The following is a 267,968-nucleotide window of genomic DNA, read 5'->3' as shown; positions in this document are numbered from 1 at the left end:
TGATCAAGAATCAAGATAAAATTATACTTTGTTCAAATAGGCTTTTACAGGCACTTTTGAATGGTCAAGCTGCCTTTGGAATTCAGATACTAGAAAGAAAAACCGGCAAGAAACTTATCATTATGGTTTATCTTATATAATAAGTGAGGTGCCCCAGGATATAGGTGCCCTCTGTAAAAAATCTTTTTTTGCGGAGAATACAACGCTGAAACACTACTTGTAACCCGACGTGGTAAGCTTGCGATGGATCTGTAAACGGACCGCCTGTGTGAATGTGCACTAAGAGGTCTTTGCCCATTAGAGAGTTGTTAACAGGGTTTTACACTTGTATTCGCTAACTTGAACATTTCAACTAATTAAAACGTTATTATACTACAATTAATATTACTTAGATTTTTAGCTCTAAGCACTGTATACTTTGTCTAGTTAAAATAAAGCAATAATATTACAATAATTTTCGTCTTATTTTTCATCAGTAAACCAATCCATCTTCACTCGGGTGCATTTTGTTTAATTGCAACAATAGTATTTATTTATGAGTATAAGTACAATTAGTTTAGAAATAGATAAGTGCTAAGAATTTGTTTGTTTATTTTGTTGCTTTTACTTACGCTCTCTTCTATCCGAACAGATAGATGCATATATATTATGATTAGAACAAATGCAAATATATTATATAAACAAAAAAATAATAATCACGGAATACGGAAAATCTGTACTATTCAAATGATAGGTATTTAAATACTTTTTTTTCTGGAATAGGTTGGAAACGAGCGAGCTAACATGATGGAAAGAGACTACTACCGCCCATACCATGGACGTTGTTGGTCTTTAAGAAATGAGAAGGTTTTATCCTTGAAAGTTTCAAAATTATACCGATGCAGAAAATTTGAAGGCGAAAGCTGGTTCAACAGAGAGAAAATGCCTTAAAGATCTCGTCATCGATTTTCGGTAGTGCCGACAAAATAATTAACAACTCATTTTGCATGAGTTTATTTGTGTATATCTTTTTAAATATATGTTTGAACTGTATTATTGCTTTAAAACGTTAAGTTATTATTATTATTACTATACTTATAGTAAATTAAATTGAAATTAAAGAAAGTAATCCAGGAGAACAAATTGAATACAAATGAATGGCTATTCTAATTATTTCGAGGAATCTAAACATACAACATATATCTTTAACATAAAGTCTTGCTTTCATACCGGCCTGCCTCGAAATCTGTCGCCCACAATAAATCCGAGGATCATCTGTCACAATAGGAATTCATTAATCAACTTTTCCAATTTTCAAGGAACTTATTCTTATCAGCGAATTAATAATGTTCGGAAATCTTCGGAAATGTTTTAATTTAACGCATATCTGCACTCTGCACAGGAAATATGGATGCCGTTTAAAATTATACCTCACGATTCGATATTATTATTTATTTCAATAAAATAAAGTATTAAATAAAAAAATATATTACCAATTGTAATTATTAGTTAATATATTTGTTTGTTATTATTATTTCATTGTTATCATTTGTTTTTTTTTTTTTAATAAAATATGTAGTTATTCTTTTATAGTTTTTAATTTTGTGTTTAAATGAATGAGTGAAAGAAAGAAAGACCTTAATATTGTGATACTAATATACATCGTAATGTATATGTTTGTTTTTATTTTGCAATTTCTTATAATATCGTAAGCAACCCAATTTTACGGGCGCCCAAACTACTAACGTAGCAAATACAAAACTCGAGACGACGTCATAATAAAGTTTATTTAAATATTACACAAAATAATATACTCTGTAATTTTACCCGACATATAAATCTATACAAAAACATACGTACAAAACTTATTAATTTTATTCCAACAATAATGTGACCTTATTATCATTATTAATTACACTGTAAATAAAACTCGCTGTAAATAGTAGTAACAACGAAACGGGGATGTAAATTTTTCTGTTTATTTTATAACTTCTACTAATATTCTATGTATACAAATTATATATTAAGTATATAAGTTAATATACTGTGATAGCGTTGTAATATATAAGCGGTGAGTTACAATTAAGTGTGTAATATGAAATTTTAGTTCCACCGTGGTCACCACCACACCAGTGGTACACCAGTTTTCATGGGTACGCTGCTCCGAGGTCCGGGTTCGATTCCCGGCCGAGTCGATGTAGAAAAAGTTTATTAGTTTTCTATATTGTCTTGGGTGTTTGCGGTACCGTCGTTACTTATAATTTTTCACAACATAAGTGCTTTAGCTACTTACATTGAGAACAGAGTAGTCATACATTGTTGATATTGTCCAATACTTAGTATCGTTATTATTTCAATTCTTCTCATGATCAGATGAGAATGTTGTCAGTATTAATGTTATCAATCAAACCTCCTATTTATATAAATATTTAGATAATTTTTATTCTAATTTCAAATATATGTGAAATGAATGTTTATTATATACACTGATATAATTTATTTAGTCAATGACAATGTACATTACAACCCTCAATACCCGCAATAAATCCTCGAAGTGGCATCCGCACACGTTTAATGAGATTGCGTAAAGTTATATTTAACGTGAATCCAATGCCATCTACATTCAGCAGGTTACTTTGCTAAAATTTGATGCATAAACTTTATCTAAGAAAACGAAGTTTTAAATGCTCAACTTACTAACTTTAAATCGCCTTGATAAAAATATGCACGAATAAGTTTAAATTACACCGAGATTATAATACAAGGAGTAACATTATTGAAATAGATTTGTTTTTTACAGTAATAAACGTTATATTAATGTAATATGTATAATGATTCCATACTATATACTAACTATGTATAAATGTATGGTGTGTATTTATTCGAGAATCGAGATGGCCCAGTGGTTAGAACGCGTGTATCTTAACTGACGTTTGCGGGTTCAAACCCAGGGAAGCACCGCTGATTCATGTGCTTAATTTGTCTTTATAATTCGTCTCAGCAGTGAAGAAAAACATCGTGAGAAAACCTGCATGTGATAAATTTCATAAAAATTCTGCCATATGTATTCCAACAACCCGCATTGGAACAGCGCCGTGTTGTTCAACAGGAAGAAGAGGCATTTAGCCCAGCAGTGGGAATTTACAGGCTGTTGTTGTTATGTTTTTGTGTATTTATAAACATTGTATTTATTTTCCCAACAACAATATACAAACAAATCTAAACAACGTCTATTAAAATGATTGATATTCTTTTTCGGAAACATTAATTACCGCTTAATAATATACATCGATATACAATGAAGTATGCTAACAAATTTCGGGTTATTGATTCATTGATAAGCCCCAAAAGATATGATTAATTATAATTAAAAATGATATACCTATTTCTGTTATTTGATTCGATTATTTTTTTTCTTTAACGAGAGAAATTATGTATGCAGGTTTATTGCTAATTCGACGTATATCCGTTAGGAGGTGATAGGGGTGACTATATGCAATAATTTTACCCCCACATGCATTATTTATCAAAGCAAAAAAACGCGATAACTCAAAAATGGTTCATTTTTAGATGTATCTTATATCGGTAACGCACCTAATATACGTATATTTTTTTATATAAATATAATTGAAATACCTACATAGCATAAATACTCTTAAAAATGAAAATAAAATTCGTTCAAATCATTATTGCACGAAATGGTGTCAAGAGTGCTCTCGGCGTTTAATTGTAACTCTAATTTTCTGGACGAAAACGAACAAGTTTTCCTGTCACTAGTCGCCAATAAGACGGGGTATTATATCTTTTATTTGCACTTTTAGTACAGGGTCGCGTGTGTTTCAACTATAATTAGCAAAAGCATTATTTTAAAATTATTACTCAGTATTGTTGTGTTCCGTTTTGAAGGGTGAGTGAGACAGTGTAACTCCAAGCACAAGACATAACATCTTAGTTCCCAAAGTTGGTGGCACATTGACGATGTAAGGAATAGTTAATATTTCTTACAGCGTCATTGTCTATGGGTGATTGTGACCACTTACCATTAGATGGCCCATATGCTCGTCCGCCAACCTATACCATAAAATCAAAAATTTTCGAAGAAATTCATTATTATATAAAAATCACATTTGATTCGTTGAATAAACTAATTTATATCGGTATCGTATTTAAAATACTTTCATTTTCAAAAGATACAGTTTCATCGTATTTTTACTAATGCAATTTTTTGATAATGTCTACGTAATACATTGGACATTTACGATTGGTGGAAACTCTTTCTCCCTTCAACGCTCTATCTATTGACGCAATGCCCATGACATCATTCGGCAGCATATAGCTTTCGAATGGAATACAGATTTGTATCGCACTCCGTGTCAAGTGCGGTTATTAAATCTCAAGAGCACTCTAGATAATAGAATTGACTCGAACAACGTAAAAAGCGGCAAATTCGTCATAAGCAGCGCGCCAAAAGTTTTGTTTGCGCATTTCGCATTTCTACTTTTTGATTGTTTTATATGAATGCAATAAGTATATATAATTAGTTACAGTCAAATTGTACTTTTTTTTTATTGGATTGTATGTCAGGATACATACATTGAAACGGTTGTAGGTTGCACCGATATACTTTAGGCAAATATCTTACAGGATTCATCGAAGCGACGAAATTATACCTACTGCATTAAAATAGAAAATGTTTTATTTAAAAAAATATATTATATTGATTATAATTAAATTGATAAATGACCTGACAAATCTTTACGGATTAAATACAATGAAATCTTATGCTTTATATTCTAAAATAAACCATACAGCTTTTTTTACATAGAATTTATATTATATACAAAAAAAAAATTTAGAATAATATTTAAATAAGCGTCTCAAAATCAAACTCAAAACTCAATCTTCGTAAGAGACATCTAAATTTGTTCTCTGTATACTTTAAATTTATAAAGAAATCATACATGACTTAGAAACGATTTATGTTTGTAGGGTGACAAGCTATAAAAATACTTTATAATTCATTGAATTTGAAATTACATTTGAAAGTGAAATTTGTTCTTTACCATACTCTTATATGTATTTATGAATGTATGCGTATAAATTATAACTTTATATCTAAGACAACTTAAAAATGACTGTCTGCTACATATATTGTTTTATTTAAATTATAAATGGATTGCATAAGTACGCAGTATTGTTGTGTTCCGGTTTAAAGGGTGAGTGAACCAGTGTAACTACAGGCACAAAGGACATATCATCTTAGTTCCCAAGGTTGGTGGAACATTGATATTTCTTACTGCGTCATTGTCTAAGGGGGATGGTGACCACTTTAGATCAGGTGGCCCATATGCACATCCGCCAACCTATACCATAAAAAATAAAATATTTTCATGATGTTAAAGTACCGTTCGGTATTTTTTACTTAATAACGCTTTAACATATTTTATGCAACAAGAAAATCGATTCTCACCGCTTCTAATGGCAATAAAATGTATAGGTACCAAAATGGCGTACCATAATAAGTCGGATGTCACTATTTCATGAGTGAGATTCGAATTGATTTCTTACAGAATCGCACTGAACAGATTTAATAAATCTAGGCATTAAAGTATTAATATAATAATCGTATGAAATATACTTTATTATATATTAACAGACAGTTCCCTGAATCAATTTTCAAACATTGAAACGATCGAACATGTGGACCATGATTACAGGTCCTGGGTTCAAATCAAAACGAACATAACAATTTTATTATTTTTACTAGTGTTAAGCCAAAACATCATCGTGTGCAAACTTTTTTTATTACTCAAAGGATAGCAGACTGACGATGTGTCATATGATTTTAAGAGGAAACCACCGCCCTTTGACATTGGCACTATATTAACGTTCCCGTACATAGTCGTTGGGTCAATCTTAGGAACTAACACATTGTCCCTTATATTGTACCCTAGCGACCCGACGCAAATTCGCATGGATGCAATGTTGAAATATACTTCAGGATTTGCTTATTTACGACATCACATTAGAAACTTCTAAAATTATCAGTGTTTCTTTTCTATATTGTCCACTGTGTTATATACAAAAACTTTCCCCTCGATACACTTATATATTTATGATATATTTATAAAACAGCATTGAAATACGTTGGATAATTTTAAAGAACTAAACATTTTAGGGACAGACAGCGGTAAGCGACTTTGTTTTATATTATGTAAAGATAAGGATAATCTGAATCACGCAGTGCTGTTCGTGATTTAATATAATACATCAAATTGTACCCAGCAGGATGAAATTCTTTCACATGTGCGTATATGCAGTAAATATGCTTCAAACTTTTTCTTAAAATAAATAGCCCTTGGCTACCCTCGCCATTCAAAAGATTGTCTTTATTATAATAAATATATTTGAAATACACTCCATTCACACTTGAGATTTAATTTTAAGTAATATTTTTAGGACACGTCAATAGTATACAAATTTTTATATTTAGATTATGATATAGGAAGGCAAATAGGCCACCTTCCTCACATCGTCAAAGCGCGACTTACGCCTTGTTACACTAGAAACTGGCACTGGCACTACAATATTAAGTATTGCTATGATGAATTGTTGGAACCTACACAAACGGTCTTGAAGATGCACGCGTTCTAGCCACTGAGCTATCTCGGCTCAAAATTTATTAGATAATATTATATTATCAACAGATTTCAAAAAGAAGGAGGTTGTATAGTTACAAGTCTACGGCTCGAAAAGATTGACTTTCCAAGATTTTGCAACGGTCAATCTGTTGTATTTCGCTTATAACAATTGTTTGAAACTCGGTTAACAACTAAGTGATATATGATATATGATATATATGATATGTATCATATTAGCATTCCATGAGATATACTTTTTTGGCTTTCATTATCATATTTAAATAACAACCTTTAATTCAACGACAATTTACATACAAGCACTATATTCATTACTATACTCGAGAATCTTCAAGAATTTGGCTGCCTCCAATGATATTCTAATAAAAAGATATGTTATATCCGTACTAAACAACAGAAAAAAGTGTGCCGCGCCGGGGACCGTTTATTTTAGTTTATTTTTACATTTCGTTAAAAGTAAAAATGATAGTTTGATAAAAACAATAAGTAAAAGGGATAACTAGATGTTTTACTACGTAGTTATGATGTATTATAACGTATTACTACGTAAAACGACTAAGGGCAAACATCCCAATTAGGACGTTTTCTAGTCTTCACTTTTTGCGCCTTAATAACATATCTGTTTACTACAACATCATTGGCTGCCGCAAAGAAATTTAAATAAATGGCGAAAAAAAATTACAAGAAATAAGAATAAAATTAAGGAATAATTCCGCGAAGTATGTCAGACGCTGTTCCTACACACCTTTACGATATACATACTCATATAATCAAGCTATCTAATTTACTGATGCTATTTTTGCGCAATATACCTACTTTGCTTAAATTATGATTACTTTATCTAATGCAAACGAAAGAACAACTTAACGAAAAAAATATAATATTTCCTGTCTTTGTCAATACATTTCATTAAATATTTGGATTACATTCAATTCAAATAACCAATAGGTATTTGTAAATAAGTTGGATGCTATACTCTCTATTTCAATTGAAAGAAAATAAACATGGATGGATATTTTAAATCTATCACATACTCGTAATTTTTTTATGTCAATAATTAATGAAAAAGAAACGTATTATTTTGTACCGCATTAAACAATTTCTCAAATTTTCAATGCCAAGCGTAACACGCCCAATCATAATATTACATGTCCCATAAATAACAAGAAGACACCAGTTCGGTCTAAACAATGTATAATTAGGTGCCCAATAAATTAAAACTTTTTTATTTTTGGATATTTACACCATGCCTAAAATATTTACGTCCGTCATATCAAATGTCATTGATTAATTAGTTATAAAAGCGTATTGCCTATATAAAACTAGATTAAGATATATTACAAACTTTACAATATTTTTTTAAGAGATAGCGATTGCTTAGTACTCGTGAATCCCAAGCTATGATGGAAAACCGCAATGAGCAAGATGATGTGTTTAGAATAATACCATTGATAGTAAAGTAAAGTAGCAGCCTGTACATTTCCCACAGCTGAGATAAGGATACCTCTTCCATTATGGAGAGGGTTTGGAACATATTCCACCACGCTGTTCCACTGCGGGTTAGTGGAACGCACATGTGGCAAAATTTCGATGAAATTTGACACGTGCAGGTTTCCTCACGATGTTTTCCTTCACCGCCGAGAACGAGGTGAATTATAAACACAAATGAAGCACATATATAGAGGTGCTTGCCGGAGTTTGAACCCGCAATCATCGGTTAAGATGCACGCGTTCTAACCACTGGGCCATCTCAGCTCGAGAAATTATATTTAAAATATATTACACTGCTGAAATAACTTGACTTAACGTGGACTTACTTATTCGGACTCGGTACGTGAACAATATTTAATAAGGTAATACAAAAATCTTATCATTTAAATCTTTTATTTTACATATTTTAACAATACTATATTACTTCCGAAGTTGTGTTAAACAATAATAATTTTCATTGTAGTTAGTTTTGAAAAAAAGCAATAAAGGTTATGAAATAAAAAATCTAAATTTTCCTCAAGATTTAACCTCTAATTAAGCATAATTATTCCAAACCTTGTCTGTTTGTTTGTATACATGCGTGAGTGTGCATTCTAAGTCTGTAGATAATCGGATTTTCAACCGTCTTATACGGTTAATTTGAAATTATGCTACTACATATACACATACACGCACATACACACACATACACAGCCTTAATCTGAAGTCCTTTGTATTATTTAGCAAAGGTGTTATGACTTGCCTTATGACTACTATATAATTCCGTGTGATTATACCTGAAACATTGACCTCTAGGTCGTTGAACAATTTATTTACACAATAATAATAAAACATTTTTGGGGTAATTTGTAGTCGATATTTAGAAAGGCCCTCCCAACACTTTTCAATAATAATAATTAACTGTAAAAAACTGTACAAAAGATGGATTTAAATTATTTTATCGCTTTTTAAATTTACACAAAACTATTTATCAAAACTAATTACTTTTAATAAAGTCATATATGAATGAAGTATAATTCAATAATAATGCAAAACAATTTTACTGGTTTATATGAAAGTTACCTCTGATCTGGAATGGAGATTCTAAGGAAGAGAATAACGCGCAAGAAACTCAGTAGTTACTTTTTCAATATTTCAAATTTAATACAATCTATGCTAATAGTATAAATGAGATATTAAATCTGTCTGTCAGTCTGTCTGTCCATCTGTTAGCTGACGACCATTGGCTGAGACGCGAACGAAGCTGCAGGCGACAAGTTTTATTTATATCCGGTCTAAAAGTCAAAAAGTTCTACTTCCAAGTTTTCGCAACATCAATGTAATTTTATGTTGAATAGTATGCCTTGTTTATTATTCTATTTTTTAACAATCGATTTAAATTTATTCATTGGCAAAGTTAAAAATGTCTTAGGAATTTTGTTTTAAAAATTTTTAACTTTGCCCCAAGAAGGCTTTATTGACTTTACGGTGCCGGAAACAGCTTACCCTTACATTTCGAATTTATACAGTGATTATCACTGGTTCTATTGAAAATGGTCATCATTAATAATATTATATATTGTTGTTAACATAAATAATATTATTGTTAATAGGTATATTGTGACGCAACTATAAATATTCCTACTTCAACGTTATACAGACTACAACATATTTTTCTATGCAGCAGATCTCGGACCTATTCGATATAGCATTCATGCAGTGTATATTAAATGTAAATAGGTAAATATAATATAAACGTACTGAACACAATTGTCAAAGTTAATAAATCTTTCTCGGGCAAGATATCATTTTCTATAATAAAATTCCGCAGACATTTTTAACTTTGCCGTTTCGTAAATTCAAATCGTTTATAAAAAATAAATTGGTAAAAAAGGCGTATTACTCGATACAAGGTTTTGTAGATGATAAAAAAGCGTGGAGTTAATACCTGTTGACTTCCACGCAGGATATATTAATTTAAATTAATTATTTATATATACATATTTAAATAATCGTATTAACTAACATGACTTTGTATAGTTTAAATGTTGAAAAAGAGTAACTACTGAGTTTCTTACCGGTTCTTCTCGGTAGAATCTATTTTCCGAAAAGGTGGTAGCTTCATTTAATTGTTAATTGACGATTCAAAAGTGCTCGTAAAAGCCCACTTGAATAAAGTGTATTTTGATTTTGATTTTGTAAAATACAAACAAAAAAGAGAGTCAAGACCAAAAGTTCGGAGTAACCTCTCAACGATCTAAGCGTGTAATTAAGCAAGTTTCATAAACGCTGTAATGGTTTCTCCAATCGACACTCATCAACGCCGGGGCAATAATTAAGACAACCGTGACACAAATATTAAAATTTTCCACTAATTAATATAGAAATTGCGTTTTCGTGGCTAGCATTGACATTTGCATGAAATCCTTATAAATAGCCAACGACCTATGAAAGCCAAGAAACTAATCAAAATATATTAATTTATATAAATAATCTTTTAACACACTTTGATGAGTTTTTTTTTTTATAAATTACAAGAACCTTCTTAGTTTATTTACGAAAAGTAAATTAAATAAGTTTAATTAAATATTAATTATATTAATTTTCACACAATTTTATTTGTAAACCATAATTAACCTTTTTTTTTCTTTTTACAAAAAGATGCTTGCCGTATATTTTATTAGTATTACGTGTATTGTTCTTAAATTTGTTTATATGATATATTAAACGTAATAAATAAATTAAATGAACGGTAAGTTGGTGGTATGAATGCAATATGGAGCACAATAACGCACGCAGGAACGTGGAGCTTAAAGAAGCACGCATAACTCTGGTATGAAAATGTTTCCGTCTTTATCTACTTTTATTCATATTAACACAGTATCTTCCTCGTTAAACGCGAATATATATTTTCGTAATAACTGTTTATTAAATAAGCATAAGACTCGCGCACAAAACTTTGATACTATATTTAATACATAATAATCTTTGCCAATATTATAAATGCAAAATTAGTACTTTCTGTTTGTCTGTTGTTCTCTCACAGACAAGCCACTGAACCTTATTGGTATGCACATCCAACCCATAAAATGGGAGAGAAGTCGCGGGCTACAACTAATTTTATATAAGTGTAATCAAAGTTTTAATATTTTGACTTTTTTTTTTACTCGTTTTAAAATTTTGACAAAGAACAAAATATATAAGGTTTACGAGAAACAAAAAACGTTTTAAACACTTATTTTTATAGCTAAACTTAAAAAAATCATTAACACTACAGAAAGTAGTATTGATTTCAGAATAAATGACAATGTGAAGAAGTAGCCATCTCATCGTGATGATGCAATTCAGTAAAATACATTTGAATATAACCGGTTTATACCTACTACAAATCTAATGGAAGATAGCTTTAATGCTACCACTGATATTATTTTTAATTAACATTTTGAAAGGCAGAAAAGCAAAATGGAATGTAAGTGGACTGCCCACACCTATTAACAATTTGAGTAATATTAACTATTTGTAAATACATAACATTCCGTAGGCTCATAAATAGATATATCCATACACTTGTAATAATACTGGCCCTTCGAACCGAAATATAACAACATCGAGTATGTTTGTTTAAATGGAGAGTTACTAATAATTTAATTAGTAAAACCTATGCGACTGAGAGCCGAGATAGCCTAGTGGTTAGAACGTATGCATCTAAACCGCTGATTACAGGTTCGAATTCAGGCAAGAACCACTGAATTTTTTATGTGCTCGATTTGAGTTTATAATTATATTACTTCGAAGAAAACGTCGTGTAGAAATGTGTTTCCAAATTTCTCTTTTAAGGGAGAGAAAGGATTAACTCAGCAGTAGAGATATTTACAGCCTGTTACTTTACTTTTTACTTCTATACAGCTTAGTTTGCATATGCACCAACGACATTAAAAGTTAAGCAAAACGGTTATTTCATTATACAAATGGCGTTGCGTAGAGGGAATCTATTCATTATGTATGTTAATTTTATAACCCACGTTGTCATTGATGCTTGCTTCGCGTAGCTAATGAAAAATCGTAGACACATTTTATCTTTTGCGTTTACGTAAACAAGCTATTTACTGAATATATGCACATACATTAATATAACTTACAGAATATGTGCTACGAGCTACGAAGGTATCTACGAAATAATGAATTCACGTTTAAATTAATAATTATATTTCAAACAGGTTGTATAAAACTCATATACTTAAGGTCTTTGACCTTCGACTCCGCTGGATACATATTTTGAATTAGATTTTTTTTTTTAATTTTAGGACCATCAAAAATATTTACAAAAACAATATCCGATCTCGCGTATATGACATATGTGCTACTTCAATTCCTATAGTGCTTAATGAAATATGTGCGAACCATTACATTTAATTTTTTTACATTCACTAATAACTATGATCTAGACCGGCTAAAAAATATAATTTAACTCTTAAATATTCTTATCTACTTTTTTTTTTGAATAAAATGAAACCAAATTATTTATTTTTTTGGCGGACGAGCATATGGGCCACCTGATGGTAAGTGGTCACCATCACCCATAGAGAATGACGCTGTAAGAAATATTAACTATTCCTTACATCGTAAATGTGCCACCAACCTTGGGAACTAAGATTTTATGTCCCTTGTGCCTTTAGTTACACTAGCTCACTCACCCTTCAAACCGGAACACAACAATACTAAGTACTGTTATTTGGCGGTAGAATAACTGATGAGTCGGTGGTACCTACCTAAGACGGACTTGCACAAAGCCCTACCACTAAGTAAATATTGAAGTTATCAGTGCTTATTTAAAGTCACATCTATTAATTGTCCATATTTAGTGATTTTCTATTTATAATTTGGTAAATTTATTAAAAAAACCTATGGATTTACTACGAAACTGATATTCGTAAATAACGAATTACGGAACGCCGCATCGGGGGCCCTTATTTGTCTAGGTACACCACTGCAACCACAGTTTTATTTATTCAATAACCATTGAAATTATCTGATCTTAAACAACTCATTAATACATAATAAAACATTACATTTTAATTATTTCTTATTTCGAGTTAATATAGTAAGTAACATTAGCGTCACTGTGTGATAATTAAACGACAGGGTATTGAAATTAAACGACATTAGCTTATAACGTTCTTAAAATGTTTTAGAAAATTGTAATGAATTTCAAATCACATATTAGTGACGCCTGCACTTCCAACTCTTTGACCTTTAAGTAATAGTGAAAACAAAACAGAGAAAAGCCCGCCTTACATTTAATAGTTACAAATAGCAACATTTCAACATTGTAGAAATAATACTCATTCGTATTATTCTGGGTACCATTCTACGCGGCTATAACCTGTGTGGCCTTTTTTAAAACAGTTCCTATTGATATACAATAACAGTTCATCTATCAAACTACAAAAAATAACATCGGAATCAATATTTATAGCGTTCAAGTTATATGGAATAATTTATCGGAAAAATAACAATTGTCGGTCATAATGTCTGGCACATCAGTAAATAAAATACAAAATATTGATATTGAAAAATATACATCAACATAAAACGTTGTTTTATTTCTAAATATATAATAAAATATATGTATTATTGTAGTACGAAAACTGGGTGACGTGGTCAAGGGAGTGATTTTGTTGACCTTTCTGACGTTGTAAAAGCAAGGGACATCTACGGGGTTGTCACGGTGGTAACGAATATTGAACTGTCAGTTGCATTCTTAATTAATTTCATAATATTTTGTTTGTATATAACTTAGTTATTTAATGTCCGATGATATTTATTTCAAAATGTTTTACAAAATTGTCGATTATAATATATATTTAATATAATACATAAAATTGTATCAGCATGTTCAAACAAAATATCGCATCACGCTCGATTTTGTTGCGAACGCTGGCAAAACGTTTACGTTCAAGCTTAGTATGAGAAATAGTTATAAAATTGAACCGAGGTTACAGAGTGGATCAAACACAGACATTAACCAAAGTACGCAGGTTCCAAACCAGACACTTTCATTTGCTTAATTCGTGTTTTTAATAAATCTCAAGCTCGATGAATCGCATGAAATATGATTATTCATATAAGATTTGGAGTCATGTATGAGAGTTATTCAACGATATGCTATGTAGTAACACGGTTGAATACGCATGGATTATCGGAATGGTATCGAACTCTTTAATACTACATAAGATAACATTGAAAATCAGCGTTGGGTTCTTGGAAGCTGAATGATACACCTATTTAGGACACGTTATCTCTATCATTGTTTTTTTTTTTTTTTTGTAGATTAAATAATATATTCTTTACTATAATAATATATTATTATACTATAATATATTATACTATAATAATATATTCGTGTGTGTTTTTTTAATGTATTATCTATAGTTTTTTATAATTGCGCCAATGTCCTAAGTAAACCTATCTTTATTTCTTTTTGGTAAGTAACAACTTTCTGATATAACATCTTAAAATTATTTATGGTCGTATCAACTTCAATAAAAATACATTACGCCTAAATAAGAATAAAAGTAGACAACACATTTCAAACAACTAAAAACATTGAATCTTAAGAACGGAAGCTATTTCTTTAATAAAAAAAAAAAAACATTCTGACATATTTACTTGAACGCATACCGAAATCGGCATATAGTCCCGAGGTATTAGCGCCGGATAATAACACCTCGCTGCGAGAAGTTTCTGAAAATATTTTACCACAAAGCTCTTATTATATGTACCTCAATGTAGACGAAGAAAATTGCCAGAATATTAAAATACTATTAAACTCTTAATGCTATATAATAAAATTGCCTTTTTAAGTTACGTTATTTATATTATTTCAGAGGTAGCCCAAATTATAGCTTAATAAAAAAGTACATATTTTCGAAACTGTTGGTATAGTTTATTTGTTTTATAAACAATAGTTGATATAGGATGACGAAAGTTATCATTGTATATGTATGATGCAGACTAACAAGGCGGAGGGCGGGACCCGCCTCCGAGCAACGCGTATATAAGCGTGAAAGCCTTCGATACACCGCATTCCAACAACTGACTCAACCGCCCAAGCACTACCGCCCTACGAGAACCGTACAACAGGTGAGTAAATATTTTTCTACATTACATGTATCAGCCAGCCATTGGTAAAAAAAATCTTTATCGAATATGCATTATACGTTCTACTAAAATTTTTTAAAAAAAAAATTATAGAAAAAAAATAGTTAACCGCGTTATTAGAATCTCACAAACTTTTTTAAAGCTCGACAACTATTTATTTAAAATTTATCTATTCTGGAAGTTTAATTAAATACATGATCTCGTGTAAAGTAATCAGATAAACTTTAAATTACATGACTCAATTACGAGCTAACTAACAAAATAGTTTTATGTATATTATAACTATTATGTAACATAGAGTTTTTAGAGTATGATTTCATTCGATTTTCAAATAAAAATATATGTTTTATGCGAATAATAATTGCAAATATTTAATATTTATAATTTAACTGTACAAACAATAATAAAAGACAAAACTACAGTATTCATTATTTGATTTAATTTAAAGGAACGATATTACATATCAGTCAAAAAGTTTTGGAATTGTGAAAAAGACAGCTTCAGAAGCGCAGACGTTATCAACATTATATATATACGTAATATCTGTTTTACGTAACGTTGAATTTTCAGAATTAATCAATAAAACTATTCATAATATTACTTTAGTTACTAATGTTCGTAAAATCCGATTGTTCATTCGAAAGATATCACAAAGTTATATTTACTCTTTTTAATAAATTCATTAAGTGGTTTTCATTTTAATGGGCTTAATTTTACTTTACAATATTTATTACTTTATCAAATCTTGAAGATCTACTTGAACAAAATCGAAGCAAAGTTGCTTAATTTATTATTATAAGGCGTCAGACAAAACAATTTTCAGGACATAATCCTTTTCTAACATCTTATAGTTAACAAATAGCTGTTATATAAATGCTCGTTCTTATTTAATATAAACATCACAGGTAAATCCGATTACAGTTAAAATATACATAACTTCAATTGTGTTTTGTATTTTATAAACCGACCGTTACAATAAATTTATACAATATTTCATCGCCTTTATCTGGCTAACCGTTCTATAATTCAATATGTCACATTACACGAACTATGTTTCGTTTATCTCATTTAATACATACTTATATCAAACATAAGTTTAAAAATTATATTTACGAATAAGAAGATATAATAAACTATATAATAATATTGATTGAATATTATTAAATTGACTTATTGATAAAATAACAAAGCCTATTTCCACCTGTAGATTTTTTCGATATTATAAAACAAATCACGGCATAAAGTACCTACTCACTTGACATTAATAACGAACATGCTCAAATCGTAAAAAGGTTATGACATATTTTCTTCTATATTTAGATTAAAAATGGCTTGTAATCAAATGATTGCTTGCACGTGTAACATTTCAATAAAACATAAATTAATTTGATCGAAGCATCTTCAAATGAAATATATATCTAAATATAATGATATTAAACGTAATTCATATGCGTAGTTATTATAGAAACAATTAACAACTATTTAAAAACTACGATTCACATTCGAGTTTGTTAAATTTTTTTAATTGTCATTACTCACTATCGCTACATAGTATAAAAGAAAATAGCTTACTGCTTACAGTCCCTATGTATCCTTAGATCTTTAAAATAAGGCAAATATGGATATTGAAATATTTTTTTTAATAGATAGAGTGATTCGAGAGGAAGGTTTTTGTATAAAATACATGGACAATATAGTAATGAATCTCTGATAATTTTTAGAAGTTCCTAATTTGATGTCGTAAATAAAAATATTGTGTAGTATATTAAGTATCAGCATTGCATCCGTGCGAAGTCGTGTCGCTAGTTTACCATAAAATTTAATTCATATTTGGTTTTTAGTTTTAGAGTAATGAAACATATTTTCGGTATCCATATACAAAGAAGTATAACATGACAATAAATATAACCTGGCATAACAATAAATATTACATTTATTCAACAGGCAATATTAATATTTTCTTCAGAAGTAAATGAATGATTAAAGTCAAACTATGTGCGACAAAAGCTGGAGGGTAAGCGTAGGTACCCTTATCCATGTCGTCTGATAGCTTTTACGCCGATAACTGGTTAATATTTTATCACAACCTATTGAAAGGTTTTGATGCGAAGAAAAAGCACATAAAATATAAAAATATACGGCACCATTTAAAGTGTCCTCGATGTGTTATAAGAGATATATGGAATAAAAATTATATCTTTATAGTGAACTAATTGGATGTTCAATTATCTTCCACCGACGCAATACAGAGAACAAATCGGCAATACCACCGTTTTTATTAATAAACCTTTAGAACGTTTACATTCATCCTAAAAATAATTACATTATTTTCATAAAATATGTAATGTTGATATTTAGAGAATAAATAAAATTTTAACAAAAAGAAAAACCGACTTCAAACAAAACACTATTTTAAAACAAATGAATATGCACGAAAAAGTAATAAAAATAATTGCGTATTCAACATATTTTTTAGAGTCTTCCTAAGTTAAATGAAATGAAAAATATTAGACTACTTAAAAGTCGATTAACGATTATATCATGTAGTTATAGTTATTGGTATATTTGGAGCCGGTGTCAGCCACGGTGCCCTTGCCCCAACAATCAAAAGAAAGAAGCGATACGAGCCCCTTGATTGATCCAGTATATTATTGTGTAAAACGTAATTTGTAAAAAACATATTTGTTAAAGTGTTCTCGTATTGTTTTTTGATAGATATACTGTAGGGTTTTATTGGCTGACACCGACTCCAAATATAACAATAATTATAACTACATGATATAATCGTTAATCGACTTTTAAGTAGTCTAATATTTTTCATTTCATTTAACTTAGGAAGACTCTAAAAAATATGTTGAATACGCAATTATTTTTATTACTTTTTCGTGCATATTCATTTGTTTTAAAATAGTGTTTTGTTTGAAGTCGGTTTTTCTTTTTGTTAAAATTTTATTTATTTTTTGATTTTAAGTGAAGCTGATGTTGACTAACTAATGTTTTTTAATATGGATAGATTAAGCGCTCCGTTTATATGAGTCAGAAACTACTTCGAGGACAATTTCAAAGGAAACTTGCGAATAAAGCAAAAATAGACTTTCGAAAATGCGGATTTAATACGTCACGCGGCGTGAACTACAAGGATCCCTCGAAAGAGCTGTAATCGAACTCAGCAAAAAAACTTTGAAAAAGACCAACTATATTTCGTACATCATATGACATCACATACACAAAATTTGATTAAAGATAGTAAGAAATTCTGCCCCATATCGCACCCTAACTGCGAGCCGTATAGGAGTTCCATCACTACATAATATAAAACAAAGTCGCTTTCTCTGTCCCTATATCTTTAAATCTACGCAACGGATTTTGATGCGGTTTTTTTTAAAAGATAGTGTGATTCAAGGGGAAGGTTTGTGTATATAATACATGAACAATATAGTAAAGAAACACTGATAATTTTAGAAGTTTGCGATGTGATGTCGTATATAAACAAATTCTGTAGTATATTTAGTATCAGTATTGCACCTGTGCGAAGCAGGGGTGGGTAGCTAGTTGATTATAATATTCGACTATGATAATTACATAAACATAACCACATTACGGAAGGTGACTCAAATATCCAAATAACCTATAAATAAAAGATTCGACCGAGTATCGCTAACGTGCTCCTCAGAATTGTTCCGTTCCCTTCCGTTCCGTTACTTTGTCATGGATCCTGTGCTCAGAACCTTACCAAACTTTCACCAAATTACCCTTGAAGTATATATTTTATAATAAAAAAAGAATTATCAAAATTGGTTAACGTGATTTTCAGTTATTCACCTATTTGTCGCGCATATACATAACGCAAATTTAAGACTTATGTCGTTTTCACATGGATACCATCATCGGAAAAAAAAATAAAAAAAATGGGACCCCACGGGAAGCACTACCTTTCAAACAAAAAAAAAATTATCAAAATCGGTCCACCCAGCGAAAAGTTATGAGGTAACAAACATAAAAAAAAAAAAAAAAAAAAAAAAAAAAAAAATACAGACGAATTGATAACCTCCTCCTTTTGGAAGTCGGTTGAAAATAGTATGAGTTTTAAGTTGAATTAATATTAATTAAAATAGACGCGCGTGTATTTATTTGTTTGAAAACAATTAAGAGGCAATATAAAGGCTGTAGGAACGATTCAATAACACAAAACGAACAATAATGATAAACTAGATGCAACAGGTATATGACTGGCTTTGTAAAACGACTCCCTGTGAAGCTAGTTGCAAAGATTCCTAATGAGGGCATCATTATATACTCTTGTGAATACATTTGTTTTTCTTTCATTTATATGTTAATTTTAATTAGAGTACAACTTGATACTTGTTTCTCTTTAAAATAAACATTTCGCAATTAATCAAACGTAATATTGACTTGAACTAAGATATAAAATTAAAAGAAAAAAATATTTTACAATAAACTTTTATTATATTTTATTTTATTTAATAAATATACTTTTCATGTTATTTTTATGCTTCTGCCTAACAATTACAATGAAAATTATTTCACTCGTCAACATTTCAAATAACCCAGACAACCATTTCAAGGTAACGTACGTGAAGCGTTTAATTTAATAATACATGCAAATTTTTAACGCCGATTCCCATTTCACATTGTTATGCAATGAGCTATAGGGTTGGCAACTGAGTACCGATTTTGTGGAGAGGCGGAGTTTACACTTATGGATCCCTCACCGGCTTAAGGAAATTCATTAGACGCAATGCATTAGCATTTGCGATTCGCTTCTGAAACGCAACGAATTAACTTAACTAAAATTAACGATTTGGCTGGGTTGGGATGTTTTATCACATGCACCATATAGCCCTGATCTTGCTCCATCAAATTACCATTTGTTTCGTTCCATGCAGAATTCCTTAAATGGTAAAATCTTTAATAACGCCAATGTCAGATCACATTTAATTTAGTTTTTTGATAGCAAAGTTCAGAAATTTTACGAACGTGGTATTTTTCCACTGCCAGAACGATATCGAAAGATCGTCGACAAGAACGGACAATTTCTAATTTGATAAAGTTACATTTTAAACAAAAAATTCAAATTTCCCTTCTTATTTGAAATCGGCAATTACTTAGTTGCCAACCCTATATTTCAGCTGGAATTAAGTCACATCAAACCTAACAAATTCTATTACATATGAACATAAAACAAATAAATATTAAAAAATGCTATTTGATATGTTGAATTGAATAAGGTAAATAAGTTTTCTAAATAAGAGTGTTAATAATAAACTTTTTTACAGAGTATCTTTTTACGTGTATATGTATAAAAATAAGCTTGCTTTATATTAAAAAAAAAGTTATAAAATTTAAAGTAAATATCATATTGAGACCGTCAATGGAATCAGAGATTAAATAAAGCTCGAACCAGTAGTAAGATCTTTTCAGGCTTTACTAATATTCTTTCTCATATCTGATATCGGCTCCAGTGATCTATCTTCGCAATTAAACCATTCACTTTGATATTTATTATCTTTTTGTAATATACGGTTCTCTGTAAAGTTACGGATTTAATTTATATTTTTCTTTCACAGAAATTATTTTCATTATAAGTATTACATAGGTTCGAAACGCATTTTCGGTATGGAAACGTATAAAAACCTATTATGCCAGTAATACTTATTTAAATATTGTAAATGATAATGAGGCTAAAAACATTATTTTCGAAATTTTGATATTCAAAATCGTTTGAATTCCATATTAATAAATAACTAAATTAAATTGGCAGTGTGATAACGAAAGTGCATAACGTGATACATTGTAAATATGTTCTTTACGTTGGCTCACACTCCGTATTGAACAATGTTGCCATGATCCGTACAAAACATAGTACTGTTGTTGGTATTGTATCTGTAATAAAAATAAAAAATACTCGAAAGATTCATAGTTCGTTTCCATTTATCCCAATGCTTTAATATTTACAACACTTTGTCGAATGAATTTTTTTTTGATATCTTCAAATGCTTTTATGCATAGCTTCTGTTTGGAATATAGATTTTAACCGGAACCGGCAAGAAATTCAGTAAATATTATTTTCCACCAATTAAGTTACATTTATTGTTTACTAAGGATCATTACAATATTTTGGAAGGTACAATGATGCGAGCAGCGGGTGCAGTGGCTTTGGCTGTGGCCACACTGCTGGTGTGTTGCAGTGCCGACCTTCATCAGGTATGTACATCATTAATTTATTAACAATTTATTAAGAAGAAGAAATTAAAATATAATAACAGAAATTTAGAAAAAAAAATTAAGGATATTTTAATTCCTCAAAATCAGTTAAAAGTATTTTGTTTATAGAACTTTCTTCCCAAATTCGTTATGTCTCAAAATAATAAAAACGTACAGTTTATTCTTGAGGTAACATATATGTATACATTTTCTACTTCTAAGTACATAAAGAAATATATGGTTTATTATATTTAAAGAATATTAATATTTTTAATTCAAAAATGGAATCTGTAGAGTTGAATGAGTCTCGTGTCTTATAGAACTCGATTTGTTACCAATAGTTCTCTTTCAAAGACTTCACCAATATAATGAAAATATCAGGGATATCTTAAAATTATCCCGATTAAATTTAATAAATATTCTCACAACTTAAACCTTGGAAATGTGTGATTGGCATACGTCGTTAATTAATATCTAAAATAATTACTTTTGCGTACTCCACGAAGCGTTGATCTATGGAAATTTAATAACAATTTAAGCTTTTCCAATCAGATACTAATCATTGTTCACGACCAAAGGAAATTCCTGTGTAAATAACGAAATGATAGAAAGATATTTCACAAAGCCCTCGAGCTTATTTAAGCTTCGTTCCTATGTAATTTGCCCCCTTAATAAATCAAATTTCTCCAATAATAATTTAAATGAAACAAATTACTCCACAAAACGAAGGATTAAATAACTTAATTAGGTTTTGTTTTCGAATTTTATCTACTCCATTCCATTTTATAGTCTACAATTATTTTTCTTTTGTTAATTATAAACTATATTTTGATAGGATCAAGATATGGGTGTCGACGAACACCGCACCGGAGACTACGATAACAACGGTGAGAAAAATATAATATAAGACTACTCATTAATCAATTTCGATTCGAGCGCACAAAATCCCGGTTATGCAATTGCACTTCGGAATGTTTAAATAAAACCCCTTTGCACTTTTATCCAATTCAATATCATTTACACATTTTTAAATAATAACGATAAACACTCGCAAACTTTGTCAGTCTTGTCAAAATATTATCTAAAATAAATACAATTTATGTAAACCCTGGCACAATATTTGCACAAACATTTTTATATTTAATAATATACTGCACTATTTCTAATTACATTTTCCCTTCACGTTTTATTCATGGTGATGGATTCTCGCACTTCACAGAGTTTTTCCTCTGCACAAAATAACAACTACTAGCACTACGTATCGCAATTTGCGCACTAGCCCAGTACTCGGGTAAGTACATGATATTATTGAATTACACTTATGAATGAATCCATTTTCATTTGTTAATATTCACTTGTTACAGACTTTAGGCAAAAAGAAGAAGTGGAGAACTTTCTGAGATTTCTTATGCAATACGAAAACCAATATGGAGATAAGAAAAACAATTTTGGACGTATTGGAGGCAGCACTTTACTTGGAAGAAATATAAACACTTATGATAGCGGTTCCGTTGACAGAGTATCCGGTGGATTAGGTGGATCTACACTTCTCGGAAGAAGCATTGATTCTGGCGCAAGACATTTCAATAGAATCGGCGGATCGAGTCTTTTAGGGAGAAATGTGGACTACAAAATGCCATACGCTAGATTTCTCGATCCCCTTGGAGGCGGCAACTTCGTTCGCAATCTTGATCCTATTGGAGGAGGAAATTTAGTAAGGAACCTGGACTCTATTGGAGGTAGTAACTTTGTCAAGAAGAACCTTGATCAAATTGGGGGACCCAATCTAGTCAAAAGAACCCTAGATTCCTTGGGAGGCGGAAATTTCGTTCGAAACTTAGATTCAATCGGCGGAAGCAATTTTGTCCGTCAAGTAGACCCCCTCGGAGGCGGGAACTTTGTTTAAACAACATACATATAACGATTCCAGGTTCTTTAATTCTATTCAAATAAATCCCCATAATCCTACAACGTAATATATGTGATGTATTTAAGTAAATTAAATATTTTTGGTGTTGTTTATTGCGTGCCGAATGTTTGTTAAATGCAGTTTCAGAGTAAAATAAATATCATGCATATTAAAAAGGTTTCGGAAGTTATTATTTATTCATCCCTCATCCTAACATTACTCGAGCAAATCTGTAAAGACATCTTTCGCTAAGTAATAAGACGCCGCTCACATAATCTAGCTTTCGTAGATAATTAAGTTAAGACGGTACTTGTACTTAAGACAAATTTACAAAAAACGCTATAAGAGGTAAGATGTTTCAAGGTATATTAATTTATAATTGGAATTTTTGATTGTTAATTTATTACAATATTTTTTATGGTTTAGGTCACAAGCCTCGTAATTTGGAAGTTCTCGGTATTGGACATTTACCCCGCGAAGTAAGAGAGTTACGGCGATTCCCTTATTTCCTGGGTAGGAGGTTCGATCTCCCTAGAAGGTAAGATATATTATTTTAAATATTATTTTACAATCCCAACTATAAATATCCGTTTCTTTAAAATATATACAAATGTTTAGATTTTTTTAATGACTTAGATGCTCTTTCTTACTGAAGGCGTCTTCGTACTAAAGGCAGATGTAGGTAAAACTTCAGATCCAGCGTAACTGGAGTTAAATTAATTATTCAACAAAGATAGACTTGCCTTTAGCGGTGCGAAAGAATACAATTCTTTTTTTTTTTTTGTTTCATAACAATAATCCACTGAGGACTGTCTTTGCAGGTCGTATCGTATCGTTTTATATATTCAGTATTTCTAATTTTCTCTTACTTTGATTATTCAAATATGAAATTCGAAATGTACCGATTTGAATTTAAGCGGTATACCCAAGAATTACTTACGAATAGCAAACGAACTCATTTTGTGATAAAAAACAAGTCTAAATACACGTACTTATTTCTTTTGAATTATTTTATATTTTCAGTTTTAAAATAACGAAGATGTTTTCGTTAAATTAAATTATGTCGACAAGAATATTTCGTTCATGTTAAATGATTTAATGAAATCGCTTTCTACAACGAAACATACTGAAATATAACACTAAAACATTAAATACATTTTCAAAGTATTTATTTTATAAACATTATTATTATATTTTTTAAAGTAAAAGTGAAGCCTATTGTCGTTACCTCAGGCAGACGATTCATCTCCTCTTAAGAAGATTTGGAGCATAATTTTGGACATGTGGAATGTTACAGCGTAGTACTTTTTCTCTGAGCACATGATGAGTTATAAACACAGTTCATATAGTTGTGATTTTATCAAGTTTTTGCTTATAGTACTTATGGAGATAAGCGCGATCCGTGGCTCCTTACAACTCCAATCCAAATTCATTCACCTTTCGACGAGATTGACCGGTAAGTGATGCATATAAGTATTTGATTATCCATTTCATATTTATATACGTTAGAGACAACTCTTGAAAAGAAGCATAGACCAATTTCAATTAAAAATAGTATTTTTTATTTTGATACATTTAGTAATAATTCTTTGACCTATTTACAATTTCATATATTAATTATATTTTTAATAGTTTAACGAAACTAACCTTGTGTAAGTTTAACCTTTGGGAACTGTTTAAGGTTAATAACATGTAAATGTGATGATTGTGGCTTCTTTGTAATGCCTTACTAAAAAACCTTATAAAGCAATAAACACAAAACTGTTTCGAAGAGATTTTAGAACATAATATTTTTATATAAGTAGCTGCTTCACGCTTTTAATTTAGACTATTGACATGGAAAGGGTGAATTTCGTGTTCTTGTATATAATACGTGGCTTTTGCGCGAAAGTAAGGTTCATTTGTTATTTCGTCTATTTGACAAAAACATAATATTCTAAACATACATATATACTAAGGATTATTGCCGTATCTTATGAGGACAAATGTGTCGTCAACTTAACTAGGAATTATTTAATTATTTACAACTATCGTTTCGTATATCCTAAATAAAACTTAAAGGTGGAATTTCACTTAAGGTGAAATATTTTTAAACATTGTAATATTTTGTATTATATATTTAGATTTTATTTCTTCTTATATTCGTTTTAGACATAAATACGTAAGAACAGTCGCTAATCTGTGAATTTTAAACACTCTTCTGCCCTAAGTATACGAGCGACAAGGGAAATTAACCTTTACTTTCGTTTTGTTTACACCGAGGCTTAATAATGCATAAACTTAAAAACAAACTTTTAGAAGTAAAAATTCTGTTGAAGTTGTATGATGTTACTAGAATTTCGGTCCGGAAGTAAATGTTCCGATGCATATTGCAATATTTCTATTGAAAGTAAAACCGCAACTTATCGAAGTTTGTTCAATCGGTTGATCATAACGCATACCTAGCAAAAAATATAGAAATGTAGGTACGTATTTAATTTGTATGGAAGAAGTAGAGAAACAAAAGATAATAAATCTTATAATCGAATTTCAATACAGAACGCATGCATAATTATTTTTTTTTATAAATAACAAGAAATTAGAAAAAAAACAAATACCTACACGATGAATATCTCGAGTATGAATTTATTATAATAAAACAGACATGCCCCCGTCGTAATCTTGTTTCAAAATTACGAAATTACTCTTTAGATTTAAATGTTAGTTATTCGAGTGTACCAAGGCTAATGTACTTTTCAAGGATAACATTTTCACTGCGTGTTTATTCGGAGTTGCCATGTGTATGTAACTTTCATATTCCGCCAGAGGGAGTTGTATTTTGAAGAAAGTTTCACATTTAGTTGATCTAAGCTGCGCTGTCTATGGATAAGACGAAATGGTTTTGTTTGCTTATGGTAATGCTTGATAATAACGGAGCTATTTACATCAAACACTACTCGTATATTCTGTTGAATATGTAACTTCTATAAAACAATAATAGTTATGCTAAAGTTAATGATGAAAATGTACTCAATTGTTTCTTTGAAACTATTCTTAGATTGTTTACGCAGGTATATACAATATATTTATAAACCAATACATTATTTATAAAACAGATATTTTTAATGCATTATAAACGACTGTATTTTTTATTCGTGACCAATGATGTTGTAGTAAACAGATATGTTATTAACGCGCAAAAAGTGAAGACTAGAAAACGTCCTAATTGGGACGTTTGCCTTTAATTGTTTTACGTAGTAATACGTTATAATACATCATAATTACGTAGTAATACGTTTTGCGTAATTAAAACATCTAGTTATCGTTTTTACTTTTAACGAAATTTAAAAATAAACTAAAATAAACGGTCCCCGGCGCGGCACACTTTTTTCTGTTGTTTAGTATGGATATAACATATCTGTTTATTAGAATATCATTGTTCGTGACCATAACTATGTTTATAAATAAATATAATAACTCATAATATTTTTGCTCAGGTCAAACTTGAATAACTTCGTAAACAAGCGCAACTTCGACGAAATCGACCATACTTCAATGCCCTTCCCATTCAAACGTTTCTACCATCTCTATGGACCCAACAACTTGGATACAGTGTAAATTTCAAATCCTATTAAGAAAACATAAGATATTTAGTCATTCTGTAATCTATCAATTACAACGGATTTGCATAATTGTCTTAATTGATTTAAGATACAATATCTCGTAAACTTTATTTAAATTTGTCATCATTCAACTAAAAATATTACGAATATTTCTTGACATTAATAATTTATTGACATTTAAAAATTTAAAAATAAATTTAGTAGTATAAGTATAAAGCAGGTGTATAGATTAAAAAGTGTATTCTTCTCCGCAGATCTAATTTCGACAAGAAGAGATACAGACCAGACTACCCCATGGACGAGATTGACCTCTCCCAATTCCCGATCGGATCGAAGCGCGCCTATGAATTCAACGCCGCGCACCCTCTACGATAAATTGTAACGCGAGCAATACCCAAACTTCCAAAGTATCGACTGTTTACATTTTTCGTTTATCTGTCACGTGTCTCTTGTATATTTTAGTAAAACCACTTATAATAAGTTCTATGTAACATTTTATCCCCACTTAGAGTTCCGTACGTGTCTGAACTTCGCAATTATGCAAAATTCGTAATCCAAAGATATCTCCAAATATTCTGAAAGTAGCTCTTAATAAACGATATTAAATAGTGTAAATGTCTCAGTATTATTAAAATATATCGTAGACATTATTAATCTTAATACTTGTTAAAAGATAAGTGTTTATATAGATAAAATATTTAATGTTATATCAACTGCAAATTAATTATCGAAGAATAAAATTGTTAACATTATAACTTCAAGTTATTTATCCGGAAATGTTACCATACGAAATACATTAAAATATGTTTATTAAAATGATATTATTTTTAATATAAATAAATTAGTTTTAAAGTGATGAAATCTCTTATTCACATATCCTCACTCGCTTTTTCATAACCTTACACTGAAAAGTTTTATTAACTATTATAGAATTTACCTAAAGTATATTTGGAAATTTATATATAACGTAAAATATGCGAGTAACTGAAATGAATGACCGAGATAGTCAAGTGGTGAGAACCCGTGAACCGAAACCGAGAATTGCGATCTAAAATTTTAATACGCTTCATTCGTGTGGCTGGTTCTCTCGGCGGTAAAGTAAAACATCGCGGGGACATACATGTAGCATATATACAGTTATAATACGACACAACTCAGATGTAGCATCGGCAAAATTTGTAAAACCGATGAACTTAAGTACGCTATCCCAAATTATCAATTTTTATTTCTTAGGTAAACATGATCTTTACACAAACGTAACAACGTTTAATATCATATGACCTAATATTTTCGACACTTTGACACGTCGATTTGCTTTCTCGGCTTGAACTGACGTGAGAATCTATAGCGACGAATAGCGTCGAATGTCGCAATACGTAGCTATTTCTATTGGTTGTGTAATTCGGCAGTAATCTTTTTTACGAATTTTACCGATGCTACATCTAACTTGTGTCGTACTATACTTTATTTTCAACTGAAATTAAAGGGTAAATTGTACTCTTCAGTGAATAATACTAAGAATAGATCAATATAGGTATATGTTTATATTTCTCTAAATTGGACCATGTAAACTAATATTGTCTGCCAAATGCATAATCAACTATCAAATTACCATTACTGAAGTTAACTATGCCTGCTGTTCAGTGTTATTGATATTACGTACATATATATATAGTTTAGATTGATAATTAAATTGCAATTAAATTAAACAACTGCTCTTTAATCCCTTTCATTTTTTACGTTGTCTTATTTTGTTTTATATTACATTTTCTTAAATTTCAGTAAATATATTAACTTTAAGTAATTTCTACATTTGCGTTAAATGGGATAACCTAAATAGGTAATACATGTAGGTAGATATAACTTATAAAAAAAATAAACTTAGTTCAGACGTTAAATAAACTATTAGCATTCATATGACAAATGAAATGCTATTAAAATAGAAATCATCTAAAAGTTATTAAAATTGAAGAAATTACAATCTTATAAATCTACAATGAATGCTCGTGTGCAAATAAAACTATCTATAAAAACATGTGGCATTCAAATAAACACGATCGAGTAATTAAACTTTGTTTGTCCCAATCAGCTCTTCCCGTTCCTCTGACATCCGCTTAAGTTTACCAAACACTATTTTCTACCAGTCACGGTAACTTAAATGCGATATACAGTGCACACTCGATATAACAAATCGGAAGGGAACAAGTAAATATTCGTTATAACAAGTAATTCGTTGAACTGAGATTTATTACATTGAGGTTAGGTTGGTCTGAAATTCGTTATAAAGAGGTAAAAAAATTCACCTCAACATTACATACTCATCTTTTTATAGCGAACAACTTCAACTAATAAATGATAACACGTTTTTATCAAATTACTGTATGTATTTTCTATTTAAAAACAATTACAATTACAGGTAACAAAAACATTTTCTTACATTAATAATCAAAATTAAATGGAGTAAAATTCATAAAAGTGGGTACATCACTTGTTGGGAACTTTATATAAAGGTTTTGGATTGACAATATTCGTTAATTAGAGGTATTTATACTTTTTCTTGATAGTTGAAAATTCGTTTATCAAGAGGTTGTTCGCAAAAAATGTTCGCAATGTAAAGGTATATTTTACATTGACTCTTATGGACAATTCAAGGGGATTTCGAAAAATTTGTAAAATCGAGGAATTCGTTATATTGAGGTACGTTATGTTAAGGTTGCACTGTAGTTTATGTGTTTACACAGGTTATTCATTAAATTTTGACAAATACAAATTAATCAAAATTATAATATATGTTTAAGCGATGGCCGGCTTGATGTAGCCGATACTACGGTGTTCTTGGGAATAGAATTGGATTCCAGACTTCAGTGGAGTCTCCATTTGTCGTCCCTAACAGGAAGACTCAGCTCCGCAGCATACGCGGTTAGAAAAGTTAGACAACTAACTGATATTGATACTCTCGTTTAGTTTATTTTGGTTATTTTCACAGTATCATGTCATATGGCATACTACTTTGGGGTAACGCTGCAGATATTGAATCTGTCTTTATTTTACAAAAGTCAGCAATTTGGTTTATTTATAATCTCGGAGCTAGAGACTCTCTTCGAGATGTTTTTAACAGTGTAGGAATACTACTGTTGTGTCAATATCATGTATATTCACTTCACTAATAAAATTGATCACTTTGATAAAATCAGTGATAATTATTGTATATGCACTAGAAGTAAGGATAAGCTTATAACGCCAAGTTTCCGACTCCGCAAAGTCAACAAATCTTTCTTGGGGCAAGATATCCGTTTCTATAATAAAATTCCGCAGACATTTTTAACTTTACCGTCTCGAAAATTCAAATCGTTTATAAAAAATACATTGGTAAAAAAGGCGTATTATTCGATACAAGATTTTGTAAATGATAAAAAGGCGTGGAATTAATACGTGACTTCCAGGCAGGAGATATTAATTTAAATAATTGTATTAACTAACATGACTGTATTTTTTTAATGTTGAAAAAGAGTAACTACTGTGTTTCTTGCCGGTTCTTCTCGGTAGAATATACTTTCGAACGAACTGGTGGTAGCTTCACTTAATTGTTAAATGACGATTTAAAAGTGATTGTAAAAGGCAAAAGCCCACTTGAATAAAGTTTAGTTTGATTTTGATTTTTTTGAAACACTGGATGTATTTAATTGTTTTTATAAAACAAAAGAAAAAAATAGAATTTAATTGATATTTTTTTTAATAAATTTTTGGAGTTGCATTTTTGACAAATTTTGAAAAAAGCTAAAGAACGTGATAACTCAAAAATAGTTCACTTTTGCAATATGCATTTGGGGGTTAAAATTATTGCAAATAGTCACCCTTATCACCTCCTAACGGATATACATCCAATTACAAATAACCCTGTATATTACTAGTTTCCGTAAGCCACAAATTGCCGTAAGTTGCAAATGTTGATGATAAAAAGTAGCCAATGTGATCTATCTCCATAAATTCCATTTAGTTTCTACAGTCGTTCTACAGGCTAAGTAACAAACATCTTTCTAAACTTATATTCGATTCCAACCATAGGAGGACAAAATAAAACATTTTACATATCAAAATTTACGCGATGTCATCGGTTGAAAGCTTGATTAATCTATGGTCATTATGGAATTGTGAAAAAATGACGTTTTGAACATCGACGAAACTGCTATCGGAATTTAAGTTTTATGGAAGTAGTTAAGAGTAATAGTGTTGTACAATAAATATATGCAACAACAGCCTGTAAATTCCCACTGCTGGGCTAGAGGCCTCCTCTCCCTTTGAGGAGAAGGTTTGGAATATATTCCACCACGCTGTTCCAATGCGGGTTGGTGGAATGCACATGTGGCACATTTTCTGTGAAATTTGTCACATGCAGGTTTCCTCACGATGTTTTCCTTCACCGCTGAGCACGAGATGAATTATAAAGACAAATTAAGCTCATGAAACAGCGGTGCTTGCCGGTGCTAACCGATAATTGCGGGTTCAAACCCAGGTTTAAACCCGCAATCATCGGCTAAGATGCCACTGGGCCATCTCGACTCGAAATAAACATATATTTATCATAAAATGTTAGCAATGCACAATATAGCCAAGTTATGAACAAATCGCATGAAATACCTAAGTGTGAAGTTTGTTTATTATATATTCCTACTTCGAAATAGGAAATATATATATAATACATTGTCAATCCAATCCAATCCATCAGCCCATTTCCGTCCACTGCTGGACATAGGCCTCTCCAATTGCACGCCACTGAGATCGTTCTTGGGCTACTCGCATCCAGCTCCTGCCAGCCGTCTTGCGTAAGTCGTCACTCCACCGTGCCCGAGGACGTCCTACACTACGTTTGCCGAGACGCGGTCTCCACTCTAGAACACGTTTCCCCCAACGGTTATCGGTTCTGCGGCAAATATGGCCAGCCCACTGCCACTTCAGCTTACTAATCCGGTGGGCTATGTCGATGACTTTGGTTCTCTGGCGGATCGCCTCATTTCTGATGCGATCCCGCAGAGAAACGCCGAGCATAGCCCTTTCCATAGCACGCTGAGCGACTTTAAACTGGTGGACCAGCCTTGCCGTGAGTGTCCACGTTTCAGCTCCGTATGTCATGACGGGTAGGACGCACTGGTTGAAGACTTTCGTCTTAAGGCACTGTGGGATCGACGATGTAAAGATTCGACGTAATTTTCCAAACGCTGCCCAACCTAGCTGAATTCTTCTATTCACCTCGTCCTCAAGGTTGTTTCTACCAAATCGCAGAGTCTGCCCAAGGTAGACATATTTTTGAACAACTTCGAGGACGGTACCGTGTATCGCAATCGGTTCCGGTAGAACATGTTCATTGAACATGACCTTGGTTTTATCCAAGTTCATCCGTAGGCCGATACGCATAGAAGACTCAGCCAGATCGTTCAGCATTTGTTGTAGGTCCTGCAGCGTTTCTGCTACGATGACGATGTCGTCCGCAAATCTCAAGTGAGAGATGTATTCGCCATGTTGATGCCACGTCCTTTCCAGTTCAGCGTCTTGAACATATCCTCCATTGCATTAGTGAACAATTTGGGGGAAATAACGTCCCCTCGATGCAATGGTATGGGATTTGTTTGCTGATTCTGTACTCGGACGGACATGGTGGCAGCTTCGTAGAGACATCTCATCACTTGGATGTATCGCCAATCAACTTGGCAACGCTGCAGGGACTCCAGAACAGCCCAGATTTCAACCGAGTCAAAGGCCTTCTCATAGTCCACGAATGCAAGACACAGGGGCCGATTATACTCATGGGACTTCTGTATAATCTGCCGCACTGTATGGATGTGGTCTATGGTGGCGTATCCGGTCCGAAACCCGGCCTGTTCTGGGGGTTGGAATTCGTCGAATCTTCGCGCAAGACGGTTCGTGATCACTCTTGAAAACAGCTTGTAGACGTGACTCAGTAGGGATATGGGACGATAGTTCTTCAGCAGGGTTTTGTCTCCCTTTTTGAAGAACAGGACGACCACACTCCTACTCCACGCCTCCGGAGTTCTCCCTTCGAAGAAGACAGAGTTAAAAAGCTTTTGGAGTTCCTTGAGTACCGGATTACCTCCTGCTTTTAATAACTCTATAGTAATACCGTCCTCTCCAGGGGCTTTTCCATTTTTAAGCTGTTTAAGAGCAATCTCGATTTCGCCAATACTGACTTCAGGCAGGTCTTCTGAGAAATGGCGTGTTAATGTAGCTCTAGAATCCTCATTTTCGGGATCAGGTCGAGGTGCATGCGATGCGTATAATTGGCCGTAGAAGTCCTCTACTTCCGAAAGAACTACCGTCTTGGAAGAAACGACTTCTCCACTTGATGTGGTCAACTTCGTCAGGTGGCTCCTTCCAAGAGATTGTACGAACACCTTAGACCCCCGATTCTGCTCGATTGCTCTTTCAATCGTAAGAGTATTGGAGCACCGGAGGTCGTGTCGTACGCGCTTGCTGATCTCTCGGTTTAGTTGCCGCTTCTCTGACGAAGTGACAGGTGGGCTTTCACGTCGTTTCTTCATTAGCCCTAAGGTCTCTTTTGAAAGTTTGGACTTCCTGCCCTTACGCTGCATGCCACAAAATCTTGTACCTTCTTCCCTGAGAATTCGAACTACATTTTCTAGGGTCTGGTTTACGTCTGTTGTGGTTTTCACGGCAGTGAATCGGTTCTCCAGGTTTGACTGGAACGTTTCAGATCCCGCAATGGGTTGGAGCAGCTTTGGTCGGAGCGTGGACTTCATCAGACGGACGCGCTCGGCCCTAAAATCGATATTCAGAGAGCCTCGGACAAGTCGGTGATCACTACCGGTATTGAACCTGTTGATCACAGAGACGTCTCTGAATATGTGCCTCTTGTCTGTCATGATGAAGTCTATCTCATTTTTGGTCATAGTGTCGGGGCTTTGCCACGTCCACTTCCTTTGGGGCTGTTTCTTGAAGAAGGAGTTCATCAAGAAGAGCCCCTCCCGTTCGAGGAAGTTGACAAGCATTTGCCCCCTATGATTCCTACTTCCAAATCCATGGGGTCCTACTACCGATTTCCTGTAACTCTGTACTCCCACTTTAGCGTTAAAGTCCCCCATGACAACGTTGTAGTGGGTTTTCGTGGTGAAGTGGAGGGCCCTCGATATATCATCGAACAATTCTTCCACTTCATCGTCCGAGTGTGTCGAGGTCGGTGCGTACGCTTGCACTACCTTGAGGCTGTACCTCTCGGTGAGCTTTATTACGAGGTACGCAACCCTGTTCGACACACTGGAGATTTCCACAACGTTGTCAGCTAGGGACTTATTTACCAGAAACCCAACGCCACCTTGGGATTGTTGGTCTCCCTCTCGGAAGTACATTAGGTGGCCCGAATCGAGGGTTACGGTGTCCTCTCCCTCTCTCCGGACTTCACATAACCCTAATATGTGCCACCTAATTTTCCCAAGTTCTACCTCAAGTTGCGCCAGATGCGAGTCAAGCCGTAGCGTGCGTCCGTTGTACGTCGCAAGGGTCAGTCGGTTGTGGTGGCCTCCCGTAGCCCGGTGATTCTTAGCACCCCCCGTCCCGCCGTTACCATCATCGCCACCATGACGAGGAATAGCGGGGCTGCCGGGAACTGGGGGCCGTGGCTTGTGTGAGTGCTGCATATAGAGGATATTGCCCATAATCGCCACGCTGGGCAGGCGTGTTGGCGATCGCCAAACGTAGCTACTCGCACCGGTGACGCTGCTGCCCATCATCGGCCTGTGGTATTTAGCTACGTTTATTTTGATGGTTATACCGCCATCATTCGGTCGCCAGAGCCTCGTTTGCTAGTTGGCAGGATGCACCACGGGCAGGTGAGGTTGGCTTGGGGCGCTAAGATGTAATTTGCGCCCCCTTACATCCCTTACATCCATAATACATTGTAAAAGATGTTAATTAATAATGTAACCATTTTAACGCTGTGTAAAAAAATATATAAAACTATGGTTTCTAATGAATATTCATTTTTAACTAGCGTCGAAAATAAACGAATGGCATTGAGACTATTTTTGGACTATGTCTTTAAGTACATAACAATTTTAAAAAGATTTTCCGATATCAGATTCTATTTTAGATTTTATTCCAATAAAAAGTAATCAGCTTACATTTCAATGAGCATTGGTATTTCAATAAAGATCAAATTATAGGAGATTAGAATATATTATAAGTACTATATCGTACATACGATAGCATGTACATACATGCTTCCAGACTACCTACTCAATAAGACTTTTAAGATACGTACCGAATTAATTTAAATTCACATACGATTACCTCATTTAAGTAGGCCTAATCAAAATTGGTGGTAGGGCTTTGTGCAAGCCCGTCTGGGTTAGTACCACCCACTCATCAGTTATTCTACCGCCAAATAACAATACTCAGTATAGTTGTGTTCCGGTCTGAAGGGTGAGTGAGCTAGTGTAACTACAGGCACAAGGGACATAACATCTTAGTTCCCAAGGTTAGTGGCACATTGACTATGTAAGGAATAGTAAATATTCCGTACAGCGTCATTGTCTATGGGCGATGGTGACCACTTACCATCAAGTGGCCCATATGCTCGTCCGCCAACGTATACCATAAAAAAAGTGTCGCAGGATTAGCAAATTATTCGTTTAACTAAATTTGTAGTTGTAGTATGTACATATAGGTATATATAACTAAACTCTGTATGAAAGGAAATTAATTTAATTCATATATATTAAAAAAATTGTTAATTCATCCTTTAATTTAATAAATAAAATCCATCCTTCTTTTACGTTATACGATTTTATATGATACAAAGCTTGTCACGAGATTACATATGCTTTGATACAAATTTTAGTCGTAAATAGAAATAAAAAAAAAGAATTAAAAAAAATAGGATAATCTTGACGAGATACGTGTAACAAAAAGATGAATTTTATTAATACTCCAAAGCTATTTTTCTTTATGAATAAAATTTAAATAAAATTTAAAATTTCTTTTTTTTTTAAATAAAAGTATAGCTAGACACCTTTTTTTATAACATACTTCAACCTATTGCTGTCTGAGTTGAATCTTAAAAGAAATTTCATGTCTTTTCATTGTATAGGAACATGCAAGAAGTTGATGAGGTAGTAAAAGAGATTCAAAAGAGATTATAATGTCTATTCCCTCTTATGTCAATCCAATTGTTCTACATATATTTTTTTAGATATTGTTATTATTTAGGTAGGCTCCTGGACCCATCATGTCGATATGACGCATCCGTGGACCTTGCTGTACCCTCATGGCTTGGGCGGAGCTTAGTGAGAGTGTGGTAGTGTGAGCAATACATGCAGCCGTTCCCCTGAGGACCATTTAACGAAGCATATGTGACATTCCCACCTCAAGAGTCCACGACCCAAAGTAGGTGTTCTATGTTTTTTTCACCGGATATCGGCACACAGGTATGGCTGAGACGATGCCTTAGAAATCTTGCGTGAGCATCAACTCTTTCATGTTCCCTTTCCATTGTAGAGGTAACAGTCGCAAAGAGAGGCTGCGGCCCCCAGCTGATTCCCTACGAAGCATCGCTACTAAAATTACACACACGTGACTTTTATAACAACCTCATGGACCAAGATCCGCTTATCTTCACTTCTCTTATGTTCTCTCTCTCTCTCTCTCTCTCTCTCTCTCTCTTATATATATTCATTAAAACAATCACGTAATCACGAGCCCACTTGAAACGAATATTCAATTCCCTCTCGTTCTACTAGTTCAAGTTGAAAAGACTACATTCGTAAGACATATTTATACATTCAACATTTGTATAATTAATGTACCTATACCTAGTATCAATTAATATTAAATCGCGATAAAATTATTTAAATTGTTAATAATTATACTCCTGATGAAAGCGTGAAACGGTAATCAAATTCTGAAGAAGTAGTGAACGAGCACTTCTGAAATATGTAAATGTTGCCATTTGATAACGCTCAATGCGAAACTGAAGGAAACGAGAATCAATAACCCTAATGTCGTTACAGTTCCGACGTATCCACTTGTTTAAATATTAACATTGAAACGTTAAATACATTTAAGCTAATAACCGTTCTCACTTTCAATAATTGAATAATATTAGTTAAATCTATATAAATTGTTTAACTTAATAACTACAGTTTCCTAAAATTTAAATGTAATAATTCTCGTACTGAATCAACGTTACCCACTCCTGTGTTTATTCAATAAACCTATGTTTAACCTCTGATGAAGCGGAACATCTTTATTGCTATATCTATTTCAAAATGTGAATAATATTTGTACAGTCAGAGTCAGAAAACCTTCGTCAGTTTCAAATTCATTCCTTTATCGAGTCTTTAACTAGTACCTTTTGAATTTAAACATCAAATCATTGCGACGTAATATGTCATTCTCGATCGGTAAAGCAGATCATCGCTCATATTGAGCACACGATAATAGATCTTAAAGTAACGAACCTTTTCTTACCTCGACCTTTATTTAGATGTATAAAATATCGGGGTGGCCAGTTGGTTATACAGCGTGCATCTTAAATAATAATTACGGTTTATGCCCTGAATGAGCCCTATTGCGTTTTCATGTGCTCATTAGTTAGTCTTTTATTTCGTGTCGTCGACAAAAATATGTAGATAATACCTGTAAGTATCTAATTACTTTAAAATTCACCAGCATGCATTTTTTATTCATCAACCCGCATTCGAGCAGTGTGATCGAATCTTTATACTTTCTCATCAAAAGGTAGAGAAGGAGGTCCAGTAGTAGGCCAGTACCCAACAGCATTTTTAAAATTTAGAAATTAGAAGCTCTAAAATATGAATATATTCTCAATGTAACATGATATCCACCAATTTCATTTTATCACTGGTAAAGTTTTGTAAAATAATATGATATCATAGAAATATAAGATATAGTTTTATCACAATATTGTGGATATTCATAATATTTAATATCTATACGTTTTCAAAACAAATAGATTACAATTTCGTATTCAATGAAATTAATGATATAAATAATTATTATAATAATCATTTATTAATAAATATATATCAAACATAACTGAGTGTTATATATTATTATGTATTCCGTTTGATATTATAAATTTTACATATAATTGAATGGGTAATAATTACATAGAAAACTCATCAACATCTGGAATTACAGTAAAAAATACGGTAACTAAAATACGGAATGATAAATGAACGTATTGTTTTCGTTCCCATTCATTAGATAAAATATCATTCAACTGTCTTTTCGTACATGTAGTACATTGTGGATACTATCATGTAGATTCAACATAATATATGTTCGTAATTATTATTCTGCATTTGTATTAAAACAAAATGAGACCCATATGAATTTGTAAACATTCTCTCGAAAATTCCTAAAGAGATAAGTTAAGATGTATTATTAACATTTCAATTCCGTACATTAACATTACATTAAGGTAACATTGAGAGATGATGTGACCCAGTGGTAAAATTATGTAAATGTTAACTGAAAAATCCGTGTTCAATCTCAAGCAATACTGATTTGTGTGTAAATTTTGCGTTTACAATTCATCTGAATATACAGTAAACTTGTATGAAATTTTATTACATGTGTATTCACTAACCCCGATAGCTTTATGATAGCTGATTTATAGCTTTCATGATAGCTTCATTACTTTTAAAAAAAGCTCGTGGATTACTTTTTGTTAGCTAAATAGTGCGTTAAATTCCTGTTGTTTTTTGTTTTCTTAATTTTTTGTTTTTCTGTTATATTATTTAGTTATTATGTTTATAAACGACGATAGCATAGGTCAAAAAATTTTTATTTTTAATTGTATAATATATTTTAATTTCAACTTTAAATAAACACCTTGACACGATTCACTGTGAATGTTATGTACACTTGTAATCGATGTACATATCAGAAGTTGTTTTTCTTTTTTTGGATGTTGTGTAAGCCATCAATTAATATGTATATTGTTAGTGTTCTTATTAAATAAATAACTCATATTAGAGAAACTTGGCTCTGCAAAAGTTTTTGTTTGTTTTTTTTGTTTTTATGGAATAGGTTGGCGGACGAGCATATGGGCCACCTGATGGTAAGTGGTCACCATCACCCACAGACAATGACGCTGTAAGAAATATTAACAAATCCCTACATCGTCAAATTGCCACCAACCTTGGGAACTAAGATTTTATGTCCCTTTTGCCTGTAGTTACACTGGCTCACTCACCCTTCAAACCGAAAGACAACAATACTGAGTACTGTTATTTGGCGGTAGAATAACTACCTGACTGTTACATTACATAACTAACTAAGTTATATAATGTAACCGTTGAGAATATAGTAGACGCCACGACTCGACTATTGACGTTAATATAATGATAACCTTCATGTGTTATATTTTATTTTAAAACGATTTTATTATTATTGCCACTACAAAAAAATCTGAGTTTTTGAAATAAAAGCTATATATTTCATTAATGAAATATTCGTCATTATTTCAATGAGGTACTTTTACCATTTTAATAGATATTCATTATTATTTCCTACTATTATAACACTCCAAGAGACCCAAGAGTATATTTGAATTTTAAGGCGATTTTCACCGTTCCATTTTGATTCGATTAGAACATTTTAAAGTGTGTCTAATTGACCAAGCGAACCACCGCCACTTACTGAAGTGAACTAGATGCACTGATAGATACTTCCGAAGATAGCAATTAATGGTAACTTTGAGAAGAACATACATGTACGAAATTCAGTCCAGAACTATGTAACTATGTAACTCATAATTATGTATTAATTAAGTTAAGACTTTTTGAAATCGTAGCATTTGAAAACTATTCGAATTTTTTATCTATTAATATACTTTTCAATTTACAATAAAATCTCCATACACATATTCGACGTAAAAAAATAAATTCAATTATAATTTTTATTGGACGTGTTCAGTACTAGCACGATCATTTCGGTTTTTTATTACATTACGTTTGCAGTACAAAGAAACGATGGAAAATGTTTCAGCGTACCTAATGAAATATATTGATGAAATTACATCGTTCGTGAATTTTGTATCGACTCTCCTTTAGGAGAACAATACGATTTAAATTAAATGAAATAAAGATGCTAAGTAACAGCTTTTCCGTTCTATTGCATTTCAATTCAATTTTTTAAAAGAGTTACCAAGAAGGTTATATTGCTTAACTGTAAATTAAATTAGAACTTAATATTGTGTATTTATTAACAGTTTCGGTATTAAATAATGTTTTTAGAAGTAATTTTTGCTCAGATTATATAAGACACATATTATACGATAGTATATCGATAAAAGGTATCCTAGCACACAACACTAATTTCAAAAGGTCAATCTTTATCTAAAATTCCATGCTTGCTTATGTCATGTCACCCTGGGCTAAATAAATGAAGGTATATTGTAATACTTTCGTCAAGACAATAGTAAACGTAAACTATAACCAAACACCACTGAAATAAGAGGTACTTAAAATTCATCTCGAGCAGCGGTGTCATATGTTCTTTCGTACTTCCTCCCTTTTTTTAAAAGGAGAGACATTTTAGAACGGCTGTGTAATATTTACAGGTCATTTATTTACTTTTAGACGAAGCTAATCTCAACAAATATTTCTTAAAATTAGAATTTGGTTTAATTTGTATTAATAAAAATTCTGATATAAATTTCGGAGGTAACTCGCCGTTTTAAAGTCCACATCAATAATATAAGATTCAAAGATCAACAGTAATACATTCCTGAAACGCTTTCGCATTGCTTCATTTTAATCATATTTAAATGTTTCATTTACTGACTGATAAATGATAGCATATATTAACCAACTAATTAACTAATTAAGTTATAAATAATTAATTTAATTAAATGCGTCTATTGATTAAAAGTGACATTGCTGAAACACAATTGAAACTTTCGTTATTTCCATGGAACGTAGGTGCAGTGATTAATGGGATTAACGTACATGGGAATGTACAATACATTTGAAACTTCGTATGAAATTAAACTTTGTCTAATAAAACAAATTAAATAATTGTATTTAATTACTACCCGAACGTTCGCATAATGATCAAACGGTAATTAAGATTGCTTTGAGACAGAGCTGTATCGAATGAAAGCATCGGATTGCAGTCGATAATATCTCGCAAACGTAATAAAACTTAAAAGACCTTTGATAAACTTAGTATAAACTGAATATAAGATTTAAACATTTGATACAACAAAAAATATTTCTATCTATTGAAATGTATGTAAATCTACATTTTATTATTATTCAATAGATTTTATTTATATTATTCGGGGCGATCCTACGTTTTATTTTGCTCGTTCTTTCGAAAAAAACTCCGCTCTATAAAACTCCTAATTACTATTAAATGGACTGAATGGATTTTATATCGAAAGTATAATCGTTACCTCATTTGTTATTTCTCGATTATATAACGTTTTTCTATTAGGATCCACACATTCATCAGCATTCCTGCTTCGCTATTAAAAATTTAATGAAATAATAACATATGTATATGAACATTCAATTTGCTGCGTTTAATAAAAATATTCTTTAGTCTATTCCAGTCACAAGAGGCATTCACGAAAATAAACTACTTTGTCTTTGAATTGACTTAATATCAATTAATAATTAATTTATAATTAATTGGTCGAGCTCTGGAATAAAATGTACATTTATTAAGGATTCGCAAAAGAGTATTATTTTGAATGTCGGTCGAACAAATTGTAATCGGAACTTAAAAGTAAAATTAATTTTCTTGTAAGTATAGAAGTAGTAAAGTGAAATAATAATGTTGCATTATAAAATCTAAATCTGCGTGATAAGGAAAACGCGTGGAAAATGTAGGCAAATTAAATGTTTGTTTATTCTAAGATTTTTTATTTAAATTGGATAAATATTTTTGTCAATAATGTTGGATTTCTTTACGAAACGTAATACGATACACACAAATCACGATACAACCCCTATTTCGTCTAAAATATCATCTTTCCGCAAATACCTTTAATATACTTATCGGTAGAACCCAATCTAGCAAGGTCAACGACGTATATCCGACTCAAATTGAAGTTTAATTAAAGCTTCAAAATATTTTTATTTGTATGGAGTTATATACAGCTATGTATATCTCATATTACGATTACGAAAGTAGCTCTGTATGTCTGTCTGTTTCTTTTTCACGGCCAGAACAATAAACCGAATTTGAAGAATACCTGTTGACTCCCAAGCAGGATATATTAATTTAAATAATTGTATTTGACTAACATGACTTTGTATTTTTTAAATGTTAAAAAAGAGTATATACTGTGTTTTTTGCCGGTTCTTCTCGGTAGAATCTACTTTCTGAACCGATGGTAGCTTCACTTAATTGTAAAATGACGATTAAAAAGTGCTTGTAAAAGCCTACTTGAATAAAGTTTATTTTGATCTTGATTTTAATTTTTTATTTGATTTGAAATAAGCTTTTATCCCCAAGGAAGAACAGAGACTACTTGAGGCCTAACACCGGACGATTGAGTCCCTAAAACAAGAGGAAAGTCGCAAACGGCAACTAATTATATTTAAATACTAGCTGAACTTGCGACTTTACCCGCGCAAAAACAAAAACTTACAACCCTCATTTTACTCCCTTAGGGAGTCCAAGGATTTTCGTACAATCCGAGGCAGTACACCCTACAATAGACCTGAAAATTTTCAAGTTTGTAGTTGTTATAGTTTCTGAGGTTTTGTAATTAATCAGCAAGTTTTATTTCGCTTTTATACAGAGTTATTGGTAATTCGACGTATTCAAGATAGGAGGTGATAGGGGTGATTTTTTAACCCCCATATGCATTGTGCAAATATTAACCATTTTTGAGTTATAACATTTTTTAGCTCTTTTAAAAATGGTTAAACACTGGATATTTGTCAATGTTTAAATAATAATTATATGTCCAAATTCAAAAATGCGAGACTACAAACGTAATTATTTCAATATTTTATTGATTTTTTCCTCAAAACTGCCTTAAGAACAAATAAAATCATTATCGAACTAAAATTTTTGAAGTTGCATTTTTATCAAATTTTGAATAAAGCTAAAAAACGTGATAACTCAAAAATAGTACACTTTTGGATTATGCATATAGGGGTTAAATTTATTGAAAATAGTCACCCCTATCACCTCCTAGCGAATGTATGTCGAATTACCAATAACCCTGTATATAAATAAAAATAAATTCGGGACAAAATATTGCAAGAAAGTTGGTAATCTACGACTAATGTACATATACTATATGTATACTAACAAACAACCTACAGTGGGTTAACCATTAATCTAAATGATAAAACATAAGTTTTTTATTCTTACTGTTTTGCGTTTTAGTTCGATATACACTCTTAAATAATTAAATTTCAATTTTGTCCGAATACTCTTTCAAACGTAACAAGCAATAACGTCAACTATTCATCCTTATATCGCGATAAAAACTACATTTTAAAATGTCAGTCGCAGGTTAATCCGTGGTCTAACGTTGATATAAAAATATAGAAGTGCCATTGAAAATATCTTCTTTATTCTGTATTCTTATAAAATATCCTGTCTCATAGTTCATTCATGGATATATTTTAGATTTTTGTTCTTATAAGCGACATGTATGAAAACGCAACAAAAAGTAAGCATATAACAATTAGTAATGAATTATTTACTTAAATAAACAAGTTAAAAATTTATTACATTATCAGCACTTTACACTTCTAGTCTTGCTACGTTCTTTGGTTAATTGTACTTATATGAAATATTTTTATTAATTATGAGAAGCTAATTTCAATGAGTGTCTATAATATTTACGATAACTTTGAATTATTTAGGTATTTTAAAAGATAACTCCAAGAGCTGCTACCGATCGCTGTTAATGATATGAAAATTCCCAATAAAAGACTCTTCTATATAATATTTGAAACTGAATCTCCAAATGTACTTGGCACTTGCTGTGCGCAAGACAAGTGCAGAAATGCGAAGAGTTATCGATAAACGATGCGCATTGATTCTACACTTTTTCTATCTGTATTAAATAAATTTCTAATGTTATGGATATTATGGCTGTTAAGAATATTAGGCAAAGATAGAATATTATTTTACAATTTAAAAAAAAATGTAATCGCCTTACAATAATACAGTTAACCACATTAACAGTAATAATAAAAAAATGAGCCAGAATGGGTGAGCCAGTGTAACTACGGGCACAAGGGGCATAATATCTTAGTTCCCAAGGTTGGTGGCACATTGACGATGTAAAGAATAGTTAATATTTCTTACAACGACATTGTCTATGGGTGATGGTGACCACTTATCATCAGGTGGCCAATATGCTCGTCCGCCAACCTATACCACAAAAAAGGCGTCTATAAAGTAAAGAATTATTTAAATTAAAAAAAAACAACTTTTTAAAAGTTTGTTTTTTTTTTAAATAAATTTAATGATTAGAATATTATTTTTATGTAGATATATCAATTATTTACTTAGTTTTATAAAAGCGTTGGTGAATTACCATATGGTTAAAGTGACGGACAGTGTTGAAAGCAGGCTGATTAGATTCGTTAGCCTTTTCTCACTTATCCAACTCCTGATTCCTTTACTTTAACATGAGAAGGATACATGAATAAAATTTACGAAAATTGTATCCGAATAGAGTATTCACGGTTCCTTACAATTTTTTTTATTTTTTATTATAGTTTATTACAGATTGCTTCTACTCGCGCTTTCCACACATTCATATTTACTATATATTCAAATCAAGATTTCTGGGAAAATAGTGAAAAATAGGAAAATTACATTTAATTTAGTAATTTTTACAACAAGTATTGTTCCCGAAGTTTACTTTGTGGTAGGTGGTAGCTGTAGAAACTGTGCAACATATTCTACGGCCACACAGTATTGTTGTATACCGGCTTGAAGGCTGAGTGTGGTAACAAACACAAGGGACATCTAATTCCAAAGGTTGGCGGCATATAAGAGTTTTAAGGAATTAGTAAAATTTTTTACGGCGCCCTACTAATGATTCCTCATAAGTATATGTAACGAAAATGTAGTTTTGATTTCGCTTAGATTTTCATTTAGTCATATTTTATTTGGCACGTGAAAAAAAATAACTAAAGTAAATTTTAATTATGTTCTAGCGAAGTTTCTTGCTTAACCGCCAATCAAGTCAGTCGCCAGTCAAGTCGAATGCCGAATTCGACAATTTATGGGCAAGCACCACTATATATATATATATATATATATATATATATATATATATATATATATATATATATATATATATAAGCATAATTAATTTATATATATATATATATATATATATATATATATATAAATTAATTATGCTTAATTTGTGTTTATAATTCATTGAAATTCTGCCACATATGCATTCCACCAACCCGCATTGGAACAACGTGGTGTGTGTTCCAAACCCTCTCCTTAATGTACGAGGAAGCCTTATCCCAGCAGTGGGAAATTTACAGGATGTTACTTACTTACTTTTTTACTTATGGGTGTACGTTCGAGGGGTCTATAAAACTAATTATCTCAATCTCCGACAACGCTACATCATAAAAATTTTAACAAAAAGAAAAACCGACTTCAAACAAAACACTATTTTAAAACAAATGAATATGCACTAAAAATTAATAAAAATAATTGCGTATTCAACATATTTTTTAGAGTCCTCGTAAGTATCGTAATCGTAAATCGACTTTTAAGTAGTCTAATATTTTTCATTTCATTTTACTTAGGATGACTCTAAAAAATATGTTAAATACGCAATTATTTTTATTACTTTTAAGTGCATATTCATTTGTTTTAAAATAGTGTTTTGTTTGAAGTCGGTTTTTCTTTTTGTTAAAATTTTATTTATTTTTTGATTTTAAGTGAAGCTGATGTTGACTAACTAATTTTTCATAATATGGATAGATTAAGCGTTCCGTTTATATGAATCAGAAACTACTTCGAGGACAATTTCAAAGGACACTTGCGATTAAAGCAAAAATAGACTTTCGAAAATGCGGCTTTAATACATCGTGCGGCATAAACTACAAGGATCCCTCGAAAGAGCTGTAATCGACCTCGACAAAAAATCTTTGAAAAAGAGTTAATATATGACGTACATCATATGACATCACATCACACACACAAAATTTGATTAAAGATAGTAAGAAATTCTACTCCATATCGCACCCTAACTGTGAGCCGTATAGGAGTTCCATCACTACATAGTATAAAACAAAGTCGCTTTCTCTGTCCCTATATATTTAAAACTACGCAACGGATTTTAATACGGTTTATTTTAATAGATAGTGTGATTCAAGGGGAAAGTTAGTGCATATAATACATGAACAATATAGTAAAGAAACACTGATAATTGTAGAAGTTTGCGATGTGATTTCGTAAATAAACAAATTCTGTAGTATATTTATAGTATCAGTATTGCACCCGTGCGAAGCCGGAGTGGGTAGCTAGTTGATTATAATATTCGACTATGATAATTACATAAACATAACCACATTACGGAAGGTGACTCAAATATCCAAATAACCTATAAATAAAAGTTTCGACCGAGTATCGCTAACGTGCTTCTCAGAATTGTTCCATTCCCTTCCGTTCCGTTTCTTTGTCATGGATCCTATGCTCAGAACCTTACCAAACTTTCACCAAACTACCCTTGAAGTATATATTTTATAATAAAAAAAGAATCATCAAAATTGGGTAACGTGATTTTCAGTTATTCACCTATTTGTCGCGCATATACATAATGCAAATTTAAGACTTATGTCGTTTTCATACGGATACCATCATTGGAAAAAAATAAAATTAAAATGGGACCCCACGGGAAGCACTACCTTTCAAACAAAAAAAAATTTATCAAAATCGGTCCACCCAGTGAAAAGTTATGAGGTAACAAACATAAAAAAAAAAAATACAGACGAATTGATAACCTCCTCCTTTTTGAAGTCGGTTGAAAATATATCATGACAATATACTCGTAATGACCTAATCGTTTTGCAAGTTTCACTAGAGGAATCCTAGATCCTAAGCCGTCAATACAGACTGCAACATTTCTCTTTTGTTTGCACTTTTGCTTGAATAGAATGAAGTTACAAGTTATTTCAAGGAAATGGACGTGATGGTTTTGGTCTATGAATACGCGTATGATTTACTGAAAATGTTTAAACTGACTACCTACTCCTCTATTATGTCTCTAAATTCAAATCATTTGTAAAAAAATACATTGGTGAAAAAGGCTTATTATTCGATACAAGATTTTGTAGATGATAAAAAAGCGTGGAATTAATACCTGTTGACTTCCAGGCAGGATACATTACATCCATATATAATTGTATTTAACTAATATGATTGTATTTTTAAATGTTGAAAAAGAGTAACTACCTACTTGCCGGTTCTTCTCGGTAGAATCTACTTTCCGAACCGGTGGTAGCTTCACTTAATTGTTAAATGACGATTCTAAAGTGCTTGTAAAAGCCCACTTGAATAAAGTTTATTTTGATTTTGATTTTTGATTTTAATCTCTGCATTCATTTTATAATCTTTTTCGTTTATTTTTATTTTATTTCTTAATCCCACTTTAACATATTATTTAGCTTAATATAAATCCAAAATGAAAAGACAGTCAAAAAATATTTGTCGAAACTTAGTCGTAGTCGTATTTCTACGAGCACTGTTGCGTTCGTAACATGTTTTCCAATAGTTTTAGGGTCATTCAAAGGTCATTTATTACTGTCAAATAACAATTCATTTGTAGGTAACTAAATGCACACTGCATTGTTGTTTAAATAAAATCGATACTTCGTATGATCCAAACTTTTTGCAATCATTATTATACACGTTAAGTCTTATTGTATTAACGGATAAACAATAAATACAGGTAAAATACGCATTATGTAGTGGCGACTAATAAAGATAAAAATATTCTAAAATCGTACATATTTATTCGAATATGTGTTATTAAGTAAAAAAATATTTATTAAATTAATGTTATACATTTCCAAAGACAGAAAACTAGATACCAAAAAGAGTCACATACAAATCATTTAGATTAAATTGTTTGTATCGCAGTCGTCAAATAAGATATAAAATAAAAGAATTGAATTTGAAACCGTAATATCTCTGCCTGAGATGCACTGTTTGTCTTTAAATTTTCTAATAAAATACAAATTGCCGTTCTATTGAGAAAATAAAAAGATCATGACATCAGCTATCCTTTATTGCTATAAATCTGAGTTTTATTGTTAAAAGTAAAAAATAATTTATTTTGTTTGTATTCCTTATATAACCAGTCGAGAAAAAATAAACTTGCTCCAGGTGTTCATCTCTCATAGCGGCAGTCGTTTATTCCCCTTTCGTTAATATTAAAAGGATTAGGATTACTTAAGTTTGGATATTACTTTTACGTACCGACCCCAAGAGCATACGGGCTCTAGTTCGGGAAAGTTAAAATTGTGCGTATATGACAAGCTTCTTGGAATAACAGTATCAAATGAGATCTTTATGTTTTAGTCGCTTCTAGAAAATAAATTCCGTGAAACGTACACGATAATTACGTAGTTATAACTAAGGCTTAACGAAGCGAGTAGGCCCGATCTAGTCTATGTTAAAATTATAACGAATTCATACGAGCACACATTATGACTGGATACATAAGTACTTCGTAGAATTAATCGTATATGCGTCAAATTAAATAAAAATCGAGTACGTAAGAGCTTAGCTCTTATAATAATTATGAAATTGTTTTCTTTTTAATAGTTTTAACACTTGACAGTAGGGCTTTGTGCAATCCCGTCTGGGTAGGCACCATACACCCATCAGTTATTCTACCGCTAAACAACAGTACTCTGTATTGTTGTATTCCGGTTTAAAGGGTGAGTCTGCCAGTGTAACTACAGGCACAAGGGGCATAACATCTTAATTCCCAAGGCTGGTGGCACATTGGTGATGTAAGGAATAGTTAATATTTCTTACAGCGTCATTGTCTATAGGTGATGGTGACCACTTACCATCAGGTGGTCCATATGCTCGCAGTTCAATGTAAGTTCGGTCGGAATATAACCGGGATCGTACCTTTATCGACATAAATAATCGAAATTAGTTCTCTGTAATAAAAATAGTCAAAATTATTCCTAAGCTAAAATTATTTCTTACTATGTTTAGTCGAAGTTGGATCGGTTTAGTTAATAAAATTTTCTTGGAGCAAGGCTTTATAATAAAAATCCACAGATCTTTTTAACTTTTCCGATTCATAAATTCAAATAATGTCCCAAAAATAACCCATTACATTAAAAAATATAATGTATTATTATTTAAAAAAAACTTAACAATACATGTTGACAGCCAGGCATCTTATATACATATATATTTGTATTTAACTAACATAACTTTGTATTGTTGTCTTCGAAAAACATTACGACGGGTCTACGGATTTGTAAATTTTACCCTTCAATTTGAGCGGCATCCTGTGTCACAAGTTGTTTCAGTGACATCAGTCTGCACTAATCCGATTTGTAACGTCCCCGTCAAAATCGCCATCACCCAGTAGAATGGGTAGGGTCCTCCAACTACGGTTCTGGACATCGGATCACAGAACATGTAGTGGTTTTTGATCTGCCAATTTTCAATACCACACTCTCCAGTCTATGCCACCACTTCTATAACCTATTCAGATCCCCTTTCGGGATTGCATTAGAAATTCGCATCCCGAATTTAAGGTTGGGGAAGGGGTGGGGGGTAAGGGGTGGTGGTGTAGTACCTACACCACCACTCCCCCCCCCCGCGGAAATCATTAGTTTTTTTTTTCAATTTTTAAATTTCAATACTAAAATCATCAAAATTCGTACTGTTAGTTAAATTTTGGAAGGGGAGAGATATAAAATTCCAATTATTGGTATACAATGTGATTTCTGGCGCTGCGCCGGCCGCTGCCGCGGCACTCTCGCTTCGCTCGCTCGGCTTGCGCAGCGTTTGGTCATAAAATCTAACCTAACCTAACCTATCCTTAGCTACTATAACTATCTACTATTTTTGTTGCCGGTGTGGCTTCGCCACTCCTGTGCCCCTCACAGCCGTTAATTTTGGGTGAAAAATAGAAACAACAATAGGTATATTTTAGAAATTTATAAGAACCATTTATCTGTATATATACTTGACTAAATTTAATAATGCGATAAATGGATCTTTTTTTTTATTTTATGTTATATTGTATTCTATTATCATGTTCGTAAAATCTTCTGGGTGATTATTATTTTCTTTACAAAAGAATCGCTTCACTACAAAATTAAATTAAACTTTTACACGTTTTTTTTACTATAAATTAATATAGTATTTGTTAAAATATAATACAGAAAAAAGCTAATAAACATAAAAATAATGATTTAAGGTTAATTATAATGTAAAATATCGATCCGTTACACGTAACTTTAAACGCACATTAAAAAAAAAACTATGGGTTTCCGCGGGTTTGGAGTGGTAAATTTCGAGAGAGGGGAACAACCCCTTTAAGAAACAACCCCTACTATCATCAAATTCGGGATGCGAATTTCTAATGCCGACCCCCACTTTCAGCTGCCAAGAGGATGTCATCGGCGAACAGAATCCACCAGGATGCCTGAGTGTCCCTGAGTGTATCTGAGTGTTAGACGTCAAAGCGTCCGTATCCATCCATCCTTTTTTTGAAACCTATTTAAGGCTAGGTCCACCTTAATGATTTCGGTTACTAAATCGCCAATATCCGTGTACTCGTTTATAATCTTTTTTATATGGCCATCGAAATGCGCTTCGTCTATAGGACTACTTTACTATATAATAGAATTGTCATAATTTAATCGTCGAAACCTTTCTAAAAGATTTGCTCACAAAAAGCATCTTGGCAAACATTTCATTTCTTTGGTATGCTATAGATGATAAAGAAAGTATAATGAAAATTCGTAAACAAACGTTACCTTGTTTGATATTTTGACGACCTCCGTGGTCGAATAGTGTAGACACCGGTTTTTATGGATACGACACTCCGAGGTCCCGGGTGCGATTCCTGGTCAAGCCGACTTAGAATATACGTTATTTTCTATATTGTCTTGGGTCTAGGTGTTTGTGGTACCGTCGTTACTTCTGATTTTCCATAACACAAGTGCTTTAGCTACTTACATTGGGATCAGAATAATGTATGTCATGTTGTCCAATATTTACTATTTATATATATTGTACTCATTAAAGACTTACTGTTCTGATTATTGAATGAAGCCGTAGGCTTCATAGTAGAACTTAGTTAAGTTCGGTTTTGTGTGAGTTCAACAAGATTTTAAAAACACAGACAAAATTATTCGTACAGAAACAATACCTAAATTTTAAATTAATTTATTTTATTTAAAAAAAAAAAATAACATATGAACAACTCGTCTGTCACACATCATAATTTTTACAATTACTACCATTAATTTTATTTCCGAACGTTCATTAGTTGGCATGAGCATCCTATGATAGAGAGATGACATTGTAAAAAGGTTTTTTGAGATTTAGATAAAGTCTGGCCCAGACAATTGTATTATTATTTACAAACTGTTATAACTAATTTAATGATTAAAACCACTTGTTTTCAAAAGCCTATTTATAAAGCCGAACAGGCGCATAATATTGTTTACATTTATCGTTATTATTTATTTTCGCTCTAGTTTACCGTTTCCGAACTAAAATAGTTAATTGCAAGCTTTAATGGGCATCAAAATCTCAGTGATGTACAAAATTAAAAATAATTGCGAATAATCTTCAAATTTAAAATTTACCGTTGGCATTGGAAATACGTGATCACATTACTAACAAGTGTAGCACAGCTTTTATATTTAAAACAACACTAGCGCCTCCTATGTAAAAGTTACAATTCAATTTAGTCGGATAATAGCAAATGGCATCGCATTCACTTGAAATGACAATTTGACAGTTTGATTGCTAGAGCATAGCTAAAAGTGAAGTAAGATATTAGATATAAAAAATAACCATAAAAATCTAAACTCAATGATTAAAACTACTCAAAAAAAGCAATTTTAGGTTTGAATGAATAAATAAGTCACTATTTGTAAAAAAAAAACACTAATACTCAAAGGTAGTACTCCACGAGAACTTGTGTTATCAGTTTGTGTTTGTTGTTAAATTAGATAAAGTTTTGCAAGAATGACGGATAATAAGGCTTTAGTCATGGCTAATGCAAATGGAATGATGGATAAATCTAAAGAACTTCAAAAAGAAATCCTTATGGAAAAGCTAAGATCTAAAACGTCACAGTATAAAAATTTAAGTGAAACTTCTAAAGCTGTTCGCATGGCTATGCTGGTAAGTCGACATAAAAAAGATTATCTCTAATAGTTTAAAAACATGAAACCATGCCAGTATATGAAAATATTGCTGTGAAAAATGTTAAGAAAGCTTGTATTTGGGTATCTCTCATTCATAATAATATAGTAATAGAAAACTATGTTAATTCTGTTTTTACCAGGTCATTTGATTCCTAAATAAAATCTGTACTTTTTACTACACTTAAACAGACTTCCACTTAAGTTAGTCACTAGGAAATATTTTATCTTCATTCATTTATTATAATGTATTATTATATTAGCAGTTATTTTTAACACACATTTTGGGAATTCAAATTGACATGACTATTAACCAGAAATACTTTAGGAAAAAGCAATGAGAACTACTATTTCACCAATGACTTAGATATATTTATTTCATAGAAAAATATACAACTATTCTTTAAACATGTAGTGTGATAACTATTATGCCAAATGCAATTAAAATCTTCAACTAATATATTTTCATTCTAGGATAAGAGATGGGCAGTCGACAGTGCTGATCGTATGATACTACAAAAGTGTCTTGACAGTTTACAACATTGCATTAAAGTGAGCTCATTACAGAGCCTAATTGAAAGGCTAGAATGCCTATCAAGACAACTTGGGTATGAAATATATTTATAATATTTTTTCTTTAACTAATTTTTATACCCAATAATTAATAAGAACATCTATGATCATATGACATTATATATTAGCCTGGGATTGTATTATCTGAAGTTTGTACATTTTTTTTTATTAATTTTATCTAAATACTTCATCTTTCAAGTCACTTTCTTTAATCTGTAATAGATAAACAATAATGTAACATACATATTTATTAAGTTTCTGTTCTTTATTTATTTTATTATGACTATATTTCATATGAAAATTAATAAAGTATAACTAAGAAATTATGGAGCGTTGGTAAAATACTAATATTTGTTATTTTATTTAAAAGAAACTTTTATATTTATGACTCATTAATTTATTAATCTGTATAATATGTTTTAAAACGAAATTATAATTTTGTATTTATTTTTAGCTTAAAATTTGTAGTTGGAACGTCAGGTGTTAATTTATTTATATCATCAGATATGTTTTATTTGGAAATACTGGTGGAATCTTCAGGGTCAGTGAAAGATGTCAAAATACATCACGAAGGAAAGGTCTGTATTCTTATCTTGAACAAAAGTATTAGGTTTAGGACAGACTAAATTAAACAATGTTTAAAAAGTTTTAATTTATAAAATTTAAACATGTAATTCTAAATGACATTGTTTAAAAGAAGTATGCTACAAGTTTATAAATAGCATTTAAAAGGAAGATTGATTTCAGAGAACAAGAATGAATTTAATATATGTATATACAGTGGTTTGTCATAATTTTTATTAATTAATTATTAAGATTATCTGTAAATAGATTAGTTAAACAATACAAGCTTCTTTTTTCAAATGTGAAATGAATGATCAGGGAATAGTTATCAGTGTTTAAGTAAAAACTTCAAAATAATATGTAAAAGTAGTGATAAATGTAACATTCTTATTGCCTATTATAACATATTTTATACTAATAATATGATCCTACAGATAGAACAACAAAGCTGCGAGGAATTGGTTCAATGTATATCCCGGGGTGACTTTGCCGATTTCACAGCTCAACTAGAAGGCCTCACAGCAGTATATCAATTGAATGCTGAAAAGAAAGTAAGAATTACTGATAAATTATTTACTAATAAATTTGGATATAATTTCCAAATGTCACATTGATTATTTAAATTAAGATATTAATAATAATAAATAAATAATAAATATGAGACAACATCACATACATTACTCTGATCCCAATGTAAGTACCCATGAAAACCGGTGTACACACCACTCGACCATGGAGGTCGTCTAGTATTATAATCTATTTTTTTTTATTATTAAGAAAATTCTTTTTGTTTGTTTGTTTTAGGTGAAATGTAAAGCATTTAGTGCACTTCAAAGCTTAGAAGAAGATCTGTGTTCATTAAGACAATTACAGAGTTTTATTAAAGATCCTTGGGCGCAAGTGCACAAAAGTCCGATAGGATTTTTACAAAAGAGAAGAGGAGGTAAGAAATTTATTTCAATACTGCAATTTGCAACAAAGCAATTGGAATAAAATCTGTTGTCATAAATTAATTTTCAATTATATGCATGAAGGTGAATAAAATCTCAATATAAATGAATGGATGTTTTAAATTATTGGTTTTCATTCAAAGTCTCTAAATGATAGTTACTATAATATTTGAGACAGCTTCTAGTCAATATTAATCTCTTCTAAATATTTAGAAGTTTTTAAAATTCAGTGAAATTCTGTTAAGACAGAATTCATAAGCCCGTGTACCTGACACAGTTTTGTATAAGAGATCACAATTAACCCACAAATAATTTATCCATCTTTCCTCGTGAATAAATCGTTTTCTTCAGTTTATGTCTTGATATAATACTACTATAGCATATATTTTATTTGAATTATTTTGTTCTTATATAATAGTAGTGTTAACAAAACAAGTTTTAAATCTCATTTAAATTTTTTTGTTAAATGTGTATAATATGTTCTGCTGCAATTAATTCATTTGTAATTATAATTGCAGGTCATGCAATGCGTCTTACATATTTCGTATCTCCGTACGAATTATTGGACAAGGATAAAGGGCTACAGCCATTGACAGTAGAGCTGTTAACTTTGGGAAAGCCTTCAAATTCTAGTGGACTCGCATCCCTCGTGTCCGTCTCACACACCCCAATCGGCCAATCTGCAACAGTACTGCTTGAGGGATCAGCGGCTAACAAACTTCAGCTTTCTCCGATAATATCTGGCGGACAGAGACCGGGGAAAGGGTAAATATTATTAATGATTCTTTTTAAAGTAATATTAACTACTAACTACTGTAATAAGTTATTGAGTAAGATAACCAAACCACTACTAACAGTCAATGGGTCAACAGTATACTGGTTGTCTACCGATTTGAAAGACAGAGTTACAATCTTGACCCCTTGGTCATTATTTGGACTTCAAACCTCACTTCATTTATTTTTGTATAGAAAATAACATAAATAATGATATTAACTAACAATTGATTATTCAAAAATGTGAAACGTACATACCATTTCCCTATTAATGAAAACTTTTATATTGATTGAGATTCATCATTCATTACGGGAGAAATTTAAAGAAATTGGTGTATTAACGGCTGCTTCACAATATATTTATGATAATATAATGTTTATACAAAAGTATATATAAAATTATTCCATCAATGCTGATATACATACTATTAATACAAGAAATAAGAATAAACTTGTAACCCCCAGTTTCCGTTTGCATATGGTAAACAGAACATTTTTGGGCAATGGTATACGCATATATAATAAGATACCGGAAAATATAATCAATTTACCAATCTCAAAATTTAAAAAGATTATTAAGACTAAATTAATAAGTCCTTATTATTCATTAAAAGAGTAATTTTTAGAAAGAAACGCCTGGAAACACCTGAAACGCCGGGTTCCATCATATAAATAAATAAATATGCCGTTTTTCTTGCCGTTTCTTCTCGCTAGAAGCTGCTAGTATTTAATTGTTGACGATTCAAAAACGCTTCATTGTGAAGTTTACTTGTATAAAATTGATTTGATTTGATTGAATAAATTATCTTCTGTAAATACTAACTTCACTAGTCCCCTTACCATTACCTTATAATTGGGATCAATTCCATGCCAATCTTACTATAAAACATTGACAAGATGAGGCAAGGCAACACATTGCAGAATATTTTAGAAGAGTTTCTTTTGATTTAATTCAATCTATGTTTGAAACGCATCTCAAGCTCGATAGTGAAACTACATATTGTGGATGAAAATCTGTCAACTGTTACCGAATTAGAGTAGCAAGGTGTAATAAGGTCCAATTCTTCTAAAAAAGAACGAAGGCCTTGGCCCCATAACAAAACTCTATTTTTAACAAACATCTATTTTTTTATTTATTTGACGACCTCCATGGTCGAGTGGTATGTACACCGGTTTTCATGGGTACGCCACTCTGAGGTCCCGGGTTCGATTCCCGGCCGAGTCGATGTAGATTACCATTAGTTTTCTATGTTGTCTTGGGTCTGGGTGTTTGTGGTACCGTCATTACTTCTGATATCCATAACACAAGTGCTTCAGCTACCTATATGGGATCAGGAGTAATGTATGTGATGTTGTCTCATATTTATTTATTTATCTATTTTTTATAGTTATAACTCACTGAAGCATCTTGATATAGTATGTATGGGAGTGAAATTGTTTGTATTCACAGAAGTGGACCAGTCTACGCCCCGCTAGTGCCGCAAAATAGTGCAATGCTGCCAGCTTGCTTCACCCTTAAGCTGTCACAGCCGACGCCGTTATGCTCTGGACTCGCTAAACTCATTCACGCTACAACAGAGGTAAACTTAGAATAATTGTATAGTTTCATTGTTTATTTGAATTAGCTATGTCTTGGTGTCGAAAGAGTCAAGATGACCCAGTGGTAAGAACGCGTGCATCTTAACCGATGATTGCGGGTTCAAACCCAGGCAAGCACCGCTGATTCATGTGCTTAATTTGTTTTTATAATTCATCTCGTACTCGGCGGTGAAGGAAAACATCGTGAGGAAACCTGCATGTGACCAAATTTCATAGAAATTCTGCCACATGTGTATTCCACCAACCCGCATTGGAACAGCGTAGTGGAATATGTTCCATACCTTCTCCAAGGGAGAGGAGGCCTTTAGCCCAGCAGTGGGAATTTACAGACTGTCGGTGTTGATGTCTTGGTGTTGCATTGGTAGTTTCCTTGTTTCTTCAATTGCATTATTTTCATTATTGATGTAGAAAAGAAATATATATTTACTTGGTGGTAAGCCTTTGGTGAGCCCGTCTTGGTAGCTACCACCTTTCATCAGATATAGTATGGCCAAACAGTAGTACTAAGTTGTGTTGTATTCCGGCTTGAAGGGTGAGTGAGTGAGTATGTGTTGCGGTTACCACTTACCTAATTTGATTTATTTTTTTACCACTTATTCATTTTGAATATACATATTTTGAACATTATTATCTATGATTATATTAATAGTTAATAACAATTCTCTGTAATTAATGTTGGTCAGATTATTTAAAGATTATTCAAGTGTTATATATAAAATTATTTGTTCTAGGTTGAAGTTGCAGGAGATTGGGCAAATGCTAAACCCATGTTAGGTTTAGTGGCCCAGCAGTCTTACAACAAGCTGGCACAAGGAAAGATAATAGAGCTGAATCTCAGCAAGGGTTTGTTCGTGGTAAGTTTTATTTATATTTACTCAAAAGATGTGCTAAATAAACTTGCATAAAACATTATTTCTAATACTACTTCCAAAATACTTCAAATTTCACAGTTCTAGAGTCTTCTGTCTCAAATCGCGGCCCACTTGTCTCATAAAAAATTTGAAAGACAGATAAATAGTTACAGTTTGATATTAAAACTGTAACTATTTATCTGTAAAGAAATGTTTTTTTTTATTGTATAGGTTGGCGGACGAGCATATGGGCCACCTGATGGTAAGTGGTCACCATCACCCATAGACAATGACGCTGTAAGAAATATTAACTATTCCTTACATTGTCAATGTGCCACCAGCCTTGGGAACTAAGATGTTATGCCCCTTGTGCCTGTAGTTACACTGGCTCACTCACCCTTCAAACCGGAACACATCAATACTACTGTTATTTGGCGGTAGAATAACTGGTGAGTGGGTGGTACCTACCCAAGTAGAATTATACTCCTTTTGAAATCTGTATTGATTGCTGATCGATATAGAAGCAATGTATTAGCGTGCGCCATAAGTAATATTAACTATTCCTTACATTGTCAATGTGCCACCAGCCTTGGGAATCAAGATGTTATGTCCCTTGTGCCTGTAGTTACACTGGCTCACTCACCCTTTAAACCGGAACACAACAATACTGAGTACTGTTATTTGGCGGTAGATTAACTGGTGAGCGGGTGGTATCTACCCAGACGGACTTGCACAAAGCCCTACCACTAAGTAAATATTGAAGTTATCAGTGCTTAATTAAAGTCACATCTATTAATTGTCCATATTTAGTGATTTTCTATTTATAATTTGGTAAATTTATTAAAAAACCTATGGATTTACTACGAAACTGATATTCGCAAATAACGGATTACGGAACGCCGCATCGGGGGCCCTTATTTGTCTAGGTACACCACTGCAACCACAGTTTTCTGTATTTCTGTTAATATAAAAAGGTTAATATAAATAAATATAAATATGAGACAACATCACATACATTACTCTGATCCCAATGTAAGTAGCTAATGCACTTGTGTTATGGAAATCGAAAGTAACGACGGTACCACAAACACCCAGACCCAAGACAACATAGAAAACTAATGGTAATCTACATCGACTCGGCCGGGAATCGAACCCGGGACCTCAGAGTGGCGTACCCATGAAAACCGGTGTACATACCACTCGACCATGGAGGTCGTCAAATATATCTGTATTGATTGCTGATCGATATAGAAGCAATGTGTTAGTGTGCGCATTAAGTAGCTCGGCCGTGCCCGCAGAGTCTGCCGGAGCAGTGGCAGTGCTACTTCCTGTGCGAGTCGCGCTCGCTCGAGGGCTGCGTGGTGAGCAGCGTGCCCTTCACGCACCCGTCGCACGTGCCACCGCTGCTCGCCGCGCTGCGACAGCAGGCGCTCTTCAACGCGCTCGTCGCCAGCTGCGTGCGACTGCAGGCCAAGCAGGGTACTGACACCCCCCCCCAACACACACACACTCACACACGCACGCACACTCACACACACGCGCGCGCGCGCGCGCACACTCACTGCAAACAGAGCGGGCTGAAGTCAACAATTGAGAAACAAAAAGGACAATATATTTATATCCACACACACACGCACACACACACACACACACGCACACACACACACACACGCACACTCACACACGCACGCACACTCACTGCAAACTGAGCGGGGTGAAGTGAACAATTGAGAAACAAAAAAGGACAATATATTTATATCCACACACACACACACACACACACACTCACACGCACACACGCACGCACACTCACACACGCACGCACACTCACACACGCACGCACACTCACACACGCACGCACACTCACTGCAAACTGAGCAGGCTGAAATCAACAATTAGGAAACAATAAAGGACATGGTATTTATATAAAACTATACTTTATGTAGTTCGGTAATTGAAAGTCTCATTCATTTATCAAAGAAAGAAAGATTTTTTTTTTTATTTATTACCAGTATTCGTTTAATATCACACATATTGCTGAATACTTCATATATTGAGTTCTAAAAGCTATTGGTATGCGCTTAATTGAGAACTAATGTTTAAAAAAATAGTAATATATCATACCATTTCTCTGGAAACTTCACTATACCGTATTTATACAAAAATTAAAAAAAAACTTATTGTTTGAGTAGTAGCATAACATGATTATACCATATATGTAATATATGTCATAATGACGAAATTCTATCACAAACTTATTTTTATTATATCTGTTATGTGTGAGCTGAGATGGCCCAGTCGTTAATACGGAAGAACATATATATATGTGCTTAATTTGTCTTTATAATTCATCTCGTGCTCGGCGGTGAAGGAAAACATCGTGAGGAAACTTGCATGTGTCTAATTTCATCGAAATTCTGCTACATTTGCATTCTACCAACCCGCATTCGAACAGCGTGGTGGAATATGTTGCAAACCCTCTCCTCAATAGGAGAAGAGGCCTTAGCCCAGCGGTGGGAAATGTACAAGCTGTTACTGTACTGTACTGTTATGTGTAAGTAGTATATGTAAATATGGCTGGCAGAAAATGCTGTAATAGCGTTAAGTCCGCCCTTTGTACATGTTTGATCTGTGCAATAAAGAATAATAAAAAAAAAAAAAAAAAATACTAAAGCAATTTCCATTCTCGCCTGTACAGTAATGGAGCTGGAAAGCGTTCTGATGTTCGAGGTCAGCGCGCTATCGTGGCAGCACATCTCCATCTCGCTGGAGCACCCGCTGGATGAGACCATGGCCACGGTCGAGCTGGAGCTGGCCGACCCAGCCGCGCCGCGCGCCTCCGTTTACACGCTCAACTCGCCGCCGCGCGACCACGTCGACGACTACATCACCAAAGTCCTCCAGAAGAGCCACTCCATCCCCATCACACTCAGGTCACCTGCCCCCCCCCCCCACCGACGTTCGACGGTGCCGCGCCAAACATTTGTCTGACTGAAGAGTGGTGCTTACACCGGTTTTTATGGGTACGCCACTCCGATGTCCCGGGTTCGATTCCCGGAGTGAATGTAGATTATCATAAGTTTTCTACGTTGTCTTTGGTTTGGGTGTTTGTGGTACCGTCGTTACTTCTGATTTTCCATAACACAAGTGCTCTAGCTACTTACTATGGGATCAGAGTAATGTATGTGATGTTGTCTCATATTTATTTATATATTTATTATTAAGTATAAAATATTTCAGGTCGCTTATCAAAATCTGGGAGAGGGAGGCCGCGAGTCGTAGCAGCTACTCCGCTTTGGAGTCAAATTTTAGCTGTGGCCTGGGGGGCATCGATCCCGGGGGTGACGTGAAGCATGAGCCCGGGACCATGCACGGCCGCGCCCTCTACCCCACCAATGTCAGCCATCCCCACCAGGGAGGTGAGTGCCATATGTGATACAAAGATACATTACAAACCCTTATACTGTACTTGATCATTTGTATACATAACCACAAGAGGAGTGTACTTAATGAAACTCCTTGTATTTACTCCTTGTGGTTCGAATATAGCGAAATGACTTATATCTTAAGTTGTTTAACTTTAACGCCGAAATGACGCGATGTAATGACTCGACTAAAGAATAGCTTTATTCACTCTATCTACTCATTTATTACTCATTTATCTACTCCTTCCTCGGTTGGAGTAGCCCATATACAATCATTTTAATGATCTTAAATGGATATTCCATAATTTCTTCAAGTAAAATAAATGTCAAAAATCTATAAATTTCTTAAGAAACAAGCAGTTTAATGAACCCAAAAAATTTTCAACTCAACTGCCACATATCACATCGGCTTATGTACATCTGTTTGTACGGCTAAGTTTAAAAATAATTTTAACTGTTCAATCAGAAAAAAAATAGAGGTTGTAAAAAATCGTAAAATTGTAAACAATCTATTATAAGGACACGTGTTTCGATTTCTCAGGTACTTATCTTTCTGAACAACAACATCATCTGTCTATGATGTGTCAAGATTCTAATGCAAACGAATCAAAAACCCAAATAACAGAAGATCGTAAGTCCAAAAAGCGTAAATCGGATACGACCATTTGGCCCTCGAACCAAAAAAAGGGTAAACCGGGAATGAACGATATGATGGATTCCGATAGTGAGAGCGATAACTCTGAAGCTTTCGGTAACGATGATAACACGATGAATAGTAATTCAACGAACGACGACATAGAAGGTCGGGAGTCGTCTGTGTCTCAAAACGAATTTGCATCAGACTTAGAGCTTTCCGGCATGGACGCGACAGACGCCCTCGGCGGGCAAGATAACAGAACATCATCTGATATGGACAATTCCAATGATGGAGACGTTGAGGACATAATCAGGTATGATCGGTTTTATTCCAATCGCGTACAAAAAATCATATGATATTAACTAATGAAATGAAACTGTTCCAGGAATTCTTTTCACAAGTCTGAGCACAAAAGGCAAAAGCTCAAAAACAAGGAGGAATCCCGAAGTGGTAGAAGCACTTCGTCATTACTCCTAGACCTCACAGACGGAAAGTCTTACATGCCTTCGTCCGTAAGCATAACGCCTATAGGGTCGAGCTCGTCCAATCCACCGAGCTCGGGATCTGGATCGAATATCTCTTCGATGTTATGCCTGGACCGTAGACCGGGCATAGAAATTATACCAATAACTGCTGCCGCACCGGCCGCTTTGCCCAGTTCCATAACAATAACACCTATAACATCTTCACAAGTAAAATCACTCGACGATCGCATTCGTTCTGATAAAAAATCTAGCAAATCAGGTGAAGAACGTAGTAAAGAGAAAAAGAAAAAACGACGTAGGGATGATTCTATGGGTCCACCAGAAAAAATACCACCTAAACAAGATCCTTTAACGAAACCCGTATCCGTAAGTATAAAACCAACTGACGGATCTCCGATGCGCCCAACTTCCCCAAACTCCATTTTACGTAAATTTAGTCCTAGTCCGACTCACGGTAGGTCAGTATCGATTACTAAATCGCCGAGTCCCAGTAGTGTTAAAGGTATAGGCAAACCGTCAGGTACGTCGAGCCATCATAGTAGTCCTAGGCATTCACCAGTACAAAACAGCCCTAAACACCTTCCTGGATACTCGAGTCCAAAAAACCACAGCATTTCTTCTCCCAAACATAGTTCCTCGGGTTCGGGTAAACCCAGTATGTCAGCACTTAAATCGGCAGCGAGTGGGTCCCCTTCCGGGAAATCTGGTACCACGGGATATGATTTAACAAAAAAACTTTCAAAAGAGAGTTATAGTTCGAGTTCAGTAACTTCGAGAGATAAAGAAAAGAAACATTCCAGTTTGTCTTTTTCTAGTTCTGATAGAAGCAGTCCAAAATTAAAAAACCCGATGAAATTGAAACAATTAGAAATAACCCCAGTCTCGTGTGACAGTCCCATGACTGAACCTCTAATATCCCCACCTAATATCGAAGTGAATAAATCTAATGCGCCCAGTCAAGCTCGTAACAGAAAAGGTTCACTCAGTGCTGTGATAGATAAATTAAAATCCGCTCAACATTGTGGCACCGACTCGGAAATTACGGTAAAATCTAGTTCGTCAAGTAGTAGTAGTAGCAAATTTTCTGATCCAAAAAATAGCGCTAGTAATAGCAATTTAAAAGTAAATGAAAGTAAAAATCCAGAATATATGGTTAAGCCAAGCCTCGATGGTATGAAAATAACAATAAATAAAACTAGATCAAAAGAATCCTCTAGTAGCTCAAAGTTAAATTATTCTAGCTCCAGTTCTAGTAAACAATCATCTCCTCAACTTACTCCACCCAGTCAAGGGTCCCCCAAAACACATACTGGCTTAAAACCAGGTGTAATAAGCGGGCCGGCTTCAAAGAAAACACAAGTTATGCAATCCTCCAAGTCTGCTAGTTTGTCATCTAGTTCAACTCCTCCAAAAGCAAACATGAGCCCCTCAGAACAGTCCGGTTCTAGCAATAGCAGTAATAATCCAAAAGTGCCTTATTCCAAGTCATCCATTAGCAATTCGGCTGGTATTAACTTATCTAAATCGGGTTCAAAGTCTAGCTCTGGATCCCCTAAAAGTAGTAGTGCAGATCTTGCAAAAATTATAAGAGATAGAGAAAGAGAAAAAGCTAGAACTAAGCTTATGAGTAACTCGGAAAAATCTATTTTCTCCTCAAAATCTGAGCGACATTCAAGTCCTAGTAGCTCTAGGGACGACGTAGATGGTGATCGGTTTAAAAATTCGTCTAAAGATGCAAACTTTTTGGTTGAAGGTCTAATCAAGCCACTAGATACAAGTAAATTTCAAATACCGAAATTAAAAAACCAAAATACTCCCGATAAAAGCAGTCCAGTCTCCCAATACGATAGTCGTTCTATGGTTAATGACTTTGCCCGATCTATGGACCAAGGTAAATATTCATTTTCTCATTTTGACAATTCTAGTAGAGGCGTAGACTCTATACAGAAGTCGGTATATCCCTTAAATGTACCAAAACCTCTATTGAATTTGGGTGGATTAAGTCCAAAAACTATTCCACCTGGCAAAAGTGACCAATCGGAATATTCTAAAGCGGTTTCAGATAGCATTTCAAAAGGAGGAAGCCCGCAACGAAGTAAAGACGACTCGAAAGAAGGTTACTCGGCGTCGTATCCGCTGATGCCTCTTGATTTTAAAACCGATATGGCCAAGGGGTTTCCAGCACCAAAGGGCAGTTCCGAAGATAGAAAAGGTGCTGATTCATGCATGAAACCTCCCGCGAGTGGATCTGTTGCGCGGAGTGGAGCTACAACTCCTCAAGAAGCAGCTGAAATGTTGTTAGATTTTTCCTCTTCTTCTGGAAGTAAAGTTTCAGGAATGGTCGCTGTTAGACCTGTATACCCTGCATCTCCAGCCCTTTTGCAGTTGGCCAAGAGCCCTGCACCATCTCCTTTAGTAGCGCCCTCCCCTCACTCCAATTCACCATGTATTACAGACGATGAATTAATGGACGAAGCGCTCGTAGGTCCTGGCAAATGAAAAGACATCTCATTCAAAAGACTCGATGAATTAATAAGAAGCCAATTATTATTATCTTTAGTTACTTGTATATTACCCTAATAAAGGATTCTAATTTATGCATAACTTTAAAGCAATAATAGCAAGCGAATCTCTTATTCTAAACATTTACATTGTTGACTTATACCGTTATTGAAGAATGAATGAAGGTAATAAATAACGTTCACGACTCAACTTGAATTCATTCAGATGAGAATAACTATGAAAAACCAAATTGTATCAGGGTCTGCTTATTATTTTGTCAAGGTATTGAGTACGTAGGTACGATAGAGATGCGTCTATGTTACCACTAACAAAATTTCGATTAAATATTTATTGGACTAATAAGGTGGTTTTGAATTTATCGAATTAAAAAAAATGTGAATCATTTTAGATGTATTATTTTCTCGTTCTAATTATAAATATATCTCACTGTTTTAATTTATTTTATTACTTTAAGTAGCTTAAGCGATTTATTTTTTATTTTTCGACTAACTCCATTATTAATTTTTATTTTTTCAAATCAAGTACTTTACCATTTTTACTACTTCATTTAGAATGTCAAAGTTTTGTTAATTAACTATAACATAAAATAAATTGTTATCTTTGATCGCACGCAACTTTGACTATGTCTATAATCAAAGTTATTTAAGAACTGAAAAATTGTTTAAGAGCTGAAAAAATTAAGAGACGTATTTTTCACAAATTTTGATTAGAATGTTTACATCGTGCGTCTTTTGTTTGTAAGAATTGAGATAGCACTACATACCGTGTTCTCTTTCTATAACATTTTATATTGTATAATATAATAACGCCAGACGCATTGAACTTTCAGTAAACGTGAATATTAATGAGTTAATAGCTATAAATAACATCAACGTTTATTAATTTTCTTGGAAAAGCATTCATGAGTAATATTTAATTTTCGTAAGTTTATATGTATATTAAGTTGTCATCTGTCAAGAACTAAATTATTATTTTTTAAATTATTCATTAAACATATTGTTTTACTAGAAGATAAGACCTCTATAATATTATAGGTGTCATACTTTTAAGAGAAAAATATGACCAATTGCCATGTATTAAATATAAATTATATCAATAGTTGTTAAATACGTTTTGTGTTCTTGTAATTTAAAAATATCAAGCAAAATACTGTTAAAATTATTTTATAAGCTTGTAAATAAATTATATTTCTAGTAACAATTTCAAAATCAATAAACCGATAAAGCATTTACATGCTAATATAGTTAAGAAGAAAGCATTAAATGTGGAGGAAAAAAAAACATCTTTTATTTTTATCATATATTTATTAAATACCCTATAATTTACGTCTAAACTACATTTATATTATATAGTTAATAATAAAACCTTAGAGAGCTTGGGCGGTAATAACTGTAATAAGGATAATAATAATATCGTCGACGGTAAGGGTAGGGTTTGAAACGTCTTCTTGTTGCTACTTGCTTGCGCGGCTTTTGTCTTCTTTTAAATATAGGAATGGGCACAAAACCAGCCGCCGTGTCCATAATTTCATCAGGATCTCTATTAATAATATCACTGTAATTAAAATCGCTGTCTGGAACTGGAACCATTTCGTCAAAATTATCAACACTTGGATCTTGTAAGTTGAATTCATTAAAACTTACTGCCTCTTCTAAAATAACTTCATTAGTAGGATTTTCAATACTTTCCATCAATATATCTAATGGTTCTTCGTAATTCGTTTGGATTTTATCACTTGAGTCAGAAAATTCATTGGATTTATCGTCGTTTTGTTCATTTTCACTACCGTTGAATGATTTTTTGCCACTAGTTATTGATTCATTAATTTCTGCTTTTGACGTTTTTTCGGTCACTGTTTCTTTTAACAGAGAGATTGCATCAGCAATGCTTATCCCTATCACTAACAACAAAACTATGTGATACTTCATTTTATCTGGAAACAGATACAGAGAGCGTTTAGATGGAAGTAATATTTTTTTCCTAAAAATAAGGCCTTATATTGTGAAATTTCTAGGTCAAAGAAAGGTGACATATTGGTCATGGCATAAATATTAAAGTTAATATTTATATACTAACTACAAAAGCAAACACAATAAATATTTTCACTCATAAAATTTGTTTTACTAAAAACACTAAATAACTTAACCCTTATATATTACTTTAGTCGGTGGTATGGTGGCTAGAGCACGTAATCGAAGTTGCGATTCCTTCATGTGTTTTGAATAACCCAAAACAGTCGACAGATTTATGAGGTAATCTGCGTCTATCGTGAGACACAGCTGAGGGACTTCTTTTTACTAATGTTACGCATAATATATACGATTAATAAAAGAATAATTAGTACAAGATGTGGGCTCAACTTAACGCTAAATATTTGCAATATTTAAAAGAAAATCCTAATAAGATTGTAACTGACCAAAGTTCCTGCACTCTACTTACATTAAACTAACACCTGACTTGACTTCGATTTGCTTGATATCTTCTTTGAGCTTGAAAATTTCTTCTCTGTGCTCTCGCCTTTTCCCTCCTTTCCTTTAAAGCTTTCATCGCGAATCGGGGAAGAAAAGGATTTTGTGATTCAGCTGTTTCCATCATTTCGTAGTCGGAGGATTTTGATACCGAATTTACATCTTGAGTTGGCTTTGCTCGGCACTGGACGAGGCAAATGAGTATAATAAAAGTAAATAAATTAAAATATGAAACCATTTTTAGAACTCTTTAAGAGAAGTGAATACTGTGATGTCTAATCCCTATATAATCCGTTTGTTGTTAGTGTCTGGTTATATAGGATGATATAGCCCTGCTGACACACATAAAATGCATTTGTTTACAATATAAATGTGTTTTAGGAAATATAACGGATCATGAAGCCGCTTCCAATTATCGCGCCCTCGTTCAACGTCATAGACCTTTCCCTTTTTTTAAACAAAAAAAAATGTTATTTGAAAAGTAAAAATTCGCAATGCCTTGTTTTAAGTATATATAAACATACATTACCGGAAAACAATATTTAGCCTTTAAGGTAAAATTGCTAAGATAAGAATGTAGTAAACAATATATAAATGACCTACTTATATTTAAAATTAACAGCAAAGACAAGTCAAGCAAGAACATTTACATAATTAAATATCTTTTGATTTGTTTATTTGTTATACAAACTCCTTTTCCATATAAACAGTATTTTAGCGCATGATGAAAATTTAAACGCGAGTGTCCATTTCTATTCGCTGCTGTTCCAATAATATGATAAACAAAATCCTTAAACACCATCCAAATCCTTATCCTAGTACTAGAATTAATAGTAATGAAATGCGTTCTAAACTATGAATTCGGACCAAAGTTCACACACATCTGTAACTGTTAAATAATAATGACTCATGAATAAACGGCGATAAATCAGTAATGTGCCAAGAATAGCATAAACAATCCGTATTTCTTTGAAAATAGCTTAATTCTCCTTAAACTACATTGATCATAAACGTTATTTAATGTACGTATACAAGCTTCTAAATGTCAACTGAGGAAACCAGAATCCCAGGGTGATAGAGACGCTAAGAAACACTAACCAATAAAGAAAAACTGCGAGCGGAGAAGTCATCTTAGAGCTATATACAAATATTTCGAAAAAAAATAATTGTGATGCTGCCTGGCAATAAGATGAAGGAACATTCAAAAGAACATATTTCAATATATAAATATGATATAGGTAACAACAGCTTAAAAAATTCAGACGAATTGAAGACCTTTTTGAAGTCGCTTACAAATATTTGAGCAGAGATGGCCCAGTGGTTAGAACGCGTGCATCTTAACCGATGATTGCGGGTTCAAACCCAGGCAAGCACCGCTGATTCATGTGCTTAATTTGTCTTTATAATTCATCTCGTGCTCAGCGGTGAAGGAAAACATCGTGAGGAAACCTGCATGTGACAAATTTCATACAAATTCTGCCACATGTGTATTCCACCAACCCGCATTGGAACAGCGTGGTGGAATATGTTCCAAACCTTCCCCTTAAAAAAGGGAGAGGAGGCCTTTAGCCCAGCAGTGGGAATTTACAGGCTGTTACTTTACTTTTTTTACTTTAAAAATATTTGTGTTGTATTTATTTTTTTCTAAAATACGAAAAATATTTTGTCGTGGAATCGGAGCAAAGAGTTACCTATTAAATATGTACAGAAAAACACATCACATCATCAGCCCGTTTTTGTCCACTGCTGGACATAGACCTCTCCAAGTGCACGCCACTGTGGTCTTTCTGCGGCTTCTCGCATCCAGCTCCTGCCTGCCGCCTTGCGTATATCGTCACTCCACCGTGCCTGAGGACATCCTACACTACGTTATACTTATAAATACAGAAAAAAAATATTGTTAAATATTTTATATAATTGTTCTGCTTGAAAACCTGCTAGCTATCCTATTTCTAAAATATTTTTAATTATATTTATAAAAAAAAATAGTTCTGACATTGACAAACAACCTTGTTTTTTAATTAAGTAGAAAAACTAAAATCAAAGGTCGTAACGACACTTTTTAATATGGGCAAATACCTCTAGCGTCCTCTTGTCCGATTACGGCGGACTCATACACAAAAGCACTCCCTATTCCAGTACTCTCATATCGATAAGAGGTTGATACAAGGCACAGGAGTCAAAAACGAAAGCGATCAACCAGTTTTTTTCTTTCTTCACATCACTGGGCTGCTACTGACAACTAATTGTCAGAAGAACCCAAGACCTTGGGATCTACATACTCGAAAACATTTACCTGTATTATAGACTAGTTAGAAATCACATATACTTAAGATGCAGTTAGTATGTATTAGTAACGTAGAAAGTGTAAAAGTTGTAGGAAATCAGTGATACAAGAATTTTTAACTAATGCCTTATACGATTTTTTACTAGATATGTAGTTCGACATTAAATCTTCCACGGTTAATTATTTGTGTTGTTATTTTCATATATACATATATACATTTTAATTATTAAACACTCAAATGCTTTTTTAATTTTATGAATGAACATTTATGGATCAATCCAGTTTTTAAATTAACGCTTGCCAAAAGTACCTACGAGGTAGATACATCAGTTGTAAACTTACATTATAATTATTAAGAAATAGGTATTTTAATAATAGGATGGAAAACCGTTAGTTTTTAATGCATCTATCATTGCCACTTATTTATTTGTATATACAATACAACTTTGACTACAATAATGCATTATAACAGATTTTTTTTTTTCGTGAACAAGACATTCGTAGATAATGTCGAAATATCGAGCTCCAACGAATAAAAATAATAAACATGGTAAATGTCCCGTAATTAATAACTGTAATTATAATAGTTACCTAAGTTTTTTAGTTATTAACTTAAACGCTGTTCCCAGTGCCCATGGGCGTACTCAGGTTCTGGGCCAGGGGGGGCAAATCTTATTTTTATAAGCTAGGTGAGGTGGTTTTTAAAAATAAAAAAACTTAAATTAAAATAGATAAAATCTTTTTATATAAATTCTTATACAATGGCTATTTTAAACGTAATTTTCGTGGGTCTTCAGCAAAACGATTTAGGATGCCTTCCTTGAAAGAATCACTCATACTTTTAACAAATTCTCTGTGCACACTGAGCATACAAAGCCCATTCAATCTATCTTCTGTCATAGTCGATCTTAGCCAAGTTTTACGCGTCCAAGTGTACTAAACGACATTTCAATCGTAGCAGTGGAATACGGCATTGCCAGCAAAATTTCTAGGGCTATCTTGACCTTCGGGTAAAAAGAATCTGTTTCTTGTATTAACTCCGCTATTCCAATATTTTCAAAATCCTGCTGCTGCTTATTTATCCAAAACGTGCGCCAAAGTTCGGCTTCAGACGTGATCCCTTCTAATTCATAAAAATCAGATACTTCCTCCATGCATTTTTATAATTTAGGAACTGTAATTTTAATTATCTGAGTAGGGTGTAACAATGAAAGTGTAAACGCTGGTGAATGCTAAATCTCGCCTCTAATGAAGATGACAAAGAATCCAAATAAGGCACGTATAATGAGCGACGAAAATACTCGCTAAGTGAAGCAGCTGGTTGATTTGACCTATCTTTTTCTTCGCAGCGCTGCCGTAGTAACTATTAAGTAATCTGTGGCGCTGCGCTGCTAGCGAGCTGTTATGGGTATGGGTAATTAACGCGCCGCGTAATATAGGGCTGTTAAAATATTGTATTAATAATACAAACAAATGGCAAAAAAATGTTTTCTTAATTTTTATCGATAAAAGTACATGATAAGGTACTTAGTAGGGACGTCAACATTATCCAGGGGGGGGGCAGCTGCCCCCCCCCTGCCCCTGCCTGGGTACGGCCATGCCAGTGCCGTAAATAGCCTTTTCTGCGCTTCTATAACTGCACCCTATTTAAGCAGACCCTTTGCCTGTTTTACCGTCTCACTCAGGAAACTTAAACGCAGGTTCACTACTGCAAATGCGTTGCCCATTAACGATAAAACCAAACACAAATACGCTCGTGCACTGCTAAAAAAAATAGCTCAATGTATGTTTTTAATGATACTAGCATATAAGTATGTTATTATTGCCCTGGCTACCCTTTCTCTATAATTTGATTATATGAATTCATGTTTCTTCTGCGTTTTATTATTGAGCACTGAACACCTGAGCATCCAAAATGGGTTCAAATCCGGTTCGAGTTACTAAAAGTTATTGGGTTTTCTTTTCAATCAATTCTCAATTCCATACCGTGGTTAAGATCATGAGTCGTGTTTATATATCTTTCCTGGATCACGAAATACTCGTAAAGTTAATATTTCTGATCCTGATATCTCAATAACCTCTCGTTGGGCTGTCGTTTCAACAGATTATTATCGTGAGGTGAGGGAATAAAGATTGGACAAGTCTTTCTAAGCACCATACGTAATGCATAAACTGGTCCTTAAATTGCCGTGACCGAAATTCAAGACGACAATTTCATTTTATTATTATAAACTTAGCATTATATGAACTTACACAACAAGTTAATAGTTTTCGAATATAAATAATTATCACTTGATGTACTAATTGAATATTAAGTTATTTAAATAAATCCAGTTAAAATTTATGTCGCCATACATAATATTTTTCAACAACAAATAAATTTTATGATTATCAAAGTGTTCATATTATTTCATTCGTCTTTTTATCGAGCTCATATTCTCATAGGATCGTAATTTTCTATGCATTTGTTCAAATTTATCACGCTTTCACGAATATGCAAAAGAAAGTAAATCATGCTAACAATATAAAGAGGTAAATTTCTTGCACAAAAACTGTACTCATATCACTTTTAAGTTATTGTCCTATTATACAACAGTGTATGTATTAAAACGTAATTAAAGTAACCGCTTTTTACTAAATGCATAAGTATGTATGCACGGCACATATATATGTATGTTCCGGAAAAGTGTATCTTTTTAATCCCTGGAAAGGCTGAGCTGATTTTGTCGGGATTTTCACTGGCAGATAGCTAATCTAATAGGGAGTAACTTAATTTACTTTTATTTTAAAATAATACAATAATAAAACCCCCCGCAATGTCCAAGTAAGTACTGTGCGCAGCCTTAATAAATTATACTAGAATTAATAAATTATACTAAAATATAAAAAATAACTTTTATTGAATTCAAATGCGCACGCAGTCGCGAACACAGGTAGTAAATATATACAGAGCGTCACAGAAATCAACATCAAGCCGGCAATGGGCAATAGATCAAATCATGGGGATTAAAAAAAACAGGCATTGACATCTTGTGACAGTCTTTCAAGCTTTATGACCACGAATATTGACCACGTTTTGATTTTTTGTGTAACGGGTCACTGAATAACCGTTTTATAAATGGTAATGTAAAATCGATACAAAAATGCTTCAGTTTTGGAGAATCATCATTTTATTGCGCAATCATTACGCAAAAAGATTACATCATCCATCCATCCATCTGACCAAATGATGATAAGATCTTGGATCATCTTGGTCAATTGGCAGAGTATCGAAACAAACACTCTAAAAACCTCGAAGTGCACGAAAAGGTTGATCTAGCATCTAAGCCGTCTCCAGTTGAGTCATAAAACAACAACAACAACAACAGCCTGTAAATTCCCACTGCTGAGCTAAAGGCCTCCTCTCCCTTTGAGGAGAAGGTTTGGAACCAAAAGTTGAGTCATAGCGCCGTTCTATATTCTGCGGAGAGTGAGAAAATATATAGTGAAACTGTAGTATAGTTATTAAAATCAAATCAAAATATACTTTATTTAAATACTCTTGCGAGCACCTTGATAGGAGTCAACGAATACTAAACTTCTTTTATCATCTATGTAATCCTTTATAAAGTAATACACCTTATCAATGTTAACATGATTTAGTGTTCAATATTTTAGGAATTTATTATAAAACCACCTTGCCCATGGAATGATGGATTGACCTTGCAGAACCTAGTGTAACAAGTTTTTCTTTACTTCTCGTATTTATACAATGCTTGATTTACAACGTTAGTTAAACAATGTCTGTTCGAATAAAAATTATTAATATTTATTTAAAATTATATACTGTTATAATACTTCAATCATACTAAGTTGATTAAAAACATACCGTTGGGAGTTTCAGGCAATCGTAAAGCTCTATCTGAATATATTTATTAGTTTTTATATCAGCAACTGCACTACTTACCATTGAACATGATATCGTGAAAATATCCTATGTATAGGTATTAATTGAATAGCATATGTCAGTTAGTTGTCTTACTTACTTTCCTATCCATATGTTGCGGAGCTAAGCCTAAAAATGTATCATTCAATTACAATGAAACACTAGATCGTAAATCAAAATAATAAAAAGTTGTCCTATGTGTCTTGTAAAGTCGTTGGCCTTAAATACGCTCTACTAAATCGCAATTTTTGCATCGGGAAGGAGAATTGAGTTATCTGCATATTTCAAGATGGCGGAGAAAGCTCTACTAAGATTCCTCTAGAGTGTACATAATAAAATAAAATACAATCCTCTCGATTCATTTGCAATTTAAAATCTCCTGCAATTTCCCACCGTAGTTTTTCAAGTTTTAATAACTGTGTGAAGTCATGTGTACATACTTCAATATTGCAACGATAAAAATGTGATGCCGTAAATATATAAATATATAGTACGACACAATTTCGATGTAACATGGGCAAATTTAATAAAACCGATTACTGTCGATTTATACAACCAATAGAAAGAGCTCCCTATCGCGCCATTCGACGCTATTCGTTGCTATGGAGTATAGATTCTCGCGTTAGTTGAAGAAAGAAAGCAAGTGCCTGTAAATCGGTCTGTGAAATTGACGTATATGTGATATTACAAGTTATTACGTTTATGTAAAGATCATATTCACATAACAAATAAATATTGAAAATTCAGATATGATCAGTTTAACGAATTTTGCCGATGCTACATGTAAGTTGTGTCATACTGTTTGTATATATATTCATTTGTAACCAACGAACAAAAATCATTTTTTAATTTTTCTTATTATATTAACTACTTAATCACAAGGCTATATTTTAATCCAAACATTTGTTCAACTTATATGATTGTTGTGTTTTATAGATAAGCAAAAAAATTTAGCCCTACATTTATATGCATGTTTATCAAACGTTTGTTTTCGATGTCTTTAAACTATTTATTCATAGTTATGCACATATTGAACTGTATATTAAAACTTACCTGTAAACAAAACAGGCATGTTATTTCAACAAATATCATAAATGTAAACAAATAAGAAAAACAGTTAAAATGCATAACGTCACATCAACGGTTTACAATAACAATATATAAAAGGAATTAAATTGTCATCGATTAGAATAAATTGTGAAACTTCCCAAATTCAGAAAGATTTTCAATTTAATTCTTGGTTTAATGGGTTTTAGTTGTGCCAACAGGGCACAGATTATTTCGCCAATGTCACGTAGGATGGAGAAGTCACGAAAGAGATTGATTGGTACAGTTGAGAAATCAAACTCAACTAAATTTTGAAGGTTAAGCATAGTCGTAGTAATTTCCTTGTTAATCCTTAACCTAGAACAACAAAAACATTAAGAGTTAATAATAAGGTACAGTAAAAATATACTATATAATATACTAAAATATAACACTCAATTGGACTATTCAGAAACCGATTTTACTTGTGATCGAGATTTTTGAAACAGTTACTTTTTTTACGAACATAACATTTTTATTTTCTACCGTCACTACATATGTTTTATAGCGATGTAACTGATATTAACTTTTAAAGTTCGGCCCATTAGTTAGTAATTTAAAATTAATTTTAATAATCCTAATTTATTATTTATTAGCCGTTGCAAATGTTTTTATTCTAAATGATAATCATTTTTAAAGAATATTTTATATAAAATTAGTATTTAAACACTATCTTATACGAATGTAAATAAATAATTAAAAAATAAATAATAATTTTGAAAATTTTATTTAATTTCAATAATTATGCAGTCAAGTTTGCCTTTGTTAATACAATTAAAAAATAATTAATTATCATTTTATCTCGAGATTAAATTTAATTTAAAAAACCACTGGTTCAAAATGTACCTATATTCTTCTGGGTACAGGATACACATACTATATGATATACTAGTAGTTTCATGGCTCATACAAAAACCTTTACCTTTAATTCTTTTAATCCTTTAAGCAATATGATATAGGTATAAAATTAATTACTGTAATAACCCATATGGTCATGGTTATATCATGCTTTTTTAATATATTAGTCTAGCACCATTGTTTATTTTTATACATTCCTGGACTATTGTTCCTAGATTAATTTTGAATTCAAATACGATGGACTTAAGCCTTTTAATAAAATCGATGATAATAAATAATGTATACAATTCTAGTTTCAGCCAGCACCTCCTATCATGGAGGTCAAATGTTACGTACACCTCAATGCGACTCTTTCACCAACTCTAGCTAGAGTTGCATCGATGAACATGGCCTTATAGAAAATATTTCATGCTTATTAATTCTTGCTGCTTTTTGTTTCTCTTTTTTTTTGTCTGTTTTTAGGTTATGGCACTGATGTTTATATATTTCATAATTAAATTTAATTATAAATATGTACACCAATTACTGAGAATTAAAATATTTATTGTAAAAATGCACCTTGTACATCAAGTTTTTCTTTTTTTATAAATGATTAACGAACACATTATTTAAGTTTATTTTACAGTTTGTCAATGTGACCGAGCACGCGTCAGGCTCGCGCATATTAATTTGTTCAACCAAATGTAAATGATCCGAGCATATGCAATCAAATCAATGATTATCATAGAAACAGTGTCAATGAATAAACAAGAGAAATAAATATTAATAGTTTAATACCTAGTTTACGACTAAGTATGGTGCTAGTAAGTGAGGTCCTTGAGGCAGCTAAATCGATTCTAATTTCCGTCAATTCTCCTTTCCTTCAAATCCATCCAAGGAAAGTAAACTATTTTTAATTCTTATTTTTATACATTCAAGGACTTAATGTTAATATATTTTTGTAAGCATATTAATTCTAATTATTTTAGAATAAATAATGAGAGAATGGTATTTATCTAGATGGGCTTTCACAAAACCTTAACGCTAGGTGAATGATTATTTCATTTTTATCGATTTTTCTCGGTAGAATATATATTCCAAAATTGAATCTCAATTTTAATGGCAATTAACATTAATCTGTAAGATTAATAACTCGGCACTTATTATCCTACCTAATTAATTTAATAGTGAAATATATTTTTTTAAATGTCAGTTATTACAGGTTTTATTCTGAAAGTGATAGAATAATCTCGTAACCCACTGACACACTTTATAGCTCACAAATTATCTGAAAAGCCTACAGACGTTTTGTTGACCAATTAGTAGGGATATGCGAATTGATAAAAAAAATATCCTATATAATATACGGACGACAAAAGTTTCGACGTAGAACTCCATCAGACATCGATTGATATTGATTGATATTGTCCAAAGTAATAAGTTATTTTAATGTTAACCAAAATCCGTTTTTCACAAGTGTATCTCACTCGCTTCATTTCACGAGACTACGTATATTCTGCCTACTTTTTATAATAAAATTTTATTATCGTATTGAAAATTCATTTGAAACGAACCTTATGAGTATAGGATGTTTTTAAATCACGTAAATCGTAAAACAAAATTATTATTTAGGTATGTATTATTATAAGTAAAGTGACGTCATGGTCACGTATCTGCTTGACTATCCAAAAGTGCAAACTCACGCACGCGACATTTAATTTTTCATGTATGATGATCGGTGACGTCACACGAACGCGATCGGACCGCGCTGAGCGCTCGTGATAGCTGCTGGCCATAGCTGACACAGTCCTAAAACGTTTTCTCCCGTCCGCAGTCGCTCGGCGCTTCGACCGCCACCAGTCGCCGCCGTCACCGGAACGCTTCTCTATTGATCGCTTTCATTCACAATGTTTTGACATACCGGAGTGAATAATAAATAAAATAGTACTACGAATCACCACATAAGTACTTGAAAGTGTTACCGGTGAACGAGTTAATTTTAAGTTAGGACAATTTCAAATCGGCACTGCTGTATAGAACATAAATTTAATAGGTAAAGCGGCAACTTAAGATGAGAGACACGAAGAAACGGTAAGTTTTATTGCAAGAATTTATTAAGCAGAAATAATTTCAGGCACATAAGCCTCAGTGTTCATTTTTACTTAAAATTAATTGTCGTACTTATTCTCCTAAAAGTGGCTCCGTTTTTATTGCATATGGTGTAAATGTAATATTAAAGTGTAGTACAACGATTTTTTTGTTAAATTTATAATTATATTGAATAGTAATAACAATTTTAAATTAAATTTAATTCTTTACCATTTTAAATATTAAAATTTATGACTGCTTATGTTACAGTTTATTTTTAATTAAATATCGATAAATGAAAGTCCTACTTACTGTTTTTCGTTTATAATTACTTAACTACTATTTGTTTGACCTGAAACACATATTATTTAAGTTTATTCGTTCGATGATCTTAGACAAAGTCACACTGAAAGACTCAGACACAGGTTGTTAACATTTTCTCTTTATTATCATAAACAATACAATGCAGAGCTAAGCGTACAAAAAAGAACCTTCAAACAAAAAAAAAGGTATATTATTAATCCTTGTATGTAAATTGTTGATATATTCATTGGTGAATTTATTATAAAAAATGTTTTCAATAGACTTGATACGATATTATAAAATCAAACTAAAAGTTTCATCAAAATATCTTACAATGTCTTTTTACTCTATATTTTTGATATCTTAAATGAAATAAAATAAACGCTTTACGTCTGATTAATTAAAAATAAAAACAAATTGTTATAAACTTCGTTCTTAATTATAGAACACTTTCATAGAGCTATGACAATTTAGAATAATTTTAAAGGAGCCCAAATGAGACGGGCCTTTTTTTATGTTTTGTTTTTATAATCCTTTTTTTAAAACTTGATACGCTAAGACATTGGCGCTATGACTTGACGAGGGTCATTCAATATCGAGGCCACATTGCGTAAAATTTCGGCATACACATAAAAGATTTATTCTAATTTACACTAGATTATATCTATACGATTCAAAACGACTTTTGTACGTTACTTACGTTTAGTAGTAACCTTATTTAATAAGAATAATATTCATAATAGAAACCATTTAAATTTATATAGTACTAGTTGATGCACGCGGTTCTGCTAGATTTTTGGGGATTGGCTGTTATGTGTTAGGCAAAAAAGTAGCCTGTCCTTTCTTGGAGATCAAATTTGCTTCATACCAAATTTCATCAAATTCGATTCCGTGGTTGGGTTATAATATTAGTAGCTATTAACTATATCATTAGAACATTCATCGAAAGTAAATGAAAACAAATATGTACTACGTAGATAGATACAAATCTACAATAAAGAACCTTGAACCAAAAATTCGTTAGTCAAACTCTGCAATCAGCCGGACGAAACTAATCTTTCAAACCGGTCATACATTTAAAAAAAACTTAAAGCTGGATATAGTTCACTTTAATATAATCTGCGCCGTCCCGTTCTATCTGCAAGCTCTGCAAGAAACTGCCTTAAACTTACCCTTAACCTAATTCTTATAAACATTTCTAAAGATTTACTTATAATGTGACATATTTATCTTCAATCATTACCTTTTGTTTATACAAAGACTGGCAGTATTTACTTAATAAAAATATTAAAAAAAAAAAAAACACTGTATTATTTGGCCATTTACTTCGCGATTACCTTAGTGTGAATAAACTGACAAGTTGGTTTAGCTCGGCGACTGACCGTAACTTATATCTTTTATATATCTTAAGTAAACCGGAGTTTTTGCGACAAGAAATTGATACGTCAGAAATACGAGTTTAGTGACTGCAAGTAACAATCAGCTGTGTGTAAAAATATTAACCGTAATAAAGGCTCGACTACACTTAATCCGTGGTTAAGCTTAAATCATTGTTTAAAAAAATTAATGATTTTTTTCTGAAAAACAAAATTTTAAACGGTAACATTATGGCTAACGTAATTTATCTTTTTTTGTAGAAAACATTTTCTTTATGAATATTTCATTTATGAAAACGTAAAAATAGAACAAACACGGAACAAAAAAGATACATCCGGAAAAAACAAACATACCTTGATGTTACTAGGTTATTATAGTAAAACCTTGCCTTTATATTGTTTACAAAAAAATGTCTTCATTTAGTTTGTATCTCAGTAGAATCTAGATTACATTATTTGCTCTATCTACCTATATCCCGTACTTCTACTTGTGTCCATGAGATAAACAATTCTAAACAAAACGTAAGAAAGCACGTAAGTAAAACAGCGATTCTTTTTCATTTTACACGTAAATTTTACGTTTTTTAAACAATGAGCAGATTCAACCGATTTTGATCACACTAGGATTAAAACTATACCTTCGAATATAAAAATCCAATACATTTTTTACAAAATGAAAAGAATGATGATAGATATTTTATAATCACAATCCATTTTGTTATTTTTTTTTCCGATTCATCTCATATATATCTAGGATAGATCTGTTCACTTAATAAGGTCACTCCACTGTAAGCTATCGTGTGGCATCGTAGTGTGCGTGAGATGGCTAAAGTAAGAATAAAGACAAAAATTACAAATTAGCCAATAGTAGAATGCGGAGGGGCGCGCCTTATTGAGTGAACAGATCTATCCTTGACTTCGGAATTAAAAACAATAAAAATATGACAGTTATTAAAATCAATGATATACGTGCGATGTTATTTGTTTTTTTCTTAATATGTAAACATTACATTCTAGTTTATAATTACGTCATGTTTGTGAAGTCGTGAAAGAAACATTAAATGAAATAGTCGATGGAAACTATTTTATTTGTTTGGTAAAATAATAAAAAAAACGGTATCTGAGTATGTCTACCTTTTCTTGTAGTTACTACCTACGTTTGTAATATATAATGAGGTAGGTATAGAAAAAAATATTTAAATATAAACGTAGAGTAAGACGCCGAGGTCCTCTGCCAAGTAATTCTCAGTAAGTAGCAACATGGTCTTCAGAAGTTGACATTGTTTATTCTCCTATTCCGTAAAGCAAGCAAGTTTCTACGTCGGTGTCTCTGCCATATCTTAAAAACGGCCAGCGCAAGGCAACAAATCATTCAATAGAACATTATCGTTATAATATTATAGTAATAATAATTCCTACTGAGTTTGATGCCTTTTATACAATGTTCATTTCGAACCTGTGCTAGCTTTTATTCTGTCTATTATTATAGAACTGTTGACTGTTACATGGCATGTGCTTTGAAACACGTTATTAATTGAATTTAGTTTATAGCTGATACAAGTAAATCAGACTTTTTTATTATTATTTAGATTATAATGTTATCACATAAAACACACGTAATAACATACGTCGATAAGACTCTTCTTGAACTTGAATCGAATTTATCACAATCAAAAATGTACCTATCATATCAACACTGATTTCGTTAACACTGAATAAAAAAATTCATTATCTGTAGATTTTCAACGATTCAGTAGGAATCTAGTATTTTTTTATTCATCATTTGTTACATCTATAAATCGATAGTGAATTTGATAATACGTTTGACGTTTTGATAAATTATACATGTGCTTTATAAAATAAAATCGATTTGGCATTCATTTCCTGATAATTTTCAACTTCAAAATTGATCAATTCACGAAAGAATCGAGAAGAAATTTTAATTTATTGTTAAAGCTTAAAGTTAGTGTACACTATATCTATCGTCTACTAACATGAACAAAAATATCGTTTTTTTTTTACTGCACATCACGCCAAAACCGCTGAATATGTAAATATTCAGCGGCTTTTTTCATTATATTTATCGTGTTCCAGAGAATAGTTTTGGCAAACGTAAAGTAAAATGGCCTACTAATATCAAAGCCCGTTGCGTAATTTTAAAGATCTTAGCAAACAAGGGACAGACAGCGGTAAACTACTTTGTTTTATACTATGCAATGAAGCAACATAGTAGAAACTTTGTAGTCAAATATTTTTTCATATTTAAAACCACAACGAATATAAATACTTTATTAAAAACATATTTTATTCATATACATATATATGTGTACATCGTTTTATGGTTCATTAAAAGTGTTATTAAAACTTTAAGGAATCCTGTTTAAATTAAAAAGTTCTAAGTATACCTGCTACTTATCTTTTACAACGGATGCTAGTTAAACACGCGCAGATGCTACTTCAACTTACTAGCGTCGTAGGTACTGATAACATCGTGATACTGATCGTCACGTATCATTAGCAGTTATATTCACATAAATATTACTTGTAAATTAATATATTTTATAATTATTTGCTCAGGTTGTTAATGCCCAAAATTAATGCATTTAACCATTCTTTAAAAATTACCTTTAGCGAAATTTTATCGCAGATATTATTTACACAAAGAAGAAGAAATATTTTTGCAAGTACGTTATTGTAATCCTTTGTTATCATTACTCTATTTTTCATAGTGCCATAACACATGGTGAAAAATACTTAGAAAGCCTTCATCAAATACGCTATAATATACAAATTTTACCTAAAAAATAAAATTTTTATTATGTTTCCTGGGACGTCTGAAGTCCATTATGAGAGAGTACATTGTACTTGTTCCGCCGCTAGCCGCCAGAGGTCTCCGTTTTCCCTCCAAAAATGACTGCTCAGTGGCGCCCTCAACTTTCTTAGCGATGTTTCGTTCCACAAGCCGCCATATTTTTTCGTCATTGGGAGTTCATAATGATGATGGCTCACCAGGAAGACATCACCTGGACTTCAGACGTCCCAGGAAACATAATAAAAATTTTATTTTTTAGGTAAAATTTGTATATTATGTGTTCCGTTTGACGTCTGAAGTCCATTATGAGAGACTTGTTTGTTATCTCCTGGTGGCTTGTGGATGAAATTTTATTAAAAAATAAACAACGCAACAATGTGATAATGGTTGCTTATATTAAAAATATAATATATGATTACAAAGAAAAATTAAATTTACACTCAATTGAACAAAATTGAAGAATTAAAGTTAATAATAATCAGTGAATTAGTAAGTGATTAATTAGAAGAGAAAAATCGGGATAAGGATTTTTCTGAATCTACAATCATGGCGGATTGAATTGGTTTACAATAGAATTTTCTAAATGTACTTTCGTGTTGCCAGTTAGCTTTATTTAGAATATCATTAATATTATACTTTTCCAGCCAGTTCAAGGATGAAACCGCCGATCTGAAGCTACCTGGTGAAGCTTGGATGCCAGCTTCAGATAAAACTTTCTTTACCCAGCCACCAATTATAGTCGGTGTGGCTGGCTTTACGACGCCTCTAGTAGTAATAAAAAGATTTGATATAGACCCTCTCGAGCTTCCTGATATTTCTTTTAGAGTTCTTACCCAAAATACCGGATCAATATTTCTTTCAGGTGCAGCTGAGAGTATCCAGTCTGATTGACAATGTGATCTGGAATCTGTTTTCGACCCAAACGAAGGTGTTAGAGTGATTGAGTCTGAATTGTCCACGAAATGATTTGCATCACAATGTAAAAGGGTCAGATCGTGCACCCTACGCCCCGATGCTAACAACAAAAGCGTGGCGGTGTGTTTCGAAACCTCGTAAAGGTTAGTAGGATCTGGGTTAACGAGTTTTAGATGCCTGATGACTATTCTTGCATCCCAAATAGGGATCTTGGGCGCAGGAGGTTTTGCTATGGAGATAGCTTTTAGCACGTGCTTAACTATGTGGCTGGAAGAAATCTTCGCGGTGGAGATAGTCTCACAGATTGTTGATATTGCGCTCTTATGCACTAATATGGTACGATAAGCTAAATTATCTTTTATGTGTAGGTGGGCTAAGTAGCGTGCGACCTCGGCTGGCGTGGGCATACGAAGATCGATGCCACTGCTTTTACACCAGCGCGACCACTTCGTCCATATCGGGATGTAAGTTTTAAATGTGGAACCGCGCCAGCAGGATGACAAAAGCTGTCTCTCTTCCACAGACCAGTTGTGGGTCAAAGAATCCCACCCAAAATGAGCCAAGCTTCCAGGTTCAGTCTGTCCACTTGAGCCGGTGGACGCCCTGTGGATGTGTCTATGAGATTTGTCTCCAAGTCCTGAATCTTCCTCGGTCGAGTCAGTGATCTGTTTTTGAGGTCTGGGCGCCAAAATGGTTTCTTCCACTTGGGCGTTATTATTATAAATCTGCCTGATGCTGAGTTGAGATGATGGAGCACTCGAGGCAGGAGGCTGGGTGGGCAGAAAATCCAGGCCAGATCGTAATGCCAGTGCCTGCTGAAAGCCTCGTGAAAGCAAGCGTTCGAGTCTGCCAAGTCTAATGAGACATATGTTGGAACAACATGTGCGAGATTTGACGCAAATAGGTCGATTACGGGTGTTCCCCAAACGCCGAAAATCTTTTCTGTAGCCTCGGGCAATAGATGCCACTCGGGAGCAACGCGCTTGCGCGAGAGGTGGTCGGCTTCCGTATTGTAAACTCCCGGGAGGTGGTGTGGGAGGAGTATAATGTTGAGGCTGTCCACTAACGTCAGCAGAACCTTGGTCAGCTCTAAGAGAGGCCCTGACCTGGTTCCGCCTTCGTTTCTTATGAAGGCTATCACAGTCCGGTTGTCGCTCTGCAGGATCACAGTCGAGTCTTTCAAATTCTTTGTTTCGGCTGATATTGCAGCGATCACTGCATACATTTCTTTCATGTTGCAATGCCAACTTTGCTGTTGCCGAGTCCAAGCACCCTGTAATCTCTTGCTGTTGACTAGAGCTCCCCATTGTATATCGGATGCGTCCGTAACGATGTAATTCGTTGTCATCATCTCGTGATGGATTGGAGTCACTTGATGTATGTTGTCCAACCACCATTCCAAATCTTGATGGACTTCCTCCGAGAACTTCATTGGGGCTCGAGGGTTCAGGCGAAGCTTGTTGCTGTGGCGTTGCAGAGTTCGGCAATGCAACCTTCCCCGGTGGGTGATGAAGGTTGCAAAGTTGAGATACCCTAAGAGGCGTTGAGCCTGCTTGAGGGTCCAATTGCCTGTTGCAAGCCGAGCTTGAATGTACTGACCCACTTTTGAGACCTTTTCTTGGGGAAGGGACTTGGTGTTGATTTGTGTGTCCCAATTTATACCCAGAAATTCTATTGACCTCGTCGGAGTGAGGATGGATTTTTCCAAGTTGACATACCATCCGAGACTGGTTAGGAATTTGATAGCAATTTTTACTTGGGCTTCCAGCTGTTCCCTGGACTGATGAGCTAGGAGGTAGTCGTCCAGGTAGACAATTAGACGGAGTCCTTGCTTTCGAAGCATTTCTGCAGTCCAGTTCGTTAGGGATGCGAACATTTTTGGCGCCGCCGCTAAGCCGAACGGGAGGCAGGTCATCTGCCACAATTTGCCTTCGTAGCTGATGCGTAGGTAGCGCCTGTGCTGTACTTTGATAGGCAAGTGGTAATAGGCTTGGCTGAGATCTAGCTTGGCCATCCAGTCTCCTGATTGAAGGAAGTTGGGGGTCTGATGGTGATTTATCAAGTTGAAATGTTTTGGTGTCAGGTATCGATTTAGGGCTTTCAGATTGAAAATTACTCGATTTTTTCCATTGGTCTTTGTTATGATGAACAACGGGGAAATGAAACTTGGGGTAGGGGGTGCAGGCTCTAGAACACGAGTTTGAATCATCTTCTGTAACTCGATTGACATTAACGTCGATTTTGGAGTCTGGTATTCCGTCAAAACTTCTTTTGTTGGAAGAATTAATGGTGGCGCTTGGTTGAAAGGAATGCGGGCACCAGATACCATTTTTAATATAGCCTGTGGAGGATTCAAGGCGGCCCACTTCTTTTGAAAGAGCCTTAGACACCCCCCCGTAAAACCACTCGAGTCATTTACTTTTAAAGTTTTGTTTACTTTGCTTGTGGCTTTTATGTCCTCCCTTTTGGCTTGAGCTAGAATTGATTTGGTTGCGATGAGCACTGAAGTCTTTTCTATCTTTTTTAAAGGTTGTATTGGTTCCCGGCTTTGCAGGGCGGATACGAAAATTCAAATTGTCTTTAGACGTTGACGGGCTAGAGGACACAGGCCGAGAAACCGTAGAAGTTGTTGATGCGGCATATTGTTTGTGTAGCTTGTCCACCCCCCCTATTTTTTGCACATACGCAGATAAAGCCTGAGGGTTGAACATATATTCGGCCGAGGGAGGTATTTTCTCTATGTCTTCTCGAACGTACGTACCTTTAATAGCCTTGACAATAGCACGACGACGAAGTTCCAACACCTCTGCACGTTTTCCGCAAATTATTTGAAAAATATCGTGTGTTACGCTTTTATAGGGCGAATCGGTTCCGAAAAGTTCTTTCAGTTTCTCATAAATGGATGACGGAGAGAGCTGAGATTGGTTTACCGCCGACCAATCAATGAGAGATTGTAAAGCTTCATTTACGGACTCATTTTGAGCCATAACAGCATTGGACAACGCTGCAAAACTCCGCTCCATTTGAAACCATCGCAATGGAGCCTTAGGATCATCAAACTTTCGCAATTCCTCGTTCACTTTTAGTTCCATGAAGCCCGGGAACGCGACGTACTTCTTTTGAGTTTCGGTATAGCGCACAGAGTTCCAGTCTTCAGAATCCAAACGTTGTACTGACATCATTTTAGCAACGCGTTCGTTATTGGCTCTTGCAATTGTGGGTTCTTTGATAGTAAGATCCAACTTCGCTATATCACCTACCACTAACTTATTAATATTTGCGGGTAGGTCACCGCCGCGACTGTCAGGAATAGGTTTAACGAGAAAAGGTGTCGATCTTTCCTCTAATGCAGGTTGTGAGGGTATTACTGCCCTAGGTGTTTGCGCAGCACCCGGTTGCATAATATTTTGGATGTAACTCACCAGATGTTGAGAGAGGGCCTCAAACCTTAGATGCAATTCGTCGTCTTTCACCGTAGAGCCCGAAACGCAGCTGCGGGAGCCGCGCGAGCAGCGCGAGCGGCGCGTGCGGCGTGAGCGGCGCACGCGCTTCGGTGTAGGCTGTGACTCCTTACTCACAACACTTTCGTCACTATCACTGTCACTAGGGCTCGATGAACGTCTAGAACGAACAGTCAAACGCGTGGTGCCCAGAGCACCTTCCGGCATTTTATCGTTAACGATACCGGCGCGAGAATCCGAAATCGAGCTAAGACGACGCTTTCGCGAATTTGCAGTCACGTTTTCTTGGTCGTTAGTTTCCATGATAATCACGACCACGAAATAGGAAAAACGAAAACAGAACTTTTTACTTCACTTCTCAAAAGTTCAAAATAATTTATAGACAAATTTCGATAAGCAGCTTTAGCACGCGGTTCGAAGAACAACGCAACAATGACGAAAAAATATGGCGGCTTGTGGAACGAAACATCGCTAAGAAAGTTGAGGGCGCCACTGAGCAGTCATTTTTGGAGGGAAAACGGAGACCTCTGGCGGCTAGCGGCGGAACAAGTACAATGTACTCTCTCATAATGGACTTCAGACGTCAAACGGAACACATAATATATTTTGTTCTATAGTAAATACATAAACAAATAATCACACTTTAAATGTATCAATTTATGTTATAAATCTTATATTATTCTGACAGCAGTTTATAAGGATTATAAGTCTAAATACTTACAATAAACCGGTTTACACTTTTCCTTCTTAAAAGTAGTTGCAAATATAACGAGGAAAATACTGAAGACTTAAGGTTAAAACAAAACTTGTACCTCGCACTTTTTAGATGGCATATTATTATAATAAGAACATCATCGATCATCATAATGGCACTCTACATTGAAGGTCAACTCACATCTGATTGCTATTTATTGAACATTACGCAAGTTAATTTCTACAATTTATCCTGTTTCAATAAAATTTACCTTATAGCAAATTATGCGATTCATATTCTAATATAATAGAAATTATTCGCTTGCGTAGCGACGTGCGTTTCAAATTTCGACTCATAAATATCATATCACAATAGTTCATAAAAATGTTACAGTCGTCTTTGTATACGATCGACAAATACCTACAATGTACACAATAGAGTGTACATGTATAGTCTTTAAACATTAATCATGCAAGTCACAATTTCAAACTACGTTTACGTGTTTGTCGTTATTTAGTTCCTGATTTTCTAACGACTTAAATTGTTAACTGTATATAGCTACAATGATAAAATAAATATATACATGAAAGAGAAGATATACATAACTTTTATAAATTCTATGAGCTACATAAAATTACCTTAACCCCGAATAATTACACTAACAATAATTGTGGATGATAACGCTATGCGTGGTCATTCATATTTACAGATTTAATTTGACATTAACTTTCATATCTCTGTTTTACAGCCCGAGCTTATCAAAGAATTCAATTATTTTTATCGATAGAACACGCTTCAAATTAAAGCAATATTCTCCAACATTCCAAGAATTCCATTTATATAATATTGTGGCTTTAATGAGTTCTATTTCGTAAAATACGTTTAGGATTAAGGAATAAATCTAGTGAACTTTCAGCATCGGCAATGTATGTAATGCAAAGACAAATAACAAAATCGTTTAACTATTACAATTAATCACAAGCGCAGACTAAAGTTGCGGCAACTTATTACATCGATCACTAAACCCATCATGGACGCAATTCTATTAATAAATTGACAGTTATTTGCTATCGAATTGAAGTATAATTGCTGCTGTTCAGATTTTTTCCAAATCTACAAACGCGGTTGCGGTTCGTTCAAAGTTAGATCGGAATATAATCTGAATCATATCGATACATAAATCTCAAAATTAAATCAGTAGATTTGGTCCTCATTTATGATTAAGCTGAGGTCATTTTTTTGTGAGAAAATAGATCATAGAATTTCCGGTGTTAATAAATACGCGAAATATGCGAACTTCAATCGCATACCTTAATTTTTTTTAAAAAAATCATCAGTTTATTATTTAAGAATATATAGCAAAATACTTGTTTCAAGTGAACTTAAAAGCTTAATCTTACTCTGCGTTAAAAACTTAGTAGTTCGGTATCGCTTATTTATACTAATAATACGGAGATTAAAATCGAAAATGAAGTTGTTCGTAGCTAAACCGATTTTTCGTTTTATTACTATTTTACGGTGATTAATCACCGTCGCCAATACTACAGGCACAACGACCAAAACATGTTTGATAACTGCACAGTATCAGTACAAAATATGGATTACGCAATACTACACTTCGATTTCCATATTAAAATGGATAGTCGTACGTTTCTATAATTGTGGGGTGGGTGACAGCCAGATGTTAGGTAAATTTGTCTGAGTTATAAGTAACCTATGTGCCATTCAAAAGTATAATCTCTCTGATAATTTCATTCAATACTAATCACCATTCTGACGTAATTGAGTAACATTGCTTTTGTTTGTTTTTTTTAATAAGTAGGCGGAGGGGATTTATTTTGATCATGTGATACCATCACACCACCGCCCGTAAACATTGGCAGTAAAAGAAATTATAACCATTCCTTACATCACACCAATGTGCCACCAACCTTGGGAGTAACTTGTTAAGTCCTTTATACGTGTAGTTTCACTGGCTCTCTCACCCTTCAAATCAGAACAATACTAAATATTGGTTTTTGGCGGTAGAATATCTCTTGAGTGGGCGGTACCTATCCAGACGACCTTTCACAAGGCCTACCACCTATAAAGTTAGTAAAATTGTATATTTTGTATAAATTATAATAAAAATTTACACTAAACACGAACGTATTCGCTTTCATTTGATTGGTGTCAAAACGGCACAATATAATGGACCGTTGACCCATTTCAATGAAGTGTTGACTCAAGTAAAACATATATTCAAAGGAATTGTGAAATATGTCAAACGAAAATGTTTATAACTTTACGATTTTTGAAATCCATTTAAGGAATAAAAGTTGTAAAAGGAAATGTTAAGACATTTATATGTGGCCTTTTAGTGAACAAGATGATGATACTGATAATATAAACATCATATATGTATTTATTGAAAGTAATTTTGACATTCAAGCATTAAAATATAATAATTTACAAACTTTGGAATTGTAGTGTACATAATACGTAACAATTTGTACGACAATAACACCGTTATGTACTTATTCGGTCGAATCAAGCTCTACATTTTATAAACTTGTTCAATGCCTGAAGCATTTTTTTTCTAAAAGATTTTAACACAGAAATGCTTCGTTACATTTATTACGTTAATAAACAATAGGTAATATTTTATCCATGAACATGCACATTTTAGTGAACCAAAACAACATTATGTTTATAAAAACGATTTAATATTAAATGTTGCCAAATCTTAAATTTTATAAAAAAAAAAAAAAAAATTTAAACTTTTGTTTATCTTAATTAAAAATAAAATATTTCGATTGAGTTGTTATTTTAAATACAATATGACTAGGTCAGGTTTGAAACAGGTTTTTAATATATTTTAATTCTGTTTATTAAAATTATAGTAGTTTATTTAGACTTATATATACCTAAATATAATTTTTGGTTATAACCAAATGCGATATCCAGTAAAAATATACATTAAGGTAGCAAATACTTGTTTTTGACTTTTATTCACTTTTAGTTTTTCTGTGTCAATTTCAATTGATCCTGCATCGAGATAAATAGATGTAATAATTGATACCATTACATTATAAATAAGTATTATTTATTGAATATTAATTAATTTCCATCACGAAACTTATAGAGAATAACTTTTTTAAATAATCCTTCGCTATTTCTGGAAAGTTTTACAAAACCTCAACAATCATTATTTATTATTACGATCTATTGTCGTTTTAAACTAAACATCGATATCGTATTCAAACCGCGCCTAGTTAAAGGCATGCAAATTATTTGACAAAGGCGAAACGTCCAGGGTCAAATGATGTAGGTCTGCAGGCGATCGTAACGCTTTCGTACGTTAGATTTTTTGTGAAGCAAAAACTTTATACCCCGTTTTACCAAAAATACGGTGGACGGATGTGAATGAAATTGGCTTTATTAAAGATTGTGTGGAGGATTGTAGAAAGCTGATATTTTTATAAAATATGCATTAGAAAAATAATTTAAAAAAAATACACATTCTACCAATGATATTCTAATAAACAGATATGTTATACCCATACTAAACAACAGAAAAAAGTGTGCCGCGCCGGGGACCGTTTATTTTACATTTCGTTACAAGTAAATAGGATAGCTTGATAAAAACCAATAAGTAAAAGGGATAACTAGATGTTTTAATTACGCAAAACGTATTACTACATAATTATGATGTATTATAACGTTTTACTGGCATAATTATGATGAAAACGACTAAAGGCAAACGTCCCAATTAGGACGTTTTCTAGTCTTCACTTTTTGCGCGTTAATGACATATCTGTTTACTAGAACATCATTGCATTCTACGATACGTTTAAAACATTCACGTTTATCTACAATATTATATTTAATATAAAAAATTGTTATTATACGTATGTTACGTATAATACTACAAATGACAAGATATGTCACATTTGTTTTTTTTATTATAGTAGTGACAAGGTATCATCCAGTGGAAATATATGTAATCACAATAGAAATATTGATGTAAGACATCTATTGTCTCTATGTCGTGAGTGTGCGCGGAATGAAAATCACACAAAGCACACACACCATACATTTCCACTTATATGTGTTTTAAATATATTTTTAATTGCCCATAGACATTACTCTAAGTGTCAGTATTGTGAGATTTCTAAATAGTTTATATTATACTAATGGAAATAAGTTGTTGGGTACCTGTACCTATTAAGTAACTCTCAAATATGTACTCGATAATACGTAACGTTTATATTAATGTAACGTAACGTACATAAGTATTACTATTTGTCGGAAATAATATGATTTTAGTTTCTATATACTTAGACAGATTTGCACAAAGCCGTGTCACTAAGTAAAAAACAATTTGTCAATGAAAAGTATGTCACAGAAAACGAATTAAAATAATTTTAAGCTATTTTAATATCAACGACACACTTGTAATACACCCACATGACGCACTTGTTTAAATAAGATATTAATCAAATGTGTACGAGACTGATGGGCGTTTAATGAGTAGTGATATCAACATATATATACAGGATACGGAAGGTACTCTGTATATATCAACGTGTCAGTGATCAGCAATATTAACAGTTAAATATCGTATTAGCAATATTGATCCAAGATGGCCCAGTGGTTAGAATGCGTGCATCTTAACCGATGATTACTGGTTCAAAGCCATACAAGCTCCACTGAATATTCATGTGCTTAATTTGTGCTTATAATTCGTTCTTGGCGGTGAATGAAGACATCGTAGTGAAATATGTTCCAAACCTTCTACTCGAAGGGTAAGCCCAGCAGTGGTAAATTTACTGGTCGTTTTCGTTGTTGTTGTTGTTAGCAAAATTTATAGCCTTAATAGAAAACTTGAAATATTATATATTAATATTGAAAATATAAAGTCCCTTCTTCGTACAAAGTCATATTAGTTTACCAATATCCATATGCACCCAATTGATATTGTACATAATGCCTATGTATGTAGTAAAACCTTAATGACAATACACACATTCCAATGATTATTTTAAAAATATGCACATGAGATTTAAACTTATTTATTAGCTAAATAAATTCTTTATTTTGTATTCATACACCGGGACTTTCAGACACATTACAGATTAAATATTTACATAAGATAATATTACATACTATGCATTACATTACATTAAGCGGATGTTTATAATATCGGTTCTGTTTAAATAATAAATAAAATTGATTTTTTTATAAATGTTATTTGTCTTGAAATTGAAATAAAAAACCGTCGAGGTTTTTGTTTTAAGATAAACTATTATTTTTAGAACTAAAATTTAAAATAGTAAAAATAAATGGTATATACTTGTATACGCAATATGAAGAATTTACATAAATCAACCAATAAGTATATAGGTGGTTGACTTACACTTTTTTTTTATTATTTTTGTAAATAATTGGTTAAACATATATTTACTATTAATAAAATATGAAACAAAAATATTTAAGCAACACAAATTATATCAATGTTGTTCTCGTGCAAAAAACAATTTTCCATTTTGGCTTAGTTCTTTTTTATTCTTTTTTTTAAATCATCCTTTTTCCTTCTAATGAAAATTAACATAATTCGGAGCATCAACCCTTATTTAATTACAATTATCTAAAACACCTGTCCAGCAGAAGTGGGTATATATATTTATTATATTTGTACACTTATCAATAGGCATAAATAAATGGTCGTATCACAGAACTTAAGGTTAAAGGTTAAGTTGATCATTAAATAAGTATCAGTCTCATTACTTGAGCCCGGGAACAGGACGTAAGGCTCACTTACATCCTTGAATAATATAAGTAAAATGGTGCTTTTATTATTTGGATACGCTTTATACTATAAACGAAGATTGCGTATTATAAAAATTCAAAGGTAAGAAAACTTGTTTATATCAATATATTACATATTAACAACTTATCAGTTTAATACAATCTGTACCTTGTTCTATAATGAATCACAGATGATGTACACATAACCGTATCAAAGCTGCCTTTATTCAGCCTTTGCTTTATGCCTTGATTAAATTAATTTCTAGTATTCACATCAATAAACATTTATTTATTTTAATTAAACTTGCGTCAAGTGTGAATATGTTATTTAAAAATTAAACTATTTATTTTTGGAATACTCCTTGGAATGAGCCATTTACACTGTTATCTGTTGTTCTAAAATTAAACTGAAAAGGATCCAATGTTGCTATCTTTACCCATATATGATGAATGAACCATACATTTACTTAAAGTAGGTTGTATAGTAATGTTTAGCTTCTAATAAAAAAATATTTTAAAACAAATCTAAATAAAAAAAAAAGTTATGTATGTATATTTTATAAATAATGAGATAGAGATATCAGGCTTTGTTGACATGATACTTTGTTTATGTGTGCTAGAGCTTTATCCTAAAAATAATAAGGATTATATTTAAACTGGTATCAATAAGCACATTATAATATAAGGTAAGTCAATTTTGATGAATTTAAATTTGAATAGTTCCTTACTGAAATACTTTTATTTCGTATTTTAGTAGTGTTATTTTTAATCGAATCAAAAGAGAAGAAGGTCCATATTTTGTATGATTCTGTATGTGTGTAATATAAGGCAATGTCTTAGTTGATATTCTTAAATTAACAAAAAAAATACTAAGAAAATATATACAATTAAATGTTCCTGTTTAAATATTTGCAATACCTACGGACGCTGGTATTTCATAAAGTTGCTCTTTAATTATATCTAGTTTTTTTAAATATTACTTCCTCATTTATATTAAGAAAATATATATAAAATCACTAATGCCTATCAACATTAATGTAAGAAAATTATATTACTGATAATTATGAATACTATTTAAAGTTTATATACCTATATTCAGTTTACACAAACAAATATTACTTATGTATCTTAATACAATAGATAGATCTCTGTTAGAGGTAAATAGAGGTTGACTATACTATAATAAAACGACAACGTTTTATTATAGTATAGTCAACAAAACCTCAACAATATAATTAAACTATTCGTTGTAAAATATTACAACTTTTGAATGACAAAAAAAGTTATTTTTCGCGTCACATATTATATACGTATATTGTGAAGATAAACTTCGAAACAATATTTATGGCGTTATGCACGTCGCTCACGATAACATTCACATTTCACGACCGACTTACTCTGTAGTTTTATGTCTAGAGACAATGTTGAAAGTACTTATTAAATGATTTGACGTTATTGAGAGTTTGACGTCATCTTTCATTGTTTTTTTATCATTTTTTGTTCGAAAGTTTTTTTCGAAGTAAAATATAAGCGAGAAGTATCCAGTGAGAGATAAACTTCTCATGCTTCGCAAAAAAATTACGTAAAAAATATATACAAAGCAGTTGCGGACATTATCCTTAACATAAATATGATGTATATACCCGATATGATGTACTTATGTATGATATATCCTTAAAATGTATTGTACCTATGTATCCTTGTGGTATGTTTCTAGTGAGAACACATTATTACAAAAAGGTGCCTACCGTTATGAAATATTTTCAACACTAAAACTTACAACAACAACAACAACAGCCTGTAAATTCCCACTGCTGGCCAAAGGCCTCCTCTCCCTTTGAGGAGAAGGTGTGGAACATATTCCACCACGATGTTCCAATGCGGTTGGTGGAATACACATGTGGCAGAATTTCTATGAAATTTGTCACATGGAAGTTTCCCCACGATGTTTTCCTTCACCGCTGAGCACGAGATAAATTATAAAGACAAATTAAGCACATGAATCAGTGGTGCTTGCCTGGGTTTGAACCCGCAATCATCGGTTAAGATGCACGCGTTCTAACCACAGGGCCATCTTGACTCTCTAAAAACTAAAACTTATTTGTACATTAATGGCCGAAAATAAAAATAGTTACAAAGAGCAGACTCTTTAAAGAAATCAATAATCACTGTGTATTGGTTAATAAAGGCGCGTTGTAAAATTTAACACACTCGACACTTGATTCGTCCTGTAACACCATAGGACGAAATAAATAATAACATATATTTTTTATAGATTTTGAATAACCCAATCTTATTTCAAGACCAGTTTTGTCTCTCACTTAATAGATGATGTAACAATAGAATAAGAAAATTATGGCAATAATATGACGTTATTTTTATTCAATTTTTGAATTCTGATTTTACTGATGGCTTATATTTATAAAATACATATTTTATAATTATATTTTTTTATAATTCAGAAGAGCGTTTGCTATCGGAACACGAGGTATATTCTGACAACATAACTGGTAACATACTTTGGTACGAGTCCACTTTCGTAGTTCCAAATCAATACATGTTTAATGAAAAATTTATGCTGCCGATATGATTCCACTCACCTATATCGTAGATAGCTATTCACTTCATTTTGATATCTGTCTTTACCTAAGTGCTTCATAATCATTTCAGAATATGAGAATATGAACGTTGAAAAATATGATGAAATAATTTGAGCACTTAATATTTACAAATATTATGTAATCATTATTAGAGTATATCAGTTTTATTGTCATCGAAAAATATTTTTGCTCTGTTGAAAGTTGTAGTTTTAATAAGTTTTTTACATCACCAAACGTTAATATTCCAATGGTATTTATTACAAGCATATAGGAAATGTAACATGTGACGAAAACAACTGATAAAGAGTTGTCAAAATTTCTTAGAACTTAATGCTACAACTGAGAACTCTCTTCGGGATGTTTTTAACAGAGTAGGAATACTCACTGTTGCGTCGCAATATATTTACAACAATATCATGTATATTCACAGTAACATTGGTAACTTTGATAAAATCAGTGATAATCATTGTATATGCACTAGAAGTAAGGATAAGCTTATAACGCCAAGTTTCCGACTCCGCAAAGTCAATAAATCTTTCTTGGGGCAAGGTATTCATTTCTATAATAATATTCCACAGACATTTTTAACTTTGCCGTCTCGTAAATTCAAATCGTTTGTAAAAAATACATGGGTGAAAAGGCGTATTATTCGATACAAGATTTTGTAGATGATAAAAAAGCGTGGAGTTAATACCTGTTGACTTCCAGGCAGGATATATTAATTTAATAATTGTATTAACTTAAAAATTAACTAACATGACTGTATTTTTTTAAATGTTGAAATAGAGTAACTACTGAGTTTTTTGCCGGTTCTTCTCGGTAGAATCTACTTTCCGAACCGGTGGTAGCTTCACTTAATTGTTAAATGACGATTCAAAAGTGCTTGTAAAAGCCCACTTGAATAAAGTATGCTTTGATTTTGATTTTTTTTTGATAATAATAATAAGTTCTTTGACGGAGAAAAAAGTTATATAAAATTAATTAATAGAGTACTAGAAAAAAAACTAAACCCTGTAGCTATGAGTGTTAAATAAAATTATATGAAATACTTTTTAGTGATGGCGCACACGAAGTCATGCTGGCCAAGGGCAATAAGCCGCAAGTGGCCAGCAAAGAAGTCCAGAGTGCGGAAGAATATGAAGCTCTTCAAAGTTTTCTACGCAGTATCAGTTCCACAGCGACTCTACCTCCGTATGTGAAAGGAGAAACCTATTCATCCGTTCGAGGTGTTTTCAATCAGGTAACAATCTGACGAACGACTATTATAATATATATTATAATAAATTCCGAATCGTGACAGATCATTGTCCTACTAGACTAAATTATTAGATCGAAAGAACAAAAGAGAGCACCTTGATTAAACAAACACTTGCGCAAACAAGACACGAAAGTGTGTCCTAGGCTGCTGGCTAGTCTTTATTGCGATTTGGTAACCTATTCGAAATCGGTCGTATTAATCATTGCGTTAACAAGGAAATACGTAGAGCACATATTTTTAATGAGGACATTTCAATGAACTGTTTACTATATATTAGTTCGCAAATCTTTAATCCTAAACTTGTCTGCGAGAAATAAACATTAAGCGATGAGCATTGTTTTATAAACTTGTATTGTTGTTGATGCATTATACAAGCACTTCTGAACATTTGGTGTGTGTGTGTACTAGTGTACGTGTAAAATAAACACGTATTACTTTAAACATAAATCGCGTGGTAAGAAAAAAATTTGATTGCACTTTGTGAAATGCAATTACCCAATACAATAGCCAGCCTTGCCTCATAATTTTGCACGTGTAACATCTACTGACTTGTTGCTATCAAGAGATGAAACGTGTGATCCACGGTCTCCAGTCTTTATTAAATTGTTGTTGATGTAAGGCGGTTACAGTTAGGGTGCAAACACCATTTGATCCCAATTAAGTATATTGCCAGCTCAAATTACCAGATAAGAGGTAACGATTAATTTAATATGACGGTATTTTCCGATATCACATGTGTAGATAAATCGAGGTACTTACGACCTAATGTCAAGTTCATGACGTGAGAGATAATGTCAATAATTTTCTATGTAATACAAAGCAATTGGTGTAAGATGCCATGGTCTATGATTATGCTGCGATTACGTTTTTATCTAGTCATGACAACTTATATTATAACTTTGTCATGGTGAACAAAATACTAGTCATTTTTGAATTATTCATTGATGTCTAAAATAAAATGTTTTTTTGTTAGATTTTTTTTTATGTTTATTTCTTGAATGATTTAGTCGATAAACATCTAGTGGATTATCATCCGATGACGAGATGGATTTCCTCGTAATGATTTCCATCACCGAACACGAGATCAATATTTTAATGATTACTTGTACATAAAAAAATAAAAAATAAAATTAGTGCTGCTTATCCAGATTTGAACTGTGATGTTACATATTAAATCAACTGAAATCAAAAGTCATTCTCGAATTCAATTTTTTAATCAGTTCACATGGAGTCGATTTTATTTTAAATGAAATGTATGAGAAGTTTAAGAAGTTTATTCTATTTATTGTTTTTAGTGTTTAATAACCTGCGCAGTTCTTATCTTGGCGGCGGGCGCAGGACACCCTATTGGATTTTCAGCAGTCGCTCTGCCACAACTTCGTACGGAAAATTCCTCAATGAGAATCGACGATGAGATGGGATCGTGGATAGGTAAGTAAATAAGTTGTTCATAAAGGGTCAAAAATATCCCCTTATCTAATAATAGGTGTTGTTTTGAATTATATTGATAAGGCGCAAATTAAAAAAAATAGTTAAATACATAAAAATTCTTGGAGAGTATATTACAACGTTTTGTGGTACTAGTGTGATATGTGATAACGATACATAATTATAGTAATGTAGTTCTTATCTATATTGAACGATCTGTAAGAATATTCTTTTTCTTCAACATAAATATTATTTAGAATTCAACTTAAACACAAAACCATATATAACAACAAATAAAAATATTTTATTATTTTTCAATGCTAGTAGACTTGATAATTCATCATGACAATGCTGTTGATGAAGTCCTACTATGCAATAAACTATGAATGGAGCAAAAATGATTGAATATAGTTTATTTTCCAAGTACAATAACATCTAATCTCATTTTATGACTCCTCTTATTATAATAAAATTGACATGTAATGGCTTGGGACACGCTAGCTTATTGAAAGTTACGTAATATCTGTGGAAATATTAGTTAATAATTGTCAATAAAACAACTCTTAATAAAAGAAACAAAAAACAAGGCGGTGTCGGCCTGTCGGGTATGCCTTTTAATTAGTTTTTAATTAGCGTAGGCATTGTAAAGAACAGAATACAAGGTCAGAGAACTTTATATAGCTGCTCCATATCAGAAAAAAGTAAAAAAGTAAAAGTAATAAAATATTATTAGGACATTAGTATTTAACTTACTTACTTACTTTTGACGACGAAAATATTCTACATAACTTACACATTCAATTAGCATATAACTGGAAAAAAAGTAAATATTATTTCTATATTTGAAACACCAATTACTACATCATTTTGTCATTGTTTTTATTTATCTTTTTTGGGTTAATGTGGATGTGTACTGCCGCAGATTATACCACAAAAAACAAACTTTGTGTATAAGATACATACCTATATTGTTTATTGTAAAGTGAACTGTAAAAATTATGTATAAGTAATAAAGGTCTTTAACCTGAAACACTATACAAATTCAAAAATACGACGGAAGAAATAAAACTGAGAAAGTCTGGTATACGAAAATGTAAAAGGAAATAAAAAAGCAACAAAAAATTTGGGTTAAAATACCTATATTTTTAAGAACCACTTGACTAGGTACGAAATGAGATTTAAAAAATATGTGATAAGAGCTTATCAATGACTATAAATATGTATATTACGATAACTTAAATTATATGACTATGTCAAAACTCTATCGCGCTTCCGGGTAATACTTATCGATCTGAATATACGAGTTTATCAAGCTTTTATAAATTATCATAATGTATTTTGAAGCTCATTCTATAAAATAGTATAATATATAACAAAATACTTCAAATATAAATAATTAAAAGAGGGAATGATATTGTAACAAAACCAATATGACAAGCAGAACGATAGTGTAAAATTAAGAACAGAAAACAGTTATTCATAGAAATTTTATGAATAATATTGAACTCGTAAATGCTTACATAAGATTCATTTAATGTCCAATAAATTAGACGTCACGCAAATCGTGAACATGTGAATGATTAAAATTGATACATTTGAATTGATGAAGATATACAGGAAACAACGAATGAACAAAAACAAACTTTAATTTTACAAGATTGACCTTTGTCACATTTTAGACAATTATTGTGTTGACAATTTATAACAAGAATTTTTGTGTGTGTGTGAATTTTTTATTTTGTGTTCTTTATTGATTAGTGTTACAAATTCGTTTAATTATATTCATATTAAAATGAACACTTCCATCTTTAACCCCAAGCCAAGCCAAGGTATTTCTATTTGCTTGGCTAGTGGTAATTCAACTCATGCTCGACGGTGAAGGAGGTCATTGTGAGCACTTGTTGGATCCAACATTTGTCACATGCCCAAATCCTCTAGAGCAACAGTACAATATTTACTAGCTACTTCTTACTTTAATACGAAGGCTATTTTTTATTTTTATTAATCTATATCGTTTTAACTTTAATATCAAACTTTATATTTAATACATCAATTTATAAAGTATCATGAGTTTGGTCCACCCATACGGTGTCCACTCGGCTATTCATTAAAGAACCATTACTGACTGAAATATTTATAAGCAATATCAACCATAACTAAACAAGGCTATTGAAATATGGAAAAATTACAGCACACTATTATGTAATCACAACAGTATGTAACTTACATACAAATCGATTACGTCTTTTTAAAGTATCGCAATTTGAAGATTTCATCGCAATTAAACATATTTATTTTTTATAATATAATTAAGGAAAACTTTTCACGATGATGATTAATAGGATTAAGAAATAAATTTTAATAAAATTTAATCAATTTTTAATGTCCACAGCTAGCATCCATTCAGCAGCAACACCATTAGGGTCGATGTTATCTGGTCCTATAATGGAAGCTATAGGGCGACGGAAGACTCTACAAGCTTCTACTTTGCCGTTGATAGTAGGATGGATTCTCATTGGAACAGCGTCCCATCATGCTCTTTTACTATTGGGAAGAATTGTATGCGGTTTTGCAGTTGGAATTCTTGCGGCACCCTCACAAGTACGTATAGCAATCTTCTTTTACTGTTTGTGACATATAAACGTTCAATGTTAATATGCAACATTAACTAATAGAACATATTAAGGCGAAACTGTCAACTAGGTCCTGATTGTGTCATGGAGAATAAGTGCCCAATTGACTGATTAGTTATTAAAACGTTCTAGAGACGTATTCAGTATCTTACCATCTTCAAAACAGATGCTTCATTACAACCAATTAAAGTTCGGTTGACTAAAAAAACAATATGCAATTTGATAATGTATTGTTTTGTAAACGTTGTCATTTATGCTTGTTAAGCGTTTATTTTTAGATTACCATTATTAGATGGTATAAAACAGAACAACAGAATATTTAGAAGCAATATATGGCCATTAAAATACAGACATTTTCCAGGTGTACTTAGGAGAGATCTCAGAGCCTCGGCTAAGGGGCTTGCTTATAGGGACGCCCTTTGTAGCATACTCGCTAGGTGTCCTCTATGTGTACGCTCTGGGTGGCGCTCTAACATGGCGTTCGGTGGCTCATTTATCAATAGTTCTACCGGCGCTAGCATTTGCAGCGTTATGCTTCTCGCCAGAAAGCCCGACATGGCTTGCACGACAAGGACGTTTCCATGACGCCATGGCAGCTATGTCGAGATTACGAGGAGATTCAGATACTGTAAGTTATAAATATAAAAATAAATAAAGCTAAGATTTTTTTATAATCTAAATTATAATTTATAACAATAACGATTTACCCAAAAACCAACAACACTAATACTACAGAATTTATATACATGATTGTATTATGAAAGGTCAGCACGTTCCATTGAAACAATACCACGCGGCAGATCCAAAGTATTTTGTTTTTATTAAACTGCTGGAACATTCGTGTTTATTCCACCAATCGCCGTTAATGAGCTCAATAAGATCGTACCGAACAATTGATATGATGTTTCTCGAATATGTTCATAACACTAACAAAGTCAATAGGTGTTATCCTCTTTGCAATTGCGCTAAGTTTTAGTTATATTGATTTTAATGGCAGTTTTTGTTCCTTCATTGAACTGAGTGGGTATAATTTAACTAATTAGTCAAAGGCATTTTAAGCGTGACTAGCAAATTGACTCGCGTAACTACTTAAAAACAGAAACTAAATACGACATGCTTAATATTACGGTTAAAATAATTTCAAAATAACCCTTATTTATCATCGGTCAATTTAATAAGTAAATTTATATTATTTAAAAAGTGTAATTAAAGGCTATGTTGCTTAATTTTTTTTTCTACCTAATGTTAGATTAGATGTAGTCTACTATGTGTAGTACCATTTTAGAAACCAGACTAAATGCGCCATATTTTAAAGCTATTTGCCAAAAGAGCGTAGTACATTTTTTTACAAGACAGTAGAGTAACACAAAGCTGGATGATGTAATCTTTTTTGCGTAATGGTTGCGCAATAAAATGATGTATATAAAACAAATGACAAACAAAACAAAAGCAATGGCTTTTCTGTCCTAATTCTATTAAGATTGTTTTTACATAATTCAATGTTAATTTATTAACATTGGCAAAGATACCAAGGAAAATAGAAAACTCTCAACTTTCAAGTTGAAATTTCCTCAAAGTATTTTTTGTTACTCTTCGTCGCAAAGGAGTTACTACGGCCTTATAGTTTCGGTCATGTCATGATGAATCAGTGTTATTTCGCTCATATCATGTAGTATCTAAGACACTACCAATTGCAGGAGCATATTCAAATAAAATAGGTATATTACAATTTTCTAACAGTTAATAATTAGTAAGTTACTAATAATATATTTACGAGATATAGTAGACGAAATATATAAATATTATGTTTAAGTTATTTGAATTTTTTTTTATTTTGAAACAGGCACAACGGGAACTTCACGAATTAATATCAGCTCGCGAGAAGGAAAAGGCGCGAGGCGAAGAGAGCGTCCGTTTCCTCGCGACTGTCCTACGGCCGCCAGTACTGAAACCGCTTTTGTTGATCAATGCTTTCAACATGCTACAAATCTTATCCGGAAGCTATGTCGTCATATTCTATGCTGTTGACATTGTTAAGGATGCTGGAGGTTCTCTTAGCCCGCACGTAAGTCGATAAAAAATAACTCAATACACTCAAAGGAAATATATTGATCTTGTTACCGTTGTCTCATCATGTAATGCCATTGTAAACAAGCCTTTGTTTATTTATGTTTTAACATAACCATTCAACAATTACATGTATTACATAAAAATATGATTACTATAAGGTACATTTTTATCCAAATTCATCCTTGACATTTATGGAAACAATCTTAATGATAATGTATGTCTCTGTGATATGTGTCGCAATTTTTGATAACCTAAATGGCAAAGTTCAATGAAAACAAGTATATGTTTCTTTAATAGTTTTAACTAGGATTTTATTAAAACTAAAGTATGACAGTATAGACTACAGTTTTGCATTGATTCCGATGATCTAGAGTCTAGACCTGTTAAGGATATAATCACTTTATTAAAATTTAGTTAAAGTAATTATAAAAAATTCACAGTGTATTATAATCATGTAAATAATTCCAGATGGCAGCCAACGCGAGCGCCTGTGTGAGGCTTGCCGTCACAGTGATCGCATGTGTGCTCCTGCTGAGAGTAACCCGACGATTCCTCGTGCTTCTCTCAGGAATCGGCACGGCGGTCTGCACTTTGGCTCTCGCCTTCCTCCTGAGCCAAGGGCCCGGAACAGGAGTGACTCCACCGACCCTTATCCTCGGTTACGTCGCCTTTAACACCCTTGGCTTTTTCCTTCTACCGGGCCTCATGATTGGCGAACTTCTCCCTACAAAAGTACGCGGTCTTTGTGGTGGTTATATTTTCTGTCTCTTTAACGCTGTTCTCTTCGGATTCACAAAATTATACCCTATTATGAAAAATAGTATCGGCATGGCTGGCGTTTTTGGTCTTTTCGGCGCTGCGTCATCGCTCGCTACCATCGTCCTATTCCTGCTCCTTCCCGAAACTAAAGGCAAATCTCTCATCCAAATAGAACAGTATTACCAAAAGCCTAATATACTTTGGTTAACACGTAAAAGGACGGCAGACACTCAGAACGTTTGAAATGCTGGAAAAGTATTATGATATTACTTAAATAATAATAGACACTTATGATAATGATACTTGAACGCCGACGACTTGCGGTGTCATGCAAAATATCGGTAATAGGCATCACTAGGCTGCCATGTATTACCTTGTTCCTAACATTAACGTGTCACATTCAGTACCTATATGATGCTTAAAATGGAACGTTTACGTATTTATAATTTAAGATTTATTGAATGAGGCACTATATTAAAAGAGCTGAGACAAAACACAAATAGATATATTTAAGTATATGAAATTTCAAAGCTAAGATTGCCTTTGTGAATCCAAAGGATTATTTAAAAAATGTTAAAATTTGCTATAAATAAATATGAACTTACGTCTTTGTTTAATTGTATATGTAATGTGTAAATGTTAATATAAGCTTGATGTTTTAAATTTTCCGTCTTGCCTGATTTAGAAGTGTATATAATAAAATAAATACTGTCGACAAATATTTTTATAATGCATTTTAACAGTGACCAACTATTTATATTTCATTTTATTGTACAAGTGTAACATTTTGAAACAATATATTTTATAAAAACCATTTTAAATAACAATGTACGGTTATATGTGTATGAAAAAGTGTACATGAACTAAATTTACATTTTATAATGTATTGTTACCTTTATATACAAAACCACATATGCGAATTTATTACTTTATCAATCTCATTTAAATTGTATCGTCTTATTTTTGTTAGAGCCTTCAAGCCTTCTTTCCAACACCTCTGATAATAGTTAAACCATTTAATATTTTATTTGAAATTACTCAGAAATTTGACTGGTGACTTGGAATAAGAGTTTTGCAAATTCATTTATCCAAAGATTTTATGCTCGCACAAAACATAAAGATAATATATACATATATTGCAAAGATTTATCGAAGTTTTTGAATGTTTTATTAGAAATATGTTCAATCGATAGTAGAAAAATATGTTTCATAATTCATAAATAATATATATACTTTTTAGTACTTTAATTTCTCATGTACACTTAACCGAATCAGTGTGATGTAACGCGTAGGTACCGCATCGTATGTGATATGAGATTTTTATCTGTGATTTATACAGTGTCCATAATAAACACAACCTAGGTGCTTCTTAAACGATGTATTTATGCACGTAGTTATTTTATATGCCTAGGAAGTTTAATGTGATACAAATAAATAAAACTCGAATTATAATATAATATTTTTTATTTTGTTTCTCCTAATAAAAATGACATATTTACAGACAAGATCGATTATACAAACTAATATTAGAAATAACAAAACAAAGGCTTATGAATATAGAAAGCTACTTACGACCACGTATTAAATATTAATCTATGCCTCTTAGTTTCGATCATTAAACCAATATCAAGGCAACTATAAAATTAATTTCTATAGCACCCTCCTCATTACTATTGGTTTTATCAATTGATAATTTACATTTATAAATTATTAAAATATTTAACATATTACATTAAATATTTGCAATATTTGGAATAAATTCTAAAATGCAAATATAAATTAATTTAAAACATGAAGAAAAAATAAAAGCAATTAAATACTTAATTTAATGCAGCCTCGCGAACTCGCGCGTTAATTAACTGATTTTGTACAGATTTACATATTTAAAAAAAAAAAAGTTTATTCACACATTCGTCGAAACCGTTATATTAAAGGAAACGTGCATTGTTCTCATCTCAAGCAATGACTTTTCCAAAGATATTTTTTGCAATTTATATTCTTAATAAGAGCTGACATGACCCAGTGGTTTGAACGCGTGCATCTTAACCGATGATTGCGGGTTCAAATCCAGGCAAGTACCACTATATATATGTGCTTAATTTGTGTTTATGATTCATCTCGTGCTCGGCGGTGAAGGAAAACATCATGTCAACCAACCAACCTAATTTCATTGAAATTCTGCCACATGTGCATTCCACCAACCCGCATTGGAACAGCGTGGCGGAAAATGTTCCAAACCCTCTCCTTAATGAAAGAGGTCTTATTCCAGCAGTGGGAAATTTACAGGCTGTTACTTTACTTTACTAAATACACCATTTAAATATTATCGAAACGCCTGCGCAATGAGACACCGATCCTATTCTTTATGAACATGGTATAGTTTTAATAACTGTTTCGTCTGCGCACCTTCCGCGTATCATATCCGTTGGTTCACGATCTTCAAGAAGTAATAGTTAATCGGATTTTCATTGAATTATATGAATTCTAAACGGCCAGTACTGATATGTATTATTAGCACTAAATTACGGTCGATTGACAACAACTGATGTCGTCGAATGCAAGCGACCGAGAGAAAAGGACATTTCTAGTCTAGGTAGGTCATAAAAAAGCATTGATATTTAAATGCGCACTTTGTTTACATAATTTAATAATCGTTTGCCAAATTATTTAATCGTATTTTTTTGTAAACAAATTATTTCACGAAAATTTCATGCATGACAGACATCTTAACAATATAATATTTGGCTTCCTCGTTCCATGCCAACAAGGATTAACGAATAGGTACATTTAATCATACCACATTTACATATAATACCAATAACGGAAAAATAAATAAATAATTTAATTTATAACAAATACTATTTTTTACAAAAATGCCGAATTTAATTCTTCGATACTGTGAAAAAAAACCTCCCAGAGATGTGATTAAATGCTTCCAGGTAAGTATTAAATTTATATCTTTTAACCTATATCATTCATTGTGTCATAATTGTGTAATCTACTTAACACCATTACAATGATTACCATTATTGATTGCACATCGAATACCCCTCAGAGATAAACAGATAAAGATAAAACTATTCTGCTACATCTGTGCGATCGTCTCGGCTTAATCGGTGAACTAAGTTGATCCGTTTTCTTTCCCTTTTCTCACAATGTGACACAAGAAATTTGAACAGCTTTTCTAGTAGAATACATATAGTTTGTATTGAGATTGATATTTCTTGGTGGTAGGGCTTTGTGCAAGCCCGTCTGGGTAGGTACCACCCACTCATCAGTTATTCTTCCGCCAAATAACAGTACTCAGTATTGTTGTGTTCCGGTTTGAAGGGTGAGTGAGCCAGTGTAACTGCAGGCACAAGGGACATAACAACTTAGTTCCCAAGATTGGTGGCACATTGACGATGTAAGGAATAGTTAATATATCTTACAGCGTCATTGTCTATGGGTGATGGTGACCACTTACCCTCAGGTGGCCCATATGCTCGTCCGCCAACCTATACCATAAAAAAAGACAAGACGTTCAGTCACACATCAACATCTGCGTACTCCACGCAGGGAGCACGACGGGGCGGACAATAGACAATATCAAGATCATTCTATGAATTATAATTATGGACGACCTCCATGGTCGAGTGGTGTGTACACTGGTTTTCATGGGTACGACCTTGAGGTCCCGGGTTCGATTCCCGGCCGAGTCGATGTTGATTAACATTAGTTTTCTGTATTGTCTTGGGTCTGAGTGTTTGTGGTGCCGTCGTTACTTCTGATTTCCATAACACAAGTTCAGCTACTTACATTGGGATCACAGTAATGTTGTCTCATATTTATTTATTTAATTATGATGGAATGGAAAGTTAAAAGAAATAAAAACACAAAAATTGTTTAATTTCAATTTATTTTCACTTATATTTGAAATATCCTGTCGTACAGGGTGTGCAGTTATTATTGACATTGAGCCTTGTTTGGAGGAGCTCGCAGTTGTCATTATATTTGAAATATCCTGTTGAACAGGGTGTACAGTTATCATTGAGCCTTGTTTGGAGGGGCTCGCAGTTGTCATGGGGGTCAGTCTGCGCTGGGCAGGCGCTGGTAGAGGTGCGGGCGCGACGCGCAACCCGCGCACACGTGCAGCGAACTCGAGACCACGTGCTCGCACTCCCAGCAGTAGTGCTCCAGGCAGCGCGAGCAGCGGAACAGCTGATTATGCGACATGTCGTTGAGTTATTTTTATTTTATTTTTATTTATTTACTAGCTTTTGCCCGCGACTTCGTTCGCGTAGACTTAAGGTTCGTCCCGTCTAGTCTAGTAATCGCTTAAAATCGCTTCGTAAATAAGTCATTATTTCTCGTACAAAGTAAAGGATAAAAAATGGTTATTCTGAGTTATTCCAAGATAGATAAACATATACCATCACGGACTTTTTTGTAGACATTTTTAAGTTGTACAATACTGTAGTACATTGTTTTGATCTATCTTGTAGGATTCAGTCAGCGTTTGCAATGTAAGCGCAAAAAATGTGTTTTTTTACGACCTCACATTAGAAACCTCAAAAATTGTAGCCTATGTGTTATGCTGATGTATAAGCTATATTGTGGTAAAGTTTCATTCAAATCCATTCAGTAGTTTTTACATACCATACATACAAACTTTCGCCTTTATAATAGTAGTAGGATTTCACACACAAGTTTTTGTTTACATTATTAAATGCCAGCCCTGAATTCCAAACTAGCTTTCGCTGTGTCTTGGAAGTCAGTTCCTTCCCAGATTTTAGGTTACAAATTGTTTCTTATTATAAAAGTAAAAGTAAATGGAAAATATAAAGAAAAAAATAATAATAATAAAAAAAAAATAATAACAATCAAAACACAAAAGAAATTATTTACCAATCTAAGTAGTGAATTAAAATAATAAAGGTTAATATTATGTGGGCACGTGTGTGTGAGTAAGTGTGTGTCTGTATATGTGTATTTATGTATGATGTTGCGTGCTATGAGTGTGTATTTAGTAATATGTGTATATATGCAACAATTATTTGTGATTTACGTCAGCTCTCGAAATAACAATAGTCTTAAGTCAACAACTGCTCAGTTTCCTTAAAATCAAAATTCGTAAGCCATTCTTTAATTACTTTTTTAATTTGAAGTTGATATTATTATGTAGGTTTAATGCACCGGATAATATACGGTTATTTAAATTTAATCGGGCCCGTCAGGAATGCAGTCTCAAATTGGAAGATTACAATACCTAAGTTTAATGATATTTTTAGCAAGTTAAAAGTATGTAATTGTTTAAACGAAAATCTAAGTGTGATTAATTTAGTCTCGATCGATTAGTATATATAATAATTGACATTACATTTATAATATGTTACGAGATAAAATATATAATAGAGATACATATAATTTCAAGCCATATGATCAACAGAAGAAACAGCTAGACTAACGAGTCAATTCATCTCTAAATATTGTATTAACTTCTATTTACTAACCTGTTTATCGAGGTCTGTAAAAGATCTTAAACACGAGAAGCAGAACTGTGCTTGTCCCTCGTTTTTGACCTCTTCATACGGTTCTACAGGAAACAGGTGATGATATGATCTGTAAAAACAATAAATATTTAATCGACATATTTTTGCTTCTAGGTCTTCGTTACATTAAACTTATAGTATTAAGCTTAATAGCCAATTGTGGAAAAGTGTCAAATCGCAAAGGATACCTCGAGACCCATATTTGGATTGCCTTAAACCCTTCGGAAAGAATCAAAAAATCAAAATCAAAATAAACTTTATTCAAGTAGGCTTTTATAAGCACTTTTGAACTTTCCGGTTCGGAAAGTAGATTCTACCGAAAAGAACCAGCAAGAAACACAGTGGTTACTCTTTTTAACATATAAAAAATACAACATCATGTTAATTAAATACAATTATTTAAATTAATGTAATAATGCACATTCAATATTAATGAAATAAATACTGAATGTGCAACGGAGCAACGTTATGTTAAACTTCAAATGACCATTAAAGTAAAGTAAAGTAAAGTAACAGCCTGTAAATTTCCCACTGCTGAGATAAGGCCTCCTCTCCCATTAAGGAGAGGGTTTGGAACATATTCCACCACGCTGTGGCAGAATTTCTATGAAATTTGTCACATGCAGGTTTCCTCACGATGTTTCCCTTCACCGCTGAGCACGAGATGAATTATAAAGACAAATTAAGCACATGAATCAGCGGTGCTTGCCTGGGTTTGAACCCGCAATCATCGGTTAAGATGCACGCGTTCTAACCACTGGGCCATCTCAGCTCTTGCAAATGACCCTTCGTGTCCGCGATTTCCTCGACAAGCGTGTCCCTTGTCCCTTGTCCCCTGGGAGTACGTCTCACCTGGCGAGGTGCGGCGCGGAGGCGAGCGTGAGTCCGCACGTGCGGCACTGCGCCGGCAGCGCGCAGTACTTGCTGCGGCACTGCGGGCACACGTGTCCCTCGCCGCCCTCGCCCTCGCCCTCGCCCTCCTCCAGGTGGCTGGCCAAACACGAGACATCTCATTACACTTCAATGACTTCAACATCCTATCGCTTCTTATTGACGCATTCATGACACAAAAGTATACTGGGATTGAGTATAGTACATTTTATAAAGACTGATAATGACGATCCATCTGTAATTCATTTAATTTCAATTCATCATTGGTCATTCAACGTGGCTAGGGAGCGGAACGACTACGACGATCCGATCGAACGAATAAAGAAAGTCGTGCATTAACCAATGTCAACAAAATTTAATATGGGAATGTGTTTAGTTAGACCGTGAGATGATAATGACAAAATATTTGGTCATTTGTACCAGTATGGCGGTTCTTCAGAGGTCTAATTACGTAAAGGCAAAAAGGAAAATGATAGACATATATTGGGTTGCCGGTTCGAGCGCTATGACCATCATTTTCCTTTTTGCCTTTACGTAATTAGACTCCTGAAGAACTGCCATACTGGTACAAATGACTAAATATTTTGTCGTTATCATCTCCCGGTCTAAGTGGTATGGGCATTAACTCAAACTACTTACCACATACACACAGTAATTGGAGGATCAGCATCAGGCTGAGCGACTGGTGGAGTGTACGGGAAACCCATCTTTACGAGACCAGCATCTAAGGCCCGAGCTCTTGCGGGAGGTGAAGTCTGTTCTAGCAAGAGGGACCTATAGTGTACATCATCTAGCACCACCTGCAAAAGATTGTTTTGAATAAATAATACACATGTTTATATTGGATATTATATATTAAATATAACAATTATATGAGAAAATGTTATACACATAGTATTTGTACAAGGAACAAATACAATATATAAATAATTCAAATAAAACAGGAAATATATAAATTCCAGAACAGGATTCCAAAAAGTGTTTAAAAATCCTCATTCTCCTCTAAAATATAAATATAAATAAATAAATAATAAAAAAATAAATAAATACATACAATTACTGAGCTTATAGTTGATAACACACCTTGATAATGACTCAATTGGCTATTTCTTTCCAAATTGATAAATAATATTAAAGTAAATAATAAAATGGAGAGTAAACCTGCAGTTTCATTTGATAGTGCTTCTCAGGTCAAGGTATTCCCTTTTCCGAACTGGTGGTCATGTTTAATTTGTAATGGAATACTTCAATATTAAATAAAGGAATTTAATTTGATTTAATTGAATAACAAATTATAATTTTAAGTTAGCAAGTTCTTTAGACCTGAGATGACCTAGTAACTATTATATTTATATATTGATAGAAAATTTGATTAGCCATGAATAATTCTACTATTCAGAGTGGAGGATCCACAAGGAGAGGAAACATATTATGATAAATGTTTACATACCCCATATTCTCCGCCTGTATCTTGACACAATTTTTTACAGATTCTTATTTCTGCTGCCAAACCAATGACAGAACACCGTATTCCATCTGTTTTGAGAGTCTAAAAATTTTTTAATAAATATTAGTAAACTTAAAGATCCATTTGAATGAGAATACAAGAATTTGTGTGAATTTGATTACATATCAAATTTTCCTCATGCATATAGTAACAGACTGGTCCCAAAACAGGGATAAGGCCTCCTCCTTTTGAAAAAGTTTGTGACTTATTCCACTGTGCTGCTCCAATGCAGGTTGATGGATACACATGTGGCAAAACTTCATTAAAAATGGACACATGTAGGTTTCCTCACCATGTTTTTCATCACCACCAAGACAGAGATGAATTATTTAGGATGGATCATTAAAAATTTTGTCAATTAAGAAATACAAATAATTTTGTTGGAATTAATAAAAATATAATATAATTATACTATTAAGCTTTAAAGTAATTGTATACAGCAATTAAAATGTATAAAACATGTTATTTTATTTAAGGCATAGCATTTGTATTAATATAGTGTATTAATTATATTTTTTTATACCTGTATGGTAGCAATTATGTCGCCGGGATCACATGTTGTTAAAGAACCAAACAAAACAAGAAGTTCTCTAGATGCGTGGCCAGGAAGAGGCCTTAATGTCCTACCAGCAACTTCCAGAGTATTTTGTAACGATGGCTCACCTGTTAAAGCTAAATTAGATAACCTGCAAGTTGGTTTAAATAATGAATAATCAATCATTATAACATAAAAAAGACTTACTTTACTTTACTTATTTTGTATTATAGTGCAAACAGTGGTCATAAATACCCTTGGACTGCTTTAATATGTTTTCTAACATTTCCAGATAATTCTGTTATTTTTTCGGCCCTTTTGTTTTTCAATGCTATAATACCAAGTTGACTTAATGGATTCTGATCAAAGAATTCTTCTACAAAATTTTCTAACAACTGAAATGTAATAAAAATGTTGTATATTTACTTTGGATGGGTACAATTAAAGTTTAACTTGATAAATAATGTATAAAGCAATTATTATTATAGAGTAGGTATACAAAATTAACTTACTTTAAGAGTACACAAAAATCTAGTTGGTTTTAGGTCCTGTGAATTCATTGCTTCTGAACAATCAATTGCAACAAGTAAATGGCGCATCATGCCGAGTCTAACCGGACCGCGACGTGGAGTCGCCGCTTTTCGAGCCGCTTTTTGGGCGAACTCCGCCACCAAACCTTCGACCAAACCGTCTTCATCTTCTTTAATAGCCTCCCTAAATTAAAAAAAGACATGCTTCAAAAATGAACTATTCTAAAACCTTTAACGGGTTTAGTCAAGTTACCAGCTAAATATATATAAAAAGAAAACAATATTAGCAATCGTTCTCCGTTTAAGAACACTCCCTTCAAATAATCTTATATCTTACCAAGTTTTTTCATAGCCTGTTTCCCATCGATATTCTTTTGGGTCTTGTTCATCATCTGCCATGGTTTTTATTTTATTCAAATATGATATTTAAACAAGAATTAACCTTACTGAAAACACCGGGTGTTAATTACTTGGTTATTATCAGTTATATGCAGCAAAGTTATATTATAGATTGATGTTAAAAATAATTTTACATATTTGCCTATTTATTTACATTCGCAAATAGAAAAACATTTTTTAACAAAACCAAAATTGTTATTATTTGTTTTTTGACATTGACAAGATATAAGAAAAAGCAATTGGACTCGTCAATTTTGACAACAATGTCAACATAATGTTGCCCGTAACGCATTTATAAGTATCACCATTCACCAGATCTCTCCGATCAAATCAGATCATATCAGAAACTCCGATCTCAAACTGTTTTATACATCTGCCAGCGCGAGTAAATAATGCTAGTTTTTGACTTCCATGAATATTTAATAAATGATACAGACATAGTTAAGAAGAGAGTGAATACCGAGTTTGGCAATGCAAAAAAATGTAATATTACAGCCTCTAAGTATTAATAGTAGGCATGTGTTCGATGCATCGTGTTTCGATATAGGATCGGATGTAGAACCAGATATTTTTTTAAGATGGTGATAACGGTTACGCATCGATCGAGTAAGAAATCGATATTGAATCATTTGATATTCTGACGTCATCCGATGTTAAAATTTAGATGTCGATAAATCGAAAACAAGCCTATTTTGTCCTCATCGCCACAAATTATTTAATCATTACGGTCTACAATATACTCGTACAAAAATGAGCAAGAATATTATAATCACTTTTCACTATTCACTAGGATAAATATTTATACGAAAAAAAAAGTTAGCGCAGCAAAATTAATCATTTAAGAGTATGTATAGATGATCAATAAAAGTCTTAATCAATTTATTAATTGTTTATTAATCTAACGTAAAGATACAAAAATAGTTTAAAATTATAATGTAGATTCTTTTGCAAGAGATGATACATACATATTACAAGTTTACAAAGCAAACTGCATAAGAATTTGAATGATTTACAGCAATGTTAACACCGGCATACATACTTACAATTTACTTATTGGATAATGTTCATAGTATGTCAGAGTTTAAACAATATTTCCCTGAATAAATAAAAACACTTAAAAATTACTAATAATGCTAGAATGTTTTCAGCGAGCAGTACTTACAAATGGTTTTCAAAACATTTACACAAATGTTTATATTTATTTTATATATTTATTACATATTGTTAAAATATTTACTGAATACTTTGAAATAACAGTAATTACTTTAACACTACTTAAAACTAAATTCCTCCAAAAACCAGCTTTGTAGCAGACAATTGAATTTTTTTATTCTTGTATATAATTAAACTTGCCAATGAGACTGCATTTCTATGATATACAGGAATGTTACTAGGTTCCTGCTACCTAGATGGTCTCTCCAAACCACTGCTGTAAGGAATGTGTTTTCTTCACTCCGTTGCAGCCATAGCGCGGGCCTGTGCTCTAACTCTCTTGTCATACTCTAGTCGATTTTGACTGTAAAAAAAAATATTTTATTAAAAAAAATTGGTTTTACTAAACATTACAAATATATCATATCAGAAACTCTAATCCAATCTGATCTGAGAGACGAGATGGCCCAGTGATTAGAATGTGTGCATTATAATAGCAGGTTCAAACCCAGGCAGGCACCACTGAATTTACAAGTGATTAATTTGTGTTCATAAATTCAAAGGAAAACATTTTGGGGAAACCTGCATGTGTCTTATTTCATAGATATTCTTCCACCACCTATATTCCACCAACCAGCATTGGGACAGTGTGGTGGAATATGTTCCAAAAACCTTCTCCTTAAAGGGAGAGGAGGCCTAAGCCCAGCAGTGAGAAATTTACAGGCTGTTGTTGTTGTCTTGTATATTGTATTATATGCAACTTTGGTCTAATTAACTCTATATTATTAATAGAGATGTTAAATAAGAAATGAATTTGAAACTATAATGTCATCAACTTTTGAAATTATATGAATATTAGTAGTAAAGTTTAATAGTTTTATTTGCTTTATTGGAGTTGCTGGACTCGCAAGGCATATAATAGTAAAATTAGCAAATCTACAATCACCATGCACCATGCATGCATGCATATGAAGCAGAGATGTGGGTTTTCATAAAAAAATAAATGTATAGGTCATCTTAAAGAATCTTTGCTTATTTTTTTTAAATTATTTCTAGCTTCAGATAAACAAATCGACTTCCTTGATTCCAACTGATAGATAAAGTTTTTTTTAAATATAAATAGTCTAAAATACAAACCAATAGATTGTGTAAGCTTCTGCCTGAGCGGGATCCTTCACATTAGGTTCATTAAGCAGATCTTGAATTCCAAGAAGGATTTGTTTTATTGTTATTGCTGGACGCCAATCCTTTTCTTCATCAAGAAGTGACAAGCAAACTGTGCCTGAAGGGTACACATTGGGATGAAACAGTGGTGGTTCAAATTTGCATTTTGGTGGACTTGACGGATAATCATCTTTAAAAATCATACGCAATTTATACAATCCACCCTCCCATGGTGTCTGCAAAGCAAAAATAATGAACAAATTATATTATGAAACATTTTATACAAAGTTATTACACGTAATAATGATAAACAGTAAATAATATTAATTTTAATTGGAAATAAATTGAATAACATAGAAATTAGTTTCTCTATATTTAAATAATTCTACATCTAATAGAAATATTATAGTAGCTTTGTATAAGATTATACATATCTATGAACCTTAAAAAAACACTTCTTAAATCACTAGTAAAGTTCACAGATAAATAAATTCAGTTAAAATTTTTTACCAGAAATGTTTAAGATACTAACCCCTTTTTTACCAGGAATTGCACATTCCCAAGTCATAAGATTTAAAGATCCATCAGGATTCTTCATCGGTCTCGCAACGAAGCCCTAAAACAACAATAAATCTAATGAAAATGACAAGTCAAACATAAGTTATATTCAGCAAAGGACATGACTTACAAAGGGATGGTCCTTGCGCCAAGCTTTTCTCTCTTCGGCTAAACGTGCGCTGGCTATGCCCGACATTATCTGTAAAAACGGTATGTTAAAGAATAAAATTTTATAGGAAATATATTTTACAATATAATAATTTCATATTATACACGTACAAATTCTAGGAAACAAATATGAAAAATAAATTATACAGCGCGAATAAAAGCGTCCCACGATGCGTCAAGTACTACTCCGTAACTCCACAGATAAAAAATCTTTATTTAGCAAAAGAAATAAGAAGACTTAACATCAGAATCAGTGTCAAGAAATCAATTTTAAGTAAATTAAAAATTTAAAAATTAACAATAACTAAGTATACAATAGTGATATATATCAAATAAATTAACCTTCAACACCTTATTTTTAAATTATACTTACATTTAAAATTATAAAATTAGTAATTGCTAATACTCACTGTTGCGTCGCAATATATTTACAACAATATTATGTATATTCACAGTAACATTGATCACTTTGATGAAATCAGTGATATGATTATCATGATCATCATCACATACAGTGCACTAGGAGTAAGGATAAGCTTATAACGCCAAGTTTCCGACTCCGCAAAGTCAATAAATCCTTCTTGGAGCAAGGTATCCGTTTCTATAATAAAATTCCGCAGAAATTTTTAACTTTGCCGTTTAGTAAATTCAAATCGTTTGTAAAAAATACATTGGTAGAAAAAGCATATTATTCGATACAAGATTTTATAGATGATAAAAAAGCGTGGAGTTAATACCTGTTGACTTCCAAGCAGGATACATTAATTGAAATAATTGTATTTAATTAACATGACGTTGTATTTTTTAAATGTTAAAAAAGAGTAACTACTGAGTTTCTTGCCGTTTCTACTCGGTAGAATCTACTTTCCGAACCGGTGGTAGCTTCGCTTAATTGTAAAATGACGATTCAAAAGTGCTTATAAAAGCCTACTTGAATAAAGTTTATTTTGATTTTGATTTTTGATTAAAAAAAAACAATCATGAAAATACCTGCTCTCGTCTAAAATAATTTATTGGGGCTTAATCCTCCACCGGACACCGGCTACACGCTGGGCATGATCCCTTTTGCTCCTTCACACTTATTTATTTTTTATACAATGCTAATTGTCAATTTCAAAAGAAAATTCAGAAAATATTGGTGATATTACAAATTCCTGGCATTTTATTTAAAAATATATGTCATATTTTCAATGTTCGCATCTAGTCTATGCAACATATGTAGGTACTGTGCGTCCATAAACTTTTACACTACAACAAGACAGTCTGACAATAACAAAAGTAGTTATTGTTTTTGTTTTAGGAAATTGCAAAAAAGTCATGTTAACTTAAAATGTTATTTTGAAACGCCTCACAGACACTTTATTTTAATTTATTTGTTTATCATTTATAATAAAATGATATAGCTCATTACTTAAGTAGCGATAAATAGGCTATTTAATTTCGATTGATGTAATCCAATAATGTAATTAGCAATGCTCGTCTGAAAAAAATCTATTAATTGTAAAAGATACTCATAAGTACTATTTTTTTTAATAATACTCAATTTTATACTATTTTTCACTAATTAAATAACCGCTACTGGTTCTTGCTTTCCAAACGCATTTAAATCATTTGACTAAATTGGACTTCACTTGGTTGGTAATAAAATTCAACTTAGATAAGATAGAAAAGTTAACATTCTATTGATTGACGGGAATTTTTATTTTCTTACTTTTTGCATTAAGAACCGAGGACAGAAGAATTAATACCATTAAATGCATAAATATATACAAATATGAACTAAAACTAGTTACTATACAAATCTTGACTGCGTGGAATGGTGGCAAGAATACTATTAGCATTTCCACGTTGATTCGCAATTCCGATCCTCTGGGCAAAAAACGAACCATCTCATCTGTCACCAACTCACCAGTGGAGGTAATGAGGTGTTATACTTTTGATGAAGCTTTTTGCACCACTACTCCAAGGACCAAGCGTTTCGAAAGCAAATGGAACAAAAAAGTAATTTGAGGCGAAATTTTTAGATCCTTTTTTTTGTTTCAGCTTTTTCCGAAGCGGCACCGGCTCTTAATATTGTTTCTCGAATATGAGACGGGGCCAACGTGTCAACGCATGTAGCGTCCCTCACAAGGGCGTCTCGTTCCCAGGGAACCAATGATAATCCATACGGTCTCTTAACATCATCACGACTAATTCCACGAGGCTCAATAAGATCAGGAACGTCGATGGTGGCAAGAGCCCTTTTTATTGTTGTCATAAAGAGCACCGGTGCGTAAAAGCGTACCTGAACTTCTTCGGCAAGAGATACCTTAGACATTTTTATGCATATTATCTTGGGCTGAATGTGAAATAGTTATACGTCATTATTTAAGTAAATTATGGGTAATTATCGTGTAAGTTTTAAAAATCACATAATCAGAATCTATTTACTTTCATGAAAAAAGTATAATCTTGTTTACGAATTACATGTCCAGCATAATTAATGGTAAATAAAACAACACCTATCAAATAATTTATATGCGAGATTCGTTATATAAAAATTAAAAATTAGGTCTGTACCGTCATTCTACACAGTTAGTTACAAGTAATCGATTGCAATACTGACATAATTTAACAAGTAATATTCACCAATTATATTTGGTCAACACGGAAAATTTAGGAACAGTAAATAGTAATTACAATTGATACATTGTAATTTAATTCATAAAAATTTCGCAGACATGTTTGAAGATAAAATTAAAATGCCTACCTAGTCGGTATACGAGATACACATCTTTGCAGACATTTTTATGCATATTATCTTACCGGTTCGCGTTTGTTACATATCATATCATATAGTTTTTTTATATAACAATAGCACGGTTTTAATGACGTGGCGAAAATTTATGTATATTGCATCTTGTAAGTAATGTTATATGTTTATTGTTAACACTTCGCGTCAAAAACTGGTATTTTGAAAATCGCTTACTTATAAGTATTATAACAATTAGAATTTTCTATTTTTGTATTATATCAACAGAAAAGCTTGTTGCTGAAATTCTTTTTAATTTCATAATTCATTTAATCACTTGATTTAAAGTCCCGTACAATCGTTATGAATTACAAATTACTTATCAATAAAGTTGGCATATCTACCAAAAACAAAAAGAAATATCTGAAATTTAAAAAAGGCCCTAATATTGGTTTTTGCGGTAAAGTACAGATCTAGGAGATTTTATTGCATTCATGGAAACTTGTTATTAGCTCATTTTAAGCATGTGCGTCGTAGAATATGTTTAATTTTTATAATTTTTGTTTTTTTGTGTACGGATTCAAAAAATTCTAGGCGGTTTTCTCAACCTCTTTTTTACTCATTCACGAAATTTGATACGATTTAGAACTGTATGAAATGTAATATTATTAATGTACTTTACATTTATAATATACCAAATACAACGATATTGATTTTTAGGCTTTTCGTATATTTTAAGAAAGCAGCATTTTACACTTTAAAAAATATATTCGAAATTCTAGTGTTTGTAAAAGTAACAAAAAATTTAATATCTATATGTGCTTGTTAGATAGATTTCGAATATCGAATAATAATTAACCATAAATTTCATCTTTCCTAAAAGGGCCCTTGGTGGTGAGTTATATTTTAAAATAAAAAGGCACAGGATCTAACTCACAGAGAATAATAATTCAGTCGCCATGACTCAACTCGCTTAGGAATAAAATTATGTTTGTACAAAAAACTTTTCTGTACAACATAATTACCATAGATTAAATTGAATGATAATGATTATCCCTGGCGCGCATCAAAGATAACTGGTAGTTTTAGCTACCAAGCACATATTATTGCAAACGAATTATCATAAAACATAAATATCAATTGTTTTTATAAATGTCAAAATGATAAAGTAAAAAATAATAGGGGTTTCATTGTTCTGAAGTTCTAAAAATCCTATTGAATTTCATAACTACATACTTTCATTGTTTTAAAATAAAATAAAGAAAAAAAGCTATATCAATTATTATAAGGTGCTCTAATTCATATACGTTTATGTATTAGAGTACACCACGCCACGGGATTGTTTTTTGTGGGTTAGACCCATATCAAACAATCCCGTGGCATCCCACTTTACCGGAAAGAGTAGGTTTTATTGGGTACCAATCGTCCCTGACTAACGTATCTATTTATATACATATAAAAAGGTATCCTTAGGGTTTTAAAAATTAATGTTATTATTTATAAATTTTTAAGTATAAATATAAAAACTACATATCTTGTTTTTTGAAACTTGTACCCTTACAACTTTATTGCTATAATAATAAAATTTATAACAAGTATATTTTTTTTATAAAATAGACTTTTTCATAACTTTAATGAAACCGAATTGATAACTTTTATATCAATTTGATCATATGTGTACAATGCTTTAACTAGTTACTTTTCACAAATCATTAATGAAATACATAAAACATCATTAGCATCTATTAAAACTTAAATTCGGATGGCTTCGGTAAAATATGTCGGCATAATTATACCTTCGGCGTATTTTGTCGTCAATATAGTGACAGTAAGTCTGTTACGTTATGCCAAACAAGTTCTTTTTTGCTATTGGTCTATTATCAAATCTTGCTCATCTCCTATTGGTTGTATTTCAAAACGTTGAAATCGAGAACAAGGAATGTCGGCCATTACTAGAGGCAAGTGTGGTCGTGTCGGCATTCCTTTTTTTTCATCATATAGCATTTGATGCTTGCTTTAGTTGTTCCGTTTTGCGTTCGTTCTGCGAGGGTAATTTATAGAATAAAAAAAATATTATTTTGACATTGTTTTGGTAGGTAAGTGAAAAAGTGGTTATCACAAGTGAATAAAATAAGTATACTAAAGTTATGATATTTTTTTCAAAATAATCATCGTAATTCATTGCAATTGCAGCATAATGAGAACGATGAAAGTCAATAAGCGTCGATTTGTGTTATGTGTCACTGAAGCTTGTGTTTTAAATTCTCAATATTATAAGCGTTATAAATAAAAAATAAGCAATAATGTTTATGAAGAAGCTAGTGACAAACTTATTTAAAGATTGAATTATTACGTGGAATGTATTTAATTTGTGTTGGATGTGTTTAAAAAGTGAATATAGCATTTGGCGGGAACCTGTGTTTAATTTAGGTTATAAATAATAGATAGTTTAATTAAAATGATAATTGTATCACTCCTAGATTTCTTTTACAATGACGACTATGGAAGAAGGAGAATCTACTACGGAAGAAATACCGTCGGGAAATCCGGACGATTTAACAAAAAATCCTACAGCTCTAAAAGGTATAATATAATTGTTATTACATAAATTCTTTTTTTGAAGATAATTTTTTTTTCAGAATATTTAATTTTGTTTTCTATTACTCAGAGGCACACGAACAAATGGCCACCCTTGATGTTCTGGTATGTGGACAATGCCATTCAGCATTCCATTTTATTGAAGAGTTTAAAGATCACAAAAATACAAATAACTGCACTGGTAAATCACCAGTACGGGACAGTGTAAGTAAAATTTCATTGTTTTTTTCCACATAATACAATTCAGAAAGCTTAGAATAAGTAATGATATTAGTTCATTATCAAACATGCACAATGTTGAAAAGTGAAAGGGCATAAAAGTATAGTAACATTAAGAGTATAAGCATTTTTAATATATTTATAAAGTTAACAATTTCAAAACTTTAACATATTTTCTGAGCTGCTCATAAATAAACATTCAATGGCAATTAACTAGCGGGCTGCATGACTCTAAACACTGTAATTGAAAAATCTCATTTAGTTAATCATTTAACAATTTATTACAATCACCCTGCAGAATTGCATTAATTATAATAACCATATATAACCAAGTCATATATACCTGGTATATAGTTTTCTCAGTCTGAAGGACTTGAGAATCTCAATTTGTTATTATCTTAATATGTTGTGCATATATAAACATAGGTGCAATATAGAAATGGTGCAAACTGTTTTCTAGTAGTTATTTATTGTATTGTCATATAGCTCTTTTATTTTCAATAATAAGTTTACAAAAATATTTATCCAATAAATATTTACTTATAGAATGAAAGTAAATCACAAGTATGGGCTTTTCTGCTATGGAAGTGCTCATCGGTTCGAGATGGTTCTACTTCAAATGCAGACAACAGCTGGAAATTATATCAGCAATGGTGCAGGATGCCTGAAGCTCAAAGAACGGCATGGATAACAGCTGGATCAAATGTACAATCTCTATCTAAATTTGCACATGCTAAAGTTGTAAGTATAGCATATTAAAATAATGTTAAAATTGTTTGTGTTTATGATAATATAAAATTAATTAGTAAATAAGGCATATTTCTTTGCATCAATATAATTTTTACTACAGTATATGATCATAAATTATGAATTTATTCTCATAGATGGAATTGAAGGCTGAAGATCAGTTAGTTCCTGTGCAGACAGCTGCTCCTGAAGTGAAAAAACGTGGTAGACCAAGGAAAATTGTCAAAGTGGTTTGTATTTGTTTACAATAAAAATATAGAAATGAAGTGGCAGTGGACCGCGTCTTGGCAAACGTAGTGTAGGACATCCTCAGGCACGGTGGAGTGACGATATACGCAAGGCGGCAGGCAGGAGCTGGATGCGAGTAGCCGTAGAAAGACCACAGTGACGTGCACTGAGAGAGGCCTATGTCCAGCAGTGGACAAAAATAGGCTGTTGATGATGATGATGATGATGAAAGATATAAAAATATATTTAATGAACTGAATCTCTTGTTTCCCCACAAAGAATAAGAAACATTTTTAGTTAGATGATAATTAATTAAATCTATTATGAATATAACTATTATTTTATGTTTCACCTATCTAATTCTTCACTTGTTTTTTTTTTAATTCTCATCATGTGATAATAGACAATTTAATAACTTTTTTTTTTACCAATTATTTAAGAGGTACTTTTCAAGCTGTGCCTATTTGATGTGACTAAAAATTTTCAGGAGGATACCGAGGCTCAACCATCTGGAGAAGAGAGTGATGATGTTAAAGCAACTCCAGCTCAGAAAGCTCTCCTCAATAAAATGTCAATGTCTAACGCTAGTAGAGCAAGGGTATGTATATTGTATTAATTATTTTTTAAGTTTTCCATCAAGGTTAAAATTAAAAACTTGTCTATAACTAAATTATAAACTGTAATTTAACTATTACAAAACAAATTATATGTATACATGTATGTGATCTGTAACAAAATTATCAGTAGTCAATTAGGACAGCAATGTTGTTTGTGGTAAACTTTAAATGCTTAAATATATATATACAAATATGAATTAAAACTAGTTACTGTATAAATCTTGACCGCGTGGAATGGTGGCAAGAATGCTAGCAGCATTTCCCCGTTGAATCGCAATTCCGATCCTCTGGGCAAAAAACGAACCAGCCCTCCTGTCACCAGTGGAGGCAATGAGGCGAGGTGTTATATTATGTGGTAAACTTGTCTCCAATATAATATATGTTCTCGTTAGGAATTGTCTTCGGACTCGGTTCGCAACGCGCAGGAGCGCGTGCCGGCTGAGGAGCGCATCGCGCGTCGCTCGGAGCGCGAAGGCGGCGCGGGCGCGGAGGCGGGCGAGTACGTCGTCGAGAAGATACTCGCAAAGCGCTTCAACCCGCGACGCAAGCACTACGAGTACCTGCTCAAGTGGGAGGGGTACCCTCAGTGAGTGTCATGATAAATAAACATGATCATTTATATTAACTGTTTTAGTAGACTTTAGATCAAAGACAATTTTTTTTTTTTTAATTATCTTAAAACTCAAAAGTTTCTTCTTTTCTTCTTATTCTCAGTGAACAGAACACATGGGAGCCGGTAGAAAATATGGAAACTTGCAAACATCTTCTGGAAGCATTCGAAAAACAGCTAGCTCGTCAAAAGGAATTGAAAGCGTTACGAGCTCAGCAGCAACAGCAACAGCATCCAGTACAGGTAAATTATTATAAAAGTGGGCTATCAAAACTGAATATTAAAACTCAAATCGATATTTTTTTATTAATTTTACTACTTCAGTGTTGGATGTAAAATAATATATTTTGAGATATTCATACTTGAGTATTCTTCATTAAAATTTATAAAATAAGTTACCTCTTTTGTTAAGGTGATTGATTGAATGCACACTGTACTATACTATATACTACAGAAACAGCAATAACTCCTTTAACCTTTGACCCTTTTTTTTACAATATAATAATAATTATATTCAGGGTGCATTGTAGTTAAAGTGTTACAATATATCTATTTAGAAATTACTTTGTTATTGTTCTATAAAAGTATATAAGATTAAAAAAGTGTTTATTACATATGCTTCATGAGTATTGCTGTTTCTATGAGTAGTTACTAGGTCAATTGTTTATTAGGTTAAGCAGTTAAGCACTCCAATACCACAGGTTGTCAAGCAGATGGTGAAGAAATCCGACAGTCCAGTGTTGACACCAACTGGGTAAGCAGAAAAATTAAACCATTACTTCAGTTAAATTTTTCTAAAAGAATGACATATTTAATTATTTTGCATTAGATAGCCATTTTACTAAGTGAATTCCGTAAACAACTCGTTTTTATCAAGGAAGGAGGAATACATTGTTATGTACTATGAACTTAATATGTGTATGCAACAGTTACATAAATAATCTATCTAAATTAACGCAAGTCAAATAACAATGAATGAAACAGTGCTGGATAAATTTACTATTAGTATCTATGGCAGTATTATTTGGTCTCCCGACCACGTATTCGATTATAAGTAATAGGCTATTTGACAATGCGAAAAATAAATTGTGTGTTATTGTAATCAGTGTATATTATGAGTGTAAAAATGGTTATATACTAACGAAACTTGAAAATAATACTAAATTTATTCAAAAATCAATAAATAAAAATGCATTTTTTCAAACATTTGTCACGTGACACGAAACGCTCCTGACGCCGGGCTTATGATGAAGTCACTTTCATGTAAACTTTGCTTTTCTACTATATGTATCACAGATTAAAATACAGCACAGTGACGTCACCGACACCATTGCTGCGCCATATTGTCCAAGTAGCGTTTTCGCGCGTTATTTAAATATGGATTTTTTAATATGATATTTTTCGGCAAATATGTACTAGAAATAAAAAAATCATCTTTTACTGGATTCCTTAACCTCTACTAAATAATATAAAATTGATTTTAAAAACCAGTCAAATAGCCTATTATAATCGGGATATCAATTGTCTGGCAGGCGCCTGCAGCGTTCGAGCAAGGCGCGCGCACTGGACCAAGTGAAGGCGTGGTGCGGCGCGGACGACGAGCCCGCCAGCAAGCGCATCAAGCGCGAGATGTCCAGCGACGACGATTACTCCGACAGCGATTCCGTCAGAGGTAACCGCATCGAATTCATTTTTTAGACGATTAATTTTGTAACAAATTACTATAAGTAATTGTCTCATTGATAAAAACCAGTTCGACAAGTAGTAGTTTCAATCCAATTCTAATTCAATAATTTCAAAATAAGAAATGAATTGATAAATATGAATTATATACCTAAATAAGATGATGATGGACGAAAAAGAACTAAACAGTTTTATTTAATTGAACTATTATTATGTTTCAATTAATTTTTAAAATAAAACTTTAATTAACCTAATATATAGATACATAAACTTTCATAATAATTTCATCATATCATATCATTTTTGTGTTGGATAAAAATATCTAATATTTATACATAATAAGTAGAGATATTTGTTAGCAGCTATCAAAACTGAGGTCATATCGGAAGGTATGTGGACCATATTTACCATCGAGAATGTAGACAATGATTTAGATAGTAGAGATTAGAAAATTAGAGATTGTACAAACACTATTTTCTTTTTTCTTTTGTTAACAGAAAAGAAAATATTAAATGGGCAGTCTTCCCCAAAATCAAATATAGACCCCGAACTAGTGAAATCTTTAGGTCTCGGAGGCAAGGGTATGCCTAACATCAAAGGTGTCATTAAAGTTGATCCAAAACACATGCCAAACCTTAGTACCGGTAAGTAATAGCTAAATTGTTACAGTCCACAGTAACAGCTCTTCCCTTGTGTTTACCTTAATTGATAAATAATTATTTGAATTTACTAACTACAGTATTTTATATTTAAGGTGTGTACATAATGTCCAAGAGTTCCGGTATAATGAAAATTAATTCTCCTGGCAAGTTAGGACCTGGCTTGAATATAGACCAAGAGGTGATCAGAAAACAGATCATGGCTGCCAAACAGGTATCATAATTTTATGTTTTTAAATATTTCCATCGAAATTTATGCCAGGTATAAAACTTTTAAAAATGTTTTTAAATATTTCCATCCTAATTTATGCTATCGTTATATCAATAGATGTTGAATGAAGCTGAAATTAATAATGTAGCTTTCATTTGCATTTCGCTTGTAGACTCTTGTTTAAAGTGGAATCCAATGGCTTTATTTATGACAATCTCCTTTATTTAATCCATTTTATTTTATTTATATAATATACAGGGTTTCATATTGCATATGTCACTAAAACATAATTTACATGTATCTTTTCTTTTTGTAGAAAAAAATGGAGGAGAAGAAGTCTTCACCAGCAAACACACCTGTATCATCACAGGTATCTAAGCTATAATTTTAAATTCTTATTAATCCTAATAATGTGAAAAAAATTAAGTATTCATTTATTATTTCTAAAATAATTGGCCATCCTTCAATTGCAGTAAGTAAACTTTTGTTCAAAAAGTGATAAATATTTTCATACAATTAAAAACAGATAAAAAAGACATATGGTGCTGGAGGACAACAGGTGACAGAAAAAACGATTATAACTCCTTCTGGGCAGAAGATTATCCAACGTACAATACAGCGACCGTACGGCGCATCAGAGGGAAAGTCGCCGGTCACAATCCTTAATAAGAAGCTTGCACAGGTAACATTTTCTTTAAAGGTTTTATTTCGTATATACTCTATGAAAAAAAGGATAAAAAATTTAAATCTATAGAATTTTGCTTTATTATCAACCAATAGATGCTTATACAGTATTGGTAGATGTAATATTTCTCGTGGATATATTTATAAGACGTAAAAGCTATAAGAGCTGTAGCGGTTATCCTTATAATAGTTTAGCAGGACTTTACTCAGTATTAGACCATTGCTCTTATGTGTTCTATACACATAATTATTAAATAAAAAAAAGTATGTTATTTAGTTATTTAAGTATGTTATTTCGGTGTAATGTTAATTTTATTTTTTTATTATTTCAGGGTGACAGTCTCCTGCGCGGCTCCGGCGGCTCGACGCGAGGCCGCGGGCGTGGACGCGGATATTCGGTGTCCACGGCCGCCGGGAACATCGTGCGCATACGGGAAAAACCCATCACCATTGAGTTTGATAAGGTAAAACAGCAATAACTAAGTTAGTAGGGTAAGTGATTGAAGCTGTAAATAGGGAATGATGTTACAGCATAATCATTCAATATGTATAGTCTATTCCAATGGGAAGAGGAGAAAAGGTAAATAAACAACTTTGATCTTTGAAACAAATTGATATGTCATTTGCGTTCGACTAGTGAGGTGAAAATAATTGAATGAATGGATAATGAATGCTAAGGAACGACAAAAAAAGTTTTGAATGTTTCCTTTTGTCATTGGAAAGGACTATAGTTCATCTACACGCTTCATTCACGCTAATTGGTGAAAAATAAAATATATTAGCAACACAAGTGCCTTTAATATAATATAGATATAGAATAGGAAGGGGTTGTAATGTACAAATTTAGAAGTATAATTGTAATTGGAGTCACACAGTCAAATTTTGCACCTTCAGTGGGAGGCTTCGTCAGAGTCTTCCGACGGCATAGAGGATCCCTTCCCGCGCGATCTTGGCCCACTTCCGTCGCCCAGTCCGGAAAGGGAGTTGTCTCTGTGCCCGGTGACAGGGAAGAGACTGGCGCGCGCCGAGGGAGAGCCCACGCCGCCGCCCACGCCGCCGCCGCAGCCGCCGGCCACGCCGCCTCCGGAGACCCACCACGCTACCATGCTGATGAAGGTATAGACATTAATGAAGATGAACACTGTATATTACTCCAATAGTACAAACTATTATCCATATTCTTTAATATGATACATTGCCTAATTTTTTTTAATCAATTTTTTTTTAAGCAATTGTTTTTTATGTACAAATTTTTGGATGTGACAATTTAACAGTTCTTAGTACATGGCGTAAAAAAAAATTCGTGAGTACTTGTGTCACTATTTAAATGTTTTTTATTCCTTATTATATTCAACAGGTTGAAATGTCACCAGGAGGCACAACGGGAATGTTAGTACAAGGTGATGGAGCGCAACCATCTTTACCAGTTTTAACCGATGAAGATGGTGTAAGTATAATTAAATAGAGCATGTTGTTATAAATATGCTTTAATTAAACATAAAACATATACTTGTATCAAATACTAAAATAAATGTCAATGACAGACGGAGGTAAAGGTCGAAGCTAGTGCAGTTAAGCAGTTGTTAGAGGAAGGCGTTGGAGTTGACGATGGTGAAGAGGTGGGCTTATTACACGCAGGACATCCACCCATCATGATAAGAGGAGAAGACGGCGTGTTGTATCAAGTTAGTAATAAAATGATTATATAATTCTGATTCAATACTCACTTAAATGGATTTGTTTAAATACAGTTTTAGAATACTTGTTTTGGTTTGAGTCCTCAAAGAACACTATAACAAAATAAGGAGTTAAAACATAATATGTAATGGTATAAACAAATCAATTAATATTTCAAAGAAAACAAACTTCAAAAGTAATGACAGTATTCACATTAATCATTGCATTATGCAAATTGTATGAATGCTGAGACAAAATCAAATTGATTACAATGCTAAAAGCATGTATAATATGAACAAAGATTCAGCAGATTACATGCAAAAAGGGATGTTTTGTGGCACATATATTTGAATATAAGTAACAAAATATGGCGTAACAGGTGGCAGGGGAAAATGAAGCCGGACAGACATTGTTAGTGGCAGCGGAAGGCGTAGAAGGTTCCGTAGAGGGTGTTGAAGGCACCGTCGAAGGGGAAGGAGAGGGTGTGATGTATGTCACGAGAGAAGATGGACAGGTACACAATAATCGGTTTTTGTAATTTCATTTCAATTTAATAATTAATCAATGCATCATATATTAATAAAATATTAGTCAAATTAGTATTTTACATTTACTGTTATTTATATTAAATAATTAGGATACTAATCTAAATCAAAGGATTTTTTTTTTTCATATTGTACCTATATAATTGAATCTATCTTTTCTAAATTATCTTGTGATTTCAATGTTTGTTAAAGCCTATGACTAAAGTATACTTTTGATATTATCGAAAATAATAATAACGCTATTTACAGACATTATTAGTAGCTGCTCAAGGAGTAGAAGGTTCTGTGCAAGGAGTAGAGGATGCAGTAGAAGGGGAAGGTGAAGGGGTAACTTATGTTACGAGGGAAGATGGACAGGTAACCATTTCGAAATGTTCTAGAGCCATACTATATCTTATAATTAATAGGGGCCACTAACTACCAAGGGTATACCAATTTATTCAAGTAAACTTCACAAAGAAACGTTTTTGAATCGTCAACAATTAAATACTACCACCGTTTCGGAAAGCTTCAAGCGAGAAGAAACGGCAAGAAACTCGCATAGTTGCTCTGAACCGATTTACAATGCTGTTGTAATTGTGCAATTTACAGTTATAAGTGTCCTATGATGGAATCAGAGCCTATCACCAGGCGTTTCTTTCTAAAAAGTACTCTTCTAATGAATAATATGATTATAGGCCGCCTATTGTACATTTTTCTTTTCTTTGTTTTTGTAAAATTGTTCCTATTATTTTTGTCTATATTGGTGTGCAATAAAGAGTATATAAATAAATAAAGAGTCGAGATGGCCCAGTGGTTAGAACTCGTGCATCTTAACCGATGATTGCGGGTTCAAACCCAGGCAAGCACCGCTGATTCATGTGCTTAATTTGTCTTTAAAATTCATCTCGTACTCGGCGGTGAAGGAAAACATCGTGAGGAAACCTGCATGTGACAAATTTCATAGAAGTTCTGCCACATGTGTATTCCACCAACCCGCATTGGAACAGCGTGGTGGAATATGTTCCAAACCTTCTCCTCAAGGGAGAGGAGGCCTTTAGCCCAGCAGTGGGAATTGACAGGCTGTTGTTGTTGTTTGTTGTTGAAATAAATAAATAAATAAAACAGGACGTACTGGCGATCGATCCGACGCAACTCGCGCAGCTGATGCCGGGTGGCGAGGCGGGCGCGCTGCAACAAGTGGCCGTGCAGGTGGAAGGCGAGCCCGGCGAGGACGCCACGCAGGTCATCGCTCAACTCGTGCAGGCTGACCTGCCATCACCCGGTAAGCAATCATACATGATACACTTATACAATAGGCTATTTGACTGGTTTTTAAAATCAATTTTATATTATTTAGTAGAGGTTAATGAACCCAGTAAAAGATGATTTTTTTTATTTCTAGTACATATTTGCCGAAAAATATCATATTAAAAATTCCATATTTAAATAACGCGCGAAAACGCTACTTGGACAATATGGCGCTGCAATGGGGTCGGTGACGTCACTTTGCTGTATTATAATCTGTGGTACATATAGTAGAAATGCAAGGTTTACAAGAAAGTGACTTCATCATAAGCCCGGCCAATCAGGAGCGTTTTGTGTCACGTGACAAACGTTTGAAAAAATGCATTTTTATTTATAGATTTTTGAATAAATTAAGTATTATTTTCAATTTTCGTTAGTAAATAACAATTTTTAAACTCATAATATACACTTATTACAATAATTCACAATTTGTTTTTTGCATTGTCAAATAGCCTATTCAAAATGCATAATTTAACTTAGTATGTGATACGGATGTTCCTTTTGATATCTAGTCTTTTATTGTTCTTTATAAAAAACATTACATTCCGTATAAAATATTTCACAGTTTTTACTATTTCAATTTATTGCTACCTATCATCATTACATAGTATAAAATAAAGTTGCGGACCGCTGTCTGTCCATATGGTGTGCTTAGATCTCTAAAATTATGCAACAGATTTTGATGCGATGTTTTTTTTAATATGTAAAGGGAATTGAGGGGAAGGTTTTTGTATATAATGCCTTGACAATATAATAAATAAAACACTATAAATTTTTCTAAAGTGTTGTCGTAATTGAACTAATTCTGTAGTTTATGTAGTATCAGTATTGCGCCCTCGCGAATCCGGAGCGGGTCGCTAGATAGATTAAACTAATAGATCATTTTATAAAATATATTTTATAAAATTATCCTTATCATTGTAAAGGTAATGTGTCATAGATGTGTACATAAACAAGTTGTTACTACTTAGCATTAACACAATTAAATTTTCAGGCGGTACGAGACGTGTAGTACTGTTACTACCGGATGGTAGTTTCACCATGACGGAACTGGACAAAGAACAATATGAATCAATAACAGAAGCAAGTAAACAACAGGAATGAGAATTACATGAAATGTAAATGTGACTGATGTGTTATATTTATGAAGGACACTTTGAAAGGAATGAGACTGTAGAACCAATACACAAATAAGCTATTTACTAAGTTATTTAAGGAAAAAATTCTTAAAAATATCTGGAAATATCTTCTTTATTAGTGTTCTATATGTATGTGCCACAGGGTTATTGTTAAAGGTGCGATATCATGATGAATTGTCATATAATGTGACAAAAGAAATTACATTTTATTATAACTAGCACTTGACACAGTATTGAGACGATTGACAAAATTTTGTGCAATTGTGTATAGGCACTAATGATATTATAATATCACAGAGTTAACTATAACCCTCTGTCATAAGCATGTAATATAAGTGGTTGATTGTAACACGAATTCACGATTGTCAATATACACAGATAATTTAAATATTGAAGCTATGTAAAATATTAAGTATCATTGTGGATGTTAATGGTATATTCCTAGACTAGAATAATAATGATAAAAAACGTATATAGAGTTAAAGAACTGTGATGGTTTAGTGGCTTAGAGCATGCGGAGTTACATCACTGTGCAATTTCAATCTTCTCAATATGATATCCGCCAAAATATAAATATGTTTTAGATTAAAAACTTAATATTTTTTTATCTATTGTAAGTCTGAAAACTTATTTCTTTTCAACTATTTCAAAAGAGTGCTACGACTTCACATTGTTTAAGTATTAAATGACTATGAAATGCTTCCTGGGCAATTTCTTTTGAGAACTAACCAATGTATATAAAAGTATAAATTAAAACGCGATTGTATAAAAAATATCTCAAGTACATTTTTGTATATAAGCGTGTTTTAATTTCTACTAAAATTACAGTAGATAATCTTAAACCATAACAGATCTGTATGAAAAAAGTAGTATCCTAAAAAAAAATGTAAAGTCCGAATAATGTTCTTTCCTGCTTTTCACCTGTATCTGTTGTGGTTTAAAATTTGATCCCGCATTTTTATTAAAAAAGATCTTATATTTTTGAAAAATGACGCTTCGAAGTTTAAATTGCTCAAGATGTAGGTGATCTTATCGACATCATTTATGGCGAAAAATTAAATTGTTTTAATCATATTTACAAAAAAAACATAGCAAACGTCACCATATAATTTGAACGGGAATATAACTCGAAGTATAAAACATTAATATATCTATACTTAACAAAAGAGGTGCTAAGTGCTAGCGAAATACTCTTTAAACAATAGGATGTACGCATATGCGGCTACTAAAAGTAATGAAAATTACTACCACTTTTGCTCTGCAGAAAAACGGTCATAAATGAAAAATGTTGTTCCTTTTTATTGTTTGGGAAATAATCCATTTACATATTTAATTACAATTATCTGCGAGGTATCGCTGTCGCATACGTAAAAACATATAGTACAACACATATTAGATGTAGCATCGGAAAATGCAATGGAATGAAAATAAAACCGATTACTGCCGATTTACATAACGAATAGAAATAGCTCCCTATCGCGCCATTCGTCAGAGAAAGCAAGTGCATGTGAATCGAAGCGTCAAATTGACGCATACATTAGGTCATATGATGTTACAAGTTATTACGTTTGTGCAAAGATCATATTCGCGTGAGAAATAAATATTGATAATTTGGGATAGCGTACTCAATTCGGATGTGATCGGTTTTACGAATTTTTCCGATGCGACATCTAAGTTGTGTCGTACTAATTCTGCACTGGTGCACCTCTTATTTCGGTATATACTTTATTAATTCTTTCAACTGTATATTTTTAATTTTCTAAAATTATTTTGTATTAATACAAAATAATTTGAGTAAATGAAAAAATTTAAGTGGCCGAAACATTGCAATCGTTGATAAGTCAAGGCAGCTTTATAATCAATAGACCGAATAAAAATTTTAATACATAATATAAAAAATAGTATTTTCTTCGTGTCCAATAACGCACATATTTAAACGCAAATTATATAATCCATTAGACTTGATTTAATAATGTAAATATTATGAAATATTCTCATAGCTTACCATTGGAGTTATTTTATTGTATTGTGTTAAGAAAAAAAATGTTTTTTTTTTTTCGAAACTTAAACATGTTAAAATACTTTCACTAGAACATGCCTAATTTATATTTAAAACCATTTTATAGGAATGATTTTTAATAAATATAATTTACAAATGAAATGTTTTATTGAATGAAGCTTCAAAAGTTACAACTTAAAACTGCTCTGTTTATCTTTTAAGTGAAACTGTTTTAAACCTTTTAACAGACAATTTATTATATTATTATTAGAAGATAACTTAATGGATAATCAGTTTGTCCATTCAGTGCTAGTAGCTGCCCTGTGCAGTGTGCGGTTTGTATAGACGCCGGCGAGCTCTCCGGGCACTTATGGAGGCAAGAGAGTACAACCGTTCCATCTTCAAAATCCAATCCACCACCAACGTTAGACGGCGCCATTTCGAAGAGGACGCTACAATGTCGACAAGAGCGTAGAATTCTGCTTCCTTCAGATTAAAGTCAGGAGATATTGGGGCAGGTCGGGCTATTTGGTGACGGGTTGGGCTCGGTACTTTCTTCTCCCCTTACTTCCTGGCGAAATTTGACATTCATCTCTGCTCTGTCAGAGCTACAGTGGTCAGGCATTCGCCGACGGGTAGTCCTCGGCGACTTGTAAAATCTCGTGCCTTGATAAACCCAACCACAATCCGCCAGAGGCTGCCAGGTGTGAGCTACTATACAGACTCCCCTACTCGATAATACTTACTACGACAATCTGACTATGTCTCCGGTTCGGAAAAGGATTTCTGAAAATTAGCTGAAAGTATACGACGAAAAATCCAGCTCGTCTTTTACTGACGTGAGCCGCGTAGACCGTTTTGACGTCATCCGTTATTCTACCCGTGTAAAGCAGGGACACCTAACGAGTAACATAAATTAACATGAAATGTACGTGTTTAAAGATTTAAGAGACTTATCGCCTACATGACCAGCCTACCTACCTACTACAATGCCTGACGTAAAATAGAACAACCTCAAATTAGTTACAACAATGAAGGATAATTATTTCTCTGTTATTTATTTATAAAATTTCATGTTTTTATTAATTTTACTTTTTATGAACATAACGATGAGATGGATATGATATTTAAGTTTTTGAAAAAGAGTCAATGACCGGAAAAGATTTTATGAAAATAAAGGGATATAGATAAAGTATAAGCGATGAGATATTGAATCTAACAATTTTTTCGATCACACAGCTCTGAAACCCAGAAAGATCAAAGGGTCCTTAAACCTACCGAGAGCCTGAAGACGCTTATGTCTATATAAGGCACAAGATTCCTTTATAGATAAAGGTATAGTTAACTATTGTTTACTCAGTTGTATACCTAAGTCGAAAATACTTACTACGACTCAGGTGTAAAGGATACAATCAAAATACAGCTTAATGATGAGACAGAAGTTAATATGAAACTTTTAGACCCACGAAAAGTGTTGTATCATTCGAACCACAAGTAAGTAAAGTGAAAGTAACAGCCTCTACATTTCCAACTGCTGAGATAAGGCCTCCTCTTCCATCGAGGAGAGGGTTTGGAACATATCCCACCACGCTGTTCCAATACGGGTTGGTGGAATGCATATGTGGTAGAATTTCGATGAAATTAGACACATGCAGGTTTCCTCACGATGTTTTCCTTCGCCGCCGAGCATGAGATGAATTATAAGTATACAAATTAAGCACATATATATAGTGGTGCTTCTCTGGGTTTGAACCCGCAATCATCGGTTAAGATGCACGCGTTCTAACCACTGGGCCATTTCAGCTGGGCCATTACAACGTTCAAATGTCAAATTTGACAGATCACAATATAATTTATTTCTCATAATTTAATTTCTTAATGTGAATCAGAATCAGTCAAAGTAAACTGCGAATTTAGAAAAAAAATAAAACAAGTGAGGCTAATGCTTGCGGGATTTTTTTTAAAGTTTTCTATAAAATATTATGTTATTATTAATCTGTGATTGTGGCAGTATTATATGTAAACAAATCATAACATCGTCGCGTGACGCGTACTTCAAATTCAAACTTTAAAGTCACATTATTTTAATGTAATTTCTTAATGTAGTTCTATTTCCTAATTTTTGTGTTAAAATTTGATTATGTTTAATTTCATTATAAACTTAGAACATTGAGACTACTCAAGCGGTATTGGGACTTAAAAATGACTGAAGTTAATGTTATATGTGATTTTTACTTTGAAGATTCTGTACAAAACAGAAAAAATCTTTTCAGTAAGGCATTATTGTGTTCAAAAAATGGCAAAGTTTTGTATATATTGTCAGAAGAGTTAAATGAGTTGCCCGAGTTATCGCAGGATGTGAATCAAATTGATAGACATTATATGAAAATGATTAGTTTTCTCTACACATCCAATCTACAGTCACTAATTGAAAATGTGGTCACTCTACCAACTTGGCAAAATGTTCCATCCACAATTATTTTAGACGATTTAAGTGAATACTGCACTAAAGATAATTTTCAAATTGCTTGTGGTATTATTGCTCTATTCATTGACACTGCGAGTAGTTGTGCAAAAGTTTTAAACACAACATGCCGATTTTATCTCTCCGCTCAGAAAAATAAATTTAGTGAAGATAATTTAAACTTGCTTAAAGAATTGTATATCAAGAATTTTTAAGTAAAATGAATATTAATTAACATAAGAATTAATAAGATTAAGTGCTTAAGTATATATTAATTTGCATTAAAATAAGTTACTGTATAAAACTTTACCCTAAAATAAATTTTCTCTTGTATAATAAATGTATATTTAATTCTAGTGTATTATTGTAGCCTTCTTGAATAATATAGACTAATAGTCTGATAGTATGTTGTGTCCAGTGTCATGAATGACCAGCTTCCTGAACATTACTGGTACCTAATATAAACCTCGACCTAAACTCCTTACTTCCAACCATTTATTGAAAGTTGTTTTTTATACTTCCCTAGTGTCTGCAAAGTAACTAACTCTAAATTATAGATAGAAGACGAAGATAATTCAATCGGTTCAAAAGGCTTACTCATGAAATTAAAAGCATTAATGGATTTCATTTATTTTGTTTAAATATGGTCACAATAAATATAAATAAAACAAATGTTTATTCACTATATTTTTTTTAAGTTCCAACATTAGATTAAATATGTATTACTATTTACAAAACCTTAGAAAATTTGCTGAGAAGTCATCACATAATATAACAATAGTATCAACCCTAAAACACATATCACCTAAACTTTAATATGATATAAAGCAAGAAAAATACAAAGATTGAAAAGAGGAATAAGTAAAATATGTAGTAGTTATGATTTCCTTTGCCCAATTTGAGAACTCTACCCATAGTTTTACCGAGAAATCCTGAACTTCTATCAACATCATCATCTATCCCTCGTAGTATTTTATCTTGTATTCGCACCTCGTTTCCAATTTCTATTGACATATGTTTAAGTGTGGTGATTTTTCCACTGAGCTCTTCTGCCATTCTTTCATTTTCGTGTTCAAACACATCGTCTGTAGCAGCCCTTGGTATGGGCTGATACTGGTAGCCATCCCGAGCCCTCCGCATACTACTACTTCGACCCGCCGTGATGATTTGTGATTACTAATGTTTCTCAATAATTCAATTATTTACAAATGATGTATTGTTAAATTATTGCTTAAGTTTTGACAAGATTTACGAACGTGACTTGTACGTAAACTTTTTTACTTTCCTGTACACTGTAACTTAGTTAATATTTAACTTATATAAAATAGTACTGAGAAAGTAGTAGTATTAGTGATAGGAAACTCCAAAGCGAAAATTGTAATTTGTAAATGAAGTGACAAATCATCAAATGCGTTTTGTTACAAACTGAAATGTCACATCAAATTTTAAATTACATTTATAAAACATGACGAATCTATAAATTTCAATGCTTATATTTTATTAAAGTATAATTTTATTTAAGTTATATATGAGGTCAACTAGATAATTAACAGTGTTTGAAAACTAGAATATCTTATAATTTAACAAAACGCTATTTGACACTCTCAAAAATGTGGTGAGTTATAAAATTGGTTGGAAAAATTAAAATATTGTTTATTATTTGTTTGTGTAGATTAAAAAACTAACATTTCCTTATAATTGACTCTTAATTGTATAATAACTCTACTACTCTACTCGTCTTCAAAATTTAATTGAGCTAGTTATCTCAACCATCCCGTCAAACTAATTCATGTCTTCTCCATCCTATGTGACATTTAACATTGGCGAAATAATCTGTGACTTGTCGGTACAGCTATAAAATAAACATTAAATTTTATAAGAATTGAAGATTATAGATTTGCAGATATAGGCGTTATCGTATTTTTGTAACTTCGGTTGTGAAATGGGTATTCACTATTCGGATTAAGTATTGATGTTGACATCAAACTTCAGATGTGTCCTTGTCAAATGTAGGGTAAGACTATTCGGTAACAAAAAATCGGAACTCACCTCACAGGCTCACAACACGACCGTAAAATGTCATATGCGATATTGAATTATAAATTGTAAGATGCATATATCAAAATAGCATATCAATATATTTACATTACGTGAAATGTAGACAACTAATTTTAGTTGTCTATATTTCACGAGTGAGATACGAAGTGAATTATTACAGAATCCCGTTACTGTACTGTTTGTGAAAATGAGATGAAACGATGAACGATGATTTCGATGATATTGAAATAAATTTGAGATGCGCTTCAGAGAGACTTGGCGAATATTTAATGCGTTTAATGTTTTCGTACTTTGAATGTATTGACGTACTAGAACGATATTAATAGCTTTTTTTTAAATATTATAAAAACAGTTACAAAAAGGTCTCAGAGGTCACGATCGAACCGATTCTACTTTTCCTAGGTGCGGATAACCATAAGTCGAAGTAGCGAAACATTTATGTAAATTATTCTTTCAAGGCATTTTGCTCGTTAAAAGTTTTTCTTCAAAACATTTTTACAGGATGTTACATAGCGATTGGTCGTATGTATTGAATGTATATATATGTACATTGGGATTCAGCCCAATAATTACGAAAAGATAAAACATGTGTAGCGTATAGTACGACACAACTTAGATGTAGCATCAGCAAAATTCGTAAAACCGATCACATCTGAATTAAGTACGCTATCGCAAGTTATCAATATTTATTTCCTATGTGAATATGATCTTTATACAAACACAATAACTTGTAATATCGTATGACCTAATATATTCGTCAATTTGACACGTCGATTTACATGCACTTGTTTTCTCTGACGAGATAATCTATAGCGACGAATAGCGTCAAATGGCGCGATAGGGAGACATTCCTATTGGTTGTATAAATCAACAGTTATCTAAGAATTTTGCCGATGCTACATCTAAGTTGTGTCATACTATACGCGATAGTTGCACAAAAAATGCCGTAGATTAGCTGCCGTAGATAGATATGCAAAAAAATTAAAGAAAATTATTGATTGCAACTTACTAAATTGTTAAAATTTAACAATGAATTGATTTTAGAGTGAGGAAAAAAATATGAATATCCTAAAAATGTTTTGAACAAACGCGAAGTTTCGCGCGAGATCCATTAGTAAAATTTTATTGTTGTACATAAGATATCTACATATATGAAAATAAAATATTCGCCTTTACTCTTTCGTGCAGTTTAAAAAAATCAACTTCATTTAATATATTTAATTTTATTTAATAGTCATATAAAATGATACTTGGTGGCAGCTATGTACAGAAAATATAGAAAAAAGGAAGTTAATCTTATTCGAATATTCAATATGATAAACTTTGTTATTATTGTGAATTTCATCTTTTTTATTCCAACATTTTGAGCCACGGAATATTATTTTTAAAATGCATCTATAAACCATTAATCCTTATGATATCCGAGAATGACATCAACTGTATGAAATGGATGTATGGCACAATATATGTATATATTGTTATTTTTTTAATGTAACTTGTTAATGCAGCATTTAATATACAGATTAAGAAATATACTTTTAATTTAAATGTACGCCAAAGCAGATGCAACTGTAAATAAATTTAACAGATGTCACAAACTACTTTAATATTTATAGTATATACAATATTTACAATTTATATACAGAATCGCTCTAAACAATCCATATTATCAGTCAAATAATAAAACAGCGCAATACTTCATATTTATACAATGTAGCTAAATTGTATACATACTTCCATACATGTTTATATCGCACATCAATATATTATCAAACTTAAATTATTGAACTGGATACAAATTTATTTATTAAAATAAGAACTGAGCTCGCGATGTTTTTAAAATTTCATTATTTCATTTTTATTAACTCTCCCCCGGAAACCTTAAATATTCATGAATTTTGAACCGAGAAATAAGAACGCCAAATTGTATTTAAATTGAATCAAATAGTTTTCGATCGATAACTGACGTCAATATTATCTTAATCAGGCACAAAAAAATGTACAGGTTGGACCATAACTTTTTTTTGCGTAAAAATCCAATCTTATTATTTTTATCATATTTTATCACCTGCAAAGATGGAAAGACATCGACAGTATTGAAAATATAGTGCAAGCATTTTATTTATCATTGCCAAATCCTTTCTTATTATTTTTGTGGGCTAGTTTAGATATATTGCATGCATTAATGTTTTGAAAATTATTCACTTTTTTATTAAATAATACCAATTAATATTTATGGACTTAGCTAATATAGTGTGGTTAAAGTGAAAATTTTAATATAGATCTAAAATCTAATATGTCTTACGAGACTGTTATTACGTCCAATAAGCAAAGCTTTCTCTTCAAGGGTTGAAAGTACATATATTATTTTTATCAAACTAAGCGTAAACTATGTTTTAGGAATGGATACGGCAAGAGGCCCAGGGGTAGGACCCGCATTTTCGAATAGCTACGCGGCGCATAAACTGCATATGCTAATGAAGCTTGCTATAACAATAAAGTATTGTTTGATGAAAGGTAATGACGTATATTTGAATTTCTATATATATAACATGTGTAGAAATCCTCCTTTTCCTTATCAAATTGCATTACTATTGTATGAACAATATTTTTATACAAGTATGTACAGACATATCTAAATATAATATGTATATCTATATTACGTAATTACAGTCTGATAATATAGACATACAATGCTTCTAGAACAGTCATCATAAAACAAATACATCTATGATACAAATATTTTATTTAACAAATGATTTTGAAACTGTCATTTTGTATTGGCATACAAAATTTATAATTGCATTGTTTATTTAGTGATTTCTTACATTACATTTTATGTTAAACATCAACAATATATCAAGTTACACAAATACGTAACTAAATAAATACTTTGACTTGATTCTTTGGCTGCCAGGGCCGTGATAGCATTATTAATGGAGTTACGCTACGAGACATTGTAAGACTGCCCTTGATGGAGATTCTGATGACAATTATTGATCTAAGCCAGAACCATAGTGTCTGGTGAATAGCCTTAAGATTTAAATTGAAACTTTTAGAATATCGATTGTCATCTAGGATCCATATATCACTAAGGAGATATTTCAGTCTTTTGTAGTGCGACATGTCGTTCAACGAGAGCCACACTTTATGCGCTTTAAGCGGCGCGTTGCGAACGAAGCCTTCGTCGAGTTTGGTTTCGCGTTTGTCATATGTGAACAGGAACATGAAGAAGCAAGGCGTCACGTCGCGGAAACTCCAATGAGCACATTTCGCATTTGTATGGTCCTTCGTCCGTAGTGGTCGTGAGCTGGGAGGGCGAGGGCGGAGACGCTACGGGCGACGCCGGAGCCGGTGACGGGGAATGAGGTCCGATTGCTCTCAAGTCGTCCGCTGGGTGTCTGGGAGGCCTGCGACTCCGAACCTGTTCAAGATTTTTTAGTATTAATATTAGTTTCAAATTCAATGACTCAGCACAAACCACAAAAATATGATTCAGCAAAATAAACACGTTTCCTTGCCATAAAATCAAATTAAAGTTTAAACCTCATTTATTATCGCGATAACGCTCCGTCATTTTTGGTAAACAACAGTTGTGTATGTAAGACTTGCACTCATTCAACGTGCAATTCGTTCAACAAATATTTGATGTGTTATTTGGTGTTATGTGAAAATAATATTTATCAATCATAGTGATTGATCATTGATGTGTAATGTAAAAATACTAGCTGTAAAACTCCAGAAAATGTTGTTTATATAGGTGCCAGATGATATTGACTAATACAGACTAAAAATTAAGACTTTTAATTTTAATATAGAAAAAACATAGTGTGCTTTTATTACTCAAAATCAAAATTATATATTTTAGTTTATTACCAAATTTCATACTTTATTTTTCAGTGACGAAAATACCTAAATTACTTGGTGGTTTGTCTTAGTGCAATACCGTCTGGGTAGGTACCACCCACTCATCAGTTATCCTACCTCTAAATAATAGTACTCAGTATTGTTGTATTCCGGTTTGAAAGGTGAGTGAGCCAGTGTAACTACAGGCACAAGGGACATAACATCTTAGTACCCAAAGTTGGTGGCACATTGACAATGTAAGGAATAGTTAATATATCTCACAGCGTCATTGTCTATGGGTGATGGTGACCACCTACCATCAGGTGGCCCATATGCTCCGCCAACCTATACCATTAAAAATAAAGCAACCTGTAGCAGTTGCACGGGTAGTACCTGTTTGGTCCTGGGTCGCGGCTCCTCCGTGTGTATCATCTTGGGGCGCGGCGGGGGAGGGGCGCGGCGGCGGCGGCGGCGCGGGGGGGAGTAGGCGCGCGGCGCGCGGGCGGCGCGGGGCGCGCGCGACGACCTCGGCGGGGACGGCGAGGGCGAAGGCCCGCCGGCAGGCGAGGCCGAGCGCGCCGGCGAAGGGGTCGTGGCTCGCTCCCAGTCGTTGTGCACGGGTGACTCTTCCACTTTCACTTTTCGCCGTCGTTTGTATTTTCTTGGTCCATTCTGTAAGGATTTTGTAATATTTATATGTAGGTCTTTTACTTTTAAATCATAATGTAATTTATGAATAGTATAAAGGTTATGTTTTAATAGCACTAATCAGTATTTACTAACCTGAGGTTGCCTCTTCAGCGCCGTATTTTCATCGCAGTGCTGAATGAGATGTTGAACTAATTCAGCGCTTGAATGTAAAGGTCGTCCGCAAACTACGCAGCAATATTGGTATCCTCCTGAAATAATAATGATTTTAAATTTCTCGATCCATACAAAGAGCACACTTGCTGAACACGAATTTACTCCAAAACTTAAACCATTTTCGGACATTAGTAAGTGTAGTGGCTAGGTTATGGGAATACAACGCCTGCCTGTTCTCTTTCAGTTACGTCGTATTTCAGTCATAGGTCAGACCATGTATGCCCGAGTCCTGTGTAGGATGCGCTTAATCATAACTACATAGTATATAAAAAAGTCGCTTTCTCTGTCCCTATGTCCCTTTGTATGCTTAAATCTTTACAAGTACGCAACGGATTTTGATGCGTTTTCTTTAATAGATAGAGTTATTCGAGAGGAAGGTTTTTGTATATAAAACATGGACAATATAGTATTGAAACATTTAAAATTAAACAAATTTTAGAAAATTTTAATGTGATGCCTTAAATAAACAAATTCCGTCGTATATTAAGAAATTAGAATTGCAACCGCGCGAAGCCGAGGCGGGTCGCTAGTAGCTAATAAAATGCATGTACGATATAAGTGACGTAGAGATAATGTATAAAAAAAAAATCAGCCATGATTGCCACTATAATATGTGAATTTATAATGATAACAATAACCTCTTAATATGGTGGTTATTTGTCGATTACCTTGTTCAATCGGGCGATACCTATAAATACGCCGTTATGAAAACTCCCACCCCTGTATCCTGTATTTGCGCAGCTTTGCAGTTCCTCACAGAACAACGCGTGTGTATCGAATACGTAGAAATAATTGTTGTAAATTATATTGCAAATTTAAGTCTTCATTAAATTCCCAATTCGATACTATGATGTGGTCGATAACTTTTTTTTTTAAACTTTCTTTTACCACGAAGAAGATTTTGTTAAAAGCCTGATGAGTCGAATGTGTAAAAAATGATCCATAACAATGATATTCTAATAAACAGATATGTTATATCCATACTAAACAACAGAAAAAAGTGTGCCGCGCCGGGGACCGTTTATTTTAGTTTATTTTTACATTTCGTTAAAAGTAAAAAGGATAGCTTGATAAAAACAGTAAGTAAAAGGGATAACTAGATGTTTTAATTACGCAAAACGTATTACTACATAATTACGATGTATTATAACGTATTACTCGCATAATTATGATGAAAACGATTAACGTCCCAATTGGGACGTTTTCTAGTCTTCACTTTTTGCGCGTTAATGACATATCTGTTTAGTAGAACATCATTGATCCATAATGAATATTAAATCGGTGTAGATATACCGTTAGCGCGCCGGTCGGGCGCGGAGTGGTGCGAGCGTACGTGCTCGCGCAGTACAACGCGCTGGTTGAACGCGCGCGGACACACCGCACATGCGTACGGCTTTTCACCTACACAACACATTTAATTATATTATTTTAATAATATTAATTTATTGAAAAGTAAAGTAAAGTAACAGCCTGTAAATTTCCCACTGCTGAGATAAGGCCTCCTCTTCCAATAAGGAGAGAGATTGGAACATATTCCACCACGCTGTTCCAATGCGGGTTGGTGGAATGCACATGTGACAGAATTTCGATGAAATTAGACACATGCAGGTTTCCTCACGATGTTTTCCTTCACCGCCGAGCACGAGATGAATTATAAACACAATTAAGCACATATATATAGTGGTGCTTGCCTGGGTTTGAACCCGCAATCATCGGTTAAGATGCACGCGTTCTAACCACTGGGGCATCTCAGCTCTCGTTAATTTATTGATTAATTCGCAATTGATTAATAAGTGGAGTTTATAACACCAGTTTGCTTGCAACAATTTTTAAACACTGAACCACTTCATGAATATATCAAAACATGAAGATATAAAATATGAGACAACATCACATACATTACTTTGATTCCAATGTAAGTAGCTAGAGCACTTGTGTTATGGAAATCAGAAGTAACGACGGTACCACAAACACCCAGACCCAAGACAACGTAGAAAACTAATGATAAAGATAACTTGTTGAAATAAATTATACTATATTTTAGTTTAAAATCACCGTTAATGTTTTTAAAATAAGTTATAGTTACCTGTGTGTATTCTCTCGTGCTTGCGCAACGTGCCACCGTCTGCGAAGGCCTTCCAGCAGAAACGACACGCGTAGGGGCGCTCGCCCGTGTGTATGCGAATGTGGATCTGCTGTGAGCTGCGAGACCCGAATACTTTGCCTAAATGAATAGATGAATTAATAGAGTATAGTGTTCAATCATATCAAATTGTCATCGCATTTATTTATTCAAGAAAAGATAATCTTTGTCTCACCGCATTCTCTGCATGGGAACTGCCTCGAATTACTCGAAGTGTTGTTTCGACCACGGGCCAGTCTCTTCATTCTATAAAAATGCATATGTTTATGAGTACAAATACTACAATCTAGTAAATACGATTAAAATCTAACTTATAGATATACATGAAACTCCGATACTTTATACGACAATGTACATATAAGAGTGAACTATAGTACGACACAAATGTCGCATCGGCAAAATTCGTAAAACCGATCACATCCGAATTGAGTACGCTATCCCAAATTAACAATATTTATTTCTCATGCGAATGTCATCTTTGCACAAACGTAGTAACTTGTAATATCATATGACCCAATATATTCGTCAATTTGACGCGTCGATTTACATGCACTTGCTTTCTCTGACGCGTGAATCTATAGCGACGAATAGCGTCGAATGGCGCGATAGGGAGCTATTTCTATTGGTTGTGTAAATCGGCAGTAATCGGTTTTATTTTCATTCCATACTAATAATAGTGTCATAGTATAGTGTTGTAGTGTTACCTGGTGGTGCGCGGGCGCTCCGCGTGTCGCTCGGCGTGCGCGAGCAGCTGCAGCGCGTCGGGGCAGCTCTCGCCGCACACGTCGCAAGTGTGCTCCTGCTCCCACGTACTGCTCGTACTGTCGTGACGTTTGTAACTAACAACAAATTGAATAAATGTTACATCTACACTCAGAATATATAGAATCAAATAGGTAAAAACGTGACAGTTATTTTAAGACATAAAATTTAACATAGTTTTCGAGTTCTTTGATCAAAAAATATAATAAATCATGGGCACCTCCAAGGGAAGTTCGAGTTAGACGCACTGATTTAACGATAAATACAAAATTTTATTAAGGTAATTTTTCAGTTTCCATATCAATGTATATATAAGGTATACTATAGTCTGTTCGCGTTAAGAATGCAGTGAGTTGTCATTGTTTACCGGCCTGACTCCGCCCCCTTTGACCAATCAAATCTTTTCAAATTACAAAGTCAAGTTCACATTTAATTAATTATTAACTGATATTTTTATTTTTATAATTTAAATTTTGTTTATTTATATATTTATATTTAATTTATTCAAGCTGTAGACGTAATACTTAATGTAACCTATAGCTACTAGATGACGTTATGTCAAAATATGTAAATTTATACATCGCGATGGCAAGATTCGATTAAGAATTTTGTTGATTAAACACCCCGATTCGATTTTTTACTTTAATGTGTATTTTTTAAATTCATTATACTTAGTCTTTAAAACAAATATAATTCGTTGGAATTTTAACACAAATATGCATACACCTTCACCCTGCTGTTAAAAAAAAAGATTTGATTGGTCAGGGGGCGGAGTAAAGCCTGTAAACAATGACAACACACTGCATTCTTAACGGGAACAGACTATAATGTGATTTCAACAAAAAAAAAAAACAACGCGTAACGCGCCATTTCACGAGTTCCTGCATATCTCGTATTAGTGAATACTGGGTACGTTATCGTGAGGGTACCTGTGCAACAACGCGTAGCGCGCCATTTCACGAGTACCTGCATATCTCGTATTAGTGAATACTGGGTATGTTATTGTGAGGGTACCTGTGCGCAGCGGCGACGTGCCGCCTCAGCAGGTCGGCGCGCTGGAAGGCCACGCCGCAGTCGCCGCAGAACAGCTCGGGCCCGCGCACGTCGAGCGTGCCGCGCTCGCGGTCGCGCTCCCGCTCGCCGCGCTCGCTGCCGCTGTGTGCCAGCGGGGACAGCCGGAATTCCATGTCGTCACCTGTTTCATATTGTTACTTTACATATACTTCTAAGGTCCAAGTAATTGATTTTTTTTTTGTGTCTTGTGTATTGCTGTTGGCCCTACTGGCCTTCACAGCGTCACCTGACTTTCGGGCGAGAACTAATGTCCCCTGCCCTGAGGTTGAGCGCGGGGCTCTAAATTAAAACTAAAGTTCGTCCTGAGGGTGTCTCCTATGAGATCGCACCTCGGCTCAGAACGAAATCGGTGGGGAAGTAATTGAATTGAGGGTTGTTAATTTGTTGTAAATTTAGGGGATGAGGATGAGCTGTGGGGCAGGATGTGTCTACTACAGCTCCAGATTCGTCATAAATTGCTTAAATTTTGAGGAAGCGATATCGGAAGAGAATTTTTAATTTTTATTTATGAGGATGCGGTGTCGGTTGAGGAACCCAAAATATTGCGGAACTTTCACGCTATGAAGAAGCGGAAGAGGAATCCTCAGCAACCCTAATTGAATGATGACCCACGCCGCTTCGCATGGGTGCTATTTATAATAATAATAAAAAAATGAAATCTATACATTTAGTATAATTGGAGTAAATACATACACCTGAATAACATTCTTTTATTTTCGTCTAATCTCTGGAATGGCTAAACTTAATTTGACAGGACTTTACACAATATTTTTTTGTTATAATATATTTGAACTTTTCTTAGTGTATAGGTTCCAGGGTTTCGACACCAACTAAAATTTACCTCTTATATAGGTATAGGCGTAAAGACTAGTTTCGGCCCAAGCCTTTGTTTGCCAGTGAGTTGGGGACAAAAAGGAGATCAAAGTGTTAGGTGCCTATGTTCATATCTGTCAGGGGCACGGCATGTATGTAAAAAAATCGTGACAGTTGAGTAGAAAAGGTGTAAAAACGTAAGAAATACTATTTCGGCTATATAATTGAGTTCTTACTCCGTAACAACAACAGCCTGTAAATTCCCACTGCTGGGCTAAAGGCCTCCTCTCCCTTTGAGGAGAAGGTTTGGAACATATTCCACCACGCTGTTCCAATGCGGGTTGGTGGAATGCACATGTGGCAGAATTTCTATGAAATTTGTCACATGCAGGTTTCCTCACGATGTCTTCCTTCACCGCTGAGCACGAGATGAATTATAAAGACAAATTAAGCACATGAATCAGCGGTGCTTGCCTGGGTTTGAACCCGCAATCATCGGTAAAGATGCACATGTTCTGACCACTGGGCCATCTCGACTCTTTAACTTAGTCGGTTAATGTATAGATATAGGAGCGTAAACCCGAACCTGAGTTGCAATCGTCGTAGGAGGGCTCGCGCTTGGGCGCGGAGGGCGCGTGCGCGAGGTGCGGGTGGCGCGACGCCGCGTGCGAGCGCAGCGCCTCGCGCGACCAGCACAGCTCGCCGCACTCGCCGCACTCCACGGGCGAGTCGCCGCCGTGCACCTAAAGCGCCACGACGATACATTACATTTTTTTTTTTTTTTAATAAATATGAGACAACATTTCATATCAAACAACTCAACTAAATTTTGAAGATTAGCATAGTAGTAGTAATTTCCTTGTTATAATAATAAATAATATGAGACAACATCACATACATTACTCTGATCCCAATGTAAGTAGCTGAAGCACTTGTGTTATGGAAATCAGAAGTAACGACGGTACCACAAACACCCAGCACCCAAGACAACATAGAAAACTACTGGTAATCTACATCGACTCAGCCGGGAATCGAACCCGGGGCCACAGAGTGGCGTACCCATGAAAACCGGTGTACACACCACTCGACCATGGAGGTCAATTTAAAACGCACTTCTTATGAATAATATTACTACTTAATTCGAGATATAGAAAAGATAAATATGATAGATGTAAGTTTTAAAACGCTGTAATCAAAAGTATAGCTATTTAAAAAAAAGAGAATTTCAATGCGAATTCCCAAAATGTCACAAAATAATTAACTCATAATTGATCTCGATGATGACGATTCAACTGATCCGGTATATAGTATCAGATTGGTAGCTTCACTTAATAGACTATTTGATTTGAAAAATAAATTGTGAATTATTATAATCAGTGTATATTATGAATTTAAAAATGGTTATTTACTAACGACACTTGAAAATAATACTTAATTTATTCAAAAATCAATAAATAAAAATGCATTTTTTCAAACGTTTGACACGTGACACAAAACGCTCCTGATTGGCCGGGCTTATGATTAAGTCACTTTCTTGTAAACCTTGCTTTTCTACTATATGTGCCACAGATTAAAATACAGCAAAGTGACGTCACCGACCCCATTGCAGCGCCATATTGTCGAAGTAGCGTTTTCGCGCTTTATTTAAATATGGAATATTTAATATGATATTTTTCGGCAAATATGTACTACAAATTAAAAAATCAACTTTTACTGGGTTCCTTAACCTCTACTAAATAAAATAAAATTGATTTTAAAAAGCCAGTCAAATAGCCTATTGTAAAATGACGATTCAAAAGTGCTTGTAAAAGCCTACATGAATAAAGTTTATTTCGATTTCGATTATAAATAAAATATTCACTCTAGAATGCGACTGAAGTGCCTTCTCCCTCGCAAAGCCGACGCCACAATGGCGACAGACGAAGGGCCTGGAGGGGTCTGCGGGCAGCGGCGGCGTGGGCGGCGGCGGGGAGGGCGAGGGCGAGGGCGGCGCGGGGGGCGGCGCGGGGGGCGCGCGCGCGCGGCGCGACCACTGCTGCGTGCGCGCTGACGTCATGTTCTCGCGCACTCCGTTCTGCTCCTGTCAGTACATAATACATATTGAGATCATTACACGTTAGTGTAACTAAATGATATTGATACCGCTCGTTTAGTTTATTTTGGTTATTTTCACATTATTATGTCATATGGCATATTACTTTATTATTATTATTATTAAATATGAGACAACATCACATACATTACTCTGATCCCAATGTAAGTAGCTGAAGCACTTGTGTTATGGAAATCAGAAGTAACGACGGTACCACTGACACCCAGACCCAAGACAACATAGAAAACTAATGATAATCTACATCGACTCGGCCGGGAATCGAACCCGGGACCTCAGAGTGGCGTACCCATGAAAACCGGTATACACACCACTCGACCATGGAGGTCGTCAAACTTTGGGGTAACGGTGCAGCTATTGAATCTGTCTTTATTTTACAAAAGAGGGCAATCCGGTTTATTTATAATCATGGAGCTAGAGACTCTCTTCGGGATGTTTTTAACAAAGTAGGAATACTCACTGTTGCGTCGCAATATATTTACAACAATATCATGTATATTCACAGTAACATTGATCACTTTGATAAAATCAGTGATAATCATTGTATATGCACTAGAAGTAAGGATAAGCTTATAACGCCAAGTTTCCGACTCCGCAAAGTCAATAAATCTTTCTTGGGGCAAGGTATCCATTTCTATAATAAAATTCCGCAGACATTTTTAACTTGGCCGTCTCGTGCTTGAAAAAGCCCACTTGAATAAAGTATATTTTGATTTAGTGTAAGCGGACATGTACGAGTACCATTATAAACTTTTATAATTAATTTAAGATTAAATTTTAATAAATCATCCGCTGTCAATTACCTCAACGGGCTCGGCGACTTTTTTCCGGCGTCCTCTCTTTTTCTTAGTTTTTAATAATGGAGTATGAGCAATCATTTCATCTGCAAAAAAAAGACGAATGGTTTAAATCATGTTTCCGATACTGATTTCGATTTTCCTACATACACAACAATATAGTTCATTAGTGGCGCTCACCATGTTGGTAGTCCGTGGGTTCGGGGTTGTCAGGGACAAATGCGTGCACCTTGAGATGGTTCATGAGGTCGCACTTGCGCACGTACCGGACGCCGCACAAGTTGCAGGCGTGCGGGCGGTCGTTTTGGTGCGCCACCATGTGGTTCATCAACGCTGCTTTCTTGCGAAACCTTCGCGAACAGAAATCACATGGCCACGGACGCATAGCTGTGTATTCGTCCTGAAAGTAGCAAAACTTATAAGTTCGATGTAAAATGACTAATATTATTATTATATTAGTATTATTTAAAAGAGCATCTTGAGGCCTATTAAGGCAATCTAAGATCCCAACGATAGATGACCATAATTTATTTTCATGATAGAATAGTTAGAAATAGTATATGATTCTTTATTTAATACTGGTATATAATATATTTTAGATACAGATAAGTACCAAACAACAAATTACCAAAATAAAATAATCCAAACATAATATTTACAAAGGTATTATAATACCAAACTGTAAACCAACCACAGGTTGAGGCAGGCCTCAAGACGCTCTTTTTAAGGCAATCTAAGATCCCAACGATAGATGACCATAATTTAGTTTCATGATAGAATAGTTAGAAATAGTATATGATTCTTTATTTAATACTGGTATATAATATATTTTAGATACAGATAAGTACCAAACAACAAATAACCGAAATAAGAATTTAATAATCCAAACATAATATTTAAAAAGGTATTATAATACCAAATTTTAAACCAACCACAGATCATTTACATTTCGTTAGCACTTTAGTGCATTTTATTATTATTTCATTTCATCATGCACATTGTGCAATGTATTGGACCATTCGAGATTAATATGATATGTTTTTACCGATTAAATCATTTTTGTTTCATCAAACCTCAAATAAAACATTTAACATACAAATGTTTATGATACTTGTAACATAGTTATCACAAAAATATTAATGTTAGTATTATTTATATTAAATTTATCATGAACATCTTACTTGATCTGTTGGTAGTGGAACATCAATGTCATTTTCTATTTTTATGTCTTGAATAGGATTAGCTAAATGTTCTAAAGGCACCTCCACTCTGAAAGGAAAGCTTAAATCATACATGTTATTTATTATCCTTTTAGATATTCCAAAACCATTTTATAATACCAACATAGTGAGTAAAATATAGAAAACATTTATTCAACAATTATATACAAATATTTAGTGCAGTTTGCTATAGGAATGTTATATTCAATAATGTACTTCTTATTTTAATACAAGTGTCAGCAGTCTCAATTATTTGTAATCAACAAGCTATTAAAAAATATAAAACTTGTGACAATAAATAATCCTAATTTGGTGAACAATAATAATGATTATGTAGCTGAAACATGCTCTCAAATGTATATTAAGAGAAACACAAAAATATTAGTCACGTCTGATTCAAATAACCAATCACCTTTCTTGTCCACCAGATATAACCCAATCATCAGTAATAACTTCTTCGGTAACACATTCAACATTTGGGTCTTGAGCAAGCTCAGCACTTTCTGTATAGGTGACTACATCTTGTGATAAATACATAAGATTTTCGGCTGCCATTTGATCAGTATCTTCAATAATTTCTTCAGTCTGTCAAAACACAATGTATTTGTTAAAGTTTTAAAATTATAATTAAACTAGTAAATTTTACATATATATATATTTGTCATTTAGTGTTTGAGCAATGACAATAAATAAAATACTACAATGTGAAATTCATGGTGAAAGATCATTTATTATAATTTTTTATATTATGATAAAATAAATTCAGTAATTGGCTAAAATGTTGAACAATTTTCCATTACAGCAGTTGATGCCTACTCTTAGGTACCTTCATATATGTAATAAAATGTGCTTACTTAAATTGAGACATTAAATTCAGTGAAAAAGAGTAGTGTAATGACTTCTTCAGCTTAATTAAAAATTATCCATATATGGTAATTTTTGACTGAAATCGTCCAGTAAAACAGGCAGATTGAGTTCTTAGGATTCTTAGTTCATTTTGATTGTACATAAAAGCATGAAATAATAATATTATATGCAAATGCATTAAAAAATACTACAGATTCTTGCGAATAGTTTTAATAATGTTATTTAAATATTTTGGTTCACATTCACATACACTTTAGCCATATTCATTTTTGATAAATATATGAGTTAATACTTTCTTATACCATTGTATACAAATGTTTATAAATCACTGGAAATAAGTATATATAAATATCAGGTTTGTATAACTACCATGTTAGTATATGTTTCATTTTGCACATTATCGAGGCCACATATAACTTCTTCACTTGCAACAATATTACGCTGAAATAAAATTAGTGTTTAATGGTACACTTTCAATTATAACTAGCAACTATGATTTTACTTAACATTGTGTTAAAGTTATACTGAATCAAATACCAAAAACATTTGTCACTTCTATAAAACTATCTATGCATACATTGATTTTTATAAGAACCAATTAAACAAAATAAAAACACTTCTTTAAATAACTTTATAAAAGGTTCAATAAACTAAGCACTTTAATGAACTACTTAATAAAAACAAATTTATTTCTAGCATTGTAAAGTTAGAAAATACCCTTTTCCTTTATTTTTATGTTTTAAAATGATAAAATTACTACTAAAGTAAATATTTGCGGTTTGTACAGGGGTTATATGAGTCTTTTTTTTCACACATCACCCACATAATCTTTCAATAGATTTGTTGGTCTGCTTAGGTGCTTGCACCTGCAGTTAAAGCAATTACATTTTTCAAAGCATAGCACAATATAGGATTTCAATTAAATACTCAGTGAAGATGCAGAATAATGATAATTACAATCTATACACATTATGAAACAAATATAAGTTAGTAGTAAAAATTTGGTATTAAGATTATTTAAATTCTTTATATCAGTTGAGTGGCTTATTCTCTATTACAAAATGACGAATTAATAATTATTATTTATTAAATCAATAACTACATCATATGTTTATTTATTTATTCACTCTAAAAGTAAAGATGGTATTCTTTTTTTTTTTTTGAAAATTGTTAAGTATTATAAAATTTGATAAAATCTGACATACTTAAAGTAACTGGTAGCATTAATTACTCAGTCTATCTAAAATGTTGAGCTGAGTCTTCACTGATTAGAATGCCCAGATAATAACTGAATTAATATACAGCAACAAAAACCTATGAATTTTCATGACCTTCATTTGCATTGAAGAATAACATAGTAAGGAAATCTGCACTTGTTATATAGAAATCTGGCACTTATGGGAGCAGTAGCAGCTTCAAATTATCTATAATTAATATATAATTAATACCATCACATTATTTTAGATATGCTTTATATTGTTAGCTAAAATTAAACTTCAAAAACCTAAGAATAGCCTACTAAACTATGAAATATGTATAGTATTTCAGTACTACTCAAACACTACCGATGAAACTATGCTAATTTAGTACCAAGATTATGACAAAGCCTTGACATCATCAGGGCAATTATGAATGAAAACATTTATTTACTATATTCTAAATAATTATACCGGGCTATATATATATATATATATATATAATTATACAGAGTGCTGTGTATATAGAACAATTTAAATCGAAGTAAATTTATTATAATTAGTATCTAATACAATCAAACCAAACTATTGCTTAAATGAAATATTTATAGTATTTATTTATTTCATTAGTCTTTATAGTATTATATAAATTACTAAATTCCACAACATTATGTTTTTAAAACTTATCATGCACTTTTATAATTGTTTATAAAACATTTTTGGACGAGAGTAGTTAAAACATCAATGAAATCAACAAACCTTTACATCCTCCTCCCAATGAAGATGAAAATCTTCCCCCTCCATTTTGATTTGGTCTTTTAAGTCCATTAATCACCAACTATATTTCATATAACATTTTGTAATGATTTAATAGATTCAACTATGATGGTAAAATTAAATCTTTTTTTGTATCACAATTGTGAGTTACATATTGGTATGTACCTCTATGCTAGTAAATATTCCATATTATTAATAAAAGCTGTTCCTGGCTTTAAATACATAACTGAAAGTAAAACGGTATTAATTGATAGCACGATGTAACATTTCAAGTCATAATAACGTTATCAATTTAGTTGTACTTAATTATTTAAAATTATAACAAAAAATATACAATTCGTTTCATTAAAATAGATCTAACGTAATTTCCTTACATTGGTAATAGAAGTGTGCGTTGGCCGTAAATCAATGGACAATTCCTGTCAACAAAATTTTCTATGCATCTATCATCTGAAACCAAAACATCAACATAACCTTTCTAGCTAAACATTAACAATAATATATTTATATTTATTATGATTTATTAAAATATCTTATTAAACATATCTACCATTTGGGCAGACCTACAGCGTAGTCTATTCATATAAACGGAAAGCTGAACAAAAATGGTGTCAAGACACAAATATGAATAGGTTATATTTGTCAAACGAAAAGGTTAAACTATTTTTTACCTCTTATTAATTTTCGCTTTGTCACAAAAACTATTGCATTTAACAAATAAATTCTACATTAAAAATATATTGAACAATGCACTAATTGGTAATACTTCATATATCTATAGATTTACATGACGCAATCACAGAACTTATCAATAGTTCAACATGGATGAAAAGATGAAAACATAGGACATAACCAAGTTTTAAACAATATATATAATACTTACTTTAATTATATAAATAAATCCATAAAATTTATTCTTTAATTATCACAATGATTATGAGAGATAGATTTATGATATTTAACGGCAAAAGGCTATCTCAAACTTTTCCAGTTTTCTTCCGTTTCCAATGGTTTCCAAAATTTTACAGTCTGCCATAGATTAAAATTTTATAGTAGATAATTAAATTCGGCAGAATAAATTTATGCATCAAAAATATATCTATTTTTATAACTATATATTATTTTTATGAAATGCATCAAGTTATCGTCATTTAACTAGTAAAAAAACAAATAAATTTCTCATACATATAAAATATCTCTATTTATATTTATAAGCCGTTTATCATCGATCTTTAGGTTAAAAAAATTATAGTAATGAGTGAGCCTATTTGTACAGCTGCAAAATAGGGCGTATTTTCGTATTATTATTTTTTGTATTTTGGTGCACAATAGAGTACTATTACGAAAAGGACATTAATAACAAGTTTGTTTTTAATATTTAAATTACTTTTTGTCCTTAACGTATGACCTATGTATATATTTAAATAGACATAAAACATCCTTATGTATCAATCTTAGATCAGATATAGCATTATTCTTTTGTTTTAAAAAATCTAGAAACTAGATCGATATCTGCAATCAATTCTAATATATATGAGTAAAATTTTTAAATATTAGATGTAATTAGGGCTGAGCACGTTAGGTATCGAGCCATAGTTACGAGCGTCCTTTGATGGCTGCTTATTATAAAGAAATTAAAGTCAAGCTCATTTCAATCCGTAGTTTAAAACTGCGTAATGATTTGAAGATAAGACTTAAAGTAATATTTCAACATACTCTTGATTACTGAAAGTAATATTTCATCATACCTCGATTTATTATTATTTATTAAGGGACATATATTCGAGAGTGTGTAAACATTTAACAAACAAATACCTAACAAAAGATAAAAAATGTGGCAAAATAATGTTGGCGTTTGACATTGACACATGTATTGACATTGACTTAATGGTTAAGTTCTGTTTAATGTTTATCTATCGTACTTTGCTAATGGTACTATTTGTTAATTAATATTTTTTAATAATTGTTACTTGGCAGTTGCTAACTAGCTTTTCATCATGGCTCAAGAGTTAAAGGATTTATGTCAACTGTTGTTTCCTGATTCTACTACAGGTATAAAATAAATGGTTACCAAAATATTAATTACTCACAATTTCCGTATCCTTTTGGAAAATAAGTATAATTAAAAAAAACAACATTTACAATATTGTTTAAAATTTTTTGTTTTTCAGAAAATGCGGAATATTTTAGTGATATAACTGACTATATAAAGAAATTAGGGTCACAAAATTGGGATCAAGTAAGAAGTGAACCAGATAGGCTAAGCGAAGAGATGAAACATCTTACTGAACAAACACAGGATTTAGCCTTTACTAATTATAAAACTTTTGTGGAGACTGCTGATATTTCAAGAACTATTATGAAGGATTTGGTGAAATCTAAGGAGTCCCTCACAAATTTATTAGATTCAACACCAGAATTTGTACAACAATGTGAGAATTTTTCACAAGTAGCTGGAAATATTGTTCAAGAAAAGAGGTTTGATATTAATTTATCTATTACTGGCAATTTTTAGGGCTGCAAGAAATACCATACCCAACTACCTCCACTACCTTCCCCTTATTAACCAGTTGGCTATCAAATATATAGTCAGATGGGCAAATAAGCCATCAGATAGTAAATAGCCATCACCCATAGACATTAGCACTGTGACAAATAATAAACCATTCTTCTATTAACAAAATACTAATAGCCTTGGCCACCGCAATGTTATGTCCCTTGTGCCTGTTGCTAACGGGGATGTTATAACAACACCAAGTATTTTTTTGGAGTAGTAAAATTTTTGATGAGTGGGTTACACCTACCTTGAACAAAGCCCTAACATGAAGCAAGTTACTATTATATAGTGACTGTAAGTTGAAACTGAATCTTATGAGATTATGTGGTAACTGAATTATTTGATTTAAAATACATTAATAACTAAAATTCCAGGAGATATAGCAGCATTAGGAATCAAAGTGACAAGTTATTAGAGCTATTAGAACTGCCATCATTGATGCGTGAAGCTCTCAATGCTGAAGACTATGAAAGTGCATTGGATATTTTTGCTTTTATTCGTAATCTATCAAAAAGGTATTCTGAAATACCTATAGTGCAGGTACATTTAAAAAAATTGAAATCCTAACTATATATGAAGACTTAAAAAAAATCACTAATTATACTGTGTTTGATTGTAGAGTACCACCAGTGAAATCATGACTTTGTGGTTTGAAACACTTTATCATTTATTTAATCAGCTTCATTATGACTTACCTCTACCTCAATGCTTACAGGTAAGTGAAGAAATATTAATTATTTACTAATAAAGTATTTATAGATTCTAATATTTTTGTCCTTTGTTTTCTTAGATATTAGGTTACTTACGTAGAGCAAATACTGTGTTTAAATCTACTGATGATGAGCAAAATAGACTATCGGTAAAAACAAGCAATGTTAATTCAGATGGATTACATTTACATTTCCTTAAAGCTAGAAATGCTTGGTTTGACAAAGCACTTGAAGATGCGAGAAATACAGAAAGTATGTATATTTTGTAACTTTTTTTAAAATGTTGTCCAACAATTTATAAATTTCAAATATATTAAAGAAAGTTAAATTACTTTAAATGTATTTTGCTTAAAACTGGAAATTTAATTGATGGCTGTTGACATTTATTATAAGTTTTGTACACATTTTGTGTAACATAGCTTATAACAAAAAATATAATCATAATGAAATATGAAATTATTGAAAATTAGTTATACTATTCATTTCTGTTACTTATTTTTTTATTACAGTACCCGAGAAGGTCTTGAGAAGGATAGTAGAGTTGCATAGAGTTCATTTGTTTAATGTTATAACTCAACACAAATCTATCTTTCTTTCGGATACCCAAGAGTCTAAAATAAAAGATGATGAATTAAGTGGTACCAGTGCTTTATCATGTTGGCTGAAACAAAAGGTAATAATGATGCTGTTACTTATTAGTTTTTTTCATCTCTTTATGGAGTTAAGCACCATTAACATTGCATTTATTAATAACCTAATTTAGTATTGCAATTATTTAGTACAAAAGGCACAATCTATCTCCAAGTTAAATTAAATTTTAACCTGTCCATATGTGTATGAGTGAGAGCAACTGCACAACACAAATGCTAAGTGATATACATGAAACAATAATTCCTGATATTTTATATAAAGGTGAAATAAAACTAGCTATAACGGATTTGAATCGCATATAGGGTCAGTCTACCCGTGACCACGAACGCTGTAAAGTGCTCGAAACGTCGGGATGTTAAAAATAATTAATATACGCGATTCAAATCCGTTATAGCTAGTTTTATTTCAATGTGTAATCGCGAAAATTTAAGACAACATTATATAAAGGTGATTAGGTATAAAAAATATATATTTGTAACTTAAAAAGAAAAACATTAATAATAAAATAACAATAAGCCAATGGGGTAGCTATTACATTGTATTAGCTATTTTAAGACAAACACAAATGTTACATTACTCTATGTGTATTATCGTGTAATTGACTTGTGTTTTTTGAGAATAAATATCTACAAACCTAGATATTAAGTGGTTGATTTGTAGTTATTGTAGCCCATCTAACCTATAGACTAACAAGCATTGATATTCTAATAAACAGATATGTTATATCCATACTAAACAACAGAAAAAAGTGTGGCGCGCCGGGGACCGTTTATTTTAGTTTATTTTTACATTTCGTTAAAAGTAAAAAGGATAGCTTGATAAAAACAATAAGTAAAAGGGATAACTAGATATTTTAATTACGCAAAACGTATTACTACGTAATTATGATGTATTATAATATATTATTACATAAAACGACTAAAGAAAAACTTCCCAATTAGGACGTTTTCTAGTCTTCACTTTTTGCGCGTTAATGATATATATGTTTACTAAAACATCATTGCTAACAAGTGAAACGCACCCAGTACACCACACACTATTCTTAAAAGTACATTGTTCATAATATTGAACTTACGCGAGAGATTGATTTTCAATATATTTTTTTTCTTTTTAGGTGGAAAGTTTAAGTCAAATATTAAATCAAGACCTTTGGAGAGAAGATGAGTCAAGCTTTGAATCATTATTGAATCAATGCATGTACCTTTGCCTTTCATTTGGTAGAGTTGGCGCCGATTTAAGATGTGTATTAACACCTTTGTTTCGCAATAATATTTTAATGCAATTCAATATTGGTATAGAGAAAGTTGACACACAATTTGAATACCAAATGAAATCTTACAAAGTACCGAGTATAAAGAATGTACCCAGACCGCCAAACGAAAATATGGCATCTGGACCACCTGAGAACTTGTTGGACTATTATCCTTTAGCAGAATATTGCAATGGCATGTTAACAGTTTTAAATTCTCTTCGTTTGACAGCACCATTGAATATCGTAAAGGATGTGTATAGAGGTTTTAAAAAGTCGTTTGATAAAGCTGCACAGATCTTGGTGGCATTTTACCACAGAGAACAACAAGCTTTTACTGAGATAGAGAAGCAAAATTTTATATCTCTCTGTGTTTGTTTTACTGAAGATTTGGTACCATATATAGCAAAGTGTTTGTCACAATCATTTCCTTCGAGTCAAATAGCTGAGTTGTTAGGAATTACATTAACTGTTTTACAAGAAAGTAAAGCATTACATTTAGACCAAACAGAAATTTGTAAGCCATTAAATGCTATTACAGGCCTTATTATGTAAATTAAATATTTATATAACGTCCATTTCATAATCTAGCATATTCTAATTATAACGCAATATTGCTAAATGAGGTAAAATTTATTTTATATAATAAATCGACGATGCCAAAAGGCAAGGCCATGTTGGCGTCATCGCTTTTCCATTATGAGTTAGTTTAGGCTACGGATAGCACTGCTGGTATCCGTAGTAGTCAATATGGTAGTCAATATTCATGCGAATGTATTCCAACCCTCACATTTGAAACTTTTTAACCAGTGATCCAGTGGCTGTTCAAAATGCATTTTTTAAAAATGAAGATTATGAAGAACCTTTCATTTAAAAATGGAAATCTAAATTAAATAGACTTTACCATTAATAAGACACAACTTAGATGTAGCATAATTTTCGTAAAACCGATTACATCCGAATTGAGTACGCTATCCCAAATTATCAATATTTATTTCTCATGCGAATATGATCTTTGCACAAACGTAATAAATTGTAATATCATATGACCTAATATATTCGTCAATTTGACACGTCGATCTACATGCACTTGCTTTCTCTGACGCGAGAATCTATAGCGACGAATAGCGTCGAATGGCGCGATAGGGAGCTATTTCTATTGGTTGTGTAAATCGGCAGCAATCGGTTTTATTTTCATTCCATTGCATTTTCCGATGCTACATCTAATTTGTGTCGCACTATATGTGGATAAATAAGTCTTTTTGTACCACTAAGTATGGGATTAGCTGTTTATATAAATTGGGTCAAAAGCTTAATATGACATGTATAAAGTGAGGTGGTCTGATAAAAAAAAATTTGTAAATATTGCTGTTACAAGTGATAGTATAAGTATTTATTAGATTATTTTAAAGCCTTTATTTTTACCACTATTATAAAGAATTTATGAAATAAAAAGAGAAATATGCATAATATAAAAAAAGCTTTTATTTCTGTATAACCGAACTTGTTCTTATATCTTCATAATATATAAGGCACTTTGCCTGCATAAAAACGAATAATAACATGAAAAAAAAAACAAAAAACAGGAGGAATAGTTTGATTATTCCTTAAATATATCCATAAATCTTGTTTTGATTTATTCAGGAGAATCTTATTTTTTTGACTCTAGATTTACCTTCTTCATTTCTAGATACTTCATAATAATGCGTAACCTTATCGATGTTTCCTAATGATTCAATAAATTCTTTATCGTGTGTAATAATAACAAACATGAAATTCTTTTGAGTCATTCTCTCTTGAACAATTTCACCAAGCGCTGAACACAGACTTTTAATGTTTTCTTGATCTAAATTAGTAGTTGGTTCATCTAAAGCTAAAATGCCGAATCTGAAATATTTTAAATTTTTATGTAACAGATATTCTTGACTTTTTTATTACAAGTTTTTTTTTTTAATTTAGATTTGTTTACAGCTAAGTTTATGTTACCTGGAGCTGAATGTTTCTGCCAAAGCCAGTCTGATTATCAGACAAGCTAAAACCTTCTGGCCAGCACTACAACGCCCTCTCATATCAATTTCGACACCATTTTTACATTGTATCACTCTAAAATTAAATGTAGCCATTAATCAACAATAACCACAAATATATCATCTTTTATCTCTCAAATTTACATTCATTTTCGTACCTGTAGTCATATTTACGTCTTTCGGAATCTGCTGACATACTACCTTCAGTCTTTATTTCGATGTAATCTATATCATTACCCCTGTATATTTTTCTCCACATCTCCCTAAAAATGAATATATGTCAATATTAGTCGATAAAAATAGGAAATATTAGTTTTTTACTAAATGCATGATACTGTTAACAGTATTATATATATTTACCTAATTATAAGATTAATATTTTCCATTTTTTCTCTATGAAACTCCATCAGACACTTTTCTAAAGCAACAGAGTAATCTCTAATATCTTTATCAACTGCTTTAGTAACATGAAGTTCGTAATATTTTTCTCTATATTTTATTTCAATGTCTTTGTTCTGTGTTTTCTTTAGTTCCAGTTTGTTTTGTTTCAGTCTTTCCTATAAGATAATTAATTTTTTATTCAATTCACATTAAATTTCCTAGTTAAAAAGTTACTTGATATCAAGCTAAATTTAATTTGGAATTCATCATTCAAAATATTATTATTTATGAATAAAGAAAATAACAAAGAAAAGAAAAAAAAACCTTTAGTTCATCGAGTTTACCCTCTGTCTGAGCTTTTTCCCTGAATATTTTAGTTTGTTTTATTATCAAAGGTTCTTTTTCCGAAATCATATCCACATTGACACCACTGAGTTTTTCTTTAATATCTGCCAAATCTTTCTCACAAGTCTCTATCTCTTTTTGTGCTGTACGCAGCTTTAAATTGTCTTCTAAGTTTCTTTTGTAAATCTAAAAAAGTGAAAAATCAAATCAAATAACAATTTTATAAAATTATACAAACACAGTACAGAGTTATTTCTTTTATATAGTCAGGTTAAAATCGCATTGTTGTACTACAATGCGAGTTAGCATTGGATCAATAATAATTAGCTACACACAAAGGTCATAGAAGACTTTTGCTGATATGTAAAATTTACTTAAATAAGTTATTGCCATAGCAGCATTGATAGAAATAAGTTGCAATTTATAAAGAAAAAAAGTACCTCTTGCTTGGCCAGTTCATCTTTTAAACTGTCAATCTTCTTTGTAAGAGTGTCTCTGTCAATCATTATTTGCTTTTGCCTGGCTAGTAACTTCTCATTGGCTTCCTTAATTTTGTCCATTTCTCTCTGAAGATTTCTTTCTTTATGCTGTCTTATTTCTAAATCGATTGCCCTCAACTTTTCATATGCATTCATCACTTTAACTATGAAATTATTTTTAGATTCTATTTCAGATCTGTAATGAAAAATATTTTATACTTCTGCTTATATCACTAAATAGAAAGAAAATTATAAATTGAACTGCTTACATTTTAACTGTGCAAAAAATTAATAAAACAATAAAAGTAAGAACTAATTACCTGTTCTTTTTCACTGCTTCGTTCTTCGTCTTTTCTTTTTCTTTGAGTTCTGCTTCTAAAGGTTCTATAGATTCTCTGAACTCTTTTAGTTCATTCATAAACTTATCAATGTTGGCTTCCATTACTTTTTGTGTCTCTTGCAAGTTGCACAGTTCTTGTACCTTATTGAAATAGGTTTTATATTTAGTTTAATACAAAGAGTTTTAAATTCGAATTTCCAAAGGGTGACGTAATTTATTAATTGTAATGCGAATATTGTAGGATATCTGTATATGGTTCGACTATGGATATCATAACAGTTAAAAATTACTGAGCATTCACAAACGTCTATCATGCGTATTTTGGCGGTAACTTACTTGGTGTGGTTTGGGTTGGGCTGTATTTGAATTACTTTGAATTCAAATACATACAACAACAATAAAAAATCAATACTTCTAATGCTGTTTTCAAAAATAATTTTGTTTTGTATTAGGCAAAGCTAAGTTTACTTGGTGGTAGGGCTTTGTTCAAGTCCGTCTGGGTAGGTACCACCCACTCATCAGTTATTCTACCGCCAAACAACAGTACGCAGTATTGTTGTGTTCCGGTTTGAAGGGTGAGTGAGCCAGTGTAACTACAGGCACAAGGGACATAACATCTTAGTTCCCAAGGTTGGTGGCGCATTGACGTTGTAAGGAATAGTTAATATTTCTTACAGCGTCATTGTCTATGGGTGATGGTGACCACTTACCATCAGGTGGCCCATATTACCTTTTTCTGAATATTGAGCAACTCCTCCTTCAACTTATTCTTCTTGTCGATGGCGGTTTGCAGTCGCTTGTTGTACGCGTTAAGCCGTGACTGCGCGGCTCGGGAGCTCGCCCGCAGCGCACTGATCTTTTGACGAAGTTCGCTCTGCTTGGCTGTGGCGTCATCCAGGGAAATGTCCGAAACGAAATCAGCACATTTGGCCTTTATAGCTTCCAGCTGTTTAAGAATTTTATTATTTAAATATTTAAAATTTACATTACATACTATTAATATTTTATATATAAAAGTACTTAATATTACATTACAATTAATTTAATTTATGTGCTTTTTATAGTAAGATTTAATAATTTAAATTATCCCTGAAACTCTCATAGGAGAAGTCGATATAATGAAATAATTGCCGCCGTAGCGAATCATGTCCCGAGACAAAAATAATACTTTACATTCAAAATATTTCATACAATTTGGCCACTGGATATTGCGTTAAATGTTTTAGAAGTTAAAAATTAAAGTCAGTGCAATGATGTTCTAGTAAACAGATATGTCATTAACGCGCAAAAAGTGAAGACTAGAAAACGTCCTAATTGGGATGTTTGCCTTTAGTCGTTTTCATCATAATTATGCCAGTAATACGTTACAATACATTATAATTATGTTACCTTTGTTTATTGTTTTTATCAAGCTATCCTTTTTTCTTGTTACGAAATGTAAAATAAACTAGGGTTGTTGAGGAAGTGATTATGAGGAAGAGGAGGAGGAAAAGGATTTTTCGAACGCAAATTTAGAGGATGCGGATGAGGAAGCGGCAGAGAGAGCGGATTAGGAAGATAGGAAAATATAAATACTAGCCGACCCAACCGAAAAGCCGTTGTCCTGTCTGTACATAAGATACGTACACTAAAAAAAGTGCAGTCTTTATATCTTTATTAATTACTTAAGTCAAATATTTTATTAATCAAAATAAAGGAATTGAATACTAATAAATAATCAAAATTAATTATAGGGAGGTTTTTTTTGTAAAAAATAATTTGGACGCTGTTTCCCCTGACAACCGGTTTCTTAGCTCATTATATACTCGTACTAATCCAACACTGCTAAAACGTCGTTCGCTGGGCATACTTGATGGAGGAGAAGATAGGTATTGCCTAGGTATAGGTACTCCCAAATATTTCGGATCATTTTTCCACCATAAAAGACTGTGTTCATGCGTATTAATTAGTTTTTTTTAATGTCGTTACTTAATAGTAGCTTTAGTAACACGCACCTCTCCTCTATTGGTAAACGTGGAAGCGGTGGGTGTGGGGCAGGATGTGTCTACTACAGCTCCAGATTCCTCATAAATTGTTCTTAAATTTTGAGGAAGCTGGCGGAAGAGGATTTTTAATTTTTATTTATGAGGAAGCGGTATCGGTTGAGGAACCCAAAAATATTGCGGAACTTTTGCATTATGAGGAAGCGGAAGAGGAATCCTCAGCAACCCTAAAATAAACGGTCCCCGGCGCGGCACACTTTTTTCTGTTGTTTAGTATGGGTATAACATATCTGTTTATTAGAATATCATCGAGTCAGTGTGTATGTGCAAGGGTCGGGTAATGAATTCGTGCGGCGACTGGCCTGCGCGGCGGTTGCGGCGCGCTCGGCGGCGCTGCGGTCGAGAAGCGGCATGTCGCCCAGCAGTGCGCGCGCGCCCCCCAGGCGCCGCTCGGGCTCAGCCGCGCTCAGCGACAGCTCCTCCACTTCCTCCGACAAACTCGATATTTGCTGGCGAACGAAATAAACAAAACGGTTATTTTATTTTATTTATTTTATTTATTTATACTTCATTGTACACCACATGTTACACATTATAATATGTTACAATATTATATACAAGAGAACACCAAGTCAATACCACATTTCTTTATTTGAAAACATTTAAAAAAAAATCTTAAATAAATGTAATGTAATGCAATGTAAGTTGCAAAAGCACTTGTGTTATGGAAAATCACAAGTAAAGAATGTACCACAAACACCCAGAACCTAGACAACATAGAAAATATAATCTACATCGACTCAGCTGGGAATCGAACCCATGACCACGGAGTGGCGTACCCATGAAAATCGGTGTAAATACAACTCGACCACGGAGGTCGTCTAGATCTTGATATTAAATAGATGATGATCTTGATAAGAAATAATATATAATAATATTGTAGAGTACAACGGGCGGTCTTATGGCTAAGTAGCCATTTCTTCCAGACAACCCAAATCAATTTTATCATCAATTTGATGCAGTGGCGTAGCTATCGTAGGGCCAGGTGCAGTGCACCAGGGCCCCAGAGTTCAGGGGGCCCTCTAAACTAAACCTTAAGCTTCAGAAGCTAGAAAATACCGTGATTTTTTTTTTTGGTATATATAATTTTAAAGAGTAATTATTAGTTAAAAAGGATGGAAAAGATGAGGGCCCGATTCTTTTTCTATGCACCGGGGCCCTTCCTCACCTAGCTACGCCACTGATTTAGTGACATATCTATTGCATCACAAAACAGTCACGAATCGGTATGTAATACGTAAATTACATTTTTTTTATCTCTCGTGTCGATTTGAAACTTAAATAATATATAATTTGAAAGATCGTACATAATTACTAATTAGGTTACATCGAGCTCCGAGTAAAACTTTTCAATATTTGATATTGATCAGACTTTTATAAAACTATAAATTAGGTTGTAAAATTTATTCAGCGTTGCCAATGTGTGGGGAATTCCCCAAATTGCAGGGAATCGCAAGTCGATCGGGGATGAGTGTGGGGATTGTCGTATGTGGGGAAAATGAGGGGAAGTTGTTTACTCGTTTACCCGTTTTATAGTTAGGACAAAAAATTTAAATCGTAGTCGATTGTTAGTTAGCATGGTAGTAAAAACACATTATACATAGACATTAACCATAACTAGGCTGATTCAACAAGAAAACAAAAAAAGGTCGTCGGTAACCATGATTAGTCTGATTTGACGAATTTACCTCGAAAATTTGATTTTATCTTGGAGAATTTCGCTAAGATTTTTGGGAAATTAGGTTAATACGCATCGGCAACCCTGAATTTATTATAACTTTAACATATTCATATTACTTGACATACCTTCTCGACCTCATCCAAACGTTTTTCGAGTTGAGGTATTTCTTTATCTTTTAAGCTAACAATTTTGTCGTTCAGAGACCTCAGGCTCAGTAAGTCATCTTTTTTAGCGGAAGCCCGCTGTAATTCCTCGGTGACCTTTTCCAATTTAGCTGGCACATTCAAAACTTGAGTAGTTAGCTGAGATATTAAATCTGTAATCTAAAGGAATAATATTTGAAATATTAAGACTGTTAAATATTATATCGTTTCGAAACGAAAGAAAAGGCCATACCTCGTTTTCAGCATCAAAACCACGATTACACAAAGGACAGCACTTGTTATCTTTAATCTGTCCTTTGTACTTCGTTATGATAAACATTGACGATTGCAGCACATTTTGTTCGTCCTGTAATTTAATATGAAATTTGTAATTGTAGGACTACTAAGAATTCCTTATGGTCATTGAAAATGGTATGCTATTTTGTACGCTCTCTGTGTTAGATTACATCAATTAGTTATACGAATGGTCTTAATATAAAAATATAAAAATAAAATAATAATCTTTAACAAATGGAATCAAAGTTAGAGATATGCTCATATTTATGAAAACCAATTTTGGATTCATTTACAGATTTTGTAGAGGCTCCCTTTTAGTCAACATAACAATATCCTTATAATCGAGAATTGGTAATAGGCTCTATGGTAGCCATTTGGAAAAAAATATCGTAACCTTTGAAGCGACTCTGCTACGAAAAGTGTTGAAGTTCTTATTAGTTATACAAAACGGCATATCATATTATACTCTTCAGTTGGTAAAGCAAGAGCTTCCGATAACGATGGTCAAAGCTTGGCCGTCGGGATTTGGGAGCGTTGACCTCGAAGCAAGGCGAGTACCTGCAGGCGCTCGACGCTGGCGGAGGCGCGCTCGAGCGCGGCGTCGTAGGCGAGCGCGCCGCACGCCGCGTACACGCGGTCCTCGGCGCGCGTCAGCTCGGCGCGCCGCTCGCCCAGCTGCGCGCGCGCGTGCCTGCGCTCCGCCTCCAGCCGCGTTACCTAAAGCCATACGGGTATTATAATAATATATTTTTTTGCAAATTCAGAGGTGGAAAATGGAAAGTGTAACTTTTAATAACTTTTACACATACAACTTTTATACAAGGACGGAAAACTAGTCAGTACTAAATTTCGAAAGAAAAACGTCTGTATTCATACAAACAATGAGTCACATAGACTGTATATTGTCAATATGAAACATTCCCATGGCATGCATAAGTTAGTCACTATGCAATAGCAACCATATGACTAACACTCAGTGATAATGATATACACTTAGGTATAACAAGAGAATTCTAAGAAACAAACTTATTAAATAATAATTAAACTTTTTTTTTATGGTATATTGGCGCACGAGCATATGGGCCACCTGATGGTAAGTGGTCACCATCACCCATAGACAATGACGCTGTAAGAAATATTAACTATTCCTTACATCGTCAATGCGCCACCAACCTTGGGAACTAAGATGTTATGTCCCTTGTGCCTGTAGTTACACTGGCTCACTCACCCTTCAAACCGGAACACAACAATACTGAGTACTGTTATTTGGCGGTAGAATAACTGATGAGTGGGTGGTACCTACCCAGACGGGCTTGCACATAGCCCTGCCACCAAGTATAATAATAAATGTTTATTAACAGATAAATATCCATAGTGTTAGTTACAGGCTTAAAAAACTATGTTAGTAGATATTTTAACTATTATTTAGCATACATAAGGGGTCTAAAACAACGAGTACAGATGTTACAGTGCGTGCATCTTAAGCGACGATTGCGGGTTCTAACTCAAGGAAGCACCGCTGAATATTCATGTGCTGAATTACTGTTTATAATTCATCTAGTGCTTGGCGGTGAAGTAAAACATCGTGAGGAAACTTGCATGGGTTTTATTTCATTGAAATTTTCCACATGTGTATTCAACCAGCATTGAAAGTGAGAAGAGTGAATAGTCGAGATGGCCCAGTGGTTAGAATGCACGCGTTAACTTAACCGACGATTGCGGGTTCAAACCCAGGCAAGCACCACTGATTCATGTGCTTAATTTGTCTTTATAATTCATCTCGTGCTCAGCGATGAAGGAAGACATCGTGAGGAAACCTGCATGTGACAAACTTCATAAAAATTCTGCCACATGTGTATTCCACCAACCCGCATTGGAACAGCGTGGTGGAATATGTTCCAAAACCTTCTCCACAAAGGGAGAGGAGGCCTTTAGCCCAGCAGTGGGAATTTACAGGCTGTTGTTGATTGAAAGTGAGGCAGAATATGTTCCAAGCCCCACCTCAAAGAGGAGGCCTTAGCACAGTAGTGGGAAAATTACAGGATGTTAATGTAGAGATGATATTAAGCTAAAATTAGATGACCTGAGTCAAAACGGATGTCGGGTGTAATAAAATAATATGGCGTATAATTTGATCATTACCTCGTTTTGCTTCTCGGTTATCTTACTCTTCATTGATTCCAATTCATTCCTCAATTCACATTCGAGTTTGTTGATTGTTATTGCGAAGTCTTTTTCGGGCATGCTTCCCAGTAGTTCTGTGATTGCTGACTTATGTTTATTTTTTAAAACATTCAATTGTTTTTCTTTCTGTTTGAATGACTCCTCTATCATATCCTTTTCCTTCAGTTTCGAACTTTGTTTTTGTAATTCTGTGACCTATTAAATGAAAAAAGTATTAAAATTAGCTCACTTCATGCCTAGCAAAGTAGCACAACTCATTTAAATAAATAATAATAATAAATATGAGACAACATCACATACATTACTCTGATCCCAATGTAAGTAGCTGAAGCACTTGTGTTATGGAAATCAGAAGTAACGACGGTACCACAAACACCCAGACCCAAGACAACATAGAAAACTAATGGTAATCTACATTGACTCGGCCGGGAATCGAACCCGGGACCTCAGAGTGGCGTACCCATGAAAACCGGTGTACACACCACTCGACCATGGAGGTCGTCAATTTAGATTTAGATTAGCTACACAAACAGGACTACTTAACGGAACAACTCGATCAATATTTATATTATTTGAGGACTTATTAGTATAAAGTAAGTATTTTAAGCTTAGAAAAGTTAGTCTTTCGAATTCGCTTTATGAAATTGACCTAATTAGAAGAAAAATCATTAATTCAACTTTAGAAGTCTTCCTTTATACACGATAAAAAGAATACTTTGAAGTATTCCGCTAATAATACCTTTTCACTAAGTTTTTCAAGTTCATTCTCATGTTCTTCCATAAGTTTTTCATCTGTGTTAATTTCTTTTTGACATTCTTCAGGATTTAGTTCATTGACTGCTTTCTCATAATCTCTTAAATTAAAATAATATAAAAATTATTATTTAATCCAATATTTGACATCATTTAAATTTAACTTTTTATACTAATCTAACGAAAAGTAAATTTTTAATAATAAGCCAAAAAAACTGTTACTCGTTACTTACTCTTCAGCTGTTTTTAATTTTTCTTCTAAAATTTCTAATTTCTGTTTAGACTTTGTAGCTTCATTAATCTGTTTCTGTATTTTAGCAATTTCTTTTTTCGTTGATTGTATTTCTGATTCTTTGTTGGATATTTTTTGTTTGTGACGGGACTGTAATAAAAAATAATAATATAGAAAAGTATCTGAGAATAGGAAAATTCGAAATATTTGTGTGCCAGCATTATTATTCAAAAAAAAAAAATGTTGTGTTCATTATTATTATTTTTTGTTTTATGTTGTTTTTCTTAGTGTTGAATGGTAGAGATTGTCTTTTGGCATATAAATTGTTTTGTTTGATTAAAAATAGCTGAACTAACCAGAGCATCACGACTATTATCAACATGTTTCTGAAGTTCTTTTTCCTCTAGATCAGATGCCGCCTTGTCTTCCTTCAGTTTGCTTTGCAACTCTTCAATTTTCTCACTTATAGAACTTAATCCACTGACTGCTTGTTCATTTGTTTCGATTTTTTCTAATTGTAACTCTTGAAAGGAAATTTGTAATTAAGTTTTGATGAAAAAAAAAAGGAATATAACAAGTTCTACTAAATATTCATGACTAATTACATTATTTTTATTGATATATATAATGTACAGCCCACAGCAACACAGCTTTATTGGAATATTATTATTTTCGCAGTTTCACTCAGTGGTGGTTGCATATTTTTTTATTTATTTAAGATTTATTTACTAGTTACAGATTTACCCATCATAGAAGCCTACAAATTTCACTTCTCTACTATAAATTTACTATACATAATCAACTTTTTCAATAAAAAATATATGAAATTATTGACTGGTGACTAACTTTATAGTATTTTTTAAAAACATATATTTTTTTTTTTTTTCATATATAATAATTTATCATGTGAGTACATACATATAAAAAGAATAACAGCTATGCAAACATTAATTACCGGCAAGTGCAGCAGTATCAACAATCATAACATTTCTCTTGTCAATTTTATCTTGATTCTGACTTTCCAGCAAGATTAGTTTGTTAAATTTTACTTCATTTAATGTCTTCTCATTGGCGATTCTCTCTTCTTCCTTATTGAATGAGAAGTTTTTCTTGTACGAGTCTTCTAACTCTGCTTGTTTGGTCTTTGTAGTTGCTCCATAGTTAGCTTTAAGATATAAAACATGAACCATTATTTAAATAACAAGTAAAGTAACAGCCTGTAAATTTCCCACTGCTGGGCTAAGGCCTCCTCTTCCATTAAGGCGAGGGTTTGGAACATATTCCACCACGCTGTTCCAATGCGGTTGTTCACGCTCTTCAAATTCCACCAGAATGCACATGTGGCAGAATTTCAATGAAATTAGACACATGCAGGTTTCCTCATGATGTTTTCCTTCACCGCCAAGCACGAGACGAATTATAAACACAAATTAAGCACATATATTATTATTTTTTAAATATTATATTTATTAAATAACAAGTTTTACGATAAATAAAATTTTTATCACTATCAATAATTTAAAACAAATATTTTTTTAGTAAATCAAATATTTAGAGTGGTACCTATACTCTCCTGGAGTTCTACTAGTGAACCTTCAAAGGTACTTTGAATTGATTTTTTTAAATCTTGTTCTGCATTTTTATTTTGTTCCAATCTGTAAATAAATTAACCATACAATATAACTCAAGTAAACCACATAATAATAAAAATAAGTTAACTTATTATGAATGTGATCAAGAAACAATCTATTTAAGTGCTAAACTTTTAACCTTGTTTTAATTTTATCTCTCTTAGATTCAAAAGCCAATAAATTCTTCTGCAATGTTTCAATAGCATTGATTTTTTCTGTGAGAGGTTTTAGCTCCTGAGAATATTCTGCAATTCGAAGCTCAGCTTCGGATATGCGGGTCTCGGTGTTTACAAGGTCTAGTTTCTTCATATCCAAATCTTGTTTCTTTTCTGTTAAATGAGCTACACCTTGTTCTGTAATTTTTAATTAATACACATTTTATGGTCTTTGATGGTTTGACTAAACAATTATTGGCAACAAGAGGTATGCCTCTATATAATTACATACATTTGATTAATAAGTTACTGTGTCAAAGAAAATTGGTTAATTGTAATGAAATGACCTGTATTATAGACAGCTACAATTCGACACTAATATTACTTCAACGAAATATGGACAATTGCAGACTATTTTGAATATTAATAATGTTTTTTTACATACCCAACAATTTAATATTAGTTGCGTATTCTTTTCGAATTTTCCTAAGACGATCAAAACAATCACTGTATTTATCAGCATCAAATATCTCATCAAATCTTTCTTTGACTTTCTTTCCTTCGTCTAAAGGCCAACTGGCATCTTCTTGGTGGCAGAATATCACAGAGTTCAAGATGGCTTTTGGCACACCTATTAGAATTTTGTAAATATATCAATGAGCTATACAATAAAATTTAAATGTTATAAAGTTGACTGACAACTAATAGTTTTCTAATTAATTAGTTTTTTTAAGGGTTTCATTGTAACAAACCTAATTCTTCATGCATCATAAAGTCCAAATCAGCGCACCTTGATGATAAATCCTTCGTTTTACCATTGTCATCCACTATTGAAAGAAATGTATCTAATGTTTGGAACTTGGGTTTCTTGTTGTGATAAGCAGTTACTTTCATTGACCTTGAAACTTCTAATTGTTTATCTTTAGCATTAATAATCTGTAATAATAAAAATAGTAAGACACTAAGTGTCACCATTTTGAAAAGTAACCATGTTGAAGTATATTTACCATAAGTCATGTAAAAAGAACTTAAGTTTAAAAATTGTCAAAATGATTAAGAAATCTCTTTATATGAAATTAAACACATATATATTTGTTTACCCGAAAAGACAGGGAGGCTACCCAGCCGTATGAGATTTAATCCCTAAAATTTACTCTTACAAACAGTAACATAATTTTTTTGTACCAGGAAATAAATATCGTATTAATTGAGTCCTCATTTTTAGTTAAAATAAATATTATTCTTGCTTATTATATGGTTGTTTTAAAAAAATACCTTACCTTCAACCTGACTTGGGCTAAGACTTCCGTGGACCTATTGACTTTAGCATCATGAACAAAACATTCATTTCGACTACCCGGCGGCATTTGCCCAGTTATGGCATATCGCAAACATTCGATTATTGTCGTTTTACCACAGCCATTCTGTCCTAATATTAAAGTCAGCGGCTTCTCAAATGATATACGTTGTTCATCACATTCTTCTGGACCAAAGCTACGAATTCCTCTTACCGCTAGGGATTTAATTCCCGCCATTTATAATCACAATTCACAGTTCAAGGGTAATGGGTGGTGTTTCAATTAGTATCTAAAAACTATACATTTACTTCTTTTTTCTTTAACATAAAAACTGTTTTAGGCACTGCCGGTATGTTAATATTTAGAATTTTAGATACAGACAGGGACATCCAGGATATGACCACAGATCTTTAATAAAACTGAAAACTCAAAACATAACAAACCGCAGTTCCAAACGCGCCAAGGTAAAGTAAACACCATAGACTAGAAATAATTTAATAATAATCAGTGTTACTGTGGTTTTTGAAAAATTAAATGCAATGCGATTTTAAAGCTGCTTCATTAAAGTGGTATAATATAGTTGTTTTTAGAAAACACTACGGATAATGTAAAGTAAAAATAAATACTGGATATTCGTAATACGCAGGTGTAGTGCCCATATTAATATGGCTCTATGGTTATGTGAATTTATAGACAATTATAGATTGTAGAATGTATTAGTCTTTCGAACACTTGCACTTGGGAGTTATGTTATTGTGTCAGAATTTTGTATGAAATTATACCTTTGTGTAATTTTGTCATTGTATTGATTGGATATTTTAGTCAATCGTGTTGTATTAAAACTTGATCGGGAGGTGCATTTGTAAAATCTTAATTCATGTAAGTAATCATTATAATTAACACGCTTATAGTATTTTCTTTTACTTAAATCGTTTGTAAACAATTTTTCAAAGTAATACTGAATTATGAATGATGAAAAAGAGACGATGCTTTATACATATAAATATTTTAAATATTTGGGTTATGGTAGAACCTTGATTTATGGATGTGTCATATTATGACCTCCACGATAAACTCGCGTATCGACTACCGTTTTCGATGTAGTAGCACAAATTTATTATTTAACATTAAAAAAAAAATTAAGTGATCACCCGGAAATATTTTAAGGTACAGTAAGGTCTGCTCTCCTACAAAGGAGGAAGCTTTGGAGTTTTCCCACAATGTGTTGGTGGATATATTATGTTATATTGCAAAATATCATCAAAACACAGGATTTCTTCCATTTTCTTCACCAATTCAATTCTTCTTTTTTATGTAAATTAAAAATACAAATTTGGATTATGATAATTTTTATTGATTTAAGCATTAAATTTAAAGTTGAACTAAAACATTGATAGGGAAGTCACTGGCCCCTAAGATTAGGGCCTCCGTGAGATATGTATTTTGATATAAGAACAATAAATATATTTTTGGTTTTAATATTTGCACACTTGCTTAAGATTGATATGCTAAATGTTTAATAATTTATTAAGTATTCGCATTACCAGTTCAGAAAAATAATCTAAAATTTTGCATTTATATTTATTAAACAAAAATTATATACAATTATTTGATCGTTCCACTCTTTACTTGCAGGTAACAATATATCAAAATGGCATCGACTACTATGATAGAGACCGTCACTATCACTCGACCACTTAAGGTAAGAGTATTACTTCTAATAATGATTGGTTCGAATGAATTAAAAAATATGTTTATTCATTCTAAACAATTTTAAAAAGGGCTTGACTCAATTTAGTTACTAGGGATTCTGTCTATAGATTCAATGTAGAGATTCTGACTACATTGAATTAAACCATGCTTAAAATCCTTGCAGGAAATTTCCCAATTAAATCAACATTTTAGGCATTAATAATTCGTTTCTTTAGATTAACCTAATATTCTAGGTATGTGCGAGACATGGCAAGTTCTTTGAAATTCCATATTTTCCATCAACATTTGTTTTTAAAAAATTGTGATATATTCAATCAAATTTCTTGGTGGTAGGGTTTTGTGCAAGCCCGTCTGGGTAGGTACCACCCACTCACCAGTTATTCTACCGCCAAATAACAGTACTCAGTATTGTTGTATTCTGGTTTGAAGGGTGAGTGAGCCAGTGTAACTACAGGCACGAGGGACATAACATCTTAGTTCCCAAGGTTGGTGGCACATTGGCGATGTAAGGAATAGTTAATATTTCTGACAGCGTCATTGTCTATGGGTGATGGTGACCACTAACCATCAGGTGGCCCATATATAAATTGTTTTTATCTTAGAATTCTCTTGTTATACCTAAATGTATGTCATTATCACCGAGTGTTAGTCATATGGATGCTATTGCATAGTGATTAACTTATGCATGCCTTGGGAATGTTACGTAATGACAATATACAGTCTATGTGACTTATTGTTTGTATGAATACAGACATTTATCTCTTGAAATTTACTGATAAGTCATAGTAACAAATATATATCCTGACTAGTTTTCCGCCCTTACTTTGTATGTGTTATTAAAAGTTATTAAAAGTTACACTTTCCATTTTCCACCTCTGAATTGGCAAAACTCTCTTAGTGAGGAATTGCGGAAGTAACTACGCTGAATTTCAAAGCAGTCGGTTCGGAACGGTCGGGTTTGCTATCGGAAATTTCGTGTCAGAAAGGCAGAAAAAGATAAGCTACTGCAATATAAATCGATTTTATTCAGTAGTTCTTGTTGTATTTCAGTAAATTTACCTACCTAGATATAACTTAGTGAAAATAAAACAATAACAGCCTGTAAATTCCCACTGCTGGGTTAAAGGCCTCCTCTCCCTTTGAGGAGAAGGTTTGGAACATATTCCACCACGCTGTTCCAATGCGGGTTGGTGGAATGCACATGTGTCTGAATTTCAATGAAATTAGACACATGCAGATTTCCTCACGATGTTTTCCTTCACCGCTGAGCACGAGATGAATTATAAAGACAAATTAAGCACATGAATCAGCGGTGCTTGCCTGGGTTTGAACCCGAAATCATCGGTTAAGATGCACGCGTTCTAACCACTGGGCCATCTCAGCTCTTAGAAAACAAAAGCCTTCATAGTATTACTATAATATTATGCAAAAAAACTATTTATATTCGAGAGATAAACGAAAACAATTAAAACGTGTTATATTATTGCATTAAATTTAATAACATTGAAATTGATTAAGTAAGATGAACAGGACAAACATCGAGCTTTACTAACATTAATCTCTAATCCAATAAAAAGGTAAACGTTAGATGGTATACATTTTATCTGTGAATACTGACAAGTGCAAAAAACCCAGTATTGGATTAGCCCATATGCTTTTGCACTGTTAGTGGTCACTTGAATCGTGATGCAAACGCACGGAAACTTAGCAGCTAGTTCTTTATGGCAGCCGTCCGAACTCGCTAGGCGAATGTTGGGGGAGAGGCCTTCTCCTGTCCCACCTACAAGAGAATTATGGCCCCCACCAGAACCGATTTTGAGCATAAGCACGCTACAACTGGCTTATCAGCAAAATGAAGACATTTCACCGAGACACGCATTTACTCTTCCTTCTCAACCGTATGGTCCTACCACCGTGCCTATTGGATGCGATGCGAGTCCGCGCCTCTGTACCGTGGGCACGAACACGGATCCGCCTCCCACAGTTTTGAGCCGAATAAGAGATTTTCTCCGGAGAGATAACGATTTGATTTCATCGCCATCGCCAATACAACTCTCTGTAATGAAAATGGATCAAAATAAGGAAAGTTCTTCTCATCGTACAGTTAATGGTATAAAGAAAGCCATATCAGGGGCTAAATATCGGGTAAATCCAAACTCTGAGAGCATTGCAAGTCCCAAAATTGTGTATGACACCTCAAAGCCAGGCGATCGAATGGTTGCAACATTTGGTGCGAATAATTCTCGAAAATGGTTAAGACTTCCATCGAGATCAGAGTGTTCTCGACGATTTCGTACTCTTAAAACATTTTGTTGCCAACGATCTCCGGATCCATCACATCGTCAGTGTCATCGCCCGCCTTTACAAATAACTCAGGTGTGAAATTCAAGAGGATCATTAAAAAGAAAACTGCCTTAAATATGTTTATATTTTTATAGTTTACTATGTAATGCACCAAAGGCTATCTGTGTTATAGTAAAAAGCTAAGCATTGTTCACGGTTTTTGTAGAGTGATCGAAGTTTAAGTAGCGTTTTGGCTAATAAACGTTTTTTCCGTAAACTGCGTTTTGTTGGCGCTCGGAAGGGTGGCAGATGTGAGGTGTAGGGCGTCGGGCGGGCAGTCTCGCGTCAGGCGCCGCGCCGCCCGGTTCCACCGCCCAATAAATGCCGAGAACTAGCTATTCGGACGTATCCCTGCTGTCTATTTATTCCCCAAACACTACTTGTCTCTCTTTGTTCCAGTATTCTATTTCATTCCTTAACAATTGAAGTGGTGCAATTATACGACGAAGTTATTATTTAAAGAAATCAAAGGTGGTTTTTGTAGGATCACGAAGTCGGCGCGTCTCAATGCGCAAAACTCGTAACATAACCAAAAATTTGGTGAAATGATATGATATGTAATATTTATTTAACTGCACGTATTTTTTAATTTTGGTATTTCTTGAGTGGAGCTTGTTTTTACGTCTAACCAAACAAACAATGAAAATAACTGAGGAATTAATACACTGTTTGTTACCAAGGACGTCATAGTTTGGCCTAATTTCTTGTACTAATTCTCATGACACAGATTTTTTCCAATCCTTGGCACCCCGATTATATATCTAAAAAGCTAATAATATTACATTAAGTTTGCAATCGTTAAAAGTAAAAGAACCTCTACCATGTTTAATATTGATATCAATTATTGAGTATAGTTTTTATTCAATTGGATTGAATGGTGGAAGCAAGTTTAAATTGTCTCAAATTTTTGTTCTAAGATATTGTTTCCCGCGATGATCATTTTTATGCGAAGGTTATCCGTGACATACTCACACTTAAAATAATTTATGTTGAACTTAACAATTAATGTTAATAGATTAAATTTGTGGAAAATTACGTTTTTTTAGGAAAAAAATTAAGAGTAATTTATTAAATGTATTTAGCCTAGCACATTTGAGAACCGGTAATATTGAGTGCAAATAAACAAAAAAAAAAACAACTTCATCTGATGCGTGTGGTGTTGTTAAGAGGTTCTATTTAACACATGAAACATAATTTTAAATAAATTCCATTCAACCAATTCACGGTTAATTTTAAACACATTGATGCTTGTGACAAATTTACCTAACCTAGTATACTAAATTTTTAAATGGTTTGAATAAGATCCAGTTTTTAAAGTTGCAATATTATCAAATGTAAATGAAGAACAATTTTAATTCTAATATAATTTCTTATCTCATGATAGCCGTGACACAAAGATATCAAATTAATAAAAAGTCTCGTATACATGCGATTACTCGGGGCATTCTAGTTACAGTTTATTGTTTGTTAATGTTAGGTTAGTCTTTCTATTATTGGATTTAATGTTGGCGCTCTGCAAGTCTTCTACATCCGTTAATAGAATTAATAAAAGAGTACGAACGAATCCTTTTGTTTGTTTTGAACCAGAGTTTACCGTCATGATTTAATATTTTCATTATAACATTCGTTGTACTTGGAAGTTTGAAATGAATTTTACATTACACTAAGTATTGTTATCGAAATTGATTTTTGATTCAATTAATATATTTTTTTGGTCATGCTGAGTTATCATTGCAACTTTTTGTATGTTTTCTAAATTGTTTTAAATATTTGTAATATTTTCAAGAAACCCGTAAATAAAATCTATAACATTTCAGTTAGTCAGTACAAATTAAAATTTTATGTACGAATTTATTTAAATTATCTTTTAGTAGTAAAAGTTACAGATAGCTGGTTAAAGTCCCACTGCTGGGTTATAGCTCTCCTTTTGATAATATTTGGAACGATTCTAATGCGGTTTGGTGAAAAAACATTGTGATTTGGCAGATTATCATCCGACACATACAGGTTTCCTTGTGACGTTTTCTTTCGCGCACGAGTAGAAGATGAACTATTATCATATAATGAGAAATTTAACATGAAAATTCAGTAGTGCTATACCGGTTTTAATGTGTACTCTTAGATTGATATTATCTAACAACTATGCTATCTCGGATCTTTTTTGTTAATTTATAGGTTAACTGCATTAATCTAAAGAAAATGTGTTTAAATTAAAAAATACATATTAGCATATTAATATTAACTACAAATTTCATTTAGCGTTATACGACGCAGCTCTCCTTCAATACTTTTTTCATAATTACTGAACAGCATAACCCGCTGGTATTCTCTCTCTACATTTAATTCGCACTCTGACCTAATTTCACCAGTCCGAGTGTTTCTAACTTCCTGCTTTTTATTAAAAAAACCTACCACAGTTCAATTTTATTTCTAGGTGTATTCATTCATTATACATACATATTTGCTTGAATTTGCTAATAGTTCAAGACAGCCTCGTTAAACTCTTCTATTTCAGCATAATAACAGTAACTTTATCGTTCACTCCATATTATCAATGAAAGTTTAGCTACCTTAAAATATATCGTTTTAATACTATCTATAAATTGAAAACCTTTTGATTTTAATAAGTGTGTGGAGTTGTATATAAGTTGTAACGTGTCAAGTGATGTGTTAAGTGTGCACATCTCGGCGTGGTTTTCGTGTTCCGTGAAAGCGTGCGCGCATGCAGGGGCGCGCGGGCGCCGGCCCGGGCGGGCTCAGCTCGCACCCGCGCGCCCTGCCGCCCGTATTACCGCCACCGCCGCAATTTGCATCTGAACAAGACGAGATGCCGGCCAATCAAATTGCACAGGTTATACAAAATGTTCAATATTGTTATGTGTACAAAATTGTAGGTATTTTTTCGTAGTTATATATTTTTAAGTACAGCAGGTATCCAAAGTATTACTTACTTATAAGATTGTTTAAAATAGAATAGAGTGCATCTGCATAGAATTTCTTTAACAGATTCATCATGACGATATTCTTGTAACTTCTTTAAATTTTGATATATTAATAACAAAATACGAAAAAACAAACCAAATTTTATTAAATGTTAAAATGAAGCTATTTCTTCATTAAGACGATTACATCAAAAAAACATAGTGTTACAGACACTATGTTTTCAATGTTTCAAAGACAGTTTACCAGACATTCAATGCTGACTAATTGTTTCTTAGTAAGGAAATTACGATACTTACTTACGTTTATGTCAATACAAAATCTCTATATAATAAGCCTTAGTATTATTATCAGAAGAAAAAATCCATACGAAAAAAGGCTGATAAATTCATACTTAAAAAGTTAAAAAAGTTTTTTTTTATTTTTTAATATAATTTGCCTCGAGTGAAATAGAATTAGTATAAATTTTATTTTTCGTAATACCGTTAAAGCTTTCGAAAATAATCATCGTTTTCAAAATGATGCCTTGACTGATGTCGACGACGACGACGACCGCGGATTTTTATTCCTTGTCATCCTAAAATATCCTGACCGTAAGTTTTTTTTCTGTGACTGTGCGTCGTTGTGGTTAATATCTGATAAATTTCAAGGCCTGTCTCGCCTCACGTGCTGCACTAACGAGCGTTGTCTTTAAGTAAGAGCATTCCACGTGCTAACTTCCTGCTTTACGAACCTAAGTTGATATTTTCTCAGCGTTGCCAACGTGTGGGGAATTCCCCAAATTGCGGGGAATCGCAAGGCGATCGGGGATGAGTGTGGGGATTGTCGTATGTGGGGATAATGAAAAAAAAAGGTCGTCAGTAATCATGATTAGTCTGATTTGACGAAATTTACCTCGAAAATTTGTTTTTATTGTTAGGAAATGAAAAACAAACATATATAATAATAACATGATTTTTTTCCATTATTTCTGTGCGGGGAATTAGGACATTTCCTTTCCCCAATTTGGGGAATTTCGCTAATAATGAATAGGCATGGGTAACCCTGTATTTTCTCATAATATTGGCCGTCCAATGTACAATACCATAGGTAGATATTTTATTCGCAAATTTCCGTCGCCATCCATAAAAAATAGTCGCCTTTAGCTTTTGCACGTTGATTTTCTTCGGTCTTCTGTTTGAACTCTGGACGAATCCTGCAAAATTACGGTGGCAAGATCGTAAATTTCGTCTGGATAGATATAGTCTAGACAGTATACACAAGTTTAAAAATATATTACATAGAGATTATTAATTTGGACTTTTTAATTTTTCACAATACCAGAAACTGGCAGCTCATAATTGATACTTAAGTATTGTTGTAAAGAAGTTATTTGACGTCATGAATAAAGGGGTATTGATATTGAAACAATTGTATTGAAAGCCATATAATTGTTGAATGAAGTGTAAATTTTCATAGAACTCAGTATGAATAAAAAAATAAGTGATATAGGGCAAACGTTAAATATATAAATTATTCACTCCCGTTTATTGTACATGTTTTGTGTCACATGACCCTGATACACGTGTCCGAACAAGAACCCCCAAATCAAAGTCGTTTTGTTATTTAATGAATTAAATCCCTCTTACTCGCATCCTGTGCATTGTTCGATTGAAAGATTACTAGGGTTTAAGTAGTACAAGTCACTGATTTAATATCATTTGATATAAAATATGTAGTATTATTTTCATCATTCTTACATATATCCTGTATCAAGTTTAAAATTATCCAAAACTATGAAATATAGAAAACAATGGTTCATTTAATCAAAAACATTTTAATAAATTCAACAACAACAATTTAAATACATATTAGTATGAATTTGCATGTTTAAAACATTTTTATTATTCTTACAAAAGAGCTTTTATCGATAAGTCAATCTAAAGCTCATTAACAGCTGTCGATTAAAAATTACTACTTAAAAAACCAGAGAAGACATAAATACGGAACCGTTTTATCTGTTTATTTTTATATAGATGATATAGGTATAATAAACAAAAGACGAAAGCACCTGGTAAGTCGTCGATTATATAAACAGTTTAAGTCGGACTTGCTTGAGACGTTTGACTCCACAAACAGCTGATGGCAGTCGAGTCCAAGCGCGCAGTCCCGGCCCCCGATCGATGAGCATCGCACGCCCCCGCTTCTCCTCGAGACACCATGCGGCCTCTCACTTTCACGTTTTTCTTACCCTCGCTTTTGTATAGTCTCATCGTACAATCCGTTATAATTTCTAGTTCAACTTTTGCTTATAGCGAGACGCGTGCTTGATGGATGACAAACTACGCGGCCCCGTCGGAATGGGAAACATTTTGTCTTTGATGTTCATTGTAGAAAAGGTTTTTACTTTATATGCTGCATTTTCATTTCTTAGATTCAAAGCAGTCTGAGAAATAAAATAGATCAGTCATGTTGCAGTATTATATAGACATTGGAAAATAATATATGCGATATGTTACTGCTATTTTTGACATTATAATATCTATAAAGTAAACAGTATTTTTATTATACGGGATACGTTTTGCAGCAAATCGTTATGCCTTCGCTTCATGGTAATGGTAGAAAAAAAACTCCATTCAAAATAAAAAATAAATTATAATAAATCGTCTAACGATGCTTCTGTCCCTATTTTACAATTCAGTTGATTCTGCAACATCCTGTTAAATTATCACTCAGCTGAAAGCTGTAAGCAAATATAAGTCGTGTGGATTTTTGAATTAAATAAGCTTAACAAACATATTAAATTAATCTGATTTTCCTTTTTTTGCTGTCTTGTCTCTTAGTCGTTGTACGCACACACAAATATATCTTGTAAGCTTGAGTGTCGCTCAACGTATGCACTCCAATGTCTTAACACAGGGGGCGCATCTACGTGAATTAATAGATCTATACCAATATACAGTTTGTGTTTCATGTATTATTTTCCAGATCTGAAAATATATTATGTAAATTTGAAATGAGAACATGTTTGAAATATAACAACGTTTCAATAAATATACCCGTAAAAAACAAACAAATTTTAATAGGTTTTACCATCCTTGTGTTTATTTGTTAGATGAAATGGTTATTCCGTAAATTGAGTGGTGTTTACGTTTTACTTTTGTTGAAATTAAATTATTGTTTAGCTTAATGTTTGCGTTGTATAAATTTGTATACTTACTAATACTAGTTGTCGATGCAGGTTTTTCACAAATTATAATCACAATACTAAATCGTATTCTATGTAATAAATAATAGTAAATGTTTTGGTGTTGATTATCAGCTTACGTGAATAGTGTTTTACAAAACGTAGGCCAGTATTCACTCGACGCTGTTGTAGGTAAATAAACACTAATGTCGGTCCGACCTAATGTGACCTAATCAATCAATGATTACACGTTAATAGGCATTTGTCCCAAATAAGGCAAGTCTGATGAAACGTTACGCAGAACGCATAATATTATTTAATACAAAAAAAATCGGATTAATGACACAACACGTCTTATGAAAATATAAGTATGCTCTTTGAGGTAATTATCATTACATAGCATAAAACAAAGTCGCTTACCGCTGTTTGTCCCTATGTATGCTTAGATCTTTAATTATGCAACGGATTTTCATGCGGTTTTTTTTAATAAATAGATTGATTCAAGTGGATGGTTTATATGTACAGTACATGCACAATATAGTAAAGACACTAATAATTTTAGATGTTTTAAAATGATGTAAACACACACGTTGGGGGTTTTTTTTAAATAGATAGAATGATTCGAGAGGAAGGTTTTTGTATGTAATACGTGGACAATATAGTTGAGGAACACTGATCATTTTAGAAGTTTCTAATGTGATTTCGTAAATAAACAAATTCTGTAGTTATTGCACCCGTGCGAAGCGTGAGCGGGTCGCAAGTGTTGTACCATAAATTGAACAACTCGTTTTATTTATTTTTTTAATTTCCTTATTTCAGGTGATAGCGTTAATATGCGGCCTTCTTGTGGTGATACTCATGGTGTTAGGCCTGGCGTCAGCCGACTGGTTAATGGCGGCTGGCTGGAGACAAGGCCTGTTCATGCACTGCATAGATCCAGAGGCTCCCACACCACTTCCCTTCGACATTACAGCACAACCTGGTTGCTACGCTGCGCGACCTGCGCCATACATCAAGTAAGTTCTAACTCAAATTTTTACAAGAAAGTGATGCGAAGTGTTTATCACTTAAAATATGGCTTCTTTAATATATTTTTAACGAAAAATTGTACTAAATCCTTCTTTTTGCTGCGTCATGCGATTGAGATTTAACTTTCACCACACTGACGTAAAATGACTCACACGCTAATAACTAATTACTAACAGTCAAATTTTATTATATTAACGTATCCAATCTTTTTTGAGACGACCTTATTTTGTCAGTAAATAATTCATTATTAATTGGATACAAAATTTTAAAATGAAAAAACGCATAAAGAGCTGTTAAATTAAATTCTTTGTTATTGACACGTTTTTATCATTTTGATCAAAAGATGGAGGATCTTAGGACCTAAAAAGGTGTAGTAGATACTTTATTTTAAAAAGTTGCATAGGAGTAACTTCTAAGATTCTTGCCAAGTTCGTCTCGTAGTTTTACATTTATATACAATTTTGTTTAAAAGTCGATTTAAAAGTAGTTATTAAATTAAATTTTTATATATCTTATAAGTCATTTCCATTTTGTGAAGATTTATTGTCGATAAAATGTACCGCTACGTATATTTAATCAAATAGTATAGGTACAATATAGCCAATGATGTTGTAGTAAACAGATAAGTTATTAACGCGCAAAAAGTTAAGACTAGAAAACGTCCTAAATGGGACGTTTGCCTTTAGTCGTTTTAGTAATACGTTATAATACATCATAATTACGTAGTAATACGTTTTGCGTAATTAAAACATCTAGTTATCCCTTTTACTTATTGTTTTTATCAAGCTATCCTTTTTACTTTTAACGAAATGTAAAAATAAACTAAAAACTCTTTTTTTCTGTTGTTTAGTATGGATATAACATATCTGTTTATTAGAATATCATTGAATATAGCTTTCATCAACTTGTGGTCGTCTCCAGTGATCCTCTATAGGACAATGAGACCGAGAGTCGGCTCTTATTTTCCTAGCTCCATTTTAAAACTGAGCGCATTAAGAGGTCGCCTTTTAGCGAAGTCTTTGTTACAAGTATCAAGACGACCGGAATCTAGCAACCGTGGTATAACTGTATTTAATAGTGATCTTCACTGTTTCAATATTCATATTCATCTGCATACGGCGAAAAATAAAAAAAAAAGAGAATAAAAATGTTCCTAATCAAAGTTATTCTAACAGTACTGTAGATTGTGAATTTTTTTTTTTATTCATCTATATGCAAAAATGCATATTATATGCGTCAAATATGATTATTTATGGATAGATTACGACATAATATTAGCTCGGATACCACGTTTTGCCTCAAGTCCTAGCGCAGTGTTGAATCGTGGAATACTGCCATCACACTTGTAACTTTCGTGCAGTGAAATGCACCTGCGATAGTTTAGTACTTTCATCTAGATACTTATTTAGTCCTTTATCTAAGTAATAATCTATGTTATTATTGCTTCAGCATCTAAAACCACCTCACATTCAATGAGCTATTCCAATCTACACCGCTTAGAAAAGATCGCTATTTAGCGATTAGGTCCCTAAAATTCTACGCCTCTTATATTGAGGCTTTATGTTGTATTTATTTTTTTCTCTGTATGGTATACAATAAAGTAAAGTAAAGCAATAGTTTGTTTTAATAAAAACCTAAGTTTCATACATTAAAACATAATGATCTCAGGACTGTTATCATTATTTATAAAGTCTGTGTGTAAAATATTGATTGAATTGCATTCCGGCTTTGATAAAACATAAAATTGCATGTTATCGTAAGTTTTATCAGCGTCGAAGTCATTTTAAAGATTAAGATATGATTTTTTTTTACCTTGTTATACCTATATGCTCAATTGGTAAAGAATTTTGTCATTCGTTTTGAAATCGGTCATCGTTGCTATGCGAATATTTTTTATGGCAAAAGCCAATTAAACAAAATTCTTTTTGATCTTGTATGTGTCAAATATGTTTTTTTTTTAATTTCGACATCTTATTATTCATAGCACAAATAAAATCGATAAAGAAATTTTTTTTTTTTATGGTACATATGGTTAGGTTACAGATTTATTAAATTGCAGACAAGATGAAATTTATTTAAGATGACATCACCACATTAATATAGTTTTATAATATAATGCAAGAAACTACAGCCGTATCTACTTAACATTTGTGGGTAGGTATAATAAAACTACATACTTTAGATACATGATGCATATTGATACACACATTATACTTTATCGTAATAAATAGGCTAATGACCGATTATTATATGTGCAATAACAATAATGTAACATTGATTGTATGGTACATTGGTTAAACAAATGCGATCGTTTCGGCAGGGCTGCGGCGGGGCTGTGCGTGGCGACGCTGGCGGCGGATGTGTGCGGCGCGCTACTAACAGGGCTCGGTCTGCGTTCGGCCGACCACCGCACTAAGTTCCGCTACTACCGGTTCGCGGTGCTCGCCATGTCACTAGCGCGTATGTAATACCCATCGTTCTATTACATTGACCATGACTCATGACACATCTCGTATGAATATTTAAATATCAAACTTCAACAGTAATCCTAGGATGAAACGAAACTGATATTTCGACTTTAGTTTCATATTTGAAAAACCAAAGATCGAACAATTTTTTTTTTTTTTTTAATGTTGTTTTTCAAATATTTTGGGAACCGAAATTGTGGAATATATCTCCAATATTTATGATAAATCTACAATAGACGTATTCTTATAAATGAAGACGTTATTTACAGTCACAGTAAGAAAACCTTCGTCAGTTTTAAATTTAATTCCTTTTATCAAGTCTTAAACTCATAGTACCTTTTGAATCTAAACATCAAATCATTGCGACGCAATATGTCATTCTATATCGGTAAATCAGATTATCGCTCATACTGAGCACACGAAAATAGATCTTAAGGTGACGAACCTTTTCTTACCCCTGACTGTACATAATAATTAACTTTTTTCATGTGAAAGACAAAAGTTCAGCGTTTTATTTATTTGTTCCAAATGTGTATAAAATAATCATTGTCTCGCAACTCTGTAAGGTGTTAAGTTACTAGTTCCGCCTCGTGCACTCCGGTCGGCGCGTTCGTCACGCTGGCGTTTAGTTACGTATATTAATGTCGGTACTGTCACATGACACGAGTGTTGCCGTAAGAGCGAAACCGATGGCTGGTCTGAAAAGTTAGAAAGAGATAGACATACATAATGAGAGGCACGCATCACGATAGTGTTCACACAATATGTTTTGTTTCCCAGCATTATATGATTTATATAAACCGATTAAGCACATGTATTTTCCACGCGGGTCTGATGCTGCTAATCTTTGGTTAGGATATATCTATCATCTAAGTTAACTTAATTACTTGGACCTGAGGAATGTTTAGCAAAATTAGCAATTTCCTTTGTTTAAAAATAGTTTTTATATATTTTACTATTTGAATATAAAGAGCTAAATCAGCATTATATTACTAATACTTCGAATTGATGTCGCGGTAAGCGTTTAGCGTTTCAGGATGCGGGAGACTGCTAGCTGAATTATAAACTAGCATATTTTTTTAGCGTGAAATTAAATTTCGGAGCATAAAATTCGAGTGATTCTGTCCAATTGAAAATTCTATTAATTCATTATAGACATCCATAACTGTAGTTTTTGTTAAGATTTAAAATCTGGATCCTATATTATTAGTATACTTATAGTTTAATAACGAACTTGACATCGATAACATATTTCGATCATTTGTATGTATTTTCTGAACAGCAAGGTCTTAAAGTTGACCAGCGGCAAAACTACCCGCCTGATCTGACCTCATTCGGCTCTTATCGGACAGCAAGAAGCGACTCAGAGGCCATTGAAATGATTCTACGAAAAGGCTAAAATATTTTCTTTCTTACAGTGATGTGCATCTTAATAGCGCTTGTCATATACCCAGTATGCTTCGCCGCAGAATTGAATCTGGGTAAGTATTTGATAATATCAACCTTTCTTATATGTATTTTATAACTCATCTCTCAGTTCCAGTCTTTTAGTACAGTCCCGAGGCTTGTGAAGTCAAAATCATAATCAAAATATACTTTTTTCAAGTTAAGTTTGATTTATAAACTAAGTTTCAATCTCTAAATTTAATTATACGTAATATCATATAGTATATATCATTGTTGTAAGTTTAAATATTGTAAACTGTCTCTTGTAAGATTAGTGATATGGCTATCGATTTCGAGATTCAAGGGTTTCGAATCTTCGGAGTGTTCTAGAGTTATATACTTGGTGCTGTAACACATATTGGTTCTTCTGAAAGCACGTATAGCCTGTTCTGCAGCTGTTCTCACCCCGTGGTAGTAAAGGAGTAGGGGAGGAGTAGTAAGTGAGGGAGCAGTGTGTAACTGAGCTTAGTGCGGACATTGTACAGTACTCTATTCTCTGCATATTCTTGTCCTCGAAATCGTCGCTTTTGGTCATAATATCCTTAAAAGAGCCATAAATCCTTTTATTACATTTATTTACGAATGTCATAATATCCTTAAAAGAGTATTACATTTATTTACGAATTCTCGATTAAAACATTTTGATTGTCGGCTATTAGGTAACAGGTCGGTGTGGGAGTTCGGATGGGCGTATGGCGTGGGTTGGGGCGCCGCCATCTTCCTTTTCGGTGCCGTCGTGCTGCTGCTGTGCGACAAGGAGAGCGAAGAGCTCTACTACAAGGAACGGAAAGTGAGTATGGGAAGGGATGCGTCGCGAGGCTTAATAAACTAGTTTTCACCGGTTCAATTGAGACTAACCACTTTATTGACATTTGAATTTCAATCAATAAATCATATAAAGTAATTCTTCCGAGATAGTGTAATATTTTAAATACCCTGAAATATTTAAGCCGTTCCCCAAGTAACTTTTTGAGCCAATCACAATCTTTCAAAATGTTCAAATGAAAATCATTCCGATTTTATTTTATATAGCTAACTCATGACAATCGTGGTATAGGTTTTTATGGCATTGTTTCGTGTTTAATTGTGGAAATATAACAATTTTGTAGCAAACAATTTTCGCTTGAGGTGGCCTCTTTCATTTGTGACGTTTACCAGGGATCATCTCAAATGGATTCAGCTACCAATGTGTTCACGCGATTCGATTTCAGTTGATCAACTGCTTATTTGAAATGGATTTGAACTGACATGTTGAAGCAACAGAATTAAATTCAGGATTTTTTAAATTTAAATGTTTACCTACCCACGTTAGCAGTTTTACATTAAAAGATGTGTTTTGATTATAAAATTTCATTGAAAAATCAATCAATTGGATTGCTATTTACATGGTTTCGTTCCTATCTTACTTGTGCAAACCAATTTTTATTGATCCCTTAGAGCGAGTAAATTCTACTAATAAAACGGTCAACTAAAGTCGGATCGTGTGAACCTGTTGTTAAATGTCGAGACGAGTAAAGTTATTATAGTTACATGATCGGTTGAATTGTAGCAATAGAATGACACAAATGATTTTTTCTCTCATACATGTTTGAGTTGTTGCCGTGATCACCAACATTGACAATATCTGTGCTCGTCTTTTGCTGAATATCCTTCGACTCCTTAGCGTTATGCTCTTTGGTTCTTAAATTGGCAAATTTAATATGATCGATGTGTAGTTGGAACTTTATCACTGTTGTATTGAAAGTCTTGCTTTTAATACTGTATGTCGACAAAAAATATAGTTTTCAAGAAGGATCAACAGTGAGACGACTCTCGACTCGACCGTAATATTTTTGTCTATGACCATAACGCTAAGTGTAAAAACAAAATTGTGTCGTAAAGCTTTTGTTCAATCAGAGCGATTGTTTGTATGTGTTAAACTATTTGTATCTGATTGATCGTAAAATCTAGAAGTACATCGATTGCTAACTTGCATCTTAGGTCGTATCTTAATTTACCTTTGTAACTAATATATTTGCATTGTATAAATAAATGATTAAATCAAAGAGTATGACGTCACTTCTGTTGATATGCGAGATACGGCTTATGATCGGTTAGTCGTTGGTGCGAGCTGTGTGTCAGCGGGTGTGTCGTGCGCAGGTGGTGAGCGGGGAGGGCGGCGGACGCCCCTAGGGCCGCGGGCGCCTGCCCGACCTCGTGCCGTGAGCGCGCTAGCGAACACACGCACCACACCTCACTCCGCACCACACTCCGCCCACGAACCACACACTTTGAACACTCATCGACGATTGTACGACGATCAATTACTAAGTTAATCGTTACGTTTCGATTCATTCGGTTGGGGTTACGTTTGAAAGATTATTCTTATATTTTACTGTAAGTTAAACTCTCCGTCAAAGCGACGTTATTCGAAATTTGGCATATCATTTAAACGGATATTAAAATTAATTATGTTCTATTATTTTTTTTTTACAAAAAAATCTAGTTAAATTGCGGTGTGGTTCGAAATGATAGTGCAGTTTTGGTGGGATGGAAACTTATATTGTCGATTTTAGCTTATAAGCTTGTCCAGACTGTATTGAGTGTGGCTTTCTGTGTGGCTGTCGGGGCGCAAGCTGAAAACGCAACGCTAGACCTGGACATTCGCAAGGTCTGCTATGATTCCAATCGGATAGTGTTCGACTCGAATATTTGTTTTCTCAAGTTATTGCTCCCATTGAGCTGCGTTGTTATTTAATACGTTGACGTATAATGGCCATAGTTCAATTTACAAAAGTAATATAAATGATGTGCCTCGAAAGTTTGCTTAATTCAATTACGTTTAATTAATTACTTTCATTTAAGCTAACCATTAAACAAAAATCTCACGGGTAGTTTTGAATTTGAACAAACAATAATCGGAATCTCAATACAATATTTAGTGGCGTCGATTTGAAGTAAACGATATGTACATGAGTGAGTATCGCCTCTCGGCCATATTTTGTTAACTTTTTAGTTTTAAGATTATAATAATTAGGGCGTCGTCGTTTCGTTGAGAGCCGGCTCGCAAGCGGCCGGGCGGCTGCGACGGGAGCGCATTCAGTCATTCCGTAGTCGCGTACCTCGAATGTAAACCGTTCCAAAGAGCGTCGCTTTTATTTATTCGCTTTAAGTTATTCGTCGTAGTGTGTACGTGTAGTGGAGTAGCGGCCGATAGTCGAGTCGGTCGGTACGCGATATCCGTGCGGGCGGCGTGCGGGCGGCTTGCGGGCTGCGTGCGGTCTGCGTGCGGGCGGCGTGCGGGCGGCGTGCGTGCGGCGTGCGGGCCGCGTGCGGGCGGTGTGCGGGCGGCGTGCGTGTGGCGTGTGGCGTGTGGCGGGCGGCGGGCGAGGCGCGCGAGGCGCTCGGGCAGGCGTGGACCTGCGATTAGTGTTACTGCACAATTAGTGTTACGTGTGAATGGACTCCGCTGATGAGTTGTTACGGGCTATGACTACTGAGATATATAAAGGAATTAATCGTACTCTTTAAGAAGTTACCCCCTAGGTACCGCGGCGCACTGGACCGTGCGACCTATATTTTTTGTCGTATTTTAATAGAGTAGCTATGCGTGTGTACCGATCTATCGGTTATTATTTTTAACGATGACCAGTTCCGTTTGTTTTTATTCGGACGATGACTGTTTTGGAATTGAAATTGATTTCATGATAATCTCTATATTTTCTTAACACTTATTAATGTAATGATTTATAAGACGAAAACCTGTAATTACTCGAAAATGATTAGTAAATAGTAATATTATATAAAATAATGATAATGATTAAGGAATGAATTTCATCAGATAGTTGTTTTTTAGTTACGTCTAGTAAAGAACTGAGTATATTAAGCGGTAGTGGAGGTAGTATCCATTTCAGCTTTGTATGTGTTTTCTTGGTTATGGCTTTAATTCAACAAATTTACTGATTTCGTATATTTATTATTTTTTACTATTGTTGATGTATTTTTGTCTTTTAATATTGAATGTGTAAGTTAAGCAAGTAAGTGTCTCATAACATTGTTAGATTGTCTTGTCATTCCAGTTCGATTTAAATACATTATAGAATCCTTGTCTCTATCCTTCAAACAGGTCACTATAATAATTTATCTAGCGGTCAAACTTATAAACGTCAATATAAAAGCGGGTGTTTAGTTAAATAATGCGGTCTTCTTCCCTCGAATGTAATGTCGATGGTGATAGAAAGAGAAAGCAGTATTACTAAACACACGTCGAGCAACGTTTGTAAATGAGACCGTTAGTCCTCAATGATGTGCATTTAAGTACTCAAACTACATTTGTATTAAAGTATTTTTAGACGTCATTTGGCTTTATCGTAAATACTAAAACGCCTAACACTTTAAACACAAATCGTCGTAAAATGGATATAGATCTATTTTTTTTTAGGATATAAGTAGTTTCATAAAATTTTCAAAGTCTGTATCTTTTTTTCAGCTCTCCCGATCCTATGTAAAAGTTTCTCCTGAATAATAAGTACTGTGTTGTATGTGATTAAGTTTTACTTGATATATGCAATACGAAGTTGTAAAATTATTAACACAATTGTGTTTATATTAATGACTGTATAATTGTTATCTCAAATAGGAAACACTGCCAATGTTACAACTAGTATATTTTTTGTTGGACAGCTTTATCGTAATGTATTAAATTATCGTAAATATAAGTGTAAATTTTATATTATATGAAATTACTTCCTGTCTTTGGCGTGGCCGGTATTTGGAGTGGTAGCCTCACTTAGCTGGCCTAAATATTAAGAGAACATATTTTATTCGTACTCGTAATACAAAAAATCCAATGTTGAAAAGAGATAGAAGTATTTTTATCAGCCCTCATTATTCCATCTATATATTGAATGAAAAATTTTTTTCATCGGACCGAGCGATATTTTTAACTGTTAATAATTGTTTTGTTTATATTTTATCTGTGCCAAATTCAATCAATTAAGAATTATCTCTGCTCTCATTTGTCGGTGTTGGTCAATGATGTTGTAGTAAACAGATATGTTATTAACGCGCAAAAAGTGAAGACAAGAAAACATCCTAATTGTGACGTTTGCCTTTAGCCGTTTTACATAGTAATACGTTATAATACATCATAATTACGTAGTAATTACGTTTTGCGTAATTAAAACATCTAGTTATCCCTTTTACTTATTGTTTTTATCTAGCTATCCTTTTTACTTTTAACGAAATGTAAAAATAAACGGTCCCCGGCGCGGCACACGTTTTTTCTGTTGTTTATTATGGATATAACATATCTGTTTATTAGAATATCATTGGTGTTGGTCTTTTCAACGGTTCTAACTAATTTATTTAATTATATTTTTTTATAAATAAATTAATTAATCGTATTAATTAGTGGTGTAACTTTATTTTGAAACGGTCGTGTCGACCAAGGCTTCCCCTGGCTGCGTCATTGACTTTTGTATTTATTTAGTGAAGTTAAGATGGTTAGAAAGTGTTTCTATGTCCGCATTATCTTCTGACATGTAACAATTTATATATTTTGTCATCATTTTTTTGTTACTTTTACTCTATAGATATAAGTTTTGTATTTATAGTATTTCGAAATGTCGGAAAATTCTTGCAATTGTCCAACTGTTAAATATGAAATATTGTATTTCCTTTTCAAAGTTAAAAACCATATCAATGAGATTATTAAATAAAGTACCTACATAGTAGCATTGTAGTTTTATTTATTTTATAAATATAGGGTTACTGGTAATTCGACGTGTTCCCGTTAGGTGATAGGGGTGACTATTTGTAATAATTTTAGTCCCTATACATAACACATAAATAACCAACCTATATATTGGCCTGTACTACTTCTGGTAGAGATCTATTAACCGGAAGGAATAGAGTTTACAGTTTACTTAGCATTGTATAAGTTTCACATATTCACCTAATAGACCGGGAGATGAAGACACAAAATATTTGGTCATTTGTACCACTATGGCGGTTCTTCAGGGGTCTAATTACATACAGCAGCTATGCAAAAATTAGCCTAGTACAAATGGTTGAATTGTTTTATTAAAATTAATGTATTCGCGTCGCTATGGCGGGTAGTACGTCACACCCGATAAGTATGGCATTACGCTACCGCATACTTATTTTTTTCCGACTATCTGAAAAACAAGCATTTTTGTGGAAAAAATCGTTCGACACTCGTTTTTTATAAGACGCGTTCGATTAACGCCCACGCGATTGGGCCGCCGGTGCGAACACTATGACCATCATTTTCCTTTTTGCCTTTACGTAATTAGACCCCCGAAGAACCGCCATACTGGTACAAATGATCAAATATTTTGTGTCATCATCTCCCGGTCTATTATTAGTTAAGTAATATTGATGCTTCATAAATAAATATATTATGTTAAACAAAAAGTTTAAAGCTTTTTATACCGAATTCCATAGAATTGAACAGCACCGATTTGTCAATATTATAGGTATTCATTGGAAGCAAAAAAAAACGAGTTCGGTAAGTACTAAACTTTTATTTAAAAATATATATAAAAGTATAAATCATCATATATTCATTATACTAATTGTAAATATAAATTAAAGTTGAACCTTTAAATAGATCTATAAATGTGAGAAACCATCTCCGGTTTTCTCAAAATGTAAAAGAAAAATATTTTATTTGTAAATACAATTGTATAAAAAAAATTTAAACTTCCATTTTATGTCATATATATTAAAAAGTGCAACATTTTGTATAAATTGTTTAACCAATAACGAATGTAAATAATTCTTACTCAACAATACAAAAACTAATATTTAAAAAAACTTACTATAGTAATCGGTATCTTTCTATGCACTGAAATGCATATAAAAATAAGGTTTACATAATGGTATAATAATTGTGATGTCATGTTAGTAAGTATATAAAAATATTATTAATAAAACAAGTAAAATTTTGGCGACTTGTAAATGTTTGTCGCAAAAATAAATAGCTCAAATATAATAATCTCCCTCGTTTTAGGGTGTTGATTGTCATGTGTAAGGCAAAAAAGTACCCTGTGTCCTTTCATGGAGTTCATGTTTGCTTCATACCATATTTCATCAAATTCGATACAGCGGCTTGGTCGTGAAAGACCGACAGACAGACAGAGTTACTTTCACATTTATAATATTAATATAGATTACACTTGAATTTCACTCAGAGCTCTGATACTTTTGATCAATCTAGAGTTCGCATCCTTGTAGTTTAATGGCTGAGCACTCATCACTACCGTTTGTAACCTCGTTTGATTCTAAAAAGAAATATTTATATTAGTGAAAATAGTTAAGAATGATAATATTTTATTTATTGGCGTTAATTATTGAAGAACCAAGATGGCCCAGTGGTTAGAACTCGTGCATCTTAACCGTTGATTGCGGGTTCAAACTCAGGCAAGCACCACTGAATATTCATGTGCTTAATTTATGTTTATAATTCATCTCGTGCTCGGCGATGAAGGAAAAGTGCATGTATCTAATTTCATAGAAATTCTTTCACATGTGTATTCCGCCAACCCGAATTGGAACAGCGTTCATTCTTCTCAAAAGGCCTTAGCCCCGCAGTAGGAAATGTACAGGCTGTTGTTGTTTGTTAATTATGGAAATTAACTAATAAAATAGGTTAAACTAATGTTCTCGGATATTTCAGAGAACGTGAAACGTTTTGAAGGAACAAGGATCCACAGAAACGCTTTCGCGTAAAAGAGTTCTAAAGTGTAAAAAGCACCTTTTTTATAAATATATTTGATTTAATAATAACTTACGTCGTAATTATCTCTCAAATTAAACAAGAAAGTTTTAAAATTGATTTCATCAAACAAGCGTCCATATCCTTCGTTGTCGTTCTGCAACAAGTAGCTCACTTCGTTAGCGGACTTTCCGAGCAAGGACTCGGCGACTTCATTAAAAGCTGTAATTTTATGGTCGCCGGTGGGGTCCGAGATGGTTCCCTTCAAAATTATTTATTTAGATTAATCTTTTGTATGTTCGTAGTTCATTTGAGCCTGAATGAAATCGGTGTTTTTATGGGTAGTATCGTACGTCAAATTTGGCCCAGTGGTTAGAACGCGTGCATCTTAACCGATGATTGCGGGTTCAAACCCAGGCAAGCACCGCTTGTTGTTTTGTCTTTATAATTCATCACGTACCTCAGCTGTAAAGGACAACATCGTGAGGAAACCTGCATGTGACAAATTTCATAGAAATTCTGCTACATGTGCATTCCACCAACCCGCATTGGAACAGCGTGGTGCAATATGTTCCAAACCTCCAGGGGAGGAGCCCAGCAGTGGGAATTTACAGGCTGCTGTTGTTGTTGTTGTCATGAGGCGTCGTAACTTACCCCCAATAACAGTCTGTATTTGAAGTTAGGATATTCTTTCCCACATTTTTTGCAAAGGAACATGCCGTTTTCTATGTTCTCCAATTTTTTGTTGCAGTTTTCTTGTGGGCAAGCTTTATATACGACGTTGTCCGACAGTGTATAAATGATAACCCCCAGTAAGTTGTAATATTCGCTCTTATCAGCACAGCGTGTTCTACGCGTCTGCGCCTCTTTAAGCGTTATCCATTCGGTTCTTCCTCCCGCTGAACCGCCCCCTCTGAAAAATAGATATTTAAAATTAAAATAAAGCCGTACTCAGAGCCGTATTTAGGGGAGGGCAACCGGGACTGCCCTGGGGCCTCCACATGAGAGGGGGCCACAGTTTTCAGTTAACAAAAAATAGATATATGTCTAATGAGATATAGTCAAATTATAATAATGTTACTATTTAATATTTTAAAAGTTAACGATACTTACTGATTGAAATAAAAAAAAACTAATTAATTCATAATAATATAATTATTAGGGTGTCCACGCTTCTGTTTGTCTAGGGCCCTCACTGCTTTGTGGCCCCGGGGCCTCCACACCTTTAAATCCGACTCTGGCCGTACTGTATTGTATTTATAACTGATGTACCTAGTATTTGTTTTATAATGTAATTGTATGAATTGTCTGGTAGAGCTTGTTGGTACCCGGTGGAGATGTTGACGAGGTCCGCGGAGGCGCCGCCGTGGTCGTACCAGCCGCGCAGGCGGTGCGCGTCGGGCAGGTCGGGGTTGCTCTGCAGGATGGTGGTACTGAGGCACGATAGCGACTTGCAGCCGTTGAACTCTATTAGAAGAGCGCCCTGATACGATAGATAGTATATAATCACTCACAGAACTAGATAATATAATAGAAATAGTTGTTGATGATGTTTTGTCCAGAATGAGGATGCTCATGTGTAACCATTATTGTATCAAATGCGGAGATCATTGGACGAATTTTTGATAATTGGATTCTGTAAGCTTTCAAAGGTTATAAAAAGAAATTCCAATGTAGAAAAGTGAGAAAACGTGCAATGAGTGTAAAATTAATTGTAAATTTACCTTTAAAGCAATTATTGTATTTGTTGTGATGACAAACTTTTCGGCGTCGTTACCCCAAAGCTGTACTGTGATCTAAAAACATAGCGTTTTACAGTTTTAGTAATATTGTGTGTTTTTCTAAACGGAACACAAATAAGATTGAAAGCTGGCCATGAACATATCTTAAATCAAGTGTCTATGATAAAACTAAATTATCTGCGGTTCTAAACCTGTCTTTCCCTTACCAGCGCGTTTCATTTTCGGTCTCAGGAAGGAAGCATGTTATAGATTTCTTTTTAAAATTGGATTGCAGTAATACTTCGGGCGCTATGATACCGCATATTAGTCTGTCTAGTCAACTATTTCCTATTTGATAGGGATCAAAGAGTAGGTATTTGTATACTCTCTGTACTTGGTATCTTAGGTTGCGGAAACTTTGGGTACAATCCATCTTGGTATGGTCTGTACCAAGAGCTTGGTTTTCTGCCCTCTCGGTAGATAGATTATCTGGGCAAAGAACAATAAATAAAGGATCCAAAAGTGGACGAAAAAAAATCACTATGGAAAGCATTCACAGATAAGAAAGACGATTAGAATTTATTACATAGAAAGCCCATTACACTGTCGCAGAACGCAACAGGTTTTAAAGGTTGTAAGAATAAAGTGAAACCAAAATTTTGGCTCAACAATTTTGTATTAGATAAGCTAGGTAATATAACCATAATCTTAAATAAATCGGCGATATACTGTGCCATCGATATGTGCCTTATGTCGCACGGTATATCGCTCCTGAGAAGAATTGTTTATAATATGTTTTTCAGACTAAGGTTGTATGGTTCTTTTGCCTGATCTGGTATCGTAGAATTCGTCATTCTTCATACGTTGACTACTTCTGGTATTTTTGGTTGCTTTTATGATTAATACATGTTTAGTTATTAAATTGTTTCATATATTTTCTTATCTGTTGTGACATAGGACTTGACTTGTTGACTAAATCAAGTATTTTTCTTTAAAACAAAGGATTTATAATAATTTATTGTCATAGCTTTTTAGCAGATATTAAACAGATCTTCATCTTAATAGTGTGTGCTAAAAGGAAGACACATAACAAAGCACGTTTTATGTATTGAATAAAATACACAACGCAACGTTCTTGCTGGTGAGGTGAATTCATGATTGAGAGTTTGACATGCTTCCTTTCGGAGACAGAAGATGCAGCCCACTGGCGTAGGATAATATGTAACCATATGACATAAATCATTCTACTTAAATTATTTTAAAGGGCTATTTACAGGAATTCCTTTATAATAGTTGGTATATTTCTAGTATGCTGAATAATTTCAGAAACTTCGCAGGCTTCATAAATGAATGAGTGTTGCTTATCAACGGGAACACAACAATTATACAAAGTATTGCTGTTTGACATTAGCATATTAGTCTACCATCAAGTCAGGATTCCCAAACAATTAATTTAAGATTAACCGTATAAATGTATGCCTACAATGCATACAGGGTTGTTGGTAATTCGACGTATATTCGTTAGAAGGTGATAGGGGTGACTATTTGAAATAATTTTAACCAACTTCTTCAAAAATTTATTAAAAAAAAATATATTTTTTCTTTTATTTTATAAAAAACATTAAACACCGGATATTTGTCAGTTTTTAAATAATAATTATCGGTCCAAATTTGAAAATGCGAGTCGAAAAACGAAGTTATTTCAATACTTTTTGATTTATTTTTCTCAAAGATACCTCAAAAACTAAAAAAATCATTATGAAATTATTTTAAAACATAACCGTTTTCTAAGCTTTCCAAGAATGTATAAAAATTAAGATTTTATTTCAAAGCAACAGAAATAAAATGACCAGAAATTACGCTGGTGGAAATTCTTACTCGAACATAAACGAATTTGTAATAAAGGTCGCTCTTTAAAATTTCCACAAAATTAACTGAAAATAATATCCAATGAAAAAAAAATTTACTTACTCACATAACTTGATTTACTTAATACAAATTTGAAATAAAATTTAGAAACAGAAACAGTTCAATAGCTAAGTTACAACGAAGACATTTTGTAATATAGCCTAAATGAAGTATTAATAAGCGAATCCGAGAAACTCTATAACAGAGCACAGCACACACAGCATGTTCTACAGTGCATAATGCAGGATTCTATCCTTATCGTTATTCTCACGAAGAGGTCCTTTAACGGAGAGTTATTTTTGTAAATACCCACTACTACTAAGAAAACGAGTATGTTTTTAAAATAATCTGCGGGACAAGTTTCATAATATTTTTTTTGTTTTATCCAGCGTTTAATCGTTTTTATAAAACAGAAGAAAAAAATAGATTTTAATGGAGTCTTTTTTTAAATAACTTTTTGAAGTTGCATTTTTGACGAATTCTGAAAAAAGCTAAGAAAACGTAATAACTCCAAAATGGTACACTTTTGCACCACACATTTTAAAATTTAAGGTTAAAATTATTGCAAATAGTCACCCCTATCACCTCCTAACGGATCTTTGGGATATGCATCATTACTTCAATTGTTTAAAAAGTAATAAGTAAAGTAACAGCCTGCAAATTTCCCACTGCTGGGCTAATGGCCTCCTCTCTCATTAAGGAGAGGGCTTGGAACATATTCCACCACGCCGTTCCAATGCGGGTTGGTGAAATGCACATGTGGCAAAATTTCAATGAAATTAGATACATGCTGGTTTCCTCACGGTGTTTTCCTTCACCGCCGAGCACGAGATGAATTATAAACACAAATTAAGCACATATATATAGTGGTGCTTGCCTGGGTTCGAACCCGAAATCATCGGTTAAGATACACGTGTTCTAACCACTGGGCCATCTCGGCTTCAATTGTTTAGCGGGTATTTAATTAAACACCAATTTCAATCATAGCGTCAGCATTAGTTTTGACATTAGAAAGAAAAAGACACCGTTGTTTAACTAATAACGCTGTAAATACTTATAGGTGAAGCCTAGTGAAATAGTGTTTGAATTAATATGTTCTGATAAAAATCACGTACCGCACTGTGCGACTGGTCTACCAGTGTCATTTCTCTCTTTTTTAGTATTTTTCCAGTACTTTTTGTTGTGCGCTCCTGTAGATCAGAAGCTATCTTACAAACACCAATAACGTCTGCGGAATATGTTTATATATAGTTAATATGAATAATATAAATAAAAATTTCATGTGGGTGAGCTAAGTTTTGACAAGTGACAGTAATTGGCCCTAAGTTATAAAAGCCCTAGTTCTACCACTAGCTAAGATTCCAAATCCCTCTACGCCTTCCCATTATCGTCCTATTTCCATCCTTCCTTTTCTCTCGAAAATTTTGGAATCCATTGTCCACTTTCAATTATCTGAATATCTGTTGTCCTGCGACCTATTAAATCCACTTCAGTCTGGTTTTCGCCATTGCCATAGCACTACTACTGCACTAATTAAAGTTACAGAGGATATTAGAGAGGGTATGGAAAACAAGACTGTGACGATTCTCATACTCATCGATTTTAGTAACGCGTTTAATGCTGTCGATCATGACTTATTACTCTCTCTTATATCTCGCATAAACATCTCAGACATCGCTCTCCAGTGGTTTTCTTCTTATCTTCGGGGACGCAAGCAAGCAACTTGTGTTGGAACCGATAGATCGGACTGGTGCGATGTTGCTGCTGGTGTTCCTCAAGGCGGTATTCTTTCTCCACTACTATTTTCATTATTTATTAACTCTATTTCCTCAATTCTTTCATGCCAGTACCATCTTTATGCCGACGACTTGCAGCTTTATAAACAGTGCAGCGTAGACCACCTGGTTGACACTATTTCCGCCCTTAATAACGATCTCTCTCGTATTGCCTCTTGGTCAAAAAATTATGGAATTAGTGTTAACCCATCAAAATGCCAAGCTATTATTATTGGGAGCCCTAGGCAGTTAGCTTTAATTCAAAGCCTACCACCCTTACCTGATTTACTATTTAATAACACTGTTATACCTATTTCATCTAAGGTTAAAGATTTGGGTGTTTTAATCGATAACTCGTTGAAATGGTCTGACCAAGTTAATGAGGTTTCGCGCAAGTTTTATGCCACGCTACACTCCATCATGCGCTTTAAGAACTTTTTGCCTATTAAATCAAAAATCCAACTGGCAAATTGTCTGTTGTTACCAATTATAGATTATGGTGATGCATGTTACCCCGATCTTAATGTAACACTTTTAAGTAAACTCGAAAGATTGCATAACACCTGCATACGATTTATATATGGCCTCCGTAAATTTGAGCACATTTCTTCATATCGGTTAATGCTTAATTGGCTACCCATTAAAGATCGCAGGCATTTAAGAATACTATGTATTCTACACTCTCTTGTTTATAATCCACTTGCTCCTTCTTAAGTCCAAATTTAATTTTCTTTCCGATACTCATGTTAGGCATCTTCGTTCTTCTCATAACCTTCTTCTTTCTATTCCTCCTCACACATCTGGTTTTGTATCTAATTCTTTCACTGTTAACGCTATACGACTTTGGAATGAATTACCAGTCGTCATCAGAGAAACGTCCTCTAAAGATCTGTTCAAAAGTAGGGTAAAACAATTTCTCTTAAAGAAATATAAGTCTTAGCTTTTATCGCCTTACTTGGTTTCGTTCCCTTTTATTTTATTTTATTTAAGCTGTTATTATTACACTGTACTTTTAGTATTATTGTTAACCTTTTGTTACTTTATCATTAGTATATTATTAAATGTATGTTATATGTATATATTTATAATATATATATTTATGTAAGTGTATGTATGTTTATATATATATGTGTATGTATATGTATGTATGTGTAATGTAATTCAATATAAGGATGGCTTTATGCATCTACTGTACGCTCTTTCTTGCATGTGCTAAGGTTGGCTGGTAGATAAGGCTATATAGCTTTAAGTCCGCCTTTTGCTCAATTTATTTTTTGTTAAATAGTTGTGCAATAAAGTTTAAATAAATAAATAAATAAATAAATAATTGGCGAATATTTGGGGGTTTAACCCCCCCCCCCCCCCCGTTTTTTTTTCGCTAAATCAAGGAAACTCGCGGTTATTGTACTATCAAAAAATTTTTTGCTAATTAAACATACAAAATTTATTTATTGATTTCTACAAAAAAGTAGTTTAGCCGTTAGTCTAGATACTTCTAGATAAATCTAAACAAAATGAATTATTTTACGCAAAGAATAGAGGCAATAATAATTGTACAGTTATTTACATTTGATTAAGATACTAACTTTTAATGTCATTATGTCATGTCAGTAATTTTGGAAATAAAAGAGGATAAGCCTTTTACAGAGCGCCAACACATTTTGTAATGTGTAAGACAGATTGTAAAATTTCTGATACATTCTATATATACAGGCCCGCCGCGAGCTGTATTGTCGCCAGCGTGCATTACTAATTAATTATGCCGTCCTCTTTTTGCTGAAAAACGCATAACGCTTTTCCTCCACATGACGTGTTGGTCGTTATTACCCATTAAAAAACCAGCGGTACGTCACGAGATCTTTGTGCAAATTCGGCGAAGCGGGTCAGCAGCACTGTTCCTACGGTCCCGTAAGATGAGAGCCTTGTTACGAGCATTAAGGGAGTTTACCCAAATGGATGCACCATACAATGCCATAGAGCGCACGCAGGCAAGGTGTTTCCGGTCCTCCTACTTTGGCATTAATAAGCTCAAAGCTTCAAGCTGTGTTGGACAAAATATTGCTCTATCTTCCATTTAGGATGAACCCCAAATCCCTCATACGAGACTGCGCCTTAATTAAAGGCCCCTGGAAAGATAGATGCTCCACGAGGGGACCTCAGCGAGGACCGTGGATTAGGAGAAGGCTCTCCTAATCCACGGTCCTCGCTGAGTTTTATTTAGAGAGCCTCAAGCCCAGCATCTCGATTTGATCCACCGTGAATGACCCGCCCTCTTTCCCGGAAATAGCTCGCCAACCCGTCGCAGGAGATCTGGCAATAGCGATTCCGCAACAGGAAGCGCCGTGTGTCCGGCTAAGCTGCGACAGCTGTCCCTCTAAGTTTGCATTGAGCCCGTTGCGTACCCTGATTTTGCAGAGTGCAAAATAGAACTATTATTTTAGATTCGTGGGATCGGGTCAACCGAGCTCAAGGTCAGGACAGCGAGACTTAAAAGCTATGGACATGACGTACCACTATTTTATTTGCAATCAAGAAAACCTTAGAATAATCTCAATCATATATATAACTTCATCAATAAGTATGTTACAATAAACAAGAATTTATTATTTTATTTTTTAAATGTTATTACTTTGATTGATATTTATATGTTACTAAAAATTAGCGTGAACAATTTTATTATTTTTTTTTTACCATTGAGTTCCAAATGTCCTTCTTATACCGGCCGGGTTAATATTTCCCGGGAAAACGTCGGAGTAAACCGGAACAAACTTCTTCATTAAACAAATCTATATATGATTGCTTTATTACGCATCAACATTGATGGCGGGGAAATGGATCGGCTCTCTGCCCTCACCGTCTCACTTTGTAGTGTCGGACTAGACTAAACTTAGTCCACTTCAAGTTTGCGCGTTAAACGCTAAAAAAATACCATTTGTCATATCTCCAAGATCTCAGAACATTCCGATAGCCGCCACAGCTAGTATCAGAATACTTGGCGTGGTTAATTGGAACGCAAAGCCAAATTGGCATCAAAAAGCTCGGTTTGTTCAGCAAGGCAAGACAGTATCCCCATCGCTTAAGATTATACTAGGCGCAAATCTCTCCGCCGCCGCTCTTGGCCGCCTCCTTCCGAATGTGGGGGGGCCGGGATCGCTGTGCCGGCGTCTGTACGCCGGCGTAGTGATGTCGATGGCGCTGTACGGTGCCCCGATCTGGGTCGACGCCCTCACCGCTGACAATCGGGCCCTGCTGCGGAAGCCGCAGAGGGTCATTGCGGTGAGAGGCATCAGAGGGTACCGTACGGTGTCGTGGACTGCGGCGACACTTCTCGCGGGCGATCCGCCCTGGGAGCTCCAGGCGGAGGTGCTCGCGGAGGTGTACCGGTTCCGGGTCGAGGCAAGGAACCGCGGCGACCGTCCAGGGTTGGCGGAGGTCGGGCGGATCAGGGCCCTAGCCCAGCAAGCCCTGATCGCCCGATGGCAGGAGGATCTGGGGTCACCCACGGCGGGCCTGGCGACAGTGGAGGCGATCCGTCCCCACTTGAGTCGCTGGGTCGCGAGGAATAAGGGCACGCTCACCTTCAGGATGACGCAGGTACTTACCGGGCACGGATGCTTCGGTAAGTACCTGCACGGAATAGCACGGCGGGAGGCGTCACCATCCTGCCACGAGTGTGGTGCGCCAATCGACACGGCGCACCACACCCTGAGTGAGTGTGCCGCGTGGGGTCCCCAGAGGCACTCCTTGGCGGCGTCTATGGGCGGAGACCTCTCGCTGTCGAGCATCATCAACGAAATGCTTAGCAGTGAGACGTGTTGGTCGGAGATGCGCTCCTTCTGCGAAAACGTGATGTCGCAGAAGGAAGCCGCGGAGCGGGAGCGGGAGAATGCCGCTACAGACCCGCTCCGCCGTAGACGACCGGGGAGGAGGAAAAGGCGCTACGCGCACCTTCTCTCCCCGCCTCAATAGGCGCCGCAGGGAAAAGGGGGGATCTCAGTACCCCGAGAATACCCCCTAGGTGTTGGAGGCCAGCATAGGCGGGTCGACCGTCAGGGCGTCACGGTAGCATGCGTAAGCGATCCCGTGGCGCCCGCCGAAGGACGGAGAGGGTACCGCTGGTTTTTTAGTGGGTAAACCCGGTGATCCTGGGTGCACTCGGCGTCCAGGAAACTGGGGAGTCCCACACCCCCCCCCCCCACTTCCATCACGTGGGGGAAGCGCGTAAAGCGTTTTTCCAGCGAAGAAAAAAAAAGGCGCAAATCTCTGGGTGGGGGCTCCCCAGTACCAGCGCCTTTCAGTTGACCGTTTCCAACGCAGAACGCCTCGAATTATCGACGATCAAGCCCTTTCCGATCAGCTGATCCATTGGCTTTGCGTAGAGATGTTGGATCACTCTACATCTTCTACCGAAATTTTCATTGAATTGTTCGGATTAATCCCGGCTGCTGAATTTCACCTTCGGACATCTCGTCAAAATTTAAAGTGATGATGTCCGCAAAGCCACAACGATGCTATTTTTAAGACATTTTGTTCCTCGCACAACCACTCTGTGGAACCAGCTTTCGCCGGCGGTTTTTCCGAATCGATACGATTTCGGAATCATAAAAGAAGAGCGTACTCATTTCTTAAAGGCCGGCAACGCAACTACAAGCCTCCCGATGTTGCAGATATCCATGGGCGGTGGGACTCACTTTCCATCAGGTGAGCTTTCTGCTCATCTGCCATCTTTAACATAAAAAAAATCTCGGTGGTCTTTTAAAAAAAAGGAAAAATTACGTATAATTTTAATATATCTATGCTTATTTTAAAATAAAACTGTTGTTTTTTATTCTGGAGCTCGAACACGAGAAATGAAATCATCAATCATGAGCGAGAACAAAATTTCATGCTTACATTGAAATATGTTTACAATATCACTTACCTATAATCGCGTCAGGGCTTTTATTAGCGATGTCGCTAATGGACAAAAAGTCATACTTAACGGTTGGTAAAGTTGAAACATTATCACAACATTCTGCTATTACGGTATCTGTTTGGAACACCAACTCGTAATCATTATTTAACTTGTTGAACTGTTTATTTGCCAGCTTGATTTTACAAGAACTGATGTAGTAGACTCTGTCCACCTGAAAAATAGATATATGAATCGCTTTAACAAGCGGTTAGTTGCTAGGTTCATGTTTCTGGTCTGACCACAACATTTATTGCGTTTTGGTTTAACTCATTTGAAGCAGCGCCGAGGTAAAATTACCCTCACAGGCCTCGGCATGCTCTTTAAACCTACACAAGATAGCAGGACAGAACTTACGGCAGACCTTCGGAATAAGACTAAGAGTGCGGGAATAGAGTGCCTCTGGTTCGTTTTGACAACCTTATCACTCTCATTATATTATTTACTTTGAACATCCCTAATTAATTTTGCAGAAATAAAATAAAGTAGCTATCATTAATCTCCAATAGCACAACTTGGTATAAGAACCTCTATTTTACTATAGAACTTGTCACAGTCGTCATTAAAAGCGGTTGCTGCTATTTCCCCTCCATCGTCGCAAAGGACCAATTTGAAATATTTTCCATTGTTTAATTTTCCGTAAGTTTTAACCTCGTCTTTTTTAACGACACGTGCCTTAATACACCATCTACAAAGAAAAAATATTTTTTTTAGATAGGTATATTTATAAACAAAATTTGAACGAAATATATTCTTTGCTGTTTAATATACTATAGAACTCATTTGAAAGACGATTATTTACCTATATATCGATGTGTGTTTATTGGACTAATATAAAACTCTTTTCTTGCACGAATTATTAAGAGAAGAGATTTTTCCATAATAGTAATTCAGCTGAGATAATATTCGCTTTTGAAAATTAGTGTTGTTTTGGTTTGCGGTTCTACATCAAAAATTTTATACTGTTTATAATATATTTTTTAAATAAAGCTCTTATATGCACTTTGTACCTTCTTGTTAGTAGTAGTATCAAAATGTACATAAAATGATTAATTTATATTAATCAATTGTATTATTGCATTGAAATGTTGTGTATGGATATTGATCGTGACTTGTTATCAAAAATATATAAATATATTTTTGTTTTGTATGATAAGTCTTATCGAAATTACAATGCCGCTTAAAGTACCTACTCTTCCACTATAAATAACAGGACAGGCATTTTGTATAGTTTTAATACTTGGAACAACTTCATAATGCTTTTAAATATTGTAATATTCTTTGTTTATAATTATGGTCTTCGCAAAAGTTTCAGCAAACAAAAACTTGTTTATGCAAAAGGGGCTATCTTATCTTCTATTTGTCTCGCAGTTTTCTCTGCAAGTCGACTGACTGACTTGACCCAGACTTTCAAACTGAGCGCATAAAAATTCTTTTAAAGAACTATTTTTAATGTTTTTGTAACCGTTTTTGATATCCACAAGATTCCCAATGCCAGATTTACGAAAATTTCCCAAACAATTACACTCCATACTCAACAACAATAAGTCTCCATGTTTAATTGATCCCAAACTGCGTGCTCGTTTTACACTTTCGTTCGACTTCCGCCTAACGAAAACTCTCCCTTCCTTCCTTTAGATTCAAAAACTTAAAATTTAGACTTTATAGTCCAATTCTTGTGTCAGTAGGTACAAGAATTAACGTCCAAGCAAGACTTTTAACTAGAACTAGCAAGAATTTTAACTAGTTAAATAACTGAGTAAATCTTTCTTCTCCTTCGATACTAATCTACGATCTACGACTACGACTTTTTATCGTCATTATTAAATAATTTGGACGATCGAATAATATCGTAATAACAAATAATTGCTTACCCTTTAATAATGTACACATATTTTGTTAAGAGATTGCATAAGATGTATGTATGTGTTTGTAATATAAAGAAAAATGCAGGTGGCCAAATACCTATTTGTGAGCAAATGACTAGACACACGGTTAAATATAGTTAACAATGAATAAGGGTTTTCGAATTAATCATGCTAAGAAGATACAAAAAAATGGCGATTTAATATGATTAGTATCGATTAATATCTTCACTCACCATGGCGCACCACATGTGTATTATATGTTAGATGACTAAGAGTTAACACAGCAAAAAATGATACAAAATGGTTAAAATTTTTGTTAATTAGTTTTATTAAAAATTCCCATAATACTTGGTTTTGTCTACATTATGTTACCCATCATATTGGCATGTTTTTCAACTAATTGTATAATTGAATTAATATATTTAAAGGATTTCATAATATTAAATAAACAATATTTGAAATACTGCAATTGCTATATATACTTACTCACCTAAAATTAAAAAATAAAATAATACAATTAATTTAATAAATATAATATAATTATTTCAAATAGTATTGAGGAAAATTCTATAATTAGTTTAATGGTGTGTCAATATAATAGGTTTTACTTTACAATATAATAGATAACACAATGTGGGAAAAACCATTTTCTAATAAATTGAACCAATCAAACAGAATCTAGTTTTTATTTTTTTTGCAGTATTTTCTAGTAGTAATTTCAAGTAAAATTAGACATCTTGTTAGAACTAATCATGAACTTTAATTAATATAGTATATTTAATAGAACTGAAAGGAAATTCAATAAATTATTAAAAGAACAATAACAATGAAAATTAATTATTATAAACGAATTATAGCATGAGTACTCCCAACAATACTAATTGTTAATTTTTATGACCCCTCTACATGTATTTATATGACATAAATAATAGTTATTGGATTGCTTACTTGCTTTTGTAAGGAGTTAGACTTGCAATAGGAATAGTGAATTTGGAATCAATGGCACTAGTATTGAAACTAGTGCCAGCCAGAGGCGTAGGCGTTCTACTAGTAGAAGCAGGGCTGGCTTTCAGAGTTGGAGTCTGTGCTGGAGCTGCAGATGCAGATGCCCCTATCCATAATTGAGGATTTCCAAGTTTTCTTCCAACTTCTTTGCCTCGTGCTATGATATTTATGTCTAAGATAATTATTATCTTCCTAAAACATTAATAAATTACAATAACTAAAAAAGAAAACTGCAAGCTTTAAATATGGTATTGTGAAAATTATTGTTTATTATCCATCAAATATGTGGATTAATAAATTGAATCAACCAACCACAAAGGTCTTGTTAGTATGTATTATAAAAGTTACCTGTCATCATTCTCATTATTATGCAGAACTACAGTTTCAAATTTATTAATTTGTACAACTGAGAAGAGGCTAAGTTCTCCAGAATAAAGTTTATGGTTTAGTTGTGTTGCCAATATAGCATATCCATGGTAATATTTGCCATCAGATATCTGTAGTCTATATTTTTCATTAATAGAATATTCTTCAAGTTTAAGAAAGCCAAGGACTTGTATCACAGGATTTTCATAAACTCCACCCTTCATTATAATCTATTAAGAATACAAATAATGTTACAAACATTTTCATTATTAGAAGCACTTTGAAAAGGTAATAATACAATATTCATTTTATATGAATACTTAAGTGTACTCTAATACACAGCCTATATAGAATATTCTTGACATATGTGTACATAAATTTCAGAGTTACAATACAATAATTTAGTTACATTGATTTATAGAAGTATATCCATATCAATATCATCAGTCAGTCTGTATTAGAGCAAGTATCAATAATTATATTGAAAAGAGAATTAAAAATTTAAAAGTTTAGTTATATTACATATATTTAAAAAATAATATAAGTGAGTAGTCTTACTTACTTCTAGAGATCCATTTGATAATGTATAAGGCATTGCAAAGAATTTAAACAAACTGCTGAGAGTTGAATACTTTTGAACAGGATTAAGTTAGTCACTCGAATATATGTTATTATGTTAAGTTTTTAATTAACATTTGTCTACACTATACGAGTAGCAGTGCAATTCGAAATATTTTGTGCTTATTCGCAGGTAGTACTGATGCATCTAAGCAAGTTGTTTTAACTGCAACTTGCAAGTCTTTGTTGCAAGTGATTTATAGGCTCGTCGAAAAAATATCGATACATCGATATATCGATATTATTTTTTCAATGTATCGATATTTTTGAGCGATATTTAATGTTTCGATGTATCGAGATATCGATATAAAATTACGAGTATTGAAAAGGTATAAAAATCGATATTTTTTATAATTAAAAAATCCTAAAAAAGAATACTTTTTTTATACTAACATTTTTTAACAAATTACATTTTTTTTGTCTTTGGTCGACTTGATTTACTGCGTTTTAATTTGGTACTTAAGTTGGCTTTTAAGTTGGCAACTCTGTCTGTCAATGTCATTTCGGTGTCAGTGTCTGTGCTTCAACTATCCGTCCGTCTGTTATCCGTATTATAACCTCAACGCGAGCGTATTTCTGCCTGCATTTGAGTTGATTATAGTTCTCAAACAATCTAACTAATTAAATCAATAATTAATTCACGTATGTGAACAAAATAATTCGAGCATTCCAGTCATGTCTAGTGTTGTATGGAACTTTTTCAAAAAAATAGACAGACAAAACGTTTCATGTAATGTGTGTGGGAAAATATATAAAACCAGTGGCAATACGACGAATTTATCTACACATCTTAAAAATAAGCATCACCATGCGTTTTTGCAACTTAAAAATAAAAACTCAAGGTCAAGTGAAGTGAATATTACACCAAGAACAAGAACTAGTTCACCTGTTTCGTCTACTAATTCAACTATTACCAATACTAATAAACCTGCTGAGATAGAAAATAACTTCATGGAATTGTCTGAAATTGCGATTTACGATGATACTGGTGTAAGTATTTTATTTGTGAAAGATCAAACGTAGCTTTAGAATCTAAATATCAATTGTTCATAACCAATAACCAGTCAACTAATGATGTGTAATTACTAAAAGTATCGATATCGATAAATTAAAATTTTGGTGTTTTCACTTAACCTTAATACTATTTATGACGACAAGTGTAATGAAATATATACAAAATATTCAATAATTTTTTTCAGACTGAATCCTCCAAAGATGGTCAGAGTAAAGACTTGTGGAAACAGACTACACTCATAGATATGTTTGAAAGAAGTTCAAGCTATGAAGGTATTTTTTTTTTATATTAGATTACTGTATTGTTTACATTTTAGTTCTATGAGGATGTTCTAATTTTATTATTTTTCTCAATTTAGCAGGGGGTCATAAAACTAGCCAAATAAATCAAGCTTTGATCTACATGATTTGCAAAGACAACATGCCTCTATCTTGTGTAGAAAAATCAGGATTGAAAAGATTTATGAGCGTCATTTGTCCACGCTATAAAATTCCATCACGAACTACTGTAAGCGAACTATAATATTAAATTATTATCTTATCCTTTTTATTTTTAAATGTTATTTTATTATTCATTTCTCATTCCAGATAACTGGCCTCATGGAACAACGATACGCCACTACCAAAGCCATTTTAAAACAAAAATTAAGTGAGATAAATAATATTGCTTTAACAAGTGATATATTAACTCTTACTAACTCGACACGAAGTTTCATCGTAGTGACAGCACATTTTCTTAACACAGCTAATAACTGCACTCCTGAGCATGAGATGGTGACATTGACAGCACGAAGAATGTATCAGGTAAGTAAAGTATAAAATAAATGCATCAAATTATAAAAAATAAAATAAATAGTTAATTATAATAAATTTAATAAAGTGGACTAATATTGGTCTTCTTTCCTGCAGGCGCACACAGCTGATTATATAAAAGAATGCTTTGAAAATATTACCGACGAGTTTACAATAGAAAAGGATTGCATCTTATCAATTACCACTGATGGTGGTGCTAACATGGTTGCTGCAGTGAAGAAATTTTTGGAAGATGGAAAAAGAATTCCTTGCATGGCGCATTTGCTGAATTTAATAGTGGATGGCGCAACAAGAGATAATGCACCAGTTCTTGAAATTGCCAATCGTGTCAAAGCCATTGTTACATATTTTAAACAATCTGTGAACGCAATGGACGATTTGCGAGCAGAACAAGAGGGACAAAAGAAAGAGGGAGAAGTATTAACACTTATACAATCAGTAAGCACAAGGTGGAATTCTTGTCTTGATATGTTGGAAAGATTCAATACATTATCAGCTATTGTGGCTAAGATTTTAGCAACTAGGCGGAATGCACCTGATATGATAACTTCTTCAGAGTTAAGTGTCATACGAGATCTGATAATATTGCTTACCCCATTTAAGCAAGCTACTGAAGAAATTAGCGGCGATCAGTACGTGACTTCTAGTTTGGCGATTCCCATTGCAAACTTACTTCAGAAAGGACTTGAAGAAGTAAAACCTTTCACTGAATTTGGTGTTGCTGTTCAGAAGAGTTTGCTCAACTTAGTTATTGCCAAACTAGAACCACTAGAGCGACATTTACATCTTGCTATAGCAACAATTTTAGACCCTCGCTTTAAGCGTATTCATTTTAATTCAGCACTAGCTGTTTCCACTGCAATAACCGCATTGTCAAAAGAAATACGTTTAGAACATAGACGTAGAGGACAACTTTCGCCTGAACTCAGACCCACAACCACTACCATAATTCCAAATTCAGAAAATTCTTCGCCGTCGTTGTGGTCCGGACATGAAAAAATTATGATAGATATTGCTGCAGCAACCTCCAGTTTACTTTCAACCTGTGATGGTATGCCTAGCGAACTAAAGCAATATCTAGATCAGCCTATAATACCCAGAAAAGAGAATCCTACAAAATTCTGGTTTGATTGTCGTCATTTTACTCCAGTCCTTTCCGACATAGCTCTAAAGTATTTGATATCGCCTGCGTCCTCGGTTTCCTCAGAGAGAGTGGCATCTGCTGTAAATCTCGCAGTACCCAATAACAGAAGTCGGCTTACAGCCGAGCATGTAAATCAAAGAGTTTTTCTTATGTCTGTATCAGATAAATATTGGTTTGATTAATAAATAATTAATATTTTTTATTGTTGTCCTTGATTTAAAAAATTTAAAAATGATGTCTATTGATTAGTATTTATCTAGTAATGTAAGATGATTGAAGTAGATTAGGCCAAATAATTTTTTTTTCCTATCACACCGATATATCGATATATCGATATTTTTAAATAAAAATATCAATATCGATATTGATATATTCAAAAATTATCGATACAATATATATCGATACTTTATTGCATTTCCGACATCCCTAGTGATTTAATCATCTTTGCTCCTATTACTATCCAACCAAACCCGAAGGCCGAACCCAGCTGACAGCTCTAAGCTGAAAGCTCTGTCTGAGTAACATATCTGTCAAATTGCAGCTCCGGGAAATACCCGTCGGTAATTTTTTTTATTTTTTATTGCACAATGTACAAGTGTCAATTCAAAGAGCCAATTTTAAATGATTTTTTTTTATTTTCTAATATTATTTTCTATTTAAGAAAAAAAAATGTTTCCAATTTTATAATGTATGATTATATTGTATCTTTTTATTTTAAGTTATTTCTCAACGTTAATGTACACATGTATGTATTTAAACTATATTAATATTGTATTACCAGAATCTGAGATTTTGTTTTGATTTCACCGATAGGATAGTTTTACTCAATTCTATACTAATACCGGTAATAGGTCCGGGAGATAGCGTTGCAAATGCAAAAGTCATAGTAAGGCGGCTGATATTAACGTCGGTAGTGATCAACTACCGACGTTAATATCAGCCGCCAAATCATATCAGTTACAAATCGTTTGGCGATAAAAAAAAATTACTCCTTTGCAGTGGTATGGCGGCTATTGGGAACAGTCGGAAAAGTATGGCAAGGTGATTTTCGTGAATGACTACTCGACGATAATTAGCTATGCAAAAATTAGCCTGGTACAAATGGTTGAATTGTTCTATTAAAATTAATGCATTGGCGTCGGTATGGCGGGCTGTAAGCCACACCCGAGAAGTATGGCATTACGCTACCGCCCCCTTTTTTTTTCGACTATATGAAAATACAAGCATTTTTGTGGAACAAATCGTTCGACACTCGTTATTTTTCCGACACGTTCGGTTAATGCCCACGCGAGTGGGCCGCCGGTGCGAGCGCTACGACCATCATTTTCCTTTTTGCCTTTACGTGACTAGACCCCTGAAGAACCGTCATACTGGTACAAATGACCAAATTTTTTGTCATTATCATCTCCCGGTCTAGAACGGACGCATTAATACATAGCGAACCATTAGAGCCATGCTCACCTTTATGATCATTGACAATTGACTCCTACGGATTGAGGATGGGAAGAAAACTACGACAAGTATGTCAAATGGTTCGAAGGAGATCAAGTAAACCTATATAGCGCGGAAGATGTTGGCGGTATGGAATATTTGTCGGTGGCACTTTCTTTCAGCTTTCTAGTAGTCTAATTTTGATAATTTACAGATGACAGTGAAGAAAATCAAGGTGAAAGAAAACTTGATCAAGATGGAGAAAACGATTTCCTGCAGGACAGGTCGGCCGACGTTTCGTCAGAGAACGATGACGATAGCGATACCATCGACAACAAATAACTTTTGCGTTTTTTTTATTTCTATATTTCGATTTTGTTTATATTCATTCATTTTATTTTGGGTTCATTATATTTTAAACTCGATTTTATTTTATATCGTGCATTTTGTTACAAATAAAACGAAACATAAATATACCGAGAAAGATTCTGTCCATTGCTAGAATAATCTATACCTTTACTGCGTCAACTGACGGTCTTATTCCACCGCTATACTGCAGCTGATTGTTATTTTCGTTTTTTTAATTATTTAAACAATCACGTAGTTTAATTTCATCCGACATATAATATGTCGGATGAAATTTATTGTTTTTATTACAAGTTCATGCCAGCAGCTGACACATAATCCCCCCTCTACGATGCAGCTGACGATTTTTTTTCAGCTCAGTATAATGTCAACTATTCATGGAAAAAGTTTGAGTTGAGCGTACTATTACTTATTTCTTTATTTTTACCACTTCTGTAACCTCCTAATTCTACACCCACGGCGGGTGCGCCAGCTGACGCTTGGTTCAGTTGTAAGTATTTCGAAATAAATAGAAAAAGAAGGCAAACAGTCGTTGTAAAATCACTGCCGAAGCTCCTCGCTAAATGCAAAGCTACCTCCCGGACTATATAGGCAATATCCGAATTTTGTTACATGTACACATCGGTTGTGTAACGGATATTTGGATTAAATATCGATGTTGATATACGATTTCAGATATCGCATTGTCTTTGTTTAACTTAACATTGTACGATATGTGAGAAAGAGATGAAAAGCATATGATATCGAAATCGGTTTAATATTCGTTTCATCTTTCTCACAAATGGGTTACTGTAAAGTTAAATCATGAGTTTAATACTATTGTATTTTAAATGCTTTGACGTACTAAAACGATAATATTCATAGTTTTTTAGATGCGATGAAATTTGTTCTTTTAATATTCAGTACTTATAAGCTAAGAGATAAAACAGCTAACAATTATGGCGCAATCGGGATGGTATCCATTCTAATTGCACTCTAGATTCGCAGATACAGATACTGAGTTGCATTTTTTATTAACGAAATCTAATAATTAGAAGTGGAAACTTCTACTTCTAAATTCATTCTGATATTGATTACTTTTATTATCCTTGTTGTTTAAAAAAAGTGGAAACGATTTAATTTGAAAAAGGTTGTTTGTAACTGTTACGTTAAAACTGCTTCACAAGTTTATTACTTCGTGTAATAAGATTTGATCCAGACCTTTTGTTGTCCTTTGTTAGGTTTCCAGCAAATAATTTAACTGAGTCAGCCGTATAAAATATGATGGCTCTCCTGGTAGCCCTAATACTTTGATGTTGTAATATTGCAAGGATAGAAAATAATAGTACAAGAAACATGTTACGAAAATATATTTTTTAGTTCAGGAATAACCTTATAATTAAGTATTGAACGAAAAAGTTGTTAATTATAATCATAATTTGGCATTCATAATGTATAAAAAACTTATTAAAAAATTGTGAGACTGAATAACTATCATTTTTAGATGTTTGTCTATGAAAAAACATAACATGGAGATTTCTATTACTAACTTAATTACTTACAATGTTAACATCACATAACAATTTTCACGAATTTCGAAATAAATTATTATATAATTACACTTCAATTCCACTCAAAGCTTTAATACTTTTGATAAGTCGAGCATTTGCATCCTTGTAATCAACTGGCTGAGCACTCATTACGGTCGTTTTCAGACGGGCTTCATCCTGTTTAAAAAGGCAATTTATAAATAATATATAAGTTAATACTTTCTGACGTCAAGCATCATATTAGATCGTCATTAAAATTAGTACATTAATTGAATATATTTCTACTGAGTAAAAAAAAAGTAAATATCAGCCTGTAAATTTCCCACTGCTGGGCTAAGGCCTCCTCTCCCATTGATTCCATTGGGTTAGGGAACATATTCCACCACACTGTTCTAATGCGGGTTGGTGGAATGCACATGTGGCTGAATTTCAATGAAATTAGACACATGCAGGTTTCCTCACGATGTTTTCCTTCACTGCCGAGCACGAGATGAATTATAAACACAAATTAAGCACATATGTATAGTGGTGCTTGCCTGGATTTGAGCCCGAACTCATCGGTTAAGATGTACCCGTTCTAATCACTGGGCCATCTCAGCTTGTTTCCTACTGAGAATACTATTGAAATATATATAAAAGATAATGAATACATAAAAAAGTAAACGTCGAGACTTACGCTATAAGTTTCCATTTTAGTCCTAAATTTAAAGACGAAAGTTTTAAATTTGACTTCATCGAACAACTGCGAATATCCGTTCTTGTCGTATTCTGACATGCGACCTATTTCTTCGGCGGATTTTCCAAGCATCGACTCAGCGGCCTCGTTGAACGCTGTTATTCTTTGGTCACCAGTAGGGTCCGAGACATTTGCCTGGAAAACAGTTTTTAATTATATTAACTTGCTCGTTGACAAATGATACAATACTTTATGATCTCATGTTGATAAGTTTTGTTTAAATCATTAAAGTAACTTACCCCCAGAAGCAGCCTGTATTTATAATTCGGATATTCTCTGTTACACTTTTCACATCGGAACAGGCCATTCTCTTGGTCCACCAGCTTCTTGTTGCATTGTTCTTGTGGACAAGCCTTATATACAGCATTGTCAGCGAATGTAAATGTAAGCACCCCCAACAAGTTGTAGTAGTCGCCCTTTTCACCGCTGCCCAGTTTTCGCGCTTCTGCCTCCGTAAACGTTATCCACTCGCCACTAACCCCTGATGAACCGCCCACTCTGAAATATTACAATTATAATATATAAGTTAAAATGAAACAAAAAATTAACTAATTGGATTAATGTTAACTAGTTGGACTTTTACGCGGCTTACGAATGAAAATGCTAAAAATATATCATATATATCATATTTTGACGACCTCCATGGTCGAGTGGTGTGTACACCGGTTTTCATGGGTACGCTACTCTGAGGTCCCGGGTTCGATTCCCGGCCGAGTCAATGTAGATTACCATTAGTTTTCTATGTTGTCTTGGGTCTGGGTGTTTGTGGTAGGTACCGTCGTTACTTCTGATTTCCATAACACAAGTGCTTCAGCTACTTACATTGGGATCAGAGTAATGTATGTGATGTTGTCTCATATTGTCTCATATTTATGCTTCTCGCTCTTTTCTTTTTGTTTACTTGTTTTTGGTTTTAACTTTGATATAATGTTATTAATATATTTTTTGCCTTATTAGACGGGATTTGTAATAACAATTTTATTTCTTATTATTTAATTATTTTCAAACATAGTTATTTTATGTTTGTTATAAAACATCAAAAAGGTGTATATGGACAGCTTGCATTTTTTATTGAAAGCGAAGTGTCGACGTTGTTACCTGGCGGAGATGTTGACGAGCTCCGCGGAGGCGCCGCCGTGGTCGTACCAGCCGCGCAGGCGGTGCGCGTCGGGCAGGTCCGGGTTGGTCCGCAGCATGGTGCTCCCGAGACACGATAGCGACTTGCTGCCATTGAACTCTGCTAATCGGGCGCCCTTAGGAATATTCAATTCAAATTAACTACAATAGGCTATTTGACAATGCGAAAAATAAATTGTGAATTATTTTAATCAGTGAGTTTAAAAATGGTTATTTACAAACGAAAGTTGAAAATAATACTTAATTTATTCAAAAATCAATAAATAAAAATGCATTTTTTCAAACGTTTGTCACGTGACACAAAACGCTCCTGATTGGCCGGGCTTATAATGAAGTCACTTTCTTGTAAACTTTGCTTTTCTGCTATATGTTGTAACGTAATTGTGGCGCACGTTACATGTTTCATCCATTTTTAAATAATTTCGTCAAAAAAAATATTAAATTTCTAACATAGGTTATCGGATGTCATCTGTCATTTGACTTTGACAACCATTTCTAAGGCTATGTTTATGCGTAATTTAAAAATACCGCTAAATTTGACATTTAAAATAAAAATGCACTTTTTATGCATTATGCGTTCCTGACCTAATTGTGATTTATTATCTTTATATTATCTTTGAGATGATCTTTGACATTTGTCTAAGACCTCACTTTCCTTCCGCCTTTTAAGTCGAAATGTGACGCTAAATTATTTTCAAAGTGTTTGTAACTTTTATTTGGTTTAAACTATTGAATATTGTTGAAAATTGAAGTTTTAAGGCACGATATGTCTTAATTTAAATAATTGGAAGTAAATCCATGTCGGATTACAAAAATAAATTTGGATATTTGTCGCCTCGTGGTAAGTCGAAAAACTTTCTTCGAAATTTGAATTTATTTCAATTGTTCGGTTTCGTAACAACGATTGTGGTTCTTTACAGGGAATCTTTAGAATATTTCCCATGATGCATTTTGTTATTTTTGGAAAATAACCGGGATTGACCGGGTAAGTTGGTTGAATTATTAAAGTGAAACTATAGATTTTCGAAATTCGTGTTAGGTTCTAATTAGAATTGTTTCTCTTTTGCAGTTATTTTCAATGGTTATTTTCAATTGGTATTTTTCTACCATTATTTTCTACAGTTATTTTCTACAACTGTGTTATCGTGGATTATTCCTCGAATTATTTTCTTTCGTTGTATCTTCGAGTGGATTATTTTCAACGCTTTTTGAAGAACTTATGAACTTTATTTCTTTGGATATTTTGAAGATTAAATTTTAGAAACCGTAAAGGAAGTGAAAACTTTATAACAATTATTTAACCTCTGGATTTCGCTATGTAGTTTTTACATATTTATTTTACCGCAACTTTGGAACTTCGTGGGATTTAGTATAGATTTTATAACTTTATGAAAATTTGGCATTCAAACATTTTTTTTAAGGATATTTATACATTATTGTAACATTATTTAAACTTCATTTTTGACTTGTTTGTAACTTTTATTACATAACTTAGTCTAACTTTAAAATATTTTTTGCTAACTTTAAAACATTTACAATAAGTAAATATTTAATTAAGATTAGTGAATTTAAATGGATGTAAACATCCAGGCGCCCGATTTTGTTACTGTTGTTACTTTAAGATTTTTTAATTGTTAAAATTATTTTGACATATTTTTTTGTTTGAATAAATTAATTTATATCTTAGATTTGCCTTTTCTGTAAATCTACTTGTAATGTTGAAGGGTTATTTAACTGACTTCCGGAGCACTTTCTTTCGAGGATTTGTTTAATTTAAAAACCTTGTCCAGCTCTACCGCATTTTTAGTTTGCCTCGAAGAAAATTAAAATTTTTAAATTTAAATTTATTTTTAGCCAATTATATATTACAATTGCCCCCCCTTCAAAATTTTTACATTACAATTGGCGCCCGAACAGGGACCTGAATTACAATTGCAGCTCTTGTCTAGTATTGAATATGTACTATGTATTTACATATGTATAATTTTTGTTAGAATAATTTTGTACTAAATACTAATGTTAAGTATTTATGTAATTTGAATGCCAAGTTTATAACTTTTTTATGTTTTGAAGTAAAGCTTTTCGTTCCATTATCAATTCTATTCTAGGACATAACCATGACTGACAGAGATGAATTAACTCTTAAACCATCTATTGATGATAGCGGTGATAAAAATTTAACTCCTAATATAATTAATGTAGAACATTCTCAGATGTTAGAGACGAATATTTCTCAGGCGAAGCCTTCTGCTTCTAATGATATAGTAGACTTGTCGGCAGACTTGCCACAATTTTTTAGCAACACTTTATCTATGAATAATAAACAACCTCAATACTATAAACGAGTAGATTTGTCTAAGTTTAAATATAAATTTAATGGTAAAACATGCATACGTGAATTTTTGTTAACATTTGAAGAATACTGTGTGAGTCGAGAAATTAGTGATGACCAAATATTGCCATGCTTTACTGAAGTAGTAACTGACATTGCTCTCAATTGGTTTAGATCTATACGTAGTTCACTTAATTCTTGGAAACATCTTAAAATAGAATTACTAAAGCGTTTTGACAAACTAGATTTTGATTATCAACTTGAATACAATTTAAGAATTAGAAAACAAAAGCAAACTGAAACTTTATCAGATTTTATTATTGAAATTGTAGATATGTCAAATAGACTAACTTATCCCTTATCTGAACATACTTTATTAGAAATATTGAAACATAACATGCTGCCTAGCTACTCTATTCATTTGGTAGGTCGTTCAATAAATTATATTGATGATTTAGTAAAACTTTCAAAACAGATTGATGAATTTCGCATATTAAATAATAAACATAGTTATAATAACTCAGAATTCAAGAATAAACATATTAATTCAGTTCAAACATTAACTTGTTTTAAATGTAAAGAAATTGGACATACTTATAAACAGTGTAAAAAGATTCCAGGCACTTTATGTTTTAAATGTGGTAAATTAAATGTTATCACTAAATTTTGCAATAATTGTACCGTTCCAAAAAACGAGTAAGGTTTTGTCAGACACAGGTCCTTAATAAAGAATCAGTTGATCTGACAAATATTAAAATTTCTAAACCTAATGCTTCTGAAATTCGTGAAGACTTTTCTAATTGGTGTAATTATTTAAAACTATTTTTCTCAATGAATAAATTTGCTCCCATTTTGTTTACAAAAAATAGCGACACAGGTCCATTTTTAAAATTTCAAGTTTGTGGTAAATCATTTACAGGTTTATTGGACAGTGGTGCTAATAAAAGCGTACTAGGCTGTAATAGTCATTTACAATTTCTCAATTTAGGATTCAAACTTAAGACTAGTAGTTATAAAGCTTGTACAGCTGATGGTAGTTCACAAGACGTTTTAGGTACTATAGATATTCCAATTACTTGTGACAATGTAACTCGCATTGTAGAATTCATGGTAGTTCCCTCACTAAATCCAGAAATTATTCTAGGATTCGATTTTTGGCTCGCATTTAATTTAGCTCATGAATTATTTAAAAATATAACTTTTGAAAATAAGAATTCAATAATTGTAAATTCTGTAACTTCTGTAGTTCAACTTTCTTCTTCTGAAAAAGAACAATTAAATAATATTATAAAACTTTTTGAAGATATTTCTTATGAAAAGAAAGGTTTAGGATTAACACATTTAACTAAGCATAAAATTATAACTGTTGGTGAACCTATTAAACAACGTTATTGGCCTATTAGTCCTGCTAAACAAAAAGAACTTTATGATGAAGTTCAAGTTTTGCTTTTAGGGATGGTATTATTCAACCTTCTAAATCTCCTTGGTGTTCTCCAGTTTTAGCTGTCACAAAAAAAGATGGTGGTATAAGATTATGTTTAGATTCTAGAAAATTAAATTCTGTCACTATTAAAGATGCTTATCCTTTCCTTACACGTCGCGGATTTTGGATAATTTGCGTGGTGCTAAGTATATCACAGCAATTGATTTGTCTAAAGCTTTTCTGCAAATTCCTTTAGAAGAAACTTCCAGAGAGAAGACTGCTTTCGTAATTCCTGGAAAGGGATTATTCGAATTCGTTCGTATGCCCTTCGGTTTAACTAATGCTCCCGCTGAACTACAAAGATTAGTAGACAAACTTTTTGGTGTAGAATTCGATTCTAATGTTTTTGTATATTTGGATGATTTAATAGCCATCTCTAGTGATTTTCAAACTCATTTAACTCTATTAAGTAAAATTTATCATAAATTAAAAGATGCTGGTTTAACTATTAATTTGAAAAAATGTGAATTTTGTAAAGAACGTCTATGTTATCTAGGCTACGTTGTCGATAGCAATGGTTTACATACAGATCCTTCTATGTTGTCTGTAATAGAAAATTTTCCTCGTCCTACAACTGTAAAACAAGTACGTAGTTTTCTTGGTATGTGTTCTTATTATCGTAGATTCATAGAAAAATTTGCTGATATTGCTACTCCTTTAACTAATCTAACTCGCGGTAGTCGTAATAGTAAACGTGCCGTAGAATGGAATTCAGATTGCGAGAACTCTTTTGTAAAACTTAAACAAGCATTATTAACAGCTCCTGTACTAATTTGTCCAGATTTTAACAAATCATTTTTCCTGCATTGTGATGCTAGCTCTTATGCTGTTGGTAGTGTTTTATGTCAAAAAGATGATGAAGATAATCAACATCCTGTTGCATTTTATTCTAGAACATTTAATAAATGTGAAATTAATTATAGTACTACTGAAAAAGAACTTCTTGCTATATTAGACTCTATCGAACATTTTAGACCGTATATTGAAGGTATGGAATTTACTGTGATAACAGATCATGCTAGTTTAAAGTGGTTATTACGCTTAAATAATCCAAGCGGACGCTTAGCGCGTTGGGCTGCTCGTATATCTCAATTTACTTTTAATATAATTCATAAAAAAGGTAATTTACATGTTGTGCCTGATACTTTATCTCGTATTCAAATTAATGCTATTGATATTCCATCAGAGATAACCCATCCTGATGAAGAAATTGAAGATCCTTGGTACAAAAATATATTTATAGGTTGTCAAAAATTTCCCTTAAGATATAAAAAATATAGAGTTGAAAACAAAGTTCTTTATAGATTTTGTAAACCCAAATTTCAATTGCAAAGTAATTTAGCATGGAAAATTGTTATTCCAAAAGAAAATGTATTAGATACTATTCGTAATGATCATGATTCATTAGATTCAAGTCATTTAGGTATTCATAAAACTTTAAATAAGTTAAAAATCCACTATTATTGGCCTAATATGTTTAAAGATGTAAAAGATTATATTTCAAATTGTGAAACTTGTAAAGCTTATAAGCACTCAAATGCTCCACCTTTTGGTATAATGACAAATCAAAAGATTGTTTCTCAACCTATGGTTATGCTATCTATTGATATAGTTGGTCCATTGCCAAAATCATATTCTGGACACAGATATATTTGCACAGTATTAGATGTATTTTCTAAGTATTGTTGGTTAAATCCATTAAGTAATGCTACCACAAAATCCATATGTAGATTTTTAGAAAAGGATATCTTTCTTAAATTTGGTTGTCCAAAAATCATAATTTGTGATAATGGTACTCAATTTACTTCTAAAAACTTTGTACAATTTTTGAAAAGCTTTAATATTAATAAAATATTTTATAATACTTTATATACACCTCAAAATAATCCAGTTGAACGTTATCATAAAACGTTAGAAACTTGCATAGCATGTTTTGTTCATGATGATCATAGAACTTGGTCAAAATTTTTATGTCATGTTCAATTAGCTTTGAATAGCAGTATTAATTTAGCTACTGAATTTACTCCCAATTTTCTTATGTTTGGTCGTGAAGTCATAATTGATGCTTCATTACATCGTTTCAGTAATTCTTTTACAAATTTGAATGAACTCGAATTTGGTAATTGTCGAACTTATGCACAAAGTTTAGATTCCTTAAGTTCAATTTTTGATTTAGTAACCAAATCTTTATTTAAAGCTTATAAAAAGAATGCTTTATATTATAATAAAGGAAGGAAAGTCATTTCCTATGAGTCAGGTGATATAGTTTGGAGAAGAAATTTCATCTTGTCTAGTGCTTCTCAATATTTTTCGGCTAAACTTGCTCCTAAGTTTATAAAATCTCAAATAATAGAGAAAATTTCTAATAATGTTTATATATTAAAAGATTTAGAAAAAGGTACTGTTAGTCGTTACCATATTAAAGATATTATTAAAATATAGTTTTGGATTAAATCAAAAATAATTTGTAGATTTATATTTGGATTTGGAATAAAAAGGGCATTGTTAGAGAAGAATGAGCGAGAAGTATGACAGAGTTAGCCCTGAACTTGTGAGTAGATTGAGTGATAGGATTCCTATTTGAATATCATTTCTACAAATATATTTTCGTTAAATTTAACTTAGGACATTTTGGATTCCATACAAAAATATTTCCGAATATTTCTTTTGACTCATAAGATCTTATACATTTTTTTGTAATATTTTTTGAATATTGTTGCAATATTTTTGTGTTTATACTTTTGTATATAACATTTTGTTTGTGTGTTTTGTACATAAAATTTTTGATATTTGTGTAGAACCTTATTACATATTTTAGTAATAAGTTATTTTTGGTTGAAGTTTTATAGAAATAATCCTTCATATTGGATTATTGCCTATGACTTTAGTCCAGCTTGGTTTTGTTTTGGATATTCCAATTTTGTGAATTTTCCAATAACATTTTTTTTTGGAACAATTGTTTGTTGTTTTGTTCTGTGCTCGGAAAGCTGGTGGAGTTGAGCCGGTCACAGGAATATTTTTTGGTAACTTTGTTCTGTGCTCGGAAAGCTGGTGGTGTTGAGCCGGTCACAGACACCCATTTTTTGGAAGTTTTGTTTAACTGTGTTCGAAAAGCTGATGGTGTAGAGTCGGTCACAGTTAGAACTATTTTTGTATGCTCTCGTGTTCGGAAAGTCGTATTGAGTTGCGTCGGCCACGTTAGTCATATCTTTTGTTTTTATTTGAAACCATTTTGAGGTTGGTGTTCTTGGTATGCCAATTAGTGTATGTTCCGTAGACCCAACATTTTATTAAAAAAAAAAATATTTTCCATCTTTCGAGTAAGGTAATACTTTATAATTTCCTACTATAAATGAAACAAGTTTTATTAGACAGCTCATTGCTTTCGAGTGAGGCTATATTGAGTCCTCATCTCCAAGGTTAAGGTGTCTGATAATTACTTTTACTTATCACATTTTCTGAATAAAGTTAAGTTTTTAAGACAACTTTTTGCTTTCGAGTGAGACAATATTAGAGTTCTCATCTCTAGGGTAGTGTTTAACTATTACTTTTGATTTGATTTTTTTAGAAATGTTATGGTTTGTTGTTTTCCATATTTTACTAACTTTTGTAGAGTTACTATTTGTTATGTCACTAATATTTTGATTGATAGAGTCGGTCTCTACCTCTTTTGTAGAGTCGAATAAAAGAGTCTCTCAGGTTGAGCTCCTCTTTTATTTTTTGGTTGGGGGGTAATGTAACGTAATTGTGGCGCACGTTACATGTTTCATCCATTTTTAAATAATTTCGTCAAAAAAAATATTAAATTTCTAACATAGGTTATCGGATGTCATCTGTCATTTGACTTTGACAACCATTTCTAAGGCTATGTTTATGCGTAATTTAAAAATACCGCTAAATTTGACATTTAAAATAAAAATGCACTTTTTATGCATTATGCGTTCCTGACCTAATTGTGATTTATTATCTTTATATTATCTTTGAGATGATCTTTGACATTTGTCTAAGACCTCACTTTCCTTCCGCCTTTTAAGTCGAAATGTGACGCTAAATTATTTTCAAAGTGTTTGTAACTTTTATTTGGTTTAAACTATTGAATATTGTTGAAAATTGAAGTTTTAAGGCACGATATGTCTTAATTTAAATAATTGGAAGTAAATCCATGTCGGATTACAAAAATAAATTTGGATATTTGTCGCCTCGTGGTAAGTCGAAAAACTTTCTTCGAAATTTGAATTTATTTCAATTGTTCGGTTTCGTAACAACGATTGTGGTTCTTTACAGGGAATCTTTAGAATATTTCCCATGATGCATTTTGTTATTTTTGGAAAATAACCGGGATTGACCGGGTAAGTTGGTTGAATTATTAAAGTGAAACTATAGATATTCGAAATTCGTGTTAGGTTCTAATTAGAATTGTTTCTCTTTTGCAGTTATTTTCAATGGTTATTTTCAATTGGTATTTTTCTACCATTATTTTCTACAGTTATTTTCTACAACTGTGTTATCGTGGATTATTCCTCGAATTATTTTCTTTCGTTGTATCTTCGAGTGGATTATTTTCAACGCTTTTTGAAGAACTTATGAACTTTATTTCTTTGGATATTTTGAAGATTAAATTTTAGAAACCGTAAAGGAAGTGAAAACTTTATAACAATTATTTAACCTCTGGATTTCGCTATGTAGTTTTTACATATTTATTTTACCGCAACTTTGGAACTTCGTGGGATTTAGTATAGATTTTATAACTTTATGAAAATTTGGCATTCAAACATTTTTTTTTAAGGATATTTATACATTATTGTAACATTATTTAAACTTCATTTTTGACTTGTTTGTAACTTTTATTACATAACTTAGTCTAACTTTAAAATATTTTTTGCTAACTTTAAAACATTTACAATAAGTAAATATTTAATTAAGATTAGTGAATTTAAATGGATGTAAACATCCAGGCGCCCGATTTTGTTACTGTTGTTACTTTAAGATTTTTTAATTGTTAAAATTATTTTGACATATTTTTTTGTTTGAATAAATTAATTTATATCTTAGATTTGCCTTTTCTGTAAATCTACTTGTAATGTTGAAGGGTTATTTAACTGACTTCCGGAGCACTTTCTTTCGAGGATTTGTTTAATTTAAAAACCTTTTCCAGCTCTACCGCATTTTTAGTTTGCCTCGAAGAAAATTAAAATTTTTAAATTTAAATTTATTTTTAGCCAATTATATATTACAATTGGCCCCCCTTCAAAATTTTTACATTACAATGTACCACAGATTAAAATACAGGAAAGTGACGTCATCGACCCCATTGCAGCGCCATATTGTCCAAGTAACGTTTTTGCGCGCTATTTAAATGTGGAATTTTTAATATGATATATTTCGGAAAATATGTATTAGAAATAAAAAACATAACTTTTACTGAGCTCCTTAACTTCTACTAAATAATATAAAAGGGATTTTATAAACCAGTCAAATAGCCTATTCAATACATAACTGGTTAAATTTAACAGATTATATATATAATATTCAATTAGTAGCACGTCAGATCTGGTGTTCGGAATTAATATATTCCTTTTAAAACTCACAGTTATACTAGCATTTATTTACAAGTAGATATTGTATGACTATAATATAAGTATTTGTCAGAAATATATATTTTAAATAACTGTTCTAGTTACTCTGTGATATAAATAATGTAACATATACCTTCACAGCTATAACTGGATTTGTGTTGGCATCGAAATTTTCTGCTTCATTACCCCATAGAGTTAATGTTATCTGGAAAATTCAGACATGAAAAAGGAATTAATGGATATTAACAAATTTCAAAAAATCAGGTAATAAAACACCACATACTGCAGATCCCGATTGGTCAACTAGTGTAACTTCTCTTTTTTTCAATAATTTCCCAGTGCTCTTTGCTGTAAGCTCTTGTAAATCAGAAGCTGCCCTGCAAACTCCAATAGTATCTGAAAAATAAAATATATTTCAATATAAGAAATTAAACAAAATTATAATATACAGTTATAGTACGATACAAATTAGATGTAGCATCGGAAAATACAATGGAATGAAAATAATACCGATTACTGTCGATTTACACAACCAATAGAAATAGCTCCCTATCGCGCCATTCGACTCTATTCGTCGCTATAGATTCACGCGTCAGAGACAGCAAGTGCATGTAAATCGACGCGTCAAATTGACGAATATATTACGTCATATGATATCACAAGTTATTACGTTTGTGCAAAGATCGTATTCGCATATAATAAATATTGATAATTTGGGATAGCGTACCTAATTCGGATGTGGTCGGTTTTACGAATTTTGCCGATGCGACATCTAAGTTGTGTCATATTATACATGACCAATATTAGGAAGACAACTTACCCAGAATTGTATCTGGACTTTTATTAGCAATGTCACTAATGGCCATGAAGTCGTACTTAACGGTGGGAACAGTAGATATGTCTTCTGTACATTCTGCCACGACGGTATCTGACGTAAAGGTCATCTCATAATCATTTTTTAAACTGCTAAATTGTTTATTAGCTGTCTTTAGTTGACAACGACTAATATAATAAACTTTATCAATCTGAAAAAATAGTTTAATTTTTTTTATTAAGGCTAGGAATATTAGTCTACACTATCATTGGTCTGCTTGGTAGTTAGTGGTCACTGCCATCAATAAACATATGAATATCAGGAATTGAGATGTCCTTATGACATTTCCCCGTTCAATCCAAACACAAAAATAGCGAGAATTGCTGTTAGTAACACCATAATCATAACTGAATATAAAATCACCTGTATCATATCATAGAATTTTTCACATTCATTTCTGAAAGCAGTCGCTCTGATTTCACCACTGTCATCACATAGGTCCATGCTGAACAGTTTTCCTTCACCCTTTGCATTGCTCCAAGTACGTATTGCAGATTTATTCATGACTCTTGCTTTTATGACCCACCTACAGAAAAATAAATACTATATTATCAGTATTTTATAGATATGTTAAATTTTAAAATGTCATTTGTATAATATCAATAATCAACATCCAGTTTGATAGGAAAGCAATTAATGAAGCAGTTTTAATAACAACATTTTCCAATGGACAAATTTGAAATACTTCCTGACAAAATAAAAGCAGAATGATGATCACCTTACTGGTAAGTATATATTTTAAATCCCACTATCTAAAACACTGTGAATGAGGTGGGCAGCCAATTTAGAGACAAAAAAAATTGATATTTAATATATTTGGTTAAGCTGTTATAAAATTTACTATAAGAGACATTCTTATAGATTAATCAAACATTCATTGATGAGCAGCAAATATGCAATAGTAATTATTTTTTTTAATATTTTTATTCTTTAATTTACCACCTCTTTAAAGTAATTAGAACATTATGAAAACAAATTAAATCCATCATCATGTTATGAATGGAAAATATTAAGGAGTTTATTTGCATAAATAATTATAATTTTGCTTACTTGTTTTGGTAAGGACTCAGACTAGCAATGGGATGAGTCATTTGAGAACCGAGAAGGCTAGAATTCAAATTTGCACCAGCTGAAGGTTTAGGGAAATTGTTTGAGGTCATTGGGCTGGGTTTAGGTGCCGGCTTAATGGGACTTGGCGCTGGAGCTGAAGATGCAGACTCCTCTGTCCATGATTGTGGATTTCCTATCTTTTTACCCACTTCCGTGCCTGGTGCTAAGATGGTTATATCTAAAATAATCATCACTCGTCTAAAACAAATATATATTTTATTAGTTTAATTTGTAAATAAAATAATTGCTTACAAAATATAAAAATAGACATTTTTGTTACTTTTATGTATTACTTATTAATTCAAACAACTGTTCCATTATCTGATCAAGTACCAAGTTATTGCTAACTATGCACCAGTTAAGAAAGCTTGATTATTTTTAAATTTAATACAATTTATCGCAGTTAACAGAACTTACTTTTCTCCCTTTCCAGTACTTTTCAATACTGAAGTAACAAATCTATCAATTTGTACTACTGAGTAGTCGGAGAGTTCTCCTGTTATAAGTTTGTCATTCAACTGTGTTGCCAGCATAGCAAAGCTGTGAGAATGTTTACCATCGGACACTAGTAGCCTATATCTCTCATTGGCACCACTTCCTTGAATTTTTTTGCTGCCCAGTACTTGCATTACTGGTTTTTCATAAACCCCACCATTCATGATAATCTATTTAAAAAAAATAAAACTGTTTATTAACCTCTTGTATATTTCTACAATAGGCCAGTTTTGATTAGTTGTTTTGAACTATAATTTGCTACCATAGTATGTAAATTATAGTACTTCATTTTCACAAATTTAATGTAGTATGAAAAGATTTTTGTAGTATAAAATTTGAAAGTGTGGTTAGTGTTCATGAAAAAAGCTACTAATTACTGGAATAGATCTTGTTGACCTAGGAGTTGAATTATTTTAGGTTTTGATTTGCTTAGTATGTTTATATTTAAATGTAATGTTAATTGCATATCTGGATTTTCAAATGTCTGAATTGGCATAGCAGATCACATCCACACCCAAATTGACATTAAATTGGCCAAATTCAATGAATTTGTTGATAATATACATTATACACACACAAACTCAGGCGCACTAACTTATCTTTGATTCTCATAATCCAAAGGTAGGTGAACTCATATTGGATTACTATCTAATATAATTGGACAACTATTAGGCTCTAGACTACCTGCTAGAATTAAAACTGAATGTGAAATTTTCATGCGACTTCAGGCTAGCATCTTGGGCAAAAACATCTCACAAGTTTTTATTAGACTCATTTGAGATTACATTTTAAGCAGGAGTCAGGACCTGAAACCCTATAGCCTCTAGACAAACAAGAAAGTTATAAATAAACGTATCAATTTTATGTAAACGTTTTTACGAATTAGGTGCAAACACAAATTTTGGTTATCATTGTAATATCTTAACAAATAAACCATCCAATAAGCGAACATAGTTTACGAAATAATTCCTTTCTAGATAAATAACATCCAATTTGATGAAATATTCCAGTATATTAACCTATTACACAATTTTGTTGTGGTAAAGCGGCATGCTAAAATATAATGTTATACCGGTAGATGTTGTGACCATGGTTTAAAAACATGTTTTAACGTGTTTTTGCTTACCTCAAGAGATCCATTAGACAGTTTAAAATCCATTGCTAATAATTTTAAATATCATGAAAATAATAATGGTTATTACAATTATTCAATATGGAAGAAACGATTCTAACACTTTGCGAAAATACAACAATATAATTTTTTGATTAACCGAAGCGAACACTTCAAACTTGACATATCTTTAAATTAAAAGTTTTAACACTTTCTGTACTCTATACTTTTTGAACTTGGTGCTGCCAGATGATTTTATATTTACCCCAAATTTGAATATACCTTTTTTTAACAATATTTTTGCAAAAAAGCTACTTCGTATAATAAAGGACTAAAAAAGAGTATACAATCAGCTTTAATCTAGAATTCGTGTAGGCGATATTGAGCAGTAAACAATATATATCATGGAATATTTTTTATGGACGGGAGGGCAGATATGATGGTTAATGATATCCATCGCCCATAAACTTATTTACCATGGAAAATTTTAAACATTCTTTTCATCTCCAACCTTAGTCACAACTAAGATATAATATTTGTTAGGGTTCTGGTTACTAGCTTACTTGAAGTAACTTCTCGAAAACAACATTTATTTATTTTTTGCCGCAATGAATTTTATTTTTAAATGTGTCAGTATTTCCAAAAACAAAAAATAGAGTTAACCAATAACATAATTATAGCGTACGCCGTACATTTATAATTTGTTCATCGTAAGAAAACGCCTACATTTCTACCAATACAAATGAATAATATTTGAAAACGATTACTTCATTTTTATTACATGAAAATTTAGTCATCACGAAGCTTCAATCTCGTATCGTTATTACGTAGGACGATACGACAGGGCCGTAGCCAGGATTTCATTTCAGGGGTGAGGGGGGGGGGAGTAGTGCTTCGAGGTCCAGAAATAAAAAGTACCAGGTTTATTTTAAAATGAGCATAAATATAGCAAAATTTTACATAATTTATAAAAATTTATACAAAAGACAACCGAGGACTTTTTTATTTTATAGGGGGCAATCGAACAGGAGGCTTACCTGATGGAAAGTTATTACCACTGCCCATAGACGCCACGCCAACGTCGGAGAGCTTGAAGGCGCGTTGCCAGGGGCGTAGCTATCGTAGGGCCAGGAGGTGCAGTGCACCAGGGCCCCGGAGTCCAGGGGCCCCTTTAAACCATACCTTAAGCTTCTGAAGTTAGAAAATCACGACCATGCGCACAATATTTCTTATTTGGTATCTATAATTTTAATGGGTAATTATTAGTTAATGAAGAATGGGATAGAGGGGGTGAGGGCCCGATTCTTTTTCTACGCACAGGGGCCCTTCCTTAACTAGCTACGCCATTGCGCGTTGCCGGCTTTTAAGGTTCGAAAATACTACCGGCGAAAGCTGGTTTCACAGAATGGTTGTGTGAGGTATAAAATGTGTTTAAATCGCGCTGTTGTGGATTTTCGGACATCAAGGCGGCACGGGTGTCACTTTGAATTTTGAAAAGATGTCCGAAGGTGAAATTCAGCAGATGGGATTAATGCGAACATTTCCCGTCAAAAAATCGGTAAGAGATGCAGAGTGATACAACAACTCTATGCAAAACGAAAGATACAAGCAGGTCTTAAAGGGCTTGTTCGGAAGGGTCAAATGGAAGAAGCTGGTACTGAGGAGCACCCCCATAAGGGTTAGAGCAGTATTCTATGTGGGGCAGAATTTTCACCTTGTATAGTCTTAGGCGTGAAATACTGTCTTGCCTTGCTGATCACATCGAGCTTTTTTATGCCAATTTGACTTTGCGTTTCAATTGACTGCGGAACTGAATAAGGTTCGAAATATCCACGTCAAGTATTCTGATACTAGCTGTGGTTGCTATCAGAATGTTCTAAAACGTGGAGATACAACAAAACATAATTTTTAGCGGGTAACGCGCAAATTTGCGTCTTTTTGGGGTTGAAGTGGACTGAGTTTAGCCCGCCCCCGTTTGAGACTTTGTAAAATGAAGACATAATTTTAGACACAATTTGTTCCGGTTTTTTAATATTTCTGTATTAGCTGGCCGGTGTATGACGTATCTACGGTGCTCTCGTCTGCATAGCAGTGAATGTTATAGATTTGCAACAAGTCATTGATATGCAGAAAAAACAGAGTTGGTGATAGAACGCAGGCTTGTGGAACACCAGCATTGACGAACTTTATATCAGAGCATGCACATAGATTACGACTTTAACGCTCCTATCTGCCAAAAAGGTGGTGATCCAATTACATAATTTCCCGGTAAGCCCGTAGGAAGGGAGCTTCGAAATATGTTCTTTGTGCCATACGCAATCGGAAGCCTTTGCTATGTCCAAACTGATCGCCAATGCCTCCCCCTTGCTCTCAACTGCTTCCGCCCATCTATGTGTAAGGTAAGCTAGAAGACCACCGGCTGAAGGACCCCGACGGTACCGCATAAGCTGGCAGTTTATATTTGACTCTACTTGAAGAACAGCGCGGTGATGGTTATAGGCCTATAATTGGAGACGTCTGAGCGATTGCTCTATTTAGGGAACGGATGCACCAAAGTAGTCTCCCAGGGGTTCGTCTGCTTTCGTAGTCGGCGGCTCGGTGGAGCTCGATATTTCGACATTATCTACGAATGTCTTGTTCACGAGACTGTCTTATTCACACGAACTATCGAGCTCCACCGAATAAACATAAAAAAACATGATAAATATCCCGCAATTAATAACTTTATAGTAATAAAATATACCATGTTAATTTAAAATCTTATATAGTAATGTTTTGTCTACATTCGTAAAGATTGACTTATTAAAAAGTAATAAAAATCTACGATAAAACTTTTCATATCTTTATTTCCTAAATTATATTAACATCACAGTTTACATCATACATGTATAAAACAAATCATCCAATTAAAACAAATAAATACTATGATTTCAAGAATATGTCCATACCACATTATCACACATTTTATTCATTTACCAAAATAAATTATAAAAACTAACAAAATTATAAATGATAGTAGGTATATTGGTCAACAAAAAGTAAAGCCACCATCGTTATTGTTTTTTTTTCTTTTACTCAAAAAGAGGTTTTATTAATCTTTCAGTACGCAGATGATACGCGCGTGTATCAGTGAAGAGGCTGAAAGACGCTTCTTTTTAGTATCTAGAAATTTTTCGAATTGATTTTAATGTTACCGGTGAAAAATTAAAAAAACAGGCACTTTTGTTAATACGCTGATATGGGCATTATGGGAATTGGTAGGTTCAATTTTTTGTTAACCATTAGCCTCTATTAAAGTAATTGGTGTAAATTATAAGAATACAGATAGATGTAACGTATTCACAGCTGACTCAGTTCTCATTCGAAAATATAATAAGTATTTTAAAATTGTCAAATTTTGTTGTATATTGTGTACATAATGTAGAATCAATTGTTTTTTTTTCGAGATATCAGAAACCGTCGACGCTGCCGATTCTCCTGCGGTCAGTCTGCGCGACGAGAAGGCCGTCGGCGTCGCGCGCGGCGCCGACCATGGCGGCGAAGCCAGCCGTCGGCCCGAGCGCAGTCGTCGCGTGACCTCGCGCACGAAGCGATGCTAGGACATCCTAAAAGTAAATGCAGTATAGTACGACACAACTTAGATGTCGCATCGGCAAAATTCGTAAAACCGATCACATCCGAATTGAGTACGCTATCCCAAATTAACAATATTTATTTCTCATGCAAATATGATCTTTGCACAAACGTAGTAACTTGTAATATCATTTGACCTAATATATTCGTCAATTTGACGCGTCGATTTACATCCACTTGGTTTCTCTGACGCGAGATCGATAACGACGAATAGCGTCGAATGGTCAAGCTATTTCTATTGGTTGTGTAAATCGGCAGTAATCGGTTTTATTTTTATTCCATTGCATTTTCCGATGCTACATCTAATTTGTGGCGTACTATACGTATTTTTTTTTTATTTTTTTTTTAATAACTGGCAAAGTATCGTTATATTCTGCTTTAAAAACTGTTTTAATTAAATTAATGAATATGCAAATCGATTGAGAAATTTTGACATTTAACATTTTGATGGTACTTTACTTTGACTCGAGTAATATTAGTTAAACAAATAAATTAATTACCGGATTAAAGTCAGCTTCATGTTCAACCTCCATTGGGACCAGTTGGTGGTGCAGACGTGGCCGCTGAATGACAACTGGCAACTCATCACCTTCAAGTATTGTATGCATTGCCACCTAAAATTTTTAAATAGTGCAAAAAGCCTATAATAAGTCAATTGTATCACTAATAAATAATACGTCTGACATTCAATTCTTCAATTTATAATCAACGTAAGGTATTTTGGTATTATTCCACTTCCTCAGGGCCGTATTTAGGGGAGGGCAACCGGGGCAACTGCCCTGGGGCCTCCACGCTAGTAGGCGCCACATTTTTCAGCAAGTTAACAAATAAATAAATAAATAAATATGAGACAACATCACATACATTACTCCGATCCCAATGTAAGTAGCTGAAGCACTTGTGTTATGGAAATCAGAAGTAACGACGGTACCACAAACACCCAGACCCAAGACAACGTAGAAAACTAATGGTAATCTACATCGACTCGGCCGGGAATCGAACCCGGGACCTTAGAGTGGCGTACCCATGAAAACCGGTGTACACACCACTCGACCATGGAGGTCGTCAAACCGAGATATAGTCAAATTATAATAATGTTGTTATTTAATATTTTAAAATTTAACGATACAAGTAATAAATCATAGCTTAGTGATTGAAAATTGAAATGAAAAAAGTAATTAATTCATGATAATATAATTATTAGGTTGTTCACGCTTCTGTATCTAGTCTGTATCTAGGGCCCCCACTGCTTTGTGGCCCGGGGGCCTCCAGACCTTTAAATCCGACTCTGCACTTTCTCATGAGACATTACATTGGAATTAGGAGGGAATGTTAATTACCATGACTTCTATTAGGTTTAAACTCGCTTGCTTATCACCAAATCATTTGACCTTCTTACTAACAACAACAAACAACAACAACAGCCTGTAAATTTCCCACTGCTGGGCTAAGGCATCCTCTCCCTTTGATGAGAAGGTTTGGAACATATTCCACCACGCTGTTCCAATGCGGGTTAGTGGAATACACATGTAGCAGAATTTCTAAGAAATTTGACACATGCAGGTTTCCTCACGATGTTTTCCTTCACCGCCGCGCAGGAGATGAATTACAAACACAAATTAAGCACATAAATATTCAGTGGTGCTTGCCTGGGTTTGAACCCGCAAACATCGGTTAAGATGCACGCGTTCTAACCACTGGGCCATCTCGGCTCTTACTAAGCTGAAATTAAAATGTAACAAACCAAGGCCACTTGTGTCGTTATCTTCGTGCCCCCAGCGGCCCCAATAACTAAGTCCGCCGTCCCATTTCTAGACAACACTATACTCGGGACCATTGAGCTTAACGGTTGGAGACCTGGAGCCAGCATGTTTGCGGGAGAAGGAGGCATTCCATATGCAGACTCCCGGTGTGGAATTGCAAAGTCATCCATTTCATTATTCAACATTATTCCAAGGCTTGTAGATCGTCGTTGTGACCCCCAACTGTTAATTCGCAAAAAAATAAATATATTTATTTATAAATTATTCTATGATTCTCATCATAAGATATCGTTTAGAAAAATATTTAAGTATTTATGAATACATACTAAGTATTTTTTTAAACGAGGTTATTGACTTAGCCGGTTGTGTTTAGTAAAGTAATATAATAAGAAAAGAAAATGTAGTGGCCTTGCCATACAACTCTGAATAAGCGTGAACGAATTTGTGAAAAGACCGTAAAAAGCACATTAAGTGTAAGTATTATGGCTAAAAATTACATTTAATGCTCGTTATGACAATGAGAAATAGAGCTAACAAAATGTTGGGTTTTCTAAAAAAAAATACAAAGAATTTGTAAATCTGTAAAATATTTTTACAATATTAGTGTCAGAAGTTTAGTGTGCTCCACCGAACACCATGTTACTTCTTCTACAAGGGTCTAAAATATATTACTTTGAGATCAACAACAAACAATAACAGATTTTAAATTTCCCACTGCTGGGCTAAGGTCTCCTCTCCCTTTGAGGAGAAGGTTTTGGAACATATTCCACCACGCTAACCAATGCGCGGCGCCGAGCACGACATGAATTATAAACACAAATTAAGCACATGAATATTCAGTGGTGTTTGCCTGGGTTTGAACCCGCAATCAATGGTTAAGATGAACGCGTTCTAAACACTAGGTCAACTTGGCTCACACTTGTCACTTTGAGAACGCATCGCAGCAATTCAAAAATGGTGTAAATTTAAATGCTAGCGATTTTTGCTTACAATATATAGTCATCACATTTGGGTTGTCTGGAAGAGATGGCTAATAACTTAATAAGCCATAAGTTCGCCCGTTGTACAACACTTTTAATGTACTTTTTTTATATTCTTTTTTTTTGTATTTTATTAATTTTGTGTTACTTTCTTTTTCTTTTTTTGATTTTTGTTTGTGGTGCGCAATAAAGTATAAATCATTCACGCATTCATCAATTATAGGGAAAAACTTACCTACGTTTATATATAAATATTTGTAATTTTGTAAATATATTTTTACTTAATGTTTACAAAAACAAACAATTCAAATATCATAATGTATGACATAGTCGGCACGATATAATTTGGTCTTAATAGTATTTATACTATCGTGGAGGATACTGTAAATGTAATGACTAACATATAGTTAATGGTACTTGTGGCTGACACAACACTGCCATCGGGTGCGACGACAACTACGTGAGCTGTCCCGTGGTCGTCAGCCCCTTCGAAAAGAGCGCCGTAGTGTCGCCAATCAGAAAATGTCTTTGTATCGTCAACCAGATTCCGGAATTCTCTGGCCCAGGCGGCATCGGATAGATTTCGTTCTAGCTGTAGGTAACAATAAATAAATAGTCAATAATTACAGCGCCTTACCACTTTTAAAAGTTTACATACATGCAGTGGCGTAGCTATCGTAGGGCCAGGTGGTGCAGTGCACCAGGGCTTGGAGTTCAGGGGGCCCTCTAAACTAAACCTTAAGCTTCTGAAGCTAGAAAATTACGATATCTATTATATCTATAGTTTTAAAGTATCTATAGTTTTAAAGGGTTATTATTAGTTAAAGAGTGATGGGAAAGAGAGGGTGAGGGCCCGATTCTTTTTCCCTAGGGCCCTTCCTCACCTAGCTACGCCACTCCATACATTTATTCGTAATATGTCGTGCCTTGTTTTACTGTCTACGCTTTAGAACACTTATGGATTATAGTACAATCATTATAGGCATTTAGGAATTCAAGAAGGTTGATTTGCATTTCTCGACCTGTTTTTTGTATAATAGGTTGGGGAAAAAGTTTCTTCGTATTTTATATGAAAATTCAAAAAGTTTTTTTTATAGTTTATTTACATTTGACTAAAGTATGTAGGTGCCATTTTGTTCCATAACTTTTATCTTGTTGGTAGTGACATGATCCCATTGCTGTAAAAATTTTGGGGCTTCTGATCGAAAAACTGCGACAAGTGGTTTTGGCAGTCCTCTCGTGATGTTAACCTGACACTGCCTAAGGAATTCTGCAGAGACCGAAATAGATGAAAACTGAAGGTGCAAGGTCCGGACTATACGGCGGATGCATTAATACCTCCCAGCCAAACTCTCGTAATTTTTGTTGAGTGGCTAAAGATGTGTGAGGTCTAGCGTTGTCATGGTGAAAAACCACACCCCTTCTGTTGATCAATTCTGGCCGCTTTCTCTCAATTTCTTGCTTCAATCTCATCAATTGTTCGCAATACAGTTCTGAATCGATGGTACTGCCGGGCGGTAACCGCTCATAATGAATGATGCCCTTCCAATCCCACCATACACACAGCATTACCGTGTTGCGAGTTAATCCGGGTTTTGCCACAGTCTGTGAAGCTTGACCGGCCTTTGACCACGATCTTTTTCGCACGTTCTTGTCGTATGTGATCCACTTTTCATCACCAGTTATCAGCTTCTTCAAAAATGGTTCGGTTTCATTACGTCGTAATAAAGAATCACAAATGAGTACACGGTTCATTAGGTTTCTTTCAGTGAGTTCATGAGGCACCCATATATCGAGCTTTTTTGTGTACCCAGCTTTATTCAAATGAGTCAAAACCGTTTTGTGGTCAATTGCCAGTTCTTCAGCTACATCGTAACTACTAATATGCCGATCTTGTGGAGCAAGATCAATTTTTCAAAAATGGCATCAATTTTGTCCGTAACAGGGCGACCAGAGCGAGATGCATCTTTGATATCAAAATTTCCGGCTTGAAAACGCTTAAACCAAACTTGCGCTACTCTTACAGATACTGCATTAGGTCCATAAACATCACAAATTTTTTTCGCGGCTTGAGTTGCATTTTTACCTTTTTTATAGTAAAATTTTAAAATGTATCGAATTTCTTCTTTAGATTCACTCATTTTAACAACAACAAAAACAAATGAAAATCACACAAATTCCTAATTTGAATTTGGAAGTGCCTTCTTTAAAATTAAAACTTTTTAATGATACCAAAACCAGCCAGATACAAATGGTATAGCCAAAGAGATTTTATTACAAGTTCATACATACTATATGCGAAAAGACTTTTTCTCCAACCTAATATAATAACTTTATTGTATAAAATTCTTTGTGAAAAAAGTAGACTTCTTTCAAATGATTTGCTAATTAAAAAACAATAAATACTTTTAGACGGTAATATGTTATGTACCTGGTGCTAGTGTTGTTAGTGCAGTTACACTGGCTCACACAAAACAATACTGAGTACTGTTGTTTGGCGTTAAAATAACTGATAAGTAGGTGGTATCTACCCCAGAGGGCTTGCACAAAGCCCACCAAGAATGGGTGGTAAAGACGATTTTGCACAAAACCTTACCATCCAACAAAACATATTACTAAAATTTCCTACTGTTACCACGTACTTCTCTGATGTCGTAGGGTAGATTAGAGCGTGAAGGGTCGCCGAGGCCGGTACGTTTTGCGTACGCGTACTTGAAGGTTTCTACGACGCGGTGCCAGTAGAGATTGGTGCCGGCCGCCACGTCCGTCCCGCTGCCTACCCAGCCGCGCAGCATGTTGAGGATGAAGGCCAGCACCGACCCGGAACCGGGCAGCGGGACCGAGTAAAGCGTGTGTTCCTCTGACAACGGCACTGCGATCGGCTCTTGCCATTCTACCCTGTATATTTCACATATGGTGTTTAATAGGCTATTTGACTGGTTTTTAAAATCCATTCAATATTATTTAGTAGAAGTTAAGAAACCCAGTAAAAGTTGTGTTTTTTATTTCTAGTACATATTTACCGAAAAATATCATATTAAAAATTCCATATTTAAATAGCGCGCAAAAACGCTACTTGGACAATATGGCGCTGCAATGGGGTCGGTGACGTCACTTTGCTGTATTTTAATCTGTGGTACATAAAGTAGAAAAGCAAAGTTTACAAAGTGACTTCATCATAAGCCCGGCCAATCGGGAGCGTTTTATGTCACGTGACAAACGTTTGAAAAAATGCATTTTTATTTATAGATTTTTGAATAAATTAAGTATTATTTTCAACTTTCGTTAGTAAATAACCATTTTTAAACTAATAATATACACTGATTACAATAATTCACAATTTATTTTTCGCATTGTCAAATAGCCTATTCATTAGGTAAAATAAAAAACATTTTGTATATCTATAAACAAGTATGGATTTCCGTTTAGAAATATGCGTAATTAAGAACTAATTTTAAAAGTTTTTCTTGTCAATAGGGTACTTTCGTTGGTGAAATATAAATTATGAAAGTTGATAAAACTTAAAGAGTATATAGAAATATATTTCAAAATTCTGATTTCGAGTCATAAAAGCACATTATTACTTTATTATACTAAATTAAAAAGTCGTAATATTTAATCTACATGTCACGTGACCTAAAACACGAGCCGCCATGGTGTGACGTAAGTGCGGCAAATACGGTCAGTTCAGTGTTAATTTATTAACAACTAAACTATATCTATCGACATTAACTTCAAGGATTTACTTTAACATTACATTTTTAAAAATCCAAGTAAATTTTATTTGTACGTGTTTATTTATCACAGTACAAAACGGATTTGTAAAAGTAGAATGTCGGTCGCATTTATGAATATGGACTGTTATTTACACATTGACAGGTGTGACGTCACCAAAATGACTGACAGCGTTTTTTGCGGGAATAAAAAGGTTTAAATTTTAATTTTATTTTCGGACAAGAAAAGGTGTTTATTTCGCCAAAATATATTTTTTGTGGCTATTTATGAGGATATACATTTTGAAGTACTATTTTAAACACCGTAGAATAACCTATTATAAATTGTAAGAGCTCGTCACGCACGTCTACCATGTAATGAATATTGAATTCAATAGTAGAAATGAATATTTATTTATTATTTGTTTTATTTTTATAAAATATTATTGTCTTGAAGTTAAAAATCAAATTAACAAAAATCTACAATTGTGGTGTGGTGCAATCCTCGCGACGCTCTTTAGTTTTTTTTTAATTCGTTTGGCGGGAAAACGTCTTGTATTATTTTTTACAGCCATACCAATGACGTTCTAAAATCGATTGCACTTATGAAATCGGATACAGTAACAATAATTATATTATAAATGCTTTAACACAAAAAAAATATATTTCTAAAACATATATGCTTTGGGGCCGTCCATAAATTAAGTCATCGATTTTTTCAGACTTTAGACCCACCCCCTACAATCATCCTATCGTCATTTCCTAATGCCAGGCCCCCCTTCTCCCAAAATTGACGTCATTACCAGTTTGACGAAATTAAAACATTGCAGATTTAAAAAAAATATGATATTATATAATTAAAACACTTGGTTATAGAATCACCTTTATTATTTTTACTTTGGCAATAATCATTGATAAATATAATATAAAATTTCAGTCTCACTTACTAGGTGTGCTGGAAGTAATTTCTTTTTGACGCATGACGGTAAATGATAGAAAGAAGGTTTCTATCATTTACCGTCATCCGCAGTCCAAAATCGGGGGGACGGCCCCTTTGCGTGACCGTTATATATATATAATTAACTGCTTTAACTTACTACTGTAGTATTGTTCCAAACAAAGAAACATTGATAACTTTCACTTACTGGTAGTTCCTGAGGTCGTCTTCTGTGATAATGCCGCCGAAATTCTGTATGTCGCGTACCAGCGCCGCCGTTAAGGATCCATTGTGTATCGCCTCCGGGCCCTCCTCCGCGATCACGTCTAACGTGCGCGCCAGCGTGGGCTCGCGGATCAGGTCGCCTTCGTTCCACACCTCCTTCGTCTCCGGGTTGACGTACAGTTCGCTGGAAAAACAATCTTCAACTTTATTTAACTTTCCAGATATTTTCCTGATGATTTCCCATTATCTGCTATGATATGATATAAACATGCCTATAACAATGTTACCATGTCAACATTAAATTATCTCCAATACTCCAATTACTATTTATTAATAAAATAACAATTATAATTTTTTTTCGTCAATATTGTTTAATGATCATCATCACCTCATTGAAGGTTCGGCGTGGATTCTGCTGCTGTAGGTCTTCAAAACGCGACCCATGTATTGGCTGACGCGGTGACCTTTGCGGCAGAGTTCCGACGTCGGCCGGATGAGCTCTGCCCATGGCAGGCGTCCGTACTCCTGGTGGAGGGCGCCGTAACCCCTCAGCTCGCCGGGCACGGCTATGGCCAGTCCGCCTACGGTCGATGAGGCGTTGGTGTACATGTCCTCGCGAGTTGCCGCTGGAGCTCGTTCCCTCGCGTTGAGAACTCGCACTCGATTCGACCTGGCGTCGTACACTGTGGCCAGAAATCCGCCGCCGAGACCCATACATTGCGCGCAGCCTATTCCCTCGCAGAACAGAGTCGCTATCGCAGCGTCGACAGCTGAACCATCACGTTCGAGTATTGAACTGAAATAATACTTTTTTTTTTATGAGACAACATCACATACATTACTCTGATCCCAATGTAGGTAGCTGAAGCACTTGTGTTATGGAAATCAGAAGTAACGACGGTACCACAAACACCCAGACCCAAGACAACATAGAAAACTAATGGTAATCTACATCGACTCGGCCGGGAATCGAACCCGGGACCTCAGAGTGGCGTACCCATGAAAACCGGTGTACACACCACTCGACCATGGAGGTCGTCAAAATATATCACTACATAGTATAAAACAAAGTCGCTTTCTCTATCCCTATGTCCCTTTGTATGCTTAAAACTATAAAATTACGCAATAGATTTTGATGCGGTTTTTTTTAATAGATAGAGTGATTCGAGAGGAAGGTTTTTGTATATAATACATGGGCATACACTAAAGAAACACTGATAATTTTAGGAGTATCTAATGTGATATCATCATTAAACAAATACTGTAGTATATTTAGTATCAGTATTGTACACGTGCGAAGCCGCGGCGGGTCGCTAGTTTCTAATAAAATCAATACATTTTTAGATACTCTAAAGACCACAATATCAACTGTTTTTAAAAAATGTACTGTGCTGATGTTGTCTTCAAAAACGATTTTGGACTCGGCTATTTATTGTTTAAGAAGTAACATAATGCACGAGCATGTGTGCGAAGACAAGTGCATCTCTCGTTATAACGTGTCCTTATGTATATATTTCGACGAGTAGGAACTCGAAAGAGTCGGAGAGAGATCAATTGCAGCATCAAGGAGTACCATCTATTAGTGTTACTAACTACTTTATAGAAGAAAAAACACAAAAAAAACAGTATTTTTTTAGAGCCGGAGTGTCGCCAGTTATAAATACCTATATATGAATTGGTAAATAGTAAAATGATCTATCCACATATCATAGTCTGACTTTAAGTTGTTGTTGACTATAAGATATATCTATTAAAAATTAATTAACAAGACAATATTTTAAAAATCAAATGCTTTGGTTAAATATAAAAAAAGCTGTGTATTAAAGACATACCGTCCAATAGAAGCGCACTCATATCCGTTGGCAGCGACAGCGGCGCGACGGTAGCGTACCTGGTTGCGGCCGGCCCACGGCTGCAGCACCAGAACCGCCACCAGCGCGCCTACTACCAGCGCCGCCAACACGCTGCTCACTAAGCACCGTCGCGACCTGAAGCTACATATATACAGTCGTTAAAAGAACGCCCAACTATTTCAGTAGTACTAACAAAACAACAACAACAACAGCCTGTAAATTGCTGGGCTAAAGGCCTCCTCTCCTTTTGAGGAGAAGGTTTGGAACATATTCCACCACGCTGTTCCAATGCGGGTTGGTGGAATACACATGTGGCAGAATTTCTATGAAATTTGTCACATGCAGGTTTTCTCACGATGTTTTCCTTCACCGCTGAGCACGAGATGAATTATAAAGACAAATTAAGCACATGAATCAGCGGTGCTTGCCTGGGTTTGAACCCGCAATCATCGGTTAAGATGCACGCGTTCTAACCACCATCTCGACTCTTTAGTTCAGTTCAGTAGTACTAAGAATAAGCTAAAAATAATAGATCCTGTTTGGTTATATCTTTGTACAAATGGAAGATAACAAAGCGTTTTTATTATAGCTTAGGTTCGCGGATTAACATATGGCCCACCTGATGGTAAGTGGTCACCACCGCTCAAACAAAGACGCTATAAAATATGTTGATATGATTCATGTTGATAAATTCAAATACCTTGGTACTACAATAACATCAAAATAACATCAAAATGTGACCTGGATGCTGAAATAAATAACAGGATTGGCGCTGCAGCTGCAGCTTATGGTAAATTACGTACCAGGGTATTTCGATCACTTGATTTGAAGCTTATGACTAAAATCGGTGTCTATATATCTGTAGTGTTGCCTAACCTACTATACTCGTGTGAAACCTGGGTACTATACCGCAAGCACATTCGTACACTCGACAGATTTCACCTCAAGTGCCTCCGGGACATCATGAACATCAGATGGACAGATTGTGTAAGGAACACAAATGTGTTAAGAAAAGCAAATGTCGGAGGTATCGAGATGTATCTGATGAGGCGACAGCTCCGTTGGTGCGGACATGTATCGCGTATGCCGGAAAGTAGGGTGGCGAAACGCATCTTCTATTCAGAACTCCAGTACGGTAAACGTAAACGTGGTGGCCAGTACCTTAGAAACAAGGATGTTCTGAAAAGACATATGAAACGATGCAAAATAGAGCCATCTGAGTGGGAAGATAAAGCAGCTGAACGTACAGAGTGGAGGCGGCAAGTTCACGTACAAGTGAATAAATTCGAGGTTGAACGTTGCCTAGACCTTGACAAGAAGAGAGATGAGTTAAAGGCCCGACCACCAGCTGCCGTAGTCTTTAACTACGTTGATGGGGTTTTAACATGCCCGAAATGCGGTCGTACCCTTATTAACAAGATTTGTCTCTGATGCGCTCTTATGTGATTGATTAAGTCACATTAGAGCGCATCAGAGAGCAGAACAACGGAGCTCTTACATTACATAAAGTAAATTTTATTTTTATGTAATTTCTTACTGTATTTGTCCAGAATAACAGTCGCCGTAGCCGAAACCGGCCAGGAGACACACACACACACAAACATATTAACCATTTCTTGCATCGCCAATGCGCCAACCTTGGTAACTACGATGTAATGTTAAACTAGCTCACTCAACCTTCAAACCGAAACACAACAATACTGAATCCTGTTGTTCTGGCGGCAGAATGTCTGATGAGTGGGTAGTACCTACCCATACGGGCTCGCACAAAGCCCTATCACAAAGTAAGGTGGTGCATATAATAACAAACATTTTTAATGATTCGTCGATATATATTTAGTTCGAGGGTTTTAAAGCATGTTGTGTTATTCTGTAATGTATGTTCATTCGCTCGCCCGTCAAATATTTTTCTTTTAGATTCCCGCAATATGTTTTTTATTCTATATGATTATAGATTAAGGTAAATATTATTTTTTTCTTGTTTATCCAAACTAAACTAAACGTAAACTTGGGTTGTAACCGCTTTCTGTAAATACCTATTCTCATGTTATTTATTGAATTTTCCTCATTTGATTTTGAAACGCAACAATATACGTAACGAGAAAAATACGTATAATAATTGGCTTCACACGGGTGCAATACTGATACTAAATATACTACAGAATTTGTTTATTTAAGACATTACATTAGAAAATTCTATAATTATGAGTGTTTTTATACTTTATTATTTTTATATACAAAAACCATCCTCTCGAATCACTCTGCCTATTTAAAAAACGCATCAAAATCCGTTGCGTACATTTTAAAGATTTAAGCATACCTAGGCACAGACAGCGGTAAGCGACTTTGTTCTTTATGATGTAATGATAACTCACCAATTAAATGTTTTACTTACTTTAGCTCGCAAGTTTCCTTTAGCTAGTCACACTACACTAGTTAGGCGTGTATAATTTGAAACCACGACAATCTGTACAATTTTTTCATCATAAAAACGTTGGATGCAAGTTTTGTATTAAAAAATATATGAACAAAAAAACATAATGCCAATGAGACGATTGTCAAATAAGACCAAAATAAGACATTTGACATTTGTCAAATTTATGTCCAGCCAAATAAATAAATCAGTAGATAATAATCGTGATAGATGTTAAATCGAACATTCCTTTCGTTTCGGTCAAACATTGATATAATATTGTGCACGTTGGTAGCATAGATTTCGAGATGGCCCAGTGGTTAGAACGCGTGCATCTTATCCGATGATTGCGGGTTCAAACCCAGGCAAGCACCGCTGATTCATGTGCTTAATTTGTCTTTATAATTCATCTTGTGCTCAGCGGCGAAGCAAAACATCGTGAGGAAACCTGTGTGTGACAAATTTCATAGAAATTCTGCCACATGTGTATTCCACCTACCCGCATTGGAACAGCGTTGTGGAATATGTTCCAAAAACCTTCTCCTCAAAGGGAGAGGAGGCCTTCAGCCCAGCGGTGGGAATTTACAGGCTGTTGTTGTTGTTGTTGGTAGCATAGGTGCATACCACTAATAATAACATAATAAATATACATATTTACATGCAACCTTAACTCAAACAAACGGAACTTTACGCTTATTATACTTATGCGTGAAGATCTAATTGGGTTCAAATTTGCACATATAATATAGGATATTTTTAATGATTTGAAGATTGTTCTTATAATTTGAAGCTCGAGGGTTTCTAGCTGTACAGGAATCAACGTCGACAGACTACCCTACTCTGTGACTACCAACTTGTACGACAGTAGATCACGACTACTGTTCGTCCTTATATTTTTCTCACAATAATTCATTCATAATGTGATAATTATTGTTTATTTGTTTAAGCAAAGCATGGATCGTATACCACTGTCTGTGTTTGTTATGCTATAACACTTATATTCAAACATGTGTAACAAACACCGAATAATTTTGTCAAGGAAAAGGTTTGGAGTTTATTTTGTTATTTGCTTCCTCAAGTAACTATCCTTACAATATTTTATGATCAATTGTAACAATATTATAAAAATAAATGAAGCAATTGATATAAGAAGTTGTGGTTTCCCTACCACTATTCAACTTGAGATTTTGTGTTAAGATTCACGAATTCTATTCAATTGGCTATGTCGGTTAGTTTTCTTAAATATTAAACAACAATCACTCATGGTGAAAATCGAAATTTAACCCAAGTATTTCAAGCATTTTGCCTAGGGTTCAGCCGTCTTCTTCCATAAGAAATATTGATGCGCCATTTTGATACGCGTAATCCATAAATTTTATGTTTTTTTTTAGACAATGTCGCATAATATTATATTCAAATATTTAACGTTTGCGCATGTTTAATATCGATAAAGATTCAATCAATACAAATCGATTTAGTCCAGTTAATTAAAGTCCTAGGTCACTGCGTATTTGATTAGTAGCGCTTCAAATTTGTAAAAAAAAGGAATTACATTATTTGCTCATGTATGCGTTTCATGCTGATGGTCAAAATCATACTTACAATACAGGAAATTTCTAAGAAAAATATTCAGGGCTCTGATTATTGTGGGTCGTAGTTTGTTAAAATTTAATAATAAATAAGCTCTAACTTTATTCTCCACATTTGCTGTTAGGTAATTCAAAATGCCATTAATTTCAGAAATGAAATTAGATTTTGAAACATACGTTTTTCTCGTGTTGGGTTAATAAGAAATATCAATTCAGTCATGTAAAATTAGTTCAACTTAGATGTTATGTATAACGGAATCGGTATTGTATTAAAATGGACCATGAAGGAACTTTAAATTATTTTTAGCGTTGGTTTCGTCATTTATCATTTCAAAATTCCGTTTGACCCAAAGACTACATAATAATATTAATCATTGTTTATTATGACCTTTTAATCGTGACACCGTTTAACTAAATAGTTGCTTTAATTTTTGATTAATGTAGTAAAAATATTTAAATATTTTCGAGACCAAAATATTTATCGCTATTTTTTTTGCTTTTAATTTACAAAATTTGGTTTCGAAAGAACTAATCCTTTTTTATGATAAATCATTCTTTTTAAGTTTATCTTTCAAACTAGCCTTGGCCTGGCCTTCTAAACAACAAAAAGTTTACAAGTAAGAGTTATATTATATGGTGTTTTAGCGTGAACGAGACGAGTGATCTCAGAATTTAGATAAAAAAATATATAATTGGTTATGTTTGCCAATGTATTGACGGGATCTTATTAGTCGACCTTCATAATACGCCATTCTGGGTCATAAGTCCTAATCAATATGAATCTAGCTTAAGAATAAGAGCATGAGTGAAGTCGATTAATGTTGAAATATAGATAAAGATAGAATCAAAAACTAGGATTATTACAGACATAATATACGAGATCGTTTAACAAATTGCGTGGAATATGGAAGTCTATTATTTGTTTCCTCAATTTGAATAGACTATAAGAAAATTCGTAACTTGGTTAAGGCTAGTGCAGTACCGTGAAGCGTGGCACATTTTTTTGTATATTTGTTATTCAATAAAACATCTAAAATGATAATTAAATATGCTTTACTATCATTTAAACGAAACCTAAAATCTCTTACATTAGTTTATTTTATGATAACTCATATCGTCGGTCTTAAAACAGCAGTTGTAGGCTAAGCAGATTTATTTAAATACGCCGTGTAATATCACATATTTATAGTCATGGTAGTACAATCTCGTGTTTTCTTTATCTATATACGCAATTAAATAGTTAAGAAGAGATCGGTATAGATTAAGCGGCTCATACGCAAAAAAAATATCTTTATTACTTGTCGATAAAGCGCACGCGTGAAGTACAACTGTATGAAGTAATGTAAATTTATAAAACCAAAACTAATGATGATAGTGTATGAATGTGATTAGTCATACCTGCGTTATGCTATATTTGTATATTGTATGTTTGTCGACATTCAAAACGCCATTTTGCGTCACGAGTACACAATGAATATTCATTATTTATTTTAGATTTCGCTCGATCTTATTATGTCAATTCAAAAAAAATGTTTTCCTATTTATTTTCATTACACCTGCTATTGGAGTCTGCTGTACCACATCATCGGATCCTTGGAGGTACAAATAAACTGGAATACTGTTCTAATTAAATAAACATATGTATATTTATTGAGAGCTATTTGTAATATTATCAAAGGTTTTGCTTCTCCTTGCTCATCTGTCGTTGGAATACTTAAAATTAAATAAATATTAAAAATATACCGCAAATACCTTAAATTAACGAAATATTAAATTACATTTGAGAATTTATTAATCATATTTTTCAATGTAATAATAGTAAAACAAGTCAAGATAATATGATTTATGTTCAGTCGTAGTTGTCGCTATAATATATTATATTATATATAAATAAAACCTTTTCCTTGGTTACGCTATAACTTGAGAACGACTACCGATTTGATGTTTTCTTATAATATGCTTTTACTGAAAGAAAAATTAAATGACATGTGCATTGAATCAGAATTTAAAAGCGTTTACGCCGTATCTGCAGTTTAAAAGGATTTTATTATAAGAACTACGTATAAGTCAATAACAATGTATAAAATTGCACTTGTGCGGCTATTTTTTTTTCATAAAATAGGATAAATAGACTTTAAAGTCAGCTTGTGCATATAATAAGCCGTTTTCTTTTTATAAATTCGTATGCTCTGATATTGAGGAATTAACGAACCGATCAGAAACATATTATTTTTTTCTAATTAACTTTTTCGTGTCATTGAAAGTTATTTAATGGTAAGTTATATAATTTCACGTTTCGATCGGTGTCATGAGCAGGAGCATTTATCATAAAAGTCATACAATAAGATCGTATACATTGTAATCTACTATTTCTATAGTACTTCGAGTGTAAATAATCAAATATTATTAAGTAGGTATATAAATCTATAACATGCTTATTTTTAGTTTTAAGGCCAAGGTTGTCTGGAAGTGATATTTAGTAGTTTTATATTATTCATAAACATTGTTTTTTACTTTGTGTTCTATAAAGAATATTGATTATATAATTATACTCAAGAGCTTATATAGTTTGTGTTAACAGGATAAAAATTAATATAATCCCAAGTAGGATGAAACTAGTTTTATATGATTTATGACAATATTAAAGTTGTGCTGATGCTATTCTAATATTGTGGATTAGTGATAGATTAAACGACTTAGGTACAAAAACAGGACAAACTTGTCATAGCGAAAGTGTATCCGTCTGAATACCTTGACGTTTAGCATAGATTTTAACATCACGGAAAAACAGCTATTTCTCAATGAGCATCTTCTAATTATTATTGTAAGCGTCAACTTCAAGGGAGACAAATGGGTTGGAAAACGTTGTATGAAAACAATACGCAGCCAGGACGGGCAGCTCGATGATTATACGAACTTATATTTTTAATTATTGTAACTAAACATAATTGTGTGGTTTTGTAGTAATGGTGTCGGTGTGAAACATTTAGTATTTTTTAATTATTTTATTTTCTACTTGTATAAACAAAAAATACGAATTCTATCCCGGACAGTACGGTTATCTGTTCGATATCAAGATTTTAGATCATGTAATCTATCATCAAAGATATTAAAAAAGAAATGTATTTTCAGTAATAATATGTTCCAAAGTTTTAAATAATCAATAGTAATTAAATAGATTTGTTATATTGCTGAAAATCTTATAACTGTTGTCGCTACGTTTTTTTATGTGGGCAACATTGTATAAAAATTTAAAATTTAAGACACTCTGCTGTGTATGCTGGAACCTACATTAGGTATACATGGGACTTTGTTATTACTTTATCTTTTATTACTTTTTTCTGTTATTTAATTGCTCAGAAGAACGTGGTTTAGTAATACCGAGAGTGATCCATCAATAATTAATTAACATTGTTAGAATCTTCAATTAAATATAAGTTACTTTAATTTAGTAGGTATTCCAAATAAACTAAGTAAATATCTTACAAAACTTTATATAAAATATATTATTGTAAATTCACTATTTAATATATTTTTAAATTATTATATTTTGTATTTTAGCTTTTAGTGAAATGAATATAATTTCATATCTACATAATGTTACGCTGTTGTTTTGCAATCATTACTTTTATCGATCGCTGTTTTACTAGCAACATTGCAATCATGAAATGACGTACAATAAACGCAGCCATTATACTCGTAGGTCATACATACTAATTGTACTTCCTGTATCTCATTTCATTTATGAAAAAAAAATCACGATATGTTATTTGCAAACTTTTTTAGGCTGAGATTAGACATTAAGTAATTTCAACACTGTAAACGTCCTTTTTATGAGACAAATTGTCTGTTAATAATTGTTTATTTTAATAGATTCAGAAGATATTATCTGTATGAAGTTTATCGCATAGCGATCTCGTGTTCTATATATTTTATCTGTCACTTGTAAAACCGGTCGTTGCATAATGCTTATAACTGAACGCTATATAATCTATGATGCAGGTAGATATCAAATTATAGATTAATAGGTATCTATAGCAAGTACGTTTGTGATTTTTTTTTTAAATTCAATAGACGTCGCGATAACAATGAAATTGAATAGTAACCTAATTTACTAATGTTACGTCGACGCGTCGCGTCCTTGCGACCTATGACACAGATTACAGAGTAGGGTTCTCTGATTTAAAATTTAAAGATACTTCATGTCGCGTCTATTCCTTGCATAGCGTTATAGAACGCTACTCACAGACACTATAATATGACAAATAAATAGGTATAGAATAAAGGTGGTTTTGAATGAAGTGTTATTATTTTTTATTTAACACGGAGTCGTTATTTCCTATCTCTTAGATTTGGAGTCTTAGTTTTTTTTTGTCACAGTAATTTATGTTTACCAAAATACAAATTCAATAGTAACTAAAATAACGAGATGACCCAGATATAAGAACACGTCATTATAAAAATAACAAATCTGGACCATCAGCTCTGAATATTTGCTTGATTTTTATACTTATTTTCTTGATAATTTGAAGGTAGCTTGTATGTGTTGGATGTCGTCATGTGTGTCCATCAACAGTAAGGGAAAATCCTCAAGAAATAAGCTTTGGACTATGTCCTCAAAAGACGATGAGGCCTTAGCCCAGCAGTGGTATATTTAAAGGCGACTTTACTCACTATCACCTCTTTGACTTGGAAATATTTACACCAAATCTAAAGATTAGGTATATGTTTTATTGTGTTTTATGCAAGAATTCTAGTTTCCTTATAGGAACATACTTTTTTAATCCATGAATTCCAATCAATTCTTATGTGTTTTCGTACAAATTTATTTCGAATGTAGACTCAATGTTAATAATAATAAATTGTAAATTGTAACATTTAATGTGTGCAAAATTTAAGTATAAAATTTATTTCCTTAAAATATTAATGTTATTGCTTGTATCATACACCAGCTAGTCGCCATGACTTCGCATGAGTAGAATATATACAAGGACATACAAGAGAAAATTCTTGTTATTAGTGCTAGGAACCTTCTTCAACGTATGCATAATATCATCAAAGTTTTATCATTAGCAGGTGAATGATTTATTAACGCATAGAAGATAAACATCATTTTTGTTTATATAGACTTATCAATCCAATTATCTTTCACATCATTAAGCGCCTGTAAATGAAACTGCGATAAAATTACGTAACAGCTGATTACCTATTGATCATTTTTATGGACGTATTTAATATAATTCTTTTATTTCGCAATAACCAACTAAACTTAAGTAATATTTAAAATGAACAAAATCATATCAACATGGCCCCACTCTCCATAAAAGGATTCTTTTATTATATGTAATATTTAGTTACTTTATTATTTTTTATTACATTGCCATACCATGACCATATGCGGGCAATTTCTTAAATGACCTTTTCTCAAAACTGAAGTTATTCACATACCGAATTTTATCAAAATTGGTATAGCTATTTAGTCGTAATAATGTACCTAACTGACAGATATATTATAGTAGTATTTTATAGTAATAGCTATTCTATGAGAAATTATGGAGTTTTTAAGTTTGTAAATTATTTTGCGCGTATTTTGCTAGTCAGTAAATTTTAAGTTTATTAATTTTTGAAAAAAGAGATTTATTCATTAAAAAGACCTAAATAGCGAATGCTAATTGTATTCGAACTACAGTTATAAAATGCTTAGTTGTCTTCAGTTTAATCTAATAATTAAGTATATTTAATTGTTGATAATCATAATAATTTATGTAGTATTTATAAATTAATGTATTTAAAAGAACAATTAAGTAAAAACTCTTAAACCGCAAAAACATTCTCTAACAAACAGTGAGTCTTCTATTTTCAAATATGTTAAATAAGTAAACTTTTTATTTATCTGTGTTTTTATTATTATATGGATTCTTTATTTGAAAATGTCAGTATCAAGACTATTTTGTTTCAATGAATGTAGCGTAACAGTCTCTTTAGTAAACAAGGTTCTTATTTATTAAATAAGCCTGTTAATAAAGTTTATGTCACATCGGAATAAAATCCAGCTTACAAGTACTACATACTGTTTATGTTTATTGTATGTACTTTATTATACGAAGGATGAATTGATGTAATCTATTTTAAAGATACGATTGTGGTACAATTCTTCATAATAATTAACGAGATTGCACTCAATATAGTCGCAACAACCATCAAGGTATCCGAACGACGTCGATCTTGGAGACGAATACTGATGTCGGATCTTTGAAATTTGTTAACTACCAGTGTCCTTAAAAAAAATCAATCTGAAATTGCTGGCCGAAGAGATTACAACAGAATTTCACGTTCTTAATTTTGTATTTAAAATTAATTTACTACTCGACACTTGTGCGACCCTGGTAGCATGGTAAAACCTATCGACCTGTTTGATCAAATACAGTAATATAAAAATCTGATTGTACAACGTACATATTATATGAATTTTTAAAGGCTCATTGCCAAGTGCCAGGCACCTGATGCAGATGGAGATTGATGCAGGCAGATGAAAATGTTTCGCAATTCGTTGGTGCATGTAACAATTAATGACCTTTTTTTTAAAAGTGTTAATCGAAGAAGTTTGTAGCTACTTTCTGTATAAATAATTTAGCGGAATATTTTATAGCATTTCTACTATGAAAGGTATAGCTAGCGTTCACGTACTCTAGGGGTATTGACATGTATTCAATGATTTTTAAATCTGTTATAAAATGTAAACGTTAAAATTATTTCACTAAAACTTACAGCGTGGACAAACACTTTGAGTAATGACAAGGCCAGCTTAACATCCATTAGTTTTTTACGCTTTACCGAGTCGTTTAGTAGCTAAATAAAAGTTAGGAACAATACACTCAAAAAAATCCCATAGCAAGAACTAAAGTATAGAAAATAGCGTTACGGTATAATAATGTCGTATTATTCTTTGCTTATTAGATAATTTCGCCATTGTTATCATAACGTGACAACATAATATATATTTTTCAACGTGTTAATATTTTACTAGAATAATTTAAAATATTATTATCTAGCGACCCACCCGGTCTCGCACGGGTGCAATGCTGACACTTAATATGATACAGTATGTCTTTAGATACAACCTTCGCAGGTTTTAGTGAATAGACGATACAAAACGCTGCGTTTCTACGTTTTAAATATGACAACTTCCAAAATATACATTTATTTCCATGCTCTAAAGGGTTATATTAATTGCACGATATATTTAGGTTTCATAATTGGAATAGCATTAATTATGTATTCCTTAAAATCACTTTGTAAATAAACCGCTATTTATCGTCAAACATAGAAGTTATAAATGGTTATCGTGGGTTATTCCTAAGAGATAGACATATACCATCGCATACTTTTTGTAGACCTTTTTAAGGTGTACAATACTGTACTGCATTGTTTTGATCTATCTCGTGTGTTAGCCAGCATATGCAATGCTACATTGCTGCGCCAAAAAACTTAGTTTATTTGCGACATCACATTAGAACCCTCTACGATGTAACATTAATTCTCTAATATATAAATCAACAATAAACCCTCTTCTTGAAACGCTCTATCTATTAAAAAAACATCCTCAAATCCGATACGTAGTTTTAGAGATCTATAATCATACATGGGGATAGCGACGGCGGGAAGCGACTTTGTTTTTTACTTACTTCAAAAAGGAGGAGGTTGTCAATTCGTCTGTATATGTATCTATATTTTTTTACGTTTGTTAACTTTTAACTTTTCACTGGTTGAACCGATTTTGATATTTTTTTGCTGTCTCATAGCTCTTGGCTCGCTTGATTTATACGATAATACACTGGGACAATCAAGGGACTTGTATCGCTTCTTTCTCTTGATTGTTGAAGCACGTACCCGTGGCTGACACCGGCTCCAAATATAACAATAACTACGTTATATAATCGTAAATCGACTTTTAAGTAGTCTAATGTTTTTCATTTCATTTTACATAGGAGGACTCTAAAAAATCATTCGAATACGCAATTATTTTTATTACTTTTTAGTGCATATTAATTTGTTTGATAATATTGTTTTGTTTGAAGTCGGTTATTATTTTTGTTAATTTTTTTATTTATATACTGTGTAGTGATGAAGTTACTGGACGAATACGACCGCGTGGAATCGTTGCAACTTATACGAATACTGAACTAGCTCTTTTGACACCGATGGTTGATATAAAACGATGTGTTATAATTTTCTATAAATATTTTTGCACCATTACTAAAAGGTCCACGGATAATTTTATTAAGAGACCTTAGAAAATTATATGTACAATGTTCCTTGGTCTTTTGAATTTATGCATATTGTTATGTATCAATCAATGATGTTCTAGTAAACAGACGCAAAATGTGAAGACTAGAAAACGTTCTAATTGGGACGTTTGCCTTTAGTCGTTTTCATCATAATTATGCCAGTAATACATTATAATACATCATAATTATGTAGTAATACGTTTTGCGTAATTAAAACATCTAGTTATCCCTTTTACTTATTGTTTTTAATAAGCTATCCTTTTTACTTGTAACGAAATGTAAAATAAACGGTCCCCGGCGCGGCTCACTTTTTTCTGTTGTTTAGTATGGGTATAACCATATCTGTTTATTAGAATATCATTGGTATCAATTGACTATAAATTAGGTTAGGTTAAGTCATAGTTTGTAAAATATTATATCCAGTAACAGGAGAAAGTCTTCGCTCTGGGCACTTATGGCGGCAACTAATAAAAGACTAGTAACATATCCTGCTCACATATACATATATGACTTATTTGTACCTACTAGTGTCTAGTACACATTGTACCTGTCAGGAATATATCGTTATCATATATAAATATATATATTATTCTACTATGATATAAAAAGTAACTACCGATTTTCTTGCAGATCCTTCTCGGTAAAGATAGAATCTAGCCAATGGTAGCCGGGTGAAATATGTCTATTATTAATGACAAATGACATATTCGGATTTTATTTATTTTGATTTGATACTAAAGCTTTGTGTGGACAAGTGGGCGATAAAAATTCTTTAGATATAAAAATATGATAAACATAGTCGTATATTATGATATATATGATAAACGTAGCAGTCGCCCGCCCGCGTTTTAGGGTTTTGGTTGTCATGTGACAGGTAAAAAAGTAGCCTATGTCCTTCCTTGAAGAACAATTTTACTTTACACCAAATTTCATCAAATTCGGTTCAGCGGTGTGGTCGAGACAGACAGACAGAGTTATTAATATACATAGATAGTGTATTATTATATGTTTGTAAATTCAGATTTAATGAAATATTGTTTTAATATATGTCAGGAATGATAGATGACTAATTCCTAATATATCAGCTAGTTAATAAAACCATTAATTGTCTTTTGCAATGTAAGAATATACTTACTTCTTATATAATAATTTTTTTAAGACAATTTTTGTCTCAGTTATTGTAGAACGATAGTTGCACATATATATCGGTTATCATCTAATTTTGAAGAGTTGTAATCGAGGATATGCAGAAAAATAAAGACGATTCATGATAACAATTAACTAACTTAACTAATTTAAAAATGAATTAATATGGGACATGCAAATGTAATATTTATGAAAAATGTACTATTAAAATGTTAAAAATATATAAAAGAAGAACCACTGCAAGGTTCATATTTAATATATTTTTGTTTTCGAACAATAATTACGAATTATAGTAACGTGAAACGGAACGTACCTCAAAACACAACAAAATGATGTTTTACATAATATAATAATAACGTAGAAGATAAACGTGATATATAGAACAGTAATAAAAATTAAAAAAGTGCAATAAATAATAATTCTGTTATTCTGTTGACTTTTGTATGGTTACATTACCATGATTTAAACACATTAAAGAACACTTTTTTAAGTATATTGCGTATAGCTAGCTACGCATTGTGTATTATGTATTTTAGAAAGTGGTATGAAAGTTTAAAAAATAGAAAGTTGTACCTGTCTACATTTAAACATCCTTAGGACAAGCAAGAACTGAAGTCTTAAACATAATAATAACGTCAATATTAAACAAAACACGCTTTAATATAAAAGTAGATACTAATTGATAGAAACAATTAGGTACTATACAAAAAATATATTTAAAAAAGCAATAAAAATGTTTAATAACAACTTCACCGTCTCATATAACTATGATTTGTTTTCAATAAAAAATTTATAAGTTTTTATAAAATGAAAAAAAAAAACGCATAAAAAATCTTCATTTAAATATCACATCTACCATAAAAGCCGTACACTTTAACCGTGAAATAGATTTGAAAACATCGTACATGCTGCCTATTATTTTCACGTTTCGTTACAATGTCACAAAAATGCGCCAACTTGACAATACGCATGCGCAGGTAAATTCTTACCTGAACATTTTGTTGTACGTCACGCCGTACCCACTGTTATAAACAAACTGCGCGCGCAGATTCTTATTTCTTTATTAGAAGGTCGGTGCGTTAAGCGTTCTATACTGCGGACAACTATTACCTCTGTCCCCGATAGATGACTGGCGTTAAAATTCTTTTATTTATCAGGTATATATATTATGATAATTTATAATAATATTTTTTTCTATTGTTCCAACCATTCTTTTATCGATCTTGCTTTCGTTACGGTCATATTTCACATTCACTTAATATATTTTATATCAGTCAGAATTTATGATCTTTGTAATAACATAATTTATTTTTTAGATTCAAGAAATGTTGTAGAATAAACAAGTTAGTTCGATTGCAGTTACATATGTTGTATACATATTAATTAAAAGGTTTTTTTTTTGAGACATAATGTGTATCATCTTTAGTTTATCACAGCGCATTGTGACTGTGTTGAGTCGTCATCGACAGCGATCACGTGAATATCTTCAGTCAGCGTTTATAGAGGTGCATAACTGTCGGTTTCATATTGACTAAACAGTCTTGAACAATAACTACATATTTTTAAACCACATTGTATGAAATCGGTTTTTGTATCTGCGTGAGTTTAATAGAAGATATAATATTGGTATGATCGAATGCAGATGGAGTTCATTGACACTCTTTAAAATGAAGAAGACTTAGCTGTACTGAAAATATGCTAAAATTTTAAATTCTCACAATTATAGAAAATTCCTTGTAATGCCGGTAAATGTAAGTTTAATCAACGGATATACAATGTTTCACTGGCAGAATAAGTATATGATGATGATGAATGATGCCAATTATGCAAGACATTATAGTTCACAAGTGTCCGTGCAAACACAGATCACAAACAGTCGGCGTTACATACTTTCCGCGACACCGGTACCACACGTGTACCTTATCATCATACATCCATCTTCCGAGCTGCTATTGAGAATTTTTCAGTATTTTATTTTTGTTGTCCCATACAACTAGCCACTATACAAACGAGGTAATTGTTAAATAAGTTAATATTAATCTATATTGTTAAATAAGAAGTTATTTTTATAATACATATAAGTTATAGTTCTAGTACTAAGATGTGTTTTAGTGTATTAATTCTGAAATTTTGTTGCCATGGTTGCTAAATTTAAATTAACGTAATCCTCCAGTAATCAATTCTAAAGAGAATCGGAAATAATAAGGAAGAAACTCAGTTGTTACATATTTTTTCTCTAAATATACACGAACACTATTTTGACACTTTTTGCCACTCGGATAATAATATATATTAATTACTTATTAAATTTGGCGTACGCGTTCTCATTAGTAGAAAGGATATAGTTTACCTAATACCTGAACCACCCAATAGAAAGTATTGTCTATGATTTATTCGGCTATAAACTTTGAAAGAGGCAAAGGTGCAATATCTTCAGAAATAACTATAGAACCTTTATCATTAATTGTATCTACTATAAGGTCTAGATTTAAAAAGAAATAAATAAATTTTATAAATTACTTACGATGCGACTTTTCATCGTTGAAATTAATTTTATCCGATAATTGAAATACTATTAGTAACTTTATACCAATTACATACAACTGGTATCGATATTATTTCATCTTTCAGCTCGTAGGCTGTACTGTTCTTAATACAAATCTGTCAAAAAGGATCGCGTTCCTTCTTGATGCGTTCTTATAATCCCACCTTTCACATTCGTTATCAATGATGTTTTAGTAAACAGATATGTTATTAAGGCGCAAAAAGTGAAGACTAGAAATCGTCTTAATTGGGACGTTTGCCTTTAGTCGTTTTACGTAGCTACACGTTATAATACATTATAATTACGTAGTTATACGTTTTGCGTAGTTAAAACATCTAGTTATCCCTTTTACTTATTGTTTTTATCAAGCTATCCTTTTTACTTTTAACGAAGTGTAAAAATAAACTAAAATAAACGGTCCCCGTAGCGGTACACTTTTTTCTGTTGTTTAGTATGGGTATAACATATCTGTTTATTAGAATATCATTGTTCGTTATTCGTGAATTTATTTGTCACATAAAATGTACTCTAAATAACGCACGTAGCGTAAATGACAATAGTGAAAACTACTTATAGAAATTAGCTACGTGTATTATTTAGGATACATTTTGACGAATTAATTAAACGGAAGTTACATTTATCGTTTGTACATTTGTCGATTAATTATTTTTTCGAATGTCTAAATTGTTTCTTATCTGTTTTAATTTATTGCTGTTGATTGACAATTGATATTTTGAAGATCGAAATAGCCAAGTTTTCTGTATTGGTTATATTGTCGCAGTTCGTTCGTTATTCATTGAAATTTGTGTGAAATTCACGGAACGACCATTTTGTCTTCGACTATGATTATTCTTGAAGCTCTGCCGTCCTTTCCACTGCTTCTTTCGCGGCGTCCATTCTCAGAAAAGACTAAGAGAGAGGACATAAAATAGTAGTAGTAGTATTTAACGTGACAGCCCGTAAATTTCCCACTGTTGGGCTTAAGGCTTCCTCTTCCCTTAAGGCGAGGGATTGGAACCATGCCATATTATAGAGCAGAGATAAATCTATATATTGTGTCTAGTAAATTCTGCCAAATGAGCATTCTCCACCTCGCTCTGAAGAATCATAATGGAAAAAGACTCATCCCTACTTCTTAGAAAAGAGGCGTAGTTAGTTACGTGCTGTTGTTTTTATTAATACTTACTGTGATTTACGTTATTAATTTAAAACTAAGTAACATAAATCAAAGTAAGTATAGTAACTTAAAGACTATTATAAGACTGAAATTAAAAAACACAATCGAGCGGTACAAAAATATTTATTTTCTTATATCAATAAATAACATTAATTATTTTCATACAACAAATCATCACGCATTTGTTTATTATAAGGTTACATTCATTAACAATTTCGCTAGATCAAAATTAAGAATAAAAATATATTCTAATATTAGGTACTTTATTAAGGCATATAACAGAACAGTCGATCTATTCTGTAAGAACAGACTAAAACTCACACAAACAAACATTCAAACATGACTTTAAAATGTCAGAAAGTGATATGCGACGTTGTCTATAATTAGTAGTGAACTTAAATTTAAAAATGGAATCATTCATTCTAAAATACAAAAAAAAAAAAAACATATTTTACCTCTTTACAATATTAGTATAGATATGAATAGCACAGATAACATCAACTGGATATAAACATCAAAATAGCGTATCACCATTGATTTACATTTCACGAATGAGATACGAATTTAGCTCTCACAGAATAGTACTGCGGATATTATTATATACAAAATAACCGTCAACATTTGTAAAAATCTGAACTACGGCACATTATTTTTAATAAATAAATATATTTCCTAATGTTAAAGAAATAGTCCCTAGTAGCCTTTTTGGTGTACATTACGAGTGTGAACGATACCTTACGTAGTGAAAAAGCTGTTTATGGGAACATATTATCTTCGGCCTGTAATAAGTCTCTCAAGCCGAAACAGAATAGTACATAAAACTGCTGTTTTGCGGTTCATGGGTCATTCCAGACATGCTTGAATAGTTCCGTCACCTAGACAATGACTTAATAACAAACATATATATATATATATATTCGATTTTAATAAGGTTATTGTTAAATACGGGGCGTTTATTATGTAAATACGATTTAACATACACATCGAAGGTGACTACTACCTAATTAACCACTTATAAAGGCGAATATTGCTTTAATATTATTTATTTGTACGTTCTATTAATTTCCTTAATGATTTCACTCGCTACATTAAGTCAAGTTACTCATCAACTTTATATACAGACATGTGCCGACATCATCCAGTAGTTAGAACACCTGACATCATCAACGATGGTTACGGGTTTGGGTTCGGTTTTTTTAACTGATATTTGTATCGCGAGGTGCCTCAACAGTTCGCAATTTATGTCGCGTTTTAATGATTCATTTCAGTTCAATCATATTGCTTTATCTTTTGGTAATTAATTAAAAAAAAAAAAAAACAATAGACACTGTAAGATACATTACTAATTTTTAGAGAGGATATCGTTTTTTGTTACTTTCTAACAACGCCCATGTTACGTCTTAGTAAAAAAAAAGTATTAGGTTATTTCGGTCCTATACTGTTGTGAATGTTTTTTTTTTTAATAAAATCTTAGGTTTCACATAAACTTACAAGAATAGTCAGAGTAAGAAAACCTTCGTCAGTTTTCAAATTCATTCCTTTATCAATTCGTAAACTCTTAGTACCTTTTGAAACTATAGCACTAAACTGACAACTACGTATAAATTTATATTTAAATAGTATAGTATAGTATAGTATAGATAACTTGGTTCAAAATATTGTAACATCTTTGGACTACGTCTAGTTTTATAACAACATGAAACCTTTTTAATGGCGTAATTAGTCATTACAAATTTAAATTAGATATAATATCTTCTGCTGAATTAGCAAAATATATCTGTCAGTGTCATATATTCTCGATGGGTAAAGCAATCTATCGTTCATACTGAGCACACAAAAATAGATCTTAAGGTGACGATCCTTTTTTACCCCGACTGTACAAGTACACATAAAATAATGTCAGTAGAGGATATTATGTTAGATAGAGAACTGGTTCACAATATAATGGAAACAGAAAAAAGATAATACAAAGAAACGTTCGAGACTTCATAGAATCGCATGTAATTATTTAAATGTCAAGAACCATAAAAACGCGCTAAGCACTAGTTACAAATTGATCACGCATTAGAAGGAGACAAAGCGACGCGACCAACGACTTTCTGCAAGTAATAATAAAGTATAGTAAGACACAAATTAGATGTAGCATCGGAAAATGCAATGGAATGAAAATAAAACCGATTAATGCCGATTTATACAACCAATAGAAATAGCTCCCTATCGCGCCATTCGACGCTATTCGTCGCTATAGATTCACGCGTCAGAGAAAACAAGTGCATGTAAATCGACGCGTCAAATTGACGAATATATTCGGTCATATGATATTACAAGTTATTACGTTTGTGCAAATATCATATTCGCGTCAGAAATAAATATTGATAATTTGGGATAGCGTACTTAATTCGGGTGTGAACGAATTTTGCCGATGCGACATCTAAGTTGTGTCGTACTATATGTATGTCCTTGATGAATCTGAATAATAGAAAGAGACAAAATTACTTAAAAAATGTCTCACTCATATTTGTTTCCAAATACAAACACTGCTATCCAGCTGTTCAAAGCGTGTGGAATAAAGAACATTCATTTCATTCATTCTTCTCCATATCCAAGTTTAATTAGTAACATCAAGTTACAGCCGGATAAGTCTGTATGATTTACACGTTTACAAAAAACAAACAAAATTATCGTCTTAATACATTGAAATTGGTAACCATTAAATAATAAGCACTTAATATATTACTTGCAACAAAAAGACTTTTTTTAAATTATTATAAGAATTGTGATACCTACCTTATTTTGCGATACGTTAAGAAAAAAAGAATAAAGAAACAATTATTATATTACATACATATATATAATGTATATAACTAGAAGATATAATAAATATTGATAATTATTTGAGTATTTTTGCTAGATCAATGATTGTAATAGCACAGATCCTATTAAATACTACCTCGATGAACGAGCGACGTAAGAGTTTAGGATAATAGCACTGTTTGTTGAACACTTTATGTTGGTAACTTAAAAATGTGTTTTACTTCCGTTACTATTGTTAGGTTTGTATTTTACAAAATAAGCAAGCCGGGTAAGATCTCAACTTGGCAATTACCAAATCAACGAACTTTACCTATATCAAAAGGAAATATCTTTAATTAGAAAGTTGTATCGATAGTTGTCAATTAAAAGTTAGTGAGTGAATGAGTGAACTCATGACTGAAGTTGTCACGATGTAATATATCAATATTACTATAGTAACGTAAGTAACGTCATCTAAAATTTATTCGACTACGGCCTCGGTGTGAAAGGAGACAATAATCTTTAATTTGGAATCAAGATATTATCATCTCTTACACATCTAGTAGAATAAAAAGATAAAGAGCGTTCCATTTATGATCATCCCATTTTTATCGTTAATTTAAAATAAAATACAAAAACAATGCAGATACACACAAAAAACGACTGAATATGATGCGCAACATGACAGATGTCATCATTCATCATCGCATAATCACATGCGACTACTGTTTTACTTCTAGTAAAAAGCAACGTTAAAATTATAGTATCTCAGGAAATGCGCTGGTACCTGACGGGCAAGTCTAGTGAGTAGTGACAGTTGTGCTTCTTGGTCAATACAAATAATGTGACCTTCCCCGACTTTCTTTACACAACTCGTATGGAATATTATTATATGTTATATTTAACGACTTACCCCAACAGATCGCTGGGAAGCGAGAGGAAACACGTTGCATATCAATAATGCATAAATACATGACTTTGGGCGTTCATTTTTTCAGTTTCCATATTTCTCATTTTACATAATAACACATACTGACTGTATCTTTTATATTTTTATCAACCTCTTTTTGAAATTCCTTATTTTACGCCAGTTATAATATTTAACCATTTATTTGATGGGTAAGTACATAAAATACTTGTTTATTTAGTAAAACTAAGCAGTTACCTTATAACTATTTGAATGAATGACAATTGTGTTATTATTCATTAGTTTTTCATTCACGTCATAAAGCACCATTGTTTGTTATGGAAAACAAAATTAACGTTTATATATTTTTCTGACATTAGTTGTAAAATTTTAAACTAGTATAACCTAACATTTGTCCGTGTTTAAGAAACACAAAATGTCATTTTATTTATATCATTTGATTTCCTCAGTCAATTTTTTTAACACTTCATTTCATAGTCCTTCGAATTATCCGTAAAAGTAACTGCTAATCGGGTGGCTTAGTTTCCAAGACTCCATTGCCAAAGCAGTACTTATGGGCTGGATTCTTGTAGGAGTTCTCGTGTAGCACACTATGGGAGCTGGTGCGACACTTGGTCATACACAACTCATAATCGTCAGTTATTGAATGAAATAACACATTCTCGTCTGTTGAAAGTTTTGAAAGCACAATTTGAAGCATACTTCTCTGAAACACAACAATACGAGTAATTATTTTATGTGGGGGTATACAAGTCTTGTTGTTTTGGGTTTGAGCTAGTAATTGAATAAATATGGTAACAAGTCTTTTGGTATAGTGTACATCGCCATGTCATGTAAAGTGTTTATTTATAAATAAGAGAAAAATAAGATTAGAACTTCAAAAAAAGGTTATTTATATTATTAATGTATTTGTATATGAATATAAATTTTATGCATAGTCATAGATGTCTACAGATAAGAGATATATCATATCTTATTTCATTTGATAGATAAGACACAGTAATCACATTTAAGCTTCAAAAGTAGACTTATATAATGTAACATTAATAGCATTGAATTAACAAAGTCAATTCCTAGGTAGCATTATACTTTGTTATTTGTACTTTGTACTGAGGGTATTTATACAATTATTGTTTATATAATTATAGAAGTTAAAAATTGTGTAAGATTTGTTAACACAATACTATTAGCTTTTTAAGACTATGTTTTACGCCAATGTTGTCTTTATATAATGGAACAATATTGTAAAATTAATTTTGTTGTAAAAGGGTCTCAAAGCCTATGATTTCTACAAAATAAATAACTATACATGGTATTTTTGTACTCCAGTTTGAAGAGAGAGTGAGTGCAACTATAGACACAAGGTACAAACTACAAATCATTTTAGTACCAATGTTGGAAACCCAATGACAATGTAAATAATGGTGAATATTTCTTACAGTGCCAATGGTTGATGGTGACTTACATATTTTATTAAATATGTAAGTGACATATTTAATAAAATATGTATATATGTACAAGAGCAAAACAGATAACAGACAATGTATTATATACTAAAACGTCAAAATGTTGTGCATCTTTTGGTTTAATAATAGGCTATTTGAATGGTTTTTAAACATTTTATTTTATTTAGTAGAGGTTAAGGAATCCAGTAAAAGAAGATTTTTTTCTTTCTAGCAAATATGTTGCTGAAAATTTTCATATTAAAAATTGCATATTTAAATAGCGCGCGAAAACGCTACTTGGACAATATGGCGCAGCAATGGGCTCGGTGACGTCACTTGCCTGTATTTTAATCTGTGGTAAATATAGTAAGCAAACAAGGTTAACAGGTAAGTGACTTCATCATAAACCCAGCTTTATCAGGAGCATCTTGTGTCATGTGACAAACATTTAAAAAAATTCATTTTTATTTATGGATTTTTAAATAACTTAAGTATTATTTTCAACTTTCGTTAGTGAATAACCATTTTTAA

The 267,968-nt window shown here is 33.1% G+C and overlaps 17 protein-coding genes across 24 annotated transcripts in view; 8 read left to right on the top strand and 9 right to left on the bottom strand.

Annotated features, from left to right (window-relative positions):
* The first annotated feature begins 15,143 nt into the window (after positions 1–15,143).
* On the top strand, positions 15,144–27,841 carry LOC124534478 (orcokinin peptides-like). 3 transcript variants are annotated; one of them, XM_047110378.1, is made up of 7 exons: positions 15,186–15,251; positions 21,393–21,494; positions 22,330–22,381; positions 23,830–23,941; positions 24,782–24,859; positions 26,880–26,996; positions 27,260–27,841. In XM_047110378.1, exons 2-7 carry the CDS (start codon positions 21,420–21,422, stop codon positions 27,378–27,380), a joined length of 555 nt encoding a protein of 184 aa, XP_046966334.1. In that variant the 5' UTR covers positions 15,186–15,251; positions 21,393–21,419; the 3' UTR covers positions 27,381–27,841. The 3 variants fall into 3 exon arrangements, with proteins under 3 accessions (XP_046966333.1, XP_046966334.1, XP_046966332.1); XM_047110377.1 differs by lacking the exons at positions 23,830–23,941; positions 24,782–24,859; positions 26,880–26,996; positions 27,260–27,841 and adding an exon at positions 22,859–23,581 and having other exon boundaries at positions 15,144–15,251; positions 21,415–21,494; XM_047110376.1 differs by lacking the exons at positions 23,830–23,941; positions 24,782–24,859; positions 26,880–26,996; positions 27,260–27,841 and adding an exon at positions 22,859–23,581.
* Positions 27,842–51,985: 24,144 nt separating this feature from the next.
* LOC124533971 (mediator of RNA polymerase II transcription subunit 1) lies at positions 51,986–66,106 on the top strand. Its single transcript, XM_047109541.1, has 13 exons — positions 51,986–52,415; positions 52,910–53,043; positions 53,463–53,586; positions 54,007–54,123; positions 54,377–54,515; positions 55,041–55,287; positions 56,747–56,876; positions 57,627–57,749; positions 59,045–59,225; positions 60,445–60,679; positions 60,987–61,165; positions 61,713–62,121; positions 62,194–66,106. Exons 1-13 carry the CDS (start codon positions 52,257–52,259, stop codon positions 64,790–64,792), a joined length of 4,776 nt encoding a protein of 1,591 aa, XP_046965497.1. The 5' UTR covers positions 51,986–52,256; the 3' UTR covers positions 64,793–66,106.
* An 11,108-nt stretch (positions 66,107–77,214) lies between these two features.
* Positions 77,215–104,211, top strand: LOC124534004 (facilitated trehalose transporter Tret1). 2 transcript variants are annotated; one of them, XM_047109613.1, is made up of 7 exons: positions 77,215–77,510; positions 96,515–96,698; positions 98,012–98,147; positions 100,537–100,745; positions 101,139–101,405; positions 102,621–102,842; positions 103,316–104,211. In XM_047109613.1, the coding sequence occupies exons 1-7, from the start codon at positions 77,491–77,493 to the stop codon at positions 103,847–103,849; spliced, it is 1,572 nt and encodes a 523-aa protein (XP_046965569.1). In that variant the 5' UTR covers positions 77,215–77,490; the 3' UTR covers positions 103,850–104,211. The 2 variants fall into 2 exon arrangements, with proteins under 2 accessions (XP_046965569.1, XP_046965568.1); XM_047109612.1 differs by lacking the exon at positions 77,215–77,510 and adding an exon at positions 92,860–92,961.
* Positions 104,212–107,487: 3,276 nt separating this feature from the next.
* LOC124534426 (general transcription factor IIH subunit 2) lies at positions 107,488–113,214 on the bottom strand. Its single transcript, XM_047110301.1, has 9 exons — positions 112,938–113,214; positions 112,583–112,784; positions 112,326–112,465; positions 112,059–112,221; positions 111,479–111,577; positions 110,668–110,828; positions 109,990–110,127; positions 109,099–109,207; positions 107,488–107,806 (listed from the first exon to the last, which is right to left on the bottom strand). The coding sequence occupies exons 1-9, from the start codon at positions 112,997–112,999 to the stop codon at positions 107,675–107,677; spliced, it is 1,206 nt and encodes a 401-aa protein (XP_046966257.1). The 5' UTR covers positions 113,000–113,214; the 3' UTR covers positions 107,488–107,674.
* A 659-nt stretch (positions 113,215–113,873) lies between these two features.
* Positions 113,874–116,230, bottom strand: LOC124534407 (SUMO-conjugating enzyme UBC9-A). The gene is made up of 5 exons (XM_047110269.1): positions 116,153–116,230; positions 116,004–116,072; positions 115,848–115,931; positions 115,289–115,551; positions 113,874–114,515 (listed from the first exon to the last, which is right to left on the bottom strand). The coding sequence occupies exons 2-5, from the start codon at positions 116,067–116,069 to the stop codon at positions 114,449–114,451; spliced, it is 480 nt and encodes a 159-aa protein (XP_046966225.1). The 5' UTR covers positions 116,070–116,072; positions 116,153–116,230; the 3' UTR covers positions 113,874–114,448.
* A 4,504-nt stretch (positions 116,231–120,734) lies between these two features.
* On the top strand, positions 120,735–132,377 carry LOC124534048. Its single transcript, XM_047109692.1, has 22 exons — positions 120,735–120,868; positions 121,253–121,355; positions 121,441–121,574; positions 122,136–122,330; positions 122,474–122,566; positions 123,052–123,162; positions 123,574–123,767; positions 123,896–124,034; positions 124,463–124,545; positions 125,324–125,463; positions 125,972–126,118; positions 126,229–126,347; positions 126,661–126,714; positions 126,871–127,026; positions 127,361–127,492; positions 127,923–128,144; positions 128,386–128,475; positions 128,573–128,713; positions 129,085–129,219; positions 129,500–129,607; positions 130,358–130,514; positions 131,532–132,377. The coding sequence occupies exons 2-22, from the start codon at positions 121,265–121,267 to the stop codon at positions 131,639–131,641; spliced, it is 2,751 nt and encodes a 916-aa protein (XP_046965648.1). The 5' UTR covers positions 120,735–120,868; positions 121,253–121,264; the 3' UTR covers positions 131,642–132,377.
* A 4,432-nt stretch (positions 132,378–136,809) lies between these two features.
* LOC124534037 (BET1 homolog) lies at positions 136,810–137,535 on the bottom strand. Its single transcript, XM_047109671.1, has one exon. The coding sequence runs from the start codon at positions 137,277–137,279 to the stop codon at positions 136,941–136,943; it is 339 nt and encodes a 112-aa protein (XP_046965627.1). The 5' UTR covers positions 137,280–137,535; the 3' UTR covers positions 136,810–136,940.
* Positions 137,536–139,400: 1,865 nt separating this feature from the next.
* On the bottom strand, positions 139,401–155,706 carry LOC124534038 (zinc finger protein ZFP2-like). Its single transcript, XM_047109672.1, has 18 exons — positions 155,550–155,706; positions 155,041–155,116; positions 154,649–154,892; positions 153,063–153,134; positions 152,239–152,411; positions 151,788–151,887; positions 150,787–151,006; positions 150,613–150,692; positions 149,561–149,779; positions 148,286–148,442; positions 146,827–147,007; positions 145,755–145,889; positions 145,226–145,296; positions 144,994–145,131; positions 144,201–144,308; positions 142,827–142,942; positions 142,437–142,715; positions 139,401–141,621 (listed from the first exon to the last, which is right to left on the bottom strand). Exons 3-18 carry the CDS (start codon positions 154,715–154,717, stop codon positions 141,406–141,408), a joined length of 2,334 nt encoding a protein of 777 aa, XP_046965628.1. The 5' UTR covers positions 154,718–154,892; positions 155,041–155,116; positions 155,550–155,706; the 3' UTR covers positions 139,401–141,405.
* Positions 155,707–156,532: 826 nt separating this feature from the next.
* Positions 156,533–160,784, top strand: LOC124533992 (conserved oligomeric Golgi complex subunit 8). Its single transcript, XM_047109592.1, has 7 exons — positions 156,533–156,718; positions 156,838–157,144; positions 157,598–157,763; positions 157,843–157,938; positions 158,014–158,185; positions 158,443–158,606; positions 159,699–160,784. The coding sequence occupies exons 1-7, from the start codon at positions 156,664–156,666 to the stop codon at positions 160,386–160,388; spliced, it is 1,650 nt and encodes a 549-aa protein (XP_046965548.1). The 5' UTR covers positions 156,533–156,663; the 3' UTR covers positions 160,389–160,784.
* Positions 160,785–161,296: 512 nt separating this feature from the next.
* On the bottom strand, positions 161,297–174,290 carry LOC124533991 (DNA repair protein RAD50). The gene is made up of 22 exons (XM_047109591.1): positions 173,804–174,290; positions 173,276–173,459; positions 172,969–173,154; positions 172,508–172,721; positions 172,301–172,392; positions 171,693–171,902; positions 171,094–171,260; positions 170,739–170,887; positions 170,492–170,606; positions 169,711–169,947; positions 168,127–168,285; positions 167,525–167,638; positions 167,254–167,451; positions 165,750–165,896; positions 164,136–164,351; positions 163,386–163,546; positions 163,027–163,261; positions 162,566–162,772; positions 162,221–162,417; positions 162,019–162,123; positions 161,820–161,936; positions 161,297–161,720 (listed from the first exon to the last, which is right to left on the bottom strand). Exons 1-22 carry the CDS (start codon positions 174,056–174,058, stop codon positions 161,474–161,476), a joined length of 3,912 nt encoding a protein of 1,303 aa, XP_046965547.1. The 5' UTR covers positions 174,059–174,290; the 3' UTR covers positions 161,297–161,473.
* Positions 174,291–175,453: 1,163 nt separating this feature from the next.
* Positions 175,454–194,640, top strand: LOC124534061 (transmembrane protein 47). Of its 3 annotated transcripts, none has more exons than XR_006966718.1 (6): positions 175,454–175,523; positions 184,803–184,999; positions 187,333–187,472; positions 188,899–188,961; positions 189,586–189,836; positions 189,867–189,884. XR_006966718.1 is itself a non-coding variant. In XM_047109721.1 (6 exons), the coding sequence occupies exons 1-6, from the start codon at positions 175,473–175,475 to the stop codon at positions 193,428–193,430; spliced, it is 618 nt and encodes a 205-aa protein (XP_046965677.1). In that variant the 5' UTR covers positions 175,460–175,472; the 3' UTR covers positions 193,431–194,640. The 3 variants fall into 3 exon arrangements, 2 of the variants coding, with proteins under 2 accessions (XP_046965677.1, XP_046965678.1); XM_047109721.1 differs by lacking the exon at positions 189,867–189,884 and adding an exon at positions 193,395–194,640 and having other exon boundaries at positions 175,460–175,523; positions 189,586–189,716; XM_047109722.1 differs by lacking the exon at positions 189,867–189,884 and adding an exon at positions 191,066–194,640 and having other exon boundaries at positions 175,460–175,523; positions 189,586–189,716.
* LOC124534060 lies at positions 177,120–178,094 on the top strand. The gene has a single exon (XM_047109720.1). The coding sequence runs from the start codon at positions 177,221–177,223 to the stop codon at positions 177,914–177,916; it is 696 nt and encodes a 231-aa protein (XP_046965676.1). The 5' UTR covers positions 177,120–177,220; the 3' UTR covers positions 177,917–178,094.
* Positions 194,641–195,879: 1,239 nt separating the features above from the next.
* On the bottom strand, positions 195,880–214,348 carry LOC124534498 (replication protein A 70 kDa DNA-binding subunit-like). 3 transcript variants are annotated; one of them, XM_047110407.1, is made up of 12 exons: positions 214,264–214,348; positions 210,803–211,055; positions 210,223–210,470; positions 209,818–210,066; positions 207,530–207,689; positions 206,972–207,176; positions 201,391–201,503; positions 198,371–198,442; positions 197,975–198,129; positions 197,301–197,559; positions 196,723–196,908; positions 195,880–196,212 (listed from the first exon to the last, which is right to left on the bottom strand). In XM_047110407.1, exons 2-12 carry the CDS (start codon positions 210,833–210,835, stop codon positions 196,102–196,104), a joined length of 1,791 nt encoding a protein of 596 aa, XP_046966363.1. In that variant the 5' UTR covers positions 210,836–211,055; positions 214,264–214,348; the 3' UTR covers positions 195,880–196,101. The 3 variants fall into 3 exon arrangements, with proteins under 3 accessions (XP_046966363.1, XP_046966364.1, XP_046966366.1); XM_047110408.1 differs by lacking the exon at positions 214,264–214,348 and having other exon boundaries at positions 209,818–210,069; positions 210,229–210,470; XM_047110410.1 differs by lacking the exons at positions 196,723–196,908; positions 214,264–214,348.
* On the top strand, positions 211,133–214,031 carry LOC124534497 (E3 SUMO-protein ligase ZBED1-like). The gene is made up of 5 exons (XM_047110406.1): positions 211,133–211,848; positions 212,058–212,145; positions 212,232–212,380; positions 212,461–212,676; positions 212,782–214,031. Exons 1-5 carry the CDS (start codon positions 211,534–211,536, stop codon positions 214,009–214,011), a joined length of 1,998 nt encoding a protein of 665 aa, XP_046966362.1. The 5' UTR covers positions 211,133–211,533; the 3' UTR covers positions 214,012–214,031.
* A 2,610-nt stretch (positions 214,349–216,958) lies between the features above and the next one.
* Positions 216,959–232,312, bottom strand: LOC124534086 (replication protein A 70 kDa DNA-binding subunit). The gene is made up of 11 exons (XM_047109754.1): positions 232,025–232,312; positions 230,821–231,068; positions 230,344–230,601; positions 229,657–229,819; positions 229,240–229,444; positions 228,703–228,815; positions 228,553–228,624; positions 218,990–219,144; positions 218,131–218,389; positions 217,832–218,026; positions 216,959–217,332 (listed from the first exon to the last, which is right to left on the bottom strand). The coding sequence occupies exons 1-11, from the start codon at positions 232,055–232,057 to the stop codon at positions 217,222–217,224; spliced, it is 1,812 nt and encodes a 603-aa protein (XP_046965710.1). The 5' UTR covers positions 232,058–232,312; the 3' UTR covers positions 216,959–217,221.
* Positions 232,313–234,835: 2,523 nt separating this feature from the next.
* On the bottom strand, positions 234,836–259,673 carry LOC124534314 (glutathione hydrolase 1 proenzyme-like). The gene is made up of 9 exons (XM_047110082.1): positions 259,539–259,673; positions 245,093–245,254; positions 243,649–244,056; positions 243,244–243,444; positions 241,028–241,283; positions 238,787–238,977; positions 237,387–237,627; positions 236,143–236,256; positions 234,836–235,614 (listed from the first exon to the last, which is right to left on the bottom strand). Exons 1-9 carry the CDS (start codon positions 259,544–259,546, stop codon positions 235,459–235,461), a joined length of 1,737 nt encoding a protein of 578 aa, XP_046966038.1. The 5' UTR covers positions 259,547–259,673; the 3' UTR covers positions 234,836–235,458.
* Positions 259,674–264,678: 5,005 nt separating this feature from the next.
* The window catches only part of LOC124534366 (SREBP regulating gene protein), a 4,825-nt gene continuing 1,535 nt past the window's right edge, over positions 264,679–267,968 (bottom strand). Inside the window, exon 4 of the mRNA XM_047110165.1 lies at positions 264,679–266,698. Coding sequence (XP_046966121.1) covers positions 266,498–266,698 — 201 coding nt within the window. The 3' untranslated portion in view covers positions 264,679–266,497. The remainder of the gene's footprint in view (positions 266,699–267,968) is intronic.

The sequence above is a fragment of the Vanessa cardui genome, chromosome 12 (genome assembly GCF_905220365.1).
Source record: "Vanessa cardui chromosome 12, ilVanCard2.1, whole genome shotgun sequence".
Taxonomy (NCBI): Eukaryota; Metazoa; Arthropoda; class Insecta; order Lepidoptera; family Nymphalidae; genus Vanessa; species Vanessa cardui.
Note: the sequence above shows the minus strand (reverse complement) of the source record. Positions and strands in the feature narration are given on the sequence as shown.

Coding starts and splice junctions, on each gene's coding strand:
- LOC124534426 (XM_047110301.1), bottom strand. CDS start 112,999: ATGGCAGATGATGAACAAGACCCAAAAGAATATCGATGGGAAACAGGC. Junction 111,578..112,058: donor ACATAATTGCTACCATACAG/GTATAAAAAAAT, acceptor AAAAATTTTTAG/ACTCTCAAAACAGATGGAAT. Junction 107,807..109,098: donor TTACAGACCTCGATAAACAG/GTTAGTAAATAG, acceptor TCGCATAATCAG/CTGTTCCGCTGCTCGCGCTG.
- LOC124534037 (XM_047109671.1), bottom strand. CDS start 137,279: ATGCGGAGGGCTCGGGATGGCTACCAGTATCAGCCCATACCAAGGGCT.
- LOC124534497 (XM_047110406.1), top strand. CDS start 211,534: ATGTCTAGTGTTGTATGGAACTTTTTCAAAAAAATAGACAGACAAAAC. Junction 212,381..212,460: donor AAATTCCATCACGAACTACT/GTAAGCGAACTA, acceptor TTCTCATTCCAG/ATAACTGGCCTCATGGAACA. Junction 212,677..212,781: donor CAGCACGAAGAATGTATCAG/GTAAGTAAAGTA, acceptor TCTTTCCTGCAG/GCGCACACAGCTGATTATAT.
- LOC124534048 (XM_047109692.1), top strand. CDS start 121,265: ATGACGACTATGGAAGAAGGAGAATCTACTACGGAAGAAATACCGTCG. Junction 123,163..123,573: donor CTAACGCTAGTAGAGCAAGG/GTATGTATATTG, acceptor TGTTCTCGTTAG/GAATTGTCTTCGGACTCGGT. Junction 124,546..125,323: donor CCAGTGTTGACACCAACTGG/GTAAGCAGAAAA, acceptor ATTGTCTGGCAG/GCGCCTGCAGCGTTCGAGCA.
- LOC124534498 (XM_047110407.1), bottom strand. CDS start 210,835: ATGCCTTATACATTATCAAATGGATCTCTAGAA. Junction 207,690..209,817: donor CTAACTCCTTACAAAAGCAA/GTAAGCAATCCA, acceptor TTTTCTTTGTAG/ATGGTGTATTAAGGCACGTG. Junction 207,177..207,529: donor AGTTCTATAGTAAAATAGAG/GTTCTTATACCA, acceptor TCTATTTTTCAG/GTGGACAGAGTCTACTACAT.
- LOC124534038 (XM_047109672.1), bottom strand. CDS start 154,717: ATGGACTTAAAAGACCAAATCAAAATGGAGGGGGAAGATTTTCATCTT. Junction 145,890..146,826: donor CACGTCGCCGCTGCGCACAG/GTACCCTCACAA, acceptor ATTTGTTGTTAG/TTACAAACGTCACGACAGTA. Junction 144,309..144,993: donor GCACGAGAGAATACACACAG/GTAACTATAACT, acceptor TGTGTTGTGTAG/GTGAAAAGCCGTACGCATGT.
- LOC124534478 (XM_047110377.1), top strand. CDS start 21,420: ATGATGCGAGCAGCGGGTGCAGTGGCTTTGGCTGTGGCCACACTGCTG. Junction 21,495..22,329: donor GCAGTGCCGACCTTCATCAG/GTATGTACATCA, acceptor ATATTTTGATAG/GATCAAGATATGGGTGTCGA. Junction 22,382..22,858: donor CGGAGACTACGATAACAACG/GTGAGAAAAATA, acceptor CACTTGTTACAG/ACTTTAGGCAAAAAGAAGAA.
- LOC124534061 (XM_047109721.1), top strand. CDS start 175,473: ATGGCATCGACTACTATGATAGAGACCGTCACTATCACTCGACCACTT. Junction 185,000..187,332: donor CGACCTGCGCCATACATCAA/GTAAGTTCTAAC, acceptor TCGTTTCGGCAG/GGCTGCGGCGGGGCTGTGCG. Junction 188,962..189,585: donor CGCCGCAGAATTGAATCTGG/GTAAGTATTTGA, acceptor GTCGGCTATTAG/GTAACAGGTCGGTGTGGGAG.
- LOC124534407 (XM_047110269.1), bottom strand. CDS start 116,069: ATGTCGGGCATAGCCAGCGCACGTTTAGCCGAAGAGAGAAAAGCTTGG. Junction 115,552..115,847: donor CAATTCCTGGTAAAAAAGGG/GTTAGTATCTTA, acceptor TTTGCTTTGCAG/ACACCATGGGAGGGTGGATT. Junction 114,516..115,288: donor GAAGCTTACACAATCTATTG/GTTTGTATTTTA, acceptor TTTTTTTTACAG/TCAAAATCGACTAGAGTATG.
- LOC124534086 (XM_047109754.1), bottom strand. CDS start 232,057: ATGGATTTTAAACTGTCTAATGGATCTCTTGAG. Junction 229,820..230,343: donor CTGAGTCCTTACCAAAACAA/GTAAGCAAAATT, acceptor ATTTTTCTGTAG/GTGGGTCATAAAAGCAAGAG. Junction 228,625..228,702: donor TTGACCAATCGGGATCTGCA/GTATGTGGTGTT, acceptor TGAATTTTCCAG/ATAACATTAACTCTATGGGG.
- LOC124533992 (XM_047109592.1), top strand. CDS start 156,664: ATGGCTCAAGAGTTAAAGGATTTATGTCAACTGTTGTTTCCTGATTCT. Junction 156,719..156,837: donor GTTTCCTGATTCTACTACAG/GTATAAAATAAA, acceptor TTTGTTTTTCAG/AAAATGCGGAATATTTTAGT. Junction 157,145..157,597: donor AATATTGTTCAAGAAAAGAG/GTTTGATATTAA, acceptor CTAAAATTCCAG/GAGATATAGCAGCATTAGGA.
- LOC124534004 (XM_047109612.1), top strand. CDS start 92,894: ATGGTGCTTTTATTATTTGGATACGCTTTATACTATAAACGAAGATTG. Junction 101,406..102,620: donor TACGAGGAGATTCAGATACT/GTAAGTTATAAA, acceptor ATTTTGAAACAG/GCACAACGGGAACTTCACGA. Junction 102,843..103,315: donor GAGGTTCTCTTAGCCCGCAC/GTAAGTCGATAA, acceptor AAATAATTCCAG/ATGGCAGCCAACGCGAGCGC.
- LOC124534060 (XM_047109720.1), top strand. CDS start 177,221: ATGCAAACGCACGGAAACTTAGCAGCTAGTTCTTTATGGCAGCCGTCC.
- LOC124533991 (XM_047109591.1), bottom strand. CDS start 174,058: ATGGCGGGAATTAAATCCCTAGCGGTAAGAGGAATTCGTAGCTTTGGT. Junction 171,261..171,692: donor TGATACTGCTGCACTTGCCG/GTAATTAATGTT, acceptor TTTCCTTTCAAG/AGTTACAATTAGAAAAAATC. Junction 162,418..162,565: donor GTAAACTCGATGAACTAAAG/GTTTTTTTTTCT, acceptor ATTATCTTATAG/GAAAGACTGAAACAAAACAA.
- LOC124534314 (XM_047110082.1), bottom strand. Junction 238,978..241,027: donor TACCCTACGACATCAGAGAA/GTACGTGGTAAC, acceptor TGTTACCTACAG/CTAGAACGAAATCTATCCGA. Junction 235,615..236,142: donor ATGAAGCTGACTTTAATCCG/GTAATTAATTTA, acceptor ATTTACTTTTAG/GATGTCCTAGCATCGCTTCG.
- LOC124533971 (XM_047109541.1), top strand. CDS start 52,257: ATGACGGATAATAAGGCTTTAGTCATGGCTAATGCAAATGGAATGATG. Junction 53,044..53,462: donor TGCCTATCAAGACAACTTGG/GTATGAAATATA, acceptor ATTTATTTTTAG/CTTAAAATTTGTAGTTGGAA. Junction 54,124..54,376: donor AATTGAATGCTGAAAAGAAA/GTAAGAATTACT, acceptor TGTTTGTTTTAG/GTGAAATGTAAAGCATTTAG.